The sequence below is a fragment of the Pezoporus occidentalis genome, unplaced genomic scaffold (assembly GCF_034315485.1).
Source record: "Pezoporus occidentalis ecotype Australia unplaced genomic scaffold, CSIRO_AGI_Poc_V1 ctg52, whole genome shotgun sequence".
NCBI classification, from domain to species: domain Eukaryota; kingdom Metazoa; phylum Chordata; class Aves; order Psittaciformes; family Psittacidae; genus Pezoporus; species Pezoporus occidentalis.
The window spans coordinates 3,066,017-3,335,279 of NW_026915858.1; the positions used below are offsets into that span (position 1 = coordinate 3,066,017).

A 269,263-nucleotide genomic window follows, 5' to 3' on the forward strand; every position below is an offset into this window, starting at 1 on the left:
AGGCAGCGGTGCACCTACTGCTTTGTCAGTCTGGTTCTGCTAAAGCCATACTCACTGAACTACGTGCTACTGATTTCAGGAAAATAAACCAACAAGCCAACTAAGCTGTACAAGCCAAGCTTTGACCTTATTCATACAAATAAAATTTTCAAGACTAATAAGGCACCCTGCTTCCAAATGCAAAAATGTGGAAGAGTGCCGGAGAGGAGATATTCCAAGCACTGAACTGATTTGCCAAAGTGCAAGTACCAAAAAGAAAGCAAAGAGGATTTCAATTTTTACAGGCTACATGTTTCAGGAACAAATTTTCCTTTATAATGACTTTTTACTGTATTTTTGGCATTGAAAAGAGCGTTCTTCTGAGGAACCGTTCCAACAATGTGAATCAGCTGATGAACAAGGACGTGTCTCAAGTCCCCTGACATGGATGGGAAGTGGGAGGGTGGGAGACATCCATTTAGAAATTATTTTTGTAAGTCATTAAAGGATAAGACATTCTAAAACATTCAGTTAAGAACACACTCAACTACTTTAAAAGCCCCAAAGCAGCCTTTATCATTTCAGATTCGTGGTACGATGTGCAGATTAATTTTGACATTATCCGTTCAGACTATTGCACACATTTTATTGTTGCCATTTAAAGGATTCTAATAGGATAACACCATTGACAGCTTAACCTTTATTAATCTATTGATACAAGATGATTCTTTTAGTGTCAGATGAAGACATTACAAAAGTTATATAACTATTAATAGAGTACAGGTAAACTATTTAAAAGAACATTCTTTTTATAATATTGGTCTTTTCTTTACAATTAGAGACCAGGAAAATGAGGAGGTTTTGTCATAATATTTTACTAAATTCACGTTTAAATAGTATCTGAGGCACTTTTCAGAGATTATTAAAAGCTATGAACAATTAGCTCGCTCAGAGGTAAAGCTGAAGAATAAGCCTACAGTATTAATTGTTACTTACTGTAGTATTGCTGCTATTTCCTTCTAAAATCCAGGTACCCAGAAGCTTGGAGTTTGTGATACTGAAGTTGGCTCCAAGCTTTCTGTCTGTCTGCAGTAATAATTATGCCTCTCTGATATTTTTCACATACAAAAGACTGTTTAAATATGAATTAAGCCTCACAACATAACTGTAAGGTAGGAAGTACCATTACCCTTTACACAGACTAGAAACAGATTGTGGCTTGTGGAAAGGAAGAGGACTTGCAGAAAGAAAAAGGAAGTATGAGGTGGACAGCTTCATGGGCTCAGTTTCATTCCACATTTGATCATAATACAGCATCTCTGGAGTTGTTCCAGCACACTGTATTATTTTGATAGTTTTAACTACAATCACAGTCACAAAGTAATTTAAGGTCTGATATTATTCAGAAAGACCAACCACCTCTGTTCCCAACCACAAGACCTAAACAGGGAGTAGATAGATTTTCAAACAGGAGATCTGTTACTCAGTTGTTCTCACCACTCAGTATAAAACCTTCACAGACTTTACACAAAAATCACGTCATATTTCTGCACCTGGACTTGCCAAAAGACATTAAAATACCAGAAGTCAAATTTTGTTCTACATATATCCATGTATCTATACAAGATAGAAATTCTTGCTCCTGCTTTCAAAACCTGCCTGAGGACAAGAGAGTTTTGCAGCTTCCACATTTTGCCCTACATATAGCTGCTCAGGTGGAGTATTTGTGCAAAAAATACAAATAAATAAAAGTACACTGCTGTGACTAAGAGCTCTGCAATGCATTCATGGTCCCAAGGCAAGAGCACAGGGCACATTTGAAATTCTAAGTTCCTTGATCAAAAATTAAAACAATCAGACAAGCTATTGGGATTGATGGAAGAAAGCTGTTTTCAGTGGGAATGTGTTTCTTGTTCCTTCTGGCAAACAGACCATCAAAGGAAAACTTTCGCCCACAAGTGTCACAATTATTCAGTATCATATCCCAAAATGGGTCCCAGCCATTTCTCCACCTCTGCCACAGACAAATTTTTTCTCAGTGCATAATCTTCAACCTGCAAAGGAACCACAAAACATGATGAAGATCCAGAAACTTCAACTTTTACCATTTACAAAATTTTTTGGGACATCTGCTCACAAGGGTGGTTTTGAATGCTATAATTCTACACAACGGACAGTACAAGTTACCTGATCTTTACATATCTTGCCAACAGCAAAGTATTTGGATTGGGGATTGGAAAAGTAGAGTCCAGAAACTGCAGAAGCAGGAATCATTGCTAGTGATTCAGTCAAACCAATTCCTGGAGAACAGAATGACAATTTTCTTATTCTCTGAATTGATAAGAAGCATAAATTCAGTCTTTTTTGTTAGGCAGCTTCAAGCTGCTCAGAACCCAAGCAGCATTCAACGAACCTAAACCCAAAACCATTTTCAACACATAGCTTTAAATATATTGCAGATTTTCATTACAGTATTGCTACAGAGTAACTGTACAGTATCTTAGATATTTGGGCAAATGAAATGGGTCACTACAGGTTTTGAAACACAGGTAGATATTTTTGGAATTGTGGAAATCGTAGTCAAATTTTGACATGTAATATCAAAGGAAAACAAATGGAATACATTCCTTTTTTAAGAGTTACCATCTCAAGGTTTCTGTGGACCAGGAAATACACTGCTGAATTGGCTTGTTTTCCTGCTTATATCTGGAAAGCCGCCTTGCAACCATAAGGATGCTAGATTTTTTCTCTGTGCAGCAGAACCCCTTTTGCATGCAATCTGGTAATTACGGACATAACTCCTTCACCAAAAGCACTAGCACTATTTTGCAAATTCCCCTTGAATGAGGCAAAATAAAAACAGTAATGAAAAGGGGAAGACAGCAACTCCTGGAACCGCTTCAGTTCAGGTTGCTTATGTACTTTGCACCACCCCAATTCGCTGTTTGTTGGCATTTCAATCTTTCATTTGCATAAAAGCAGTTTAAGAATCTTAGTAAAGCAGGCAGAGGTACCTGTTGTTCCCTCAATGTTTGCAAGTTTCCACATGGTGAGTTTTTCTGTATGGTCAGGCTGGCTTGGATATCCAGGGGCAGGGCGAATTCCCTCATATTTAATTCTGCGTAGGTCAGAGAGATCCAGCTGCTCAGCACTACAGTATGCCCAGAATTCCCTTCTTACCCTTTCATGGAGCTCCTCAGCAAATGCCTTGGAATAGAATGCAAAGATTTTTTTTAGTTTAATTTCTGCAGATGGATGCAATAGCTGTTTGATGAAGACAAACAATGACAGAGACTTTCTCACCATTCCTGTTTTAATTTTAAGGGAACTCTTATCATAGGTGAGAAATCTGATAGCATTAAAATTCACATACAATACGTATTTTGCTTATTCAAGCATTTAAATGTTTTCTCTTTTGTCAGGATACTGTTTTTTTATTGTTCTGCTTTAAAATCCTACATACTCAAAAAGGTAAATACATGGACAAGTAACCACAAAAGATGGAGTTCGTTATCATATGGTAGCAATGCATCTTTATAGCACTGAAGTCATTATGTCCTGACTGCCTGGGTATCTTGTCCAGATGTAGCTATGGAAGACCACATCCTTCTTGTGTCCATGCTAGCATCAGATATAAGTAGGTGCCCCTGCTCTTTTTAGCAGAGGACTTTTCCTCCAGCTGAAAGTGGGTAACAGCATATCTTAACTGCTCTTACAGGTCACACTATTTTGCCAGTGATGGTTGCCCTCAGGAGAAATTTCCACTTCAGTAAATAACTTCAGATGGCATCTAATAATAATTTCTGTAACTCTTATAGGTTGAACCACACAACTAGAGCTAACCCCATTTGCACTTCACTAAAGCTACTGTAAGTTTTAACACGGTTACTTAGGTGTAAGCATGGGGACAAGCAGAAGAGGATAAAGGGGTATGAGGAAAGGGACATCACTCTCTAAACCACTCCAGTTAGAGCTTTAAGAGCACGGCTAAGCTTAAGACATGTTAAAAGACTTGCACCCTGGATACATCTGCATGGTCACCGTTACAAGCAGAAGGCATGTCTGTAATTCAAGAACATAGTCAGTGGGTCATATGTGGGTCCAAACACTCATGTGGATAAAATAAGATAGAAAGATTTAAAGGTAGGTTTTAAACAGTCTTGTTTTAAAATCTACTAATCTCTATACATCGTCAAAACCCTCCTAAAGAGCTCAAAGATGCTTCTACAGCTGGAAGATATGGACAGCAGAGTTCCTCTGGCTCAGAAGAGGACTGTCCTGAGACAGTTTCAGCAGAACCAGTTCACTTTCAGATTTAATGCAGAGCATACACCACAGGCAACAGTCTAAGTTTATGCTAAAACTTGGAACAGCAAACTGTCACGCAAATCTAGTGCGGTTAGAAAATTTGCCAGGAAACACATGATAAAACCTCATACCTCTGCCAACCGATCACCAAGAGCCTTTACCATTATGATGTTGTACTCATCATCCTGTTTCCTGAATTCACTGCATAACTCATCTACACCAAAGCAGGCCACAGCAAACAGGCCTAAGTAGTCACAAATGCCAGAATCCAGAGGTGCTATGAAGTCAGAGAGGCAGTAATATGGATCTGTGCAGGCAGAGTCCTTTTCAGCCTACAGTAACAAAAACCAATGCAATACATTAGAATATTTAAAAAATATTTTAAAAGTACTAGTGCATTATTAAAGACCAGTATTTTGAAGACTAAGGGCTTAAGATATTTCTGACAAACACCTAACAAGGCTTTGAGCCATGATGGCTTTCTTGCACATGAATTAGAAGAAAAACACCTCACTTAGTCTAAGTACATTTGGTTCACTGAAGAATAAAATGTCAGAGGAGGGATGCTGTGCTGAACACATTAACAGAGATATTTTGCTTATATTCACAGCTGATGAGATTTAACAGCTTATTCTGCAGGCAAATTATTACAAAATATGGGAGACTTACGCTAACTGCTGGGTAAGAGGAGGAATTTTCCATCTCTAGCACTCACAGATTCCCCATGTGCTAGCAAAAATGATGGTTGATAATTCACATCCCAAACTGCAAACTGCAGAATTCTTCTACAATTCTCATTTTAGAATGCCTGTGAGAGTTTATAAACACTCCTAGTTTCTTATGCTCAAGCTATGTGCTCAGTAAATCCAGACAAAAGGGCGCCCCAGGATGTAGCTTTACACTAGTCACATGCAAATGCAAACAAAATTGAACGCCAAGCAAAGTTCAAGTGGTTTTACTCAAATAGGAAACATCCTGCTCGCTGTATCCTTTTCCAAAATGGAAGAAAGGGAGTAGGAAGAGGGGAATGAATGCTGGCCATAGCACCTAACAGGAAGTTTTACAGTTGAGGATCATATCAATGTACTCATTGTAGGAACATGACTGATATTTAGGAAGTGGCATAGCTCTTGTAAACCTACCCAACTTACAGACAGATGAAGTTATTTCGCTGTTATCACTTAGCTGAAGATTCCACTCCAACTTGTCTTATTTATGACAGTATTTTAACAATACTTTTTACTCTTTCCCAACTATATGAAAACTGAGCAAAACACCTCCACTCCTTGAAAAAACTGAAGAAAAATGGTCAACTGACTCCCTAGTTTCTACAACCTACTAGGTTAGAGAATGTACCATAAAACTGAAGAAATAGCCTTTTTCCACAGGTGAAATCTATTACACTTTTAAGGTTCTTTTGTAAGATAGTACAGTTAGGGAAAATATCTCCAACTTTTACATTTACATCACATCCTTAATATTATCAGTATCAAGGAAAGAACTGTGTATTGAAAAGAACATTTTATATGTGAAACAGGAGGCAATTACTCTCTTCAGCTTTGCTCTGCTGAAGCCTCTGCTGAATTACTACATACACCAAAATGAAAGAGATGAGGCTAAAACACGTAGAGTCCAGAAGAATAGTACCCATAATAGCAGAGAGTTTCATGAACTTAACCTCTGAGAAAAGCCTGAATCTGAAAGTCTAATGAAAGTAATGGTATTACAATAGTAAAAACTGTTACAAGAACAACATAAAATGAGATCTCTCCTTGAGAGAACCCTGGGAAAAGTCCCAGAAAAGAACCTGTAATAAACTTGATTTATGGGGGACATCAAAATGTTTAACTAGGTGGTAAGGCTCTGGAACAGCCCTGCCTGAATGCTTGTGAGAAGAGTTTATATAAACATCTGCCATGGATTGTTATATGAGGTCCATCTCCATGTAACAGATAATCTGTTCCAGTTCCCTGGAACAGATAAACTTGAAGTCATGTGTTTCTTAGCACAGTTCTCCAGTATTCTCACAGCACCGCTCCCACAGAATACTGTACTCCAGAAATTTAGGTAGTTGTTAAATTTGTTTCTGCCATGCTTGATGTCTCTGAATATGTGAATTATCAAGAAGCCAAGTGAGAAGGCTAGGGAAGAAGAAGTGGCAGAGTAGCTTGAAAAGGTTCAATCTATCAAAATAAATGCAAATCTAGGTAAGTATGACTCCAGCATGAATACTTACAGAAATAACTCTTTCAATCAGAATTAGCAGCCAGCTAACCAGTTCTGAATTGCCTCTTCATATGGGGGATTTCATGTAAAAATTAAGACTATCAAAACCACTTCTCTCCATTGAGCTTTATTTTCCAGGTATTTGAATTGTAAGTGTTTTTAACCTTTACACACTCAAGGAGAATTTCTCATCTAAGGCAGAATCCAGTGATATTAGAAAATTGATGTTCATTAGATTCTAATTTAGCACACAGAGTCCATGTGATGAATTTATACAGCACAGTGCTTTAGGACACCTTAAAAATTAAAATGAAGCCAGAAAATGCATGTCATATCTGAAGATGTCAAATCTATAAGGCATTTTGTACAACTACTACAATTCCAAATATTACAGTTACTACAATACAAATACATGGGTCATCACTAACAAGATCTTGTTATTATTGAAAAAAAAGGCAAGACAGCATCTGCAGACAGATTACAACAATCATTTCTGCACAGATTTTTAATAGAGCATTTCAGTTACAGTCTTGCAATTCAGGAGAACTGGGGGAGGAAGTCACTTTATTTATTTAACATTCTGTCACGGTACCTGTTGCCTCAAGCCATAAAATTTTGCTATTGGTTCCAAAGATCCCACAGCCTCTTCTGCAGCATACAAATGAATATCATCTTGGACACTTCGAGCTGGCCAGAACCCAACCACACCTCTGGCTTGTAATCTCTTTTGATTAATCAACTTTTCCAGTAGATTTTGAGCATCATTATAAACTCTCTTTGCTTCTTCACCTATCAAACAAGAGAGATACCTTTAGAAAAGCTATGTTTTCACAACTAGCAAAATAGCTTTAAGAATTGCTGAAGATTGGTTCATTTTCCACATAATTCACTGATGACTGCAACAATATGTCAGCTCCAGTAGACAGAGACAGCACAGTGCGATTATGTCTATATAGCTGTAGCAACATATATCTTGGGAAAAAATTGCTTCAGCCAGCACCATTCTAGTATAGGCAGAGGATGCAGAATAAAATGTGCAACAGACGACATGTGCATGCACCTATATTACTACAGTCCAGCAGACCCGCAACACCGATTTCAGCATCGCCCTTGCATTTATGCGATTTATTTCAAGGCCTGCTGAATAGTTTCAAAAGGCGACAGAGCCCTCTTGCCATCCTCACCCACAACAGGGGCACAGATACATCAAAAGCTTTGTTGCCATTTCATTAAAATACCTCCCTGTGGTTTTGTGGGTGAATTCTAAATAAGATGATTGAGCATTTTTCTCCACTTATTTTTCTGCCTCACATGCCAATACTTGGGGTTCACTAAGTGTTGCTTTCAACAAACTATTTCAGCGACACTAGGTTTCCATGTATTTTCCCTATGTGTGTGTATTTCAAAACATTCAGAATACTAACGCAACATGGTAGGTCTGTTAGGATTATTTACGTGAAGCAAACACAATTTCAATACTCACCTACAGTTTTATCATTAAAGACTTTAGGGAAACCTCGGTTGGGATACTTTCCCCTAAGTTGCCAGACATCAAAGAAAGGCTTCCAGTCAATGTATTCTACCAGCCTCTTCAGGTCATAATCTTCAAAGACTTTTGTGCCAATGAATTTTGGTTTAACTGTAGGAATCAAAAGTACAATCTGACATGATGGAAATAATTTAACATTGCTCTTGTATGTGCAGCATAACTGATGCTCACCAGTCTCTACTACACCAAATGACCTCTTTCAAAATAATTGGCTTAGAACTCTCACTGTCATATAGTTCCCAAGTCCTACCTTACTCTACAGTTACAATAGGATTCAAAGCATAAAAGGCATATAAAGTTGAAAGAGAAAATTTAAGGCCTTTTGTTCTTTCATATAAATTAACACTTTTTAGGTGTTGGACTCCTGAGCTTATTTCATTGGCCAAAACATAAGAGCAAAAAAACCTACACAACTTATCAATATTGAACATATTCCACGGGCTTATACCTTTCATATTTACCAATCCTGCTTTCTCTACAAAGCCATATTACGTGCCATGGCACTGTAGAACAGTTCTGTAAATTAATATGCAATTTATAAGAACTTTTGCAACCACCATGCACTTGTTCAGATGCAGGCATACAAAGGAAAAAGTGAGACGGACCACTGTTACGATGCAGCCACAAGCTCTGCACTTGTTTTGTCTGAGATGTTGGGATACTTTATAACACAGCCTTTAAGATGAAAATTAGCATCTTGTTGAGTCTTGTAAATGAAATGACAGAATGCAATGAAGCGTTAATGTCACTGCAGGGTGCAACTTCTTGTGGAATGCTATTTCTTTATACTTCCAGTCTCTAATTTTAAAAAAATCAAAACAAACTGGTATAGAAACTGATGGGGGAAGGGTAGGCAAAAGTGTAATTAGAGGAATTTGATAGAAATGCCTATGTGAGTTCCCTGAATATGGTACAGAAAGCTTTGCAATAGAGAAAGACAGTCTGACGTTATTTTGCAAAGTAGGCATCAGATTTACTTTTTATTCTACAGTGTTATGGGTAACTCACTGTTTAAGGAATTTTTTTCCAATCTTTTTATTAACTATTCATTTATTTTTTAAACATATTGTGAAAAATAAAAAGCAGAAACAGGATGCTCAAATTAATGCAAAAAACAAAACCAAAACAAAACAAAAAAACCCTTCTGCTCAGACACGAATTTACTCAAGTTTTTTGTCTACTATACCCCGAAGTTTAATGAAGCATAATCTAATTAAAAATATATACTAAATAAATGCATAAAATAAAGGAAAGGCACAGAAATAACAAACAACATTTAAACTGACCTGGTTTATGGCCTGATAACCAGTCAACATGGAAACCTTTTCTTCTAGCTTGTTGTAAAGACAAATATCTTCTTTCCTATATGGACATAAAGGTTAGTTTCACAAAGCCAGCCATCTTTCAGACACATAAACTGTAACTGTTGATTTGGTGGTAGATTTTTACTCAAAACAGTCGTCAGGACAAAGCTGACAACTGACAATTTCAGTTCCAACACTGCCCAGTTCACAAGCGTAAGTAAGATTACATCACAACCACAGCATTATTTTTTCCTGCAGACTTCTAATGAAACTGGCCTACAAGATTTATAGTTCCCCTGAATTACACAAAAAGTTCCTTTATTATTTCAAATACATGAAAATACAGGTACAGCAAGATATTCTCCTACTGCCTGCAAAAAGCTTAGCCTTGCAGTGACACAACCACCACTGACTGCAGCATGCCTCTGGGCTAAACACTGGCTCTTCGGAAAAGCACAGGAGATTGACAGCAACTTCAGTAAGGTCCATGAATTCACAGCTGACTTCTGCGTAAAGGAGAGTGCTGCACTCACTGATTTCAGCTTAATGGACTGGCTCCCTGTGCAAAGACAGTCTTAGACTTGGTCAAGCCAATCATTCTCAGTAAGAGGCCTCACACTTCATAGAGCTGGATGACTTCCTCAACCAAGAAGAAAAGAAGAGTAATTGTGGTGGGTGACTCCCTTCTGAGGGGAACAGAAGGGCCCATTTGTCAACCAGATCCATCCCACAGGGAAGTCTGCTGCCTACCTGGGGCTCAGATTGGAGATGTTAAAAGGAAACTCTCTGATCTGGTGCAGCCCTTTGACTACTATCTGCTGCTGGTTTTTCAGGTTGGCAGTGATGAAATTATTACAAGGAGGGCAAGGGCAATGAAGAGAGACTTCAGGGCCCTGGGACAGCTGGTTAGAGGGTCTGGAGTGCAAGTGGTGTTTGCCTCCATACCTGTTACAAGCAAGGGTGAAGAGATAAATAGGAAGAGTCTGCAGATTAATGTATGGCTACCTGCTGGTGCCAAAGGCAGGGTTTTGGGTTTTTCAATCATGGGCTGCTGTATGAGACACCTGGTTTGCTGGTGGCAGGTGGGATACACCAGTCCCAGAGGGGGAAAAGGTTTTTGGGGCAGGAGTTAGCAGGGCTCATTGCCAGGGCTTTAAATTAGATATGAAGGCGGAAGGGGAGAGAATTGGGCCTGTTAGTGACAAGCCCAAGAGAAACATGCTAGGGCTTGAAGGATGGCGAACTAGGGAGGACTCTCAATCTATTGTTTCATTTGAGGGAAAGGATAGTTGTTTAGACCCTGTCCTGCAGGGGAGAAAGGGTACCTGGGCAAGAGTTAGCAGAGCTCACTCACAGAGCTCTAGGTTAGATTCAAAGTGCGAGGGGGCTGTAGCTGGGTTTGAACTAATGGGGCATTGTTCTAGTATGAATGAAGACCAGAAGGCCTCCCGCCTCCCAAGGGTGCCACTAGCGTGCTCTGCTCGCTCCCTGAAATGCCTGTACACCAATGCATGCAGCATGGGGAATAAACAGGAGGAGTTAGAAGTCTGTGTGCAGTCTAAAGGTTAGGATCTGGTGGCAATTACAGAGACATGGTGGGACAGCTCACATGACTGGAATGTGGTCATGGATGGCTATGTGCTTTTTAGGAAAGGTAGGTCAGCAAAGCGAGGTGGTGGAGTTGCTCTTTATGTGAGAGAGAGACTAGAATGTATTGAGTTCTGTCCAGGGGCAGATGAGCAAGTGGAAAGTCTGTGGGTGCGAATCAAGGGACAGGCTGGTACGGGTGGCACAGTTTTGGGGGTCTATTATAGACCTCCTGATCAGGACGAAGGAGTTGATGAGGCTTTCTACAGGCAACTGAAAGCAGCCTCACGACTACATGCCTTGGTCCTCATGGGGGATTTTAACTACCCTGATATTTGCTGTAAGACTTACACAGCCAATCATTCACAGTCTAGGAGGTTCCTCCAGTGCATTGATGATAACTTCTTAATGCAAATGGTGGACAAACCAACTAGGAGAGGAGCGCTGCTGGATCTGGTACTCACCAACAAGGAGGGTCTGGTTGAAGTGACGGTCAATGGCAGCCTGGGCTGCAGTGACCGTGAGATGGTGGAGTTTAGGATCCTGTGTGGGAGGAATAGAATACCTAGCAAGGCCACAATTCTGGATTTCCAAAGTGCCAACTTTGGCCTCTTCAATCAACTGCTAAGGGAAGTATCATGGGAAAGGGTACTAGGTGGTAAAGGGGCTCAAGATAGTTGGTCAGCATTCAAGGACCACTTCTTCCAAGCTCAGGATCAGAGTATCCCAATGGGCAGGAAGTCAAGTAGGGAAGCCAGGGGACCAGCATGGAACTGCTGGGCAAACTCATGTGGAAAAAGAGAATCTATGGATTATGGAAGGAGGGGCTGGCCACTTGGGAGGAATATAGGACAGTTGTTAGAGAATGTAGGGAGGCAATTAGGACAGCTAAGGCCTCCTTGGAACTTAATCTTTCAAGTCGGGTTAAGGACAATAGAAAGGGCTTCTTCAAATACATAGCTGATAAAACTAACACAAGAGGCAATACAGGCCCACTGCTGAACGAGGTGGGTGCCCTGGAGACAGAGAATATAAAGAAGGCAGAGGTGCTGAATGCCTTCTTTGCCTCTGTCTTTACTCCTGCAGACTCTCCCCGGGGGACCCAGATTCCTATAGCCCCAGAAGGAGTCAGGATAAAGGAGGAGTTTGCTTTGGTGGATGAGGATTGGGTTAGGGATTAGTTAAGCAATCTGGACATCTATAAATCGATGGGTCTGGATGGAATACACCCACGGGTGCTGAGGGAGCTGGTGGAGGCCACTGCTGGGCCACTCTCCATCATCTTTGGTAAGTCGTGGGAAACAGGAGAGGTGCCTGAGGATTGGAGGATGGCAAATGTCACGCCGGTCTGTAAGAAGGGCAAGAAGGAGGACCTGGGTAACAGCCTTACCTCCATCCCTGAAAGGTGATGGAACAACTTATTCTTGACACCATCTCTAGACATATCAAGGATGAGGGGGTCATTAAGAGCAGCCAACATGGCTTTACCAAGGGGAAGTCATGTTTGACCAACCTTATAGCCTTCTATGAGCAAGTAACTAGGTGGCTGGATGATGGTAGAGCGGTAGATGTGTTTTTTCTTGATTTTGGTAAGGCATTTGATACTGTCTCCCACAGCATCTTTATAGATAAGCTAAGGAAGTGTGGGCTTGATGATCAGGTAGTGAGGTGGATCAAGAACTGGTTGAAAGGAAGAAGGCAGAGAGTTGTGGTCAGTGGGGCAGAATCTAGCTGGAGGTCTGTGACTAGTGGAGTCCCTCAGGGGTCGGTGCTGGGACCAGTGCTGTTTAATGTTTTCATCAACGACCTGGATGAGGGAACTGAATGTACTCTCAGCAAGTTTGCTGATGATACTAAACTGGGAGGAGTGGCTGACACACCAGAGGGCTGTGTTGCCATTCAGTGAGACCTGGACAGGCTGGAGAGGTGGGTGGGGAGAAACTTGATGAAATTCAACAAGGGCAAGTGTAGAGTCTTGCATCTGGGGAAGAGCAACCCGATGTACCAGTACAGGTTGCTGGACAGTAGCGAAGGGGAAAGGGACCTGGGGGTCCTGGTGGATATGAGGATGACCATGAGCCAGCAATGTGCCCTTGTGGCCAAGAAGGCCAATGGCATCCTCGGGTGCATTAGAAAGGATGTGGTTAGTAGGTCAAGAGAGGTTCTCCTCCCCCTCTACTCTGCCTTGGTGAGGCCGCATCTGGAATATTGTGTCCAGTTCTGGGCCCCTCAGTTCAAGAAGGACAGGGAATTGCTTGAAAGAGTCCAGCACAGAGCCACAAAGATGATTAAAGGAGTGGAACATCTCTCTTATGAGGAGAGGCTGAGGGAGCTGGGTCTCTTTACTTGGAGAAGAGGAGACTGAGGGGTGACCTCATCAATGTTTACAAATATGTAAAGGGTGAGTGTCAGGATGATGGAGCTAGGTTTTTTTCAGTGATGTCCAGTGATAGGACAAGGGGCAATGGGTGTAAACTGGAGCATAGGAGGTTCCATGTGAACATCAGGAAAAATCTCTTTACTGTGAGAGTGACAGAGCACTAGAACAGGCTGCCCAGGAGGGTTGTGGAGTCTCCTACATTGGAGATATTCAAGGCCCGCCTGGACAAGTTCCTGTGTGATGTACTTTAGGTTACCCTGCTCTTGCAGGGCGGTTGGACTAGATATCTTTTGAGCTCCCTTCCAACCCTTGGGATTCTGTGATTCTGTGACTTTCATCTTGCTTCTGTGTTTATTCACAAAGTTGGCCTCAGAGAAGTCATATGGCTGGTTATTTTTTGCTATTGTTAATTTGCACAGTCCATCTCCGTATTTCATTATTTTCTTCTCCTCACTTTCCTAAAATGGCAGCCTCAGCTCTCTACTTTTGAGACTTCTCAGATCCTTCATCTAAAACAATACAAACACATCAGGAAAACATGGTGTTGTAAAATACCCAATCAAGTGTGGCTCAGTATCAGCAAAAGCAATCAGTGCCATTTTAATTATCCCAATGTAGCTCCCTGTTTCCAGCTACTGCTCCAAGAATACATTAGTCTCCTGTATGTTAGTTAAGTTGAACTGACTGCCAGCTCCAAGGACATGTGCTAGATACCACTGACTGCCCATTGAGGATCATCAAGTATGAGTTAGGCTCAGGCAGAATTTTCCCTTACAGGTTAGAAAAGTTGATTTCATAAGCACTTCTGGAAATTTTCCATCAATTCTACTGCATGTTTGAAGTTGCAATAAAATATACCTGAAAGGTTTCAAAAGGAGCTGAAACTGAGAGTTGGTAATGAGACAAGCAATTGACAGAAGAAAAGCTAAATCAATTACATTTGTACCTTGAGAGACTCATAGTGTTCTTGTCTAATTTCTTCATATTCCTCTAGTATTTCTTCAAAGAAATCATCCTTTACACTTTCATCTAAGAGCTGGGAGCACTGAAATATGGAAAGAGAAAGCATTAAGTACATACTGCAACGTATTATAGTAAGAACAAAGTAGGAACTTCAGGCTAAACCATCTGTCTTTCAGACTCACTTCCAATTACACTTCACAACACTAAACTAAGCCTTACCACTAATCTGCAAACCAGATTGGAAACATATTTAGAACTTGATTATTACTCAGAGCACTGCCCTACACTCAGGTGATATTAGCAGAGCCAAGTTGGGCTCTGGAAAAACCCGAGAGGAGAATGGGTAATTGTAGAAGCAACACAGTTTGGCCTGCATCTTTCCAGCAAGTACTTGTGACCTAAGACTACCTATTTGTCTGATAAAGTGATCATCTATCCCAGAAAAGTCCAGCTATACGTTTCATAGTACTAATGTTGCTGTACTACTAACTTCAGAAAAATATTCAAAATAGAAAGAACAGCAGTTCACATCTAACCCCACTGCTCTTCACTGTAAGACATCTCAAAACTACAATCAAGGACTCAAAGGGAATCACGCCACCCTTGCTAGAAAAATGGTAGCAAGGCAGCAAATTTAAACAAAAGTATCCAGTGACAATAACTGACAAAAGTCACAGGAGATAACCATGTGGCAACAAAAAGTAACTGAACCAACTAGTTTAGAGACTGGTCTCTTATCATGCCCCTTCAATTTTCTGCCGTAACATTAAACCTTAGAGTTAAGGATGAGAGGTACAACAGAAAAACAGGGCATACGATTTTGCATGGAAGAAAAACTATAATTTAGAACTTACAACCACAACACTCTTGGATGCATCCAGGACATGAATTACAGGTGCGCTGTATCGTGGGGCAATTTTAACAGCTGTGTGTGTTCTTCAAAGGAAAAATAGAAAGAGTGAGCATTTCACAACAAACAAACAAACAAAAAACCCCAAATAAAACAAAAAGCAGACAATCCCCAGCAAAATAAATCCCGACTTAATGCACAGACCAGAATTTTAATAAAAGAAAGCAATTCATCCATCTGCTACTGTCCTGGGTTCAGCTGTAACAGTTATTTTACTGCTTCCTAGTAGCTGGTGCAGTGCTGCATTTTGGCTTTAGTCTGAGAACAATGCTGAAAACACACCAGTGTTTTAATTGTTGCTAAGTAGTGCTTACTCTGATTGCACAATGAGCTCCAACAGGAAATCCCAGTCACCCAGGAATCCTAGAAGTCATCATGGACTGGGCAGAGGGCAAAGATTTTGAAATGTCACCAGAGAATGAGGTGATGCGTGCTGAAACCAGGACAGTTACGCATGAATTATTAAACACAGATTTTAATAGCAGGTGCATAAATACTTCCCTTCAAAGAGTATGAGAATGCTTTATAAATAATGTGCCCACTCACATCCCCTCACTGTCTTATCAGCTGACTGAAAATCAGCAGCTCATTAGTCTGAGTCTCAGAATTTCAGTGATGATTGTTCCAAACTAAGCTTACCAAGTAATTTTTTATTTTTTTATTTTTGTCATCTTACGTTTCTCCCTCCCACATGCTAGTTTCTGGGTCTCTGGATTAGCATTAACATATTTCAGTGATGATTACTGCATTTTTACAATGCTCTACTTCAAAACTTGAGGCACAAGCCCTTTACTCAGCTAAAGAAGGAATTTGGCCAGTGGTCAAACAAATATTGCAAACTTGTACCTGCTTGGTCAGTCAAGTCATTCACAAACTCCCAATTCAGGCAATTATTTAGCATTTACTCATATTCCAGTCCTTATTCAAATATTTCAGCATATAATAAAGAATCACTTCTATATTATAGTACTTTGCTTATCAAATTGAAGTTTGGAGTCCTAAACCGAGGCCTCAGCTATCATGTGAACTGCAGCTGAATGACTACCCACATTCCTCAAACTCCTAGCAAACTGTGCAAGCAAGTGCAGGAACAAAGACCACACAGGCCAAAGTACAGTTTGCTTTCTTGCATGTTAAGGTTAAACACTGTTTTTTAAACAAATTTAAATCAGAGCCCAGGAAGCAATCTTCCACAGCAAATATCTCCTTTTTCTTCAGGTTCTGTCAAATATTTCAAGCACCTAGACATGGAGGTTACTGATGACTGTGCAACACAACTCTTCAACCAACTATCCAGGATCTTCTTACTTCGCTTCTAGACAATGCACTTTAAATATCAGCAGCTCTATTTTTTAGAAGAAGGTATTGTATCTTCTACTTTGATAGGAACATACAAAGGAAATAAACAGGTTCTACAATGGCACTGTATCAACTTGTACATACTAATATCTTGCTATTTTTAAAAAATAAACATTACAACAAAACAGTCACAATTATTTCTCACCATCTGAATTTAGCAAAGCAGTACAGTAAGAATGCAATCATCATCATTATTTTAAGTCATGAAGAAACTCCATTGTAGATTCTGTAGACAAAAATCACAGAATCACAGAATCATAGAATAGCTAGGGTTGGAAAGGAACTTAAGATCATCTAGTTCCAACCCCCTTGCCATGGGCAGGGACATCTCACACTAAACCATGTCACCCAAGGCTCTGTCCAACCCCGCCTTGAACACCACCAGGGATGGAGCATTCACAACTTCCCTGGGCAACCCATTCCAGTGCCTCACCACCCTCACAGTAAAGAACTTCTTCCTTAGAGCCAATCTAAACTTCTCCTGGTTAAGTTTTAACCCATTACCCCTTGTCCTATCACTACAGTCCCTAATGAAGAGTCCCTCCCCAGCATTCTTACAGGCCCTCTTCAGATACAGGAAGGCTGCTATGAGGTCTCCACACAGCCTTCTCTTCTCCAGGATGAACAGCCCCAACTTTCTCAGCCTGTCTTCATACAGGAGGTGCTCCAGTCCCCTGATCATCCTCGTGGCCCCTCTCTGGACTTGTTCCAACAGTTCCATGTCCTTTTTATGTTGAGAACACCAGAACTGCACACACTATTCCAAGTGAGGTCTCACAAGAGCAGAGTAGAGGGGCAGGATCACCTCCTTCGACCTGCTGGTCATGCTCCTTTTGATGCAGCCCAGGATACAGTTGGCTTTCTGGGCTGCAAGCGCACACTGAAGCTGGCTCATGTTCATTTTCTCATCAACCAACACCCCCAAGTCCTTCTCCGCAGGACTGCTCTGAATCTCTTCTCTGCCCAACCTGTAGCTGTGCCTGGGATTGCTCCGTAGGAGCTTGCACTTGGCATGGTTAAACTTCATGAGGTTGGCATCAGCCCATCTCACAAGCGTGTCAAGGTCCCTCTGGATGGCATTCCTTCCCTCCAGCCTATCAACCGAACCACATATCTTGGTGTCATCGGCAAACTTGCTGAGGGCGCACTCAATCCCACTGTCCATGTCAGCGACAAAGATGTTGAACAAGGCCGGTCCCAACACTGATCCCTGAGGGACACCACTCGTTACTGGTCTCCAGCTGGACATTGAGCCATTGACCACAACTCCGCATGCAGCCATCCAGCTAGGTCTTTATCCACCGAGTGGTCCATCCATCAAATTGATGTCTCTCCAATTTATAGACAAGGATGTCCTGCGGGACAGCGTCAAATGCTTTGCACAAGTCCAGCCTCCCTCTCTTTCGCAATCAGCCTCCTCTCTTTTAAACTAATCTCACTTTTGACGCTTTCAAGTACTTATAGTCTCCTTATTCCAAGTAACAATGTCTACATTATTACAGAGAAAAAGTGCACATGGTTCGCTATCAACCTCTGACATGTACACAACCTTTGAGAATACACACAGAACGTTAAACTTGAGACTCTGGAAGTAAAACTAGACATATATTACTAATCCAGTCTTCAACAAGAATACCTTTACTTGACATGTATTTTATAGAAATTGTATGTGTCTAGGCATATACATAGGTATACATTTATATACAGTTCACATGAATAAATTATTTACATATACAAAATTATATATTCTTCAGTAGTTTCCATACTCAAGAATAAAACTGGGGCTGACTTGCTGAGGGCTACATTCATCTCATTCATCCATATGAATGAATTCTGCAGATTTGTTTGACGCTGGTTATTTAACATGAATTACTAGGCCATTAATGCCCTGTGAATAAAGACTAAAAAGGTCTGAAAAAAGGGCTCTCCTAAGACCTCCACTGAAAATAAAGCCCTCCCCCCCCCTTCTCTCTCTTTTTTCGTTTTTAAAGTATTAAAGCCATAGGAAAAGCAACTCATACAGAAAAGAGAAAAAAAAAAAAGGATAAAATTAACCTTGCATTATAACTACAGGACCACTAAAGACAGGTAGTGATCGTACTCTTCACTGTTTATCAAATTATGGGATGATTTGCCAAGGCAAAAAATACAGAATACAATCATTCTGCTACAGCATGTGTGGCTCTGATAAAGAAAGCAACAATGCTAACAGCTTCTAGTTATGCAAGAAAGGACCTCTGCAGCCTTCTGAGCTGTCACCTATTCAACCATACTGTACATAAACCAGCTAGCAAAGGGTGACCCAAGGGCATTACATGTTCCCAAAACACATTTGTGATAATGCTAGTAACTAGGTGTCAGTGAGCTGTCAACACTGGTCTTCAGGACATCATAGCAGCTGTATTACTTCATTTGCACAGATCTGAGACAACAAGATCTCAACAGAAAAGCTCAGACTATCGAAAGCAACATGGTAACTACTTCAAGGCAAGCAGACAGAATTTATCCCCTACCAGCTTGCCCAAACAGGACTGGGGCCCAGCCCAGCCAGCACAGCACCGAACAGTATTCCAGGAAAAAAACATTAACTTAAAGGTAATAGCTCCCCGATGGCAGCATGACCATTTCTAGTCTCAAACACTGCATTCTCACAATGCTTTGGTGAATCAAAACAGACCATCCAGCCCCTTAAAAGAACAGAACTGTACTCAAATGCGTACGTGTGTGAACTTTTAGGAGGAAATACAGTACTTCCACATACATGAAACATTTTGGTTTTGCAAGTATTGTGTATTTTGCGTGTGAATATTGTATCTATCAATTGTTGTGTCTCAGTTACGTTTTACCTCTATATTCTAGGACTTCTGGTAGAAGAAATAACATTCACTCTTAAATAAATACATTCACTCTTAAACAAATACATACTGGTATGTATGCTGGGGTAAAATGAAGGAAGGAGAGAGAGAAATAGCTATAAACTTGCTTTTTACAAAGTTAATACTATTTTCATACACATTCCCCATCTTCCCAACTCAGGTATCTTACTTAGAAGTAGTTGCTCCTCCAATCAGCAAAGGAATCTTTATTGCCAATCTCTCCATTTCCTTGGCGACAAAAATCATTTCATCCAAAGAAGGGGTGATGAGACCAGACAGGCCAATTATATCTATTGCAAATTTACAAACAAATATACACAAAAGGATTAGTAAATACACTCTAGAAAGACACAAGATTTATTACAGAAAGGTTTCTTTCATACATCAAATAGTTTCGTGTGTCAGATAGAAAATTGTGAGATAAAAAGCAGGGTGGTTGATAGCTATAAGTGGGGTTTGACCTAATTAGAAAGTGAAAGCTTTCCAAGAATGAAAGTGATTTCAAATCCCTGGTTTACAATATTTCTTAGTTTTCACAGCTGCTGAACACCTCTAGTTTCAGCCATAAATACACAGTACTTCTGATCAGCAAGCATCAAACCTCAGAAGTTAGGCACTGAAGAGGGAAAAAAGACAAAATAATTATAAGCTCTGCTCTTGGAAACAGCAAACGCTTTTAAACTTCACTAGAATATTCAACACAATCAATCTCTCCCAAGATGCATTAGACTGTTTCAAACCAACTGTAACTTGTTTCAGGAAGTTCATTATTTATTAGAACAATTTAGTCCTGATTTCACACTTGCTGATCTGGCAGGCTGAATGCCAAGTTCTTTTGCCAGTTTAAGGCCCAACACAAGGTTATTTAATCTTTCCAAGTCTCCGTAACCAAACGAATATTAAAACATCTCTCTTGGAGTTTTCCTTTTGATACAGGTTTTTAGTTCCTGAAGCTAAGTTACACAGAAGTGTCAAATACTAAATAATTATTATATTTTTAATGCAACAGTTCTGATCATCTGAAGATAGTCTGATTAAATCATAGACAGAATAGGAATGCAATGAGTAACGATATAAAAACTGCAAGTGGATTTAAAAAAATCAAACTGTTCAGGAGTACTACTGAAATCTCTCTGTACCTGCTTTGTTCTCAACGGCAGCTCTCAGTATCTTATCACATGGAGTCATGACTCCTAAATCAATAACTCTGTGAAAAGAAGTGAGATGACAAGATTCTTTAAAAAAACAGGTCATATTTCTGCTAAAGGACAAATACATTGGCCTTACTGTAAATGACTGGCTTAAAATGCAAGTTAGGATTGAGATTTTTGGGGTTTTGTTTCTCTTAAGACTTCTGCAGGGAATTTTAACATAAGAAATACCTCTGAGTCTTGCACAGTTTTCAACACATCAGAGTTCCAGATGATGCAGTAGATAAGAAAATACAAGCGTAAGAGGGTCTGGTTTTGTTTTTTTGGTTTTTTTTTTAGAAAAAAAAAAGCAACCAAAAGAAAGCAAACCAAAACTATTTTCTTTGTGGTTGTACTGAGCGTGGCTGCAATGGAGTTAATTTTCTCATGCAGCTGGTATCGCGCTGTATTTTAGATCTGTGACCAAAACAATGCTGATAACACACTCACGTCTTACCTATCAATTTGTCCCACATCAAGGCCTCTGTTTCTCATTCTAACCCTTCAGAGGATAGATTGGAGGGTGCACAACCTTGAGAAAGGCTGGGAGCACACACAACCAGACAGATGACTCAAACTAACCAAATAATTATTCCACGGCATAGGATGTCATGCTCAGCAATAAAAGGGGAGAAGAAGGAATTTAGCAGGGGTTAACCATCTTTTGCTCAGGAGCTGGCTAGGCATCAGTCTACCCATTGGAGCTAACAGCTGACTGTCTCTGCATCACTTGTTTTTTCCTTCTCTCTTCTTCCACTTCTCCTCCACTTCTTAAACATGTTTTATCTCCACCATCATTTTTTCTTGGTTTTATTATTCATGTCCTCTTTCCCCATCCCACTGAGTCTGGCTGTGTGGAAGTGAGCGAATGGCTGTGTGATGCTTAACTGCCTGTCCGGGTTAACCAACAGCAGCAGCATTTCTGAGGTTATCTGGACAACATGATCAGGTTTTGTGGACATCACATGTTACGTCAGAAACATAAAATAATTCACATCAAGGGCTTTTTTGTCTTATTAAAGCATACATTTTATGAAATGAGGCTTTTTATTCCTATTAACCCTAGCAATTCCCAAGACTTTTATTTCTTTCAAGTAAGCCACCCCAGCCTCCTAGCTTCACTCAGCCTCGCTCGTACTCAGACTGACAGAAAACACTATGGCTTCAGTTCAGTAAGTTCCAATAAAGCTCAAGACAGCCTGAAACCAGTCAACAGATTTTTCAAGAGATAATGAAACAAAACATGCTGCATATACACAGCACTGCTACTGGCTTCAACCCCTTATGTTTTAAAATAAGAGATCATTTTGGCTCTCTTTTTAGAGCAAATTACAGCCCCAAGTAAAATCAAGAAAAAAACAAATGGAAGGAATGAAGAGTAAGACAGAGTTCCACAGCAGATTCAGCTTTGCACAGCATTTGACAGACGCTTGGCAAAGGGCTCTGATAGAAACGTGACCATTTGTTCCAACACCGCTGCCAACCCCCCTGCACATACACAGGGCTTGAAAGAGCTGACATATACTGAAGTTCCATATTTTGAAGCTCAAACAAGAGGAGAATCTTATCTCTTATTTAACAAAACATACCCCAAAATGCTTTTAAAACCCCACAGTTAGCAAACAGCTTGAAAAAGACACTAAAAGGTTGATCTGAATCTCACAAACACACAGCCCACACATAGTCTTGCCTGCTGCAATTGTCATACTTGATTTCTTCAGATGTTATGTGCTCAAGACATTATACCCAACTAACATAAAACAAAACCAAAAATTGATGCTCTCATCTAAGTTTCAGGTGATGTTAAACTGTATTCACCTCAGAGGCCAATTTATAAGGAAATAAGAAGTACTAAAGGAGGAAGCTGAACTCCCTCTCGCCTCCCCGTTAGTATTACCTGATACAATCTATGGTCCCAACCACAACTTGAGGAACAGAGGTTAGTTCCCAAGAAACGCCCACTTCTGTTACCACCACAGTTGCAGCTAGCCATTAATTAGCATTAATTAATTAATTACATTAATCAGCCAGTTGGCTTCCCAGCTACCTAATGTTAGCCTGCTTACCTGAAGTTGTTGCAGCCCAGAACGACTCCCACAATGTTCTTGCCAATATCATGTACATCTCCTTTCACAGTTGCTAGCACTATTGTACCATGGTAAGGATCCTGAAGTTCAAATAACAGACGAGTTAAATTACTCAGAAGACTCAGTATGTTTGCACAGATCCTTCAACAGTGCAACGTTACTCCATGACTGAGATTACTATCATAGTACAACAAATTGCAAAGCACAACAGAGGTAACACATTCAATAAAAAAAAAAAAAAAAACTGTTTAAAAGATTGAGGTACTAAAACTCACACAAGAATTATTCTTGAAAATTGCATGCATGTTATTCAAAAAGCTGTGTTTTAAAAAAAAAAAAACAACCAACAAACAAAACCCAAAACAAACAGCAGCTAAAAAAAATCAGATCTGAATAGCATTTGTTCAGTCCAGTAACTGAACTCCTAACATTCCTCTGCTCCGAATAGAAACCTCACCAATAAAGAGTTTAAATAGATTAGATATTCAGAACAAAAGGGTATGAACACTCATAATTACGTTCCTGTTTGCGCATCAAGAACAATCTTTCAATGCAATGCTGAGGAGAGTAAGAGGAATTAGCAAAAGCAGAACAGACTAATTTTTTACGCAACACTAATAGCAAGGGAGACATTTCAGTGTAGCGATCAGGCTACTTCATATTACCCAAGCTGAACAAACAGGCTAGAGAAAGGATCTCATTGAAGAAGGGAAGCTGTACTGTCATCAACTGGTCCCTACGCTAGATGAGATTCAGCCCTGACCAAAGGGGCCTACCAGCAGGGCAACAGTGCAGTTTCCTACAGCAATTCTCCACCAGGGCACAGCCCTTAGTAATACACTTTTTAGTTGTATAATCAGTGTTGTCATTTGGAGCAGCTCCAGGCTATCACAGTGCAGGAGCTGGATCAAGATGCCAGTAACAGACGACTTGAATTGCACAGAATTTAAATAAAGTAGAAATCTGAGCATATTCTATGTAAAACGACAGAACAGTTTTCCAGCCAGCATCTCATCTCCTTTGCAGATGGCAGAACTGGAAGAATAGATCCGTCTATGAAGCATGTTTTATTTCTGGACAGTACAAGTAGCTCTCTACTTCATGAGTTTGCATTGTCTTCTGTGGTTGCAATTTTGTGGGAGAAAGCAACTTTATATATTATCAAGAGTGATAATAACATTTCCTAATACATTTGTTGAATGAAATCCCTGGATCCCAACCAATTCTGTTGTTTACAAAAATTTATTATCTCCCCAGTGCTCCTGTTGTACAGAAGACTGTGGAATAGAGAAGGCAAAATGGAGGTCTGCAAGTCAGCCATCTCAGTACATCAGTAAAAACAAATCTGAAGCTGAAAATATACTGCTGGAATGTTAGGGAAAACTGAGGAAAGAGCTTAATTGAGGACTGGGGGAAGAACAAGAAGTGCTGCCCACATGTATCATACCCAATAACTGCTGATGATTGACACTAATGATTGATGTCAAAGAAAAAAAATGATTTCCACATGGAAGAAGGAAAATCTATGCTGGGCAGCAAACAACTTGGGCCAGAGAACATGCCATTTTAAATAAACCCTATTTAGAGTACACTGTGATTTCAACTGTCTCAGGGAAGGAGGTCCTCAAGTTCTGGGCATACATCCAAAGGGCTTCTTTTTTTTATTCTTGATAAGAGATCCACAGACACAGCTTCTTCAAATGTAACTCTCAATGCTTTGCATTTCCTGGCAGTCTGTGAGTAAAACTCTCCTGGAGGTTACAAGAGCCTGGGTAGCACCAGACAGACCAGCTACCAGAAACTACAAATCATTTTCCTTCAAGTCAGCATCTAATTTTGGGGACAGATGCAGCTGGTTTTAACCCTGTCACCAATTCTCTACACAGTGACTCTTCCTTTATTTTTTTCTTTTTTAAGAGGAAGGCAATACATCTGTTGCCCAGCAGAAGGTAGAGAAAGCAGGAGGATGGAAGCCTTAGTTTTTCCTTCCTGCTCTCCTCAGCCACACAGAGTATCTCCTAATCTCTTCAGAGTGCTACCTGTATTTTTAAGAACCTCTCAAATTCCACTTCACTTCTCTTTAGCCAGAGAATTAAGTGCCAAAAAGTTCACAGTAGATCCTAATCCAAAGCTCATGGAAGCAATGGAGTAATGATTTTCACTGACTTCAAACAGCATCAGAACAAACCAGAAGGTGCCAGATATCTGCATTGTCATCTGAATTAAAATAAAAAAGAACAGGATGAGCAGGAGAGAGATGACACATTGAAAGGTGACTCATGACAGCCAGAGAACAGACCCGCTAGAGATACTGGAAAGAAGACATCTTCTTTATATCCAGAAAGAGCATGGGAAAAGAGACTAGGCATTCTCCTTCTTCCGTTAAGATTAGTCAAGTCTGATTATCAGGTCATTTTTCTTTCTAAATTATTTCCTGTATTTATTCCACTTATGCTGGACAATCACATAGCAGATCCACAGTAAATGGAAAGATGCAGTGTAAGAAGATTTCAAGGGAAGACTTAGGAACCATTCAAAAATCTACACAACAGAAACCAAAGAAAATGCATAAATATCAGTTTAGAGAAAATCTATTATTCTTCCTCTTTTTTGTGTTTCTTAAAATACACACACAGTCTCTGAGAACCCATGAAGGTAAGGTTCTACAGGACTAACGAAAAGTGAATATACATGAAACTTAAATTTAATAGTCAGATAATGACAAGAGAAGAAATATATTTCAACAACCAAAACTTTTTGGGGCTTATTTGTATTTTATATTTAGAACTTAAATTTATATTTAGAGTTAGAATATGATATTCTATTCTAAATATAGTAGAAAGCAGCAGACATGAGGATTTAAAAGGGGATTTTATCCAGTTCATCTGAACTCTCTTTTCTATGGAGTAGAATCTTGTCAGTACAGAGAAACAAGGGACATCCTATACCTTCATTTTCCAATGCTCCTATCATATATTCCATTAACTAAATTTGAAATAAATTAGTTCAAGTATATGCACTGGTAGTTGACAAAACTATTCTCAGGAATCACCAGCTGTTGGCTGTGAAACAGGAAATGTTATGAAGGCCCATATTTTCAACTATATATATTTTATATATTGCATAACACATAGTCTTCAGAAACTGGTGGAAAAACACACATATGAAAATACAACTATATTCAGATCCTGTTTGTATAAGCACTTGTCCCCTGCAACTTGATCATGGCTACGCACACAATGAACATACTACACCATCATAACAAGAAGTCCTAAAGTCAAAGCCTGTGAAGAAAAAGGATGGAAGAAGCTGGGAGAACGGTCAGGGGAAGGGGGAAGGGAAGAGCTCAACATGGTAACAGGCTTTGAACATGCAAAAGGGATTTCCAGAGTCCATCAAGGGCGGAAGTCGTAGAAGCAAATGGCAGAATTTGCCATAAAGTTAGAAGTACCATAAATAACTAACCTTAAAAAAAAATAAAAGAATTTAGTAACACTAGTATAAAGGGACTACAAAGGCATCCTTCAGGAAACTTGTGACAACAGCTTAAGTGTACACCAAGCAGAGTTCCACAAAATCTGCACTTTATGAATTTCAGACCTACTTTAAACTATGCCAAGATTGTCAGTTTCCATACAACTGCATCAACCCTCCAGCATGAAAGCCAAATAGATGTCATTAGCAAAAAATAATTTCAGTATTTGTTATGGCACACTATGAAAGTTAGAGAACAAAGGACCGTGTCTTGCCTCTTCCTCTGTGCTGCCTCTTTGGGCTCTCCTTTCCTCTCTTTCTTTTTCCATATAGGGAATAAGGTGACCAACTGCTTTCTTCATAACTCGAGCAGACTTTATCACCTGCATAGGTAAACAAGGTGTGGGGGGGAGCAAACAATAATGAGCAGGTATAGGAATAACCTCAGACTTCTCTTAACTTTTTTTTGCACCCATTCAAACAATAAACAAATTTTCATCTGCCAACCCAGACTACAGCTTTGCAGAGCATTCTGTGGTGGCAGGCTGCTGGCCCTACTGGATCAAGGTTTTATACGTGACATTTGTGTTCACAGTACAACCTCCTGGACCACTCACAACACAACTGGAAGCTACAAACAGGCCCAGACTTGGAAGGTGCTAAACACAGCAATTTTTATTTGGAACTTTTTTCTCTCTTTCTCTTTTTCACAGACCCAGACTTAAAACTGCTTTTCAAATAAAGCTAAAACACTAAGGAAGAAAGGAGACAAACATGCAAAACTACATAAAGAAAGTTGAGTTTCAAAGTAAAGAAAAAATAGGGCTGCTTCTTAGCAGCACCTGAATTTTCACAATTCACATGGTATATCTGGACAACAGCCAGCAGAGAATGTTTTGGCTACATTTTACAATGCTAATTTTTGCAAAATAGTAAAATATATGAAATCATTCTCTCATTACCTGAGGCAGAAACATCTTTCCAGCACCAAAAAGATCACCAACAATTTTCATGCCGTTCATCAAAGGCCCTTCAATTACATTTAGAGGTCTAGGATATTTCTCCTGATTTAATCTTGCTTCTTCTGTATCTGCAGTGACATACTTCTCAATGCCCTGGAAAAAAAAGGAAAAAAAATAAAAATTATCTTGCTAGAAATACAGCTTTTGTTTAGTTGCCTTCTCCTCCACACCCCAAAAGCACAATGAAAGTACAAAAAGATACATTAGACACTGCTAGTCTTTAAGAATACCTCAAATGTGTATTTAAAATAGGTTTTCATATGAAACAAAACACTGTAGTTCTTACACATATATAAATATTCAAGGCAAAAGCAGCCAGTATTTACAGGTTGGTTTGTTTTTCTTAACCATGCCATAACAAAACCCAGACATTCAAAGACTGCTTCCTCAGTGCAAGTGCTCCTCAGTGAAGTGCTGTTAAAGGACCAGAAGAAACCCTAGAAAGTAAAAGCAGTATGCTTTCTACCACACTAGCAGAATAAAATATTAAGTGTCGAAGACTTCAGCTTGTGACATTCAAAGACAAATCGCCACAATTTTCTGTTATTGCAGTTAATTAAATATATTACACCTTATTAATTAATAGCTTTTAAAAGAATGGCAGTTGTATTATTTCTAAAGCCAAAAATGTCCCTTAAAGTCTGAGCTGAGATCATGTCCCAAAGTTGACTGGTAGGAGAATTTTCTGCACTGATGCACCTTTATGAGAGCATATTCCAGCCTTTCCTCCACAGAGGTTTTCCGCCACTCATCAGTCTGTACAACTTTTTTTCCTCCTTGGGCATGATTCTGAAAAGGAAAGCCATCCATAAGAGCTTGAGAGCATATAAAGTATGACTTTACTTTTAGAAAAGGATAATTTCAAGTACTAACATAAAATAATTTAAATTATTCAAGTGGTGTTTTATATACATGCAAATCATATTGTAAACATCTGTGATATACCACAGACGCTTAAGGGGTCTATATGCCAGAAAGTATATACCTCATACAAAGAAAAAAATAACAAAAGTTAAAAAAGGAGCAGTTTAATTTTCACACTCTTAAAAATGATGAAATGACTAATCCTAAGGGTTTTACTTTGGGAAACATAATTTAAATCAATCCCTGGCCCACACAGTACACTTCATTCTAATTAATTTGGCATTAATTCAGTTTCTGCTGGAATAGGTTATGTTATTCCATATCACAGATGTGTTTTCAATCAGGCAGCCAACAGAATTACTGTTTCTCCTCCACACAAACTGGCCAATCCCTCACAAACCCTCACACTCACCTTTGCTATGAATGCAGAGGCCAGAAGGGCTTTGCAATACAAGAGAGCTTGTGAGCATCCACCCAGGAAGGCTCATGGAAGAGCACCCTATCCATTACTTCACCACACTTCAGGCAAGTAATTTCTTTTCCTCACTCCATTATTCAACACAATCTGACATCTTTCAGTCCTTATGAACCTCCCATACTTGAGTGTTCATCAGCAAATTTTTAAGACTTGGGAAAACTCACAGAAGCAAGATCTCACTCATGGGAACAGAAACCAGAACAAGTTTTTTATTCATGTTTAGACGAATGCTAGCTAACGTCACAGCTTCTCGTTGCCAAACCTTGTTCTCCTCATAGGTCTAGTTTGTAAAAAGAGAATGAAAGACAGAGGAAAATGTTGCCCAGAGAGGCTGTAGAGTCTCCATCCTTGGTTATAATAAAAACTAAACTGGAGATGTCCCTGAGCAACTTGCTCTTGCTGTCCCTGCTCTGAGCAGGGGTCTTTTACTACATGATCTCCAGAGGTCCCCAGCCCTTCTGTGATTCAATGAAAAAGTACCAACTGCTCCTCAGCCTCTGGCCAGACTCAGCAAGGAAACCATTCCAACCCAAAAATAACCCATGAAGCTGTAGGGCGGGCATGCAGTGACCACAATGGCAAGCACTACATGCAGATATTTAAAACAGGGTGATTATACTGCATGCTGAGGATGAAAAAAACCTGCTTCTGGAAGCACAACTCCCACTGTCAGAAAAGGGACAAAGTTTCAGTTTGAGAATGTCTAGAGCTATAAACTTTATGGAAGATGCTTTTTAATCTCAAATTTCACATTAAGATTGATCTTCTAAATCTGCAAAGATTAAGTTCCTAATTCTTCCCCAAAGGTCTAGCATTCAACCAGCTGGCAAGGTACATTACTATTACCCGATGGAACTCTAGGAAGAAACTTCACTGACACTCTATTAGAGGTGCAGTACTGGAAATGGATTGCACATTCTATGCTCTTTGTGCAGAATGAACTGCAGTGATTGGAAACAAAAAGAACATACACACTTACCAATGAATGAATGCACCTTAGTGTTAGGGAAAAAAAAAAAACAAACAACAAAAAAACCTTTAGACAGAAGAATTTAGAACCATTCAATTCCATTATTATCAGAGGAAAGTCTGACTAAATATTTTGACATACGCCTCAAACTCCAAAACCTTATGTAATAATGCTTCTCACTGGCTGTGATTATCTATTTGGATGCTCACACTTATCCAGAACCAAGGCGAAACCCAAATCGTGATGGTTACCTCCAGTGAAAACCTGAAAAGTTGTAGTATTTTGGGTTGTGTTTTAACAGAGCTTTTAAAGATGTTTCAAATCAAGAACATCTGCCTTTTTTGCAGCTGGGGACTGGTTTACTCCCACAGTAAAACTACCACGATGAATAAAAGCAGAGATTCCAACAATGGTTTCCAAAACTTCTAGACCTAGACGGAGCAGTCATCCATTTCTACTTCTCAGGCTCTGTTTAAATTCACATTCTGCCTTCTGCAGAAACACCAGTTCAGCAATCCCCTTCTAGTTCCCCTTCTTTTCTTCCCCTCCTCTTTATGCAACCCTGAATACACTAATGGTAAAACTCTGTTTATACAGAGAAGGTCACTCTCAAGTGAATTGCTTAGACACTAAGAGCACCATTTAAAATAGCCCAACCACAAGAGACAGAGAGGGCTCTCTTGTACTGGTTTTCAACTGTTGCCGTTGTTCCTACAAAGCATGCACCACTATAGGGCAAACTACCAGCCAAATGAAGCAATGCACAGAAATAGTAACTCCAGGTGCTACAAAACATGCAAAAAGCTACAAAACATGCAAACCTTCTTGTGCACTTAAATCTAAGTGCCACGTAACCCAGAAAGATTTTTGCTATATGCTCTGTTCAGAACAGGATTTCACCAGTTGTGTTACAGCTGCATAATCAGGAAACCTTCAGCTGTGCAATCTTTGTCTTCTAATCACCATCATCATTACAGCATCTCAAAAACACTAAATAGCTGATTTTCACTCTTGGCACAAGTTACATGAAATGGAAGTCTATGGCATAGCCAGGAAATGCAAGCGATTACTTTTACCTTTTATGTATACTTCAAGCAAACCCTTACAACTAAAGAGACAGGTTTACTCTGTCTCCCACAATGCTCTTGTCATGCAATCTTCAGCACCAAGACTTGCTTTGGTTGTGTGTTAGCCTTTCCTGGGTTCTTGTTAGTTTGTCTGGGTTTGTTTGTTTCGGGTTTTTGTTTGGGTTTTGCTTTTGTGTGTGTGTGTGATTGTTACTTTTTGTTTGTTTGTTTTTAGGAAGTTTGATTGGAATTTTTTGCTTCTTATTGTTCTTGGGTTTAGTTTGTTTTTTTTAGAAAGAACACCTATGCAGCTTGGTCTCCTGAAAACATATGAAGAACTCTGATGCAAGATCTTTAAAGGCACCTATGAAATTGGACAGGCTCAATCTATCGCACAGTTCAGATTTTATTTTACATTAATAAATGAACCACTGGTAAATTCTAACCCCCACTACTAGATTGATATATGCAGTTTATAGGCTGTTGTATCTATCATTAGCAGGGAGGTGTTAAAGCCCAGGTGCTAAGCTACCTACTACTCAAAATTTAACATTGGAGGCTACCTGAGCATATTGTAAGAGTTTCTCTGTTGCATCAGGATCTTTGTTCCAGATTAGGTTCTCACACAGCTGTAATAATTCCTTGTGAATATCATCATACACTGGCAGATTCCCAGCATTCACAATTCCCATGTCCATGCCATACTAGAAAAAAAAACAAAAAAAACATGAAGAATCCCCCACCCAGGGCTGTCAGACAGCATTGCACATCTGCAAAGTGCAAACATACAGAAGCAAAAAGAACATTGTACCTTAATTGCATGGTAAAGGAACACCCCATGCATTGCTTCTCGAATGGCATCCATTCCTCGAAAGGAGAAAGACAGATTGGAAAGACCTCCACTTATCCTGGCTCCCGGCAGTGTTTCCTATGGGAATTGCCCATACATTTTTAGAAAAGCACTTTCAAAAAATGAAACCTAAGCAAAGCATTCATTCTACAAACCAGCTGGCCCCTGAGCTGCAGTGCATTGGCTATGCACCATTTCTGTCTTACCTATTCCAGATCCTTCTAGTTACTCAAATTCATTAAAAAAAATTTGAATCTCTGTAGAAAAGATACAAATAGAAGGAAAGATCCAGCCTAGTTATGTGTAAGCAACTGCCATGCTTTTCATAATCATAGGTGCTATTCTAAATGTACCAGTCCTCCCACAGCAGCCTTCCGTATTTTCCCCATGCAGACCTATTTATGCCTCTTCCATCCCTCAACTCCTCTGGAAACAGAAGCAGCCAACCTGCTTACATGTCTCAGGCGCAGCCTGCAGCTGAACAGCTAACATCAAGGGTGTAGCTTCCCTTCCAGAAGCCCCGTGGTGACAAAATAGCCTGTGGGGTCTTCAAGCCCAAGACTGCTAGGCAGAGCACCACCAGACCATCAATTTGCCTTGTGAAACACAACAGTGCAGCTTCCTTGGCTGTTTTCAGGTGATGCTCTTCACTGCAGTACCTCCTTACACACATTTTGGCTAAATAAAAGATCAGGTTACTACACAAATCCCTTCCACTATAACAGAAATTTCATTAATTTAAAAAGGCAGCTTTCACATGCTTCAAAGAAGTCATATTTTAGCTAGAACATGAATGTGATTTTTACTTCATTCAATTCATGTAGTATATTTATAGTAGAGATAACTGATTGAAATGTATTTATAGAACTATTTGAAGTTCTCCTACTGGAAATACAGCAATACCGGGAAATGTCTATTCAGAGAAATAGTCCCCCTCACTAATTTAAAATGCGTATCATTTTGCAGCAGTGTTTTGTTGTGGTTGTTTGGGGATGGGGTGAGGGGTGTTATGCTTTGGGTTTTTAAGTAATCTCAGCAAAACACTTCAAGTTAAAATAAGCTTACAACTTACTTTTATGGTTTTAGTAGCATTTATAAAATTAATGGCATAAAGGTTATGCTCTTCCATTCCAGTTCCTATGGTCAAAATGTTAGGGTCGAATATTATATCGTTTGGATTGAAGTGCACTTTTTCCACGAGGAGGTGATAAGCTCTGGAACAGATTGATATCTTGTTTTCAGTTTCTGTTGCCTAGTGGAGAAAAAGAATTTTGACATGAAACTTACACACAACACAAAAATAAACTCCCCAGAAATCATTTATAGTTCTAGTGACTCAAGATTGAGAATATGCACATCACAAGTGTTAGAAAAGGACTGTCTATATAAGAATTTTGTATTAAAAATATCCCCACACCTGTACCTGGAGTTTTAACTCAACTCATTAAAAATTATTTTGTTCCCCAACATTTCATCATCCAATGCGAAGTTTAATATCTGGTTTGTAATAACTAAATGAATCCACAAGGATTCCACTCTCATCCTAAACTCAGCTTCTGAACTCAAAAGAAAAATCTTCTATGAAGGAAGGAAGAGTTCAGAATGGCTGAATAACAAGAGATATGGTTATGTGCTAGCAGAGCTATGCTTAGAACAGTACTTGGATTCTTCAAATGTAAGCAGCATAATAAATGATTACATATCAGGGTCAAAACTACTGCTAAGACTACACAGACTTCTTTGAATCACCTGAGTCAACAAAACAAAACTCCATCTTGCACAAGACTTGCACTCCAGAAGAAAAATAACTCTTTTAAAGCAACACTCACCTGCCCTATTTCATCAAAAGCCATGACAACCACAGCTGCTCCATACAACTTAATTTTCCTTGCTTTCTTCAAAAAGTCTTCCTCACCTTCCTTCAGACTGATGCTGTTTACAATGCATTTCCCTTGGCAACATTTCAAACCTGCTTCAATCACTGAAAAATTTGAGGAGTCAATGCATAACGGCACCTGTAAATAACAAAGAGGTAAGCCAGGCATACAAGTTACAAATTCATGTTCCATATGCTGTTTGCCCATTTGGACATAAAAATGCACACATTAATCATCATTTATGAACAGAGAGTTTCCAGATGGCATTTGTAGATTCACTTTGCTTTAAATGCTAAACTCAGAACAAATTTAACTCAAGAGCTTCTATGGCAATTCCATCACATATCACAGAGAGACCCCTACTTCTCCATGTATTGTCTTGTGTTTCCGAATTAGATACTCATTTTTAGAAAATTCACATGACAGAAGTATCATTTAAAACCATCTCTATCCAGAGCAATTTTAAGTTTTGTGGAAAGCAATACTGTTATGCACGGCCAATATATAGATTATGGCTCATAACTGCTGCAAAAGGAACTAGCATCCACCTTTCCTAACCAATGAAAAGGTCTGGCGTATATTTAGCTCAAATCACACAGAGAATGTTAAAACCTCTGTTACCCCAAAGGCCTTCTCTATAACAGTACCTCTTCCACTTTGGGGACACTTACATCTGCTTATTAAGCATCTAAACTGGTTACTAAATGAATCAAAATTTTCTGAAAGGCAAATTCCAACTCAATAAAATGATCTTTATTGTGCTTTGGAGTGACTCAATTACAACCTTTGCAATATCAGGTTCTGAAGAAATTAAATTACAAAATCTGGTCATTGCAGCAGGGCCATCCAGCATCCCATCATCCATGTTGATATCAAGAACCTGGGCCCCCATCTCAACTTGCAATTTGGCTACGCTCAGGGCTTCCTAAAGAATAAAGTCAAAAACAAAAACAACAGTCAGTAGAAAAGAGCCTAGGCATTCTCAGGATAACATTTCACTGCTCCAAAATATGCACGCAGCCAGAAACTTAAAAAAAATTTAAGACATACCAGAAAAGAATAAGGAAGCAGTCTGTGATACACTACAACATACGGAAGTTGTTAGTATGGCACAACTGGTAACTAATTTGTTCACAAAAATATGACACCAGAGACCTAATGTGCTGGTAATTTCATTGATTTCAGACAATTGGTCATACACGTAAGTGAATGATTTAAGATCTGCATGGTAACAAGGACTTCTGACTGCACAAAATTACAGGAACAGTCTCTGTGATGGCATGAAATAAGGGTCCTGCATTCCAACCTCTGCTGTTTTACAACATAGAGTATTTAATTTTTGAAGGAGGTTCAACACTTTTTCCAGCTGCAGAATAATCACCAAGTGCTACAAAGGAAATATTAAAGCTTTACCTTTGGCCCACATAATTATCTGAACACCTATAGCCATTCATTTCCTTTTTTTGTCACTTGGCAGACTGAGGAGACAAAAAAAGGAAAAGGTTTATAGCCGCTCCCAGTCCTTAACAACCTGTGCTCTCCTTATTTAAGAGGTCTAACCTGCTTTGTTACTTCTAAGAGCTTCAGAGCTAGACTTTCTTAAAAAACAAATTAAGGCTTTAATTTTGATTGCATCTACGAGAACAGCACTGCATATTCTGAGGCAGTCTCCACTTCCAAGAAATGTCACTTTACTATTTGTTTGAATGTTACAGTAGCAATTTTCACCAGCAGACCTGCCCTGCAGCTGTTTCATTAAGGAACTACTTTCTAAGCAACTCTTCTGTAACAACTCTCATGTAGCATGCTGGAGCCAGTGATCAAAATATATAAAGATTAGATGTAACCATAATTCTGACCATTAGTCAAAGTGAGGGTAAGAGTGAGAGCTGCACGCTGCCACAATCTGTTTCAAGTCATATGTACCCCACATGTTGGAAGTGTAATTACAGCCATATTCCCTCCTCCCTCATCTGTAAACCCACCCCTAGATATAGCACAGACCAAGACATTTTCTAAACCATTATCAGGTGTGTAACTTAATTCTAAACGGAAATCCATAATACCTGTAACACCCTTTTCACAAAAATAGTAGGAGATGGTAAGCACAGAAGCAAAGGACAGTGACAAAGTGAATTCTCCTTGCTTTCTTATTCTTGTAATGGTGTAGAATAATGCCTTGTGCCAGAAAAACAACCAACTAGTAACAGTGCAATGGAGCAATGAAACAATTGGAGTATCAGCTATAAGGATTATTGTTAAAATGCATACTTCGTAGTTGCCTGCCATTATGAGTTTAGCAAACTTCCGTGATCCTGCAACATTGCAGCGTTCACCAATATTAACAAAGTTGGTGTACGGCCCAATCCTGAATGGCTCCAGACCTTAAAAAGATATTTTGGAACATATTTGTAAAAACAGAAAAGAAAAACTTTAAGAGAGACAAAATCCCTTTTCTAAACTGTGAAATAGAGATCTCTAGGAATAGTGATTTCTCAGCACATCAGGATGTAACACATCTCAGCACACATAATGAGTAACTAGCAAAGAAATGCAATGAAACAACTCCCAACGCATATGTCAAAGGTTATTCTTCTTCAGTGACAGTCAATAATTTACCTGACCAACAAATAAAATAACAGCCAATTTGTCCAATACAACATGACATGAATCCACGATTCTTTGGGCATCTATATGTATGCACATGCACACGTTCTCTCAACTTCCAGCTGTGCTATCTTTTGACCTTACCACCACCAAGCAGCGTGCTGAATTGACTGACAACCAAGGACAGCTCTTAATCACATACCCAAGTTCAGGAAAACAAGGCAATTGGGACCCTTAGGTAGCAGGCAACTCAGAGGCAAACATAACTTAGAACAGAACAAAATAAGATGATGCATGAAACCACCACAGGACAACTATGACTTATTTAATTTATACTAAACTTTAGGATTAAAACACCAGACCAAAATGAAGGTACTGTTTTACTTGGATACATGTCCCAAAGGCTTAAAAACAGGCTTGGCTGAAGAACATACAGATCTAGACTCTGCCAAAACAAATTACATTCTACACCTGGATATACTGCTGGCACCCTGTCCCAGTACAACTGGATTGCCATCCAAAGCAATACAAGACAGCCCCCTCACAGGAGGTAAACAAGGATCTCATCCTAGCTCTGCCATCAACTATAGTCAAATTAACTGATTTCTCTGTGGTTGGCCCTCCCCTGTTGCAAAGCGAGGATAAACCTTCTCACTCAGCATTACAAAGTGGCTGAGACTTGCAGAATAAATTATGCTATCTTGGCTATACTTTACTAGATTGCGATAAAATGTTCCATTAATCCTTTGGCCAAATCACTAAGATCTGATTACACATCCATAAGCTTGGTATTCAGGCAGAACCAGAAACTCAGAGTGCCATTCTGATTAGCATAAAACAGCAAATAAATTTATAAAAGAAAGTTGCATGAGTTATAAAGCTCAACCCATTAACACTCCATTTTACCTGACAGCAGCATGTATCCTTGAGAGAGAGAAGGTGGAACTCGAGGCTTACAGAATTTCACAGCTTGAGCAATTTCCCTGAGTTACAGAAAGAGGAACGAGTAGTTTTCAATTAAAATTAAACCACTCGAGAAAAGACTCAGATTATATTAGACATATACCTACACCTCCGATTTAGCCCTGCAGGAGACAAGATTAATTGGCTAGTTTCATTTTGTGTGGTCAAAGGCAAAAAAATACTCCTAGAAAACCTTATAATATCTATTTGTCAGGAACTTAAAGCTGAAGACCTATCAAATACAGAGCATGAGATATTATGCCAATGAGATACTGGATGGATATCAGAACTAGTCCTCAACCACACTTACCATAGTCATGATTTGCTAAGCAATTGCTGATGATTGCAGAAAAAAAAGGGACAAACCCTTCTATGTACTGAGACACGTTTCTCAGATGCCAGAATGACTCATGGTGTTCACATTCACTTTCTCTTTGCTACAGTCAGGAGGGACACACAGTGTCCTCTACATGTTCATAAACCACGTCTTTCCATTTTGTATCAGAGTAAAAATTAATCACAAGGGCCCCTTCTCTTTCAAGCCCAGGTGTAAAAGGGAGGTTTTCCCACTGACCTACATCCAGTGAGAAAGATATAAAATTCTCCTTCTGACTGGCCAGGACTAGCACCAGCTGTACAGCATTCCCACATCTTCTGTTATGACATTTCCTGCACAAACTTACATTCCAAGACAATTTTAGATGACAAAACAGCAGAGGTATAATCCTCATTTGAACACCATGCCTCTTCTCATTCTTCACTATACACATGGCTATAAAAACCAGTTATTTCTACTCCCTATGTCACTGCTATTAGCATTCAAGTGATCCATCTTTTCAGGAAACTTTAAGGCAAGCCATGGAACACTAATCCTCAGAAGCAGCATTTAATTTACTCCCCAGTGCACCTGAAGCTGTAGCTCATGATGTACCTGATGTGTGCTGGTGTAGTACCACAGCAACCTCCAACTATGTTGACCAAACCGTCCAAAGCAAAATTCTGTAAAAGCAAGGGAAAGAGGATTTTGTGTCTTTTATATATGTGTTTCTTTTTAAGATACATATATTTGTGTTTAAGGTACATATTTATTTTTCTTTTCTCCATATGTTAAGCAACTCAGGGGGATCACAAGAAAAAAAAAAAAAAAAAAAGAGAAAACCCAATCAGTACTATTTCTTCTCTATATGATCCGAGATGTGAATTCCCAAGGCTAACCAGCAATTTCAACACTTAATTTTAGGAAATAAACTGGCCTATTTTATACCGAAGCCCCAGATGACAACTTGGATGATTATCGAAGGCTAGTCATACTGTATTATAAAGGGCAACCAACATGCAGCAGATACTGGATTCTCACTGACATTCTGCAGCTCCAGCCACATAGCTCCATCTTGCACAGATCAAGTGGCACGTGGAAGGACACCCTGAACCGGAACACCACCAACATCAGTGGTTCCTAGATACATAACTCAGTCAAATTCTGCCAAGCCATAAAAAAGAATTGGCTTTTTGAACAATTTCCAAATGTAAAAGTAAGAACATAGGAGTGCAAATGAGTAACATTCACAGACCAAGCTGCAGGAAAGCTACTTAATGTAGGATATGAAAGATAAAATTAAGGTTTTCAGAGTATCCCAAGTAGTTTTTCCTAACCTGGTATCTCAAATCCCTACCATTCAGCAAATTGTCTAAACAATACAAACGATATATAGAGCCATATGGGAGGCGGGGGTGGGGTGGGGTGGGGTGGGGGGAGAAACACACCACGCAGTGGGGAGGAGGGGAATGGACACCAAATCAAACAGAAAACCCACCACCAGCTCTCTCTCATCCAATACTATAATAAACATGCAAAAAATACAAGCAAAGAATTTCTGTCTACTACTGTGTCAGATATGACACACTCACAAGAAATACTTCATACCTTTAGATGCTTGGCAGTCACTTCTGGAGTTTCATCATAACCACCAAAAGTATTGGGAAGACCTTGAAACATAATTTTTCTAGTATTACTATTTGTTTAAAGCCCACAAGAACAGAATTAAATTCCATAAAAGACCTACTTAAAGTAGCTACACTTGTATGAGAACTAAAATACCTCATCATCTTTGCAATCATTACTCAACAGATTATTAATTATGCAAGAGCATTCTGGATTCACTGTCACAGACATAAAAACAGTTACTTCCAGCAATTTGTAATATTTTTTATCTCTTTTTAATAGTAAAACCAACCATCTTTTCAAGCTAATTCAACTCTACTATTGTTAATGAGATAGAATGGTTTAGTTACATTTTCTCTGACTGCAGGCACAGGAACCTGTGCACCAACACACCTGCATTGGGGTAACAGATGATGTAGGCTGTTGTACATTTTCCAATTGTTTCAATGAATGGTCGCATTTCAACTGCCCCTAAAGCACAATTTAAGCCGATACTGGAAAATAAATTGTCAAAAATTATTTTGAGATAAAAACACCTTTTACATACAAAACAGATGAATGTTAGTGCTGGCAACTGCTAACTCCCACAATCATCTACAACAAAACCAACCTGAACTCCAATTTCTTTAATCATCACCATCAATACAGCAAGACTCTGCAAAAGGAGAGCTCCCAGGTGGAAGAAAAGCACAAGGGAGAAGGCAGCTTGACTGAACTGAACTGGGAACAGCAAATCAAGATTTCATTTCAAAATCCAGGAGGAAAGTGGCAGCATTTTGACAGCAACTGCAGCAACATGACGGCTCTGTATTTTCCAGGTGAGAAAGAGAACAAGTGGAATGAGAATGACAGACTGGAAAGGAGGCTTGTGCTATAGAAAGTAGTATGAGAAAGGTTGAAAAAGCAAGACCTGCTTCAAGCTACTAAGTCATAATGTTCTTAATTATGCCAGTCTTTGAAGAAACCAACTATATCCCCCAAAATGCCTCATGGCAGCACTAAGCTTGGCCAACTAAATCTGCTACATCTTAGTAACAAAGACAGCACTGCAGCAGAAGCATTTTTGCATGAATAAGCTTCTCAATCAATTTAAGGTATGATTGTGCTTTCTTTCATTGAATGACAGACATACATAAACGTGATTGGTGCTTGAAATGTCTACATTGATACTAAAACGGGAAATTTCCCTCTTTCAGAAAGCATGTAAAAGACCTTTTACGTATGTTTCCTGATCTCTTTCCACCATTCTAGAAACTATCTTAGGAGGGCTGCAAAACTCAGAAGGTGCTCACAGTGCTGCTGGAAGAGGAAGATGTAAAAAAAGCTTTCTCCTTTCTTGGAATAGCAGTCTCAGAGGGGATGGCAAGCTAACCCACTGAAACAGGAATGGATAACAGCCATATCTCCCAACTAGTTGGGATGCAGAGGCTGCCTCACAGGTAGCTAAATTAATGAATTACATGTATGCCCACGTAGTTTCCCAGAAGACAAAACCAACAAAGCCCTGCACAGGACTGGAAGCACAAAATGGTTTTTGACCTCCTTCCCTCTTTCAAGGAGCAGGCAGGGGCTTGGTAACTTCACAAGTCGTAGCAGTAAATGCTTGCAGCCAGTATCACTTTTGGACAGAATGACAAATCCTTGAGATCTGAGGGCTCACAGCAACATCCAAAAGCAGGGCCTTGAATAGCACACAGTCACATATCAAGACCAAACAATACACAAACCCCTTCTTCCAATAGCTTAGTGGTGGGTTGATTTGGGTTTTTCTAGGGGCAGGTGGGCATATACGTTTGTTTTTTTGAAGCAGCCAGCTCTACCTTTGAAGTGCTTTCTCTAATGCATTCATACAGCCCATTCCATTTAAACAGAAAAGTTTTAAAAGAACCCTTTAATTCCCATTTCCCTATTTGGTATTTACATACATTTAAATCCTTATACAGTTCTCCTGGATGCAAACAGCATGCACAGGGAATACACAATTAATTCCAGCAACGAAGTTCTTTATTTCAAAGTGGGGCTCATCTCTCAGGATTTTCAAAGTAAAGCAAGGTAAAAATGGTTAACAAGACCATCCTTATCAGATGCAAATGTCTTTCCTACTGTTGAGTCATTCAGTTCACAAACTTTCAGCTCACACTCCCTACACCCTCTTTTTAAGCTCCTTCCTGTATTAAGCAGCTTCATCTCTCCATTCCATATTTAATACAAATCAGTCTCTGGTTCTAAATTCAAACTCATCTGTCACTCTCTTTACCTTACCTTACTGGAGAGATACTGTAAAAGCAGCCAACATACTCAGCAAACAAGCACTTCTTGATGTTCTTGCTTGACTTACAGCATACTGGCCCTCCAGACTGCCTGAATGATTACCCAGCACAGGGATTGCTGACAAATATATCTATGAACAGAACACTCCCCAAGCATTACCTGTTTCAAAACTGCCAAGACAAACTACACACAGTCATGCACATTTCATTCCAGAAAAGTATCTTCTGTGGATGTTATCTCCCCCCAGCACTGAACAGTATCATGAAAGAAAACATTTGAGTAAAGCAAACTTAACTGTTAAAAGCTAGCAGCCTTCAATGAGATTGCTGGTATGCTGTCACTGCTGCCCTAGTGTAATAACCATCACACCCTCATCTGAAAATATCACCTCCCTCCCTTGCTCATCTCTTCACAGCAGCCATATATCGGATCCTGTGAAAGCTAAGCCTGCAGAGCACCCTTGGGACCAGAACAAACACCACATTAGGGCCCTAAACACTGCGTATGTCTTCCTAATGCTACCACAAAAGAAACAATTACAGCATCCCAAATAACACGAAGGGAACTCATGACACATCTGAGCACCTTTTATAGCAAGCAGCTTGCCACACATCTTTCAGCACTTACTAAGCACAGTTCACAAGTTTCTCAGTTACCTGTGTCAACCAGACACAAAGCATACACTTTGGGAGGGAGGGAGGAGGGGCTCCAAACCAAACTGTCTTAAGGACAATACTCACGCTAAACAGAACATACAAAACCCAAATGGAAACATGTGAGCATGTATAACATGATTCCTAGGATACTACTATTAATCAGCTTTTTCACAACCCTAAAGCCACTCTGTACCAATTTGGCAAGAGAAAAAAAAAAACATTAAATGCAATCTGCTCCCAGAACTAAAACCCTTCTGCCACAGTGCTGTATAGTAGATTTTGCAGAAATGAGAAAGAGGCCCCAAGCACTCAAACCTGTAAGTTAGCTTTTATAAAATATGGTTTAATAAATTCCTGATTTCTGCTCAAGTGCCCTTCTCTTCAAAGGCAAGAGATTTATGAACAAGATTATCTGAGACACACTCATGCCAAGAATGGATGACTAGGCTGTGATGCTGAGAGAAGGAGTCAACTATCACCCTGTTCCAAGAGGCTCCATATGTTACTTCTGGAGCACCGTCTGGTCTGGGAAAGTAGAGCCTCAAGGGCAGTCAGGAAAGCCGCAAATGCAGTCTTCTGCTTTTGTATTACCAGGATGACAGATTGCACATTTTAGCTGGAATGTTGTTGTAAAAACAAACAATGGCTCATCACAATGTGCATGGTGTGCATTGCTAACAGTGAATTAAATGTCTTAAACTAGAATAGTCTAGAAAAAAAAAAATCAATTTCCAGTGTAAGTTTTCATGTGAAGAACCAACCTGAGAGAAGAAATGGCAAAGAGGGAAGAGAAGGCAAGAAGGAGTTAGAATAGCACATAGAAGCTGAGAAGAACAGAGAAACAGGGAATAGTAGTCTAATTAAAGTGCAAAACCTTGCACAGTGACCAAAATCTGCTATATTATGTGTTTTCACAGATCTTAAACTCATACTTGTTTCAACTTTTCTGCCTGGACAGAAAAGAGTGTGAGTAAATGGAGACATTAGGAGCTACCAAAACAATGCACATCCTTGAGAAAAACACCCATGGAATACATATATGCTTGTGGGAGTTCAGTAAATAAGACACTGGAATGAAATCCTACGATTTATTCTTTGAAGCAAAGCTAGAACATTCTGAGCTGGCAGTGCTTCCCTCTAAGAAAGAGAGGTAAACCTTGTGCATACCAGGAATTAGTTCCTCAACCTGAGGCAGTAGGAGACAGCAGGAAACAGCAAACTACAGTTTCAGAATTTTTTTTTTTAATGCTTTGACTTAATTGTTATTTCAGCAGCTGATGCAAACACAAAAGCCCGGATTATTTAGAGCAATGTTTTAAAAATTCAGTGTTCTTTGGAAACGTAATTTCTGCTAAGGGAATGATAGCAGAACACATTAGCAATACACGATTAAGTATGATCACAGTATAGCTTTCATTTAGCTGCAAGCAAGGGGGTAAAATAGATAAGAATCACAATCTACAGTTAACTTACTATGAGAAAGATACATTTCCTTACCAAAGGGGCTTATTGTGGGAAACACTGATGACAAATGCCTCTCCTGTCTGGCCTGAGAGGGTACGTCCACTCTTATCCACAATGGTTCCAGAAACCTAAATATCAGTTGAACACAGAGAAAAGAAAATAATTCAATTAACAAAAAATATTTCAACAGCTGAACTGCTAAAAGTCAAAGCAGAGCGATCTGTGCACCACTCAAAGTGCTGAGGCACAACCTAAACAGAAAAACCTGGGGGGGTGGGGAATGGAGAGAGAAAGGGAACAGGGCTGGCCTTAAAAACAAGTTATTCCTTTTGCTACAATGGAACATCAAGTGTTTTTCTTTTAAGAATAATGTGAAAAAAGTACATTTCCAAGACGTTTATTTCCTTCATTTCAAAACACTTTAACAGTCACCTTACCTAGTTTGCAAATCAAGCCTAAGTATATGTAAAATATTAAATAAAAAATATATACTTACAAATATGGGTCGGGGGGCATACTCTTCCTCAAACAACATCTCGAGTGCAAAAAGAGCTGCCTACAGAAGAACAAATTGCAAAATATTAATGGGCATTTTGGGAATTCTTCAGTTTGTTGGGTTTTTTGTTTGTGTGGGCTTGCTTACTTACTACACTCAAGACTGTACCGTACCCTTACCCCTAAATGGATATTCCAAAACACATTCTGGTAACAAGTAGAAAGGAAGTAACCAAGTAAGACCAATACTGGTCTGAAACCTAAATAACATAAGCATGTACTTCTCTCTCACATCTGCAACACAACCGCCACCTCAAACACAGTTGCATGTGCTATTCTCAGGACACATTCACTGCCCTTGACTCTGATTAGACATGCAGTTTGCAGAAGATTCTAACCACCACAAATTTTAACAGTAAGGACTGCAGTGAACCCTAGGAAAGCCCTGTAAACTTCCTGCCTCCTTAGTGTAAGAAAGTTGCATGTGAACACAAGCTCAGCACTATGTTAAACCACAGGATCCTACCCAAGCCTCCAAGAAATCTGGTCAAATCTGCAAAGGACAAGTCATGCCACTGCACATGTTAATTAGCTTGTGGCAAAAGTTTTAAGAAATGCTGTGTGCATATCCAGCTAGACTTTTCCACATAAAATTGCAAGACAGTTTTAAGCCCCCAACACCTCCACCGCTTGCCCTAAGCAGCTTCTGGAAATAAGAGGAGAACCAATACAGACAGCCAGAAACATACTAACAGCACATACTACAAGACAAAGGAAAACTCTGGAATAAGTTGATTAAAAAAACATCTCCTTATATTCTACCTGTTTGCCATCAACTGAAGAGTCTTTTCATATATTTAGTAAGCAGTACCTGATACCTCTTACAACCACTACACTGAATTTCCTTAGGTAGTACCGAAAATACTTATATTACTACGTTGGTTTTTTTCCAGGAGCCTCACCTTGGCATTCGCTGTATCAAATATGGTTTCCACTAACAAGATATCAACTCCTCCATCCAAAAGTCCTTTGGCTTGTTCCTTATAAGCTTCGACCAGTTCATCAAACGCTGTAAAATGGGAATTATGTTAATTTCATCTGGAGGTACTTCTTTCAAGACCATCACTAAGTTAAATAATTTTATGATAAGAAACATTTACTTATGTTCCTGTAATCTGGTCTCTCCACAGATGGTGACACAGAGAGTGTCCTGTTTGTTGGACCCATGGCTCCAGCAACATATCTCCGAATTCCTAAACCAAGACAGGGGAAGAGGGGGAAGATTAAATAAAAAAGAAAAAGAAAATTATCAAGATGTTTTACCTCTGGTTTTTCAATGACAGACATGTCAACATAAAAATCCCCCAAAGACACCAAGGCATGGATATCATTCAGAGATGAAGAACTACAAAACTCCTGTCTCAAATCAAGAGTTTGATCCACACAAGATTACCCAGCACAGCTGACTTGTGTTTTAATCCTAATCAACAAGATGTTCAACGTATACACACCAGACAGAACATCTAAAAAAAGACAACCGGTTCATATAATTTTTCTTTTAAGTACCCCTTCTCTCTGACACAGGAAGCTTCATTCAATTAATCTAAATGCACAGCATAGAACTGTCGTGGCATTTTTCACCACATAACGTGATCTGAATATTCTGGCATGTGCTCATAAAACCCACTTTTTTAAAAGTATATTTCAAACCTTTTTGATTTGGCAAACCAAATTATATTGCCTATGAACACTTAGTGGCTATGATACTATGAATCACATCAGTAAGGTGTGATCTGGACAGAAGCAGATGGGGCCTATAGGGATGCTGGAGATGGACTCTTAGTTAGAGACTGTTGTGACAGGACAAGGGGTAATGGGTTAAAACTTAAACAGGGGAAGTTAGGTTGGATATAAGATGGAAATTCTTTCCTGTTAGGGTGGTGAGGCACTGGAATGGGTTGCCCAGGGAGGCTGTGAATGCTCCATCCCTGGCAGTGTTCAAGACCAGGTTGGACGAGGCCTTGGATGACATGATTTAGCGTAAGGTGTCCCTGCCCACGGCAGGGGGGTTGGAACTAGATGGTCTTAAGGTCCTTTCCAACCCTAACAATTCTATGATTCTATAAGCAGCAGCACTATTCGAATCATAGAATTATAAATAGTTAGGGCTGGAAAGGACCTTAAGATCATCTAGTTCCAACACCCCTGCCGTGGGCAGGGACACCTCACGCTAAATCATGTCATCCAAAGCTCTGTCCAACCCCGCCTTGAACACCACCACGGATGGAGCATTCACAGCTTCCCTGGGCAGCCCATTCCAGGGCCTCACCACCCTCACAGTAAAGAACTTCTTCCTTAGAGCCAATCTAAACTTCTCCTGGTTAAGTTTTAACCCATTACCCCTTGTCCTATCACTACAGTCCCTAATAAAAAGTCCATCCCCACCATGCTTATAGGCCCCCTTTCAGATACTGCAAGGCTGCTATGAGATCTCCAAGCAGCCTTCTCTTATCCAGGATGAACAGCCCCAATTTTCTCAGCCTATCTTCATACGGGAGGTGCTCCAGTCCCCTGATCCTCCTCGTGGCCCCTCTCTGGACATGTTCCAACAGTTCCATGTCCTTTTTATGTTGAGGACACCAGAACTGCACACAATACTCCAAGTGAGGTCTCACGAGAGCAGAGTAGAGGGGCAGGATCACCTCCATCAACCTGCTGGTCACGCTCCTTTTGATGCAGCCCAGGATATGGTTCGCTTTCTGGGCAGCAAGCTCACACCGACAGCTCATGTTCATTTTCTCATCAACCAACACCCCCAAGTCCTTCCCTGCAGGGCTGCTACAAATCTCTTCTTTGCCCAACCTGTAGCTGTGCCTGGGGCTGCTTCGACCCAGGTGTAGGACCTTGCACTTGGCATGGTTAAACTTCGTAATGCTGGCATCAGCCCACCTCACAAGCGTGTCAAGGTCCCTCTGGATGGCATTCCTTCCCTCCAGCGTATCAACCAAACCACACAGCTTGGTGTCATCGGCAAACTTGCTGAGGGTGCACTCAATCCCACTGTCCATGTCACCCACAAAGATGTTGAACAAGACTGGTCCCAACACCGATCCCTGAGGGACACCACTCGTTACTGGTCTCCAGCTGAACACTGAGCCACTGACCACAACTCTGTGTGTGGCCATCCAGCCAGTTCTTTATCCACCAAGTGGTACATCTGTTAAATTGATGTCTCTCCAATTTAGAGACAACAATGTCATGCAGGACAGTGTCAAATGCTTTGCACAAGTCCAGGTAAATGATATTAACTGCTGTCCAACCCTGTTCATCAGTTCTGTAGCCCCATCATAGAAGGCTACCAAATTGGTCAGGCAGGATTTCCCCTTAGTGAAGCCATGCTGGGTGTCACCAAGCACCTTGTTGTTTTTCATGTGCCTTAGCATGCCTTCCAGGAGAATCTGCCCCAAGATTTTGCCAGGCACAGAGGTGAGACTGACTGGTCTGTAATTCCCCGGGTCATACATTTTCCCATTCTTGAAAATGGGGGTTATTATTTCCCTTTTTCCATTTGTCAGGAACTTCACCTCACTGCCGAGATTTTTCAGATATGGACAGTGGCTTAGCAACTTCATTCACCAGCTCCTTCAGGACCCACGGATGGATTTCATCAGGTCCCATGGACTTGTGCACATTCAGGTTCTTAAGATAGTCTCGAACCAGATCCTCTCCTACAGTGGGCACAAGGTCTTCATTCTCACAGTCCTTGCGTCTGCCTTCCAAGACTTGAGTGGTGTGGTCACAGCCTTTGCCAGTGAAGACTGAGGCAAAGAAGTCATTAAGAACCTCAGCCTTCTCCAAACCCAGGGTAGCCAGTTCTCCCGAGAGCTTCCAGAGGGGACCTACTTTGTCCCTAGTCTGTCTTTTATTTGCAATGTACCTACAGATCCCCTTCCTGTTATCCTTAACATCCCTAGCCAAGTTTAATTCTAACTGGGCCTTAGCTTTCCTAACCTGGACCCTAGCTTCCCGGACAACATCTCTGTATTCTTCCCAGGCTGCCTGTCCTTGCTTCCACCTTTTATAAGCCTCTTTTTCCCTTCAAAGTTTCCTCAGGAGCTCCTTATTCATCCAAGGAGGTCTCCTGGCCCTCCTGCTGCACCTTCTTCTAGTTGGGACACAACACTCCTGAGCTTGTAACAGGTCCTTGAATATCAACCAACAGTCTTGGGCTCCCCTGCCCTCTAGGGCTATATCTCATGGAACCTTACTAAGCAGGGTCCTGAAGAGGCCAAAGTCTGCTCTCTTGAAGTCCAGAGCAGTGAGCTTGCTGCTCTCTTCTCACTGTCCACTGTTAGCTTGAAATACAGTTTGAAGCTGGAATACAGGAGGAAATTACTTGTCTTTGAAAAGACAGCACTGTCTACAGCAATGTGAATGAGCTATAACCCTCTCATAAAAAGCCTTGAAGATAAAATGACTGCACATTTACAAATGACAGTCACAAACTTAAGAGCAGTTTAGTAGTTGCTGAGTAAAGTAAAAAACAATTAGGAGTAACTGGTAATCCACACTTACCTACAATCAGCTATCCCATCTCTGAAGTACAGACCTGTGCTATACAAACATAAGCAACTTACAACACATCTGGAATACATGTATCGCCTGCAGTCTAAAACAGGAAGGCACAGGATAGCTATCCCTGCAGAACACAGTAAAGGGTCAGAACCAGAAAACATGCTCAAATTAGTGCACTATGCAAAACTGCTCCTGTGCCTAAACTGAAGAGTGTGAATGTCTGTGTGTCCCTGTGAAATAAACCACCAAGCTACCCTCTATTTAGCAACTTCTCAAAGATTGTAACAAAACAATCAAAACCACAAAAGAACAAGAAATTAAAACTAATATTGCTTACCTGTCTGAGCAGTTACATCATCTGCTGCTTTTCTGGCCACCTGGGCAGAGACTCTGTTTAACCGATACGCCTAGAACAATTACAAAAATTACCAAGTAACCTTTAATTCAGTAGAATATAACTCATCCTCAAAGAAACACTGCACTTGCATTCAGTAGCTCACAATACACTGAAGGCTCCCTAAGTCATACAAACACATGTAAGCACTATTACAAAGCTTTAAAAGGAACAGATCTGTGCATCTCAGCAACAGTTATATGGTCTCATCTCACGTATGCCCCAGCCTATAACATTTCATTCTATAAGGCACCAGCTAAATCCTGCTGAAGTCAACAGATGCTGACAACGAGGACTTTGAGGACAAAATTAACATACTTTTCAATTCACTTTTTATTCAAGTAGCGTATTTCCAAGTATTTTCTTTCGCTTATTTCTCAAATTCTCAAACCAACAGAACACAGAATCGGTCTGACAAATGCAAGCTTGAAAGGACTTCTACATACTCAGCAAAAAAACGACACAAATAACCAAATGCTACCAAGTGTAGCATTTAGTAAATTGGAAGGACTGAAGCAAAACATTCTCTTAAACAGAACTGCAGCATTCTGTGAATATTCAAACAAAATCCAGGACAAGTTATTATTGCCTGTGTCTTCATCAACAGGGGCACACTATAACACATAGCAAGTACAATTGTCCAGAGCAGTGGAAGTGAGCTACAACACTATCACATGGCTCAAGACGCAGCACACAGTCACTGAACAGAACAGCAATGTACTCTGGGACTAAGCTAATCTTGGCTGCTAAAACAGAAATCTTTATTAATGTTTTAATGTATCGACAGTTCAGCATTCTTACCAAATGTTCAAGTCCATAGTCAGCTTGTGCAACTCGAGTGCTGCTGAAAGTGTTAGTTTCAATGATGTCAGCACCTGACAGCAAGTATTCCTGCAAGACATGAAAGAAAAAACCTCCAAGACCTCCAGATCTGAGATATGGAATGAAAGCAACACATCTACTCTGTCTCAAAGTTGTTCAGTTGACAAAAAGTCACAAATCATCTCCTAATTCAAAGGAGATCAAACTCTGAACACCTTACTCAACAACACAGGGTCAAAGCAACAGAAGTCTTTCACGTAAACAATTTCTGGGGTGCTTGTGTCAGCCACACTTTCTATGAACAGGGGACGTTTATAGAGTCACCTCTACCACCAGGTCCAGTACCTGTAGCACATTCTAGACTTCCGCAGAGACATGGTCAGACATAGTCCAAATGCCATCAGCAAGCGAGGGCTGCTGTAGGCAAACTCAGAAAAGGCACCAGTTAAACAGTAACAGAGAATTAGAAAATTTAAATACTCTGAAAGGAGCTGTACAGCACATGAGCATACTGGGGCAGATTATAAACTCAATGGAATTATACTTTGTGCAGATCACATTTAAACTTTAACTAATGGCCCAGATTCACAACGCAATTAAGCTTTCTGCTCCATTTTGATTGTCTAATTCCCAATGAAGTAACCTGAAATCAATGCAAGTTGAAATACTTTTTCAGATCCTAGCCTGTGGTTTTATAACCTCTATCAGTTGCCCTCCTCCCTCCCTAATTCCTCTTTATAATCATGTTAATTCTTAGATGATGCCTGCATATTCAAGAAAATTATGAGATCTGAGATGCTAGAAAGTAAAAAAAAAACATTAAAAATAAACCACTTGGATTTTCCTGCAAGAAGCAGATAAGCTCAGCAGCTTCAACAAGACAAATAAAGTCTTGATCCAAACAACAGCAGAAAACAATTAGATTGCTTTAAACATGTTTTGCTGCAAACTATGCTTTCTCAAATCCTCCTGGATACATATGGAAACACCTACAAATAGGTATATGGAAATACACGAGGTCTTACGTGTACACTAATAACCAAGTCATGAAGTTTCTGAAAACCACCTAGACTAAAGAAAGATGTTAAATGTGTACAGCTTTATACCAGCTTTTGTTTAGTTCAAATCTATCATTTTAGCAAAAACCCTTCAATTTTACTGTCTACCACCATAAAGAAAATAATATGCTAAAAGCAGGAAGATCACTTTTGCCTTTGAAAATACATCACCTCTCTTACCAACTTTGTCAGACAAGCTAAGGACCAATGTTTACTTTTCAAGTTACAGACACCTGTGAGATCTGACTCATTGAGCACATGAATCAAAGGGCCATTAAGGAAAAAAAAAAAAACCAAAACCCAAAACAAACAAACAACCCCCCCCCCCCCCCCAAACAAACCACAACAACAAAAAAATCCCAACTTCAACCATACATATAGTGGGATTACAGTTACTTTGTAGAAATATTTTAATCTATTATATCAAGTTCTGTCTGATTCTCAGAAGAAATAACAACTGGTAGCTATAAAATACCAAGTCATCACCCACAGCTCAGAAAGCACCTGACTCAAAAGGTTGCTGCAGGCATGGGGACTCAAGTCACATCACTATTGCTCTGCTAAACCTACAAAATTCAACTGTTAAACCAGCTTACCGAATTAAAACCACAGGCTATTAGAAGTTCCAAGGTTCACGACCAGTACAGCTCAACTGACAGCCTAGGGACTGAAATCTACAAATATTTCCTCATGAAATTTTTAACTCATCATTCTTAAAATCCAAAGAATGACAGCAAGAATATAAAAATACAGACTACATAACAAGTTTCATAGACATAAGTCAATTCTGATTCTAGTCAATGAAATACAGATCTTTTAATAAATAATTGGAAAAACCCAGAACAGATGCAAAGCTCTGTTCCAACTGGTTATCTACAAGTTGCCATGCTATTCAAAAGTGCCAGTTATTACAGTAAGACCAATAAATAACTGCAACTCAAAAAATACGCAATTTAGGAAGTTGCGTTTTGAAGTCTAATTGAAGACAGAAAGATAATAAAATCTGTTTGCAAATTCCTAATGATCAACCCTAGACTGTTTTATTCTCTGAGCCACATATTAATATTCTAGGGAAAATCTGAGAATATGGAAACATATATACTCATTAGGAAGCCCACAGTCATTAACTGTGGAGAGGCCTGCTTCAGGCTGCTACATTTAACAGCTCTTTAATACACAATTATGGAAACATGCATCCAGAATTCCAGAATATGTCCTACTTAGACACATTTCAAGTGCTGGTTAAGGAGGAGAAAAAGAAAGAAAAACTAAATAAATCAGAATTTGCAACTAATAGAAATGCATCAAGGACATAAGTCAGAAAGGGATTTAAAAACAACATTGCCCGGGAGACATCAGGAACCAAGACACGAATGCTGTGCTCACACAACCAGAACAGTCAAATCTGCTCATTCTTTTTCGCATGGTTACCTAGCATTCTCTTCCCTATTCCCAAAAGACTCAGGAGAGCCAGCAGCCTGTGGCATGGAAAAAGGGAGTGTACAGGCCGAATTTTCCTTCCTTCTCTTGCGAAGAGGCAGAAATCAGAACACCTACCTTGTGTATGTCACAAATTATATCAGGTTGAGTTATACTGAGAAGGTCATTATTGCCTTTCAAAGGCCTGGAATGATCTTTAAATTCATGCCCTCGGAAATCCTCTTCTGACAGGGCATGTTGCTGGATCATGGTACCCATCCCTCCATCCAGAACCATTATCCGCTCTTGCAGAATTGATTCAATTTCATCTTCCACACTTTTCTGGAGATCTGCTGTAAGAAAATAAATCCAATATTTCAGCAGCTTTGAAATTCCCTATCTACACACTCGTGCAATCTGAGCTCTTTCTATTTAAGAAACTGAATAAAATAACCAGTCCTCTACTGAAATCAAACAGTAATTGGTTTATTTCACCTACAGCTCCAATCACCTGATGTCAGGTAACAGTTGCATCTATCTAAATAAAATCAGACTCAATTGGCCCTTCACCCAAGTACAGTCACTTGCACAAAAAAAAAGAGCATCAAAAGTTCACAAGGACAAACAACAAATACTCTACATAAACCAGCCTCCAACACTGAAAAACGTTACAATTTCCACCACAGCAACATTTGAACAGCAACACAGAGCTGGGTCTTAGTACCAGACACCATACTGTAAGTGGTACACAAATGCAAACCAGAAACTAGTGAACTTTACTGAAACAAAACAAAAAAAAAACCAACTACCTTAACTGCCTGTACCAATTCTTCAACCGTTTAAATAATGATTTTGTACTTACAGAATCATAAAATCATAGAACAGTTAGGGTTGGAAAGGACCTTAAATATCTAGTTCCAACCCCCCTGCCATGGGCAGGGACACCTCACACTGTTATCCAAGGCTCTGTCCAACCCCGCCTTGAACACCACCACGGATGGAGCATTCACAGCTTCCCTGGGCAGCCCATTCCAGGGCCTCACCACCCTCACAGTAAAGAACTTCTTCCTTAGAGCCAGTCTAAACTTCTCCTGGTTAAGTTTTAACCCATTACCCCTTGTCCTGTCACTACAGTCTCTAATGAAGAGTCCATCCCCACCATCCTTATAGCCCCCTTTCAGATACTGCAAGGCTGCTATGAGGTCTCCACACAGCCTTCTCTTCTCCAGGATGAACAGCCCCAATTTTCTCAGCCTGTCTTCATACAGGAGGTGCTCCAGTCCCCTGATCATCCTCGTGGCCCCTCTCTGGACTTGTTCCAACAGTTCCATGTCCTTTTTATGTTGAGGACACCAGAACTGCACACAATACTCCAAGTGAGGTCTCACAAGAGCAGGGCAGACAGGCAGGATCACCTCCTTCAGCCTGCTGGTCACACTCCTTTTGATGCAGCCCACGATACAGTTGACTTTCTGAGCTGCAAGTGCACACTGCCAGCTCATATTCAGTTTTTCATCAACCAACACCCCCAAGTATTTCTGTTGAGTGAGCAAACGCCACTCAGCCACCAACAGAAAATTGCTGGGCTTTGCTTTATTTTGCACAAACACAGCAAGATGTTCTTCTACTCTGCCAGAAGAAAACAAATCAGGCAAGTCACATGCTAATTATATGGTACTAGACAGGATAAGTCTAAGAATGACTGAAACAGAAACCCTATGGACATTTCAGAGCTATCATTATGAATGAAGTTGCAGAGTTATACTGCTTTAAGATCCCAAATAAAACCCATCCCAAACATCAAGCAAAAAGTCAAAATTATAAACTGAGGCATTAAAAAAGAAAAAAAAAATCACCACAAAAACCCCAATTAACAAGAACAGGACCTCACTTATCTTTCACAACCATGTAGATGAACAATGCGTTACTCTTCACTTCTCTCCTTCATTCAGCTTGGGCTTAGTCAGTTTCAGTAAATCCGTTTTGCATTTTGATTAGGCACTATCATCAAAACACTTGCAAAAATGAGTAATTTCTGAAGCACAAAAATATCCTTACATCTCAATATAACTTCCAACAGTAGTACTTAAAAATCACTGTCAAAATCACTGCTAGCTGATTTGACTTTTTTTCCTTCCGTTTTCTTGCAAAGCGACTTCTTTTTTGACATCAGTATTGTTAAAAATGATTATGCTGGAAAGATCAGGCCAGGAGTAAGGTATTGCAAGGTTACATTTATACCAACACTTTGGAAAAAGACCTCTAAATCAGATGTAGTCTCAGCAATAAGAGAAGTCAAATAAAATTTGCTCTCTAACAAGTATGTAAAATTTGAAGGGAGATTAAAATACAAAAAAGCAAGCCACTCTCATTTCAAATTGAAAGTTTTAACACCACACAGGCAGGCTCAGCAGCTTCTTATACAACAGCTTAAACCTACTAACATTAAGCCATCAAAATATTCATGAAAATAAAATCAGTCCTTGAGCTAAAGGCTGTCAGAAGCAAGACTAAAAAACTGTATCTGAAAGTATGTCTGCAATACAGATTCCTATGGAGCATAACTTATATGCTCTGCAAGAGCTATGACCCAATGAGACATACATATTAGAGCTTGCATTTGGTTTAATGCAGCCTCCTGACTCAACTCCTGGACTGATAGAGTTGCAGCCCAGACAGCTGAGCCAAGCCATTGTAGCTCTCATAGAACCAGTCTTCCTTTCTGCAGGTTTCTGTCCCTTTTATCTATGTGCTTCCTGACTATCTTCTCATGCACACTGGAAAGCAAACAAATATATATACTACGGGTTTAAATCCTGCACTGCATGTAGTCTGTTTTGCTTTCTCTACAGCTTTCCTCACTGAACAGACGCTACTTCTGTGTAAGGGTTTCTGCTCATAGGAGCACAGATATCTGCCTCAAGTCTTCTCTCTTTTTCTGAAGTTTTCAAGATTTGTGCTGATTAAGTATCATCTCAAAAAGCTGCAGGGAATAAGGTGGGAATCATGAAGGTGGCCATCAGTGCCAGGAAGTACACAGACTCTAAATTTTACAAATGGATGACATAGCTCCAAGCCCACCAAGCCCTAGTTTACCTGTCCCTGTTATGGGTAACACTTGACTCTTCTTCCATTAGGAGCCTGCACTACTTGAATTTGTGCTCTGGCACACTGGCAATGAAATTTTTAAGTTGGAAACAAAGCCTGCAGACAGGTCCAAAAAGATCCCAAAAATCATAAAGGATCAATTCGGTCATGGTAACACATCTACCGGAAAGGAGGATGGAGCAAAGTGGTGGCTGGTCTTTCCTCCCAAGTAATAAGAGATTGGACAAAAGGAAATGGCCTCAAGCTCCACCAGAGGAGGTTTAGATTAGATATTAGGAAAAATTTACTCTCCGGAAGGGTAGTCAAGTATTGTAACAGGCTGCCCAAGAAAGTGGTGGAATCACCATCACTAGAAATGTCCAAAACCCATGCAGATGGGGCCCTTAAGTGACATGGTTTAGTGGTGGACTTGGCAGCCCTGGGGGATCTGTTGCACTTGATGATCTTGGAATCAATTAAGTTGAAAAAAAACTTTACAATTTATAAAGCCATACTAAAAAGTGCTGAACTCTGCCCTTGGGAGAAAAGCAGCCAGGCAGCTGGGAGTCAGCTCTGCTAAACAAGTACCATAATCTTAATTCAGCCTTCAACTCACGTAATTCCCCTCTCCAGCACAGAGAGGGCACAAGAGTTATCAAATAAATGAAAAAATGTTTGGAGAAATTCCTAAACAGCAAAAAATCAGGCCAGCCTCTTGTTGGTTTGTTTTGTCTTTTGTTTACAAACCCTACTTCTACCTCTGCTCAGCCAGAAATTGATTAAGATTTGTTTTAGGAAGATCACTGGTGAACTTTGGGAAATGGATTCCCCTCCAGAGAAAAACTGCCTCTATAGCTATAACAGAAATCATAAGAAACGGGCAGTGATAACAGGACTCAGGCCCAATTACCTTGGGTTTACACTCTACAGAAACTTAAAACATAAAGCACATTACCACAGACTGTTCTAGTTTAGCAGACCATACCAAGAGAAAACAAAACTGACCCAGCAGCAGTGGCTTAAAAGTCAGTGGGATATGGAACACAGAATAAAAATCCTAATACCCTACTTCACTTCCCCAAGGGCTTGGGACCATGTGAACAATGGAATTACTAGTCTGGAAAGGAAAAACTATATCAGCTCCAACAACTTCTGCATCTTACAGATGTTTCCAAGTAAGTCTGCATAGCATTCGGTGTCTCTCTGGTACAGTTATTCACCCCTACAGGCATTCTAACACTAACAGTTCTAAACTTTGTCCAACTGTAATCTCACATTTCCACAATGTGGCAACTAAACGGCTTAGGGGATAATGCAAGATGATATTTCTCCATCCCAACCCACATAAACGCTGTATGTGCATAACTGATGGGATAAACGCATCTTCTTTATGAGAAAAAAAACAAGACATCGAGGCTGATGATTTGCTTAAAAAGACATTTTTTTGATGTCTGAAGAAAATCTCAAAAGGTGAAAAACCTCGGTCATTTGCCGAAGTGAGAGGCTCCGGAGGGGCCGCCATCAACCCCGGAGCGAGGGGAAACCTCGCGTCCAGGAGCCTCAGTTCTGAGCGTCGAGAGCCACCGAGGGAGCCTCGAGCTCCCGCCAGGCCTTGCCCAGGAGCCGGCAGCGCCGCTCAGGCGAGCAGGGACGAGCAGGGGGCGGCGTCAGGAGAAACGGTCCCGCCCTGAGCGGCTAAAGCCCGCCCCAGGGAGCGCGGGAGCAGGGTGTGGTGTGGCAATTGGCGCCGGCACCGCGAGCTGGCCGGGCTTGGGAGTTAGGGCCGGCTCTGCGGGCCCTGCTGTGGCACAGACAAGGCCGATGAGAGGGGAGGCTGCAGCGCAGAGCTCGGGGTGCGGGAAGCGCCTGCACTGGTCTGGTGAGGCGAGGGTGCACAATGGGCAGGGCTGCACTCGGTGCGGCCTGGTGGAGGTCCTACCGCAGCAGGGGCTGAGCCTCAAGACGTTGTGGGTAGGCTGAAAGGTGTCAGGAGAGCTGGACTGCTTGCTCCAGGCCCAAACTGTGCAGGGACCACAAGCGCCCGACATAGCGCATGCAGAAAAGGAAAAGGGTGTTAATCCAGGAAGCTGGGAGCTAGTAACAACGAAACAAACACAATAAAAAAGAGGCCAATTAAAAGCAAGGGGCTTCCTCCAAATTCCGACGTCCCCATCTAAAACCGCTTTGCAGCTCTGCAGAGGGCTAACGAGGAAACGCCCACCGCACCAAGTGCACAACCTGCTGATGCAGCGGCGAAGAGGATCACTACCGGTGCCTCCCGGAAAAAGCGGCGGGTCACAGTAGTAGGTGACTCGGCTTTGAAGGGCACAGAGGCACGCATTTGTCGGGCTGACCCGGTCTCGAGGGAGGTGTGTTGCCTACGAGGTGTCCCTGCCCGTGGCAGGGGGGTTGGAATCAGATGATCTTAAGGCCCTTTCCAACCCTAGCTATCCTATGATTATTTAGACACTTCTGAATTTTATTCTTAGTATAAAACAGTCTGGTATACAAGTACTTGGAAGGAAATAAAGGATTGCAAGTTGCCTCCAAAGCTTTTAATAAAGGATCAACCCAGCTGTGACAGTATTACAGTATTTTTGTTACATTAACGTGAAAGAATAGAAATTGAAGAACTACAAGGAGCTTTAGGCACTTACAGAACCCTTTATTTCCCAGATTGATCTGTCCTAATGGTCAACACAGCCACCCCACATTTGTACATTCCAATTCAGCAAACCGGCATTTCCTCCACCAGTTCCAAACACAAGTTTCTCTGTCATTGAAAAAGCTACTGTGCAGCACACTGAAATTACAAGTGTCCATCTCCCAGCATTAAACTGCTCACAACAGATTGATATGTATTACAGACAGAAGCCACAGGGAAACAAACCAGCCACCGGACCAACGTGGTCTCACTCTGTGGCATGCCCTGCCACTGGCTGAAAGGCTAGGGAGAAGTGCTTCGGTCAGCTTCTTGACAGCCTGCTCCTGAACACGGGTCCTTTGCATCACTGCCAGAGGTACACACCACCATCTACTGCCTTCTGCCTGTTCAAAAGGCTCCAGAAACACCTCCGCCACACAATTTTTGCTTCCATCCAAGCAGAACTTTTCTCATTGCCACTACTTCTCAAGCTGCTGCTGAAACACCCTCCCATGTTTCCTATCTCAGCCAACCCAAACCTAGTTCTGCAGCACCAGGACAGTCACTAGCCATGGCCTGACCCTAAATATCACTGGAGAAAGGGCAGGTCAACGTCGTCTTTGCCAGAGGAACGTGGAAAACCCTCAGACCACAGAAGCTGATCATGAAGTCGGCACCCTACACAGCTCTGCAGTGAGGAGGACTGCAGGTCTGTTTAATAAACCGAGGGATGCAAGCCCAGACTGAAGTACAGGCTCAGCAACAGGCATTCCCTCAGAAATACTAAAAAGCAAGGCGTTTGAGATCTCTGCAGGTAGCAGCACCACTGAAAGCAGCCACTGCCAGAACTGTCTATTTTAAGACGCCAACAATGCCAACTTGCAGCTGATTTTATTTCTCTTCCCTTACAGCGCCTTGCGTTTAACCTGCAAAAAGGCACTTTTGGCTTAGAGCCCCGGAGCGACTGGCGCACCGCCCATACCAAGCTGCAGCCTCTCACGCAGCTGGTTTTTATTTTTCCAGTTTAACTAATGTCCTCGCACCCCTCCTAGGCAGAGCGAAGCCTACTCCAAGGGACCGGCTCTGCAACTGGGCGGCCGCGCCTCCTGCAGCAAGCACCCTTATTCGCCGCCGCCGCCACCGCCGCCGGCACCACCACTGGGTGACGCGCTCACACGCCCGCCGAGCCGCCACACGCGGGTTTTACAAACGCTAACTGCTGCCAACCCCTGGCAGCGCCGCACCAGCACCGCCCCAGAGCGCGGCTGCGGCGTGTGCCCAGCGGCTGGCAAGCAGCAGGGGAGGGGAGGGGAGCGACCGCGGCGCCCGCCGGCCCCACGCGCCGGTCGGCAGCGCCCACCGCTCCCACAACAAGCGGCACGTGGCGGGACCCTGCCCGCCGCAGCCTGAAGCACGGAGGGATGGGACAGCGACATCACTCACACACTCACACACACGCACCCGTCGCACGCGGGCACCCACGCAGCAGCTCCACCCACCCCCCGGCGCTCGCGCCCGTTACCCGGCGGGTCGGGTCCGGCCAGCCCCGTGGGCGCCATGCTGCCGAAGCGTCAGCGCCGCCGCGCGAGGGAAGCACGAGCGTGCAGCGCCGCCGCGTCACCCCTTTGACGGGGGAGCTCCGCCCCGTTAGCGGCCTGAGGGGGAGCAGGCAGCGGGAGGGAGGGAGGGGGGGGCGGTGTGCTCCCGCCTGTCACATGCGTTACCTCAGGCGAAGGCTGCGGGGCTCGGGGTGCTGCCCCTCAGCGCCTGGCAGCGACCTTGTAGGCCCCGGTCAGAGCAATCTGACCCGGGATGGGAGTGGCCGGAGAGCAGCGGTACCCGCTGACTTTGGGCCGACAGCCGCGGGCTGAAAACTGCCCGTAGGAGCTGGTTAGTTTTCGTTTTGCAGCCTGGGGACGGCAGCTCTTCGGGCTTTACGAGGAAAGCAAAGCCTGGCCACCTAGCTCCCCTGACGTTAAATAGGGGTAGCTTTAGATGCCCCTGTAGTTACTGGGGGATGGTTTGGTACCGGGCAGGGCTAAACAAAACGTGTTGTCACCTCATCTAGGAGAAGTCTTTAAAATGCCGACAGCACTTCTCGTGCGGCTAAAGACAAACTTAGTGTTGTGAGGAAGCGGATGTAAATACTGAGACAAGGAGGCACAAAAGTACAAAATGTAATCAGTTCTAAGTAATGTTAAGTTTGATGGCTTTGTAATGGAAAATAACTGCGGTGCTTGAAGGTAGTTGACATAGTTTCAGGGCCTCAGTACAAAAGGTGTGAGAAAAGCAGAATAGAAGGACAGGACCTGGGATGGGGAGCATCCCGGACTAGCAGATGTCCAGGATGAGAGCAGTTAAACTAACTGATAAGCAGAAGGCCAGGATGCTTGGTATGTCTGTAATGTTAATTAAGCTTGTTAGGAAAAGTAAACGACCCTTAAAGACCACCACATTTTTGTATGCATGCCGGAAACCTTTTGGAAAATGATGTAATATGCTCAGTAACCATATAAGGATGACCTGTATAGCAATTCGGGGACACACGTTAGGAGGAGCTATCCCCCGTGTCTCCCGGTGCCGCAATAAAGAATACCTGCTTGTCAACTTGAAACTCCGTTGGCAAGTTCCTGGAGTTTTCTCCGAATCAATACACCTGGCATAAACTGGAAATCAGGCTTGCCAGCGATTTATGGATATGTGTTGATGGCATGTAAAGCTGGAACAAGTTTATAATGGAGCAAATAAATGCATAGTTTGACAGCTGAACAAAAGTAAAATATGCCTTATTTTAATGCAAGAGTTTAGCTTCTGATGATATATCCTTCCAATTTATTATCTGAGGACTCCCATTTTCAAAGAAACACTTCCCTGCTACAACTGTGAAGCAGCCTTTCTGCCATTGCACAGTGCATGGCGAATGCTTGCTTGTCAAGGGTCAGAATAGCGCAAGGGGTTAACTGCTGCTCTCATTTACAGTGTTAATAAATCAAAAGCCTGCAATACACATGAACAGCAATGTCATTTAAACTAGTACAGCATTCAAAATATAAAAACAAGAAGCAAGTCTGTGAAATGGATTATTGACCAGCCTGTCCCGTTGTCCTTGGCTGGTTCAATATTTTAAGCAGAGTGAATACTGTAGGTAAAGATGCATTTTGCCTGGAAAATTTTTAGGGGACTCAAAATTAGTGAAAATCCTTTAGTATAGGGGATTTCTGAAAACTAAATGTTTACTCTTGATATTTCTTTTGAGATGCAAACCAGTTGGTTACAAACACTTTGAGTACAAAGCTATCTAGGAACTTTTATGATCAGCTGTTACTTTGGTCAGTGGTGGTGCAAGTATATATGAAAAATATAGCTTTATGTTCAAATAATGTATATGTCTGAATTAAATAGATAGCAGCCCAGTGTCAGTTCTAGAGGCCATGCACTGGTTTTGAATGCCAGGAGACATTGCTGGAGAGCAGACCTTGCCTGTTGGTGAGCCACTGCAGTGGTCAGCCTGAGCTCCCACTGCAAAAATGTGCTCCAGAATTCCGGTGCAAGATGCGAAGGTCTGGAAACTTATAAACTTTAAAAGCCCAACAACGGAAGTGGAATGCGCTACACAGAAGTAAAAGTCAGGTACTCCTAGAGAGTGCTTCATTTTATCCTTCTTATACATGATTTGCAGACATAAGAGAGATGGGCGGTGCTTTGAGAACCGTTCATTCAGAGATTTCAGGGTGTGTATTTTTTTTTTTTTTTGCTCAACTTCTAGACAACTTCCAAGGTTTTTGTCATGCCACATAACGCTATGAAAATTTTCTCTGTCAGCAATGCAGGTTAAAAAGCTCACTGCCTCCACAGTTGCTTTGTGGTGACAGATCTTTGTACCACAGCTCAGCACGTCCTTCTGCGTGCTGATGCAGTTGTTTGTGTAGCTGCTGCAAAGTAGGTCAGTGCGGAAAACAAAAAAAAAAAAGGCAAGCTGAAAATTTGAAGGTGCTTTTGAAAAGGATCATTTCACATATCCCATTTACTCCACAGTTTCACAACCCGTTTGAGCCAGTCTGACTGTGGTGCTGTGAAGTCAGTCCCAAATTCCATCCTACAACACCCTATTATCTCCATGCATTTCTTTGTGCGGGTCCTAGCCCCTGAGCACAATTCTTCCTTAAAGCTGGAAGAACAGGAACAGTGGGAACAGGTCCCTGGTCCAATTTTTCTGCAGCTGAGCTGTCTCCAGGGCTGACATAGGAACAGCAGCAGGAAGAGAGGGCATCAGCTTCCTGGCCTCAGATTCTGTTTATCTGCTTGAGAGACTGGAATTGTACAGACAACTGAGTGAGCTCAACCCACGCAAGACACACTCCAGAGGGTGAAAGAAAGAGGAATGAGCTGTTAAAGGTAGTGATTATTGCACCAGCTCATCCAACAAAGCGAATATCAACACAGAACTTCAGCCACACTGTTTTGCAGTGTTAAGAGGATCTGAGGTCCCTCTTCTTGGTTTAGTTTCAGTGACAACAGCACTGCACAGGGCTAAGAATCCTGGTGCGTATCCCTATGCTGAGGTTGCCATGATATGCAGGGTTAACCAGTGGACAGGGGGGTTGTACAGGGGGGTTGTACAGGGGGGTTAGAGGAATCTGTTTGCTTAAACAAAAGTATTGGCTGTACCTATCATGCCTACTAAGCAGAACAAAGGCACTAACCATTGATAAGGAAAAGCAGACACCTGGTTCTATTGGCAAGGAAAAGCAGAGGCCTGATTCTACTGATTAGCAGCTATTGATAAGGAAAAGCAGACGCCTGAAGGGGGAGATGCAGGTGGTTTATGGCTGGGACACCGACCAAACCCTAAGGCCATAGGTGAAGACTAAAAGGTGAAAAGTTCAAGAAGAGGAAGACTCATTTACTTCATCTTGAAGACCCCTACCCACAGGAGGAAGACTCATTTACTTCATCTTGAGACCCCTGCCCATGACCAGAGGGGGCACTGCGCAGGCGCAAAGGACCTTCTAACTCATTATAATACGAAGCGGGGATGGGACATGACTATGTATAGGCATATTGTGCAACCTTATGAATATGTGTAACTTTAGAGAATAAATGTAGAGGGAAACAACACTGAAGTATGCATGACTTTGAGGAATTATCCCCGTGTGTCTCAGAGCTGAATAAAAAGCATACCTACTTTACAACTAGTGAGTTGTGGAGTCAATCCGCGCATCAGCCACACATCTACAGTTTTAAGATTTTTGAACTGTTTCTATGAGAAGCACTACCACATGGTGTGTTTGCAGGAAACCTTCAAGGATTTGCAGTGTGCATGCCCTTAAGCTTGAAAAATGCTTTTTCTCTGTCTTACGGACTGTTGTTTTTATTTTACTAAATTAGGCTGTAGAAATACTGTTCCCTTTTATACATTTACAGTAACACCAGGAGGAGCTTAGAATTGCTGGAGCAATGGCCTAAAGGAACGGAGAACACAAAGATGCCATCACTCTCAGGTCTGAGAAACCTGATCTTTAAACTGTTGAAAATTAGTCCTATTTAAATATCATGCAAACATCTATCATCAAGGTGAGAATCCTAACTTCTGAAGGTGGTTATAAGTGGTGCTTCAGTGAACCTAATGTCTTCTCAATTGCAACAGGATTAAACCATAAATCCAAATATCCTTCACAAGAAAAAAAAAAAATCTTTAAGTCAGATCACGTTCTGGTATTTCAAGTATATTTGAAGGTATTTTCAAACTACCACTTTCCCCAGCTCCTCTCACAGATCTTCTAAAACCAGGAAGTGTTTGAAGCAAACAAAGACATCTTCATATCTTGATTCTTTTTTCCAGGACCAAGGACCTGGAATACACACCTGTGTATTCAAATGGCATATTCACTTCATGTGTGTGCAAGATGAAACACGGGGGTTAGCACAGTCTTTCAGCTTTTGGATATGTTTTAGACACCATAGCCATGAGACAGGGCCAAAGTCAAGCAAGAAAGTCTTGTAGACTAGGCAGGATGTAGCATGCACACAGCATACATAGCAAGGAGGAAGGATTAGGGCCCGAGTTAGAAGCATCTTTGTGGCTAATGGGTGCAAGGTGCAGGGGTAGAGGTCTGATGTGTAGCTGTTGAGGGCATTTGGAGTCTGCTGGTGTTGTTACAGTCTTACCAACAGGTGGACTAGCTCAGAGATACAGACACAAGAAGTGCTTCTGTACTGTAAATGAGATCACACCTTACCTGGTAAGCACATCAGTTTGTGTTCAACACAGCTTGAGACCTAAGAAAAATGTGTCTAATAAGAAAGACTGTAGAAATGTGTGGCGAACTTGGAGGGGTGGCCAACATGAGAAGTGCAGACATAGCCAAGTAATGCAGCCATCTGCATCCTGGTAGTGCAGACGTAGCACAACAAGGCAGAGAACAGGGACATGCACAGGTCATAGGATATGAGTGTCATTGGAGAGATTCTGCAGTGCTCCTGGGTGTCAGTCATAACTCCATTCCAGGTGCTGAACAGCCTTTATTAATGTAGATTGCTTTCATGGAACAGCGAATTTGTTCACGTATTTTACAAGGGCAGAGGAAACACTTCTGCATAAAATTCCTTGAAAGACCAGTGCCCTACTTGGCTTTCTCTGCCCTACATGTAGAAACAATCCTATATGTTATCAACTATCTGCTAGAAAAGCATGTTTTACAGGCAGTCCTCTTTCCTTTAAAGGACTTCGAGACTGCGCGCTTCATTCAGTTTGTTTTAAAGTCTAACCCGATAGGCTTCAACCCTTTGTGAAAACTGCTTGTAAACAGACATAGCAGTGACTTTTTGTCTACCCTTCATAGAAGGTAAAATCACAATACTCTTTTCTTTCAGAGTGGTGTGAGCAATGCTCTCATCTCTCACGTTCAATTCATTCTAGGTAGGAGAACAGAAACAGAAGAGCTGAGCAGGAATCTGATGAGGTCAGGAGCAAGATGACAGAGGGCATGGATTTGAGACCCAGACATGAGCTACAAAACAAGTTTAAGGAACCAGTCCCAGAAATATGAACCCTTCAGGAGAACTGCTTTTGCTGGAAATATTAACCGTGAAGAAAGAAAATTGTTCTCAAATCAAAACATTAAATGAAAGAAATATGCAAGGGTATAACAGTATAAACTTACCATACAGAAAAGAACCTTAATGCTGAAGGTCTTGTGTATCTTACCTGGAGTATTGTGTGCAGTTCTGCTGTCCTCAACATGAAAAGGACATGGAACTGTTGGAACAGGTCCAGAGAAGGGCCACAAGGGTGATCAGGGGACTGGAGCACCTCCTGTATGAAGAGAGGCTGAGGAAGTTGGGGCTGTTCCGCCTGGAGAAGAGAAGGCTGCGTGGAGACCTCATAGCAGCCTTCCAGTATCTGAAGGGGGCCTGTAGGGATGCCAGGGAGGGACTCTTCATTAGGGACTGTAGTGATAGGACAAGGGGTAAAGGGTTAAAACTTAAACAGGGGAAGCTTAGATTGGATATAAGGAGGAAATTCTTTCCTGTTAGGGTGGTTAGGCACTGGAATAGGTTTAGGTTGTGAATGCTCCATCCCTGGCAGTGTTCAAGACCAATGAGCCAAAGGGAATGCCCATGGCATACTTTCTAAAGGCCCTTTCCAACCCTAACCATTCTATGATTCTGTGATTCTGTAAATATTTTTTAAATAAAAGCAAAGGGAATAATACTTTCTTTTAATCGCTTAGTACAAATCAAGAATAACTGCATTCTGATCAAGTAGAAATAAAGTGTCTCCTTTACAAATCGAATGCAAGGGAGCCTTTAGATCTTTAAATTAGATTTAAGCTAACATCTCCAGTCAGGAACATTTAAGCTCTAAAGGACAGCTGTTGGAAGTGGGAAAAGGGCAGTCACAGAAAGAGGCTGGTGACTGGTTAAGAAAGGAAAGCAATGAGAAGAGACAGTAATGCTTGCAGGGAGATGCCACTGCTAAAGGCAGTCCTGTCTGCAGAGCAGCACTTCAGCTAAATGCTACTGTTACGAAAAAGGGTAATGGCTCTGAGACAGGTGTTACCATAAGGAGCTATTCCAGAGTACTTTGGCAGAATATTTACTCTGCTGTGGCTATTCCAGTTGTCCTCTGCGAATACAGCCAGCTGGGCCATCTGGGTTCTTGATCTGGCTGGAAGGAACAATGAGTCTTACAAAAAACCTGCCCAAGAAGAGGGAGAGTGGCAGGGTGGTCAGCTGGGGTCAGTTGTAGTGGGATGGTTTCAGATTTTCTTGCTGAAATAAACTGAAAAAGCCAGTTACTCAGTTTTGATGGAAGGAAGGGCTTGCACAAGCATAATTAAAATATTTAATTTGGAGTGATGTTGAGACAGGCATCTTAAGTTCAGGTGGCTGATAGAAATGTATTGTTAAGAAGAATGAATAATTTCAGCTTCTTACAAGTGAATATGCAACTATATTCAAATAAAAAATGGGAAACAATAGAACGATGCCTAAGAATACAATACTTGTACGTTTTTATATCGAAATCGTAATGGTACAGCCCCCTCTCCCACAAATCGTTTCAGGTAATGACAGAGTTGTTACTTCCAACAAGAGGCAAAATCGTTTGCTGGACAGTCTGGTTGCTTGCCAACTTGCTGTGGCAAATCAGGCTTTGTCACCTTCTGTTAGCAAATAACAAAGCTAAAAGTTGGAATTGTCCTGGAGCGTTGTCCCAAGATGATGCACAAATAACAGCAAGACTGTTAATCAGCAGGTTGTACAATATTAAATTCTGTGTCTTTGGTTTAATCACAGTGTCAGTAGGTAGGACCTCAGGGATGTAACACCCAACAGCATTGTGTCTGCCAGATACATTCATCATGCTCACCCAGGCATCCACTAAACATTACTGGTGTTTGATTTTCATTTAAATAATCAGGTTTGATAAAAAGTTCATTAAAACTGTGACTGGTTTGTTGTTGTTGTTGTTTTCGTTTGCTTGTTCTTTTTTTTATCTCACAGGAGGTAGGATTTCCTCTCTCTTGGACTGCCTGCATTTTGCAAGCATCCTTCAGAAAGCTGGCATCATGTCCATATGAGGAAAATAGGATTATAAATTCTGCAGGTTAAGTCTAAAGAGATAATAAAGGAACCAAAAAGAGCACGAGGAACAGTTTGCAAAAGATAAAGGGACAAATAGTAGACCTTTTTTAAGCATATCCAATAACTTGCTGGAGAATTTATAGGAGTAGGTCCTACTGAGAGGAATACAAAAAGAGCTCTCAGAGAAGATACTGCTTTAACAGAAAAAACAGGCTAAATTTTTGGCATCGCTGCACAATTCCACAACTTCCCGACCCACAAATTGCTGGAGGCTCAGAGACTTTTCTGGGCACAGATGGCCACACACTGCCTCGCTTTTATACTTTCCCATTGTGCCTACTACTGGTAACTGTCGGAGCCAGGAAGCAAGCCTGAACCAAATGTTTGATATAGGCATTCTAGGCTTTGCTGTGGTGTTTTTTTTTCTTCAAATTACATTCATTTGGTGTGCCTATATTGCCAGTTCAGTCCAAAACAAGACAAGACTTACTGGCAATTTATGCAAACATTTCCTTTAGTCAGCAGACTAGCTAAAACCTGAAGCAGGAGCCTCTGTGTCGGTGGTCTGCCTGCAGAGCTCTTCTATGCCTGAGCTGCTGACACAGGTCGCCATTGGGCAGTTGGAAGGCTCCAGCTCAGGAGAGCACATGTCATAACCAGTCCTTCTGAGAAGAGAGCTCAAGGGCATTTTTCACTTAAAGCATTAACAGGTCTCTTGAAGGGAATAAAATTTCCATGAACTGGGGCCAAATAAAACAGCCGGGTTTTGAAACAGAACAGCCAGTAGATGAGGCAAGTAGACGAGGGCTGGATAGGTGTTATAATAGGCTCAGGAGATTTATCCCTTCAGGACATTCATGTCATGTACTTAATTTCCAATTAATTAAAATAATGTGCTGATAATAAATTTGTGCAAAGCAGAATTACAAATGTTAACGAAATTTCCCAAAATCTAGCAAATTGGCCGAAGAATTTCTTTTGAAGCTTAGAATATAAAATCCTCATCAAGCTCACATATAGGAAAGACTGAGCTTGTCATTTAATGTAGCTCTCTTACTTTATAAGGGAAATGAGTGGTATTCCTAGTACTGGCTCAAGATTTATTGTCTACACATAAACATTCTTCTGTTGTGAATAATAAGGGACTTCCAGTGAAAGTGTGTGGCTGTGTTCCCAGTTCCACAGATACACCATCACTTTAAGGCAATGCAAATACAGGCTGCTGCTGGAGGGGATAATTTGCCATTCCCAGTGTCCTGGATATGTGTTGCCAGCCAGCATGGTAACTGGACCAGGGAACTGGTCTATTTATAAATAAATAGGATCACTGAAAAAGTGGAGATAGATAGACTTGTCCTTTGTGGTGGCACCCCACACCTTGGCTTAAGATTAGGAAAGAATCACAAATTTTATAAAAAGATGAAAATAAAATCCAGTTTAGAACTGTCAGTTTTCCTGTATCCTTTATATTTGGGCTTAGTTACTGGGCTCTTTTTTTTACAGTAAAAACCTAGTTTGCTGCCGGAACTGCATAGACAGAAAGTGCCACTACATTGATTCCAGATGTGATAAGAGTGATTCTACAGAAAAATGCAAATGCCATCTACTAAAAATGGAGCCTCAGAAGAAAAGGAAAACTCTCTGCTAAGCCCATAGCCCTGGAACTTGATGAAAGAACCTGAAAAGTTGAGGATATAATAGCACAGCTGACTTGTTTAATCTAGTTACCCTAAAAATAATTGATGCTGGGAGAAACAACTTTATTATACATCTTTCTTTTACATGAAAGATGTATTCAATAAATATTAATACATCTTGCACCATATACCGTATTTATTACTTCATATTTATGAAAGTAATAAATATGGTATAGCATTTTAGGCAAGTAAAGATGGGGAATAAATCCCTGCAGCTCTCTGCCACTGGTTCTATTCCCTCTACTTTAGAAATTAGAAACCTGATATGGGAATGAAAGAATTACTTTGCAAAAGTCTTTTTCTCTTGCTGCTGATAGCATTATCTCTCACATTCTTTGATCAACAGAACATTTAGCTAAAGGAGCAGTTTAGAAGTCTCTTCTATACTATGAAAATTAGGAAGAATATCACAATACAAAAATTAGCAGGTAGAGAACATGAATGACACTTGATAGAGGTGTCATATAAATTGTCTCTGTGCCAAATTTTAGCATAATCCTGCCTATAGCACTGAGATTTTGCTTTTGTACCATGTTTGGTAGCTGAAGGTTTTATTCTTCTAGTTGGATTAAAATGTTTCAATGAGAGATATACAGATTTATTTCTTAATAGGGTTCAGCCTGCCCAGCAGTCATTTAGCTGTAAATGCTACCAGTTTATGGCAGAGCTTCCCAACTTAGTTTGAACAGGCACTGTCATCACAAAAAGAGATGATAGCACTGCACATTTCAGTATCAGCAGTGGCAGCAGCAGGTTCTGGCTGTGTGCAAGGCTGCACATGCACTGTAGGAGATGTGGTTCTAGGCCTAGTATTTCTGTAAGTCCTCTGCTGGTCATTGAACACAAAGTGGAGAAGGAAGTGGCATTTAGTCGTTGCCTGTCTCCTCCAGGGCTGTTTTGAAATTGCTGCCACCACGTGCACCTTACCTTCAGAACTGAAATCACAAACACATTTTTAATGCTTCCCATTCATTGATTGAAGAGCAAAGGCCATTAAAACATCATTGTGTATTTAACATTTCTTTTGCATGAGGAAAAGGAGAGATACAGAAAAGGCCAACATCTTCAAAAGCATTAGTGCCTAAGTCTTACTGAAATCAGTCTAAGCTAGGAGTCTAACAAGCTATGGACAGCTGTGCTCAGGTGACTTAAATGGAAACTCTGTCCCATGCATTCTGAGTTCCACCTCACTTGGTGAAGTCATACATCTCCCTCCAGCATGCAGCAACTGTTGTTCAAGCAAACACAGTGTACAGAAAAGCATAACAGGCTTTTTTTAACTTTTAGCAGACTGAAACCTCCTTTAATGTTCAGAAGTGTTTCCACTTCTGGAGGGCACCACTAGATAACTGCCAATAACAGAGTCTCATAAGGTTTTGAAAAGCATACTTTATTTAATAGGCACATCATTGCTTTAATAGCACTGGGCTGCACAGCTCACATCACCATTTGTAAATGGCTTTGTTTGATTACATTGCATTTCCTCAGTGTCGGTAGGATTCAAGTAAAAAAGTTACTGCTTTTATTTCTCTGTCATTTCTCAAGATGGAAAAAAAACAAAAAACCAGTAAACAACTAGCACACAGGAGCATAATACAGACAGAACTGCCTGCTATCCCGGAGAAGTCAAGACAAACTGAAACTTGAGTACTGAACAGTTAAAGCTGCAAGACAACCAGACTACATTTGCTCAGATGGGATTTTGCATTATGCAGGATAGAGATGAATGTTGCCCACTAATAAAACAAGGGGCTGACTTTATCATACTGAGAAACAAAGACTGTCCAACACAAGACAAAAATGAGGGTTTCAAAACAAAAAGCTCACATGAAATTAGCTTCCTTATTATTTCAGATTATAAAAGTTGTACTCCCTCAGATGTAAAAGTTAAAGGCCTTAAAGAAAAGTACTGCTTACAGAACTCTAAACCTGCAATTTAATCGGCTTTCTCCCCTATATTACAACTGTTTGTGATAAGATAAAACCATCGTTAAGAGACAAAAGCATAGCATTCTGGATTATTTTTGCAATTAAGTAGTTTACTTGGTTGCTATATATCTTCCCTGAAAAACTGCATTTTACTATTTTATTAAATTCCACCAGTAGAAGCATACAAAATCAGAAATCAATAGAGGAAAATAATATTGCTCTACGAAAGAAAAAAGCATGACTTCTAACATACTTTCATGAACATTGTAAAAGAAGCACGTATGGCATTGAAAGCTTTTGAAAATGGAGAAATATTTTGTGAGTTGCAATACTTCTAGGTTTTACATTCTGTTTTCTGAATGGATATTTCCAATGTTAATAGCTTGTAATTTTTTTATATATTTTTTCTATCACTGTATGGGACAGACAACCTAAAATCAACAATGCAGAAATCTAGCATGCCGCACACTTGAATATACACTAGTTACTTTAGTTACTAGCACTTTACACTGACGGTACCTACTGTATTTGTAAAACTCATTTTTAAATCAGCTTGTTGAACCTTTTGAGAAGCAATCTGGGCAATAAGGTGGGTATCTTTAGTGTCTACCGTGAAGATGGTCAATTACAGATTCAGAGGTCGCTCTCTCCATACAGCGCTGACGAAAATGAGGTGTAATCCAGAGCCCCAGGAACAGAACCTGGGCCAGTGTATGGAGGCATTCTCTTGATGCAGTATTGAGCTTGCTCAGGAGGCAGCTCTCGGCGTAACTCATCTGCCAGGATATAGGGCTGGGAGAGGGGAAAGGATTGACAAATTCAGAATGTATTTTTCAGATGCAAGATATTATCTGTATCTGTGACTATTAAGCTTGGACATCCTGCCTGTTTCTCTGAGACCAATATCTTCCTCAGTAAATTCCATCCCTGATGTTGAGTTGAAGGGGAATATCTTACCAGCAAACTGATTAGATCAAAATCCAGTCTCAGGCTATGTGTCTACGTGTTAGCTACCAAGCAGTGTGCAGCCATAGGTAAACTGCTACTGATAACAGCTCATCCATCCATGGATAGCTAGTCAGTATCTCCAAAGCGCACTGCTGTCCCTTCCACAGCAACAGGACAGGCACATTTTCAGTTAGATCCTGTTAGCTTTAAGGTCCTAATGTACTTGCAATAAAGATGCATTAATGCTCTTAATGGTTTGTATTTCTGATATGAAGGATACCCTCCTGTTAAGAGACTTGACATTATTTAAAAAGGCAATGTAATGAAAACCATTTTTTCCTGAGACCCTGGCTTTCACCTTCCACATGAATTCCTACTAAAAACATGTCTGGAATTCAAAATGTGATCCGCAGTAACTGGGATCACAAAATCAATACAAACAGCCAAAAGGAGAAAATCAATAGAGCGAGCTTGGGCAATTAGGGCTGCTGTGATCTCTTTTTTCTCCGTAGCACAGAATTGGTTTCCTGGCAGCATTGTTTATGGCCCTGACTCTTTCAGAAGCTCTTGTGTTGCCATTATCCTCCCTTTCATCTTCATACACCACTCATTCACCAGTGGATCTGGCTGTGGGGAGGAAAGTATGCCAAATTCAAAGCTTCCTCCATGAACTCAGTGGCTAGAGGAGGCTTCCTTCTTCTCCTGCTCCTCCTAGGATAGGGGTGCACCACACTGCATCGCCCTGTTGAATGAGCTGTCAGGTTGCAACATGGTTCACAACTAGGTATTGTCTTGTGCAACTGACCCTGGCTGTATTCCAGAGGGCCAGACTCTGCGCTGAAACATCCAGACAACAGCACAAAAGGCAGAATGATTTCCCCTCTAATCAAGGCTGTTGTGTGGGAACAACCTGATGTACAGTATATCTGTTATACAGACAAACTGCCTAAGTCTTGTCTAAGATGTCCGATTTTATGTTGCCTCTGTGATATGAGGGTACACAGACAAAGTCTTGAATTCTGCACCTATTTCAGCTAAGAGTCTTGGTTCCAAACAAGAAGAAAAAGCAAAGGCTTTCTCTGAAGTCTTAACAAACTGAAAATAAAGCTTCACTCTTACTAAAAGGCTTGTGTAAGACTTTCAGCAAAGAAGAGCTAAATAGGAGAGCTGTTGAATCTTCCTGGACAGCAGCATGATGACTGACCTTATCTGAAGCCAGGATTCTGAAGGAAGCTATCACTTGCTCAGCCGTGTCTGTGTCTGCCGTTTCTCTGGTCATGAAGTCAATGAAGGACTGGAAAGTGACAGTTCCTTGCCCATTGGGGTCAACCAGAGACATGATTCGGGCAAACTCTGCTTCACCCTTTCACAGAATCCAAAACAAGAAAAAAAGTGGTCACCATAACATCAGTCGCCAACAGCCCATGTCTCTCATGAACCAGAAGGGACCAGTGGTTACCAAGTCTTTAAAGCATCTTCCTGACTTAGGAACATAAATGTCAGTGAAATCTGGGATCTTAAATGCGCACCTCTCTTCTGTAGAAAGGACTCAGTGCTTTTGAAAAATGTACTCCTTCTCCTAAATATGGTACCTTTCAATTAACTTTCTGTAACTTCTCCCCCCTCCCAGCCTCCCTCAGTGCCCTTTTAGCTTGTTTTAACTTAACACTTAATTTTCCACCTGTCCTAAATCCATTGCAATTTAGGTAACACAAAGGGAGGTGAAACAATAGCCTAAGAAGCAGTGTACTTACTTCTTGGTTCAGTGTATCTACAATGGAAACAATTCTGAAAATTTCATGCCAAATATAGGACAGATGAACTAATGCTAATCCTTTTTTCCACTAAAAAGGGTGCATTTGGGCATGAAATTTTAAAATAAATAAGTGAAGGAAAGAAAATGCAAGCCCAAAGCTAGCTTAGGAGAATTAAATAGCATCAAACTCATTCTTCCTCATGCAGTTTAAAAAGGAGAAAGAAAAAAAAAAAAATCAATAACTAACCGTTAATTTCAACTTTTAAAGTTTCCTTAATTCAAAGAGCAGTGCAGTGAACCACAGAATATGGTTTTCAAGTGTCTAGTTTTACTTCTCATTTTCTTTTTTCACCATTTGGAAATAGAGAAAAGGCAAACAAGAATCTCTAAAGTGTAAATTACATTGTTAGTAATATGCCAATTTAAATAAGCTTTAGTGCCACTCTGTTAATGTTATAAACTGTAAGCAGAATCATTTGCCATTGTTTCTTAAAATTCATACCAAATCATAACCCATTGAAATTAAGCAAGCTCTGAAATCATCGTGGTCCATCAATCCATTCTTCCTCTATTGACCAAAACAACATAAGGAATATAGAAGAGAAGGTTTGAAGAATCCATTTTCCAGAGATGACGAGTTTAGACCATTGGCATATTTGATCCAGTGTATGAACATATTCATTGATATTGCCCAAGCAGGTCACCGGAATCATCATCAGTTTTAAAGCAGGAAGAAGTAACTAACATGTTACACACAAGAAACAGACATTTTCACCACAAAAAGTAACATCAGGAAAGGTCAGGGAGAGATAAAGGATAAAAGGAGGTGAAGGAGACAAAAATACAGAGAACACAACCAGAGAAGACAAAGAAAAGGGCAATGAGAAAAGTTTGTTACTAAACTAGTCAAATTCAGGAGATGCTCAAGCTGCCTCCCTAATATGAAATGTCTTTGAAAGGTTCTGCACGGGATGCTGTAGTGACTTAAAGTATAGTTAAAAACAGTCTGAAAATAGTGTGTCACTGACTGTTTCAAATACTCCACTCCAAGGCTAAGGTAGGTGCATTATGAGAGCTGTCTGCTGACATACAGGAAGTAAGGGATTTTTCTTCTGACCGCAAGACCTGGACTACAGCAGAGAGATGTGCACACTGGCTCAAAGGATGAGACTTACAAGACTTGGAAGCAGAACAGTAGATGACCTTGTACAAACAGAGGTTGCTCGTTTTCCGGGCAATATCGTGTCTGTGGCATTCTTGACTCAAAGTTGAGTAAACATTAAATGTATTATAGTTAGAAAGTAAATAAATGTTTCCTCTACGTTGTGATATAATGTAGCTGTTAGGGGAGAATTGTGTCATCCTAAATCAGGACACAGCAATAGAGAGCTTGTATAGAGCCCGAGGAAAAGAAAAAATAGCAAAAGTCTGAGTGTAAGAAGTGTAGGAGCTCCTTGAGTTACCTAGTAGATTCCAAATAAACCATCTCAAACCAAGTAAAAGAAACAACCTGAAAGGTCTTTGAAAAATGCATAGAAAAATACAGCTCCAAGTGATGCCAACAGTCCATCTAATCCAGTTGTCTTCCCAGAGACAGGATCTTTTCAAAGCATTATGACCAGTACATTGTAATTTAAACCCACCATCTCTTTGGGTATTATCTGATCTATCTGCAAACAGAACAATATTGGTTTCCTCTACCTGCAGGTCATTTCCAACCTGGCCTAGACTGATGAGGCAGGCTTTAAATTCATCAGAATGCAGATTGTCAGATTCATCCTAGCATCCCATCAGAGGTCATGCATTTGGGAAGGTGAAAGAAAGAAAAATCACAGATCAGGTTAGTTGGTTAGTAAAGAACATTCTACATATTGCAATGAATTACCTAAAAAGGATACAACTTTTGCGGTTTCATGATGTAGGTTTTTTCTTAGTAAAAGAGGGTCTTTACTTCAACTACAGATCTTTACTTCAGCTAGAGGTCCTTTCTAAACATTTTTGCTGACAAAGCACTTTTTATTCCACCAAACTGCCATTTGCTTCCTTCAGTTTCTGTTGTCATATAGTGTATGTGAGATGCAATAAAAAGATCACTGAATCTAAGCAAAACCTTTTTTTCCCACTGGCAATATTACTTAACAACAGAGTATGCATATCTCAAAAGACAGTAGAAGTACAAAATGAGTTTACAACTGGCATAACGTATTTTCAATCATCTGTCTTCTTTAATAACCTATACATAAAGTTTTGCTCAAAAAACTGACTTTCAAAAAGTCCCATTGAATTCCAGGTTAAATGACTCCTAGTAACACCACATCAAACTGGATCATTGTTTTGAACCAATATTATTTTCCATCTGGCAGGTCAAGAAACCCACATTAATGTCTTAAAAACAGACTGGCTCATCGTTTTCTTTCTGTCCATACCAAATGTGTCCTATCAATGGTGTACTTCAAATTGAGTTAACCTGAATACAATTAAAGAGATGTTCTAAGATGAAATATTACCCTTATTGATTTTACAGACTGGCAGATTGGAGAAGATCCAAGGTTTTCTGTCTGCTTCATATTTGCCTCCTAAATGAATAATCTATTTTTTTAAATTTCTATATAGTTATGCACAACTAAAATGATATGAGTTTTAACAAATGCACTGGGTTTATTTAATATAGGATAAAGTGGCGCTTTATAAAGTTAGCAACACTGTGCATTTTTGACATATCTTGCTGTTATTATATTGACTCCCTCTGCATCAACCTCCACCAGCTCCATAAAGGAAAGATGAAAAATAACAACAGGAAGTCACTGATGAGAGATAAAGCAAAGCTGCAAAACTGAAGCAGCATTTAGTTAAAAGCCATAATCACAGTGAAACTTTTTTCCTTTAAAGTTTCCATTTTATAGGATAATTCCTGCTATAAATCATTCTAAATATGATGAACTAGGCTGACTTGAAACTCTCAAAAACCATCCTGGAGACAGGCTGAGACAGGTCGCACCAGGAGTGAAGTCAGCTCATTTCACCTTATTTCTAAAGCTGAAGATATACTGGGTGACTTTATCTATCAGGTGTTGGTAGAGGACTATTAGCTACTTGACTACCCTGGGTCAGTATGTGCATGAGCCCCCTAACCAGGCACACATGGCAGCGGTAGTTGTACAACAGGTATCAAAAGGCAGATGGGAGTAAGAAATGCCAGCAGTTCTACCAAGAAACCATTTTCTTTAGGAGAGGAGAGCAATGATTGTGCTGGAGCTCACAACCATCATCTGGTTAAGTGAGACTCCCCAGTGAGGGTCCAAGTAGCTGTGCCACATGCTACAGCGGGTTTTCACATTCTCATAGTGATTTTTTCTAATCTGCATCATATATGTCCTGAAAAGGGATCTTTGCCTTTGCAGCGCATCAGAGTTTCATGGGATACAATGGTATTTTGCAGTTAATGCATAGATCAAGTCCATGCAAGTGCTGTATCACTGGGAAATGTTTCTTTGTATTTATTTTTATTGTTTCAGACCACCATTAAGTACTGAAATTAATTTTTTAAAGCATACAAATAACTTTGCTTTGTTCATCTTTTCCTGCAAATAAAAAGTAAGCCACTGAAATTTCCTTCCTTGTTTCATTATTAGTCCCCAGAAATCTTTTCCTTCCCCTTTGTGATTTATATGTAGCCTTATTAAAAAAGTGAGCTTCTGAGTCCAAGTAATCCATTCTTAAATACATCCTCCAGGTTCCTGAATGCTAATTGGCCTGCATAAGCCTGATCATGTGGTTCCTTTAATAGGGAGCTCTTGTTTTTCTGTTAGTAAAATATAGGGTGGCATGATGCTATCATTTGGCATGCAGAGCTCCTACTTAAAATCTGTAGTTTGCACAAAGATCAATAGTATAATACATTAACAGCCATTAGGATATTACATGTAGAGCAGTTGCAGGTATTTTGTCACGTATTTTGCAATCTTATTAGAATGTACTAAATATACTGAATCTGAAAAAGGAATCCTTGCATAGAAAGACTTAAAGATCAGTGATTGACAATGCATCTGTGTGGTGTCCCTATTTGTCTGCATCCCATTATTCAGCTTATGCACCATTTTGAGCACTTCTAAACTGCTTCTGTGATTCAGACATTGTGTCCCACTTTATTTCTCTATGCAGTCACATTAAGGAAGGAAATAAAACCTGCATTGCTAAAGATTTATATTTATACCTACAACTAGACTGTGCCTGGAGGCACAGCCTCCAGCAAGGAGTAGTGGGTAAGCAGCATCCTCCTCAGGAATAACAACCTCTGGGGTATCAGTGTGCGAACATGCCTGCTGGAAGCACAGAAACCTACAGGGCAGCCCCCATGACCCAAGGGAGATAGCATATTTACCACTTGTCTTTAACAAGGATAACTTGTTATGATTTCTGTGCTAGCTCACCTCTGTTGGTGGATACACTGAAAGAGGCACAACTCTTCCTGCCTGTGTAATTCTTATATGCATGGTGCCCACTTACTGCAGTTTGAGTGTCAGAGGCGTGTAGCCCCCTCAAAAACACTTGTATCCTGAATAGTTTTCTTCCAAATGTTTAAGATGTAGAAGCCAGCTAAAACAATTCACCCAGTTATTTAGCTCTCTTTCAAAGGGTAAAGAACTGCAGAATTAAGCACCATAATGGATTATGAACTGCAAGATTCTTATTTTTTTATATATTCTTCCTGGGGAGGAAGATAGCGATTCCTTCCTCAGATCTATAAGCAAAACAAGTTGTTAGGTTTATGTCTACCAAAATACATTCTTTAAAACAGGGAAGGGAACAACTTCGCATATTAGTACTTTGCTCACATCCTCAAAACATACTAAGAGTCAAGACATTAAAGTATGTCTTACAATGGAGAAATGCCACAGAAGTCAGAGCTATAGAATGCATAAATGGTTCTGTTGTGCTTAGGTATTTAAAGCCTACTCCTCAGGGACAGTATTCATTTTGGGGATCTTTTCCAGCTATTCATCACTGTGAACAGAGATCCAGTTCTTTCAGTGTGGTTTTTAAACCCTGTCAGGCATTCAGAAATGCTGCTAAGCACAACAAAACTTAATACATACACTGCTAATTCCATCTGACATAGGAAGGATATAAAAATGAAAAACAAGTGTGCCTCTCTCAAACACAGTTTGGCCAATGTCTCTTCCTAGCCTGTGCAGATTGAGTTGCATCTGCCCATCAAATTACAGGGTAATTTAATCAGTTTAAGTTTCTCTTTTATCAGTGTTTCTACTATATGTCCCCTGCAGAAAACCTGGCTTGATGACTGAGTGGTTTTAGATCTTACCTTCTTCCTTGCATTCAGCTACTGAGAATGTAACTGCTGCACTGTGTCAGTGCAAAAATCCTTCTAGACCAGTTTCCCATGTCTGATGCTAAAAGGACTATACTAAAGGGGGCATATGCAAAATGGTTCTTTCCTTATCATGATCCTTACAAGCCTCTTTTTCAAGTCTCTGGATTATATCTGTCATGGGGGAAGGTAAGGTCTGCATCTAAACTTGCAGTCCAGACCCAGGCTGTTGAGGCTATAGAAGTTGATGAAGAATCTCCCACCTCTGACCCAGCCATTAAGGCTTCCTGCAACAGAGGCAAGGGCAGAACGGACACTGCCTGAAGCCATGACTCATTAAAGGCAGAAGAAAGGAGGCAGCCAGGGTTAGGCAAGGATCTAGGAGCTGTTATGTTATGCATTATTTTCACAGCCCATCTCCAACCTGCCTGCAGCTATGTGACACCAGCACCCTCTTCCAAGGCTACACAACCTGCCTTGCTCTATTGTATCCTTTGCTATTTCAAATTTTTACTGTATCTGCAAAGCCTAGAGGTCCATAACAGAGTGCTGGTTGTGTAGGATTTAGCTTCTCCCTTCAGGACCTTCTGAGGCACCAAAAATGCCTGTAATATCCCCTTAGCCACTGAACCAGCCTTGCCACGAGCGTGGCAGAGAATTCATCTATGAACTACAAAGACACATGGATGCTAGAAATTGCCATCTAGAGTAAGACATACTAGGATTCAGTCCTCATCTTTAGAGAGCTATCAAATCTTTGTGCAAAGTCCCTGATTTGCCTTAATAGGGTTAGGGTCTCTCAAATACTGGCCTGTAATTTGTCCAGGACTGGTACTCTGTCTGCTGTTAATAGCTCAAATTGCTCAGTTATCTGCTCCAGTGCATTGGGAAAGTCATTTAGTGTCCTACTTCTTTCCACCCCAGGAAATTTATCTCTGCTTCTGTGATGTTATCTTCCGCTTCCTTAGAAAATACAAAAAGGAATTACGCTGCACTAGAATCACATTAAGATGTTCCATAACATCTGTTCCTGGTTCCTGTGTAGCTGACCTTCCCTATGCTTATGTGTTTCTTCAGAAAACAGAGGTTTGACAATACAATTTTGATTTTCTTTCCAAATAATTAAGGATATTCTAAACAACATTTAGCAAACTATGACTGTCAGCATCCAATGCACATCAAGTAGAAGTCCAGGTATGGGTAACCATTTTGAGTAGGTCTGTACAAACAGGACATCAGTGAAAAGAAAGCAGCATTTTGTTATAGCCTGAAATGATTTGAAGGATCCGACTCATGAGATTACAGAATAATCATAATTACAGTTAGGGTTTAAGCACAGTCTGCTAACTTCAGGAATCTGTACTGGGAAAAAAGGCACAGCCTGGTGCTGTATTATGGTAATCTTCTGTCAGTATTATAAATGTGAATTTGGTTTTGAAGGCGGGTTCATGTGAGCATGGAGCCAGCAGAGCTAACACATACACAGACTGTTCTCCAGCTGGGAATGTTAGGTTGCTGTCTGCATGTATTTTGCTATTGTGTCAATTAGTAGCTCTCTTTTTAATCTTTTATCCATGAATACTGTGTAACTTACAAGAGTGAGTTGAGTTTCTTTAGTGTTTTCATTCCTACTTTTATTTATCCATGATAAGATTAACTGAAAAAAACCCAACCTCGTATTTCCCACATGCAGCCAGAAAAAAAAAAGGATTTTCCTTGACAGCTATCAGTGCCCCAATTATATTCCCTACAAACCTTTTCTAGGGGAATACTGTGATTCAAAGAAAAAAACCTGGAATCCAGATTACAACTAAATTTGATGAGATGGAAGCCTCTGGCAAGTAGAACATGCTGCACTGCCTTAAAATAAAGGGGCATGTTATATTCCAAACCACAGAGATTTATCCAGTTCTGCCTGTTATTTGAACAAATACTTAACCATATTAGCAGAACTATATTTTTTCATTACCTTTAAAGAGTAGAAATTAATCTTTAATTTATCTGTACAATGCCGTTATTTCATAAGGCTGTCAATTCTTTGTTAACTGATCTTTTTTTTCTCTTTTAAAATAAAGACCATGAAACTACATTTGCAGTTTTTTAAAAGGCTTCCATTTGGAATTAAAAGAGACTTGCTTTTGGGAACAATGCATGTTGTGAGTTGAGAAAAAGCAGGAGTACTGTACCCTGTCAAAATGATTGAATGATGCTCGGAAGTCATTCATTTGTTCCTGGGTGATACCCTTGGCATCTCTTGTGAGGATCTGAGTCTCAACCTCATTGATAGTTCGAGCAATGGTGGTAAGTAGGAGCTCCCATCCAACACGGATGTGCTATGAGAGAGAAAATACTGATTTATTAAAGAATCAAATATATTCTTCTGAGTATAAAAAGTACTATAAGCAAAATAGCAGCTCTAAGTGTTTATGATACCTTTTCCATACCACAATCTCTATATTATGATCAAAGATCATTAAAAATATAAATGGTCTTCATAAAAATATGTTTTCTAAATGGGTACTTCTTCACTAAAAGTAAAAATAAGTTAAAATAAAACAGGTCTTCTGAGATTATTAGAAAGTTTGCCACAGACCATCATCTGTTGCAGGCTCTTCAGATCAGAGAAGGTAGTTAGATGGCAGAAGAGGGCAGAATAAACTAACAAGTACAAAGGGGAGTAAATGGCTACCTCCATAGTATAGTTGGTGTGCTTGTTGTCAAACACCAGAGCTTCTTGTATAAGCTGATGATCTCCTTCCAGTTTGTCAATGTTGTGTTTATAATTAATGATATTGTGCTCATATTGCTTCAGCTGATTCATCTGGTCCTCCAAAGGCCCTGTCATTTCAATAGAGCTGCGGGCAATTTCCTGTCAAAAGAGACAAAGACACCCCCCACCCACAGTGTTTAAGCTTCAGATTTGCTAATTTGCCCAATGTTCATAAAAATATATAATACTTTCATAGTAAGAAGCAATATTAATAAAACCTTCATACAGTGAAGATGATCAATTTTACAGTAGAAAACATATTTCAAAATAAATGAGGCAGATTTATTTAAGGAATTAGTATTGGGACCCCAGTGATCCTGGTCTCTTTCCTTAGCAGAAGCTAAGTAGTAATTGTTTAGTGACTGGTTTTTTCAAAGCTACATCTCCTGCTCACCGTCAAGTTACCACTTGTACAAGCTTCCACAGTTCTAAAAAACATTTTAACAGGCACTAAATACTTCAGAATCAAACAGCTGGTGAACTATCATGGAGATTGCTGCTGACCTGCATACAAAGCAGAGATTGAAAATGATAAACCACTTTGTTCATCAGTTTCTGTGTGAGGGTCTGAGACTCACCTCCATCTTGGTCTGGATCCATGGCCCAATGACATTGGCCTGAGCAGCAAACTGGCGACGCAGGCGCTCATTGGCATGCTGGCGGGCTAGTTCCTCCTGCAAGGATTGATCCCTCTGAGGCACCAGCTGCTTCACCTGTTAGAATGGGAAAGCACTGAGTGTGAGTAGGCACAATTGAACAGTTGTGGAGCAAAACAAATGGAGCGAATAAGTCTACAGTTACTATTTTTTCTTATTAGTCTGAAGGTTGATATCAGGACAAGCCAGAAACATAATCACTATTTTATTTACCAATTTTGTACTAACATAAGAAATTACTAACATGGTCTTAGACAGCCTGACCAGAGAGAGAGATTGACATGGAAAGAGAAGAAATTCTCACCTCTGGCTGTACTCAAGTTCAAGACAATTACTCAACTCAGACTGCTATTAGAGCAGTTACTTTGTTTTTCTTTTGAAACACAGGTGATTTTTCAATCTCCAAGTAAGAATTCTAAGAAAACTGAGTGCAAAACCTTTTATCTGAGCACAGCTGTTACAATAGGATAACGTGAGACACATTCTGTCCATCATGTACAGCTGAAGGTATCTAAAGAATTGTAAATGCTTTTCTTTTTCTTCTTTTTGCTTATCCTTCTGGATTGCCTGGGACATTCTGAATTTAGTCCTGATTGTTTGTTTTGTATAACCCATTGAAGGTGTGTTATTGTCCATGTAAGTTTATGTATTTGGTAAACCCACACGTTCTACACAATCATTTACCTTCAGCATATTATCTGTCTTGGTTCCAAATGAAATAGTTTGTGTGATTGCTCTAGGAGCCTCTCTTTAATCCCTCCCCAGTAATTTTTTAAGGTAATTGCTGATTTCAATCTAATTGGACAGGACATTAATGGTCCAAAGATGATAATTTTTTACATTTGTGAAAAGCAGCAGCGGGGTACAGGAGACACACGAACTGCTGTTTATAGCGAGAGAAAGAACACAATCATTTCCTGTTCTTTTGAGAGCACCCCCTGGCTCATCTGCTGGCTAGCCACCAGCTTTGCACTACCTCTAACTCATGCTTCTCTTGCCTGCCAAAAAGCCAAAAAGGACATAGGTAAGATTGAGTGATGGGATTAAGGGATATTGTGAAGCAAGCCTAGCAAACATAAGAGAGAGCATAAGATACTATAGAAAGTTCATTCTGGCATCTGATGATCTAGAATAATTTACAGACTTAGTGTAAAATTCGGTGAATATTCTCACTATTCCTAAACTAGAATACCATGTAAAAATGTCTTTTATGTATTTAGCATACGTTACCTTTTCCCACTTGCTACGAATCTCTTCCACAGTAACAGTGCTGTAAGGATTAGTTGCACTTATTCTCATGCTGTAACTCTGAATAACTTTTTCAACTTCATTCTGGATTGACAGTATGGCCTGTCTTTCACCATCTGCCTCTGGCAAAGTGGCTTTAAATTGATCATGTGCAGAGATTAAACTCTAAAATCAGAAAGAGAGAAGGAAAGCATGATAACTTCAACGTTTCTTCCAACATCTGGAAGATCTGCTGTAAATAAGCACAGATCCTATTCAGCCTTTCAAATACCCTGCCTACGTGTATCTGTAGATACAGAAAATAATACAGGCAGATACATCCATGAAACACTCCTCATTGACTTTATCAGGACTATCACTTCTTCCATGATCTCTGGAATATTCTTTCATACCAGTGAAACCCCCTGTTTATAATAGAGAGACATTGCCTGTCATAAAGAAAATGTCAAGACAGATAGGTTCTGTTTTTTTCTTACATGTGTTCTATCCTCCAAGAAGGAAAAGCTTTCTTTCTTGTTTTCCCTGTGACTGTATGCCAAAAAATAAACAATTATGTACCTGAATTTCTTCTATGCTGTGAACAATAAACATATCCTGTAGGTCTTCCATAGCACCTTCCATCCAGTTGTTGAAAGGAGCAGCTCTTTTGGCAAACTCCAGGTGAAGCTGATCAATTGTTTCGAGCAATTTCTCCGTCCTCTGTACAGATCAGAAAAGGTACATTCCTTTGTTACCAGGCCAAGACTCCGCACACATACCCATCCATGCACAGTCATGCCTCTTCTTTTCAAAAGCAACTGATTGTACTGCTGACTGATTTCACCACCTGCTTTAAGGATTCTCACTCAAAGCAACAGGACTAATTGCAGTAGATACTCTCATATGCAACATGTTAAAAAGGGTACATGCCAAAAAAAAAAGGATGACAGGTGAAATTACTATTTGTAAGTCAATTAAAATCTGCTAATCCTACTTTGTAATATAGAAAGGAAGAGTTAAAACATACGTTTTCCATCTTAGCATACATGTGTGTGACTTCCTCTTTTCTTAAGGAACAAGGTTTTGGAATACTCACTACCAAAAAATTAACTCAGTGCTGGCCGTTATCCTGTACCTCACCTGATTAACCTCAAACATGTGAAAAGGTAAGCACCTAATGGCTTTTGTTATCCTTGCTGGACATCAAATTCCTAAAGAGTGGTGCTACAAACCACATGCCATTTGTTGTTTCTTTAGAGCTGTCATTGTCAGCTGAATACTGTCAAGTCTGCTCTGAGCAATTCCATCTGCAAATTAAACCACATCAAAATGAAATGGAGATTCAAGGAAAGGATTTTCTGTTGTTTGGATTCCAAAGGGGACGCTCAATGGCATTGTTTCCAGATCAGAAACAAATGGTTCATTGCCCTGCCTGCCTCAGCTGAGCTGTTGATCACTGTTACATGGTTTACCTCCAGTGCCTCTCTCCTTTTCTGAGTAAGTGTTCCCAGGCTGTCCCATTGGTCACATATCTTTTGGCATCTGTCATTGACACTTGCAGCATCATGGTAGTCCAGTTCACTAAGAAAGATTGAAGACAAAAATCTGTGTCACTTTCTGAAAGACAGGAGCAGTTGCATTGTCTACATTCTTCCACCTCCCCTCTTTTTTGCAACATTTCTCCTCCAGGTAAGCAAGTGTGGCAATACAGACATGTGTGATCTAGGCATTCAGCATTTCAAGAAGTGAAGCACAGGAACAGGATCAGCCTCCTCTATTATGAGAAAAATGAAGTACCTATCTGTGACACCCAGGTATTAAAGAGAATTAAGGTATCTAACCATCTTTGCCTCAGCTATTCCTGTGGCATAAGCAATTTGATCTCCTGAAGAACAGAATGCTTCAGTCTGGGGCTTTATCAAGTTTCTGAAGATTGATAGAGTTTCAGAAACATAGATTTCATTTGAAATAATCCAATGATCCTTTCCAGCTTCATATGCTCTGAAATGATTTAACAGAGAAACAGACCGCAGGTTGCATTCCAAGCATAGTCTCTCTCACAAGCCCATCAATACTAATATGGGCTGCACAGATCTGGGACAGAGAGCAATTTTGATCTTCCTCTCCAGGAACTCCCCACAGAGCTACTCCCCGGAACTGGATGGTTCAGAGGACAGGGATCACCAGCATGAATCAGCACACCCGCAAAGGATGCAGCAGTTAACAATGCTTTTTCACCTGCTTAATAAGCTTATATTATCCTGACAGAAAGCAACTTACTACTCTGCCTAAGACTGGGTAACTTTTTAAGGCTCTGTCCTGAGATTCTGCACTAAGTCTATCTCAAATTGAATTTTTTACCTCAGTGGCATATAATCCCTTTGGTTCTGCTGCAGCCATCATGACCATTATAAAATATATGTATTTGGCTCTTTAGAAGCTCACTTTTATTGGTGAATCACCATCCACTGAATTTAGCTCTTGGCTGCTCCCTGAGGACACTTTGCCCAATACTAAACGTTGCAGAGCCTATGATATGTGACAGTGTGGAAATATGAAGCTAAGATTTACTTTAAGACTTGAACAAGACATTAAATGCAGATAGAATTTGTTCTCTTCTTTTGAGCATTCTTCTCTAGACAACTGGCAAGAGGAATGTACAGATCACTTTGACAGTAACATAGAGAATCACAGAGGTCAAAATGAGAAAATAGGTAGCTTTCCTCTGTGAAGCTACTCTGTAGGGCAGGGGCAGTGTTCATGCTTCCTCCTCTAAGCTCAGTCAGAGCAATGTAGTTGGGATGAAGTTGAGACGTATGTAAACCTTTCTGTTTAAAGAGGCTTCAGATGTGCTGCAATGTATTGATTGTTGAAAGTGAAGAATGCTAAAACAAGTAAAAATCAAATGCCATAACAATTTTTAAAAATAGCAACACCAACCCAAAACTGAAAGAACTGTTACACATAAAGAGAAAGCTGCTACCAAGTCATACCAGGAAAGGCCTCCTGAACTTGAAAACTTACTCCTCCTTTGGAGCAAGCCTTTTTGTAAGCCTTTATGTGATACAACAAAAGCCATCTATCTGTTAAGAAATTTCATGTCAGAAGCATGGAGTTTTGGATGAAACAGGGTGAGATAGTTTGCTGCTATAAGTTTTTGGCTGGAAGTTGGTTTGTTGGGTTTTTTTTTTTTCATTATAGCATATTGATGATGTTTCTGTGCAATCTATGAGCCCACTAAGGGGATGGGATGTGGAGATTTGTATTCTCATCTCTTTTCATGTACCATATCTAATATACCAGGATATGAACAGGGTGATTTTCCAGATGCTCCAGGTCACATCCCTGACAGTACTGCAGATTGTATTTTTGCTTCAGTGGATCACTTATCTCCTTTTGTCGATTAGGATAAGGGCAGGTGACCTTCTGTGAAAGTGAGGGACTGATTGTACCAGCTCTGGTAAAAGCTCTGGAAGTTAACATGCTAACATTCCTCCAGCAGCCCTGCCAGAGGTTCAGTCATTCCACATGAGATCTCTGCTATCCTATTTCTTCCAGGCATATGTGCTGTGGACGACCAGGTACGAAAGGAATCATATCAAAACAACTTTTACAAAGGGCACCGGTGGGTCAAAAATTGTAAGTTAAATTACCAAGTGGCATTAAATAGCATCGCTCCACTACCTGTCTGGGCCTGTTGTAGTTTACTTCAAATATCAATGTATGTAATATTCAAGTATATTATAGGTATCAAACAACATTTTTCTGCTCATAGCAAGAGCAGAGGTAGAAATAACAACTCTCAGAAGATTATTTACTTAGAAATGAAGCACAGCTTTATATTCCTTGTCCTATTAATTTTTGTATCTCAACATTTAAGCTGTGAAGAGACATTTTGTAAAAGGAAGTTTTGCTTGTCGCGAAGTACTGCTGCACATGTGTTACAGACCTTCTAAGAAAACAGTCATTTCTATTAATTTGGATGTTTGAAGTCTACAGGCTTTGGAATTTAAAAATCATTAAGCAATTCCTTTTGATCCTCCAAATAATTCAGTCATATCTGTAAAGAATTAAAAATTTACTCAAATTTTTGCCCTGATCTAGAGAAGCACTTAAGTATGAGGTCACTCTAGCAACAGTGATAGGGTCACAAAAATAACCTGCTGAGCAACATGCTTTAACACAGCTTCAGAACCAGCTCAGGTTAATCGTACACGTAAGCACAATTTGAGCCCACGTTCTCAGAAACAAAAATACTCTCCAAATCAGTGTTACAGATAGTGGTCTTCTTGGCTGAAAATCAGTTGCTGTATTAGAAGTGATGGATGTACAAGAAACTACATTCTAAAACTTTTCTCACTGAAATGAACACACAAGTTCCTAAATGTGTATGGCATAAACGAATACGGCATTTCATAGTACAGTTCACACAGGTTCTATTTAGCATTTGCTGTCATAAATGGCAAATTCCATTTTAGAATTGCCTGACTTTTTACAGCTGTGTATATGGCCTTATCCATGCCTTGCCATGCCTCATTGCCAAGGAATATCTAAGTCGATACCGACTGGAACACAACAACAATCTTCTAGCAGTATCCTGTCTGGAATCACCTGCTTGCGCGTAAACACAAATCCTCCATCTGGACAGCACCAATGAACAAGCTTGTACAACTTTAACTGCGCAGTGAACTGAGCTGCTCCAGCAGAAAATACCAAAACAGAGAGGAAACCAGAACTAGTGGAGTGCAAGGTCACACAGCAATTTTTCCACTTGGAAACAGCAACATCAGGCAGCCAAGAGATTTGCTGAAACAAGCTACAGAGCTGTACTGCCTTGGCATTTAGACACAGATCATGATGATTTCTCTAAGGGCCTGATCCAGTGATGAAAAAAACAACCAAAAAAGCAAAGGAAAAAAATACCCACATTGACTAAAATACTCTCTTATCAGGTGCCAATGCTCATTTCTTGGCACTCAGACGTCAGTCAATCCTTCTTTAAAAATACGAATGGAGAAATAAATTAGTGTTTTCCTCTGTAATTGCATTGTGTGAGGAATTATCCCTGAAATCAGCATTTAAATAAAAGCTGCCCATTTCTTGCAGCTAAGAATAAAACTTGACCTTTATGACCTTTCATTCATTGTTCTCCAAGGGCATTAAGCCTGACTGAACTATGAGTCTCAGTGAAAAATCAGGCACTGACAGCCCATTGTATGAGGAAGCAGAGAAGCAATGGGTTTTCAGCACCTTTGCAGACCAGGACACAAATAACTTGTTTAACTTCACACAGCAAATTACTGAAACAACTGAGAAGAGACAGTCCTAAAATAGACAGGATACAGTGTTCACTGGCCTCACCAGAGGTAAAGGACACAGGGTTCAAAACACTGGTAAGCAGATGCTGCACTATGTATACTGCATTCCCAAAGTTACTCAACACTTGTAAAGCTGAACCTGCATTAAAAATGATTAGGTGTTCCACAATTTTTCTTTAGTATAAAGAGAAACAAACCTTGGGGCAATCCCAAGCACAGCTACAGGCTGGGCAGAAAATGGACTTGAGAGCAGCCCTGAGGCCTGGGGGTGCTGGTTGACATGAAGCTCATCATGAGCTGGCGGTGTGCACTTGGAGCCCAGAAAGCCAACTGTGTCCTGGGCTGCATCAAAAGGCGCGTGAACCAGCACATCAAAGGAAGTGACTCTCCCCCTCTACTCACTCTCATGAGACCCCACCTGGAGTTCTGCATTCAGCTCTAGGGGCCCCACAGAAGGAGAACGTGGAGTTGCTTGAGTGAGTCCAGAGGAGGGCCATGAAGATGATGAGAAGGCTGGAGCAGCTCTCCTATGGAGACAGGCTGAGAGAGTTGAGGTTGTTCAGCCTGGAGAAGACAAGGCTCTGGGGAGACCTTACAGCAGCCTTCCGGTACCTAAGGGGGGCTACAGGAGAGCTGGAGAGGGATATTTTACAAGGGCCTGTAGTGACAGGACAAGGCATAATGGCTTTAAACTGAAAAAGGGGAGATTTAGATTAGACGGTAGGGAAAAAAGTCTTTACTGTGAGTGTGATGAGACGCTGGAACATGTTGTCCAGAGAAGTTGTGGATGCCCCATCCCTCAACTGTTCAAGGCCAGGTTGGATGAGGCTTTATGCAACCTGGTCTAGTGGAAGGTGTCCCTGCCACAGGCAGTGGGGTTGGAACAAGATGATCTTTAAAGCCCCTTCCAAGCCAAAGCATTCTGTAAGTCTATGAAATAACTTCACAGCAGAGATCAAGGCATGCCAGAAGGTATTTCGTAAGTTCACATACTCGATGAAATCTCCATTCTCGGTATTTTTCAGACTTCTTTCACACTAACTAAGCCCCAGTACATTCTCTGCTTTACTTTTCCTCCTTTGAATAGTCTGGAAAAAATAGGATTTTTCTTCTGAATCCATTTGAATTAGATGATTACTGTAAGTGCTGCTACTATCAGGAATGAACTACATTCTTAGACAACTGTTGGATTTTTAAATTGTTAATGAATGTGGAGCTGTTTATGAGTCATGGTCCTTCACCAAGTGAAAAGAGGGCATGGTTCTTAACACTTGATTTCTGAATAGTAACTCTTTTGCCTATTCAAGAAGGTGAGAAATTGAAACTTGGAGAGCTGAAGCCAAGGCCAGGAATATGAGAATTTTGATCTTGGCTCCTGTTTCGACCACTACTGCACATTTGTTCCTGTTGGCTTTCCAGATTTATGCTGTGAGTGAGCAATGAATTTAACTATGTGCCAAATTGCTAAGATCAGGGGTCGTGCCACTGACTTACAGTACAAACTCACCACAATTAACTGCAAAAGATTATAAAATCAAATGTGCTTACCTTGGTGCATATACCAAGATGATCTTGCTACTTAGCAACAACAGTATGTGACAGTACAGTCCTGAGCAGACCTTTGCTGACAAAACTGTGCTTCACATAGGTGAATTAACAGCCTTAACTGGGCATAGCATGCTGAGTAAGCAAGTGTTGGTCCTGTGGCTACACAGACAGAACTATAGGTGAAAATTCCTGCTCTCCTATAGGAGAGCTTGTGTGCCGGATTGCTTGTGTGACCCTGAGCAAGTTATTTAGTTCCCATATGCCCTGCTGTCCTTTCTGTAAAAAGGAAACAATGGCACTTCTCAATATAATAAGAAAGTAAGTATGCTAGAGACAACTAATCTTCAGAAAAGCCAGTGCACTTTCCACTGCAATAGAGATAATTTAGGGATGTGAAGCTTTTTGAAAGGACCAGTATACCTGGGGGAAAATCCTTAATTTTAATGTGAAGATGCTAGACCTGTAATTTGTGTAAGTGAAAGTATTTTCTAAGTTAAGCAACTCATAGCCAGTACCTCTCAGCAGACCATAGGAACTGAAAAATAAACACCTCCAGGATTCCCATTAACATGTAATGGGCTCATCAATAGTGCTAATGCTAAAAGAATATTGTTAAGTCACTTTTAAAGTGTTTGTTTTCAGATAATTTTGGTCTGTTGAATGTCCATATTTGGCTGGGGGTAAGGGGGAGATGAGGGAAAGGTCTCGGTGACCAGCTCAGATAATATACTTACAAAGCTATCTCTGGAATTCTTACGTTGGTACCTATGACTATCAAATTCATTGGAAAGAGTTTATCGCAAAGTTAAATGTCAGCAGCTGCAAGCCTTTAAATGGAACATACTTCAGCTCCTGGGCAATGGCAGCGATCTGTTCCACCCTGTCCTGGTGAGCAGCCAAATCGCTCTCAAAAGCTTCATGTTTCCTTAACATGGCGCGGACTTCTGTCAGAGAAGCAGATTCATAATCCTTCTGAAGCAAGATCTGCTCTTTGCCTGAATGAGGAAATTTAAGTATTAGTAATATTTTATTTATTGGTTAGAACAATTGCGAATTTAGTCAACTTTTTAAACTTAGGCACAGTGGCAATCACATGTTTGAGATGAAGTCCCACTCCCACTGAAATCAGTAGCAAATTGTCAGCACATGTGTTATTTAGAAATACATTTTTTTAGAGATCTGTCAGTAATTCCTTCATTTTTGCATAGTCTGTTTATACTAGTCTAAAATAGCGAGTAACACATTGCTGGAGAAACTGGCATAAAAATGGTGTGTTGGCAAAAACCGAAGCTCTAAACTGTTGTGACAAGTCTGCAGAATAGACTTATGAAACCAGAAATCACACTGTTATGCTCAGCTTCTCTCTTACTAATGTCCTTTTAGACTTTTTCATGTCCTGCCTTCAGTTCATTTTAGCACTTCCAAAGGAGGGTTAAAAAAGAAACGCGTGGCTGCCTTTTGTATCAAACATGGAATTTTGAATGAAAAATGCCAACCTATTTGCAAAAGTAGAGAAGCAAAGCGGAAATCAGAAACTGAAATACCACTCTTCAGTAGCTCCTGTGTTGGACAACTGAATCTATGCAGATAGCCCTTACAACTGCAGCTCACCACATGCCATTACGCAGCTCTCTGAATTCTAGAGCCACAAGAGACTATTGTTTCCTTGCTATGTACCAGCTTATGTGAAGTTTTCCCTGCATAACGTGTAACATGTCACCAGGAGCAGTTTATGCTCAGAAAATAAGCTCTCTGCGCTGATAAACATTGTAGTTTCCCTTCTAGTATCTGCTTGGCAGCTGTTTACAGCCTTGTATGCGTCAAGCAACTGTGTGGACTCTGGTTTCCTTTCACAGCGTGAAAAGATTCTCGCTGGAAAAAGCCAGAACCACAGCAGAAGCAGGAAGACTGTTGCCAGAGCAAACAATAGGATGATAAAGCTGATCTATGTTTAATTGTCCCAGACAAGACTGTATGCCAGTGTATGGTCCTCTGGCTGTTACAACTTCATGTAAGGTTAGGTTACCATTAAAAAATACAACTAGAAATGGGGTCTAATCCGTGGTATGGAGAAAAGCAGAAATGAGTCCATTATCATGTAGTTTATGTGGACTATTCAAAACATCATGATGACCAACTGATAATCAACTCAGAATAACTTTGTTAATAATTTCACACTTAACCAGTGGTGTCACTGGATTGCTGATGCACAAATACATAGGAATCCGTTACCAGTAATGGCCTCTATTCAAATGCTGAATATTCCCATGGAGTTTGAGTCACTACCTCAAGAGTATCATTTTGACAGTTTCATTAGCATCAATGCTTACAAGTCAGGATCATGACTACAGTCAACAAAGCCTGCGATTTTTTCTGTTATTATTTTAGATTTCTAAACCTGTCCGAACTACTTGTGAGTTTCTGGCTGGCAAATATTCAGCACCAACAGTTCGACTTCGAACATTTATACATGAAAAATGCTAGAAGCCATCTCTGCTCACCATATGCCCACTGTTCATGAGTGGAAGCTTTCTGCCTAAATTTCTCAGCCAAGTGTTCAAGTCTTTCTAGCCTTCGTATTTCATTCAGCAGCCACTCTTCATAGCCTTTCTCAGCTTGTTCAAGTCTCTGCCAAGCACTGGCAATATCCTGTGAAGAGAATACATGGCAGGGAAGGGATGAAACTATAATCTTTTTTAATCCAAATTTGCAGATTTCAGATTCATTCACAATTTTGCTCCAAACCCAGAAGTTTTTATGTCCAGATTTTGTAAAATCACAGAATCATAGAAAATGTTGTCAAGCAGCTCAGGAAGTCTTGCAGTCCAGACATTTACTTCTAATAGCGCATCCTATTCAGGTAGGTTCATAAAGGAACCCCTTCATAAATGGCTTCAAGTGTAGACACATTGTTTCTTCATGATACATTGCTTTTACCTCCCATTTTACAGTGTTCTTTTATGACAATCCTATCTATTCCCAAAATAAAAGTGCTTTGCTCTCAGAAGCTGACAGTATCAAAATAATTAGCATCAAGAGGATTTGATGTGTATTTTGTCTGAAATACAAATTCATTTCATTTTCTGTAGTGCACAAAGTTTTGTGAGCTTCCTCAGAAACTCAAGGCATAAGTAGGAAACTGAAGTAACAGGGCCCTTACTTTCTGCACATGGGAGTGGACAATGGCCCTTTTCAGTTAACGCAATCCTCCATTTATCAAATCTGAGCAGCCAAAACACAATGATGGAACAGAGTACAGAAACTGGTTTGCTGTCTTCCACAGGAAATGTTTTGACCCACAGCCAACTCACAATACCTATCAGAAGATGAGAATTCTTAGTACTGACTATTCTCATCTTTAGAGACAGAATAAAAAAAAACAAATTTAATAAGTATAAACGAGCAGAAACATACATTAAGCAGTGTCTATTTCTGTGAGTCTGATGGCCAACATGTCAGAGAAAACACTGTGAATTTTGCTTAAATAAACCATATTTGGTCTCACTGATAGAGAGGTATTGATAACACTCCCAAAGGAAGCTCTGTACTGTCTCACATTTCAAGACGATTTGCTCTTGGGGACAGCTTTCAAAGAGGCATGAGCATGCTTAAGAGAAAGCGAGATTCTAGAATGAAAGGTGACGAGTAAAAAGGCCGGTTTGATATTACTAAAGTGCAACAAACTGAAGTTTCTGAGGATGAATTAAAATGGCATTTCAATCCTTCAGATTGAAATTTTTGTGAGAATATTGATAAAAAGGAGAACGGAATATTGATGCCTCCTTTACTTACTGAAACCATTTTCCCCTCTGATGGCATGAAAGCTGGCCGATTGCTGATTCTCAGTTTTGTCTGCAGGGTGTTAAAATTGATCTCCAGCTGACATTTCTCTTGGACTTTGGGAGGTTTGTGTTTGCGGCGGTAGTCCCGGAAATCCTCTAATTTCTTCTGCATAGCCTGCATTGTTTTTTCTGGGGTCCTGTTTTCCAGCCAAGGTATTGTCCGGCGAATCCATTCTAAAAGCTTTCAAACCAACACAAACAGTTGAAATAAAGGCAATGGAAAAGCAACCGAAAAAAGATCATATTGAATCCACAAATCCTAATTGAGTTTGCTCCATTTTAATATTAATGACTTCAGTCGGTGTCAGTGCCTTAAAGGCAAGTAAGCATAATGCTTCTAAGGCTGAGCAATACTCTTGTAACTAGTTTTCCCAGACATTCTGTGTATTTCTAGAAATACCCCAATTTTCAGAAGATGAAGACACATGTAAGGTGTCTCTAGCTTTTTACTCAAAACCTGAGTTACCTAAAATCACTTGCCGCTTTCAAAATTATTGGTCGTGATGTCACAAGTAGTCAAAGTTACGAGATCAGGACAGACACCAGCCAAGTAACTCAGGTCATATAAAAACCTTCACTCAGAAGTCAGTTAGCACCAGCATAATGCTATTGTCTTTGTGTCTTTGGTCCCAGTGTGTTTTTGCATGTTATGCGTTAAACACAAGCGAGCTCTGACTTGTGCACTACACATCTGTAGTCCTGACTCGATAATTTGCCATTTACCAAGAAAGGACAGGAGGGGAACAACATGCCCCCTTTTTCATTCACTGCTGCCTGCGTTTACAGGTGCATTGTGAACACCCTGACTGACCCTGTCTGGGGGTGCTTTATAGTGCACAAAGCCAACAGGCTTGCTTGGAGTGACAAGAACCTGGACGGTCCACATGTGGACAAGGATGGCTGCCTTTGGATGTTACAGGGACAGCACGTTTGGCGTTGGGGCAGACCAATGACACTTCTCAGAACATCCTTTTTGGCCCATTAATGAGACTGAGTGATTTTCTGGAGGTCACACAGAAAGTCTATGGCAAAGGAGTCACTGAACCTTGACACCTTGGGCATCCGAGCTTTGTATCCTACCACTGTGACATTTACCCGTATAGTGTCTTCACTTTGCTGTCTTGCAGAGAACGCATGAATCTCTCAGTACTTTACCAACATAATTGTAACCACATTACAGATAACAGCTGTCTTTACCTCACTTGCTAGTCTCTCGTACTCCTCCATCAACCTCTCATTTTCCTGATTCACAGCAAGCACCTTACAGATCCGGTTAGCTGCAGTCTCAGCCTGTAAAACACAGCAAATAAACAGGACGTATTCATAAACGCATTCTGAGCAAGGTACAGGCTTGAAGAATGTGCCTGCTGAAAATAAAAAATCACATCGGTTTATAGTTGTTGATTTGTGCTCCTATGTTACTTGGGTGTATATTTAATCTCCTTCCGTAGTCACAGATTCCAGTGGCCTTATCATACAAGGGGAATTGCGCACTGCCACTACAGTCATCTAACAAATCTTTTGCTTCCAAAGATGACTTAGGCCATTCCTAAAGTTATCCCATTAGGTTATTTTTTTTAAATCACACCAAGAAGTATTAGGTTTGTTAGCTACACTGTAAAGACACCACATGCGCTTCAGGAGTCCCAGACCACTTTATATCTGCACATCATATGTAAATATACCCTTGAGAATATATGCAGCTGAATCACTGACAGCAAATCTTTTCATGCCTCCTGCCAAACTTATTTGTGAAGGCACTGTGCAGCTCTGCCATATTTAACATTTCCATTGGTAGTTTGACATCACAGGTCACACTTTCATACAAATGTGAGTCTGGAGTACATCTAATCAAATAAATACCTGTGGAGACTCCTGTCTTACAGAGTATTTGGAATCCCCCTTTGCATAAACAGCAAAACCTTCATACCCAGAAGCAAGAGGGCACAATGGCATAGCTGTAGGGAGTAGAGGGCCTACTAGACAGGAAGGGAAATTAAATCCTGAGGATGAAGCAAAATTTGCCTACTTTAAAAGTTCTTTTTTTTTGGCTAGTTGTTTTTTACCTACATAACTTGGTTTATGGCCATTTACAGGCTAGAACTGTATGAAGCGGAACGGTGGGAAATGACACATATGTGAGAATCCCATTCTGTATGACAGATCTACTGTTGCTGTTCTTGTCTTTTATATTGGTACTTTGACCCACAAATAATTTTGCTGGATTCAGTGGGAAGCAGGCACAAATATTGTGTTGGATGTCTTCTGTGCCCTTCTGTGTCTTCAGGCATCTTTGAAAATCTAGTCCTACATTACTAGTCAGCATGAGTACATCTAGAATACTCTCCATCTCCAAAAGTCAAACATTCTTTTATGCAGCAACTGCATAAGATGTTGATGTAGCAACAAGCAACAACTCCATTTCACAGTATCTTCCAATATAGTTTTTCTGAAATAGTCTTTATAACCACCAAATAAAGACCCAAAGTTAGAAACAGAAAGGTCCATTGGTATTAAGGAAGTTCAACCTGCTACACAACATGTAACTAAAACAGGTTCAAGTTTTGATTAAAAACAAGTATTAGTACTCAAATAATACTTGCAATTGTTAATTAAAACCACAAAGAACTAAATTAGGGAGGTTTTAATACACTAGTGGAAATGTGAAACAACCAGTCAAAAACACAGCAACCTGAAGGGACAGTTGGATACCTGCTCTGCTCCAGCAAAAGCATGGTAGAAGCAGGACACATATGTCATGATAGCTCTCTCATCAGGTTTGGGAGTATTCACAATATCTACAAGAGGGGGTGAGAAATTAATACAAAACAAAACAAAAACCAAAAAACAACAAAAAAAGAATTGAGGAGTAGAAAACAGAATGCATAAATTAAAGCACAACTTGTGTCACTGTGATTGTTTTCTTGTCCATAGCGCTGTGCTCTAGAAACTCTACAAAGCTGTAATAAATTTAGTGTTAGATTGATGGGTGCTGACAGAATAAAATGTACACTAGAAATTCAACACAAGCTCTTACAAAGAGATGGACTTTTTTTAATAAGCTTGATCCTGCAGTATTGTCACAAGGGAAGTGGACTTGGTTTTGCCAGGACTATTTGCACTAGAACTGGCATTTACATGTCTGGTGACTTAGAATGTGTGGGGGGTTTATTAAGACACAGGAAAGCCAGATTTTGATCCAGGGAGATGTTCTCTGGAAGTTGCATGTGGATTAGTTATAACCTTAGCATTGCATATCTGTATTGTTTATATTATTAATACCTGAAGTATGTTCAACTCTGAACAGCATTGCTTTTTAAAACTTTCCCTCTTTTCATTATGACATGATTCCAGAGCTCTTCTGAGATGCCTGTGTATGATTCTGTGTCCATTTTGCATTGCAGAAACATTTTATGTTGCCATTTGTACTTACCATTAAGCATTTAATATTTTAAAAACAATCCTGAAAGCTTAAGAGAAGGGTTTATTTTCTGAGCATCTGTTATGATGATTTTGACATCTGTAACAGGAATAATATCCAGCAGGCAGGGAAGCAATGGCATTCTGCTATTGTAATTGTTTTTTCCACTATGAGTTTATTTTCATCTTGCATTTTTACAGGTGCTTCAAAAGAATGCACACAAGTTCAGTTAACACAAGTTTAAGAGAATAATGTCCTCTATTCCATTCAGTAACCAGCTGTCAAAACCCTACTGGATATTATTAATAAATATACAGAAAGATGACATAGGAAGGTTTGTTTCTACGGAGCAAATGGATAGACTACTACTGGCTCTACCGAGACAGCGGCTCACAGAGAAAATCAGGCAACAGGAAATGAGCTCAGCTATAAGACGCTGTTCTAGAAACTAGTGAGAAAAGGATCAGAAACAGAAAAACTGCTGAAAGAAACAAGACAGAAGGTGAAGGATGAGATCTGATCCATCTTCTACAATCTCACCTTCTGAGCACCAGCAAATGCATGGTAGTAACAGGAAACATAAGTCATAATGGCTCTTTCATCAGGTCTGGCAGTGTTTACTACATCTGTGTAGAGAGAAGAGGGTTAACTGCTCAGAAATTCTCACAAGGTACTTCCATCAGATTACGCTGATGATGCCACCTCAGTGCTGTAAGGATTCAAAATAAATACACCATTATTCAGGTTGCATCTGTTTACTGATACCGGTGCAAAACTACCCAAGCTTTAGGAATTGGTAAATGGAAAAGATCGAACGCTCCTTGAAATGGAAAAGCATTTGAAGGCTGAGACTGTATCGCTACCTTCTGGTTTGTGAAAACTTCCAAGCAAATGGCATGGCTGGCAGAATTACTGTGTTCAGCTTCACTGTCACTCCAAAGCAAATTCATCTAAATCACTAGAATTATTCCAGAGTTAAACACAACCACTGACAGTCACAAAATAGGAGTGTGTATAGTGTACATTAGCACAGGGTCTCCATGACTGACGGGGTATTGACATATATCTGAAACCTGTATAACTCCTGCAGTGTAGAAATATATTTTGTGCTAAGAAAAGCCTGGACAGTAACAATTTTGCAATCCCTGAATCACTCTTTTTAGTTAATAGCATAAATCACAGGAGAGTTTGGCTTGGCTGGCTGATAGCTTTGTCCCTATTATAGCAAGAAAGAATAGTAGTACAGAGGGTGCAATCAACAAATAGATACATTGGTAAAAATGGACCCTTACAGTTCTTAACAGAAAAAGGTGGTTTTACACCAGTTAGAGCTGAGTGATGAAAGATGCCAGTGCAAGCTGTAAGGATTCCTGACAATTTAAGGAGTGGGAAGATACTGGCGTGAAAAGACCCAAGAATGAGGTGACAATTTCTTGTATTAACAGTGAGATTTCCAAGTTCAGGACCAAAGTATTTATTGATTTTTCACCTACTTCACATAGTTGTGAACTAAACATTGCAAAGTTTCCACTGAGAGCACAGTGGAAATAAAGAGAGGAAAAAGTGATGATGGATACTTAAAGGGTATTAGAAGCAGCATGATTTTACTTCCTCCTCCTCTGCAAGAAGGAGAATAGTAAGATAAGGGCTAGAATGTATAGAAAATCTGGTGAGGAGAAAAAAAGGTGTCTTACATTGTATGTGAAGAGAAAAAAATGAGGTTCAATAGTAAGGAGGTAGCACTTCTGTATATTCCCTTGCACAGTATTTCAGAGTAAAATAATTGTTACTTCAAATGGCAATTGCAGTTCCAAAGATTAAAACAATGTGTTTTGAAGCATAAAGGTGAAACTAAGAAACCTCTTCAATGAAGTGATCACAACCTGGATTTTCCAAATCATTCTGCACTGGCCTAACCTTCATGCCAAAGACTTGAAGAAGAGTAGACACTGCCAGTATGAGTGTTCTGGATAATTCCTGTGTTACTTCTGCTCTACTGAGAAACCACCAGAGCAGAGGCTGCATACTTGGAGAAGAAGGCTTTGCACTAGTGTAGGCAAATTCCAGTATTTTGGCAGCATTTTTTGCCTGGAGCACAAAAGTTTGGTTGTCTTGAAGAAATTCCAGAAACTTTCATAAATATCTTTTTTTGTTATTTGTCAACAAATTCTAAAGATTATTGGAGAAACCAAATATCAAATTATTGTTAAAACCATCACTGCAAAAGGTTTACAGCTAAAAGAAACAAAAAATTTGCTTCTCTCAACCTAGCTCTCTTCCATAGGATGCATGTTGCTATTATATTTTCAAAGCTCTGTACTATTTCTGTCCCTCGCACTTAAACATTTTAAAAATAGAATATGCTTTAAACTGCTAACAGTTCTATTTCCCTTTATGAGACAGTTATTTCTTGAAGGCAAGGATTATCTTTTGATCCTGCATTTTACCCCAATTATCACTGTGGGGGCTGAGATGTCCCGAGATGAGGGTCCAAAGTGCTATAATAAATATAGACAATAGCAAACCACCAGGGTGAAATTATCCAATACATGGGGAACAAGAAGGGAAAAAAATTGTTTGAAAACAAAGCAGGTTGCTCCATTATGATTCCAGTGGAAGGAATGTTGAAAATTTCCTAGTTACATAATACGTTTTACTGTCTTCTACTAGTGAGTAACGCAAAATTCAGTAAGATACAACTCTCACCTTCTGCATCCAACATCTTAGGGATATCCAAATGCTTTTCAGCAATTTCCATGGCAAGGTTGATATTTCCTATGGGGTCATCCTGTATCAAAGAAGAAAAGACAACGAGTTAAAGATAGTCTTTCCTTGAAGCAAGACTACAGTATGTACACTAAAACTGACTCTGTTTTCCAAACTGGAAATTGGAGTCACAACTATAACTCTTCAAAAAGCTGAGTCTACGTGAACTTTTGGTTTATCTACTGCTATACTTTCAAAAGTAAACAGTAACAACCTATCATGTACGACTAGGACTCTGATACAAGTATATTCTGGAGGGGAACATAAATAACGTATGCAGTGTACACGCATAATTCTGAGCTAATTCTGAATAAAGTACAGCAGTAATGCATACAGTAAAGGCCGCTGGTCCAGTAGACTATACTAGACAATTCATCATAAAGTTAATCCCGCATGTTTTATAGCTACTCTATGTTACGTTCTAGTGATACAAATTCTACTGAGTTTTTGGTTGGTCAGGTGCATGCATGAGAGAAAGCAAGCACCGACAGAACAACTCTCCAGAAGGAGCAAAATTTCTCAGTTTTGGCTTGGACAGACAAATCTGTAATGCCTCTACAAATGGAACTTCGTCTGGGTTTGAGATTTTGATTTTGGTTTTTTGAAGAAAAGAGAAAGGAAACAGTGAGCACAGTTCAGATAAACAGCACTTATTTCATATCTTATGCTACGGACAATGGAAGACAGTGACAGATTAGGGCTTGTCTTAAGGCAGCCTTCCCGTATCAGCTTGGAAAGTAAACACCCTACGTGAAACAGTAGTCCATGCCATTAATGCTTTCATTATTTTCATATATTCTGAACAATGCCAATGTCTACAGAGAGAGGTTGGGAAAATAAGACACAGAAAGAGCAAAGCTAGAGACGTTGCATGGCACTGAAAAAACGTTCATTTGTTCTCTATGGGGAATTTCCAGGGCTTCTGTTTGAATACAAACACTTTATAGAAAGGGATCTAGTCTCAAGCATGCTTCTTGCATTCCTTTGAAATAAACCTAGTAAGATTATTTAAAATGGAATGACAGCAATTGCTTAAGTTTCACAGAAGTCTGTTCCTCATGCGCATACATATGTCAGGTATCATATAAACATACGATACTAGTTAGCCTTTCCTTTGAAAGTTGCATGTTCAATAAAATATGTCATGAAGAACAGTTTACATTTTGAAACCTAACAATTTGGGTATAATAGAATACAAAGTCTCTAATTATAAGTTATCACTTTATCATCATTTAGCAGTTTCATGCATCACTGTAAGAGAAGTTTCAAATGTGAAGAATATTTGAAACCCATGAACTTATTTTTTCTATTACATAAGACACTATATGTAATAAAACGTGTATGTGCATTAACTGTGTATACAAAAACTCTTACTGAAATTAAATGGGACAAAAATACACTAAATCTAAGTGAGACCTATTGACTAGTTTAAAACACTGCTTATGGATGAGTGATGAGCACCTCCTATTTGTGTGTTTGTTACCAAGTCCATGAGTAAACAGTGCTCTATTGGTAAAGGATTTGTTTAAAACCACAGAAACTTCTGAATAATTGGAGATCCCCATCATCCATCCTTTTAAACAAAACTACAAGCCACAGTAACTAAAAATCTCTGCTACAGCTAAAGAAATACCTCATCTAATTTGTCATAAGCAAGAAGATCAGGCCTGTGTCTATGGATAAGGGCGTTGAAAGCAAGGCCATCTTTCCAGCTACGGGTTCATACAAAACACATTGGTGAGAAAAGGAAAGGACAGCATGCAGGAGATAAGTAACCACGAAACAAGACACCAAGACAGCTGTTAATGTAACCAAAATGAGCAGTCAATCAAACACAGCCAGGTCAGAAAAGCAAGATCTATTTTAGGATTTTTCTGCATGTGCTTTATGTGCCACAGCTCAGCCTCAGTTTGAAACCTGACCTGTTCTTATTTTGGAAACCTCTAAGAGGGAAATAGTAATACTAAAGCAGATCTAATTATGTTCTATACCCTTTTCTCAGTCCTCTCATATAGGATGGTTGTACTGTGAAGTTCTTTACTACTGTGTACCACTTTTCAAAGCACAAACTCAATCTAACTAACTACTGTTTGTGCCGTGCTTTAGAACACGTATGCAGAGACAGGTAGCTGTCTGTCATATTCCATGAATATGTTTATCTGTAGGAAAGGTTATATATAGCATTAGAGACCAAACTAGTGTTGATAGTTAATATTTTTCCCTTTGGTTCAGATCTGCAGCTGTCTTCACAACTGCCTGAATTAAAATCGTGAGTGTTCAGGAGTTAGTTCATTTAATTTTCATCACTGCTCACCTTGAAGACCCCAGCATATATCTGACATATATATAAAGCAAACTAAGTTTTCAAATCATTTCATTCCTTTATCTTTTCCCTCATCAAAGGCTTTCTAATAACAGCTGATCCCCAGTAAAATCAGTATGTAATGGAAGTGCATGGAATCAAAAATGTAGTCTATGATTTCCATTCTCTCTCATCAGTAAGAAGTTACACTCAACAAATTAAACCCATGATTAAGTTTTCTGATTTACTGATGTTTATGTGAGACCTTAAGATGCATTCATTCAAGGGAGCAGAAAATGGTACGTATGAATTGAGAGCTAACATGAAAAGACATGAAAAGCCACTTTCTTTTTAGGTTCTATTTTGCAGTAATGGTACTCAGAAATTCTCACATTATTACTTGCTCCTCATTCCTCCCCCTCAAGCCAAAGTGGCTGGTATCTTTTAGAAAGCATGCATTTTGCCAAGAGTAGCACACTGGAATAAAACAGTTTTGTAATCCCCGTGAGGTCCTACCCTAAGGAAGTAAGGGCATTGGTTTCATTTCCACTTGTCTGAAAGTGTAAGTATAATTGGTGAAATTGGTGTTTTCCATGGTAGACTGTAATTTACTGAGTAGTCCTGACTACCAAGGTGTTTCTTCTAAGGAATTTTAGGATTAATAATCAAGTCATTGTTTATTGCTCTGCAATCTACAGTCATTTACACCAGATTCAGAACAGGACAGACTGTAAATTACTATCAATGGTGAATAGAGAATTCCAATGCATCAGATTTAATATCCATATTGGGCATCGCAAAAGACTTCATCAATTGCCTGGCATTTGAGGACTAGATTATTTGCAATTAAATGCTAAAGTCATTGTAATGGAAAGGAAAGGACACAGGACAGACATGGGGTCCTTTCCTCCATGTCACCATTTTTTTGGTGACATGTTTAGAAAGCCAGTCAGAATTAGTATGCACTCCTCAGTCAGCTTGTCTTGTAGCAAACATGCTAAGCAAACCAGAAGTGAGCCAAATCACTGCAGGACAGCATGCTGTACCACCCAGACTGATGACCTTATTTAGCTTGGAGTAGTCAATAAGATCAGGTCGGTGTCTGTGGATAAGTGCACATAATCCAAGGCCATCTTTCCAGCTTTACAATAAAAAATAGAATGGAAAAAGATTAGTTAATAAAGTCATGGCATTTTACACTGTGATCCTTTTTCAAGGCCTAAATTAAGCAGGAACTCTCCTGTCAAATTCTGACACATACTGTCAACTATAATCCCTTTGAGCTTTTCTGTTACTCTGCTCCTTTTCCTGTAGTACATCTCTTACTCTACACTCCATACACATAGAAGGACTCCACAATACTTTCTAGGCAGTGTACGTGATGTACAATAGGTCCCAATTTCAATTGCTTAATTTGTGCAGTGTTCCAGGATTATACGTTCATTGATGAAAGTGCATAATCTCCTATTACACCTACAGCATGTTTGTGAAAAAATAAAAGGAGAGCAGACCTGCAACTACTTGAATTTGCTGAAGTGATTGGCTTTTTCTGTGTCAGTTATTTCAGACAATTTTAATAGCACAACAATGTCATGCTCATAGAAGTAAGAAGTCATAAATCAGCTTAGTTTATTTAAAACACTTCACACATATGATAGCTTCAATCTGAGCTCTTACACTTCAGTGTGACTTCAGGACCACTACCTTTTGAGGCAAGAATAGACAATGAATGGAGCTACAAATAACATTTATTTGGAAAGATTATGAGCAGTTGCTTTCAGCCAGAAGCAATTATTCTTAGAGATACTTTATGGAAACCCTTTATGCAATCACTGGGATTGTGAGTTTGAGGTCTTACCCTGTGCAGTAATTGTGTTTACTAAACATGTTAAGACTGTTAGAATCCCTGTCATGAAGATGTCTGGTTAGGTCTGTCAAATAATAGATCCACCTCCAATAAAAATGTAAAAAAATTAAGCAGCAAATGCATACAATGTATAGTATAAAATCATCCAGAAGGTAAAACTGAATGAAAATGAGCACCAAACTAACAAAAAGCTTTTTTTCCAAAAGGTACAGACTGAAGGAGTCTGGAAAACCCATTGTAAAGTAGCTCTGTAAGAGCTGATCAAACCAAACAATAAGCAAGGTACTTCAACTCAAGATGTTTTCCCCATACCATGTATCAGACCAGCATACGTATGCATATACACTAAGATTCTCATGCTGTAACTTACAGCATACCTTGCATCCATATAAATCTCTACTGAAATATACCTCTGTACATTCAAGGAAAGTAACACATAATCAATTTCAAATCTCTTAAAGACAATGTAGGGGCTGTAAATAAAACAAATTCTTTTTATCTGTGGATGCATGTGTGAGCTGTACCTTCTCTATCACTACATGGGCTTTAGGTGTTGTCATTACAAATTAACTCAAAACACTAAAACACTACAATACAGAGCTCTTGTTTTAAGTACTATAAGGGCTCCAGGGAAGGCAAGATTACATGGTTAAACAGTGCAAATTACAAGTCGTGTAGTTTAATGAGGCGGGTCACTGGCAGAGCTACAGGACCTAGCCCAGTGAAATTCCAAAACCAGGCAGCCTGCATATGGCCTAGAACTCCCTTTCTAGCCCTTACTGAAAACACAGAACCACAAGGCTGGAGCTTCCCTAAATTTTCCAGCTTAGCTCATAGTCCTGATTTGGAAAAAAAATGTAATTAAAGTGCTAATGCTGTGTACTGAATGCATTTCTGGCTCTTTATTTATAGTTACATTACAAAATTATAAAGACTGATTCATCATAATGAGATATTTCCATACTCCACACACTGGTGTTTTTGCCAAAACCAGTCTATAGCTACAGCGGCTTTCATTTGAAAGCAGTCATTTGCCAAGTCACTATGCTGCAGATATTCCCATATACCAAGGACCTCTAATAATGTAATATGGTCATTCTGTATGCAGGAGAGATTTTTTTCTTTTAAATGCTATGTAAGCCATGGTAAATAATGCCAAAGGCTAAACAAAAAAAAAGACTTTGAAGATAAAGCATGAAAATTTGAAACTAATCTAGTTAACAGTGAAGAGTGAAATTCTCCTATTAAATATATACCTACACAACTGATGGAAAAAAATTACCTATAATATTTTTGACTGCTTCTACCCATTGAAATAATGGAAGTTTACCTAAGATGGAAGTTCTGAATGTTCACATTTCTGTAAGGAGCAGTTTTCCTTTGACACCACAGCAGCAGCCCTTCTTTGGCAGAGGTCTCTGTAAAAGACACCAGGGAGTTAAAAAAAAAAAAAAAAAAAAAGGAATCATGTAACAAGTGCTTAAGTAATTAATTTCTTGTCATCTAAAATGTGGTCAGCCACCCGAAACTGCCTGGCATAAACCAACATTTAATCCTAAAAGATAACTGATACAAATAGACTAATGAGGTTCCATTAGGACCCAGAGGTCAGCTCAAATGGAACAACTCAGACTACAGTCTCCACCTGCACAATAATTCTGGGATATTAGAAGTTTAAGAAATTATATGGGTTAACAGAATGTATATTTGGAGAAAAATACCTAATACAAACATAATAGAGCCAGACAGAAAATACTTGCAGCCTCAGTCAGTTTGCTTGGGGGAAGGTATAAGTGCTGAACAAATACCTTTATTATCTGAACCCTAAGGGCATCTGAATACATAAGTAAAGGACAGAAACGATCAAACAGACCCTTAGGTCCACATTTAGTGTCCCACAAATTACAGGCAGAACAGTGTGCTGAGCTTGAAGGGACTACTTGTGTTGAAAATTGAGATGAGTTTTTAGAATTCTAGACTTTTCACAGCACAGACTTGATTTAAATAATACTGTAACTACAACGCACGTTTGGAGCCAGTTACCAATGAGAGTTAAGAACATAAATTCTAAAGGGGGGGAGGGGGGGGAAGTTTTAGAAAGAAGAGGGATATAATCAGATAATATTTGCAAAGAATGTAAGAAATGGACAGTACTAAGAAAATATGTTGGGAATAGGACAACCGTACAAGGTAAGCATAGTTTGAGGCCATGGAAGCCCAGAAACCCAGGCATGTATCTATCTTTATAACTGAGAGACATGCCCAGAACCTCTGCATTTAGAAAGCTGGCTCAAGGTCTCTGTCAGGATAAGGAGGGTAATTACTTTTTCCCTCCAGAAATCTATTTTGTCACCAGGTAGGGAACTTTCAGCATCATTTTCTGTGAAAAAAAATAATTTTTAAAATAGTCATCTCCCTTGGGCACAATTCACATAAAAATGTCTTGAAGAAATTTCTTAATTATTTAACATAGTTGCATTCCTATTACCTTCCACTGAAATATCCTGAATAGCAAAGCGAAGGATGATAGTCCAGATCATACCCAGAGTCATTTTCACATTGCCATCAACAATTTCTAAGGTGAGAAAAGAGATAGTAGTAGTTTTTAGACTTTTTTTGCATTTTCTCTTATTTTAATCATGTATTTCAATAAACAATATATTGCATCTAAGACATTTGTGTCTATCGACCATATTTCTTTATCTAGACAGAGTTCATCTGGGTTCTATTTTCAACAAACTCAGGCTTGTGCTACCCTGGCAGTCGGAGTGAAGATCACTGAAGCCATGGTCATTTCAGCCCTTCCACACTGAAAGGCTTCTCTCCAGGTAGTTGTAATTGTTCCAGATCTTTACCTTTTAGGTTGACTTTTTTAAGAGACCCTGAGGGGAAATTCATTCTTAAAGTCTGAACATCAGCTTTACTTCTTTCAGATACAAAGGAACTGAAAAAAATACAGTTTGCCACAGATTTTAAGAAACTACAGGCCATTAACAATTATTTTTTAATAAAATGGTTATCAAAAATTCCCCTATATTATTTAGACCTTTTTTGAAAATTTTACCTATAGTGCCAACACAGACTAGATATGAAGAACAGATCAAGAGACAGCACTACCTGAGACTAAGCTACATAGCTTCCTGTCAAGCAGCTCAGAAACATGGCCACAACGTTGTAATGTCTTACAGCTCTGACGCCGTGCACATTTATGCATCTTTGATATTAAAAGGGATTTTCTACCTCTGAGGTTTCAATTTGTTTCAGGACTGGTTGAGTCAACCTATAACAGAGGGTTCTAGGAAGGTGCTTTCTCCAGCCCTTCTCACATACTCATGGCAGTCCCCTCCACAAGCAAAGTCAGAATTCAGTGCTCCTACATTGTAATACGAAGAGTGATACCACTTAAATTTCTCAACACCAAAAAAATGTACAGCCAGACCACTTAGGCATGGTGAAAATGTTAAATCAACCTGAAAAGTATGGTGAGAGACTCGGGAAAACATAGTGCGACTATAAGGGTCTAGTACTAGCTGGGGAGACAGTGGAACAGTGAGAAAGAGAAACTACAGGCTGCCTTCCCAGTCACCTCACACCAAAAGCAGTGGAGCAGGAAGGCACCAGCTGCTCTCTTACTTGAAAGTCACCTCCAGCCTTGCTCTAGCAGTGGAGCAGCTGTGACTGCCTGGGGGCCCACTGGTGTTCCAGGGAAGGAGAGGGAAGAACTTGCAGCAGGAGGAATTTCCTCAATTTAACATCAAATGCCAATGGAGGTGCCATCAGAAAATGCAGTCTCTCTGCTACTTAAAAGATCTCTGAATCCAGGGGCAACTTTTAAAGAACAAAGCAGCTGCTACCCCCAAGACTTAAGATATATGTTAAATTGCAGTAGTATATGACACAAGCTGTCATTTGAACCTATGGAATTAACAAATGTGGTAGGAGATATACCACCCATCACTATTCTATACTTACTTTTCTTGTGTGATAATCCAACTTGAAATATGAATAGCTATTTTTTCAGATTTCCCATTTGTGTTCTACACTAATTTACCAAAATTCTTACCTGACTTAGTCTGCCTTCCATGCATTATTATTACCCTATTACTCCTGGAAGTCCTCAAGTCTTTTCAAATATCAGAACTAAACTCTCCCAGCCAAAAATGTCCAAATGGCAGTTAAAGCATGAAAGTAATTCTCTCTCCTCCTGCCTCCTTGGTCAAGTATTTAATTGTATTTTGATAGGATGTCTGATATGTATATACAGTAAAGAATAATTTCTTCAAATGTAAAATAAATGAGTTTAAATACTCAGGAGGCATTGTTGATTGTCAAGCAATCAGTTCATGGATTCGCCTAATCACTGCATCGTTGTTTTGATTTACATACCCATGTGTACACACAGACAGAATGAAAGAGCGAGAGAGGGGCTTTTCTATGTTGTGCCTCAAAGAGACTTTTCAAGCAATTTGCCAGGTTTGGTTTCTTATTATCTACTGCTAGCATGACATACAAAAAAGACATGCATAAAAGACAGGAAAATATCTAAAGAGAAGGAAAACAAAGTTGCTAAATGTTGAAAAGTATCAGTGACGAAAAAATACCTATTCAATCCTATCATTTTCCTCTACAGGAAATAAAAAGACTTCAGTGTTTTCTTCACACTGTCTGCTTGCTCTGGGAGGAATACAGTTCCTATGCCTCACATACACAAAGCTACAGCTTTCTGGAAATAAAAGGTCTTGCTGGCCTATGAAGACAGGAAAGTAGAGAAGGGAAAGGGAAAACAATAAAAACTACCTCAAGAGAAAGCTAAGCAAGGCAGTGTGGCAAGTTCTCAAAGGTTTTAGTGTCATTTTTTCATTCTGCTTTGGGTTTATTTATGTATTTTTATTCTAACCTCCTTGTAGCAGATTCACAGATCGTTTGATCTTTTGATTTGATTTCTCCTGCCCCCTGGAAAAGCAATACATTTCCCCTGCAGAATAACAGCTGTGAAAGAAGTGTTTCCTATTAACAAGATACTTATCTGTTGTGTTTCTCCATATCTCAGTTCATATTTTTTTTTTGGATGCAACTACCTTACAAATGGAGTTATTGCATTTTTTAAAGCTTAAGGGAAAACTTCTAACTCCTGGACTGTGCATGGCTCGTAAGGAGTACTTTCACAGCTTTCGCTTTAGCTTCTTGACTCTCTAGTCTCATTTCATCACCAGTGGAGCGAAAGACTCTTCCACAAGGCAGATCAGGGTAGCTAAATTAGACTTCTGCTCAGTATCACAGTTAAAGGTGATCACCTGTCTCCGCTACACAGACAGCCCAAAGAAGTCAGCCTCAGAACAGTAATAATGCCTTTAAAGACAGTTCCTGGCTCCTTAAAAATACTAAATTGAGTTTTGTACTAGTTTCCTACAGGAATCACAGTTTAATTTTTGTTTTGAGGCCCCATTTTAAATACCAGTTGGTCTCCTTGGGCCTACAGGCTATAGATCCCTCAGCATGTCAGATAATAAAACATGATCCTCATCAGATATAGAAGCAAAACTTTCATGCTTTGGAAATGAAAAAGTATTCCAAGCATCCGTGTAACTCAGAGAATGCCAAAACAGATGGATGCAGACAAGCCCATATACCCCATGCTTACACACAGGGGCAGTGAGTTAAGGGGTTAAGGACTTTGATAACAATACAAGCTTAAGGAGCCTGTCCTCTGCCTTCTTGCTGGCATTCATTCCATCTTCATCCTAAAATGACTGCCCAGTCAAGAATGCTGAAAAATGTAACAAAAGGCGAAAAAGAGGTGAAGTGTGCTTTAAACCCGGATCGGATTGCTGATCCAGCCTCCAGCATAGCTCAAGAAACAGTTGTCAGCCTAAGTGACAGGGTAGGGCTGTGCAGTGTGGGAGCAAGTATGCAGGACAAGGGGGCACAGGGACTCTTTAAACATGTACTGGTGCCAGAGGTCCCACACTCTGAAACTATACCCAGTCAGATGTGATACTGCATTGCTGCATCAGCACGGCACTGTGCCTTAGATAACAAATTTAGTCGAAGGGATGTGGTAAACTTAACAGAGCACTAAGCACGCCTGGGCCAGAGCTGGCTTTGTGTTCAGCCTGCTTAGAGTAGGAGTGGAAGGCACACAAATCTATCTGCTCCTGCCCACATGGATGTAATCTAAAGTGTGTTAGCAGCCATACTTGACATAGTGCAATGTCTTACAATGACAGGATCCTCTCTGCAGCTGAGATATGACAGTATCAGTGGATTTTTCTCCTGTGCTTCCATCCAAGAATTTAATATGTGGCTTTTAATGCTAACAAATGAATTTTTGCTTCTAATCCCTCCATTTTACAGATCAAAAATTCCAGAAACAGGCAATAAAAACCTGCAGCACACCCAAGAACATCACCTTAATATCCTGGCTTACTAAGTATGGCCTGCTGTTACATGCAGGAAGAAATATTGAGTGCAAGGACAGACATCACCTTACAGCAACTAGCTGAGAAGCTGGAAGAAGTTACTGCCTCTTGTTCCTGCCTCACTCCCAGAGAGAATTGCCTATTGTGACAGAGCATCTAAACTCATGCCGCTTGCTGCCAAGGAGAACAGCAGGGTTAGTTTAAATGAGCTTAATGGCTGATATGAGCTATCCCAGATGCTTTGCCTTCAGGTGATACAGAAAGTGCTCAAGCGCTGAGTACCATGGAAGTAATGAGCTGCAATAAGCAGGGCAAAATGAGGAAGATGGGAGTGCCGAGAGCTGGCCTGCTCCTTTCAGAAGCAGATATGACTGATGTGTCTTGGTTTAAATACTCCAGACTTACTTGAAGGACCTAGGTGTGAAAACATTGGTGCAAAACATAGTACAACCTGTGATCAGAGATAATCACCACTCTGTCCCATGACCACTCTTCTTGCTACACTCTTATTTTGAGTCATGAAGCCTGAGAGTCCCAGCATGATATGAGAGAAACTATCATTCATTTGCCCCACATTCTGTACTCTCAGTATTTCTGCACCAGCTATCTTAATTTTCATTTCCATACATAAATTGTCTCTTCAGTACCCTCTGCTGTCTGTTCAATGCCATGTCCCTCTCAGAATAACCTTAATAGCACAGGTTTAGAGGTAGTGGCATATTTTTCGATCCAACTTCATTTAATAAAGCAAAAGTCCCAGCTGCCCCTGACTGCCTGTACAACTTATGGAGGGGGCAGCCACTTCTGAAATGCAGTAGAGCTCTTCTGAGATCTGAAATAGCTTAGGGAACTGCCTGTTTTTCCCGCTGATGGCATATTCCCCAAAAACGTCTGTTATGTGCCTAAAGACAGATGGCATGGATTTGGCCTCAGATGGGCCACCCAGTTCAGACTCTAATGAGTAAAGGGTGAGTTCAAACAACTGCTCTGCCCAGAGAACACATATGAGGATTTTGGAGTTCTAAATCTAGAAACTGAACACGGTTGGAAAACAATACTGAAGAACAAAATGGGCTAGGTCAAACCACTGAGGAATCAATGAATATTGATAGATCTCTCCACTACTTCTACAGGTGCTCCTATCCCACCTAAGAATTTTCCTACTTCAGCCACAATTACGCTAAGCTCCCTGAGATCAAGGTTTGAAAGGCAGAATAAAGACAGATATAAGCCTGGAGAAACCAGAAAACCAGAAGAGAAGGCACATAAATCAATCTTAAAAGGCCTAGGGATGTGAAGCAATACAATTCTCTCCATGGAGCAGCTAGTTCTAGACAGACCTTTTTAATCCTAATTAAACAATGAATTGACTCTCATAGGAGGTGTAGGTTCACTTGCAGTGAGAGCCTGCCTTCTTTTGCTTAGAATTTACATCTGTGAGCATTTAGCTAGCCAACTGCATGTTGGTATTTAACTACCTGAACAACAGAACAATAAAAAAATAATAACTTCAGTAAATAACATCCCACCCCACTGTCTTCATATGTTCAGTCTCTCCCAAGCTGTCATTTCTTTGGATCACTCCCTTAACTCTACATGTGAATTTTAGAAACACAGCTGCCATATCCACAGTCAGTCTCATAATAAAACGGAAGTAGGTCCCAGCCACCTGGTAGTGATGTCAGCCTTTGTCTTGTCTGAATAATACCTACTGAAGATTAAATAAAGGCCCCAAACTGGATAAAACACACCCTAGAATCCAACCTGATTTCTAAAGGAGCTCCTTACTTTTAATAATGTGTAAGAAAAACATAATGCTCTGAAAGAAGAAGTCATTATCTGAACACCCACTGAAACACAGACAATTCCATTTAACACTGAAGATAAATTGATCTTAGAGACCATTTATACCCCATCTCTCTCCAGGTGTCCACAAATTTCCATCTCTTGTCCTTTCACAGATATAAGTCAGCAATAGATATTAATGGATTTTTGAGGCATCTATATATGAAGAGTGGCCCACATGATTTGGCCAAGTGTCTCTGTCAGACGTCTGCCATGTGAATGCCTAGGATCTAAACACAACGCATTGTCAAGCTCTGTCACATACCTTCTGCACCAATTGACACAAGTTTCACTCCTTTGCTGGCGATATAATCCAGAGCTTTGTTGACATTAGCAATTTTATGGAAGCGCATCTTCCCTCTGTCTGGTTTCGGTAGTCTTTCCCCTGCAGAGTAACAAATGTAAAGTGTTTATTGTTACATTCACCTGGCTACAGACACACAAGCGATTAGAACTCAAGAGTGAATGTGCCCTGAACACTGTCTAAAAGGTAGCAGTCATTCTAACAGGTATTTCTCTGAAAGCATGTCATAGGGCTTCGAACAACACCCCAAGGAGAAAATTCAAATGCTGAAATGTCTGACTTAGGCTTTTCTTGATATAGCAGTAAAACCAGAGTAAATTTTTACCTTTGCCCTAAACATAGAATCATAGAATCACAGAATAGTTAGGGCTGGAAAGGACCTTAAGATCACCTAGTTCCAACCCCCCTGCCATGGGCAGGGACACCTCACACTAAACCATGTCACCCAAGACTCTTCCAACCTGTCCTTGACAGGTGAGTGCTTCTTGCTACTCAACTTCTAGGTCATTGCTCCTGTCTGTGGTAGAGGAGCTGAATATTAAGAAGGCAGAATGTGTTCACTGTTTTGAATTGTTAACCAGTTTTGCTCTTTAACAGTGTTTCAGTTAACGTGCTGTAAATGCATAGCAAACTTCATTTCAGCCAACCTGAGATAACTTCCAATAGGAGCATCAGTTTGAGGCCATTTCTGAAGTCCTCCTCAATGTTCTCAATCTGCGTGCCTGCTTTCCTGAGGTGGGAATTGCACCAGGCTGTAAACGTCTGTAATAGTAATTTAAAAAAGAATCTTATCAAAAAGGCATTTTCTGAAACAATTGCTAAGCCATGTCAGTAAAAGCTGCATCTGAGATTTTCACTACTGCAGTCTTAAAATTTGGATGTCCAACTCCCATTAATTTTTTATGTTGCTGAGTTCAAAATTCTTATCCCAGATGTTCATGAAGATGCAAAGAATTGCTTGATTAGAAGCAATATGGTAGATTCTGCTCATAAATGCATCCTTAAAAAAAAAAAGATTTGCACATAAAGGCAAAAGTTATCTAATAGTTATTACTACTCAACATTCTTTGAGCACATAATTTTATGTCCGGACTTATCTGCTACACATTCTTTCTGGAAGGAAAGGTTTATATAGTAAAAAGGAAGCTGGGCAACAGAAAAAATGGAGGCAATAGCAAGCACAGAAGCAAAAACTTCCACTACCTGAACTCATGATAAACAGTTCTTATACAGATTATCTATGCCAGGGGCAAATAGCATGCATTTCTAACAGGCAGGAAGTTGCGAGAACACTCTTTAGGATGAAATAACTGAAGAAAGACTTCTCTTACTTGCAACTACAGTGAGAAACAGAATGCCTTTTGAAAACATGGACAATTAGAATGGGTTTTGAAAGCTTACAATAATTCAAGTGCAGGAGTTTTGCATTCAGATCTTGCAGCTATGAGATGCCTTACCAATGGTTTTATTTCTTAACTGTATGATTTTCAGAAAACTGCTACAACTTCAGGAAACACACAAATGCAGGTACTTAAATCTGCAGGGGAAATAGGTCACAAAAGCAACCACGCACATTTCCCTCTCCATGGAGAATAGCCAAGTCTGCTTTTACTCGCAGAAAAAAGCAGAACTAAGTCCATTGATCTACACAGGTCATATATATGTTACCTTCGTATGAATGAAATAAAACTATGGGCTAGTAGGAAATGTAGCTGTTAAAATCAGCCTTTTTCAAATACCCACTACTCCTCAGCCTTCTGACAAATTTTCCTTGCTTTTCAGTTAAGATATGGAAAAAAATTTACTAGGTATTTCACCAGGTATTTAACTCTAGGTATATAACAGGGTCATACATTTTGGTAAGTTAGACTTCCGCTTCTTAAAACTGCCACATATTTGGAATTCTCCTTCCTTTGCTATTTCAAATTACCATGATTTTAAATGTTATTACCATGGTTGCCATGGTAATAATATTATTATACTATAATTTATAATTTAAATATTGTTACCATGATTAAAAACATGTAATGTATTTAGATTTTAAAAATAAAATATATTCTAAATCCCCATTGTCAATATGAAATTTTTGTTGGCTTTTTTCTTGCCTGTTTTTTTTAAGCCATTTTATTTCTGACCTTTCAGAAACAGAATAAGAAAGGCAACTAGATGAAGGCAAAAACTTTCCCTGAAACGAATCTCATCAATTTTAGACAGATTTCATACCTTAAGAAGATATAGATTGAATTTTCAAAAATGGCTTATTCTTGAAAATGCAACTTTCTGCTAAAGAAGAACGTTCTGGTTGTCGCCGGGTTACACTCAGTTTATGCAAAGAATTTATGTGCAACTTGCTGGGCTCTTTTCTCAGAGCTCCTACAGTGACAAGAAACAGCTTGCTAAACTTTAGTTTTATCCACTTCTATTCAATTGAAAGGAAGAAGCAAGAAGTGCTATGGATATGGGGGGGCTGTTCAGTGAAATCCCTAATTCTTGATATTCAGAGACAGAGAGGAGAAAACACGGTACTGGAAGCGGATCTGGGCAGGGTTTCTGTTGACCTGCAGAGGATGAGAGTTGCAAGCAGAAGCGTAAGAAAATCTTTGCATATACAGATGAAGATAAGTATAGCTGCACTGAAACACCTCTGTAAATGTATCTATTTTAATAAAGGGATATTAGCTTGAAAAACAGTCACTCGAGAAGGTAGAACTTTCCTCATGTTAAGGCAACTAGCTTTACTGAGCTTATGGGAGACCTGAAATCAGTGTATCAAGCAACACAGCAGAGATACTAGGCACCTCTACCCTCAGGGCTCAACATGATGGAGTCTTAAGATAGTATTTGGTTTGGATCATTATAGGGGTAGGATCTAGTCTATAAGATTAATTTGCCTGCCTTAAGCAGTATTCTGTTCTACTGATATGTATCTAGAAAGGTTTAGCACCACATTAAGTCATTTGTTAATACCAAAAAATTATAACAAGTACCCTTGGAAGGAACAATGTTACGGTAATACAGAAAAAACAGATGAAAGAGCCCAAGGGTAAATGCACATGAACCTTGCATGGCAATTTGGCAAAAGTATTAGAAAGCTGAACCAGTAAATGCATGAGCCTTTCATGAATTAAGGTTAAGTGATGTGCTTCTCTGCAGAAACTATTGCAGTCTGTAGAATTTTTCCAGCACATCATGGTGGACTCAAAAAGGAATTTGAAGAAAAACCTCAGCCATTTTTATCTCCTCTTTCAGACATTTATAGTGAACGTTCTGACCCTGCACTACTCAAGTAAATGAGATTTCCCCAGTTTTCATTTAATTAACAGTTTAATGACAATGAGCCCACCAGTTGAGCAGTCTTAAAATACAAATCTGATTCTTATTGTGAAGAAAGCTACTTCTCAGTTTCTTAAGGAAAAATGGAACCAGGCACGCCTTACCTTATATATGTATATATAAATACATATATAAAAGCAAATTAGAATTTTGTCCACCTCTAATCTCACTGTGGTCCTCTATTTTGCCCCTACAACAGCTGTTTCAAATTACTGAGTACCACACTGATAGATACACAAGTTTTACCCAAAGATCACAAAGTTTTCATATATTTAAAACAGACATTTTTATGGCACTGAATTTGCTGAGAAACAAGCTCTCTTCTGAATCTTGTTCATTTTACGAAGACACTAAGCAGCCAGTGTTGCTATGATATAAACAAGGAGAAGATGCTACTACTGCTGAGTCAAGGTGTTTTCAATAAACAGTTTGATGACAGTCACTGGTTTTATGGGCTGTATTTTTATATCTGCAGGTTATTTAAGATTCTTTCCAGTAGCATGGGAGTTTGTCATCAATATTGCAGCATTTTAAAGGATAAACTTGGAATTACCTAGAAAGCCTCCATTCACATGAAGTTCTGCTGAAGCGCTCTATTGTGCGTGGGTTCTTTACTATCTGTATCTAGATAGCCTAGATTATCTTCTGTATCTTGAATATGAGATTTAGATCTTTTATATAAACCACAGTTTCTTAGAGCTTTCTATTTCATCAGTGCATCAGGTCATGAAATGGTGCTATCCCCTCATGACAGTCGTCTTGAGCCTCATGGGAAGTGTTGCTGCAGTACATTACAGCAGACTCTTGGCATGTGGCTTAATAGCTTGATGCCTTGCAAACTGGCTTACTTTACTGGGACCAAACATGGCTACAGGAATGCTGCTTAAGGAAGTGTTTACTATGTTTCAGTGATGCAACCCGTAAGTGACTCTGTTGAAGCTACTGCAAAACTTAACTTGCAAATTTTAACAGTTTCCATAACTCACATTTTATTTCACCCTCATCCTTCTATTCTTGTTGTGACACCACTTGTTCTCACTGCTTTGGCTTTAACTAACAATTCTATTCATAGCTATTAAGAAACAATTCAAAGCACGTTCAAGTCAGGGAGATCAAGATACAGCCAGCATGTAGTACCCCGCAAATTTGTAATCCACTGAGATTTAAAAGCTATTAAATGACTTAGACAATGCAAATTCCTTTTTCTGCTGAACTGTACAGCACATTTCAGAACATCAGATTGACCAGAGAAACAAGGCAGGACAGAAGGCACCAAACCGAATACCAGGAGGGATACAAGTAAGTGCCTAGAAAGCTAGACATTTCTTTTTATAATGTATTTACCATAGGTGGCTCTACTAATTTTAAAAATAAATAAATCACTTTTTCTCCTTTCCAAAATTGTTACTACAGAAGAAACTTTGCTGGTATTCTTAGATGAGAGACCACAGAAGAGAGGCTGCGGGGCAGGAAGCCAAAGAATTTGCAGCCCCACAGGTAAATGTTCTCTTAATGCACTATTAATTGTCCACTGCTGTCACAGGTCTATTTTGGAAAAGCTAGCTCTAGAAAAGGGAGTGCAGTTTATCTTCTATGCCCGCTTGGCCTCATTATGAACACTGGCAATGGCATATTCTCCATAATTTGGATTCATAAAGCTGTGACAGCAAAGTGTGTACCTGAGGGAAAAAAACACCAAACTATACCCGGTAATTTACTCAAGCCACCTAATTTCACAAGCCCTTGACAAGTAGGAGTGCAACCAATGGGCAGAAATAGAAGCTATCCCTAATCAATTATCAATCAACTGCAGCTAATTCCAAAAAAAATAATAGGGTACACCCATTCTGTGCAAATATTTTTACACATGCACAGTAAAGGATATGCTTTGATGGGAAAAGTGGTATCGCTAAAAGATGAATTCTCCTACACTGCTGAGTAAACCTACACATCATTTTTATGGGAGTGTAATGATGACTTACTTTTGAGAATGCTTCAAAGCCAGAAAACAAGATGCTATAATATTAATTTTCATATGTGTGTGTGATAATAGGGATAGAGAGAATTGAGAAGGCACTGGTAACCACCCTCTCCAAAACTGTAACCCGTCAGTGGGCCACAAGACAACTTGTTCCCCCTGCTGAAGATTCAGGGCAAGTTTGGCACTACAGTGAGTCCAAAATGTACATCACCAAAACAGCTGCATACCCTGCATAAGGACATGTACAGGGTACATGCCAGGAAGATCTATTTACTTGCCCCCAGAATTGAAATTGAGAAGTGAATCCAGCCCAATAAAGGATTGCAGACCTGTATCCTATTTTGTACCTATGTCTCATAACTCTCTCCAGTGCAAATCAATTCCTGTCTCCTATAATATTTACAAGTTTTAAAATATTGATTTTAGAAGGCATGTGTCTGCTTGTCTGTGCCCCTTCCAAAAAGGCTACTAGCCCACAAGAGTCATTCAGGTTTGAGTTTCTGGACTTTCTGTAACATTTACATAAGAAAATAAAGACAAAATCCAATTTTTACGTGAGCTATGAAAAATATTGCACTTATAGGAAACATGATACTTCCTGTGTCTGTTAAGTACAGCAGAAGCAAAAGTCATTTAAAGTGGACCTTAAATTCTAATACCCAGGGCAGAAGACACTCGAAGAAAACTAACTTCAAATGTGAACATTGAACACATTTCTATACATACATGTTATCCCTAATTAGCTCAATCTGATAGAGATGTTTCTTAAAGCTCTTCTTTATAACTCTTCTTCTAAAGTTTTTTTCCTCTCTAGCTAGCTGAGGGTCTTCATTACTTTTAGGCTAAATGGGATACAGTGATTCACTCTGTAGCTATACAGAACATTACTGAGCTCTGAGTACATGGCAAGGGTGTTACAGAAAGAGCTCTGCCAGAACATTCCCACTAGGCCAGACTGAGGTTCCCCCTTGAAGAATTTCCCATCTGTCTGTTATCCATGTTTCAAAATATAAGTTGTGAACCTGCAACATGATCTCCTAGCTCATGTAACCACACAGTGCTCTAATGACTGCAGGATCAGGGCTTTTCTCTGGGCTTGGGATAGGGTCTGTGTTGGCCCTCATTCTTTCAACTATTTAATTCTGCTCCCAAAAGGGGCATTAAGGTGACACACAGCAGAAAATTGCACAGCCTTTATTAAACAGCTTGATGTGAACCGATGACTACACATGTATCTTTTAGATGTTCCTAGAACATCTAGATTCGCTGCAGTTTTAGCATATTAGGTGCAATAACATATTTTTATGAATTGAAAATAAATAGACCTTTACAGTTTACTTGTTGGTTTGAAATATTATTAACTGCCCCCTTGCTCTTATTTCCCCTTGTTTCAATGCATTGGTACATGTTGTTAAAAAACTGGAAGGACTATAAAAGGAGAGGTGGTTCACTAGTACAACTTGATCATGCCAAAACACTTGGTAAACAAAATGGGATTTTAAAACAGAACACACCAGAGCACAGTAACAACTCAAGTGAAGCCCAGTAAAAGGATAATGCAGGCTGATATGAAGGCTAAAGTAGGGAAAATGTTTACTGTGTTCCAAAGGTCTTTAAAAGGAAACCCTCAAATCATAGGCAGTATGTTAAAGCCAAATTCCTGGGAAGAAGAGAGAGGATACCATGGAACTGGCTAAAAAAAGAAGTTTAGAAGCCTTATCACAAGCCCCCCAAATTCAAAGTTGGGGAAAGCCCTCCCTGCTTAACCACATCCATATATATAGCTGAACAGATGGTGTCAGAGATGACATGCTAGCATACACTGCACTGTCAGCAGATCCGCTCTAGTAACTAAGGGAACTTTCAGTTCATAGAACCATAGAACGGTTTCGGTTAAAAGTGACCTTAAAGATCATCTAGTTCCAATCCCCATGCCATGGGAAGGGGCAACTTCCACTAGCCCAAGTTGCTCAAAGTCCCATCCAACCTGCCCTTGAACGATTTCAGAGATGGGGCATCTACAACTTCTCTGGGCAACCTGTGCCAGTGCCTCACCACCCTCAGAGTAAAGAATTCTTTAATATCTAATCTAAATCTCCCCTCTTTCAATTCAAAACCATTCCCCCCTGTCCTATCACTACAGGCCCTTGTAAAAAGCCCCTCTTCAGACTTCTTGCAGACCCCTTTAGGCACTGGAAGTTGCTCTAAGGTCTCCCAGGGACCTTCTCTTCTTCAGGCTGAACAAGCCCAAGTCTCTCAGCCTGTCTCCACAGGAGGGGTACTCCAGCCCTCTGACCATCTCTGTGGACCTCCTGCTGACCTGCTCCAACAGGTCCACATTCTTTTTACACTGGGGGTCCCAGAACTGAATGCAGTTCTCCAGGTGCGGTCTCACAAGAGTGGAGTAGAGGGGAAGAATCACCTCCCTTGATTGTTGGTCATCCTTCCTTAATTTGATCATTCACAGCAGACATTATCAAAGGGATGCATTCATCACACAGGACACTGCACATGTCTTGGTAGCACTCTGCAATTTGCTTGCATGGAAAAGCATGGGGAGACCTCAGCCCTTACAAAGCAGGTGGCCTAATCCTATGAGAGTCTAGGGTTTCCAATAAAACATGCAACCCCCTCCCAGCACTGAATGATTGCACGTCTGTTTAACACCACTCACTATTAACTAAAAAAACAGAGCTTGTAAATACCCCTTCAAGAGTAACTTGGCAAGGCTGAACCCTGGTAAATGTCAAGATTACTGAGCCTTTTGTTACAAAGTGAGTGTTGCTCTTATTTTCAGAAGAGACAAGAAGAAAGGTTACTTTGTCCCATTGGACTAAAATGGAAGAAAACTCAGGGGGCAGCAAGATGTATTGGAAATTCAACATGGTCACTGCCTGCACTGCCCTCACCTCAGTGTTTTTTTCTTAATGGAAGAACAGGAAGGAAAAGAAGGAAGATAAGAGGTTTCACAAGGTTTTTGGAGGGACTAAGCCAGTTAAAATATTGCAAGGTTTATTAGGAGTAGACACATAATATCTTTATTGTATCACCTAAGATAGCTGGAAATACACAGAAGTTTTCAGCACAGGAGCTCATCTTCATGTGTGAAAGAGAGGTGTCAGTCTAAGCATGAAAATTTAGGTAAGTAAGTCTTCAGACAACTCGGGACTTAGATGGACCATCAGTATAATGCCACAACAGGTCTATTCCCCTTCCTTTTTCATTACTATTGATGACACCCATATCTGAAAGTTTTGCATGTGCAATTTCTCAAAATACATGCAGCACCACAGGGCTGTCCATTTTAGTGTTTTGATCAGTTTAAAATTATTCTATTTTAAATGTATTTCAATCAGAAACATTGATGTTTTAGAGGTAAAAGCACATGCAATGTTTAAAATCCTATTTGAAACTAAAACGTGTTCAGGATCTGAGGTACAGTTCTGGTCTAAGTCTACTTTTCATTTTTTGGAATTTCAAGAACCACTAAATAAGAGAACCCTGCTCAGGAAAACAACACAGAAATGAAAGAGGCAAGAACCCTACTAAAATCTTTAGTAAAAGCATAGGCACGCTTTTATCTTGCACTACAAAAACTTGCAAGACATCTTTATCTGTTCTTATTTTTACAATATAACTTCAACTTTTGCAGAATCCAATCTTATATTTGAAAAATTAAACTTCCAAGGACAAGCAAGAAAAAATACATGTTGTGTTACCCTTCTAAGCCAGCATTTTGGTACGTGCATGCCCTCTCCTCATGATTTTGCCTATCTAGCCGTTCTTCCTCGTTCCACCAGTTAAGCTAGGGCATTTTAAAGGCTCCCGCCAGCAGGACTCTACAGAAGCAGACCTCTTTTACGTCACATAGCTAAGCTAGTTGCAAAAGCAGAGAGCTATTTATCTAAAAGCAGAACTAAACACAAAACATATGAGGGTGCAAGGGAGAGAAAGGAATGTTTAGCAAGCCTGCTAATGGTAGGTAATGGCTCACTATTAAGTAGAAGGGCTTATTAAGTATATTTCTGTAGGAAGCTGCCCTGAAGCATTTCCTATAGTACACTTCACTTACTCATTTAGATGGCAGAATAGAGTGTGTGTTTATAACATTTGAATATGACAGCAAAATGATGGGTCTGTGAGCACGTTTCATGACAGAGCTACAGTTCAAACCGATCTTGACAAATCAGTGAAATTACTTGAAGAAAGCTGGATGCAGATTAGCAACAAGTCTGAAGTACTGCCCTCCTCCACTAATAAGGAAGCGCAAAAACACAGGGTGGAGAACTGCCGGCAGGGCAGCAGCGCTGAAGAATAGGATCTAGGAGTAACAGCAGATCACAACCTAACCTTATTTAAAAAAATGTTGTGCTGTTGTAAAAGGCAAATACAATATTGGGACGCCTAAGTAGAAGAATGACGTATCAACATCTGAAGTATTTTTTCTGATCTCAATACTGGAAAGAGATCAGCTGTAATATTGTCCCCTCTTTGGGGCATGAAATTCAGGAAGAACATGGACCAGTTGGACAGAAGCCACAAAACAGCCATGAAAAAAATAAAATTCTAGAAAACTTCATCTATGAATAACAGAACCATTGCATGGATTTAATCATAAGGAGTTTGAAAAGAGAGTTATATTTGTCTCAAACATTTAAGAAGTCACAGCAAAGAAAAGAATATACTGGTTTTCTGTGTTCACTGAAGATAGAGCTTGAGATAGATAGATAGATAGATGATAGATAGATAGATAGATAGATAGATAGATAGATAGATAGATAGATAGATAGATAGTGATGATCTTAAAAAAACAATGAGGGAGATTCAGATTAACTTTTAACTCTAGAAGCATCAAAGTACAAAGGATGAGATTGGCTGGGTAAATGTGAATCCTTCTTGGACATCGTCAAGAACAAGTTGGATAAACATGTCAGGAACAGCATGATCATACTTGCTTCTGCCCAAGAGTAGGACTAAATTCTTTTCCAGCCATACTTTCTATGATGTTCATGGAAGATTCCCATCCTAATTGGCATCTACACTGCAGTCCTGAAAAGGGAGAATAGGCAAGACGACTCCTTACAGATTCTGTGGCTGAGAAGCCCTAAAACTTAGTTAGATATGTTATCCAAAGACTACAAAATAAGAAGTCATTCAGCAGCAGAAAGCATCTCCCTTTTAGGAATCCAAGCACTTGGCATGCAACAGATAGCTGTAAATTTTGTTTCTGTCAGCATATTCTTTGTATGGTGATCCTCATTTCCATCTCCTACTTTCATATGACCCCTGATGTCCCTTCTCAACAACAACAACAACAAAAAAAATATATATATGATCTTGTAGGAAATTTGTCATGGACATGGGAGAAACAGAAAGTAGAAGGGTGAACACAGAGAATACAAAAAAAAAAAAAAAAAGGAGGCAGATTCAAAATCAACAGGCAGCAGAGTGTTCATGGAAAGTTAAACCAAATTAAAATGAAGGATTAAAATGAAAGTGGATTCAATGATCTGTGCTATAGGTAGACACATTTCCCAAGGTGTGTATTATGATCCTGGAGAAGAGATCCTGACAATTGTATTTTCTCCCCAGTTTTGTGACAACCTTTAAGTAATTTAAGACTTGAATTTTAAAAATGTTTTTGTCGTAAATGCTGAGTATTTTATGACCCATGATTCTTCATATGGGACTATAAGCTTAATGGGAGCAGATGTCAGCCATAGCTGAGTATTTTCAAGTGTCCCACTTCAGTATTCAAGGATAATGAGAATAATAAACCCTCCATATTCCACAGCACTATTGTGGGGGAAAATTCACCATTGCTTTTGAGGTGCTCAAATACTACCCTTAAAAAAGCCCAAAAAAGAGCTTGTAGCAAGAAAGTTGACAAACTATAAATGCCTTGTCATTAAAGAACTTTAAAACTAATCAGAAACAGAACCTACTGTGAACAGATGGAAAACAACACAATGATTACCAACATTTTCAACAATTGTTCTCAGTCATCCAAAGCTAATTCTACATTTAAAAATCAAAGCTAGGTGTTTAGCATGAACCAGTTACTCACTACTGTAAATTGAGTTCTTGCTACTTATCTTTTGCTTCTTAAACTCTCAGTGAGGTATGAAATGTGCCAGCCACTTAAGTATAGAGAAAGAAGTCACTAAGTAAGTGAACTGTTACAGAAGAGCAATGTCTGTGAATAACCCCACAGATGAAACCTGAGAAAGCATTTTCACATACAGAAATTCTTTTAGCTTTCACCTCTAGGCTGAAAAGTCACTGTTGCTACCTCTCACTAATAAGGTCAGTTTTGGGCACCTCCAGTGAAGCTGCCATTTCTGGTGGTTTAAATGATGGGGACACCTGTCCCCCAGAGAGCTAAACTGAGAGTACAACTCACCTCATAGACATTACCAAACAGTCTGTGTGTGTTAGCAACCTTGTCACTTATTCACCTGGCCTGGGTTCAAAACACTGACCTAAAAGTGAAAGGTTCCCCCAGCCATGCATTCCCAACCAATAAATTAAAAGTCCATCTTCAGTACAAGGTTATCTTTCATCATGAGTTGGGGGGTAGGAGTTATTAGAATATTCCACTCGAAAGGCTTTGCAATACTGATACTTTTAATGAATCTTGTCACCACCTTGCAAAGCAGTGACAAAAGTCAGGGGGTTTAGAAGTCAGCTTTTTCTTGGATACGAATGGCTATTTTTGCCGTAGTGTTTCTCCATTCACATCATATGCTTGAATCCTTGAGGAAATATGGTCACAAACAGCTTACAGGTAATACTCTTTGTGAACACTTTGTTCAAATGAGAATGTCTGGCTGTGTTACAGCAGCCCTGGAGCAACAGGGAGTAATGCATTGCTGCTTGCAATGATCTTACCTCTTCATCTTCAATAACAATATGCATGACATCATTTACAGTTATACACCACCTTTCTGATGACTTTACTTTCTTTGCCTTTGTGTAAAAAACCAGGTACGTCAAGATCTTGTTATACTAGAACTAATACCTCTGTCAGATTACATACCATTATTCAATGCTTTAAAACTCTCAATGTACAAGATTAGCACTACAGAATGGTAAATAAGTGGTATAATCTATGAAGGAAACATAAAGTTCTCAAATCACAAACAAATTTCTGAGTTATAATAGCCCTCACATTGCTTTCTCTAATGAGAGTGAAAAGACAGACAAGTAAAGACTCAACATTTGAGTTCTTGCTTTTTTGTACAGCTTCTTTCAAGCAGTAAAACCTCTTCACACATCTGTCCAAAAACTTCACCCCACAGTAGAGGTGAAATGTAAATAGGCCCCATGGACTAAGAGTACTAAATGCAGAATTAGGAGGGCGCCGTTCATCTCTCAATTTGGTTGTGCAGTATTTTACAGTCTGATGTACGCTTCACAAATTTAAAATGCTGTAGCAAGTGGAAAAACTTATTTCACAAGCCTCAAAAAACAAATATTGTTGAAAAAAAGTATCTGTGAATCAAGCATATTCAGAATACAGCTCTTAAATGAGATTAAAGCTTTAAAACCAAAACCAAACAAAAAAGGGACCAATAGAGCAATTCAAGTGGGAAGTTTTGAATAATCTATTTTTGGTCAAGGCTTTTGTTTTCCTTTGTTTTCAGATGTTTATTTTGTATTTCCTTTAAAGGAAAAGTTTATGAACATGCGGATCTCTTTCAATAGGCCATATTGTTTCTAGCATTTAATAATTTAACAACAAACAGATCATGGTAGATTTGGGGTCTTTTTTACATGCAACTGCCCAATTTTGCCCTTCAAACTGCCTCCTACTGAAATCTGTAGAAATAGAGCAGCATTGCCCGCAAGGACTGTACCATAGTACTCCCATACAGCATGGCTGGGAGTGTACAGCACCTAGAACCTCTGAGGACTGCCAACTATTTGCATGGCACTACAGTATTTTCCCCTAATGGGGTAACCTAACTTTAGAGCATACTAACATACATAACATAGTCTCTGTTCTAATACACTGCACTTCGCAGACCTTGAATTTACACTAGAAAACCAAATAATTCTAACACTGCAACATGAAGTAGTATGGCTATAGTAACTAACACCTTACACAGCATTCCTGATGACTTTACACCACAAAACTTTACAGTGCATATCTACAGATAAGCCAGTTCATACCCAGCCATACGAATTTGCCAATGCACAAAGTTGAGTGCAGCAAAGAAACATTGCACACATTTTTGTAAAACCTTTAATGGACTCTATCACCCATGCAACAAAGACTGCATCTTTGCATTTATATATTCATATCTCAAAGTGCTGCCCAAAAGTTACCTCTCCCCAGCCAATCAGGTAGGAAACTAGGGACCTAACCAGTGAGCTTGCAGAGCAAGTGCAGGTACTGCTAGAAACTCCAATGTACTGATGCATGGTTGCATACACATTTTTCATGCACCTTCTCTGCCCTGCTCTTTACAAGTTTGTGAACAAAATCAGAACAACTCCTGATACTTTTGAAGGCATACTCAATCAATGGAACAGTGAGCTATTTGCATTCTGGTGCATTCCAGCTCTCTTCTGAGCAAAGTGATATTTGGGAGGTTTCACTGTAAGCATTAGTTAGACAAAGAACCACATTTAAGGCACATTTTTTTGATCTAACTACTGGAAAACTAAGAAACACAGGGTAGAAAAAGGTACTTAGTATGTCATGGAATCAAAATATATACGAAAACTCAAACATAAGGTCAAAAGAAATCCATTCATTGCTACATGGCTCAAAAGGAGCTAATTCTGGAGCACTACCTTCCATGCTCAGCATTTCTACTTCACAAGAGCACCAACAAACTAGAAGGCATTTTCCAAAAAGGATTCACTATGAAAATGCCGACAGGTTTGGAGGAAACCATTTCAACAATGATAAAAGATTTGAGACCAGTTATTTCTCTGGGGTTTTATCTCTTATCTATAATCTTTTCCAATTGGCCACATCTTTGCTATAATGGAACAAATCCAATCTCTGTTGTATTTGCCTCTTCCCATGGAGAGTTCAAAACAAACTATAGGTAAGCCAAAAAAAAATGTCCCATACTGTGTTGGATCTGAAAGGGACAAATCTGCATGTGTGCTTTAAAGGTGGAGTCTATGCCCTTTATACTGCCTGGGGGCTTCTCTCAAGTATATTAAACAAAGAAGATGCATTACCACTACCCTATCAGTGCAAAATGAGCTTCTTATAAAGAGATCATGTCTTCTATTCTCCTTTCCAGTCTCAGGTCCTTCTTCCACCAGCTGTGCTCTACAGTGTTCCTGTATGCAGACAGGGCTGGCTAACATTTTTGTTTCAGCAGATACATATTTAAATAGCCAAGTACTATTTAGGATGAGGTTAAAGAAATATTCACACACTATAGTATGGAAGGAACTAAAGGTATGCTGTCTGGAAATAGAGGGATTTATTAAAGTAGGCTAATCCAGGATTTAGTTGACTGGATTTCCAAATGTCTTTCTCTTGCTTTCTCTGTTGATTTTCTTCACCATGCTATCTTTATCCAGTAATTATATACTACATTGCCAGGTGAGTAAGTAAATCCATTGTAAATTGGTCAATACAGTCAGAGTGAGATAAAAGTATGGTCCTATATATCAACATTCCTTAAAACACTTCCATAATCAGAAAAGCATGTATTCTAACTGAAAAAAAAAACTAAAACAGATTCTGAAAGATTTTCAATTCCACACAAACCAACACACATCTTTAAGTCCTAGATATTAATAAATGATGGGAAAGGAATGTCAATAGTCAGAACCCACAATATTTGCACAGAAATTGTCATCTTTGCTCTCTCCTATTTAGTACATTTGAAGATCACCCAATCTAGTTTTACTTGTAATCTAAACTAAGATTTCAGCTGAGAGTCTTACGGAGAAAAGAAAACCTCATGCGTTAATTCCCAATTATGCAATAGAAAATTCCTCTGTGATATATATGCCAGTTTACCCAATGCAATATTTCTCAGTACACAAAGCATATAATCTGTGCTAATTTCTTTATTATTGTTAATAATGATTTTTAAAAAATCAATTTTTATTTCATATTTGATTTAAAAACCTGTTTTTATAAGAATTTGGTAGCCTCTGCTGTTCAAGATACTACTAAAACATATCGGGTTGATTTCTTGTTTTTAACTCTGAAGTTTTTTTTAATGAGACGTGAGCTACAGAGTAACATTTCCTAAGCTATTTTAAATATCCTGTAAACCAGAAGACTTTCAGAAAAAATCTGGAGTTCCTAAGTAATTTTTAGTGAGCTTCAGGTTCCTAAATTACTGAGCTTTTCTAAAAAAACAAACAAAAAAAAGAAACAAACAAAATAAACCACAAACCAAAATAAAAAGCAAATAATTACTCCGGATCTTTGGATAGCTTGATTATATAGGAATATGAAATTTAATTAAGTAACCTGTTCTCAAGTACTTAGCCAAGAATAGAGGGTAACCAAACAAGGATGGCTGTAACTGCTGAAAGCATAAACACCTGTGTTTTAGACAGCAGAGTGTGATAAGCAAACTGCTCTGTCAATTAAACACCCAGTTCTTTGTTCATAGCAGATCTATTCTTAACAGGAGCCGTGCTGGGACTGTGCCTGGTCATGGAAATTAAGGCTATAGACAAAAGGAAAGCAACTTCAGCCTCATGTATGGTGTTTTGTTTGTCCTTTGGCATCAATGTCAGATGGATGGTAAGTTCATTTACATAATGTGTACATGCGCAGCTTGTGGGGCTGCAATGCAAACTGGTTTACGAACTGCTAAGAACACTGAGGGTATCTTCAAATTTCTTCAGTGATCTTGTATATAGTAGAAGATCATTGTACTGACGTGAATGAAGGGGACTAGAAGTCTATGGACAGGGTAGAGTCAAAGGTGGTCAGTTGCTCTGTCAAAGAAAACTCATGGTGGAACTAACACTCCAGAGTACAGCTGGAGATAAACTTGGGCTATAGAGCTTTTCCATAGCCTGAAGAAACTCCTCTAGGTGAAATAACACACCAGAGCTACACAATCATTTAGTATCTTTTTTTAATTTGTATTTAGTGCAGCTGGGTACCAATTTTCTTCATATTAAAGAGTGCAATGTCTTAAGTCGTGCAGCAGTGAAAAGCTACACTGGTGCCAAGACTGAACATGAAACGGAGTTAAATAAAACTACCGCTTAATGCTAGATGTGAGGCCTTTCTGTGAGTGCCAAAATAGCAGGCTGATTCTCAGAGGTGCAAAATAGACAGAAGTTCCTCCTGACGTCAGTGGAAATGCCTGGGTGCTCAATGCCTATAAAAAATACGAGCGTTTCCTTAGACACTTAAGGAATAATCACAGATACTAATTTTAGACTAGGGTAGTCACTTTCCACAGGTTCCTGCTATGGTAGTGGGGGTGAGCAAGGCTTTTCTAGGGGGATCTTCAGAGTAGAAGCCATCTGCTCTAAATTAGGTTCTGCCGTTTATCAAAATAATGGATGGCTGGACTGATTTTCTCACCGGTTTTGAAGAGAAATAAGAACAAGCATCAGACTTCAAGTTGAAGGATTCTGACAGTTAAGAAGAGTTGGGAGGAAGCATCTGAAGTAAAGGGAAAATCTTACCCATACCAAGTACAGTAAACACTTAGCACTTTCATCTGTAAAGCCAGCACTTACTTATTACAACCACTATTTTTGAGAGGAAGACATAAAGTGATATTTCCTTACAACTCAAACAGGGAAATCCAGGAGCAGCAGTGCCCATTCTTGCACGTAGGGCACAAATTCAAAAATTCTCACCTGTTAGCACACATTAAAAGTTGAGGTACAAATATACAAACTAACTAAACATTAGCCAGACAACTGGCAGCTTCTGCTTCCCTCTGGACAGGCTTTCTAAAGAATCAAGTGTATTTCCACAGCTACCATTTCAAGTGGAACACCTCCTAAAAGGTGAACATTGAATTTCAAAGTCTGCTGTGCATATCTCTGCAGATGCTCTGTTTCTGCAGAGCAGTAACACCTGGCCTGTAATAATTTCATACCAGTAGCTTGAGGATTACTAGGATCATGCCATCTTGATCTGTATTGAAGAGAAAGCAGAAAGAGCAACTACAGAATACGTAGAGAAACAGTCACAGAGGGTGATCACAACATTGTATTTGCTAGTTAAATGATGTGGAAAGAGGTAACTTCTATCTTTAAATACCTGCCTGCTTTTATCAGGTAGAAAAGGAGCACTGTATAGCACCTTTATAGTTATGATCAGCTTCACACATCGCCTCTCAACATGAGGCATATTTAAAACCAACAAAACCAGTGAAATTATAAGAACAAAAGTCATGCACCCTCTTCACAGCATTTCATGAAATGATGTTCTTCAGGCACTGAAGAACCTATAATCACCCTAAACTACTAGGAATTAAATTCAGTTTAGGAGGAAATGGAGTGCTTGATGTGAATGCATTCTCCTTCTGGTATCAGCTGAGAGTAAAGGATGCATAGCCATAAAAGACACATTCAGGGTCAGCAACTTTTCACTGCTCACAGTAAAGGAATACAACCACATTTACACATTGTTTATCCTGATAATTAGAGCTCAGAATAAAATATGCTTGGCAGTAAAGCTATCCAGAACAACTCAACTTTGCCAGCTGTGTAAGCACTTTTATATTTGTTTGCTTGCAAGGATATAAAATAACATGTGGGAGGGATGTCTTTTGACTTGGGACAAAGCTAAGCAGCACAAATTTCCACCTAATTCTATTTCACTGACACATTTCTTCCTGCACCATGTCCCTCTGCAGTCCAGATACAAATCCAGCGCATTCTTCTGTAAGCAGGCTCTGCAGTACAACTTCTAAAATACTATCATTACCATAGAATCATAGAATAGTTTGGGTTGGAAGGGACTTGAAGATCATCTAGCTTCAACCTCCATCATTCACAACTGAAGAAAATCCTAATGCTCAGTCACACTGAAATTAATTCAGTAGAACTGTACAGTGCAATACAGAAATTACTATCCAAACCAAACATCATTAAATGAGATCAGAATTTACAACAGCTATTAAATTTATATTAGGCATTTGGTATCCAATTTTTCCATTATAATGATGAAACCACTTCTGTCTTGCTTGTATAAGAGGATGGAAGGGGTTTGGTGGAAGATTTTGAACTGTGTTACCCCATTGGCAAAGAGCAAAATTCAGCTTGCAGAGCTGTCTTAGTTTAATTTGGAAATTGATGATGTAATCATAGTATTTTCTTACTACGATTCGTTAGTTTACAAAATACACCGCAGCTCTGCTTTGCTTCCACAGGGCTACAAACTGTATGAGCAATGATTCCTTGCTTTCTGCAGTCTCAGAGCTGAAGACTCTCAGTGCTCCTCCAAGCAAACACCTCCCATGCCTCTCCAGCTCTCCAGTGACCCAAACACAGATCCACAGCAAGATGCAGACCTCCTACCCCAAACAGATTATAGCAAAGTCCACTGCTTAACACACAGCTTTTCTCTAGCTCTTAAGCACCTTGGTTGCAGCTTATGGAAACCCACTTAGACCCATACTTTCTTCCCACCCTTATTGTCTTACTAATTGGATCAGTGTATCTGCAGACATTTTTCTGTATGAATTTCAGGGGAAGTTATGGTGTGTACTGTGAGTGCAGGCAGGAGGTAGTCTTTGCTTCCCATTATAAAATGGTTCTTTTTTCTTTTCATAACCATCAAGTTCTGTTGCTGGCAGATATTTGGGAGTGATTAGCAATTAGCAGCTGAATTGGGACTGTAGGAATTACCCATTTGATGACAGTAACAAAAGCCCACAGAGCCTGGAATGGGTCAGCATTCAGAGGGCCATCTGAGTTTAAGCAAAAAAATATAATATTGAGTAAGATATTGATCTCTTACACTTAGTATAAAGAAAACCTTCCCATTCAAAAGAAAAACTACCTCCATAAACATTTCTAGTTAACTGAATTTCATAATAGCTTTCTTTGAATTTTCCTTCCTACACCAGCACCACAGTATTTCGGGCCTTCTTTAGCTGCACACCTTATTGACAGCTTCCAAGACAGAATATGAAGCGCACTGACAAAATATGATTGTTCCACTATCTTTTCAGCATGCTCCTCTCAAGCACCATTCCATGCAAGTAACATCAGCAAGAAGAATTTAACATGTTACTATTTTAAAAAGCACTAATCTCGAAGAGGCCAATTGTACAGGACAAGCCATAAACACATCCCATATTTCTATACGGAGTCCCTCTACCCTCATGGCAACTCTTCCTAGGTTGAGAGAAACTGCAACTTCATACTCTTCTATTGTATCAGTGTCTAATGTTTAGGACAGTTGTAGTATTTGCTGAAAAATCAAGACTTGATGTGGCAGAAAAAAAACCCTGAAGTCCAACCATTGACTACCAAGTTCTGAGTCAGACCCTACATGGGGCCATCTACCACTGAGAAGGTCACTTGAAGAGCACCCAGGATTCGAACAGAAATAACATGTTTCACATGTGTGCTCTTAACGCTAGAGGTTTTGGCATCCACTGTTCGAAAATTCTTGATGCACCTGGAGGAGAGGCATTTGGCCTTGGACTGCTGAAAGTTCATGTTACCAAAAGGCACACCAGCATCTATAGTGGTATGTATCATTTGGCAAGACATTGTTCTTCTATAGATCCTGCATTTCAGGCTATATAATTCCCAAGGTACCTATGTCATCCTAATTTGGTGCATAAAGGGGAAGGGAGGCAAAGAACTGCAACGTAGGTCTCAGTACAGCATGATTTTCCCGCTGATTATCATTCTGCTTTTGACTCTGGAGGATTTTCCTCCTAACAAATTAAATCACCTCCTGAATTTAGTCCTAAATATACTCAACCCAGGACCACCACCTTTATAAGAAATATCCAACTGTTAACAGGTCAGTACTGGGAATAAGTAATGAGAAGGCTGATATTCCCTTAGAAAGGAGTGTACTTTTTGCCTCCCTCACACCTCCTACATTCACTGCTGAGATGAATCTCTGTGCCTTCTCAACAATCCCACTGATGGTCCACATGGGTAAAAAGTCTCACCCCATTAAAGCCCTCGAGATGGTTGGTTTCTCTGTGTGCTATGAGAGCTTAACCCAAATACTGCCTCCCCTCAAAACCACATCCAGACCCCCAACTTTGATTATTTCCAGATAATCTCTGTAAAAGGGCAAGACCTAGGCTGGAATGCCCTGGACACACTGTAGATACTGCTGTATTCTCAAAGAATCACAGAACGGTTTGGGTTGGAGGGACTTATAAAGATTGTTTAGTCCAACCCTCAAGTTTACAAGGGGTTTCCACCATTCACATACTCCACAAGACTGGACTCCCACATAAATTGTGAAAATAGGGATTTGACATTCCAATCTATTCAGCTTTCATCGCACCCCCTGAGTTTTCTTGTGACCCTTCCATGCTTCAATACTGTATGGGTACTGGGACAGGAAGAGGGGGTCTCTAGATGGAACCACCTCATACTCTCCATTTACTACCTCTGTTTCTGTTTTCTGTTAGACCTGCACTTTCTCCATGACAATGATTTCAATTCAGAGCTTGTAAATCCATGAGGAGTGGTTCTACAGTACTGAATTTTGCTAGTAGCACCCAGCCTCTCCTGCCAATCTTTTTCTGCTTTACATTTCTGTTTCATTCATTCAGGCTTGGTTATTTCTCTCCTCCTCCTCCTGGTTGAAGCATAAAGCTTTCCACTACTTCATCTGTCTTCTCATTCACCAGTAGACTTCTTCCAGGAAAAGGTTTCTGATAAGAAATCAGTTTAGATTCCATCCATAGAAGACCACACAAGCTTCAGAGTGAATCCAGGACACTGACTGTACATCTATTTATAGACACTGAAGTCAGACTGAACACAAGGTCAACTTTTCTTTCAGACTGCAATGAACCTCTCAAATCTGCTGAACTTAGAAGTTGCAGCAACACTAGAAAAAGAAGGGTGTTATCCATAATTCATAGACCTGGTAGCTTCTTCCAAAGAATTTGCCATGCATGTAACTTCCAAATGCTCTTTTTAATTTTTTGGTTTTGTTTTTTTTTTTTAATTATTTGCAAGGACAACAGGAGTTGTGTTACCAGCCAAAGGAGGTAATGCAGATAATCCTTATAGACCACACTGAAAATGTAATCTGCTATGTACTGCTGAAGACTGGAAAGACACAGCTTCTTTCCCAAAAAACTTTTCCAAAGTCCTCACTCATGCACAGCATTCAGTGTCATCAAGAATATTTGCATTCACAGAGTGCAATATGAAGGTAAATAAATATTCTGAGTCTGCTTGTTTGTTCTATACCAGCATAAAACCCCATCAAAATGGTCAGAAATTTCATTGACCTACATTAAAACCCATTCTGCATTAACAAAGCAGTGGTATCAGGGCCATAAAGCAAGCTAGAATAAGATCATTTATGTATAATAGTATCAGCAAGGCAAGAAGTATGTTTCTGTTTATTTCCTTACATGTGTTAATGCAGAAGTGTCACAGACATGTCTGAATGACTGGAGAAGACCCACATGAAATACGTGAAGCCAGTTGAGTGCTTTACAATACAACTGCCCTGAAGAAGAATTCACAAGCTTCAGTTCTTTATCCTGAAGGCTGAAGACTTCCTTGAAAAACTAACAAACCACACCTCACGTCAAAACTCAAAACCCCCATTCTCCTAAAATAAAGTATTTATAGCAAAAGTTACAAATAAGAAAGGGCACCATTTAACACACAGCTCACTAAGAGGGTTGGCAGTTCAAACATGTTGCAAACAGTATATAGCATGTTTGCATTTTGAGTAGCACTGCTGTACTTGGTTTCCTAAGCTAAGGGACATTGCATTTTCCTATGTTCCTTTTAGTTACATTAAGACACAGGCTTAGTGAAAATTAAAAGGTTTGTGGAATCTGTTGAAATATTTTTGAAGTTTAAGAAATAAATTTATCATCAAGAGAAGAGAAATGAGGTTTTAAGTCTTCTACTATGAGATAGCATGATTTTTACTTCCACTCCAGTCCATCAGGGCAGGGACTGAGAGACCGCTAATCACTAGTCTGACATACCCCAGAACCAACCACTTCTATCAGTTGTTACAATTATCATTGCTGCCATCTTTTTAACAGTGGGAAAACCAAAGTCTGAGGTGAGCTGACCTTGCCTAAGGTTACAGAGCAGAGTGAACAAGAGAATCCCACCCCCTCTGGCCAGACTTTTTGTTTTCCTATATACTTTTGTGTTTCCATGTGGTGCTGAAGGAACAAGGGACCACTTCCATAGGTCTTTCAACTGCTGTTTAAGCACACGTGGCCAGTGGAAGTGTGCTGGGTCAAGTAGATTTCAGAAGTTTCCAATCTCATGCTTCCCATCTACATGTTTAGAAGTCACCAAGGCTGTAATTAGTTCTCTAATTATTTCCTACTGAAGACAGCATGCCCATCCAAAATATGACTTTTTTTTTTGGGGGGGGGTGTCATTTAGTCTGTCTTTAAAGTTGCTGCCTGAAACTTCCAACCATATAAACCTGTTTAAGTTTTCACCAATACTGTCTAATCCAGCAAATGGTTGAATTCTTGTATTTTCCCGATTTCTTTATTTGACACAGGCTAAATGTAACTCCAACTAAAGCATTTAAATTGCTGTTCACTTTCAGGGAGACAGAGCTAAGGTACAACTCAGCCTCCTTTCCTATAGTGTACTTCATATTTAATCTGACATCTGCAACCACCAAGGAGCCTGGATTACAGCAGACCATAATACTCTATGAACCATGGTTATAATTAGGCGTCACGTCCATTGTAATCCTATGGATGTCATCATGTGTTACCAGCATCTGTTGACAGATCTCATACCAGGCGTATCACTGAAATGGCAAGTCTGGAGAGGGCAGCCCACAATAGAAACAATGGCATTTATTTTTGGTCTGTTCCAAGACTATCTAATAGAAAATATATGCTGCCAACTGCCAGGGCTCCACTGAGATCAGTTTTCAATATTTTATTACCAGTTAGAGCAAAGATCTGTGCCCATGTATCTGCAATCTTCTCCTCATAAATAAGGAAATAAAGAAAGCACTTGCTGCAACTCTTCTAGCACCACTTAGAAAAAATACAGAAGCCTTGAAATTTTATAAAGTTTAGCAGGCCCTTTATCACAAAAGTACCTATTTTTCATGTAATAATAAATTTAGGCTCCTTTCCAGGACAAGGAATGAGGATTCCCTCCCATGAATTTTATTTGGAAGTTGTACCAACTTAATACTAAAACTAAGCCAACATAAAGGAGCAAAGCTGCAATCTTCCTACTCTGTGGAAGTAAAGCAAAGTTTGGTTTAATTGATCAATGTGGAAACCTGACTTTCTGAAAAATCACTGTCTGTTTGGAGGAATGGGAACAAAGCATTTGCTATGGGGTCTTATACAAACTGCTCCCTGCTCTTCTGTAAAAGTCAAGATACTTACTGTAAAAAAAATCCAAATTAGCTTTATTTTTTATTATTTATCTGCATCGTAGGAAAACTGCACCTTAGTGCTATCTAGCAACCAGTGCATTATTTCTTTATTTTGAAAACAGAAGTATCCGAAATGCTGGACAATTGAATCCTAATCAGATGTAATCAAGACTTGTTTTGGCTGAGCAGTTTCAAATCACTAAAGCACTGAAGCACCAAGATAATTTCCATTGTCACTATAAAAAAAAAAAAAAAAAGCATAGTCCACCATGTAAATTAAAACAAATGTGTTGATGAGTACAGCTTAATAATTGCTCAGGAGTTGCAGCAGGTGGTAGATCAACAAACGTGAACTTCAACCTCCCCCAGAATTTCTCCCACTATACTTGTACAGGAGGATCCTAACAAGTGTAAATGCAAGAAAATGAGTAAAACCACCTAAAACTCAGGAAGAAGGAAGGCTATAAGTGAAAACTGAAAGGAAAATACTGGGTCTACCAATCTTAATGGAAAGCAAACCTAGTGGCCCCAACAGTTCTAACAGCTCTTACTTTTATAGTATCGCTTTTATAGAAGCTGTGATGGTAACAGCAGGCCAGACTGTCATCAGTATGGCAACTTCTACTAAGTGAGCTGCTCACAAAAAGTATATTCAACCTTCTTGCCCAGAGCACCATTTCTCTGAGTCCCCCTCTTTATTTTTTTCATTCTTGTAACCAGCAGATAACCTTTTAATCCCAGATCTGTCAGCTGTGCCTTCAGCATCACCTTTTACATCAGGAAGTAACAAATCCTTTACAACATTTCTCTTTTTCTATATGCTGCTTAAAACTCGGTGTTCTGAAATTAGATACTGCAAATATTACTAAAGTACCAAACCACTGACAAAAGTACCAATGGGATATAATCTCTGCTTGTGTTCAGAAAAAGAGCATGTGCAGTACTTGCTTGTGCAATAGTTTTCTTATACCTAAAAGGTAAGAAGCATTTCTTCTGCAATGGTATGTTGCAAGGAGTTTACAGATCTGTTTCTTCCCAGACAGTGAATTGGCATGTGGGAACCTAATCATGAAATACAGTTTTTCAGTTCTAGCCTGGATCTATGTCTAGGCAATATTTTCCTTCTCAGACCATTCAGTCAGAATTAAGAGCAAATTCTAATAAAGCTGACTTGCAAGATCACAATTTCAAAAGTGATTTCTCAGCGTGTTCTCAGGAATATTGCAAAAATTTTAGCACACCAGTTGTGAACCATTTCCTTCATGTCCCTGTTTATAATTGCCATTTACTGCTTTTGAAAAGCAACCAGGCACAGACATCATTTCAGAGTTTGCTTTCTGAAAGGAAGACCCAGGAATTAAAGTTAAAAATTACTGAAACACCAATATATAAATATAGAGGTACTGATAGAATACTTCCAGTGCAATATAAAAAGAAACTCCTCTCATCCATTAGTTTCACCTTACATAGGTTTCGTTTAAGAATTCAAAAAGTGAATACTTTATCCTCAAAATATGGCATAGCTAGTATACATCATACACATGTTTTATACAATGTAAAATATATTCTCTTACAAAACTAGTAGCCCTTACTGCACAGCCCTGGCAATTCCAGATGCAGCATGGCAGTAAGAAAGGACACCATTCCCCACAGAGGCATACACAAACACACATTACTTCCAGACCTTCCTTTGCTGTTTCTCCCATGCTGGGTCCAGGAGCAGGTCCCTGTCCCATTCTTCTTCTTGGGTCATGTACTCATCTTCTTCATAGTTGTAGGTGTACTGCATGTTTGTATCTATCTGGTTCATGCTATTCATGCTACCTGGGGATCAGCTTCAGCTGCTGTGGCTTGTACTACGTTTTTAGTTTACTTGCTGACGGGTTGTAAGTAGCAGTGTCTTTTTCTTTCTTTTTCCAAGGTGACAGGCAGTGAATACTGATGAGTTGCTGAGAGCAGAAGCTGAAACTCAGGTAGGTGCTGACTTGTGGTGACCTTCCCTCCCTCTCTCTCCTGCCCCTTCTCTCCCTGCTACTGCTGCTGCTGTATGTCCCTGCGGCTGACCCTCCGGAGAAGCCCAGCGCGGCTCATCGATGCCGCTTATTATCCCCGCCGGGCTGTCACATGGCGCGGCGGCGGCGGCACCCAGCCCTCCCGTGGCCCGGCCACCACCCCCTGCACCAGGGGCGGGGCGGCAAGGAACGTACCGCCTGCAAGAGCTCTGCCCCAAATCACTGTCAGCTCCTCTGTCTGTCTGTCCTTGCTTCCAATGTGACAAAATACCTGGCTCTCATCCCCCTTTTTTTCCCTGCTGACACGATTTCTACTTCATCTATAATTCGCTAATGTAGTTGGACACTGTTTCTCATTAGTCTGAAGTCCAAGTGGACCCTTGAGCCTCTTTACGCTTTTCTTTCCAGACTAAGGCTCCCAAGAGCCAGTGCAGACAAGGATACTCGAAACAACTTTCCGGTGGAGCTCAGGTTTGGCGTTAAGCCACGAAGTACGGGAGCACAATGTAGAAAAGCAACACGTCTTTTTAATGAGGAAATACGCTCAGTACATCCCAAGAAGCACATACAAAGGTCTCTGGAACTAGTAACTTTATAAATATGTGGCAGGAAACATTTAGCCATGCTTTCCACAGGGTAAAATCTGAAAAGCCAGCCCTGAGATCACACATCCTGGCAAGCATGTCCCTTATCTCCCATGTCATACGTATCATTTCAGTTGCCCTGGCGACAATGTTTCTTCTGGGAAATGGCAAGTTTACTAGGTTCTTCATGTAGCTTGTCATTAATGCCTGCACCTACCATTAGCCAAGGTCATCCCCTCCAGCAGTGTCCACACTGGATACAATTCCAACCTTACCTAGGAAAAAGAAAATGCTCACAAAAGCTGAGCTTTCGGAAGCTGTAAAAGACAGTCAGATACAAGGGAGAACTACACTCAGTAGAGGCAACCAGAGGTCTCTAAGCCAATGTGAACAAATAACCAGTGCAATTAACATCATGTGTCCTCCACTTCCTATTACTAACTAAAGGTGCACTTCCTGCCAAGCCACCTTCTATCCCATGAGTCTACGCAATTTAGAAGAACACGCATACATGCACCACTAATACCTGCCCATCAGCTCAAAAAATGTCATAAATGCAGCACTAAGGTTGCAGACTGGAATTCAGAAAAGGATTGCAACATGTTTCATGCAAAGCAAGCTGAACTTCCAAAGACTGATGTATATATACTGTAAGATAAACAGTCTAAAAATCAAATTTCAAATCTAAGCAGAAAAGTCAGAATCACATGCTTTTCACCTGCTCAATGCAAATATTCTCAAGGTTACTACATTTCCACCTGTGATGATCATTCTCTTAGGATACTCTCAGACAGTATCAAATAGCAATTACAAACCAAAATACTTAATGTATGCACACATTATGTGTATCCTGGTGTAATTTGTGTGGTTTACTTTTACAGCTGGGCAGACATCTGTAGATTGTGATACATATCTGATTTCAATCACCTAAATGACTACGTAAGCCTTTGAAGTCAGTAAAACTATTTCTTCTTATTCTATTTCTAGAGGAAGAGCAGGGAGAAGCCAGAGGAGTCCCAGAAGTACACATGCAAAGCTGTAATGCTCTGAACCAGAGCTGTCTCTCGTGCAAAGAGTTCTCCTGCACCACCAAAACCTGTGACTTTTTACACAATACCTCACTAGAGGTGAGCCATTGCAACCATCTTCATGTCTTTTCTTGGCACTGCCTGCTCTGAGGATCTATTTGGATGAATCATAGAATGCCATCAAAGAACTCCAGGCTGGAAGAGACCTCAAGGACCATATGTTCCAACCTTTAAAGGCTGACGAAGTCAGACAGTACCACACCACTCCCACTGTGCAGTACAGGGGAGCTTTACGGGTACTAGAGGCTTCATACAGGGAGGTATTAGTTAAAAGCCACGTTTTATTTGCTGACCCTTATCCTGTAACAAGGGCCAGAGTGCTAATGTAATGAAATAAAACCTGAGGCACTATGATGACAAAGAGTATCCAGTCACACTACGGATTAGCACTGGAGTCACCATTGTCCTAAGGAACCAACAGGTAGACCCACAGTATCATCTCTCATCTAGTCTGAGAAAATAAAAAGATTTCAAGTTACTTCCAAACAGGAATAGACCCACATTTTTCTATAAGGTGCAAATATTTCAAAAACTACTTTGTGTAGGTTGTGTTAATTCATTTTGGATGAAAAAGAAAATATTTCAGAATGAAAAATCTGTTGGTTTGTTGTTTTTTTTTTTTAATTCAACATAAAGGGCTTCAACTTCCTCAATGTTCATTTGAGACAGTTGGGCTTTTTACCTATGAAACAGCAAGCTAAAGAGAATATCCTCGTTTTAAAAACCTGCTTATCTTGATGGAATCTGACCCATTTCAGGTTCTTTAAATAACTGCTTACTTCCCCTTAATCAGACAGCATGAGTAGGCAGGGGAGATATTTATAGATGGAGCTTTAGGAGGAGTATCTGGTGTTTTGTTTACTACTTTAATTTGATTTTATAAATGAACTGTGTGGATGGTAAATGGGAAGCATATGAATGGAGGTCCGTAGTGGAAAGAGAGCCAAAATGGAACTCTGATGCCAAACTTGAAATGGAAAGGGATCTGCCTCTTCCAGCTTACCTAGAGAAAAGGAAAGCTGTCCCCAGGAGAGTAGTTATGAATAAGGCAATGTGCTTCAATCAGCTTATTCCCACATCAGAGATAGGTTAGGACTATCCCCACTGAAGCTGGCAGAGCCTCACAGCTACAAACTATGCCTAAAGAGAAAGAAAATCAAATCAAAACAGAAATAAGGGAGCTGAGCAGGGAGGAAAGGACAAAAATCTAAAGCAGAGAAAGAGGAAGAAACACAGTAAACCATATATGCAGAATTTTAAGCTGACATGGCAAGATACCCAAGCACCATCATGGCTGCCAAACAGATCAGAAGAAATAAGGTAGCACAGGGAGGTCAGAAATGGAGATGGCAGAGCTGCATTGTCAACTATTTTTATCTTTTATTTGGGAAAAGGTGTGAGCTCATGCTAACATAAATGGTAGTAAGGGCCTGTCTGGAAGAATGCCTTTACCCCAGGAGAACACTGTGGCAACAAGATATCATTGCCCATGAGAAGGCCAGAACTTTCCTAACAGCAGCAGCAGGCCTGTGGATGAACTTACTCAGCATTTCTTATCACTGTTCCAACTTAGGAGGGATCTTTGAATCTAACACCACCTAAGTGAAAGCCTCCTGGCATGCTTTGCATTAAGCTCCTTGAGAATCAAAGGGCTTTTCTAACTAAAGGAAAACAGAGTTTTCACCTCCTGTGTCAACCTTTATAATTATTTTTTTAAATGAAATGAAAATTGTTTCACTCAGTTTATATCTAACACCCATTTGCTTCCCAAAAGCCATCATATCATTCTATCCAGAACTCACTCCTCTGTATTTTCGATGTTCATCAGACTTTCAATACCTCTAACCTGCTTCTTGCTCTTCCTCCTCACAAAACCTTAGATTTTTAATAAAACTTCCAAAATGCTGAACATTGCAACAATGTTTCACCAGATCATTCTTCTATTTGAACCTAGTGAGATTTAGAATAAGAAATTAGCCAGATTTCTCTACTTAAACAATCTCATATGAAACAGGCAACCGATGCGAAAATGATTACCATTAGTTTTCATGTGTTACACTTCTGTGCAGGAATACAATAGTTCATCTCTGCCAAAACTGTCTCAGAAAGGCCGTAGGAAATAAGGAATCTTATGACATCTTACGACTTGAAGAGCCTTTAAGCAATCCTCTTTCCATAGGCACAGCCTGTTTCTTTGTGAAAAAGAACAGTAGGATGGCTTCTCAAGAAAGGAGTCAATGAAAGATAAAAGGAAATAAATTCAAAGTGATTGTCCTCTTGTGTAAATTGCTAGAAGAATAATAACAGTGTGGTCAAAAAGCCCTCTTATTTTCAAAGCATGTCATAACTGTCCCTAAAAATGTACTTTTGCTTCTGGTAAATATCCACTCATTTAAAGCTTAGCCAACAAATATCTGAACTATTTAAAGATATTGATAATTTAGATTGGGCCAAAATGTTGGATTGTATCAAAAACTATGCTAAATCTCCCAGACAAAGCTAAACAGAACTGTGGGGTGTGTTATAAAATGTATTTAATTTTTATTAGTTTGGGAGAAATAGCCTTTTTTTTTTTTTTTCCTAACACAATAAACACAACCCATCTTCTTCACTGGAGAAAATGCACTATTTTGTAAGTTTAGAAAAAACTTACAAAATAAGGAATTAAACCCAGTACAAAGACAACACGAATAAATGTTACACTTGCTTCATATTCCCAAGATGAACACATACAGAAGAAAAGCAGAAAGGAAGAAGAAAAGAACATTATCTGGGAACCAAACTGAGCTAAGAAATGTTGAGGGCATTGCACATATTAGCCCCCCCCATATCTTGCAGCAAGAGGCACAAACTCTGACTGAAAAATACCCATTCTATTCATACTTGATGATATTAACTATACAGAACCAAGTGTACCTTATATTTTTTTAAAGTATATTGTTTCAAGTGACAGGTTTGGAAATAAAAGCATAGAAATCTGAAAAAAAAACCCGCATTGCTGACTTCATAGTAGCAACTGACATTGTCAGAAGATCCCAAAGTGTTTCATCAGCTATATATAGAGGCAACTTACTCTGTCCCTGAAATTCAGCCATGGATGAAGTGTAGCAAGAAGCATTTATAGGACAGACAAATACTACCAAAGCATATCTTGGGCTTCGGAAGTATGGAGAAAATGCTGACTGCGCTGAGACCACTGGCTTTTGCCAACCCTTTGTGTGGAACAAAAATCACGGGGCTGAGACATGGGATGATCCATACTGGCTTAACATGCCCTGTGTGACCTTGAGCATGTCAATTCAGATAAAATTTTCCCCAAAAGCTAAGTGTTGGCCTATCAGACTACTCTTACTGACAGACACAGAAACAAGTTTCTCGCGCTGCACTACCCCATCTCTAAAATAGTGTTAGCAACACTTCCTTTGGTCCTTAATGTCCACCTACAACACAAGTTCTCAGGGGTAGAGGCTTTCCTGTCTAAAAGCCCTGAGAAGCTTACAGAACAATTATGTTTACAGCATGCTTTACCTGTCGTACACCCTGCACCTCCCTGTTTGTCTCTCGTGCCTGTGTGTAGCCCGTACCAAAAAATGCCTAGCATTAGCTAGTATGTCAGGCTTGCTCAGGCATTCAGGGTCCCTTATACTCTGGAGGGGGTGTCCCTACTATTTGTAGGGCCACACTTGCTGCCTTGCAGCCCGCGTAGCAGATGGTCCTGATTCTTAGGCAGATAGTAGTAGGAAACGCTCCACATCTGGTCTCTGCCACAGTATCACTAGGCAGTACTGTGCTACATAATAACAATCAAAAACTGCAATGCGAGTGCTGAAAGACGTAATACAGCGGCGGCAAACCCCCTTGTGATGGCGACTGCCAGGCAACACTACACAAGATCACCTTTCCTGAATGAGAAGAGCCCTCAAACCTTACATTCTGACGTATTTCTATTAAATATTTCAGAATAAACCATTATCTCTTCACCTAGCCTCTTGTGGGTGCCTTTTGTGTTTAATGGTTCTTGTCTGGGTAGATGCAACTCACAAAGATTAAATCACTAAATTAACTAAATAATATCAGAAGCTTCAACAAATGCTTTGCATGGATTAGAAATGTAACATCAAAGGAAAAACTGGGAAATGTATATGGCAGTTCACACACAACGCTGCGGTTGGACTGCTAGCACTCTGAAGTTGTAGAGCAATACGCACAGTTACAACGTAATACACACAGGAACAGGTGGGGAAACTGCAAATAGTGCTGGCATAAGATCGGAAAAAATGGTGAGGCAGATCCAGGATTTTAAAAATGGTTCAGTGACGAGAATGCAATGGGCAGGACTAGGGGTATAGCATGGCCTGTTACAAACCTCCTGAAGAAACCTTCACATCATCGTGTTTCCAGAATCCTGGCTGTGTTCCTGGTTTATGCTGGCTTAGCCTTATCACACAAAGATATTAAGCAAGGAAGAAAGTGTGTGACCAGAGCAATGTGAAAGCCTGCAACTGACTGTACAATTTGTACTTCATGAATAGAACTAGTTAAAAAATCCCTTAGTGAGCCAGCCTCTGACCCATAACTGATTTACCCAAGACTATTTGTCTAAAAAAGCACATTATTCAGCAATAGTTTTGGCCACACTGAAAAGAGAGAACAGAGATGTGTGTGAGGAATGCACAGACAACATGCCTTTATTTATCTAGAAACAAGCATCATCAACTAAGTCAGAGTTTCCAGAATTATCTAAGGGGCACAGAGGAGACCTGGCAGGTTTTAAGTCACTGAGGTATGAGGTAGAGATTATGGGCACAGGATATGGGCACTGGATATCAGACACTGCTGTGTTCTACACTCGGCATTTGTATGGATTGACTGAATGACCTTAGACAAGTTGCAGTCTTAATGCCCTCATTTCTCTTTCCAGATATACTGGTGTAATTTCACTAACATTAATGAAATTAAGGTTACACATTCAAGAAGGAAAGCTGGTTGAACAAATTGCCAGTCTGTTACAATGAATACTAGCTACAACTTACTATTCATTCCACAGCAGCAATACAAAGATTAGTAAAACAGACAATTAATTCATCTCTAAGGCAGTGTTAGGCATAACCTGAATTACTGACAAACAAGGATAACATGTTCTTTTTGCAACATGTATAGCACAAGTTTTCTTTTTCCAGAACTGTTACACTTACGTCCTGCCCCACAAAGCTTTACTTTGACACTCAGCTGTATTAAGAATCAGCACTGAGAAAACAAGCAACATTCCTGCTATGCCTGACATGAAAGCAGCAAGGCTTGAATTTTCCAATTCCTGTTCTGAAGACAATTGTTCCCTGTCCAACTATGATCTCTCTCACTGACTTTGGCCATATTCTCATCTCAGGAGCAATGATATCAGTTTTGCACAACATACTTTCCAGTATGAGACCAGTTGCTCTTCTGATTTACCAGCAAAACCTACTCATGGTGAAGGCTCTTGCAGAATGTCAATCCCTCTGAATGTGGACAAGTCCTTTTTTTCTTAACTGGCTCACCTCTCTCTCTGTGTAAGTCCCATTTAGCATAAGCAAAAGAGGAGAGGAGAGTATTTGTGTGTTTCTTCACTTTGAAACCAGTTTGTCTATAGGATAAATGCAGTGGAGTTATGCTAATGTGCAGTCTAGATTTGCAGTTCAAATATAGCTTGGACTTCTCTAGGGGAGTCTATTCAGTTACAGATGCACTTCTAGAACACAAAGACACCTTTTCAGTTGTTCCACATGGCTCAGCAACCCCCATTACGTCTCCTCTATGGGTAAACCTGGCACACAGGTGATCTATGGAAAATTAGGCCAATCAGGCTCTTATTTTTGCAGGGCCTGATTTTTTACTGGTAAGTACAAGTGTGGAAGTCAGGAGAGTCTCAGACTGTGCTTTCAATTGCAGGAGAGAATGTTTAAAACAACGTGTGATGGAAATAACAGACAAATACAGGATTCTGCTGGACCTGAAGGTGCAAAACACCAAGTGGGCAAAAGGACAATATGCAGTTGTACTCTCTAAGATATTTAGGGAAAAGACAGACTTCACAGTACCAGCATTCATTCTCCTAAAACCACCCACTGAATGAGGAAATGGAACTATGAACAGTTTGGAGTATGTGCCTCAGTTTTCTTTTTGTAGGCCAGGAATAATACTAATGCTATGAAGAATAAGGAAATATGTGAAAATCAAATACCCAAGAGATGTGGAATACTTGAAGACAAATACCAACACTGTGATGACCAGAGCCAAAAATCACAAATTATGTATCATGAACATGCTTCAGATGAGTGCAACAGACCTTCATTGAGCAAAAAAGAGAAATTATAATGCTGCAGAGCACTGTTTATTGTTTATGCAGTACTCTGAAACAGAAGGATTTCTGGAAACAAAGTAGTTTGTGGCTAAGCAGCCAAGGTCTGCATTGTGACACAGCTGAATTAAGATCACTTAGGAAACTTAACTGGCATAGTCTATCAATCATTGACTTGTGATCTTGATGGTCTTTTAAGATATACATTCTACAGCTAATTATAAATACATGATAAATTAAGTAATTAGAAATAAGCTCTGAATTGAATGACATTTAATAAAAAAAAACTAAGGAAAGCATTCAAGGTTTTCAGTGAGGTCTTACAGTTACATAACCATTACAGCTTCTGCTCAAGAAAGAACACCATGTTTTGCATCTCAGATCTGTCTGTTGTAGTTCACACACAAGTCTTTAAATGTGTTATAATGACACAGTCAGACAACGCACATTTTTAAGATTAAATGAGTCATAAATTGTTTACATTTTTGTTCCCCCTCTGCAGACTAAAACAAGGCACATACATCACCATACTTTTAAGAATCAGATGGCGTTGCAAACCAAAGGGATGCTACTACAAGTAAAGCAAGTAAGATTTTGAAGTGGTTTTGTATTTGAGAGCATTGCAGCAGGAACTGTTTTATCCCTCACCGCCAGGCTTATTTAAAAGAGATGTATCAGCATCAGTGGCAGAATCACGTGATTCTTAGCACCACACACTCCCCTTCACCACATGTTCAAGACCAGGCTGCCTTCCTACCTAGTATACTAAGTGCCTGTCTAGCCTTCTGCAGAAATAGCACCCTTCTCTCAGTGTGCCCAAGGAGCTGCCTCTGATGTCACTGGGCCTTTAATTCTCTCCCAGGTAGTTTCTCTGCGGAGAACTCTCTTAAGTCACCGGTGTACACAAAGTATGCAGAATGAGAGTGTAAGAAATGCATCAAAGAAAACACTGACATATACTTTTGTCAGTAAGAGTTATTAGCCGTTATAAAGAACATTTCCAGTTGTCAAGATTATCTTATGAAAGGCAGCACAGAGCCTTTACATCACCTCGAGACAGCAGGGCCGCTATCTTAACTCTGTAAACATGGCACATCTAGTAAATCAGCAAATTTGGAAATCGAGGCTTACCACCAGTAAACTCAGTTGTATGCCCTCATCATCTAAATCAAACACATTATTTCTTCTAATAACAGGGGCTTTTCCCAAGCATTCCAAAGATGCGTAACAGTGTAAACAGCTTCCAATGCACAATAAAGGCAATACAAAAGCAAAAAATGTTTTAAAATGGCACTGAAATGCAGATACACATATATATGTTCAGTTGTTCCTAGTGTTCCCAGTAGACATTACATGAACACATGACTCATTCCTACACAAAAAAAAATATATAAAATAAATAAATTTTTGAAAGTGGATAGATAAAAACATGTAACTGAATATAATGGAACAGCAAAACTGGCAGATATATATTCTTCTCTCTGGTACTAAATGTGGATCATACTGTTTTCAGGCATTACCATGTAAAGTTGGGAGCTCATTCTAGTTCAAACCACATACTCACCAGGTATGGACAAGGCCCATGGACTGGCAATGACTGGGGCAAATGAAGAAATGAAAGCAGTACTGGCTCCAATGGCCAACCTGGAAAAAAGCTGAAATGTGCACCCAGACAGGAATGACACTTTCTCCTTCAGGGCAAGAGCTGTGATCCATATCAGCATTTCAAAAAACCCCAACAAATGGTTGTCTGACAAGCAAATAGAGGTTCCAACAGCTGCAGATCAGGAATGGATAGTTGCACCATATGAGATCTACTCCTATTCCAGTGCCTGGCAGTTGTTTGAATAACTGGCAATTGAAGGAGATGATAGCAAGACAGTATACTGCAGTAAGAAATGTATCTGTGTTAAGTATGTTCCCTATTGATCCCTTTTTCCTTCTCCACATCCTTCATTTTGTTGTCTCTTTTACTGTTTACAGCCCTGCTGTGAAAGAAGAGACACGTCTAGTACACATACACAAAACTCTCCTTACTGCTTATTACATTCAAGGCCCTAATGGCCACATTGCTACACTCCGATTACAAAGTTCTCCCAATATATTAAACAGCGTGACCCACAACTACCACACAGTACATCTATGACACCTACTCTCTCAGTAGATTGTCTGGCACAGGTACCTTTTCACAATAATAAACAGCTAACATACGCACACAGTATCATATTTCCCAGCCTAATAAATACCACATCATGACAAGGGACTATCACAATCACAGCAATTATGAGACATCTTCCTGTTTTTCATTGCAACAATTGTGCAGTCATTAAAATTCAACTTTCTAGTTTGAGTTTTCAAACAATAAACAAAAAAAATCACAATTCATCAAATTGCTCAGCACTGAAAGGACTGCTTTTTTCTTCCATTTTTCACCATCTCCATTTATCTTCCTTACACTCTGTGATGTTTTTGGGTCAAACTAGACCTACAAAATTACAAAGATGACTATTACCTACCCTTTTCAAGCCAATGATTTCTCTGCATGTGCCTAGCTGAAGCTAGCTTGTTTATTTGGGTTTTATTTCTAATTATTCAGAATACATATTTAAAATCTTCCTTTACAATAATTTTCATGCAAAAGCACCCAGTTTATATTACTGTCCTGGGTTCAGCAGTAGCAGTCATTTTTCTCCTTCTTGGTAGCTGGTGCAGTGCTGTGTTTTGACTTTTGGCCTGGGAACAGAGCTGATAACAATAATGTTTTGGTTTGGCCAAGGACTTTGTGAGCCTCGTGCTCTGCCAGGGAGGAGGGGAAGCCGGGAGGAAGCAGAGACAGGACACCTGACCCAAACTGACCAAAGAGGTATTCCATACCACAGCACGTCATGCCCAGGATGTAACTGGGAGTTAGCCGGAAGGGCTGGGAGACTGCGGGGTGGGAGGAGGTATCAGTCAGTGCTTGGTCGGGCTGGGGGGGGTGTGTGTGCTCGATTCTCCTCTCCGTCCCTCCGGGAGTAGGGGGAAGGAAAGAAGGGGGGGAGTGAGTGAACGAGTTGCCTGACTGGGTTTAAACACGACAATTACCACATCAGAAAGCCTTTGATACAGTAAAATCCCCAAAATAGCTTCCCATCACCCCATCCAGAGGGCTTCTATTTATTATTAGATCTGGAATGCAGCTACACATGAGAATTTATGGCTGGGGGAAGCTGCAGTAGATTTTCCAAGAAAAGCCAGGGAAATGTGATTCTGCCTGCCACAGTAGTCAGTAAGTCGATGATGTGCTTGATACACTGCCTAGCATGGAAGCTTCTTCCAGCCCTTCAGTTCAGCTGAAGATTTATTCTCCCTTCAGTCATGTTCCAGCAATGAGAACTGAAATTCCCTGTAACCATCATCAAATCATGCTTGTTTCGGACTCCAGTTACATCAGCTGCACATTCATACAACTTCACTGACCTCATCAGAATTAACCCTGAGTTTCACTAATGTGAGCACAAAAGATCAAGCCCTTAGGGAAGGAAGTGTAGGTAGGGAAAACAAATCTTAGCTCTCTTGTTTTACGTATTTGCATTGCTACATGATAAAATGGCTCCAGTTTCATTGCTTCTAACAAAAGCTTAGGCAATGAATAACAGCCTGAAGGCCTTATCAAAGTATACGCTGCAGAAGGGTATTGTCTCATCATTTCATAATGCCCAGAAGTGAAGAGCGACTGCTGCATTGGCACAGAGACTACAAAGAACTGAAAACAGAGGAAAATACATTACTGCAGCCTTAAGTTATGAAGCACTGTTCTTCCTGATAATTACAGTAACTCTATAAATTCAGAGACCCTTGATGCAATCTTAATTATAAAGTTCCAATAGGGAACAGATGTTTACACAAATTAAGACCAAAGGATACAGATTAGCTCCTAGTAGCAGATTTAACTGCACAGCCTGCAAAACTACAAAACTTTGGCATGCCTCCTACAATCAACAGCAAAACAAAATATATCCTTTGACAATAAGGATACCTTGACTTACAAAATATGAAGCCATTGCTCCAGAATACAGATTGGTTTACAGGTCAGTTAGCATACCTGTAGCCACATTAAACACAGATACCTGTCAGCATCTATTGTTGCTTAAAAATTTAGAAAACTTGATACACTCTAAGGAAGTTACAGTCTCCTTTGCACATATATTAGAAAGATTTTAGTATTACTTCATTATGCTGCAATCAGATTACATTTTAGATGTCAGGCACTGTCACACTCCCTATTAGAAATGGCATGGGGAAACATCAGAGAACATACCAAGAGTATTAGCAAGTGACAGTGAAGCACACAGAAGGTGGTTCCCTTCAATCTCCTTCCAAACTGTTGTAGCAATCCAAAATTATGGCGGCTCGCAGGACTACAGGAGGTGGTACAAGAAGGAAAAAGAAGCATCATCTTAGCAAATGAATTAATAAGCTTTTCAGAGTACTTAAGAGCACTCTTTGTATGTAAATAAATTCTATAGGCAGTACTCAATTCCTTACCTTCATTTTGATCTATTGCTAGTGAATGCTACTGTACACTCCTTTTCTGTATGAAATTATTCTCTTTTCCTTTTAAAATGAAATCCCTCACCACCTGTTGCCTACTCATGAAACCAAACCAGAAGATGCACTCTGGGATTGTACCTAACAGGAGTTTGGTGTATAGGGCATAACAAGATCTAGTCTGCACAAAACCTCTGACACACCATGCCGTGAGGGTTCTTCAGCACCACGTCATTCTACAGATTTCCTCCTTCTGGGTTGCATCACTTCCCAAGGTAGATATAGCCCTATATATGCACAGCTGGTGAGGTGACTTGGAAGTAAAGGGGTATAAAGACTAGATAGTTCTCTCTGTAAAGACATCAATTATATTTGCCCCAGCAATAGCGCAAATTTACCCAGATGTAAAGAACATTAAATATGCCATAATGTTTGCAATTCTCAGTCAAATCTTTTCAAACACCAATGCTTATGAGTGAACGGGCTGGCAGAAAACATTTGAAACAGATCTTTTTTTTCCATATAAAAATTAGTGGATTTTTTAACAGGCAATCTAATTGGTCAAATGCAGTTTAATAGCAGCCATCAGCAGAGGTGATCTCTGCTGTAGTATGGCTTTGTACATCTGTACAGACAAGCTATATGAAGATGCAGGCACTGAGAACCAAGGCGACTAGCTGAAAGTGGCTTGGATTTAAGTTCAGAAAAGCACCTCCTTGTAGTCCAGCATGGAGGAAATCTCTGTGATATTCAGCTTCACCAGTGGACAATTACAGTGCAAACTAAGCATATTTCTTAATAGACTTCCTGGGTTTGAATTTTTCCCAGGAAAAAGGTTTTTAGAATGAAATGAACAAATATTTTTCCTTCTGCAGAAGGTATTTATGTTCCTCCAATTAGCTTCCAAACGGAATCCCAGCTTTACTTTGAAACCAAATAAGGATGGAACAAAAAGCACAAAGGTATAAAACTCTTGTCTTGCAGCTCACCACGGAAAACCTGGAGTACTGGAAAACCTGAACACATTTTAGCATTTAAAACTTCTGGTTTATCTTTCTGGTTAGAGTATTCAAATAATGAACCATGTTGCTAAAAAATTACTAGTTTTCTGGTTTAGAAACAGCTTTCTGTCCTTTGTGAAATCTGCATATTTTAATGTTTGGTATTTTTAGACACAGAAACATGCATATTTATGCAGATTTAAACTATGCTAAAAATAAGGTCACATGAAGGCTTCATAAAGGAACAAGATGCGCAGAAGCCACAGGGAATGTAGAAAAGTGCAATAAACTGGTCTCTTAGTTTGTACCACCCCTACCCAGCTCATTTGCCAGATGATCAGAATCTCAGTGTTAGAACAATCAGAAAAACTATAGCAATCAGTAATATCCCTCAAACACCAGTGGTAACAACCCTTAACAGGTCAGCAGCTGCTGTCATTACATCCAGGTAATACCATGTCAGAAATAACAGGATATATAGTTAACACATGCTGACAAGGCACCAGTAAATACGATTAGGCACAGTGACATCCAGCTTCATTTCCTCCCTTTGATCCCACTCCTACACAGGTTTAACTTAATGTAAGCAAAGAGTCTTGTTGAAATCAGTGGATACTCCTAATGGATACAGTTAAGCATTTAAACAATCCTCTTCAACACTAAATGTTTATCAGCTTTTTGTGTTTATACTGTATGCTAAATGATTGCCATTAAAGACAGCTTTACTATGTGAACATACTTGTTATTTCTGCCATAGCTATACAGCTTCTCAGCAAATATATGGAAATAATTTTACAGATCGGTTGTTGGAATGGTTACATTTGGCACCATTTTGTCCATTGGCTGACATCAACTGAAGTCAGCTTTATTTCTGCCCCCTTTTTTTTTTCAGGCTTCTCCTGGTTTGTCCATAGAGTCACAGGATCATAGAATCAGCTAGGTTGAAAAAGAACTTCAAGACCATCGAGTCCAACAGTTCCCCAGCACTGCCAAGTCTGCCGCTAAACCATGTCACTGAGGGCCTCGTCTACATGGTTTGTGAACACTCCTAGGGACAGTGACGATCTAGTTCCAACTCCCATGAGCAGGGACACCTTCCAGTAGACCAGGTTGCTCAAAGCCCCATTCAACCTGTCCAACCATGGGTTTTAATATGAGGGATTTCTTTCAAATCTGAAGGTAACCAAACCTGGCATGAGACGCTTAGGGAAGCTGTGGAATTCTCCAAAGAGATACTCCAAATGCAACTGAACAAAACTCTGAGCGACTTGCTCTAAACTGGCCCTGCTCTGGGGCTAGGCTGGTTGATTTTTAGAGGGCTCTTCTATCCTACAAGCCATGGTGCTGCAGCTGGGATCTAGCCTACACACACTGCTGTAGCTTTCAAGACCTTTTCCTCATAGGAGTACCGCACTTCCCAGACAGTACCATCTCACTCCAGATACGGAAAAATCCTACGGTGAACATCAGCTGTTGCGCACACCCTTACACCAGCAGCCTGAGCTGCTGCCTTGCCGGAGTCAGCACAAAACCTCTTCACAGGCACGGCGGCATCCAAACCACCCGCTCGCCGGCGCTGCGGGGCTCCACACCCTCGCCTGGCCCAGGGCTGCACTGTGAGGCAGCCGCCCGGACTCGCGAGCCCGCCCTTAGCACCCACAGCACCCACAGCACCCACAGCACCCACAGCACCCACAGACCACGGGCCCCCTCCGGCACGGCAGCGCCTGCTCAGCAGCGCTCCCGCCGGCGGGACCAGGCGAGCGGCTCTGCGCCGGGCCTGGGAGGGAACTTCCCGTTTCGCTTCCGGGTTAGCGGAGCGCGCAGGGCACGTGGGGTCCGGCGTGGAGTGGTGCAGCGCGGAGCCAGGTCGGTGTTGAGGACCGGGACCGGGACCGGGACCGGGTGCGCTGTCACCGCCGGCCGCTGTCTCGCGTCTTCCCGGCTTGGCTGGGCCCTGACCATCCCCGCCTGTGCGCGCCCCTCGGGGGGCAGCTGGCGGCGGGGCCCGCAGCGGGAGCTGGGGGGAGGCGGCGTGTGTCCGTGCAGCTGCGTTACCGGCGGGCCTGGTCCGCTTCCCTTTCGTTAGGTTTGTTTGGAGGCTGCTTTCCCGGGCACTCGGAGCATGACGTCCCTCGCGGAGCAGCTGAAGCGGCTGGCGCTTCCCCAGAATGATCCCAGCCTCCTAAACCGCAGCGAAGTAGCATCGCTGCTCTTCAGTAGCAAGGAAGCCGCTACCATTGACAGGGACACGTTCTTTGCAATGGGTGAGTTGGGCTGTCCGGATGCCGTGACTTTGAAAATCATCTACCCAAAAAAGATAAATGGGAGGGCCAAACCCGTATTCAAAAGAAGCTGGAAGGGTGATTCGGAAACTACAGGGTAGTCAGCATCACTCCGGTCCTCGGGGAAATAATGGAGTGGGTCCTATTGGAGCGCATTTCTGGGCATGTGAAGAGTCGGGGACCCCAAAGTGGGTGAGAGCTGGAGAATTTGCCCTATAATGGGAGGTTGGTGGGAAGAACATCTCTGGTCTCAGTCTGGAGAAGTGGAGAAGGGAAGGCTTTGAGGGCTCTAGGAGCAGCCTGGGGATACCTGTGTGGAGAGTTCAAGTGGATCAGGTGGTCCAGAGAAGGGTATGGCTGGAGGATAGGGTGTAAGTTGAAACAATAGAGGTTCAGACTGGATATAAAAGAAGCATCTTATCTCTGAGGACAGTCAAGCAGTTGAACAGGTTGTCCAGGGAGGTTGTGCTCTCCATCCTTTTGAAAACTGCAACTGAGTAATGCCTTGAGGAACTTGGTGTGATGTCAGGGCTAACCCTGCTTTAAGTGGGACGTTGGACTGGAGATCGTCCATGGTCCCTTCCAACCATAATTCTCTGATTTCATGATAACATGCTGAGATGCCCTGCTTTTTGGTAACTTTATGGCCATAAGTAATGTAAAGTGGCAGAAGAGATTTAAAAATTTCAAACCCATTGTGCTCATCTCTTTTTATTTTTTATATAGAACTTTACCTAGGAATGGGATGCTTCTTGAATAAGAAAACTGTTCTCTAAAACCATGAAGATTGATACCATAAATCAATTTTACCTAACAAGATTGTAGATATGTATGTCTTTGATGCAACACAGAGCATTTTGGGGTTTCTTAAATAGTTACTATAGAACTGCTGCATATAATAATTTTTAAACCCCACGTTTCAGTCAGCTGCCTGGTTTCTTTCTTTCAGCTGAAGTTGCCTCCTTTGGGATTAGCCATTAATATTTACAGGGCTGTGTCTGGTTCAGTTTGAGGATGGAGGTTTTATGGTTTCTGATCCGATATTTAGCCTCTAATTCAGTTTGACCACCCCAGTGTTTAAAAAAAAAGAATAAAATCTGTATGTTGGCTGGAAGTTTCATATGCTCCATCTTGCATCTGTTGCTTCCCATCCTTCCAGTGTGGATCTCGGAGGAGAGCCTGGCTCCCTCTTCTAGAAAACCTACACTATATCCCATTAAGTAGTTAGCAGGAAGATTTCGTTTTGGTTCTGTCTTCTCCAGGCTGAACAAACTCAGTTCCTTCTTTTCCTTCTGTGTTATTTTCCATTCCCCTTGCCATATTCGTGTTCCTCTGCTGGACTCACTCCTATATGGCAATGTTTTTCTTCTACTGACGAGCTCAGAATTGTACGTAGTACTTACTCCAGATGCAGTCTTGCAAATGGAGAGCACAGTTCACCTTTCTCAGACTGCTGCCTACCTGTGAGAGTTCTTTCTCAGCTAAATACTTTAAGCGTAGCAAACATTTTGTTGTTAGACCTGTTTACTATTTGGTTTAGCGTTCTTAGTGACTGTAATGTATACCAGTATAGCAAAGAAGTTGGACATATCAGTGAGGAGATAAGTGGGTAGGACTAGGAAAAAGAACTGTTGCATTTAAAGCATTCTTCTGTTTTTTTTTCCACAGGATGCACTGGCTTAGAAGAACTGATTGGAATTGATCCTTCATTTGAAGTGTTCCAGTCCAGTTTGTTTAGTTCCACGTCCAAAGGCCTGGAGCGCAGTGTTCAGTCTAAGGCAGTAAATCAGCAGCTCAATAAGAATATTTCATTGTTCCTGATTCACCTGTCCCCTTATTTTATGCTTAAACCAGCCCAGAAGTGCCTTGAATGGCTGATTCACAGGTAATCCACTGAATATCCTACATGTCAACAGATAACGCTACTAGAAATGTCAGATTGTTTTCCCTAATTAGAATAATTTCAAATAATGTTACTTTAATTTTTCGGAGGAAAAAAAAAACACCACAAAAACAACAAACCAAAACCGAGGTTAAAATGTTAAAATGTACCTTTAGGCTTAGTCTGTATGGGGCCAGATGGTCTTGTTTTCCAATTAGATGTTTTATTTTGATAAATCCCTGTGAAAATTTTGATCTGTCATGATATTCTGTATAAAAGCAATTATTTCCGTGCCTGGTTTTCACCAAATTTGCCCAGCTCTAGCCGTCTTACAGAGGACTTAGAGAGGCATTTACATAATACACTTTTAGCAATGGGCTGTGTAAGATGGCTAATTTTCAGTATTAACTGTGAACCATGGCTAGCATGCCCCTATATTATAACATGGGCTAAGTATTCTTGTTTCAGGGTTATGGAGAAAGGTGTGAAGAAAAAACAAACCGATTATTTTGTGAGTGGTGTTGTATTTATTTATATACATTTTCCTGTCCAGATGCAGAAAATGTAATATGTCATGGGAGAGTGGGTGATTTTGTTGATACAGCCTGTTAATCACAACTTTTTTCCAATATATATATTATACTGAAATTCATGCTAGATTATTGTAATGTCTGGTTTAATATTGAAATCTATGCAGAAGAAAATACGGCAATCTGAAGTTCTGTAGGAATCTAAAATGAGTGAGGAAAAAATTGGTAGCAGTGTTTCTCTCCTGTAGCACATGCAGGCTAGGGGCCACCTTGGGATTCTGGACTGTAGGTGGACCATATGTCTGAGTCAGTGTGGAAGTGATCTCTCATCTTGCTAAAAAACCAAGTGTGTATATGTATATATACACAAGGCGGATGTAATGTTTTGTTTGGGTTTTTTTTTCTCCCTTAGATTTCACATCCATCTCTACAATCAAGACAGTTTGATTGGTTGTGTTCTGCCATATCACGAGACTAATCTATTTGTGAGAGTTATTCAGCTTTTAAATATAACAAGCCCAACTCATAAATGGCATTGGATGGATCCAATAAGGGTAAAGTATTGAACAGATGCAAGCTGGGATAAACATGAGTGACTTTATTAATAATAACTCTCTTACTGGGTTTATGAACAGGTCCACCTGTTCATGTGGTTAGTTGTAGAACTGTATGGAAAGATTTAATTGCAGGGTTGGAGCCTGGATGCCCACCTGTTGTTTCTCCTATCTTTGTTCAAATATAAAGTTACTTATAAAAAGCTTTGATTGTAATTACTCTTTGCTTGGGCAAAGTTAAAGTGTGCTTTTAGGGTGCAAGTATTTGCTACTACTAGGAAGGTATGTCAGTTCCTAGAATTCATGTTTATTTGAATATAGATTACATGTAATGCTCTCAGTTGTCTGTCTGAATGTAGGTACAAAAAATTCCAGAGGGGTGTGCGGGTTTCCATTGCTTGTTTCTGTTTAAGTGATGTTAACTTATCAGTAGGATTAATTTAGAGATTATATTAATTTTTGCTTCGGGTGCTTCGCTTTACCTTGGAGTGTTCTGATTTTACTTTCTTCACCATGTAAAGAAACCCGGAGTCCCGCTGGCAAGGGGTACTGTCATTACACACTGCTACAAAGACCTGGATTTCATGGATTTCATCTGCAGGCTGGTGGCAAAATCTGTGAAGGTTGTTCATTTATTCTGGCAGATTATTTGTTTGTTATCACTTGATTTTCCCCATCTTTGTATAATGTTACGCTATTTACTGATAGTTTGAATTACAGATCAAACAGTATAAGGAGTAATTTATTAGTAAATAATATGAAAATATCTTTTATTATTTATACGGACAGTCTATCAGAAATTCTTGTAAGGAATGAGACATGACAAAACAATTTGGCAATACTGTATTATTTAACGATACTGTATCACTTCAAAGTACTTGTTTTAATTTCTATAATAAAGTCATTTCTGCTATTAGTTTGTAACTGATTGGAATTTGGGTATCCTTTTTGAGGGTTGTCATAGGTGTTTCAAATGTACATATTCAAATATTAATGAGAACTTCAGAATGTTAGGAGGTGAGTAAATTTATCTGGTTTTTTTTTCAGTTAATGCCAAATAGAGAACTAGTTTTATAGTGTCAGAAGGGTAAGATGTATGACAGCTCAAATTATTTAGAGAGCTAGAATATGTTACTTCTACCTCATCTACAGGAAGGAGCAGTAACCTCTGGTGAGGGTTACTGCTAGGACGAGATGGTGACTTCAGTGGTGCCAGCAGGAGCTGGTAGATCTTACATGCTGGAGTTCTGAGGTTTTGCTGGTTTGTGAGGAAGCTGTATGTGTGTTTTCTTTTTTCCTGATGTGTGAACAACTGATATCTCTGTGGTCCAGGTCTTTTCAGAGTGTCCTGGCAACTCAGCTCAATTGAGAGTTCTGCTTGTGTTTTATGCCTCCACCATTGTATCAGCTCTTGGTGCCGCAGAGAAGATAACAAACACTATAGTCTCTATGCTGCTTCCTTACATTCAAAAGGTACTTGAAGCTTTGTTTTGCTTCCTGTGTGAAGTGTACTGTGTTCTGCAGACATGCATCTGCAGCTAACATTTGAGAGGGACTTTCCAAGTAAAATTTATCATATCACTTGGCCTGCTTTGAAACATCAGGCAGGTAAAGGTCCATGGATAGTGTTTTTTCACACCTCAGATGAAGACTTAAGAACTGTATGCATGAGGACTGGAACTGTGAGAAATGGATACACAGTTTGAATTAGCCTTGTTTCAGAGGCTTGTGCTAAATGATGAGGAAATGGAGTCAGGGTGGACAGCCCCTGTTAATATCCTCTTTCCTCTAGGATTGTTACTTTGTTAATGAATAGAGCAGCAGTTAGTGGATATATCTTCTGTATCTGTGCACCCTGCATGACAGTTTTCTCTTCTTGAAAGTTACTTTATAGATCCTTTAGAAGTTAACCCATAGAGAAGGTAGTGTGATTCCATGGATGTCATAATGACACTTATTTTTATGTTAATGTATTACGGTTATTTTTTAGTAGTTCTGTGTGTGTGTGTGTGTGTGTGTGTGTGTGTGTGTGTTAAAAATTCACCTTTGTCTCTTTTCCTAGGGCTTGAAATCATCTATACAGGATTACAGAGCTGCAACATACATGATAATCTGTCAGATGACAGTAAAAGTGACAGTGGAACCTTCCTTGGTGAATTCCTTGATGTTACAAATAAGCAAAACATTATCTAAAGTGCCCTCACTGGTCAGGGATGGGCTGGCGTGCTTGAACCTGCTTCTGCAAACTCAGAAGAGAGACAAACTTGGGAAAAAGTAAGTCTACATGAATTGAGTTTTCCCACTTTTTAAAAGCTGAGACTCCACTTGTATAGTTTGAAGGGTTTTATCCTCATTAATGGGACACTTTTCTGTCAGAAATTTTGGTAGTTGACATTTCAAAGGGCTTGGAAGTTCCTTGAGCTTGCTTTGAAAATTTGTATGTTGGGTACAGCTTAAGGAGTCTCAGTGGGGTGAGTGTTGTCTTTTGGTCCATCTTCAGCTACTTCCCTCAGTAAAGGATTGCTGTCAATGTGTAAGACTGAGCTGTGCCAGTAGGCTTACTGGAAAGTGGGAATCCTGGAAGAGAAGACAGCATGATAATGGTGGTGCAAATCAGAGGTTATTTGAATAGCTTGGAAAAAAATAGTCCGTTCCTTCAGTGGAAGGGCTTTGAGTTCATATAGTTTGACACGTGAAGTGTACATGTTTCTATACCAGCACTTCTTTGGTTCCACAAGTCAGGTATTCTGGAAGTACATGTATTATCTCATTCCCATCGATCTGTCTTCACTGCCCAGATACAGTTAGCTAGTGCTGTTGACATGAACGTGTTGAACATGGTGGTGGAACTCCTGCAGGATACAGGGAACTTGCAGAGATGTTAGTGTGGGTATTCCAGTAGAATAAATCTGGGGAAAGTACAGTGATTACCTTCCAGATACTTGAACACAGTCATAGTAAAGGAAAATAAGTTAAAAGCTAAGGTGTGGGGAACTAAGGGGAGGCATATTTGATGCATTGTGCAGCACCCAGCCAGTTGGCATAAAAGGAGACAAGATGGGAGAAATTTATTAGCAGGAAGGCAAATTACTTCTACTCTTTCTGTGGATCTCTTGTCATTGAGCTATTATTTCTCCACCCTTCCTTTTGCTGCCACTGGGTAATAGATATGCTCCTTGAAATATGGGGATATCTCTTCATGCAATCTATACAGGCACTTTCTCTAGTACTACCAACTTTGCAAAAACATGGGTATGTTACTGTGCTATCGCAGCAGCTGTGTTCAACATGACTGCAGCAGCCTGTTTTCTTCTTGGTTATTAAAGGTGCCAATGAACCTCTGGCAATAAGGAAGTGGAACCCTTTGAGTCTTTTCAGCATTGTTTACAATGAGGCTGTTACCCTTATTGCTGAAATTGAATCCTTAGGAACTCTGCGTGGTTTGGAAGTGTTGGTAACCAGGAGAATACATACTTGTTTCTTTTGTTCCATTATGCAGGCCATTTCATTATCTGTGCAAAACCCCAGAACTTGTAACGCTTTTGCAAGGCCTTTCAACAGACTACGATATTTCTCCTCTTCTGCATTACGTGTTGCCTCACCTTGTTAGCACTGTCATGAAAGGTGATACAGGTAAGTTATCATGCAGTATTACAATTTTGTTGACAGATGGCTATGGTGAATGTTGTAGCTATCCAGTTTTAGTTGCTTCCGCTATTAAAATTGCACCAACACCTGTGAAGGTGTGATGGAGCTTTTGTGTGTTGGTTTTTGTTTTTCCAAGCTCTACCATGGAGGCTATTTAGGCATTGTTACATTTACATTGATTCGATTTAGGTGTTGATTTGCAGTATTTCAGCGGTAGCTCAATTTTGATATATGAATTCTGACTCTTAGAGATGTATCGCAGTACTGCAAAACCATTTTCGAGTAGAGTACACAGTAGCCTGTGTCTACACTATTAAGTCTGTTTTTACTGTGGGGTTGTGACTGCCAAATTGTTATGGGGAAAACTTTTGTTGAAGAGGTCCAGATTCACACCAGGGAATGCTGTGGGGAATTGCTGTCACTGGTTGTGGCAGCAGGTCTAGAACATTCTAAAGCATTCTTGAATTTATTGGTAGCAATACAGCCTTTGTCATTTTAATGAAATTGGGATAAAGCATTGCTAGCAGCTCACAGAGAGTTAATGGTAGTAATCCATAAACATTGTGGTCTTCAAGTTGTGTGCTTGGTTCACCAGATCATGATGCCTGTACAAGCTACTAGCTTTAATGAGTATGAGGGGATTATTCTGGAACTGTTGTTCATGTTTTATGATTATGTGTTGTCCTCAGAGGAACAAGAAGAATCTGAGGAGACAGAGATTTATGTCAGACATCTTGAAGCTATTCTTCAGAGTATACCACTGGAAAAGGATTTAGATAATCTGTTGGCTTCGTGAGTTAACTTTATTTTTCTTCTGCAGTACTACAGCAATTTCTGGTTTAATAACTAATTCTAGACAATGGCATTAGCATTATATGGGCATGTTTTTCTGCGTTAACTGCAAACCTGGATTTTCGAAACAAAAACATTCCGTAATCCAGAAGACCCATGATTTTAGTGCTGGTTGGGAGTACCTGTGGGACAAAGTGAAACTTCAGATCAGCAGCAAATCTGTACTTGCAATGAGTAATGTGTATTAATCCTAACCTGTTTAGCAATGTGCTTTATAACATTAATGAAAACTGTTCTATCAAAAACATGGCTTTTTCTTTCATTTGTAATTTTAGCAAGTTTCTTGAAGAGTTTATCTCCTGTGGTACAGAGACTGAATCTAATCCCACCAAAATGGCTGCACTCAATCAAAAGGTGCTTCCTCTTATCAGACTTCTTGAGAGAAAGTAAGTTCCATGTTGCTATGACAGATTCTCAGTCTATAGAGTGGTGATGTCAGCTGTCATCTCAGCTTATTTGCTATAGTAAGCACAATATTCTTGCCCAAGTAAATACAGTAAAAATAACTGACTCCTAATCTTTGCCTCCAAACTTTATTTTACTGCTCTGTCCTTGCATGTTTTATTATCACTGTAATATGTGGACACAGACTTACTGGCTTTGTTCAGCTGTTTGCTGTGTAGCATTACCTTTTGTGCTCATTATTTATCCTAGCAGTCTACATAGTGTTCATCTGTGTTAAGACATAATGATTGATTGCCTTTGCAAAGCTACTTAAAGCAGCTGGTTCAGATGAGTGTATGCATTCAGATGAGTTCAGATGTGTGTATGCATTCAGATGAGTGTGTGTGCATTCAGCTTCCTTGTATTTCCCTTTCTCTAATAAATACACATTCTTCTGTAATACTCTGTGGAAAACATTGGGGTTTTGTTTGTTGGCAGGTATCCTAAAGCATTAGAATCTGTGTTGGAGAAACATCTGGAAGGTTGCACAGATGAAGCTGACCAAAATCTTTTTCACCAATTTATTTCTCTTTCATTAAGCTGTGGCAAATACAAGGTAGGTAGAAGCTCAGTCCATGATCCTAGCTCTTATCTGGTCATGCCGTCAGAAGGCTGATATTGGCGAAGTTCTGGTCTTTTTTCCTCTTTCAAAACAGAGTCTTTACCATTCCCATCAAAAACCCCACCACAGAAAAACAACAACAGAACACCCCACCAAAAAAACCCACAACTTACTTAAATGTGGTGTTGTGAGAGGGCTTTGATCGAAACTGTGGTACAATCAAAAGCTGTCAGATCTTTTAAGTTTTGTTTATCCTGAACAGCCATGTGAGCTTCTTGTCATGGTTAAAATCTGTACACTTCCACCTGCCCCAGTTGCTATCAACAGTTTTTTTCCTTAGGAACATGGCCACTACATATACTGTTGTGGTCGATAGTGACAACATGGTGGTGCCCAGCGAGGCCTCATCTCATTTAAAGATTTTGTCAGTGTCAGAGGTGTCTGCTTTGCGAAAGTTGACAACTTTATTGCTGTTGAGAGGAGGTGATATGGTCCTGTTTGTTGCATTGATCTTATGGATGTTCACAGTCAGTAACATTGATGAATACAGTGACTACAGAGTTCTTCTGTGGCATTTCTGAAGAGCAATTGAAACTCAGCCTAACGCAGAATAACCACAAATACAACAGATATGGATATGTCCAAGGAATTTATTGTTAAGAGATGGTTAGTGTTATGGCTGTTGTTTGCAGTTATTGAAAGACTGAAAGCACTTGGGAAAAGATGATAAACTATGTAAAAAAGTGCTTCATGTATTTTTTATACTGATCTAACAAAGGCACAGATTCTGTGACTGCATAGCAAGTGGATTAACAGAAGAACAAGGCATGCAGAGCAAAGGCTCATATGACTCTCTTCTAGCCTTTAAGGTTCCTGAGATAAGTGCACGCAATTGGACTGGCAGGGATAACTTTTTAATGGTTTCTATCTGTGCTCTGTCACACTGACAGTGTCACCAGAGCTTTCTCAGAATCCTTAGATAAGTGTAGTGCTTTCCTGGGACAAAAAGGTGCCTGTGGCTTACTGTACTTTTGAAGCTATATTCCAAAAACTGTCTGTCAAAGTGAAGAAGAACAAATTTGAAACAGTTACACAATATCATTGTTCCGTAATTGACACTTTCTGGGTCTGAATTATGCAGGTTTTCTTCTGATACAAAAAATGCTAAAGGAATTACTGCTGTTATCCTTTTATGTACTTAAAGTATTTTTAACATGCAGTGTGTCACTCTGAAATCTGTATTTCAGTTTCTGGAAGACTCTGATACCTCCCTTCTGCTTAGTTTGAATCATCCTCAGCCAGCTGTGCGGGTCCTGGCTCTTCAGCATTTGAAAGATATTATTGAGACATCAAAGGTTTGTGTCCTGAGTCTATCACTTACAGAACTGACTTAACATACAATGTCTTCAAAAAGCTGTTTTGTGCCAGACACAACAGTTGAAGGTTGGTGGTACATTAAACTATGCGTGTGTCATCCTCACTGTTTTTCATAGTGTTTTCAGTAGGGTTCTGTCACCATTTTCCCATATTCTGGAATCTGGATGCTGCTTTTGTTTGTTAAGAGATGCTTGTATTCTAAGATCTAAGTTAACGTTTACGTGTGGCTTTCTTTTGTTGTTGAAAGTCTGCCTGTGAGTTTTAATTTAGATGATGTTACCACTTTTCTTGTGCAAAGATTCGGGTATTTCATTAAAAGCCTGTAAATTGTGCTGCCAAAAATGATGTATTTTTTTTGTTTGGCTCTTCGTTTTCCTTCATTTTTTCAGGAAGGCTTTGATCGGTCTTTCATAGAAGAAGCAATTCTTGATCGCCTCAAGGATGACGACAAAGATGTTGTAATGTCTGCTCTCAATTCTTTGGAGGTGTGTAGCTTTTGATATGTCAGATGAGATTTTAGCTCTTCTTGAATATATGTATCTGAAATATATTCATTGTAATTGCCCTTATTCTACTCACGTCCTTGGTGTATGGCTTTCATCCTTTAACAGGATGAAGCAGCACAAATTTAGGAGGCTTGTGTTTACTACCTCACAATTCCACCTCAAATTTCTGCTTGCTGATATTTCCCAAAGTGTTTGCAGTTAACCTGGTTGTGTTGATGTGTTTTTTTATTCTTTGATTATTATTTGAAGTGTCCTTCCTGCTCATCCTATACATTTTTCTACAAAAGACTAAGCCATGTTATCTGCCTTTTGGATAGAAAATGATGCAGTGACAAGTCATTGCACTAGTGAGAAGTGCTCAGTTGAGTTTTTCCATGTGAGAGTCATTTGGTCAGTTGATAGTGACACACAAAGTCCTAAACACCAGCTCAGGTTTACTGGATGGGACTCTGGTATGCATTGTGCTGATTGTTTCCAGCTAGAGTAACTGTCTGTCTATTGCTTCTGCTAGTAGTAGTGCAGAATATTATTAGCAGTAGTATTATCGGTCTTTTGTGTTCATTCATTCTCAATCACTAAAAAATAGGAATAGAAGCATATGAGTGCTTCTTTAAACTTTCATATCTTTTGTTAACGTGCCTTATATTTTTGTCATACTAATGCTATGTAAAGTAAAAGCAATTCTTAATTATAAAGTGGTTTGCTTATTGTTTGTCAATTTTACCAGACATAGAATCATAGATTAGTTAGGATTGGGAAGGACCTTTCTGCTTGCAATAAGTTCTGTGGACTTTAGCATATCTCTCAATATGCTTCTGTTTACCCTGGTAATATTTTTATTACATGATTATCACTAGGAATGCAATTAGTGATGTAGATCCCTGTTTCCACTTGATAGAGCAGATGCATTTTCCATTATGATATGTATTTTATTACATTTTCATTTCTTTTTCTTGATTACTTTTCAGATTTTCAGGAAACAAGTCGATCCAGAAGTAGTAGTTTTAAGTATTCTGAACATCTTCCAGAAGGCTGATGTTTCAAAGGATGGAAAGTGGTATGTTTGTGCATTTTCAGTCTACATTCTTTCTGTATAAACCACATTTTAAAAACTAACTCCAAAGAATACTTTAAAAATTATTTTTACTTCAGATACTTTTTATTACAAGAAAAATATTCAATTATTTGCCTCCTCTTTCCCATGAATTCCTTGTTTGTTCTCACTGCTATTTGGATTCAGAAAATTCCCATGGAAAACGGAGAACAAGCCAAGGGAATACTGCTGGTATGATCAAGCAATGGGCTTTCAGTGTGACTTGTTCTTTTTTAGGTGCAGTGTTCTGGAGCAAGCAATAAAAATTTTGGTCACAGAGGAGGTTTTGAGAGAGAAAAAGGAACTCCTGGATGAAGCAGTAATGAGGTTGTTACCTTTTATGGTAATCACTGATGCAGATTCAGAATCTTCACATTGGAAAATGGCTGTTTGCCTGTCAGAGTCTGATCTCTGCTCCCTACACCCTTTACTGAAAGGCTGGCAAGAAGGTAAAGCATTAATTGTAACTAATCTGGGAAACGAAAACTTGTGACAGTTTAGAACATCATCCTTACTGAACCTGAGCACATGGTGAGGGAGACTGGCTGGCTGTCATTAACAAGTTATCGTGCTGTGAGTGTGCATGAAGTTCTTTTAAAAACTCTTTGAGAAATTGTCTAGTGTGTTTCTGAGTGCTTCTGAATACTGAGACATCAGTGTTTTAATGTGACTTGCATACCTAGATTGTCTGATTATTATTTTTTCTTGGAATAGCTCTTGAAGAGGCAATTAAAACCAGTAATGCTGCAGAGTTAATTGCAGCGACCAACAAGAAAATGATTCTGCTGTTTGCTGAAAACATGGCTTCAGAGGACCCTTCTTTACTATTGCAAATGGTAGGTGTACCATGGTACCCTAACCTTCAGAGATCCCACTTTCCAGGTGGACACTGGAGTAGAACAAACATGATATCTAAGAACTTTGTATGTGCTCTTCTTAGCATTAGTGGGCTGTCATCAAGCTGCTAGGCAGATATGTATACATTGCATAACAAACTCTAATACAATCTAGATAAAACAGATTTCTACCTTCATAAAAGGAAAAGAAGAAGCAAAGCTATTACCTTTTTTGGACAAATGATTTGTGTAACTAAATTCCAGGTATCTAGTTTACTGAATAAAAATTCCAGAGATCAAACAAGTATACCTGCAGTTAGTTCATAGAAAAAGATGTTTGTGCATTACTACATTCCAGAGAGTACCATTACAGCAGCCAGTAACTTGTTACTGATGATAGAAAGTAACAGGGTTTTTATTGGACAAGGAAATGGAAAAGGTGTAAGGTCATAGTTAAGTGACTTACATACTTTTTATTGTTGTTTTTCCTCCCCTCTCTTTCTAAGGTTGATAATCTGATACTCGTTGCTGAATCGGAATCTGACAGTGTGAGACAGAAAGTAACTACCCATATAATTGGTTCAGTGTTTGTTCAGTGCTGCTGCAATACACAGATGAAGGAGAGTTATTTTTCAGTGGCTATCAGAGTCTTCCGTTTCTTGGATAAAAAAATAAGAAGTCTCAGAGCTTGTGACTCTGAAGAGGTAAGATGTAAACATTGTGGAGAGGCCATGTTCTTTGTGATGGAGAAATCTGGTTTTACTGGAGAAAAAGAAGCTCAGAAGCCTTGAGAAGGACTGGAAATCTCACCTTCATTTCTTTTCAGAGCAAAACCACACACTTGGCAGCAGTACTAGAAGCTGCCATTAAAAATCACTCTTCTATTTTACCACTCTAGTGAGTCTGCATTGAAAAATTAAATTCCAGAGCTTTAAGCCAGCATCCCACCAACTAATTCAATGCTTCAGTGCTTTGAGCTTGGCACAAAGTATGGGGCTTTTCCATCAGCTACCCCATAACATCATGTGCTCTCTTTGTTAGGCTTAGGAATATCAGGGGTTTACTCACTGAGTAAATGTTTTGCTGGCTTGTTCAGTAGGATTGGAAGTTAAATATTGCTGAATTTTAATGCTCAGTTTCTGTCTTCCATGGCATGAAATTGTGACAGTATGAACTAAAATGAATTTTCATTCACAGGAAATTCCCCTAAACTGGTCTGTTGAAACAACAGAGGAAACTTTAGTGCCTAAGGACTTGTTAACTGCCTATATAGATAAGCTCAATAGCGATCAGACTGCTCATGCAGAAGAGTCAGCCATGTTCCTGTTCTTACTGAAAACCTTCATTAATGGCCTAAAATCTCCTCTCTCCTTTTCAGCAGGTAAGTGTTAAGGATTTAACTGTCTTTTGTATCAATGAACTGAAGAAGGAAGGTGAATTATTTTGTCTTCAGAAGTTGTTGGAAACAAGCAAGACTTGCTTCCTCAACCTTATTCCTTTACTGTTACTGGGATCTGTAAAGATTACTTACTTATGAACATGAAATCAGCCAAGTGTATTGTCTTCTTTTAACTAGAGATGTGTGTTTTGTTTTAGTTTCTGAAGGTGTTCATATGCATCCACTATGTCTTACTTATACCCTGTATTTTTTAGAGGAAACTTGGTGGAATCCCGAATCTTTGAATCAAGATGGCCAAGGTTACCTGCACCTCCTTTTGGGGCTATTTGACCTGCTTGTCTGTGGTGCAAGTGAGGGAAGCAACGTTGTCCAGTACAGAGCACTGATGAACCTCTTACTCAGGGTATTACTTTTGCATTTTTTGCTTGAATTATTATTCATCAACTATTACTGCAGTTACATAATTTCAAGGAAAACTGAGGAAAATGGAGAACTGATCATGCAGCGCTGCTTGTGGCATGCTAGATGTGGGCAGATGAAAGTCTAAGCTTCAGCTGGTTAGTTAAGCCTGATTACAAGTAATAATAGAAAACTAAAATTTAAAAAATCAAGGCAAACCCAAACAAGCCAATAAATGGCCCAGTTGAGGCAGAAGTGGAAACATCACACTGATTTGCAGGACAAGGTCAAGAGCTTGAAGTCTGAGCTGAAAGTTTTGGTCCAAGCTGGGAGCAAACCAAACAGTTGCTCTGTAAAATTTGTTAGTTTTGACATTAAAATATTAAAAGAAAACTTTTACAAGACTTTACATGTTTCCTTGTAACATCATTCCACATTTTCTCACATCAAGCAATGCACTTTTGTGAAGAGAATAAAGGATTTTGGCAGTTTGGGGTTTAGATAGCAGAGAGTAAAAGCTGTTCATTCTGAGGCAAAGAAAAGCAAGTAATTGACAGAAAGCTGTTGTTACTAGAATGTGATCTGTTTCAGCAAGAACAAACAAGCACAAACAGTGAAAGGACGTAACAGCAATGATTTAGTGAGAAAACATGTTTCTGGTGTTAATTCATGTATATAACTTTGTCTAATTATCAGGCACTCCAAGATCTAGTGAAGTTGTACTGACACTGAGCTGTTAAGGAGATTGATTCAGTGCCTGGCTAGTTACAGGCAGCGATGAGTGAAAAACTGAAATGAATCTTCTTGGAGCATCTATTACTACGGGGGGCGGGGAGGGGAGAAGGCGCTCTGACCTGTGTCTGTGATGTCAGTGATACATTTGTGATCCAGAGTTTGTTAGTTTTTTGTCCAGAGCCCAGCCAGGATACATTCTAAGAATGAAGTTTGGTGTGAATATTCAGTGCAGAACGCTGTGCTGCCCAGCCCTTCTGAGACACTGCTTTATAGACTTCTGAAAAATCACGTCGTATGACTGACTGAAAAATTTGGGGATTACTTGGAGAACTTTTAATATTAAGCTTACTGCTGCACAAAACAGCAAGTAGAAGTTATTTATTTTGCATATAACAATTGTGCAGTTGACGCACTATAAAAATATTAATGTGGATGTGTTTTCAGTCTGTAAACCACTGTATTTACATACCTATAGACTACAAATTATCTGTTAAATAAGCCAGTTGTTAAGAAGAATTTGGACCTGTGGATCTGCAGGTACTGTTTACCCAAATGCATCAACTCAGTAACTTTTTCTTCCCAAAAGACACTGTTTCTGACTCTCTAATTCTCTCTCTGTGTATTCCTTGAATTTGGATGGCTTATCAGATGTTGCCAGTAGCATTTTGCCAAATAAATTAGTTAATAAACAAGTGGTTTTATCTTTTTTTGTTAAATTTAAGGTACATCTAAAAGATTCAGAGGTTCTCTTCAAGTTCCTTTCAATTTTATGGACTTACAGTTATAACCTTTCAAATCAGCTGAACTATGAAGTCAATGCAATGCTACAGACTCAAGCTCTATATATTGGCTATGCACTACTTGAATCACAGACACACCAAAAAAAGAAACAACTGCTATTGCCATCATCTCCAGGTAAAGTAAAAGAGTTTATATCTCTCACCTTAAGACCAAATCACAGTATCTCTTAATTTTATGCTACTTTAATATATTTTATACCACAGAGGGTATCTGTGGTTATTTATGTTCAGCTGTACTAGGCGGAGACAGCTCTTGCTGATTCACTACAGCAGTTACCAGCCTAAGCTTGAAAGCAGGTTGTCCTGGGTTCAGCAGTAGCAGTCATTTTTCCCCTTCTTGGTAGCTGGTGCAGTGCAGTGTTTTGACTTTCAGCTCGGGAACGGAGCTGATAACAAGCGATGTTTTGGTTTGGCCAAGGACTTTGTGAGCCTCATGCTCTGCCAGGGAGGAGGGGAAGCCAGGAGGAAGCAGAGACAGGACACCTGACCCAAACTGACCAAAGAGGTATTCCATACCACAGCACGTCATGCCCAGGATGCAACTGGGAGTTAGCGGGAAGGGCCGGGGACTGCAGGGACTCTCTAATTCTCTCTGATGTATTCTCTTCCTTGTTAATCATTATTATCATTGGTGGTAGCAGTAGTGATTTGTGTTATACCTTAGTTACTAAACTGTTCTTATCAGTGTTGCATTAGCGTCCCTCCGAGAGCAGGGGGAGGGCAAGAAAAAGGGGGGAAGTGAGCGAACGAATTTGACTGGGTTTAAACCAACAGTTCTTTAACGTGGGGCAGTGACCGGATTAATAGTAACAAATTGCCTCTCAGAGTTGGTTTTATCAGAATTTTTTTGCTGTAAATTTAAGGTATGGGGCCTGGGCTAAGGTTCTTGTCTCACTGTGCTTTATGGCAAAGCTTCGGACGTGGCCGTGGTTCTCTGGCCCTCAAGTTGCGGGGAGCCGAGGGGGAGCGGCCCCGGGAGCCGGCGGCAGCCGAACCGGCCCGGGAGAGCGGCCCCGGGGACCAAGCGGCGGCGGGAGCGGGGCCGGAGGCCGCGAGGGGACGGCTGCGGGTGGAGGAGGTCGGGGCGGTCGAGGAGCAGAAAGAAGGGGCTGCCGAGCAGCGGGAGAAGGCGGCGGAGGAGCCCAGCCCCGCGGAGGAGCCGAGCCCCGCGGAGGAGCCGAGCCCCGCGGCCGAACCGAGCCCCGTGGAGGAGCCGAGCCCCGCGACGGCCTTTCAATTGCCGAGCCCCAGGAGGATGCAGGAGACCGCGCAGCATTTCCCAAGCTGGACTCAGGAAAAGAGAAGCTTGGGAGAGCCGGCAAGCACACAGTTATAACCTTTCAAATCAGCTGATTGTGATGAACTATGTTCTACCCACAAAGTCAAAATGCAATGCTACAGACAAGAGATTTTCCCCAAGCTGGACTATATATGTGGCTATGCACTGGGCCCCTAGTGCTTTGAAATCACAGACACACCAAAAAAAGAATTACAACTGCTATTGCCATCATCTCCAGGTAAAGTAAAACAGTTTATATCTCTCACCTTAAGACCAAATCACAGTATCTCTTAATTTTATGCTACTTTAATATATTTTATACCACAAAGGGTATCTGTGGTTATTTATGTGCCAGGGAGGAGGGGAAGCCGGGAGGAAGCAGAGACAGGACACCTGACCCAAACAGCTGTACTAGGCGGAGACAGCTCTTGTATTCTCTTCCCTTGTTATTTCCATCATTATTATCATTGGTGGTAGCAGTAGTGATTTGTGTTTACCCAGCCTAAGCTTGAAAGTTTAAACCACAACACAGGTGAAGTCACTTCTTTTTTTTCATTCTTAAAAGCTTTAAAGAAACACACATTTATGCTGAAAAAGTCAGCTACAGCACCTTACTTTCTGTGCAGTATAGGATGTGGCAGGCAGCAGCAATGTATGAACTGTCTGAGCTTAAACACAAATATAAGGATCATGATGAAGTTCAGGGCCATGATCTGTGAGTCATGTTGGTTTTGTGTGATGTAGTGGTTTATAGTGAAAAGGGATGACTTTAATTCCAGAGTAATGTTGATGCCTCCAGAAGGACAGATATGTTGAATTCTGACCACTCACTTTATTCTGTTTTCTCCTCCTTCTTCTTTCCCTCACTCTTTTCGCAGTGGTGATATCTTTGCTAATTAACTTGGGTAGTCCTGTGAGTGAAGTACGAAGGGCTGCTCTCAACTGCCTCCATTCCTTGAGAGAGATAAAGGAGTCTCTATTTCATCCTGTTCTTCAGCATTTGGAGGAAAAGACAGAAGAAATCATATCTGACCCTAAATACATAGCACAGGTATCTTCATTACTGAAGTGTACATTAATACAAGTTCTGTCTGCTGCTGTGAGCTGCTATCTTTTCTAAAAGAAATCAAGTTAACTGGGAAAGTTCATTATAGAATATAGTAGCCTAATTATTTTAAGGCTATAAAAACATTTAAGTGATTTATTACAGAGAATTGAGAATATCAGTCAAATAAGAGGTATTAACTTGTGGTTTATTTACAGATGGAGAACTCTGTATCTAGATTGCATTATTACAAATGCATTCAATAGATGTTTAAGGCATATTTATTCAAAGAAAGAACTTAATTATCACTTTCTTAATGAACTAGATTATGGAAACTCTATTTGAGGAGCTTGAGACTCAACCAAAACAGAAATCCCAGCAGAAAAAATTGTCAGAAACTTTGGAAAATATACTTGATTGTGTACAGAACCCCATTTTTCCATCATATATTACAAGAAACTTAATGAAAATTATTCATGAAGTCCATGGTGAGGTAAGTACCACCTTTCTAGTCGTTTTCTCAGTTTTGCATTTGATTGAAATGCTGAAATAAAATTTCATTTAGTAATAATGCTGCTAGATAACTTTTTAATGTATTAGACTACTAGGGATTAAGTTGATGCCGCTAATAATATGCAGTAGTGCTGCAAAGTATGTTTTAGTGATACAAAATATTTGCATACTCCAGGAATGCAAGGGGTGCAGGATTTTGTAGTAGAGTTCTTAAGGAAACTCTCTTGATGTTACTGAAAAAGACTGTTTTGTAGGAAGATTCTTCCAGAAGAAATTTATTACCTTGGTTAGGTATCAGTGAATATAGAGCTTTCTGTACAGAATCATAATGTATTAGATAATAATACCAATTTTATTTGTGTGTATTAACTTCCTCTTATCTGGTATATTCAGACTTCTCCAAGTGCTGGAAAATATATGAGTTTGATATTCAAAAAATGAATGAAATTATGAATTTTTATGCTCTGTTCAGTTGTATGTGTCTCAAAAGGACTGTGAACGGCATAGAGGATGAGTGTTCTTGCTCAAATTCAGATTTTGTAAGAGACAGCAATCATAAATCAGTGAAAAATAATTGCTTTTTTTCTGTTCTTTGAAAATATGAAATACTGCCCTGCAAAGGAGAATAGCAAAGTAGTAGATGAGGATGTACTTGTGATGATCTTGCAATAAGTCTTGTATTTTTCCTCTTGAATAGCTGTTGCATTAAATACTGTAACCGGTTTGTTGCCAAAGGGGGTGTCGCAGTAAAATAAAGGTGTGCTATTGGACGTTTGTTGAAGTGAGAAGGGATAAAAACTTCTGTTATGAATTTCCTCTGTTTGCAGATGATTCTTTCTCACCTCTTGCCTGCACTAGACCGGTTGCTAGAGAAGGTCTTTAAGAATCCTGAGGCAATGTTGAAAGATGAAGTTGTTCTCCTGCATCTCATCCTTGGAAAGTTTAATGAATATTCAGCAACCCTCTTGTGTAAGAATCAACAGAGTCTGGATTTATTTATCAAAAGCATGCATGTTGCCAAGAAAATCTATGAAGAAATTCCGCCATTTCAGATCACAGCTCTTGGGCAGGTATGGCTTTTTATGCTTAAAGCCAATAGCAGTGTTCAGGACTTTCGGGGTTAAAGAGTCCATAGCTTTTGACCTGCTTTTCTTTTAGTTTTAATGGTCTCCATAGGGTCTTGGAAACATCTAAACAGGTTGCAAAACTTTCTCTCTTAAATTTACCAGAAGGGGAAATTGCTGCTTGCTTTATTTCTGCATTTTGACAAGCATGAAATAGAAATAACACTGTATTTGCATGCAAATTAATACCTTTATCGTTGTCTGTTCCATTCTCCTTAGTTTTTGTCAGTCAGGCAGAAGCTTTACTTCATGTTTGTCTTCTGAGAAAAAATTGTCAATAAAATATAGTAGGTGAGAAATGGTCTCATTTGAAGGGGGCTACGAATTCAGGCCTTCTATTAACAAGGTATTACTGTATACTTACCAAAGGCTGGCAATAGCAAGTTTGCTCCCCCACCAGGCAAGCTATGTGAAAAATTTCATGCATCAGTAGGTCTGATGGCTATTGCACAAGTATGTGCTTTGCATCTGAGGATTCCTGTATTATGTACAAATACATAGTTAATATGCATATTTTTAGGATACATGTTCACACTAACATGCATGTGTGATTGGATACATAATCCAACATAGCTGAATTCCAGAGCTTGTGACTTTTGTTGCCCTCTTACAGTAAACTTCTCTGCATCCTTTTTTTCCCTTTTGTAGATTACTAAACCATTCTTTGCAGCTCTGTCAGACGGGATGGTGCAACAGAAGCTATTGAAAGTGCTGTTTGACTTACTGTTAAACTGCAAGAATCCACTTTGTGCCCAGACAATTAGCAGTGTGTTTAAAGGGGTAAGTGACAAACTCTAGAACACAGAAATATGTTCAAACCTGTTGCAGTAGTTCTGTGTCACTTCAGTAACACTTGTTGTTTATATCATTTGTAACATGAAAGGAATTGGAAACAATTTGTCACAGAATATAATTGGGTTAATGCATGAAAAGTTTATTAAATTACTGATTTAGAAGGTATTTCTTTAAAAGCCATGCATTAGTCACTCTAGTATGCGAATGAATTCACCCAAAATCACTTCTTTCTGCTGCACTGATTTCCATTTTCTGGGATATGACTTGAATATGTGGATTATGTATGAATATGTGCCTGAAAGGGATGTGATTTTAAAATAAAAATCAATAAAAATCAGTGTGTGATACAACACATTGTTCATTGGTACTGTCGCTACTGTTTCAGATTTCAGTGTGTGCTGAGCAGATTGTCAGAGAGCTGGAGCCTCCTGAAAAAAACACAAGTCTGGCCACTGTTCAGCAAACTAGACGGCAGAAAATGCAGCAACAGAGGTAAAATAACTACAAACTCCAAAATAATTACTGTACAGTTTGGAAAGGCGATGTGTTTTACTGTGTTGCATGGTTTATCTTGAAAGCATAAGCATCCATTTCTTCTTTTCCTCTGCACGGTAAAATAACTGAGCTATTTTGAGTAGGAGAAAACCAACTCCTGTTGCTGTTTGAGAACTGATGGAACTATAGTAAAAAAAATAAAAATATCCCCAAACTTAAAGATCAGTAGTTTTAATGTTGACATTTGCTCTTATAAATCTGGCTTGACACAATTGGACAAAATTCTTTGTTTTTTAGGTATTAAACTTTGTTAGTAATAAAGATGTGTGGGACAAATTACATATGTAGGTGTATTACATATCTGTAGGTGGAAGCCTACAGATACTTATCAAAGTATTCCTGATAGTTGACTGAAAACCAGTAATTTTTTTTTTTCAGTTAAATTGTTAATATAATCATTAAAACTGCAGACATTAAAAATAGGTACAGTCAGAATGTAGCAGCAGGGAAGGTGTCCCTCCTCATGGCAGGGGTGTTGGAACTAGATGATCTTTTAAGGTCCCTTCCAAACCATTCTGTGATTCTATAGTTTTTAGAAATCTTAGTCTTTTTTTTTCTCTCCATTCTCATAAGGAAGGAGCTGTTTTGTCCACTGTACTTATTCTCTTCTTTAAGCATTGGCTGTCAGCTGTTGTTGAAACAGGATATTGAGTTGCTTTTCTTGGTCTGACCTAGAATAGCTGTTCTTATTTTCCTTCACTTGACCGTTTTTAGCAATCATCACCCATTAGATTGGTCCATCTGTAAATGTCTGTCAGAGTTTATAAACACACACACATTTACACACACTCCCATTTCCTGCACAGTCAGTGGTTAGACAACAGTTCTAAAATGGAAGTTTCCTGGATGGCAAGCAGATCACCATTTGGACAGTTATTTGGTAATAGATTTTGGTTTTTTTCCACAGAAGACTGCTTCATTGTGTAGAATTGTTACATGCAGAAGGCATGCTATACTTGTTTGTTTTTCCAAGTTTGGTCTGGATTTTCTCTTGATTGTTCAAAATGCGTCACTGTTTCAATCAAAAGCCAACATATTGCTACCTCTCGCAGGAGAAGCAGTAAAGGATATTACTATGTGAAAGAAAACTAAAACTTGTCATTTTTTCACTTACACATGTGTTTGTCCCTTGAAACACTTTACTGTTTTCTTTGTGTCTCCTGATTGATTGTCTTACCTTTTTAGAAAACCTCAAGATGCAGAATTGGCACCAGAAACAAGCCACTTCAGCTGGCAGAGGATTATGCTTATTCTAGAATTGCTGCAGCATAAGAAGAAACTCAGACATCCGCAGGCATTGATATCTCCACTTTTTAACCTGCTGAGCCGGTAATCATGCCTCCATCACACATAAGTCCTTGACCATTCTCTTCTGCAGCAGACATTGTAAAATGTTAAATATGGGCTACTTTCTCTCTGCTTTTTTGCCATGTTTGGTAGCTTAGCTTTCCTTTTTTTACTTGAACTTCTTTTAAGTAAATCAGATGAGGGGAATGGGAAGTTGTTATGATTTTTTTCCCCTTTAAACAATATGATGGGCTTTTTAAGATTGTTAAGATGCATAGCTTCTTAGTGAAGCTTTTGTTTCTCAGGTGGAGTGCTTGGGATTGCTAAGAAGGATGATACCAGTGCTGAAACTGGCACAATCAACGGGACTTGTGTATTTTGCAAAGCTATTACAATAATACTCTTAAGGGCTGAAATCCTCTCAAAACACTCTGGAGCAGCCTTCACGCAGTGCAGCCTGAGAAAATTGTTGCTTTCCGGCCAGCCCTATCTCCAGACACTTAGGAAAGTTTACCTATAGGTTGGGTATTTATCTTTTTTACTTAAGACTTGCCTTTACATAGGCTGGCAATCATATTTCAGGTAAACATCTTATGCTCTTGACAGCACTTTGATTAAATGTCTTTTATAAGACCAGTTGATGTGTTTGAAAACAAAAAAGGAGACACTTTTTTCCATGCTTTTTAGAAGCCTCAATTTAGAACTTCTGTAGAATGAAGATTGCCATTGGTTATTTGTGTCTTAATATGCAGTTGGTCACTTACTTTTGTCTCCTTTTTCAATCTCTAAATATAATTCCTGAATGTGTAGGTCTCTGGAACCTATGGCATCAGAAGAAGAAAATATGGAATATACAAAGCAGCTAATCCTCAGCTGCCTGCTAAGCATATGTCAGAAACTGACTTCAGATCGTAGCAAGATACCAGCAGGTAAAAATTGCTAGATTCCTTTCTTCTCTCACCAGTACAACATTGAAACAATGGCCTCTGGCTTTTTCTTTCTTTCAGTCTACATAGTATTGTTAAGGAGAGAGAGATTCATCTGCAGTGTACACAGAGTTGCTTTTTAAGTCATTTTTTATAGATCCCTTAGGTATGGCTTGCAAATTGAAACCAGTGCTTGAGTGTGCTGTTTCTTCCTTATATGGTTGACCATTGAAGTATCAGTATTTTTTAATAATGAATATTTTTTACTGGCAGATACCCTCGACAAAGAAAAATTCAATGTGGAACTGATAGTTCAGTGCATCAGGATTTCTAAAATGCCCCAGACACACCACCATGCACTGCTTCTCCTTGGTGCTGTTGCTGGCATGTTTCCTGTAAGTAGTACCTGAAATTTATGTGTTGAGTCTTCAGGTTCCAAATACTGGGAAGAGTGAAGAACAGACAGAACTGCTGCATGGGGAGAAACTTTCTGAAAGGAGCAAGAGGCAGAATATACAGGTTCCCTGCTCTTTTAGGGCTTTCTGTTCCATTTAACTTGAGATCAAATCTGTCTTCATATTTTGGTCACGAGTCATTTATGACTTGCAGATAAGTGCATTAAGAATGGAAATAGCTTTCTGACAACAGTCTTGCCTCACTCTCCCACTGTGGTCAAAATTCTTGTGCCTTGTTTCTTTTTTCCCCTGCTTTTTCATATGCCAGAGAGAAAACATTCAGCCTGTTTACTTCTTCTATGTAAGATTAGGTAGCACATATATTCTTATTCTGACAAGTTCCTAACTTGTACAACACTGGGAAATGTAGTTGAATGGTGGTAAACCCAGGTTGGTGTGATTTTAATTGACCAAGAAGCAGGCCTATGGATTGATATTTGACTGTACGCTCACTCTTCTAAGATTCTTTTGAAATTATAAAAGCAACAAAATGTATCCAGATGTATCAGACTCAATTTGCATATTCATCTTTACCTCAGTACTTTCTCCACACATTTGGAAGGATAGTGTTTTCTGAAAAGCATAAATCGGGATGTTTTTGACAAATCTGTGGAGGATTTGGATTTTGATTCTTGGGGTTGTTTTCCTTTGTCGCCATTATACTGCCATCACCTGCTATAGAACCAAGCTTTTAATTCTACATTAATATTAGCTCTTACAAGATTTTCAAGGTCAAAGTACAAGGAAGTATTTTTGTCTGAGTCTCATCTCTCTTTTTTAAATCTAAAACACTAGTTCAGTTCACTAAAACTGAATGAAAAATGTGCCCATAATTTCTTGCTCTAAGTTTTGGTAAAATCTGGGAAACTAAGTCTTGAGTTAGGCGACATCTCTAACCCAGCCCTCAAAGTAATTACTGTGTTTACAGTCTAACCCCGCCAAAAATACAAAACTTAAAATGAACATGGTTGGTTTCCATTGTATGATTGTAGATACTGCAGGTGTTTTACAGATATAAAAAAGGGTGGGTGGGAAAGGTATGAAAACGACTGCACCACACTCACATTTGTGCTGCTGCAAATCTCCCCATAGCTGATTTTACATGGCACTAGGTATTTCATCAGATTAAACTCTCAATTTCCACTCAAGAATTACTTGCTTAGAAGTGTATCTTGGGTTTCTAAATAATATTTAGAACTCTAACTGTCACATAGTAATTGGCTTTAAGGGACACTCTACATTTAAAATTAGTTCAGTGGAGATTTTGAAGATACTAATGAGTCTCATTTTCTTTTATAGGAGCCTTGTGGCATTTGTGGAAGGAGAAATGCCTTAAGGTATAATATGCAGAGCAGCAGAATTCAAAAAATAAATTAATCTCATCTGTCTTCTTTTCCAGGATAAAGTTCTCCACAATATTATGCCTATTTTTACATTCATGGGAGCAAATGTCTTGCGTCTGGATGATACTTACACATTCCAAGTAATTAATAAGACAGTGCAGATGGTTATTCCAGCTCTTATACAGGTAAATCTGTCTATGTGATGCAGAAGTGTCAAAAAAGGTGAACAATAAGATTATTGAGTAAGTGGTTTAGAATATCAGTGGTAGAATAAATTGTAGCCTAATCTAGGATTATTTTTAGATAGAAATTCAATTATATATAACTGTATTAACGGGTTGCTCCTTGTCTGACCAACTCAGTTCATCAGACTACTGCTTTTTAATGTTATGAGCTCCCGCACTTCATAAATGGTTTAGCTAAAACAGTATCACACCTGTACCTAAAGAGGACCTGAAACGGACTTAAATTTGAGGTTTTTCATCATCAACTGGTGCCAATTAATCTCCTGCCTTTTTTCCATTTCCCTTCCTTCCCTCCCCCCTTCCTTTCTTTTTTCCTCTTCCTATTTTTCTGATTTTATTTGCAGCATCTTCCTGAAACACTGAGAAGGAACTGTGTGATTCAAAACTGTTTATTTTGGAGCACTGACCTTTTCTTTGAGATTTTGCTTTTGGTAATACCATCGTCAGGCACGCAGGGCTTTTTCTTATCTTCTGAATTTACAAGAACGAACTTGTACCCACCTGCATTAATCTGTTTGAACTGCTGTACCTGTTTGTACGCAGGCTGAAGACAGTGATCTGTCAGAGTCCTCTGGAAGTGTGGAAGAGGTGGTGATCAAGATCATCCGTGTGTTTGTGGATGCCTTGCCCCATGTGCCGGAGCACCGCCGCCTGCCAATCCTGTCTCAGCTGATCACTACAGTGGGAGGAGACAAGTTCCTCTGGGTTCTGCTAGTGCTGTTGTTCGAGCAGTATGTCACCAAGACTGTGACTGCAACGTCAAGCACAGACAAGGTTAGAAGACAAGTGGGGTCACCTTTCTCCTGAAGTGACTGAGCTTCCCCTTTCTCTTCACGATCTGTCCTTTAAGGAGGTTCAAGACAAGCCCTTAGATTATAGTAAAATATATAGTGAGCTCTGAGCTTGTGCTATACAGCAGAACCTCATGGAGATGTCGGTAGAATTTGTATTGCTGACACAATATTGTTTTGTCCTGGAGCCTGAATAAATCGTATCATATTGTACAGCAGTGCTTGACTTGAAGAGCTGATAATCTGATTACAAAGGGCTCCAATATTTTAAAAGAGTTTTTTTCTAATACATGTGTTTGTGACACATGATACACGTCTTCCTGTATGGACCAAGATAAAAACTATAATGTTTTTGTGCAGGCAGGCCCATGAATTAGGTGAAAGCACAGTTTATGGGGAAAATCAAAAGACTAAAGCGACATTGGTGAAAAGATGCAGCCTTTGCTGTAGCAACTTAATCTCTACACTGTTTAACTACATTCTTTCCAAGAGCTTAGTGCTGTTACCCTTGGTGTTAATCCATTTTACCAGGACATTTTCACAAACTCAGTAAGGCATTTTTGAGTCTTTTCATCATTATTAGTAATACTAATTCTTGATCTTTTTTATTTTTTTTTTTTTTTTAAATTTTGAAACCATAAACAGGATGCTGTTTTGGAAGCAGACACTGCATTTTGGATTTCCATCTGTTGTGAATTTAATGTACAGACTCAGTTCCAGGGCATGATGAAAATAATCCAGTATTTGACAGAACTGCCTGAGAACAAAGAAGGTAACCACAAAATGCGTGTAAACCCTCCAGTTGCAGGGGACATGCGGTAATGGTTTTAAACTGAAAGAGGATAGATTTAGACTAGATATAAGGAAGATATATTTTATGATGAGGGTGATGAGGCGCTGGCACAAGTTGCCCAGAGAAGCTGTGGCTGCCCCATCTCTGGAAACATTCAAGGCCAAGTTGGACAGGGCTTTGAGCAACCTGGTCTGGTGGAAGGTGTCTCTGCCCGTGGCAGGGAGGTTGGACTAGATGACCTTAAGTGTCCATTCCAACTCAAACCATTGTATGATTCTGATTCTGTTACTCCTCTAGACAGAAGACTGAGGGAGATGAATTACTATAATAACTTCTTAATAATACAGCTGATATGTGATTATTTACCTTTTTTTTAATCCTTTTAATTGTAGATTAATTTGATCACTTAGAATCAAACAGTATTCCTCATTTAAAGGATCAAGTAAATCATTTAGCTGAAATGAAACATTCAGCTGTTATAGAAGACAAGATCACAGGGACTGCCAATCATTTCTGGTGTGTGATGCAGTGTATAAGGTCCTGCCTCTAAAGACTCATGTCTGTAGCCAGTTTACCATAGCTTTAGCACCAAGAAAAAAGATTCTTTATGTAAAAATGATCAGATGGCACGGCAGTGAAATGGCACTGCTTCTTTTGAGGCTGTTGAAATGAAAAATTAATCTCCTGTGGTATTCCAGAGCATCTTCCTTGGAAATCTGACATAATTTTGGGTACTGCAGAATGACTATCCTTGAAAGACATCTGACTGTAATTTTACTTTGTTTCCATAACCAGAAATCAAAATTTATCTTTTTCTGTTGGCCACAAATTTGTTTTGTGAACATTTTCAACAGATGATCCTGGGCCAAAAAAGTCAAAACCATGCAAGACAAAGCTAAAAAATCAGGATGGGCAGCTCTTTGATGTGGAGAGTCACTCAGACAAACAACTTCGGCATTTCAAATTCTTGTCAGTCTCCTTCATGTCACAGCTTTTATCCTCTCAGAATTTTGTGAAGAAGGTAATAATGGCAGATTGCTTTTAAACTTATCACATTAAGTAATTGTGCCATACTGTAATAGATGAGATTTAATTTGCTTTTTAGTATGGTTTTATATGCAAAGGGGATGAAGTCCAGTGTATCTTACTGACACCTTTATTGACAGAGTTTTGAAACCTCTCAGTAATGCTAAGTGGTTTTTAATACAGCTTTTCCAGATAGACTGTTTGTGTGATTGATAAATAGGTAATAAAGTGAAATTCTGGTCCCAGTGAATTCCCACTGGCTTTATGGAGTCCGGGATTTCACTCACAGCCTTTAACTCAAAGTTTGGACTGGGATTCATACTACTAATCTGAAAAGAGAAAATAAATATTACAAATTTTAGGCTGCGGCTCTAGCTGGAAGTACTTCCCTGTTTTTCAACTGAATGCCATCCACCAGCATCAAATGTATTTGCTACTGTGACTGCTTTGCCTAAGATTCTCATATTTCCTTCTAGAATGATGGATTAGGTGCAGATGTGGGGAATTCATGCTTACCATGTTAGTTGACATTGCATTTAGAACAAATGAATTTGCATATACTGGGATGGTAACTCAGTGAGGAGATGGAAGTTTCACACTCGGCATGTTCATTCTTACTTTTTAAACCAGATAGTTGAATGTGAAGAAACAGAAGAGCTGCAGAAGTTGGAACAGAGGTATGCTTTAAATCTGCTCCACTATTATTTTTAGCTTTTACTACAACTTGGGATTGTTTTTAAATATAGTTCCATTAGACTTTTTTTTTCCACCCCAAGGACACTTTCAGTTGTGCTCAGCAACAACCTGTACTTATTATATAAAGGTTATTTAGTTTGGGGTTTTGTTTGGGGTTTGATTTTTTTGGTTTTTATATGATGTAGAGTTTTTTATTTCTGAAAGATTGCTCTACACAATATCCACTCTTTCTGCATTTCTGCTTGTGCTTATCTACATACTTGGCCATAACTGTTATGCTGTTGCTGATGGAGTCTCTTAAAGAATTGCAGATTTTGAGCAAAACTTGTTGCTTCATTAATAGGAAAAAAAAAATCATTGTTCACAGGTGCTCCTGTGCTGGTGTAATAAAATTACCAGTGATCACAGTTGTAGTCATTGGGCTATAACAGCCAATGATACAAAATTGAGGGTTTCTTTTGCAGAGGCTTAACTTTTCTGTTTGTTCTAAGTGAAAAAGGGTATAGGATTTATTTTAAATGCTGTGTTCCTTAAAAGCTCGTTTTTAAACATCTACATTTTTCCAGATCATTTTTGCTTTAAAGTTGTTAAGTAGAACTACTGCTGTATGTAGATGCTAATCTGGGGGTAATAGGTAGACTTCTTTAATGTGCATGTGATTGTCCTTATTGCCATAGCTTTTTGTTAATGATGTGATCTGCTAGTCTCTCCATTAGGTGTTTCATTTTCTTTAATAGTTGCTGTTTTGTGAAATTTCATGTTTACCAGAAAGAAAGTCAACTTCTGTAGTGTCCTTGTTATTACTAAAAGATGCTTCCTTTCTACCTAGGCTATTAGAAGAAGTTCTTCACTATATTAACACTGTGGCATCTTCAGTAGAAGGAAATGTGGACAAGCCAACAGCCAAATTTTGGAGGGTTCTGCTTAACAAGTCCTATGATATGCTGGATAAAGTATGTCTCATTAGCTCTCATGTTAGCAGTGGGACATTAATAAGCTTTTGCTTATTAATACAACTTTTTTAGGATTTCCTACTGGATTAGTACTAATCTTTATTGGATGGTCTGCAGGCTGGTGCATCATTGATTAAACTCCTCTAACTTCAGTAACTACAGCTAAGAGCTTAGACAGGAATGCCTGTTTCCTTTAGTTAGTATTCTACTGGCTGGATGCAGTCATTTCACTACATGGTGGAAAATAATGGCTTTTGGCAGCATTTCTCACTGTTAACTCATAAAAGGGTTTAACTAATGCTAATGGAATTGTTGTATATTTCTACATGAAATTGAAGTTGAGAAAAAAATTCCTTATGTTTTTCTTTCTGATCTTTTTCTGATCAGAAGTATATTTGTAGAATTGGACTGGCTATCTCATTGCATGCTGTGGAGCATGTGTCTTTATTTCTGGATTTTGGGTTTTTTTTTTGCCTGTGAAGCATATTCCAGTTTTCCTGATGTATGTGCACAGGGCACTACCAGAAGTATTTTAGGGTAAGGAGGGAGAGCTCACCAGTGTAAAGAGGAATTGCTGAGGAAATCTCAGAGGTAGTGGATAATGGCTGCTTAGCAGCCAGTGAACATACGTTAAGTACTGTAACTGGAACCTGCTTTGTTCTTTTACTTGCCTCAGATCCAGCATTGCTGGCCTGTCCTCTCTTCTTTGATCCTGACACCCATGTGGGAAGTCAAAGAGAGTTTTCCTGTTTTATTTGGAGGCTGCCAGGTCACAGCACATGGAATAGCATTTATGGTATTGTTCTGTTTGTGTTTTCTTGTAGGTTAATGCCTTATTGCCAACAGAAACCTTCATCCCTGTTATTAGGGGACTAATAACAAATCAGCTCCCATCTGTGAGACGTAAGGCAATGGACCTTTTGAACAATAAGGTGCAGCAACGCACAAAGTGGCAGAAGAGACAGGTGAGGCTAAGTGGTTAAGCTCAGTCCTTTAGCAGAAGTAACCAGAGAGAAATAGATGTAGAAGTGGTTTGCTCTATGTGAAGATAACAAGTAGCCAGGTCTGGCAGGCAGCATAGGAGTAGTGAGATGTAGGCTCCCTGACCATCATTACCTTGCATGTTCTGAGTTTCTAACTGCATGCCTAAAGTGTGTTCTCTTGTCCTTTTAGATCCTGCAGCTCTTAGAGCTAGTTCCTGAGCTCATTGCTATTGCACAGTGTAAAAGAAAAGACGAAGAGGAGGAGCAAGCCATCAACAGGCAAACTGCTTTGTTCAGCCTCAAGCTGCTCTGCAAAGGTTTTGGCGCAGAAAACCCAGTGCCGTTTGTTCCTGTTCTGAAAACTGCCATTGATCTAATTTCTTCAGAGAAAGAGGAAAAGAATGTGATAGGAAGTGCTTTGCTATGTATAGCTGAGGTCACCTATACACTGAAAGCCCAAGCAATACCTCAGCTTCCAAGGTAGTGTTGGGTTCTTTTTAACAGAACCAATTGAAGCAGGAATTATACTAAAATGCATTACTGAAGGAATGCTGGTGAAGGCCAAGTGGCAGTCTGCCTGCGTGTGTTTTGTGTAGATAAGAATGAAGATATTCATAGTGCTTAAAGGTGCTTCTTGGTCATAGAACTAAGAAGCTAGTGGTGAAATTGTAAGAGTTTTAGAATCAGTAGAGTTCAAGTTTCTTATTGTCATTAAATCTTTAAACAAAAGACAGGGCTTCGAGCAACCTGAACTAGTGAAAGATGTCTCTGCCTATGGTAGGGGGATTGGACTAGGTGATTTTAACGATAGCTTCTGATCAGAACCATTCTGCAATTTGAAATCTAATGCCCTTCATTAGCTTTGAAAAAATGAAATACAGCAGAATAGCCAAGAATACTGAGTTTTCTCAAATACACATGTAAAAAATTGTGTAGAATTTGTCCCTGCAGGCTTAACAGATGGATTTATGGGATTGGAAATGTGCCGCCAACTGCTCAGTGGTTTCACCTTCCTCTGTCTATGCTTGGTTATTCACAGGCTGATGCCAGCATTGTTGAAGACTTTAAAAAATAAGAAGGACCTGGTCACCAATGAGATTTACTTGCTGAGTGCTGTCACTGCTCTGCTGAAGGTCGCAGAAACATTACCACACTTCCTTAGCCCTTATCTTTTGGATTGCTTGCTGCAGGTGAGCTCTCTTAATTCCTACGGATATGTAAAGGGGGAAAGATCTGCCCAGTTCCTAGAAGAAGATAACAGAGATTACTTTTTCTGTCTGAAACTGAAATAGATGTGCCAACTATGTGGAAGGTCATAACATATTACTTTTCCACTCACCTTCTTATGCAGATAACTAAAAGAATATGAGAGCATCTGCTATTCCTCCCTCTGATAGATTGTAGTTTGCCTGTTTGGAAAAGAAGCTGAATCCTGGAGGATCTTTCTATAATATCCATGATATCATCAAATGTGTTGGGGTAATTCTGACCCCTTACTGCTGACGTGTGTTTTTTCAGTCTGAAAAAGACAGCGAGGCTTTGTACACAGACATCTTAACACAAGGTGCTCCAGGTGCTGCAAACAGCAACATTCCTGTCTGCCATTTGCAACAGATTATTCTAAGACAAGTTCCTGTTGTTCCAAGTATGTCTCACTTCTGTTGGATTTCCTGATAGGTTGTCTGCTTGGAAAAGTTTGTGGTCGAGTTTGGTCCTTCTTCCCAGATAAGCTTACGTGTATCATCATTGAAAACTATCCTAGCTACAAGACTTGCTCCCCGAATATTCTTGCCTGCAGTTATGAAGTGTTACAGTGAAGTGGCAAATACCCGGAAGGTAAGGACTTTTATTTTTTATCATTCTTTTGCATTCTGATTAAAAAGAATGAAAGGGAAAAAAAATACAACCAAGCAGTGCAAAATTTGGTCCAACTGTCCTGGCTGTGTCCTATCCCAGCCTCTTACCTGCCATCAGCCTACTTGCTGGGGCAGCAGAGTGAGAAACAAAGAAAGTCTTAATGCTTTGTGAGCACTGGTCAATGTGCTACCAGTGTTGTTTTGGTCACAAATCTAAAACATAGCACCATGTGAGCTGCTATGAAGAAAATTCACTCCATCCCAGCCAAACCTAGCACAGTCTTTATATTATCTCTGTTTTCTTTTGTACTGCAGTGGTGATTCAGGAAAGTTAGACCTGGGAGAAATGCACCAGTTTAATATCCTTAGCATGTTAGATGATGAATGCTTGAGAGATTGTCCATTCATAAAGGCTTTGATTTATCTGCTGGGAACACAAGTTGAGTCATAATTTTCAACCAAGAGAGACCAGACTCTTTTCAGGAATCCTACTACTTTAAACCCTCCAAAATTATAGGAAAAAGCTTATCTATTTTATCAACAGTATTTTAATGAGTAAATGTATGAAGTGCTGAAATCCTATTTCGTTGTTATGATGTTTCTCAGTTACTATCAGTATCACAGTTGCCTTTGCATTGCTTTGCTTTTGTTTTGCAGAACTGCCTGGTTCCCCTTATGAACATTTTGAAGGAGCACATTGTTACTATGGAGAAGGAGCACCTGATCTCTCATCAGTCTGAGCTGACAGCGTTTTTCATGAAAGCCCTGGACTTCAGAACAGATCATGCCAAGGTGGCTTGTTTAGGGGGATGAACAACAGCAGCTCAACCTCTGTGTGCTAATTCTATCAGTTGTTTTTAAAAAAATATTAGTAGTTTCCATGGCACTTGTGCTTGGAAATTCTGGGTATCAAATACTCTACGTTCGAGAATTGTTCTTGGGGCAGAAAACATTACAGTTAGGTATTTAATCTGAAACAAACTAAAATATGCTTTGAAAACTGAAAGTCTTACATTTCAAACTTGGAATTCTCTTTTCTAATTTTTCCCAGGATGATTTAGAGGAAGTTGGTAAGACAGAGACTTACATTATTGATTGTCTAATAAGTATGGTTATGAAACTTTCCGAGGCTTCTTTCAGACCCCTCTTCTTTAAGGTAAGAAGTTTAAATATAATACATCTGCATCAGCACATTTGTGTTTTCCAGTGGACAGACACAGTAAAGAGCTAATCTGACTTCCACTTTCAGCTCTTTGACTGGTCCAAAACAGAGTCTGCCCTAAAAGACAGACTACTGACATTCCACCGAATAGCAGATTGCATTGCAGACAAGCTCAAGGGCCTCTTCACCCTGTTTGCTGGTCATTTATTGAAGCCATTTGCTGAGACACTGAACCAGGTCAATGTTTCTAAAACTGGTAAGTTTTCAGTTACTAACTATAGAGAAGTGTTGGCAGGCTAATTTAATTGCTGAAATAGGTTAATTATAACTGATGAAACTTTAGTCTTACAGGATTTACTTCATGGCACATACCTCATTTCTTCTTTATCTCATAAATAAGGCATCTTTCTTATTCTAGTGGAACAAAAGGACATATTTCATCCATGGGCTCTGGACTGCCAGTACAAACTTGAGACCAGATGAAAATTTTCAATGTCAGTCCCAGTGAATTCCATTAGAATGAAATTGTGTGGGAAAAGGACAACTTGTTCAGCCTTCTTTCTTGTTTTTCCATACTTTGACTTCTCTTACATGTTACCTGGTGTATTCAGACTCCTCTGCTTTCTTGGCAAAAATAGGTATTAGTTTTTTGTATGGGAAACTTACTTGCTTATCCTATTTGTAGTGAAGAAATTCTCCACATCCACTGGTATGGCCTGTGGCTTCCTGTAGCCCATGTCTAGTCCCTTTTATCCCCAGCTGACTATGAACAGCAGTGCCAGACCTGCTAGGGCATTAGCTAAAAGCCAGATAATATATTGCATCTTTATTGTTCTGAGTGATGAGTACATAATTGCTATGTAGTCATCCTTTAGCTATATTCACAAATGAATGATGTTTCTATCTTGTGGGAAAGCTTCAGGGATTTTTTTTTTTTACGTTTTGTTTTTTTTTCCCCCTTCTTGATTGACATATAGATGAAGCTTTCTTTGACTGTGAGAATAGCACAGAGAAGAGCTGTCTGCTGTTGCAGTTCACCATGAATTGTCTGCACAAGCTCTTCCTGTTTGACACCCAGAAGTTCCTGAGTAAGGAAAGAGCAGAAACTTTGATGATGCCTCTGGTTGATCAGGTATTGACATATACAGGAAAAAACAATTCAAAACTGACTTTTTTTTCCCCATCTGAAAGGTTTATTATTTTTACCTATTTAACCTCACCTCAGTCCTCTCCCTTAAAAAGGGAGGAATTAATTTATTGTCTGTGGCCCAAAGACAAAACAGTATTAATTGCTTTGCCTAAGGCTCTGAATTATGGTTTTATCCTCTTTCTAAACATCGTCATTCTGTAAGGTTCATGCATGTTGTTGAGTTCTTGCAGACCAGTTGCACTCCCATTGATGGTCTTTGATGCAACTCTTGAGTACTTAAAAGCCAAAGCTAGAAGTGCTTTTGGCTTGATTTGTTTGGATCTGTTTGACAAGCTTTTTATTCCACAGCTAGAAAATACACTTGGAGGAGATGAGAAGTTCCAGGACAGAGTGACAGCGCACCTGATACCCTGCATAGCTCAGTTTGCAGTGGCAATGGCAGATGATTCTCTTTGGAAACCACTGAACTACCAGATCCTGCTGAAAATGAGGCACACCTCTTCTAAGGTTGGGAGCTGTCAGCATTCAAACTGTTTTTTTGTTGCATTAGAAAATGGGAACAGTGTATCTGAAAACAGAATTGGATTAGCCAAGTCACTACTAAAATACTCACCTAAGTTAAAATACTGATACTGTATTGGGAGTACTGTGCTACTCCCAGGCCATAGAGAGATGTGAACAAGATGGCCTTCTGCTCTTACTGTAGGCAGTCAATATTCCACATGTGGATAGCTTCCACACTGTGTGGTTTGGGTTCTTTAAAGACTGGGTAGCTGTTGGAGTAAAACCTGTGTAAGAAAAAAGAGGGGGAATTGGAAGACACTTATATATAAATCTCCAGACTTTACTACATACAGTTGTCAATGCTCTCCTATTTGACAGGCTGTAGCTCTTCGGGGGAGTGCTTGGGTTGTCATTGTAATGAGCTAAGTCCTTCTGATACACTGAAACAGTCTCATTGCAACAGGAAGTTCAAGACAATTTTATCAACTTACCTGCTTCTTGCGACCTATTTTTTCCTTTCACATTACCCTAACCCAAATCTTGAGATTTAAACTGGTGTAAAACTAGTTCCCTTCAGTAGCAGGAGCTAGTTTACAACCTTCAATGGAAAGAAAGTGGAGGCAGGCAGGGGAGAAAACAGAATTATACTGAAATGTTTGTTTCCTTACAAAGATTACTGTTTTGGTTTAGGTCCGATTTGCTGCTCTGCTTGCTTTGGTAGAAGTTGCACAAAAACTGAAAGAGAACTACTTGGTCCTGCTACCTGAATCCATTCCATTCTTAGCTGAACTCATGGAAGGTAATGTTCTAAAGTGGCACTGGTGCAGACAACTGGCCTAAGACAAAAAAGAGAATAAGGGTCACTTTTCAAAGGTTCAGACAGTATGATTTCTGTAGTTGCTGTAAAACTTATATATTGGTATACAGTAGGTTAAACTGCACAGGATGCAAACTGAAGTGGATTGCATGCAACAATTCTAAAAGTTCAATTATGGTAGTTTCTTCAGTGTGCGCATCTCCCTAGTTCCATGTTTTAGATCAGTGTTACAATAGAAATAATTCACCCAAGTCCTGAGGCAGTGCCAAAGTATTTTTTAATAATAATTTCATACCTGGTGTTTCAAGCTAGTTCTGGCCTTGATGAGTGATGAGGCCTTCCTAGGGTAGCTTTCAGTGGCTGCTTTATTTAATTCCTGCTTGCTTTCTTTTTCTAGATGAGTGTGAAGAAGTTGAACAGCTGTGTCAGAAGACAATTCAACAACTAGAAGTCATTTTAGGAGAACCACTTCAAAGCTACTTCTAAGTTGATTTCCTTTGTTTTCAGATTTTTGTCTGAATCATGTTAGCTTCACACAGGCTACTGTTACAGGCAAAATTAGTCAGTCATACTAATTTTTATCAGAGCTAAGATCTTAACTTTTTAATAAAGCATTGTAAGAATCTGGCTTTGTAATTTCTGGATGGTCTTGGGACTTTCTGCATGACTTTTCCTTAACTGCTTTTTTCTTAACAGTGGGAGACTGGAGCAAGCTATAAGCAAATTCTGATAGGGCACAGAGTGACACGCAAGACACTTGAGTTCTGCTATGTTTGGGGTACAGTACTGAGAATCTGCTTTTCTGTCTTTTCAGGGAAGCAAAAAGTAAAGCCACAGAAGATACTGAAAAGTTACAATAAATTAGGATTCATATAAATCCTAATAAATTGGGATTCATGTTTTTTTAGTCTTTAAAGACAAGCTAAAGCAATAGCACTTACTTATCTGAAGAATAAATTGTTTGCACTGTTAATAAATGTACCAAAAAATTCACCACCTGTTTTGCACCAGGAGGTGCTGGTTCCTTATATCACTAATATGAAAGGCACTGAAATTCTAAAGTATGATTTAAAATGCAACTGGTAAGAACACTAAAGAAGGTACTCGTATGTCCCATCTAGTGCTGGGAACGGGCCTCTGTTCAGGGTATAGCACGCCATGCAGATCTCTACAGCAAGGTTGCCCCTTTGTGGTCATTCATGCTCTTACAGGATTTTCTTAGAAAACAACTATTTATCATGTCTGCTGTCAAATAAAAAGAATGTTCACATGAGAACTTCCTGCTCAACTCCTAGATAAAGGCAAGGACACCCAACTGGGAGCTGCCTACTGGCTCCTCCATTACCATCAGTCAGCTAAGTTGATCGTGCAGTACAACACTCTCCTGAAGGACACACCAGCACAGCCGAGACCTACACAGGGTAACTGGTCTGTGGATCACTAACTCCTCAATGGGGAAGTGGTCTTCCAGACACAATCACTGTGCCACCCTGGAGATATGAGTAAGATAATAAGCAACGCAAGACAAAATATAAACCAAAAAGGGGTAATAGCTATGTAGCTACATTAAGAGAAAGGCAGAGTTCACAAATGTTTTTATTTATGCTTTTTATGCATTAAATCTGGTGATTAATTTTAAACAGTCTTTTAAGGTACACCTTATTCTTGAAATTGCTTCACTCTTTTTAAGATAAATATGAACATCCTTCATACATGTATTGACAGCCAGGAACATTTTAAAAGTATAAAAATTGAGACTGACATTTGTACAGAAAACTGAACAGAAACAGCTTGTTTCAGATAGTATTTTAATACAAGACTGAAAAAGGATTCATTCTTTGTTCCACTGATGAGTATCTGAGTCTTATATCTCAGCTGAAACCCTGCCTGGAGTAGTTGGGTTCACACATTTATTTTTTCTAAGTGAAAACAGCAAACATCCATTTCAGTCCCTGAGCAACCTCAACTCAGTTCAGAGCCATTTCAGATCAAACAAGCTTTCAAAAGCTCACACAGTTGCTACCAGTGAAATAATTTTCATTTGTAACACTTTGGGAAACTAAAATCTAGAAATGCTGCTCTATGTTTGATTTAAAACACTTACAAGCAGAAGGTGTCAGATAATGTCCTACTGCACAGCAGGCTCAGAAGATAAAATTCCTTGCCTTTTGCTAGAACTGATGGGTCAATTGTTTCCTTAATCCACCTCAGTCAAAAGGTTATAGTTGCTAATATAAACTAGTAAAGTAGTGCTAATATAAGTAGTATATTTAAGAATTCTATTTTAAATGAATTATTTGTGGTGTGGATAACCATATCTTAAGATCCTACTTCAGTATAGTTTTGCTTCAGTATATTGAATGTATGCTATCAAGGAATGCTGAGTAGTAGTTTAACTTGAACACACCAAGTGCAATTGTTAGATGAAGTATGATGCAGCATTTTCATATTCTTAGGTTCAGTAATACAGGAGATTTATCTGAGCAAACACTTAGCTTGCCAGGATACTGTAAAGTAGAGGAGGATTTAATCTTGCAGTTAGCAGTTCTGGTACTCACCTCATGAGAGGCAGACACAGAAGCCTAGACAGATAAAGGCAGGCTCAGCATGAATCAGCACCTGTCTGTACTTGACAAGGAGGCACTGTTATTAAAAGAGGTTTAATTCTTTTAGTATTGACTGAGAAATATTACCAGCTCCTCACATCTAACAACTGAATATCTCCTATGATTTCTACTGTGTTGATCTTTTCAAGTTGTTTAAAACGATGCTTGTATTCCAGAGTGTGAACACCATTGACAGCAACTTTGAACTCGTGAGCATCACAGAAAATGATCAGCTGAAAAGCAAGAAAAGTAACAGTTAAGTTTTAAGCTCAGGTAAGACATGGAAAACGAACCTGATGATCTAGCCTAGACCTGGGCAAGCCCTGCTTCTGTTACAAGGAACGTTTCATGCAAAAGACATTTTAAAATAAGCAAAACTTCAATAAAATCCATATAGAATAACTCAAGTTGGAAGGGACCCGTGAGTCTGACTCATTTCAATTACAATTTGTTCTGAGCACAGACTGAGTTCTTGCAACTATTTAAAAAGAAAGCTGTCATTAAACACAAGTGAAATCTCTGCTCCCTACAGTTCCCTTTTAATCCTAAGTATTCTCAAGACATTGAAATGCAGGAATGTCAGTTTTATTTAAATCTGTATTAGTGACAAGATATTTAAGCACCACTGCTAATCCTTTTGATAAAATTACCAGTTTGATGCTGTGTTTCAGTTAACCTTACCTCAAAGTATATCCCAGGACTGAAAGGGAAATTGCCAATTTCCTTTTCTTCTTCTCCCCAGCTGTCATGAAGGTATGAATTCCTTATAAAACCTTTATTTTTCACTCGGGGATTCAGATGTAATGCAATGTCCTTGGAGTCACTTGGTTTCAGATTTATTGTAAAGCTGGAAGATAAATTTTAGGTTTACTATACCAAGGGTTTATAGACACAGTGCAGTATTACATGCTACTTACCGAATCCTTAGCCAATATTCAGAACAGTGTGGAAGCCAGGACTGTGATTCACCTGAAGACCAAGCAAGCACTTAACATGCCTCTTTCACACAGAAAACTTGGCTACAAGCAGTAGATGCAGGACATGACCCTGCTAGATCTCCTTCATCACTCACAGCTTTCTGTTAATTTCTCAGTAAGGAGGTGTTGAGCCAAGAGGGCCAAGTGCTGCTCCCCTACAGCATGAGGAAGCAGCATCCTCACAGAACCATGTGGTGCTACTTGCTCCACCATCTCTTAACTCGGGCAGTGGAGTTGGAAGCCTTGTTTTGCCTAAAGATGGTCTTTCTGCTACCAAACTAGTTAGACTCCAAGGAAAAGTTTGAAGATTCTTTCTGTACATTTAAGAGTCGTGGGACACAATGCATACAGTGTTACTTTGTAGTAAGTTGTGCCCAGGCTGAATGAATACTCTCTAATGTCAGCTATGTCCACAACACAGAGCGCCTAAAGGGGAAGTCTGGAGGAGACTGATCAGAGGGAAAAGTCATCCAAATTCAAATGAATACTTCAACATGTGGCAAAGACCTTACTGCATTTGAAGAAGAAATATTCCTCCCCCAGATAAGCTCCAGCTGCCAGGTTATTGCCCTTTGAGAAGGCTAGAATTGCTTAGTCCAAGTACAAAATAGCAAGCTGTGAAGCTCTCTTTTTCACCAAGGAAAAGGAGTATCTATAACTCTGTGAACTGAAAGACATTCAATAACTTACAAACTCTATATACTTAAAAGCACAAAGAGCAACCGGCAATGTTTTAACTAAACACCCAAAAGCCTCTTCACACTTGTAAGCAGTACGTTCAGCATTTGAGCTGAGCTACTAAGCTTTTCAAGCCAAAAGTCTGAAAACAAATGCTCCTATGCAAGTATTAATTATCCTGTCCAATTTAAAGTCGTTCACACAGTGTTGACATTTCTAGTCCTTGGGTTCCTGTATAAATATGAACTCTGAGTGCTGTTCAGCTGCAGGGAGGTTATGTGCTCTCAGGAAGCAGGAATGCAATGCATACACACAGCGTAAAAAGCATGCTTCTCATTGTCTGCACTAATTGATTCATTTTTAGGCGTGCTTCACAGAGCCAAAACTACTCTTCAAGCAAAGGGCATGCTGAAGCACCCACACTTCCTCAGCTCCATTTTGACAGAGTTGCACTTCCCCTACCCCCACCCTCCTTTAAATCATCTCTTCTTGGCAACCTCTTGTTCCTAATTTGCTATCAAAATTATAGCTCATACTGCCCTACCAGCTTCCATCACTCGTCAGGCACCTTCATGCTTAATGCTGTCCCAGAGGAGGCCATCAAGAAATACTCAGAGAAATGCTGCAACATGCAGCATTTGAGCACACCAACATCTCACCTCACTCATTTTCCATTTACTTCTACTAGTTCTCTTGCTCTTTGATCTCTTAAGAATAAAAGCTATCTTGTATGACATGTGCTCACATGCCTCACACAGTGGAAACCCTGAACAGACACACAGTCTTGTGAATGATGCAGATTGAGCAGGTAAGACGCTCAGGTTTTACCTTCACTTTTCACAAGGGAGCTGCTCTTCATAAAGTCCTCTCTAAAGCAGTATCCTGCAGGTTCCTGAGAAACTGCACTGTAGTTTCAGATGATTCCAGATGCAAAGTTGTAAATGAGTAAGGATATACTGAGGCATGAAAAAGCCTACTCATTCTCAAGAGTAGCTCAGCTAAATAGAAGAAAAAAAAAAAAAAAAAAATCAGCAACACTTACCTATTTGGGTTTTTATTCACTTCTCCTTTAATGGTAATTGTGCATCCTGGACGAAGTCCTGTATCAAGTTTCTTAACATAAGGAACAGTCTGGAAGTACATCACCAGTAAAAATTTTTACTGATTTACTTTTTTAAAATATACAAACTGAACTTAACTACAGCACCAAGTTATGCTGAGATAAACATATCAATATTTTTTTTTTCTTTAGAGTACCAATTTGGGTTCAAAATAAACATTTCTGCCATCACTAATGGTGGAAGGGGGGGGAAAAAGTAAGCACAAAACTCCCTGCACTAATTTAAGTTTGTATCATATAATTATACAGATACAGACATCCTGACCTCTTCTCTCTGAAATCTTCAGTAATGCTTTAAAGAATAAGATTCAGTCCCACAGTTGCCTAAGTACTAGAAATAGGGTCACTGAGTATTGTCCTGGGTTCAGCAGTAGCAGTCATTTTTCTCCTTCTTAGTAGCTGGTGCAGTGCTGTGGTTTTGACTTTCGGCCTGGGAACAGCGCTGATAACACCAATGTTTTCAGTTGTTGCTAAGACATGTTTAGTCTGACCAAGGACTTTCTGAGTCTCTTGCTCTGCCAGGGAGGAGGGGAAGCCAGGAGAAAGCAGAGACAGGACACCTGACCCAAACTAGCCAAAGAGGTATTCCATACCACAGCACGTCATGCCCAGTACACAAACTGGGATTTACTCAGAAGGGCTAGATCACTGCTCAGGTCGGGCTGGGTATCGGTCAGTGGCTGGTGAGCGGTTTTATTCTCTTCCCTTGTTATTTCCCTTATCATTATTATTATTGGTGGTAGCAATAGTGGTTTGTGTTATACCTTAGTTACTGGACTGCTCTTATCTCAACCCTTGGGAATTACATTCTTTTGATTCTCCTCCCCATCCCTCCGGGAGTGGGGGGACAAGGGAGGGAGTGAGACAGAGACTGCGTGGTTCTGACGTAAGGCTGGGCTTAAACCACAACAGCATTCTGCCCTCCTGGCACCAGCACATAGATAATGCAAACATTTTATTTGCCCTTTTTTTTTGTTGTTGTGTTACAAGTTATTTCAATCAGGGAAAAGGAGTGAATGGAGAAATACCTGGCCTTACTTTTTCTTTTTGGTTGAAGTCCACCACTGGCAAATGACAATATTGCATGTTATTTGGTTTTGATAAGAAGACTGAATAAGGCTGACTGAAGTAGTGAGACAACTAAAATCATGGTGCTCACTGCAACTTCACCTTCTCCACAAATTCTATTTGTATATATTCTGGGCTTCCAACCCCTTTTCAGTCTGAGCATGGTCCCTACTCCAGCCTGGATACTGTCCACCTCTACAGCTTTTTGCAAAAAGATGAGCCCTTACTCCATCGATGCTCTCTGCTATGTGGATGTGAATTCCAACCCTAAGGTGCAATGCTGGCATCCAGCCACCTGAAGTGCATAGAGGAAGATGCAGCCAGACAGGTTCTGAGACACACACGTTAACATAAGGCCATCTGGTGCAAGATGACTGCAGAATACTTTTGTTTTGCAGGTAGTCACCAAGGAGAAAGCTAAATATGCTTATTTGAAAAAGTTTTTTAATGTGATTTGGTCCTCTAAAACTTCAGGCACCTCTTTTTATTTTTCTGTTTATGGCTGCGGATGCTGTGTTTATCTTTCAGGTTTTCTAAATGATTTAACAAATAGCCTCACTTTTACTAGCGAGAGAAAAGAGGATTACTCTCTACAAAACCTCACAGATAGTCATCTCCCAGAAGATTCTCGATCCCCTTGTTTTGTACATGCTTTTGGCATGAATAACTGAGATGTTTTTATTTCCATTTTTTTTACTCTTCACATTTACCACAAGTCTACATGAGAATTGTCTACTTACGAATTGTGAACCATCTGGCATTTCCCCCTGCATGAGAAAACAAACAACATTAACTAGTTTATCACATAATGGGGAGATTCATTCAACCTTTTACAAACATACATATATTTTCTGTGTTTATCTTTGTTACTCCTAGAGCTGATGGCTGAGAGCTTTGTAAAGACCGCAGAGAGATATTTAGCTGTCACTGTTAACAACACAGAACTTTAACATGAAGTTGGTTTAGAACCATATGAGGACCCATGCTGCTCCAAAGCTTTAAATGTTAACACAGAAAATTAGGGCTATGATAAAAAAAAAAAGTTAACCAAAGCCCTACAAACCAAGAAAAAGTCCTGAAGATCAATTGCTGTAGCCAAATTATGTCTTCAGCTTCTTTATTTCAATACAAGCCTCCACCTTCCTCCTCAGAAGAGTATATTTGAAGCAAAGACAAAAAGGAAACAATCACCCTTCTCCATTTTCCCTTCTTCCCCAAAGGATACAGCATCAGCAACCATAGACTAAAACAACTCTGTTTCAATTTGTGTTTGGGACAGAAATCAACCTGCAGAACCTGCTTGCCCCCAGAGCTCTTCTGGGAGTTATGTCCTTTAAGACCTTTCGTTTAAGACCTCAGACAGCTTGGAGTAACATTATTCTGGCAACACGCCCAAGACCAAGTGATGGGGCCCACTAAAATCTGTGCACAGGCTTTGCAAATGCTCAGTGCATAGGCATAATTTTAAAGCCTAGACCCTATTTCATTCAGGTCCACATCTCCACTGTCTATCAACCCAGTTTATTAGTCTGTTGACCCGAGTTAGACCTGATGTTTGGCAGTAAGAGACTCAAGCTTTGCCCACAGGGTAGTGAAGATGGGGCAGCAGAAACCCAGAATATTACACAGCACTACGTAGGCTGCCTTAATGAAGTGGCAGGAAGAAAAAGAACAGGCATTAACCTTCTGTATCTCCCTGCAATTTATCACCTTTTCTGCTCTAAAAGTCTCACCCTTCCAGAGCAGAAGGATCTCCCCGTCTGAAAATACTGTTCAACTCCTCCTTGTTGGTTTATTTTCTCTAGTAGAGCTGGCAGCTGAGGAAGCTCAGCACAGGCTTAATTTCAGATGCACTGAAGTTTGGTTCAAGTGCAAATGAAGCCACAAAGTCTTTGAAAAAAGATACCTCACCTCCCAGAAACAAACATACACTCCTACTTTACACTTTGTTCAACAACTCAGTGATTTTAGCATGAAAAACAGGGTTATATGCAAAAGCAGTGCCAGCTGTGGCTGAATTTGGCATTTGGAAGCCAAGCAACAATTTGCAGTCGTAGCCAAACTTGTCAGAAGCACTGAATTATGAGGATTCATTCTGGAGATCCTGCAATATTTGAAAAGTCTAATGCACTCCCAGATCCAGTATCCCATCAGTTCTTACACCATCTGTTACATTAACTTTGTAAGCTGTGAACTTTGTCACTCTTTTGCCCTTAGCTTCAAGGCTAAAACAGAGGCACAGAGGTCCTCACATGAGACTCACATGCTGAAATGTAGGCGGGAGAAAAAAGTTACTATCATTAGACTGTGTAGCTGCTTTTCTTTACCTCCTTTTCACCATAAAATCCTACTCTGTAGTTTAGCAAGGCAGAGAAAAGGAACTGAATAAGTCAGCTGTCAATATAACTTACATCAGGAACAAAATCTATAGTTTTGATCTGCACTTTGCCATATATTCCAAGAGTATCAATTCTTTCAAGGCTAATTCTGTGGTTATAGAGGAGCAAGTGCTTCTTGTTTACAGTCACCTAGAGAGATAGGAAACAAAATAGGAAAATTATATTACACATACATTACACCAGCCATGTATCAGATTATATGCATGTATCTGTTTTACACTGGTTTTGTACAGAAGCAGGGAGCGTCCTAGAAATTTCAGAGCAACTAAGTTCAGCTCATCTATGATTCAGTCTTTTTCCATCACTATGAGATTTATTTGCCTACACTAAAATTTGCATTTCACACCTTTTGTTTCTATCACCTGATCATTTATCAATGTGGTATTACCAATGTAACAGAATCTATTAATGCAGTCTAACACAGCACAACAAATACACCTCACACATTCACTCCGAGAGGGCTGTCCTACACTAGTCACAAAAAATATTTATCCTAAGGTCAGCACATAAGGGAAGGGAGGGTTAGCCATTAGCTATGGCAGGAAGTTACTTGGCTACTCATCCAACTTAGAGGGAAGCAACACAAATTAAAGGTCTGATTTATTTAGCAGTTCTTTAAAGAAAAACTTACAACAAACTTTTCTGTAGTTAGACTATACCTAGGTAACAGAGAAACCAAGGCTTCCTCCTATTCAGTGTAATTATACAAAATACCTCTTTTTTATTGACTTGAACAACTGTCTCGTGATAAAGAATTGACACAGACTCACCTGGAATTTATTCTTTAAAACCATGATGATAATCTCAAATGATTTCCCTTTCTGAAAGGGCATCTCGTAAGTGATCTCCTCCCAGCCCCATCTTTCCCTCTCTAGCGTGTTGCAAACAATGCAGCCAGACCTTTTGAAGCGGGGGTTGAAATGAAATGCCACATCAGCTCTAGGTGTTATGCTGCTGCCACACTGTAAATCCACCTGGAACCTAATCATAAAAATAAGACAAACCATATTTAGCTCAGTCTGTCAAGAAATCACCTAAAAGTTTGATAAACTTGTGTTTTACTGTGGAGGATCAAAACAGGTAGACACAATGAGCGTTGTTGGATAAGCAAAAGAAAACAACAAACCCACATTTGTCCAACCTCTGCACATTTGAGAAAAGCTCTCCCATGATTTTTGCAATGAATTAAAGTACTTACTTAATGGTTATAAATTGCATTACATAAGTTCCTCACTTACTGTGTTCACCACCTTCTCTCCCATCATCTTCAGGAGAATAACCAAATGAACCTAGGGCAAAGTCAGTGAACAGAACCCCCATACCAGGCACATGCTCTAGTTTGATGTCAAAAGGAGTAAAAAGTGTACAAAATAAACAACCTGTCTCAAGACCATGACAATGGGAGCACAAGACTGGAAAGATCCTCAAAATGGAATGCTGTGAATGCCTACATTATGGCCAACTATTGTTCAAATGAGAACCATAAGAGGATATAAGGCCAGGCAAGAACTTAGTGGTACCTGACCAAGATATAATCTGTAGTTACCTTAGGTAATTATAATACTACAAGACACACCTCTAAGAGGAGATTTTATACATAAGTATAGGACCACCTTGGTATAATGAGCTGAGTAAAAATCAAGAGATGCGTGACTGAGATTTCATTATGTAAAGTGCAGGTAACCAGACACTTACTTTGACATGATTCCTCCCTTGTTAGCATTTTGTATAAAAGGCTTTACCTGTTTCCCTAAAAGATATGCCAGCTGTGTTAGCTTTCTGGTACGCTCTTTTGAGCAGAATTGCAATAAAGGCAAATAACTGAGTGTGTTGATTGCCTTTTGCACACTGGATAACTCTGCTTTAGAGACAATAGTTCATACCTACCTATCCCAGCTTAAGTTAATTCCTTCATGTAACACATCCAGTTATCAATTTTATTAGTCTCAGATAATCCCATTAGACAGGGAGACATATGACAGGGAAAACAACTGCCAAAGCAGGCAAAGCAAAAATCAAAAAGAAAGAATCAACATAAAGCAAAAAATCAGTTCATCCATTAATTAACCACTTAAACCTGTATTCACTCTGATGCTATCACAAGTATTTAGACCAATCCTTTTTGACCATAATAAGTAGAATCCCTGGCCACATTTTATTCATTACATTCCTGTTCACATGGTGACACTGCATAAAGTGATATGGTAACCACTACCTGTCTGCATCATCAGGAACAGTCCCATGGATCTTAATCAGCTGTCCAGGAGCAAGGCCACCAAATATTGTCCCAACATACGGAATGATCTCAAAGAAGGGGGGGGGGGAGAAGAAAAAAAATATTTAAATAACATTTTGTAATGGAAGCAGAAGAAACCACAATAGTTTTTAAAATAATAATATAATGCTTAGTTATGTGGTGCTCTTACACATTAAAAGAAACACAACTAGCATTTTATTTAAAATTAACAGTAGAAAAGCACTAAATACCCACCACAACAGGATGGAAAAACTCAGCATATTTTCACCTATGTAAACAAGGCTTCTCAGATAAAATTAAAACTAACATTTCCAGCCCCCATTGCTAGCTCTCAAATGAATAGTCATAATATTTTATTGCCTCATTAATAGAGTATAAAAAGGATTCACTTTAAAATAGGTCATTGCTAAGGGCTACCTATTATCAGGAAGAACCTTCCACAACCCTTATGACCCCAGGCTACAGCAGCTGCCTTTTTGCTTGTTCTTGCTCCATTTTGGAAAACAGTAATGGAAAAAGAAGCTATGTCACAGAGTGTCTTCCTAGTAAAAACTACATGACAAATACAACAAAATACCTCATCCTAATGAGCTAAAAATTGCAAGGTGCAATGAATTAGCCCCGTTCAGGGGTCTTGGTCTTTGTGGTATCTACAGCATGCAGTGGTTCAAAGCCGTTCCATTTTTAACTCCATATCGATAGCTGGAGAAGGTAACACACACACACGTTATGCTAAACTAAATGGCAACACAGTAAGAGTTGTTAAGCCATATAAGAGGACATGTCAGTTAAAATAAAAGCCCTGAACACCCAGCAAGGCTCTCTGGCAAAGGCTCAGACATGCTGACAGAAGCCCCTACCCTGACCATCAGATGGTGCATCTATTATTTCAGGGAGAGAAGGGGAGCAACTTAACAGAAAACTGTGGAAGTTCACAAGTGACTGATCTGAAAGTAAAGCCGTAAGTATGCATATCATCACTTGTGCTTCAGGTTGAGGGAGGAAGTAAATGGTAGCAAATGCTGCATTTGCTTTGCTTAACAGACAAAAAATTCTGCCAAGACTGGGCTGGGGTTTGGGGTTTTTGTTTTGTTTTTCTCCCCCAAAAAATCTGTTATCTATGGAACAGTGTGTAAGATTTTAGGACATCTTTGAAATGAAACATCAATTGTCAACAAGAGTTCCAGTAATTTAACAACAAAAAATGAACAGACTGAAAATATAACTGTTTAATGGAATATTGGACTATAAAAGGACAAGGTGAGATTTTATTTTTTAAATATATGTATATTCATGGGAAAGAGGAAGGTATGAAAAGGGAATGCGTTTACTGACACCTGTTCTTGTGAATTGCTGAGGAGGGGAGGGGGAATGACAGCAAAAACTGTCTAAATCTAGAATGTCGATTACTTCTGCCAGTAGATACATACCCTTTTCTGCCCCCTCTCCACTTCCCTTCTCAGCTCCCCATGCTTTGCACAAAACCTAATTTGCAGTCGTTTCCTGTATCAGGCAAAATGGACTTAAAGAACTTGCTCCTCAAGCATGAACTCAGAGATGGTCAAGTTGTTTTAAGTCTCACGTATGTATTTTACTGGCATAAGCAGGAGCACCAACTCTTCAGAAGCTAAGTTATGGAATCTGCGAGGCCATAATAGAGCATTTCCTGGGTGCAGTACTACAGCCTTAACGAGGTTTTGTTATGACAGAATGTGCCTGTAATTTCCTCATACCTCAAGACATTCCTCTACTAATTTTTCCTTATTTATTAAGATTAATGTTTGTGACATCATATAATCAGTCAGCATCCCGGCTCTCTTCCAGACTTCCAAAAATTACCTCTGAAGCCAACTGGTCAACATCAACTGAGTTTGAGAGGTCTCAAAGATCAAGTTCTCCCTAATACCTGCCAGTTTTCATAAAGCAAGGACAGATTACGGTTTTACAGAGGAAAGAACTGTGATAACACAACTTCCATTCAGCTTGCTGGGTAGCAGACAGCTACCTCATCAGATGGGACATGACAACATTTCTTGCCAGACAGGTGGAGTAAAGGGCATGAAGAGGAAAGCAGGATTTTCTGAATGATTCAGAACAGTACTCTAGTGAAGAAATACGTTTCAGAATGAAACCTGTAATAAAGCTCGTAAGTTTTGCTTTTCATGGAACAACCGCTGGAATAGTGAAATCTTCATAGCCTGCCCTCCTCCATCCCTCTTAAGTTCATCTTGTGGTATCACAGGGGACACAATCACAGAAGGGCTGAGGTTGCAAGATACCTCTGATGTCTCTAGCCCAATGCCTTGATCAAAGCAAGGCCAGATAGAGCAGGCTGCCTTGCCTGGAGGCTGCCCTGAGGTCATCAGCACACTCTTTCCCAGCTCTGCCTCCACATTCCAATCCCAAATACTCACACTTACTGCTGCCTTAGGCTCTTGATCCCTAAACCCAGATTTACCCTTTTTTATTCTCCAGCCTGGTCTTCTTACCCATCATACTCATCAGTCCCCCTGCAGCCACCCAATCTTGCTGAACTCTTACTCTCTCCCTTACACAGATCCTCCTCTTCACACCTCCTCTCCCACCAAAATCTCCATCTACCAACTTTCCTTTTGCAATTCACTCTTCCTATCTAATCTCCACAGAGCTTTCATTCCCCTCCCAGCTGGGTTCTTATGAAGAAGGCTGAAGCTATTCCCTCATCATCCCTAGCTCTATCCACTTTGCAAGCAGTGAATATATAGTGGGACTGAACAGTCAGATTCACTGAGGGCACAGGTATGTGTCAGTGCAAAGCCATAATAGGTAAGAAAGTACTGTGCCGATCTGCACTACTCTATATTCCACATAGATACCTTACAGACTTTACAAGAGTTTAAGCACAGAACGTTAAAAAGACTATTTCCTGCAGGCTCAAAGGAACTACCTTTTTAAAGATACAACAAAAAACACAGCTCCAGCCCACCCTTTTATCCATATGCCAGTGTCAGACCACTGTTCGAGATCATAAGAACACTAGAGATTTTCAGAGAAAGTCTCCAGACTCTCTAAGCTAGGCAAACAACATTCTGTCCAATCTGCTCTCTGCAATTGTTGAATTGTGTTAGATCAAGTCTTCCCTAAAAAAAAACAGGATTTATTCTAAGGTAAGGTATCAACTACCAAGAAAGATTCCAAGTTTAATTGGTCAGACTCAAGTTACAAGCACAACAAACCCAAACATTTCCAAGGGCTGCCAGGCAATACCCATGTTTACAGAGTATTAGGACTGAAAACACTGCTTTGCATACTTTCACTTTCAATACAGCATGTCCTGCAAACGTGCCAGACATCTACATAAGCTGTGTATGAAAAAGGATTACCCTCCGAGGCAAAAAGAACTTCCTTGCTGTTTTAAAAGTCCTGTGCATTAAGTGCCCATTTATTTGCAGCACAACTTCTAAACCTCAGCTCCTAGTATCACCTGTGACATTCTCCCTCAAATAGCAAGAGATGCAAGTAGTTCTCAGTAACACCCCTCACTGTCCAAAACAGTACAAGTAATAACTATTGACATAAAACAGCAAAGTCCCATTTCCCAAGGGATAAGCTGTTGACACTCAGGGGAGTTACCGGGTTACTGATTGTCGTCTCCTGTCCATTCAAGGCCATCATCTTCCCTCCTCCAGTTTAAGTTCTGTGACCACTGCTGGAGTGTGTTTAAAGGACGGACTGGCTGGACAGCACCAAAGGACAGATCCCTTTGAGAAAACAAACCTTTCAATTAGAAAGAAACAAAGTGACATGACACTACATGGAGTAAAACCCTCCGAGGTAACTTTAACAGCACAAGACATGATGCAAACATCTTTCCAGTAAGTTTGCTGGAGTTGCGAAAAACAAAAATTAAAGGCTTAAAAAAATAAGGCACCACCCGAACAAAGGACAGTGCACACAGGTAGACAATGTCATCAGCAGCTTCCAGATATTATGTCTACTGAGACAGAATCCCACATAAAGATCATCATTGTACAGAGGAACGCTGACATCTCAGTGCCCCTCAGCTCTCCATTTGCAGCTGACTACTGCCTGCAGACAGGGAAAAGAAACCCAGCACAAAAGCAGTTTTCTCAAGACAACCAACCAACCACTTCTGCTTCCTTTAACATTTTCTGTGCTATACCCAAATTTCCCAAGGCAGACAAGCCCTAGGGGCTGAACTTGATTTTCCCAGTTTTATCTTGCATAAAGTTAAGAGATCCTAGGCAAAGACATATGAGGGAAGCAAAGGGTGCTTAATGTTCCTTCCTCCAACACACACAATCCCTGAACTCCACAATTAACTACTTTCATTAAATGCACAGCATTAATAAGAAATGAAACAACGGTCTGTGAGTGTATTCAGCTACACTGCAATTTCTTTAGCATATCTTTTAATGAGGTGACCAAAAATCAGGGCCCAGTTGAAACTACTAAGTAATTATTTCTTGCGCATTATGGAGAATGCCACCAACTTAAGGTAGCATGCAAACTGTGTGGTGGTGACAGGCAGACAGGGTAGAAGTCAAAGGTGAGAGTTCTAGCATCGTTACTGGGTGACAACTGTCAGCAATATCAGAAGAAAAAAAAAAAGGAATAAAAAAACCCACCACTAAATCAAACCCCTCAGGTCTGTGACCTGTTCCACAGGGCCCCGGGGTTAATCTTCTGCAATGATTCAACAATGGAGTGGCCCATTGCAACATTTAGCTTATCTTGCAGGAGATTTGGGTCAGAAGGGTATTATTTCTCATACTTAAAACCAATATCTAGAATACAATTCAGAGAATATAAGGTACCCTGTTTTGCACCTTTGATCTTCTCATGAGATAACACCATCAATTCACAACAGGAATATGCAAAGACAGACAAATTTAATTGTTTTAATTTTGAAAAGGAAGAAATCAAGACCAAAGCAAACTATAACTCTGCCTTTAGCATCAGAAAGACCAATAGCAGACCCCCAAGAAAACAAAACCGAAAGCTACAACCCCATGTTTAACAGCCTGCTCACTGAACTCCCCTGGGTGTGCAACAGAAATCGGGATCCTGCTGAAGGAGGATCCAGGACTGTTGGTCTTGGCAGACCAGGTAGCATTATGGCAAAGCAATGGGATGAGGTTCTGTAACATGGAATGCCAAATCTTAAGTATGCAGCACTCCAAGTTAAGGTTTTCTGACTACTTTTAGAACTGAAAAAGGCACATATGATTTCCTGTTATTTCACACACTGCAAAGCAGCTGAAAGCCTCTTCAATACAAAAAAAAGGAAAACATAAAGACCAAAAATCAGGTATTACACTGTCCCAGTGTGACATGCAGAAAATGCCTTTCATGAGGGTAACACAAATGAGGGTAACACAAAACCAAGGTTTTACACCAAGGCACACAAGACTTCTGCAGAGAGAGTAAGCGAGACACTTTCTGGGTATCTGCAAGCGACTGAAGTACCAAACACCAGTCCCGTGCCCTCCCCCCTCACAGCTATAAACCCGACCAGACAACACGCTGTAAGGACACAGGTCGAATTCCACCGGGACGCTTGGGAAACCTCTGCCTTACCGCGCCCCGAGAGAGCTCCGGCCGCACAGATACCCCTCCTTCAGTCGGGCCCGCCTCAGCCCCACCGGGGAGCAGCCGCTCTCCCCGCCGGGCAGGCGCTCCCGGGGGAGGGCGGGAGGTGTTCTTACTACTTTTACCCTCCGGTTTCCCCCGACGGGACAACGTACCTCCGTGCCTAGCAGCGCCTGCAGACCCGCGGGCTAAAGCTGCCCGCCCACACCATTGCACCCCGGCACCGGCTCCGTGCCCGCACCGGCCCCTCCCAAACGCTTCCGGCCGCCTCCGACGTCACCGCGCAAGGCAAGGCGTGAACCTTACGCTGGGCTCCACAGCGGGCGGTGTTTCTCCCGGGACCGGCCGTGGTGGTGGCTGATACACTGCCGCGGCTGCGCCCGGTACTCAGGTGAGTTTGACGTGCCACGGGAACCGCACCGACCCGCTCCTGGGGTGGCTCACGCCCTGCCCATATAGGGCGGCTGGGCCCAGGCCACGCCGTGCCACAGGACCCTGGCCCCTGGGCTCGCGTTTACAAGCGCTAAAGCAACAACTTGGTCACGGAGTTAATTCAAATCCTTAAGGCTACCACAAGCTTCCTTTGCGAAACTTTCACTTCCTCTCTGCTTCGTGTGTCTTCTGTAGGTCCCTTCTTACAGCATAACCCATCTCTTCCCAGATAGATACCCAGGAAGACCCCATCACCTGTGACCAGACACAAATGCGATTTTCAAAGCCGACTGGATCATTTGTTTCTCCAGTACAGTGAAGTTTCTGAAACCTGGAAATCTTACACCCCTCGCACCAAATCTGTGTTTTCATCTTCCTGTTCCCTCACGGGCCTCACAAAGTGTGCTTCTGGCTTTTTCTGTCGAGTAAGCACATAAGGCAATGAAGTCCCTAGTAGCTTTGCAGCTCATGATGTGTAACAGTGAGCTGCTCAGAGAAGCATTACTTAAAGCTCTCCCTGTTTATAAGCTGGATGGGGGGGAAATGAGTACAAAAATAAAGGTTGCAACAGAAAATGCCCACAAAATTAAATCACCATACCCTATTCAGTTACAGGGATTCAGCATTTCTTTGCCTTGCAAGAAGCAGCGCCCATGGCTACAGCAGAGTTAGAATGGTATTCAGCCACTTTTGTCACAAAGACCATTTCAATACCTTAGCTAGATAATATCTTCTATTCTACAATTAACCAGCACAAAAAAAAAAACCCCAACAACATACAAAATCATATCTACTTGCTAGAGTACTGCTACTAGCTGTATGGGTTCTGCTTTAAGGGATACAGTAGCTCTATGAGACCTGAAGGATTCCTTCACAGAAAGGTATGGTAACATTTAGGAACTGCAGCTATTTGGATTGAAGAGCAGCAAAGCAGATTGCCTGGGGAAAGATGCCTTAAGAGTCATGCATGGTTTTGAGAGAGAACAGAGAACTATTGCCTGTAGTCAGGTGGTAACAAAAAGCATGCTTTTCAATTGTTCTACAAAATTCCACAGCACTCTTCTAAAAAGGAATAAGAAAAGGTCCTAGAGCTTGAACTACCACATACATTTTCCTTTGAAGTATTGTTCCAGTAGTTTAAAAAGTAGAAAGTTTTGATTAAACTGACAGAAGGACATGAAATGCCTTCACTTCTCAGAAAGCAACCTTAAAGAAGGTTTGAAAATGCAGGTCAAACAAGGACAGGAAAGATGCTGACAAGCTGGAATAAAGAAGTAGTGATACTGAAAAGAGAAGCACTAAGTGGAAGTGTTTCCTGAAGAACCACAGAGAATAGTTTTACTGCTTTACTACTCCTTCTGGCTCAGAGCTCCTCTAGTTTTGGGAAGAAATGATCCAAAGAAATATGGTGATTTAAAGTATGCACCAGTTCTCTACTGAAGCAGAACAGCTGTTTGATTAACATGCTGATCACCTCTTAAAGGCAGTTTATGAAATTTATAGGAAAACCCCTATTTCAGCCCCCAACCCTACTGAACCCCTGACAATGAGTCAGTCGGGTTACTGCTTGAGCAGCCTTGCATTACACTGCAGTTGGTTTGTTCAGACTGTCATTTCCCAGCTGGTTTCTTATGATTGCTATTTTTAGCACCATTTACTAATGGCAGTCATGACAACAAATAAGAAAGTCTTCTCTTATTTCCACGGTCCAAATCCTAATTCCAGCTTTTGCTTTTAGAGCAAAAAAAGTGTACCTGCCTTTCCTGCCCCAACTACAAGAACTGGGAGGGGAATAACCCTCAAGACATAAGCAGCTCTATTGTTAGATTACAGAGTCTAATAGTGACAGTGAATTTTTAGTTTAGATAAAGATTGTGCTTGCCGAGTCTGTTGTCAGCAAAAATGGATTTGACACAGTGTGTTACAATCACCTGTATAATTGCAGCATGCTTCACTGTAAGCTTCTGACAGCAACACAGGCCATGCTAGTAACAGTTAAAGCTCACTCAGAGATCTGAGAAAATTGAACTGATGACCAGGCACTATTTTTAACCTCACATATTCACTTAACTAGCTTAACAAACACCACTTCATTGGATAGAAAGACTACAGCCATAGATGACTTTGAGCCCTCCTGTAATTTCTTGGTAAAGGTGCTGCTATGTTTGCTTCTTTCATCCTGCAGTAAACACCTCATCTTACATCTGCATTTCTCCAAAGCAGAGACTGGTGCCTTCTCTGCTGGGCAGCAGGGCAGCATCCAAACTGCACCAGACCCAGAAGCATTACAAGCTGCTCTGTCCTTTGGGAGTCACTCCAGCAGTGATTTGGCTCTGCCAGCTGCCTTAGCAATGTGCTGCCATTTGGCTATCTGCTCCTGCCCTCCAAGGCCTCCCAGTTTTCAGCAGCACCACAAAGTACATGATTACATGGTATCCTACTTTCTCAAAGGAGACTTCTTAAGCAGACTCCCATCCTTGCTTCCCAGCCTCTATACCTGTACCTCTCAGGGCAACAAGTTATAAGGACGGAATTCTTTCCTGTTAGGATGGTGAGGCACTGGAACAGGTTGCCCAGGGAGGTTGTGAATGCTCCATCCCTGGCAGTGTTCAAGACCAGGTTGAACAAGGCCTTGGGTGATATGGTTTAGTGTGAGGTGTCCCTGCCCATGGCAGGGGGGTTGGAACTTGATGATCTTAAGGTCATTTCCAACCCTAACTATTCTATGATTCTAGAATCAGGATAACAACATACACAGTCACACTTACTTGGCCCAATATTTTATACACAGTTCCAATTATAAAATTTCTACGAAGTAACGGTGAGCTACTTAAAGAGAAGTCCTTAGACTTGACACAAACATTGCAAAACCTTTCACAGGTCCCTTTTTCAACACTTCTCTCCACAATTCAAAACACCATTCTTCCCTTTATGTAAGCAGCTGCTTTTCCTTTTTAGGCCTATCCAGCACTTTCTGTAATAGGTTACTTGTGGTTTCCCCATGTTCAGATATGTTTATTTGCTTTTTTTCCTAGCTTATGTACCAAAGCCCCAAATTATGCTGACTTTAGCAGGAGGGCAGGGTTGGCTGCCCCACTGGCTACATTTGTCCTTTTTCTGATTCATACAGTACCATAACAGCTTCTTAAGTACTGCTGTTCTTTCAAGGTTGGTACAAAACATCAATGGTCTGGTAAAGACAAAGCTGGTTGTACCACATCAAGTCAAAGAGTCTTACAGCCATTACAGATAGCGGCTGTAACAAGCTGCCTGGAAGAACAGAGGGAGAATCAAGACAAGCAAACACTACAACACCCTCAGCTTCTGACCATTAGCTGTTTAGGACTTTCTGGGCCAGGTGCTACAATTGCACCATCTTACAGAATAAACAGACCATGAATTTCTCAATTCATTTTTAGGTCAATGACACCACTTTTCGGCCTCAACAACATGCTCCATGGCAGCATGTAGTATATTTTAATGAATCATTGTCTGATTAACCCACAAGGAAAATCCTAACCAGAACTAGAAGCTTCTTCCATAGTACATACTGCTTATATGGCAATGCACCACTAGATACTAGTGCAAGCCTGTGCCTATTCCTGCCCGGTCTGCCTTGGAAAAGATGCTTGTGCCAAAGTCTAACCATAGTGACTCAGTCCCTATCTACCTAGGGAGATAACAAACATCACACACCTGTGCAAAATGCAAAACTGTGTGATGTTCTCCAAACTAGAGACAGTGGCCAGACTCAAGATCCCTAGGACTACACCTTCACACCTTAGCTACACCATCATCCTCTTTGCAGTTGTCTTTGGATTTCCTCGGTGGGTCTTTGCACTTACCAATCCACTCACTTGGCCTCAGCCTTTCCTGCATTTTTGGAAGGATACAAGAGGGCTGCAGTATCACCTCTTACCACGAGATGGTAGGTGTTTCCTGATGGTTAGAGTGAAATAGTCTTTTAATAGCCCTTTGAGCACGTAAACTCTGCAGCTTCAGAAAAAGTACACACGAGTAAATCAGGACAAGAAAAAACCCTAGTAAACTATTTATAGGATTGTGAATGAACTGAAGCCTGAGAACGGTATGGGAAGCTCACATATCTTAAGCACAAACATAAAAAAAAATATCCTCAATTTAGACTGAAGGTATTCTTGCTAGTGTAAGGATTTGGGTGCCCGTCTGATTCTTATCTTGACTGTTCCTGTTACGAAACTTTTTAGTTGTGTGAATGTGTTTTACGTCATCAAAAACATGAAACTTTGGTTATTTTCAGCAACAAAAAGCACTGGAACTGAATGATTTTTAAGGTCCCTTCAAACCCAAACCATTCTTAGATTCTACGATTCTAAATACGGGGTAATTTTGAAGCAAACTCATAATAAAAAAAAAAAAAGCAGCTTCACGTGGCTATGTAAAGTTGCATATCTATCTCATGATGTACACAGAACATTTATTATCCAAGCTGCTAACACATTTGGCCTTGTTTCTGGAATTTTCTAAAAAGAAAAAATAATAAAAAATAATGCAGATGTAAATAACTAAAATTTTTAGTCAAGGAAACTATTTCTGTACATACATCAGAGGAAAGAGCACATTAACACCATAGACATACATTACTTCTCACCAGTTATTTCTGACAGAAGATACTTCTTTGTCATCTCTTCTCAAATTTTAATTTCCATCTTCATAGTACTGTGAAGGCCAGTAAACAAAGCCTGAATAAAGCAAACATACCAGTACTCTTTCATGCTGAAATTTAAAAAGGCGACAGCAACCTTGCTGATGCCATCCTAACAGAACTCGCACTGCTCTATTTTCTTCACATTTACCACAGTAACAAATACACATTTGCCCCAACAACCTGCCTTTGAAATCAAGAATCACCATTTTGCAAACGTAAAATACACAGACCAAACCAACTAGTAAGCCTGTCTAGCTGTTTAGCTGCTCCCCCTCTTCCCCCAAGGGAGGATACAGGTAAGCCTTCCCCAAGCCTGTAAACTCTGCTTTGCCATCAGTTTCTTGTAAGATGGAGTCAGTCCCAGTCCTTGGCTGAGGTACAGGCAAACAAACACTACAGATTCCACCTTTCCAAATAAATTCTTAGGGCTGCTATATTCAGCCTGTATGACCAGTAGATCCATATCTTCTCTACCCACTTAAGGCCAACAACTGACCTTAGTAATGCAATCAGGACTAGCTGAGCTCAGGGACTAGGAAAAGCACTTTTCAGTCAAAACAGGCAACAAGCCCAAGTCCTCATTTAGCAGCACTCTGCCCTACTGTCCAAAACTGACCCAAAACTTAAGACTTACAAGATACATTGAAATTAGTTAAGAATCACTAATTGCATTTCCTTCATGGACAGAACAACATGATATGCTGTAAAAGTTACAGAAGTAGGCTGCTCCTTACATTACTATAAATGCCATGTACATTCTTTGATATTATTTAAGTGATTCTGCTGACAAAAAATTTCCAAATATATCTGGCCACAAGTCAACAGTGTGACCCTAAGTTAAACCACCATAAGGCAGAATTCACACTTTTTCCCACTTGCTAACAGCTTGACTCGGAACTGTGGGAGTGAGGCAGCTTGAGACAGTGGAAAACATGCACTCTCTTGCACAAAGTGCTGCAAGCTCCATTATTCAGTAGTGAATAAAGAAGCATGGTTTACAGTTTCTGTACAACTTACTTCCAAGCAAGGACCTGGGGCTATACTGACTACCCTATCCTTTACAGTGGGCTTCCAAAGGACAGCCCCAAACTCATCTTGCCTTCCTCTCCACAGATCAAAGGGCATGCAGAAAGAAAGGCATGAAGACAAGAATTACCATTTTGCTGGGGATGCCCCATACTTGACCTCACAGCAAAACTAGGGGCTCCTGGAGCACACAACTTTGCTGTTGAAGAATGGTTATTAGACTCATTATGTCTTAGATAAAGCTGTAGGAATGAAAGAATATAGTGGTTTGGATATCTTCATAGAAGCTAAAGAGGATGGGAAGGGCCACTGATTATTCTGCAGGCACAGAGATGGCAGCCAAAAAAACCCAGAAATACCTGAAGAGAGAGAGTCTCATACAAGAATAGAAGCTGTAATGGAACAAAACTGATAGCCATTTCAGTGTCTATATGATTCTCTAACCATTATCAGGTAGGTTATTAATTCAGGAACAGTTCAACCAGTGTAGGTTTCATACCTCTCTATAGTTAGTAACTCCACTGCAAGTGTCTAGATAAACGTCTTTGGTCATCATCTTATCAAAATTAACTCCTTTTTCATATTCTAAAGATTAAAAAGTGTTCTTCCTTTCTTGAACAGCTGTATCTGTTGCAAAGATAGGTGCTCTAAGACGCCATAAGTCTTGTAGATAAAATGCATTTTTACAGAGCACACCTAGTTGATAGTTCAGTGGTTCCAAGGTGACTGGTGAGAGAAAAACAGCTGTTTTCCTAGCTGTAATAAAAACAAATACAATAAAGTCAACCCTTGACAATCTATATTTCTTCTAAAAATAGTATACATTATAACAGAAGATACAAGTATAAACTGAACACTCAGACCCCATATCTTGTAAATAGATATAAAACCCAAAAATGTGTGCACATCTCAATCCATACAAAGAGGAAAAAAATATTTCAAGTATACTAATTAGTAATCCAGTGTGTGATGAAGTATAAGGCTAACATTTTCAACCTTCAGTGCTGGATTTATGCAGAATCCACCTATGAACTCTCAAAAGCAGCTTTATTTCCATCAGACATAAATCCTAGCAGCTGACATTGACTTTTCAAGATCTTCAAGGGATCAGAAAGGATCAGGAACAACAGTGTTTCTTCAAAATTTTAAAAGTTTTAGCCATAAAACAGGAAAAGGGGTAGATTCCAGTTGAACATCCCAATTCAGGAATGCTGCTGCATCATCTCATACTCACATCGTGATTCTTAGGTGAGGGCTCCAGCTCCTTCTTGGACTCCATCTACCAAAGCAGAGCATGCTATAACACCAGACACATATAGCTGTGGTATATTATGGGAGAGAAAAGTTGTTGGCATATATGCCAGCACTCTTCACTCAGAAGAACAACTTATACACTGACAAATGATCCTAAATCATGGATATAGTAGGCCCAAGGTATAGGAATTACATTGGACAAGCTGCATTATGAGCTATTTGCATGTATGCAGTGGCTGCCTCTGTAGGTATTGAACATAGCAGGAAGCCCAGCCACAGCAGGAGTCCTCAAAGAAGATTCTAGAGCTCCTACCTAAAGACAGAAGATTATTTTAAAAAATTAAGAGTTGACAGACATTTATCAGGAAACCCCTTTTTCTATAAGAGAAACACAAACCCCGTTTCTAGAAGAGGAACATAAAACATTTGAACTGTAGCCCCAAGAACAATTTCCTCTTTAATATATAGCTAGAAGACTTACTGTTCTAAAGGGTAGCAGCTTTTATGAGGAATGTGTTTTTTTTAAAAAAAGGTATTAAAAATTCCAGTCTTCTACAAGAAAAAAAAAAAAAAAATCAAACCTCAAATTTAGGTCAGTCTTTTCCCCTTGAAACTGTACCTTCAGCTTCCTGAAGTCACTAAAATAAAATTGTCACCTCAGAACTAGTGCCTGACATTGAAAATGTTAGTCTTTACTTCCACCTCCTCTGTAACTGTATCACTCAGCATCTATAGTATAGTATTACAAGAGGTCCCTTTTCATTCTCTTAGAGTAAGAAACTCGGTATACAGCATTAGACTTCCCTCAGCTTTGCTACTAATGCTTAGTAATTTCTACTAGAGAAAAGTAAACAGTGCATCAACCTGTACCCCATTCTATTTTTCTCCCACATCTTGACATACTGTTCACCAGTGCTTTGGTATATACACCTATGTACATATTAGTATTGTCTTGAGATGCTTTTGGTACGGGTAACAACTAGAAGTATTTTAAAGTTACAACATTTTTGTGTGGCATTATAGCTTAAGTACTTTACACACTGTATTGTGTAACTGATTTTTCAGGAGTTAAACATCAGAATACAGAATAATGGTAGGAAAAATACCAATTTCTAAAATATTTAAAGTGTAAATTGTAATTCATAGTATCAAAATTCTTTGAGAAACATCAGTCCAAACCAGTGTAAGTGCTTTAATAACCATCCACCTGGACTGTAGATGAATTTACCTATTAATTTCCCATTAAAGTGGCTTTCATCAATATATAAATTTGTGCTAGTCTCATGCAAGTGTGCAACTACTTCAGCATGAGACAGAAAGTAGGTCAAGCCACAGCATGTGAAAGGGGAAGTTATACTCAATACTTAAGGATATACTGTGAGTGAGGCATTAGCTGCCACCTTACACTGCAAAGCAAGAGGCATTCAAGATAAGTGCACTCAGAGTATATATTGTCTTCAAAACTTTGGAAAGTACTTTTTTGGTCCCTATTGGTTATAGGCTGGAAAGTCTCTCTGAATTGCATGACTTCTTCTATAGCAAATACATGCCCTGTGATGCAAATAATTATTTTAACACCTATTCTTGTCTAAAAAAGATGTAAAGCTTAACTTGCCTGAACGTGATGTTGAAACACTGGATCAATTGTAGTATGCAAATCCAAACTGCTGCTTGGAACACTGAGGTGTTCCTGTGGCAAAAACAGTATCATAAAGCTTAAAAAGAAAATTAAAAAAAGAAAAAAATAACACATCTTCTACCAGGTAGAACATACAAAACTGTGGAAGGGCTGCCAGAAAGGCCCAAAGACTTGCCTTCTAGTGGTGCCTTTCCCAGTAGCAACAACACACAACTGACATGGTTCACAAGGGCTGCTGTGAAACCAGGGGCTGGCTTTTTCATACCTCCTCTGCTTAGGAAGCCTACAAACAGCACCACAGGAACTGAAGGCATTTGTAGACTCAAGAACCAACCTGCATATTCCATCTACTTTTGCAAGGTTATCTTTGCAACCCCGAGGGCACAGAACATATATATGTGTATACAGTACATAGAGCTTACACAGTATACAAACCGTCAGTACAGGCTTTCTCTCTCTCTTGCAAGGGAAACTTCCCATGTAGCAGCTAGTCCCAGCATTTAATACGCATGGACTAACAACTTTCTTTGACCTAGAAGTCATTCTGGTAAGTTCTGTTCCCTCTTTTGGGCCATTCCTCCTCTACCCATTTCAGCAGCACTTTCACAACATCAATTCTCTTATAAAATTTACAGAGATCAATCAGCTGCTCCACAGTCCGGTCACTATTCCGTAGCAAGAACTCCAAGGTGGGACTTTGGGGCTTCTGTTCAAGGAAACACAATTCATCATAAGTCATCCCCCACTTGCTTGCTAAATTCCTCCAGTTTTTCACTGTTGGGTGGCAGGGATCCAGCTTTATCCTCACTGTATACAACAAGTCCTCATCATTGAGCATGTCACTGATGGTTGGTGCACGGAATAAGCACAAGGAGCAGGTGCCATTTTCCTTGCAGGTTTTCTTGAGATCTGCAGTGAGAACCATTACATGGGAAGAAGTTAGGATCTATTGCTGTGGTTTCACCAGGCACACAAAGTTAAAAGCACAAAAGGCTGTAAAGTATTATGTTCCTGTGAATAATTTCAGAGAAAGTCAGAATAGTGACATATAATGCCTTTCCTTATGAAGTACTCATGAAACAGCCACTACACTCAGTGGCTATAATCAAAAGGCGGTAATTTTGAAAGTATCATATTTATACTTTATAGAAAGGGCATGCAATTCAATCCAGCCAATTCCGTTTTTTTGCTGTTGGACTATGTCACTTCCTCAAATCTGCCATAACCCCTGCTTACATCACCAACAGGATTATGTGCATATGACATGCATCTCATAAACATGTGATGGAGGAAGAAGGAAAAGGTTTTGCACTTCTGAGCTGCTGCCTTCATAACTACATGAGACATTTTCATGAGGAGAATCTCTGCTGACAGCTGCAAACACAACATTTAGTATTTTAACACAATGAGTAAGTTCAAATGTTCCTTTGCTTTATAGGGCTCTTACAATAATAGATGCCCTGTTCTACCAAGCAAGCCTGTTTAAAATGTACATTATGGAAAGGAAGAAAGTGCATACTCCTCCAGAATACCAAGCTGCTGGATGTAGGTGGCGATATGTTCCAAAATGTGCATCAAATACCAAAAATTGCCATTTTGAGGTCTTACACACACACCAGTCAGTATTTCCCCAGTGTGAAACAATGTGGTGTGCAGTGTGAACAATGTGGTGCTATCAGGCAATATTATAAATTAATAACCTGTAATAGTTTGCAGAAACCAGTTCTAGTCATACTGCTAGTTAAAAACTAATACCAAAACCTTTAACATTGCAGTGGTGTAGGTCACTGTGTGAGCATTTTAGCTGCAAATATGACCTTAACCCTCCCTGCTCCTTTTTGAAGGCAAGGAGAACGTGTATCTCCAAAGAGTGGTAGATCATGATTGCAGCCTACAAGCACGTTCTAAAGCTGCTTCTCTTCAGCCTTATTGGATAGCTTGAACTTGGGAAATAACTGGTCCTACTTGGGATGAAACTCTTTGAAAAAGGGACACTACAATAAGAAAACTTGTATTAATCAAAAGAGTAATTAAAACCAATATAAAACTGTGACACACAATATACAAGTGCTGGATCAGTGCCAGTCTAAGAGACCTGAACTGTATCCCTGGCAAAGGGCAGATCTGGTACTTAATGCCACCTACTCATACAGACAACAGCATCTGTTAAGGTTGTGACTTTTTGTTTTCTTTTGGTGGGGAAGGTGTCCTATTTTGGTCGTTGGTTTTCTTGTTTTGTTTTGTGTTTGTTTGGGTTTTTGTTTCATTTGCAGTAATTATTGCCAGATTATGTGAAAAATCCAGAAAGACCATCAAATTGTGAGCTGAATGTAGCTTCTGCACAGGCTTTAGGTTTTGCTTTTAAGGGAAGAACAGGCTATTGTTATTTTTGTAACATTGCTCATCAGCTTGCTTTTTTAGCAGGCCAGAGACAATTTCTGAAGTTTTCAACAAGTCAGGACATGCAGCAACACTGCTGCAGACACATAACTTCATACAAATGCTCAGATTCCCTGCTAAGGGGAAACACATTCTGGTGACAACTTCACTCACAGGTATTCCACAGGCCTTGCAGCTGTTCTGTATAGAAATATCTATGTTAAGTACTCTGTTCTTTTTCTGCACCATAAACTCTTCTTGAAGTGAGACAAAATTTGTTTGCTTCACTTGTACCGATACCTAGTTACACAAACAAGGCAAAATGAATATACAGTCAAAGCCCTTGCTGAGCCTCTGGCTCAAAGGGCAGGAGAGCAACCTATCTAAATTTCATCTTACTTTGCTTTGCAAGGATGCCAAAGTAAGTTTTATCTCCAATAGCAGCAGGGATGAAGGTGTAAGGAAAACACAGGGCACAGTTATAGGTAAACAAAACTAAACCAACCTGCTTCATGTGCTACACTGTGTACAGACTAACAAAAGCACTATAAAAGATCCTGCTTTTCCTAAGATGCCCTGGTGTTAGATACCGATAAGCAAATGATGACCTAACCACCTAATTGCATGATCCTAATGCTACACAACAGGGCAAGCTTCTTTACTAAGAGGAAATCCTCACTTGTTCACTGTTAGATTAACAGGGCTGTGTATCATCCACACACACTCCATCCCCAAGACAGCTCATACAATTATGGGATAAAGCCCCACAGCCTTCTGTCAGCTTCTGCTTATTCAAGAGGTGTTTACAGATTTCTTACAAAGGTGGATATACTATATTTATTTGGAAAGCCCAACTCACACATTTTGTATGGTCTGTATTATTGATCACCATCCCCTTAGAACAAAGAGGGAGCTGTAAATGACTCTGGTAATGCCTTAGTTTACCCAGGCAGTTCTTGGTTATGACTAATACCAATTTTTAATAAAGTACTTTAAAAGATAACCTAGAAATAAAATATACAGAACAGTAAAGCTGACATATTACCTGCCAGTGAGTCGTCAGTATGGCTTTGCATGTCTTTGTCTTCTGGCTACAAAGCAGAAAACAAATATAAATAAAATCAAAACAATGTATTTGAACACCAGAATAACTACTTGGCTAATTTACACATGGCAGGAGATTACTTAGAAGAACCCCAAGCTATCTGTAAAGTCAGACATAGAATATATCCGATTTCAAGGAATTACTGACAGCCTGCAGTCCTTTCAGGCAGCATTCTCATGTTTTGGCTCACAGAACTGCCCTGTTGGTTATACCCACTCAACAATGCCATCCTTATTAATGATATGCTATAGGGTTACATCTTTTGAATAATGCAGTATAAAACCCTCAACAGCTGTTCAACAATTCATATGGTTTTATTAAAAACATTTTTAAATGCTTTGTAATGAAAAAAATCAAGAATTTGCCTGTGATATGCAGCAGTAAGGGATTGTTTCATTTATCTAGGAAAAGTGGAGGAGCTTTTTCACAAACTTCTTCACATACACAGGAAGCTTTTCTAGGCAACAGGTGGACTTGAACATTGCTGACTCATGTGTAACCCTCCTCCTGTTCAAAGTAAACATTCTGTCTGTGGCTTTTTGCCTGCTAATTAAACATCATGAAATTACTTAGCAGCTTAAGTCTGCAACACACATTGTAACATTTCTATTCTTCTATTTAGAGAGCAACATGTAAAACCTAGAAAGGCAGTACCTTGCTCCTAGGACTGCAGGAAACTGCAGCTGCCCTTACATTAACTTTGCGGGTGTGGAGCCAGGTGAAATAGCTTTCTTCTGCTGGTGATTTCAAGATGAAAGATTTCAAGACGGGGATTTTCCCCTTTGATAGCTGCAATCAAACATTGTTGATTTTCTGTATCACTTCACTCTTCCAAAACTATCACAGGAGGCTCCTTTACATTTTGCAGGCAGTGCATGCAAACACAAGTCAACTGCGTAACAACACAGCGTAATAAGATACTCTATTCCTACCTGCTACACCTTGTTTACTAAGAAATCCACTAAAAATAGAATATAGGCAGTTTCAGTTGATGTGGTGAACATGCCATTCACAGTCCAATTATAAAGAAGGTAAACTACCTCAAAAAATATTTAAAGACTTTGCTAGGAAAGGAAAAATTTGCATGCTGTTTTCAGCATTTCTTTATTCCCTGAAAACTGCAAGAACACGTGCAACATCAGTTCACCTCACAAAATGTCTGCTCTCTGCTTGAGAGATCTAACACTACACATGCCACTTCCAACAGAATAATCCTTGCTATTATATTCTAGTAGTTTACTTTTCCACCAGCACCATTTAAGCTTTCTCTGGACAGAGCTTTTTATACATGAGCTTTACCTTCATGGCACCATGTGAGCACCAGAAGTTTAAGAAAAATTAAGTCTGGAGATCCTGATTATAATAATTGTCTCCATTCCCACAAATCCCTTAAAAAAGTAGAACATTGTTACTGAGCCCTGACGAACTAATCCCCAGAGGGATAAATCACCGGGAGAATGAGGAGCTGCCCATCACAGATCCAGCCTCCCCAGAGACCTGTTTGAAAAGTAATAAACAAGCAAATAACAACTAAAGGAAGAAAAAAAAAAAAAGAAAAAAAAAAAGAGAAAAAAAGTGGCTACCATTCACTTAGTCTGCAATAGCTAAGTTCCTGTCCTGAGCTCCAGAGCTCCAGTAACATTTCCCAGATTCTATGAATTCATGAAAGTTCAAACCATATTGTGAAAGTTAGTATCTAAATGCCTTTAAGAGATGTCATTATACTCATGTCTTGTGGTAAAAAATAACAAGAATGGCTAGTACTGCAAAAAGTACAAAGAAAACCGGAGATACTTAACTTGTGCCACACATCTGTTTTAAAAAATTCTATTTTTACTGATCAGTTATAATCCACTTTTATCAAGTCAGATGCACTCAGATTTATTCAAGATAACTTTCTTGTAATGTAATTGCAATAGGACAATGTAGGGTTACTGACCATGAAAGGATGTCATTAAGCAAGAGTATTTTTTGCCCACTTTAGTCGTGACCTCTACAGGTCTAATGAAAACCCTAAATGATCTCCTCTTGATGATGGGAATAAGACTGTTAGCTCCACCATCTGTGAAATGCATATCAAACCCATGTTTTTTTCCTGATGAAACTCAGCTGGGACTCTGGCATAAGGAACTCCTTTTAATTGTCTTGCTGGAAAATGCTCATTCATTTCTCTTCTCCAAGTTTTCTGCTCAACCCAAAGAGAATCTATTTAAAATTCAGCAAAAAACATTCAGTTGAAAGATGGTAACCATGGAGCACGGAGGTCACTCAGCACTGCCCACCCTACTGCAACATAAGATTTGACAAACACGAGAGTGTTTCCACTATACCAGGAGCTGTGTCCCATATTCAAAGCAGAAGAGTAAAATGCCTCTCGCAGAGCAAAACCCCAAAACCTAGGATTGCTTACTTCTTCACTTATTCTCTGCCCTGGCTCTATTCTCATCAGGAAAGAGGAAAAGCATGCATGACAAAGCCTTAATTCTTTGTCAGTTCTTCTTTGGAGCATCTTCCACTAACCAAAACTTGTTTAAACTATGAAATACACATGATTATATAACCTTTCTTTTGCTGTTCTCCACAAAAGCTCACTTCATTGAACTCAAAAAAGAGAGTCTATTCCTGATCTGTTTTACTGAGTAATTCCACACTCTCCTGATACAGACGGAAGACAGATTTATTTGTTAACATACTTATTTAAAAAACAGCAATAATTCAGTTTACATTCAGGCATCATTTTTCTTACCTGCTGGATTAGGCCAGAATCTGATGTAAGGGTCTTGATGTTCACAGATGCAATTTCCAGTGTAACTTGATCTGTTAGGTATTCCTCATCTAAGACAAAGATTGTAAAACACTGGTCTTCCACCCAAATACAAATTTAAATATTAAGACTATCAAATGTAAATTATAGGTATCTAACTTATAACCTTTAGCTGCATACCACAGCCACTGAGAAATGCTGGTTTAAAAGCCCTAATATTAACTTGGCAGAGACTGCAACAATCATGCAGAGCACAACGTGTGAATTAAAATAAACCTTGCAGAGACTAGGTATTAGTGTGGCAGTTGCTTTTTAAACAAACACCACACTATTTTTGAAACAAGAGTCATGCTCTTCTTTCAAAAGGCCAAACTGAACCAATATATGAAAGCAGGCTGAAGACAACTGTTCCAAGTCACTGTAATTTTTGCTTTGCTTTTCTTGTCACACTTACAATAACAATTGTTGAAATACGGACTACACAAATATTTACCTTTTATTCTACCCTTTTGTAAATTAAGCTCATACTACTTATCGCTACTACACAGGAGTTTTCTAAAGTGCTGAAGTAATCTATTTCAGTGTGTTTATTGACCGACCTGGAAGCCCACTGAAAAGCACAACATTCCCCAGAACAGCATAAACTTTATTTACCTTTCAAGCCTTACTTCAGCCCTCAAAACAAGGTACAAGTGATATATAAGCCCTTTGTGAACCTTGTGCAAACAGACAAATTTCACTCTGCGTGATTAATATAAAACCATTTGCATAATTCCCGTGTCAGGTGCTGACCAACCATTAACACAGCATTAGAAGAGATTATATTCTACACGTTTTTACACACAAGTAAGCCATAGTGATGGCTGTTTGTAGTGCTCATGCCTTTCCATTTGCTGTTTGTTTAATGGTAAGATCTCATTAAAGAATAGCTGCTTATGAATCATCAGATAGCAGAAACATGGCATAGCTCCTCATCTCACTCAAGAAATTGAGCTGAATCAAAGAATTTATCCTTACACTTGGAAGAAAAAAAAAATAAAATTAATTTTCCTCTTTTTCTGGTCTTGTAACACTGTTGGAACTTAAAGCCAAATTGCATTCCACCCCCAGCAGGATAAATGTTTAATGAGGATCATCTTTATTCTTTACGACTGTAGATCCAGAGACAACAACAAAAATAATAATAAAAACCAAAAAGGTCTGGCACCAACATTCCACTTCCTTTGAGTGGAAAAAATTTGTGTGAATTTGTTTCATATTTGAGCGGAGGTAGAATTATAATCAAACCATGATGTAAACATTAAGCCTACTCTACTCAAACATTAAATCTGAAGCAAACATAACTTTGTATTACAGAGAAACAGACATGCACATTGATACCACTTTTTAGCTCACAAATTCATATTTCTAAGTATGCATTTTTACAGAAATAGTTTTGAAAAATCATTCTCATAAAAAAATTTAAACCACGGAAATGAACAGAATACCAAGAGGTAAAATGTCAACTGCATTAGTATTCACATGAAAATAAAACTGAGTTCACTTCCTTTCTACAGAAAGTGCTGAAATTTCTACCTCCTCTCTGCAATTTTTTTTATATTAAATGCATTTAAAACATGCAATCTCTGATTTCAAACAACTTTCACAAATTCAAAATTTAGGAATTTATCTAATTTATTTTGAGGAGGACATAATGTCACAGGTGAAATAAAAAACAGGACATGACAAAGAATATTACAGAGAAATTGATTTAGTATTAATAAACACTTTTGAAGGAACAAACCACCTGCCTGCAAATAAAGTAATTATGATTTCAAATAGTCTTCATCCTGCATTCTCCTTCCCTACTGAGCAGCAATTCTGAGAAGATGCTCTTTTCCTCTGGCTGGCTCCCTCAAGCCCCCAAAGTAGTCTCTAACCTTCTTTTAACCCCAGTGGTACACTGCTTACACAGCAAAAGCTTCCACTGTGACTAGCTTCTGCATGGTTTCCTGCGTCTGTCCCTACTGCAGTCCTGCTGTGCAACACAGGATGGAGAACATACTACCTGCAGAACGCTCCTCAACTGAGCCTCTGCAGTGTATTCCATGGGCAAAAGCCAATGGTGAAGCCTAGGATGACAAAAAAAAAACAAAACACGCCACCTGTCAAGGAAACCATAAAGGAGATATTCACACTGTGTAATCCAAGTATTTGACTTCGGTGCAATACAGAACCTGCACTCCGGCACCTCATTTTCAGTGAAAATGAATTCAGATGCTATTAATACCTGACAAAGGTAAAAGATGGCATGAAGAGCTGATTTCTTATGGAGCTGAGAATGCAATCAGAGGCAAGAAACCTGGAAGGTATTTCTGGATTATATTTCTGATAATCTGAAGGCACTGGTAATTTCCTCAAATCCACCTTCTAACACTATTGTGTTTCTACCATCTGTCCTCTGCACACTGTTTTCCAGTGGCAGCACTGTATTTTCCTTCCAGAGTGAGAACCAAGATCTTCTGAGGATAGCTTTAAACTGACTTTTTCATCAAAATTAAGCTTTGGAAGGAAATTTCAGAAGTTATATATAAACTGACTCAAAAATACACAAGATGACACTGCATTTAAAACATATGAATCTAAGAAAAAAAGTAAGATATTTCAATGTGTAGGGTTAACACCAACTGTTTTACTGCACATAATAACACAGATCTGTAACACCTGAACAGACAGAACTCGCAATACTTACCTTTAGGAACTCCTGTGTCTTGAACAGGGTATTTTTCAGTCTATCATAAAAAGGCAAGAGACAGGTGTTTGTTACTTTTGAGTGTAATTGTGCTGGAGAAAGAGTATGTGACAACGCATCATTATAGTTACATCCCTTAAATTGTTATCTGTTGATCTGTCTACAATCACATATAGTAACACTCATATTACTGTTATCTGATATATCAGCGTAAGACTGGCACACTTAATATCCTAAGACATAAAACCTTATCATAAACGGTGTTGATCTGCCAGCAAGCACTAGAGAGCGCTGTTTGGTCCCTCCCCAGGTTCACTCATGCCTGCTGTCTTACGCTGTTTCCATGACTTCAACTCATCAGATAAAATAGGTACAGGAAGGAGTAAGCCTTAGGACAATTGAAATTTTAAGCCCTAGGTGGGTTTTCCTATCCCTCCAACCCATATACTACAGAAGAATGTCAGTCACCAATCTTCAACTAAAAAGAAAAATGGTACTGTGAAAGCCTGCTCAGCTGGTATCATCCAATTCAACTTATCTACATATTGGTATTTTTACTTTAATTGCACAAGGTTAGTAAATTAAAATTTAATGCAATCATACAGATAAGCAAAACCCCATATATACTCACAGTTTAACATTCTTAAATGTTTTACCTCAGTTCTGCATTACATAGCTAACTATAGAGAACTGTAATGATTTGAACTCCGTTAGACTCAAAACACATACCATTGTTAATGAAAGAGTGCTTGGATCCGTATCCTCCACTGGCTCTTTTGCTGCATGATCTGCTGGAAATAAGAAAGCTTTATCACTTTGTAATCTCAAAATATTTCTGTCTGGGAATTCATATTTTGCTTTTTTCTTTGACCAAGATAAGCAAAACAATGCAGCCATTGTAAGCATTATGTCAAATTACATTTCCACAAGAAAACGTGACAAACTGGAAAATGACAGAGCTACTAGCTCATAGATGAGAAATTATATGCAACAAGGAAACCCAACTCTAAGATAATGAAAAATAGACTTAAATGAAAATTCTAAATTCTTTTTAGTAAAAGAAACAAATTTTAAACCACAAAATAATTCAGGAATAAAGGATAAAATCCGGTAAAACTGCTACAAGCTGTTTTGTTCTCCTAATGACAACACTGTCTTTTCCTCAAAGCAGTAATTCAAATAGTGAACATACCTACTACAACAAAAATTAATACTATAATGAACAGCAGATAGTACAAAACCTAGTGAAAAACATATTTGAGGTAAACATTATTTGTATACAATAGAATCATAAACTTCAATTATATTAACATCAAAAGAATACAAGAATAAATCTTCATAGTACTTACAGATGATTCAAGGTTGAAATGTCAACCCCTCTACATCAATGGCTAAATTGACAAGTACTAGTGATGTACTGACCAAAAGCACACAAAGAATCCAAAACAAATCTCATACAGAAGTCAGGATTCACAAACCACTCCTGTAATTCAACAACATCGTGCCATTTCCTCAAGAAAGAAGTGATTTGAAACAGTATTTGGTGATTACCTTCTCCCAATTATAAAAATCAGTGCATTTAGAACACAGGCCCAGAAATCAATTACAGAAATTAATTTATAAACACTGTGTCCCAATATAGCACAGAACTGTTTATTTTGGGACCACATCCTACAAATATACTCAATACAATAGAACAACAAGCTAAAGCATTTGACAACACAAGATAGTACAATAAACAGGCCTGAAAATAAAAAAGGTGCCAGCAGTGAGACAGAAGCAGCCCCACGGCTCTTGGACAGCGCCATTCTCCCTCCTGCTTCTGTGACACAGCTGCAGCAGTTCCTGGGTGTCTGGTGCTGTGTCCAGCCCCTCTTTGCAAAGTCAGGAAGAGTGTTTCCCAGTGCTAGTGCCCACAGAAAATACACCCACACTGTCGAGGCAGGAGGCGCACCATAAGAGGGGGCACACCTACGAGGCTTGAGCACACCCTTTGCACACAGGCACACTGAATGTTTTAAAAATTCAGAGGTCTATGAAACTTCAGATGAGAATGTTCACACTACGGTACAAAGTTTAGGAAGACATATGTAGAAGATGCAAAAATCCCAAGCCAAACCCCATATTCCTGTCACACATGCCCTTTTTGGTAAATATGATAACCTTGCTCTAGAAACATTATATTAACTGAATGTTCTGGATAAAGCCTGCCTTGATAGCAAGGGGCAGCACAAGCTGCCATAATCTTCCCAACTCAAACGCAGAGAGACTGAGAGTCAGACTGGGATATGAGAAAACACAATAAACTGTTGTAAGACCCTGCATGACAGCAGGGGCAAAAACAGAGGATGCAACTGGGAACTGTTGTGGAGAGCCGCAAAGGAACTGGAAAGGGAGCTGGGGCAAAGAGAGAAGCCTACCCTGTGAAGGAAAGCTGAAAAAAAACAACAAAAGCTTCAGGGTAGAAGACCAGCCCAGATATCCCTAGTCTCACTGTTCCTTCTTTGTCAGCTAAGACCCAACAAACCCAAGGTCAAAGCATGCAGCTTATCATCAATTTATTCTGAAGGCTTCACAGCTCCTCCTTTTGGATTCTTAGATGCATTACAAAAAAATAAAAACCTTCCTTCACTCTTGTAATATAAAAGAAGCCTTGAGGTATCTGAAAGCAGAGACCACAAAAGGTCCATGCCCTGGTGAACCCTGGTGGCTACTGCAGCTATGGTAAGGGCTTTATCCATTGTCTTCTGTTATATCTCCAAGATACAGCCAATGTACATTACAACACCGGTAATTTAATTTTCACAGTCCAGAGGGAAGCACTGGAAAAATGAGAGAAGCCCCAAGAATACAGGCATTAGAAATAAGGACTTCACAGACCCCAGGGTGTCTGTACAAGAGGTGCTAGGGTGTACCACCCTGCAAGGTGGCACCTTTAATTGCCTCCTGCTTTCTAAGGTCTTGCACAGAAACACAGTCACTGTGAATCTCTATCTTTGGAACACTTTGTATCTTACTGAGTATCCATCCTGAAAAATATTTTAAAACAGATTTCTTTTCCTATACCTCAATTTGTTCCCTTTTGTTTTTCTAGTTCTCTATGAAGAGCAGTAATTTCCATGGGTTTTAGGTTGTAGAGTACTACCAAGTCCCAGCATTCTCTGTAAGCGGCACATATGTCTATGAATATTTGTACCTAAGAATAAAGGCTCCACATACGGGGCTGCAAGTAATTCACCATGGTCTTGTTGACCAGTGATAACAGGCAGGTAATTTGAAAACCACAGACTTAATATTTAGTTCTGAACAAGGCAATTAAAATGCCATGTCCCCTTTCTCTTTCCTACAGCACTCTGCAGCTCATGTCATACAGCTGGATGCAGGTGCACAAAACAGCAGGGTGGAAAGTTCACTGTCCATCTCAAATGTAAAACATCCACAGTTTTGCATGTTGAAAGGCCAACAGGAAATCCAGGTATCATCTGACTGACTATTCATTGCAGACTGTCTGATTTCATAGTCACTTTGGCAGCCTGTAACATTATCTGTGATCCCTTATAAAAGTCACTATCACTGTACTGCCCACTGACAGCATACAGCCACATTTCCTGCAGGTCTGTATTTACTTCCCCACACTTCTGCCAGGAACCACACGAGTTGACTCAGATGGACATAAATCAGCACATGCAAATCCACTTGGACAAACATACGTCAGGCTCTATGCCTGCTGCCAAGGTTCCCTTCTGCTGCACATCCCCTGCATGCTGTCAGCGGCTGCCACAGCTCTTCTGCCTGAGACCATCCAGCATAATCAGTCTGCAACCGGAACAGTGGACTTGTACCCATCACTACTGTTTCTCTTTGCTCAATACTGACACTCTTAACAGGGGTGCAATGCTATGCACTTACCAGTGTGAACAATCTGTCAATTTTATATATACACAGATGTATATATATGCCTATGCATATACACATTCAAACTTCTAATCCTACATCTGCTCTTGCGCCTTTTATTGGAAAGAAGTCTGAAGGAGATCACAGCATTTTGACCATTAAGCAGGAGGGGATTCACAAAGCAACATGAAGCAGAGATGGTATTCCCCCCATTACAGGTCTTTTCTTGCAACACAGCATTGACACCACCAGTAGCAAATGAAGCACGTAAGGTCTACTGCAGTTATGTATTCAAACATGCACACTAAGGTTGGCCATATACATTAAAAGTACAACTCACTACAACTCAAAGTGATCACCATAGTGCTAATATCGTTCACAAAAATGAACCCTTTGATTAAACCCAAATCAACTGGTGCTTTGATCAGAGGCACATGAATTTCAGATTTGAATAAGAGGAGGAAATACAGCAAATAATATTATAATATCTGGTCACCTGAAAAATCCAAGTCCATCATTTTTGAGCATTTTTGTTTCCTGTTAACTAATCAAAACTTTATCACTGACTGAGCAGATCCATAGGGAGAAGCCGTGATGCCGGCACACCTAAGATGAGGTACTCAAGCCATTTACACCGTTAGCCACACACGTTAAAGAGTTTGGACTTTCAAACACCCGGAGTGTAGGATTTCATGAAAGTGTCTTTTCAGTGTGCTGTTAGCAAGCACAAGCTAACCTACACGCTAAACACCGGCGCAGGCTTGACAAGACAAGTTGCACTAAATCACATTAGCAGAGCACATGATAAATTATTACCATGCTTAATTAGCGTGCGCGGAGGGGGAAGGGCGCAACTAATAAACCCTTTTAACCTCCCCCGGGGCTAGGCTCCCGTGAGCCACGGCCGCAGGTTACCCCCGGGCGGGGTGGAAGCGGGGCGCAGTGGGCCGCACCGCGCAGCCCCGAACTCCCGGCGGTGATAGGGGAGGGCGCTCGCATCAGACGCAGCCGCCATCCCTCCCGCCGCCTCCCCCTGCCGCCGGCGGGGTCCTCCTCACCTGGGGGCACTGGGTCCTGCGGAGCGGCCATGAGGCGAGCAGGGGCGGCGGGTCCCAGTGCGAGGAACGAGCGGCAGCCGCCGACGTGCCCGGAACCACCGCCGCACTGCACCGCCCCCTTCCTGCCACCGCCCCGCTGCAGGTAGGGCCCGCCGCGGGAGGGAGGTCCCACCTCGAGCGCTGCTCCCGCTGGTGCCGAGTGCGGCGGCTGCCTGCGGGCCCGCACTTCCCAACAGGAAACACCACTCTCCCACGGATACGTCGGGTTAATTTTGCGTGAGGCTTTGAGCAGCTTGGTCGAGTAGAGGGTATCCCTATCCATGGCAGGGGGTTGGAACTAGATTATCGTTAAGGTCCCTTCTAACCGAAACCATTCTACGGCTCTATGATCCAACTCCTTCGAGTGGAAGGCGCTCGACAGTGTGAAAACTCTGTTCAATTACGGCCCCAGGCAAGGGGTGCATACTGTGGCTTGTCGAGTAATACTAGTTTGAACCTAAGGGAAGTTATTTCAGCAATATAAAATCAAGTGCTTGCTGTCCTGCTCTTACAGATATTTACATGCCTCAATAACCACCTGCAGACATAGAAAGGTGGTCTTGACCTGCAGATGGCTTGCAGTGCCTGGGTACAGTTAATTCAAGTTTTGCAGAGCAACAATCAAACTGCACTGTTTTTTTTCAGAAACACCAAAAATCATATTTTTATGCTACAGGCACTCCAAATACCATGATGATGTCAAATCTTTGTATATAATTGGTTCGGGTCCCCATTGTCATCTCTGGCAAATTCTCTTAATATACTTAATACAGATTTCTTAAATGGGGTCTATGCATGAAACCGCTTTCTAAATAAAAAAGTCACATATTGCTATTTATTGTGCAATACAAACAGAAGAAACCAGCCACATTTGTGTGTTAGTCACCTTCCTCATCTATTAACAAGGTAACTTTATGGCCACATTCTACTCTCTTATACTGGGAGAGTTCCAATTCAGTCAACTGGCTTGCACTGAATACTAAAAGTAGCCTTTGGTCCATATAACACATTAAAAACTGAGTGTCCCACAGATTAATTTCTCATGCATGTTACAAATCTAATAACCAAAACAAAAAAAAAAAACCACCCACCAACCAAAAAACCCTCAAAAAACAAAAAACCCACAACATCCAAAAAAAACCAAAAAAAATCAAAGAAACAAAAAACAAACAAACAAAAACAACACAGAAAAACCCCACCAAAACCCCAAAACCAAACTTACAAAGATTAAATTAATTTCAGAATTTAGATTAACTACAGTGGCTTTTCGTGCTATTTGGCTTTTCATTAACATCAATAATATTAAGGTTCTTCAATGATTCTGGTACTGAATTTGTGCATTCTTGTAGAAGAGCAAGTCTTTGTGTTATCCTACCAGTGGGAATACTGACATGGTTATTTGGAAGATTCAGAGCATCACCCTTATTTTGCCTGAGACAAATGGAGATTTTGCCATTAGGTTATACACGCACTCACATGTATATCTCTAAATATCTTAATCTCCAAGGTAGAGCTAACAGATCACCAACATTTCTGTAATTTATGATGTATAAAACCCAAAGAAGTATTCTTTTTTAGGCATATTACTGGAGTCTGGCTGTCCAAGATATGGGTTGACTCTGTTATTTTCCACATTAATACTGAATATCATTCTGAAAGAACAGAGGCATTTCTTAGTTTCAAAGGGCAACATCAAGTCTAATTAGAAATAAAATTGCTGATTCTGTATGCTTGCTTAGATTTCCTCAGAGGCACAATGGTTTTAGTGATGGATAATCAGCCTGAGAATTAAGAGGACCAACAAAGTGTATTCTTACCAACGCAGGTCTGAATAAATGCCAGAGTAGTAACTGGAGCCTCTTCTATAACTGTAATGAATGACAAAGCCACAGTAGAGCTAAGAATTTTCTGGATTTTAAACCTGCCAAATTTCACCTCAGTAAAATGAATGCTGTATCTGCCCTCAGGACTTGTATATATGTGCTGCCTCTGTGTGCTACTTGGACTACTGGCTTTAACCCCAGAAGTAGATATAGTCAGTGACTAGAAAAGCTTTGGAGAAATATATATATAATCCATATAAAAATGTATTTATTAATGTCATTCAGAATACCCCTAATGTACTATTGTTACACAGGTGGCTGTTAACTGCAGAAACATACACAGCATCGGTATTGTGGTCTGCACCAGGTTTTACCATCAACATGGCATTTACTCTTCTGATAACTTACAACATTAAATCTTCCTATATCAGAATTAAAAAATTACTTCAGTAAACAATCACAAAATAAGTATAGCTGAACCACACGTCAGCAACCAAAACTGGTTAATGTTGTTAAAAATTGTGTATTTTTAAAAGTGTATCTGTAAATCACACCAGCTTTTCAATTTGAAACAGATTTTTGAACAAATTATTCATTAATAATTCTTTAAAATAATGAAATTTAATACTATAAGTGAATAGTCTAGATAACATTACTGCCTCAAAACTTAGGTTAGTCATCATAATTTAGCAGTTTTTTTCCTAGTACTGAAGGAAGAGTCTGCAATTACACAGAAGTGTCTCTAGAGCACTGTCAACAGTACCGTTTAATTTGGCTGTTGCATGCCTGTTCTTGTATCATTGTTTAATGAGTGATACAGAAATCTTTGTTTGTTACTTAACTGACCCATCCAGAAAGTCAGCAATTATTTTAGCAAAACTAAATATAACTGTATCATAAAAACTAAATCCACTAAAAGATAACTTTAAGTAACAGCATTCTCTAAAACAGATTATCTTTTTCATCAAATTTCTATACTTAAGTAAAATCTAAAGATTGTCTTGCTGTAACCCTTCAAAGTGCTAAATTCAGTGTAACTAATGATGTGAAGAGTTCAGCATTTTGTAAATCTCCACTTAAATACGGCATTAATATTTTCAAACAGTTTTTACAGATCAAGTCTACAGATGCCTCTTCTCACCCCTTTCCTGGCCCCATCAAAAAGCTGCTGTATTTGATGAGCACAGAAACTTCTCCCTAAGATCTTCAAACTATCCAGTAATACATAGCCAGTTAATTTATTGCTCGAAATAGCAATTAACCCAGTCTCAAGGGATTTCCTGCCTTCTGAGTACAAGGCTGCAGATGAAGCAGTTTTCATCCCATGGACAACATATTCCTCTCCAGCAGAATATGATTGCTATTTCCCCAACACACCCCTTTCCCCACACTTAAAAAAAAGACAACAAAAAAAAAAGATGAAACACTTTTTGTTTTAACTCATCATCTATGGCTTTTCCCCATGGAAATAAAGAACTTATGTTCCTGATTACAATACCACTAACACAGAGGAACAGTATAACCTTCCCCCTGACAAGGGTTGCTACTAGGGATGGTAACTGTGGGCCTGCAGCAATCTTGTTTTTTCTTCCTCATTTCTTTGATTTATACATTTCAAACATCTTTATCTAAGGACATTTGTATTGAGTAAAATACTTCTGTTTCAACGTAAGCTCTTCAACGGTAATGTATTGCAGTACAGTTAGGAAATGCCTCCCTGCATTTTCTTTCCTGGATATCCTATCGATAACTTTCAATTATCAGTTGAAGATTATCTATTTTCAATTGTCAGTAGCTTCAGTGTGTTACTAAGCCAGTTTTTTAAAATTCTGAGGTTGTTTTGGGGTAGGAATAATTAACCAGGACCTAAAAAGTTAAAACTACTTTCTTTCCCAATAATGATATTGGTCTGTTTTTTTACAGTTGTACAGAGATGTCACAATTTTGACATTTGACAGAAACATTATATTGGGCCTAACTACAGCTGGATAAAACAGGGGTTTGGGTGTATGAGTTCTTCAGTTGTAGCAGGCCTGGCAGACCACAGCACTCACATGCCCCACTACTTGTCTGCTTTTTATTTGTCTGTAGTCACATGAGATGGTTTACTAACAGTTCTCACCCACAGCTTTGCCTTGCTGTCAAATCTTCATAACTAGGCTACCACAAGATGTTCCATTGCTCAACAGGCACCACACTCCCACCGCTCCTGTTTGCCAGACTTAATCAGAAGTCTGAATCAGAAGTTTGTGATGTATTGATCCCTCTGGTTTACTCTCCTAAGTTTAGAAACGTCTCACTCAAATGTTACTTTGGAAAAATAAATACAGGCAAAAGCTTCAAGGGCAAAAAGTTTCCAAAATCCACGTCACATTACTGAAATCTAGTTCATGAACTTGGAAAATTTGCTGGGATTTACCAAACTTCTCCTAACATGAAACATGAAGCCAGCCTCTTTGCCTGACTGTTCACTTAAATTAGTCTGCAGTCATTTCTGAGACACGTCTTTACACTGGTGATGAACACAGATCACTATTTCTGTGTACACCAAGAGTGTATAAGCTCAATTCTGGCAAGCAAGAGCTGACTGAAAAGCACCGATTCAGCAGGAAGTAGAAATAAATTCTCATTTAATCATTCCCAAATGATAGGTGTACTGTCTGTACTTCAGAGAGGAAAGGAAGGAGCCATTACATCATCTCTCTGAGACCAAACTGTAAAACTACAGCCTACTCTGTTTCATGCTCTCTGTGTAGCTATCTATCCTTCAGCTTTTCAAGACATTTTCAGCAATGCAAAATCTGTGACATACTGACACTGAAGGACAAATATAATGGGAAACTAAATTAATGTGTAAGTAAATCACAATGGCAAATCTGAAAACTTTTAAGATGAGAGTCACCCCAACTTTAAAGTTTGCTTCCAAACTCTGGTAGAGGTGCAGTCTCCTCTAACTGAACAAGGGTAGCAGATGGACTGAAAATAAAACCCTAATTCTAGCAACCCTGCACATGAAATCAGTGCAACACTCATCTTCTTGCAGGAAATTCACTTTGCAATTCTGGAAGTGAATTACAGATACTCATTTAACTGTTGGAAGCAAAAGATTGTGCTGAGCTGCTTAGGGTTGGTGGTTGGTGGTTGGGTGGTTGGTTGTGGGAAATCTTGGGGTGTTTGCATGTTTTTTGGGTTTCTTAATTTTTTGAAAAGAAGCAGCAGTAAAAGCCTTAGACCAGTTCCAATAGCTACTGGCAAAGCACAGCTGGACAAACTCAGCTGATGTCATCCCATAACCAACTGTGCCAAACAGTCTCCCCAAGGGGTAGTAGGAAAAAAAAAAAGAAATAAGGTGTAGCTAAACTTAACTAAGCAGCCACCTGAAGGGGCCCTCTCTTCTTCCTACTGGGATATGTATGCACCCTTGCCTCCTCTCTGGATCACGTAGAGTGAGGAAGCAGACATGAGTGAGCCAGTTCAGCTGGCTGCTCTGGCAGAAAATTATCCCTAGGATAAAGAACATACAAATCACTCAAGCAGCTGAGTTAACATGCAGCTTCAGGAGCTCTAGCCCAGATATAGGGGATGAGGAACTGGGAGGAAGGAGAGATGGATGGAAAAACAGTATTGCCTCTTTCCACACAACTATTTCATTATCTTAGCTGCAATGTAAAACCACATCCGAAAGCATCTTCTTAACGTCTTGTACCTTCACAGTAGCCTGTGCCTCCCAGAAAAAAAAACAAAACAAAACAAAACCAAAAAACCTGGGAGGAGGAGGTGGGTGTTGCAATTAAAAATAAAAAAAAAAATAAAAAAAAATAGCCAACGAATGGAGAGCCTGTAGTTTTTCCATTAACTTTCAGCCTTGCTCTCAAAGGGAACACGAATCAAACAAGCCAAAAATAATGAGGTGAGCCCATCTTCGCATATACAGCTTCTCATAAAAGAAACCGTGCTAAGAGAAAAAGCACTGTGACCCGAAAGAAAAAAAAAAAAAGCCCCTTTTAAACAATAAACGCGACTCAGCGCTCGGGCTCCTCCCCGCACGCCGCAGGTGCGCACACACGCACAGTCTCTCGCAGTACTTCTGTCTCGGTCGCACGCCCGGCTGAGGCAGGACGCGGGCACACCGGACGCTTCGTGCCTCCCCTCACGCTCACTCCGCGCAAGGCGCGGGCCCTCCTCCACCGCGCGCACGCGCCCCGCGGGCCCGCCCCTCGCCGCTTGTTTTGGAGGTGCGCGTGGTCCTCCCTGATTGGGCGCCGCGTCGGGCCCCGCCCCGGCCCCGCCGCCGCCAGGGGCTGCGCGCGCGGACTACGGCTCCCGGGGTGCCGCGCGGCGGCCGGAGGAGCCGCGGCTCTTGCGGGTGGCGGCTGCGCGCGAGGAGCGAGGGTGTGCGCGCGCGCGTCGGTGCTGTGGCGGCGGCAGCGCGCGGGCAGGTTGAGGTGAGCGCGGCGCCCCCGCCCGACGGGTCCCGCCGCAAACAGGAGCGGCCGCGCAGGGAGGAGAGCCTAGGGGCCACCGCCGCTGTCTCCCGACTCCTCCGTCGCTTTCCTGTGGCGGCAGCGGCTGCTGCGCGGCGGGGCGAGGGCCGCCCTCCCCCGTCAGCCGCGGCGGGTGGAGCGGCGGCAGCAGCAGCATGAGCGGCAGCGGCGCTGTCCGGAGTACAGCGGTGAGGGCACGGGTGGCAGCGCGGCTGCTGGCGGTGCTCGGCTGCGTCGTGACAGCTAAGGCCCAGGTAGGAGCCAGCGGTGGAACGATGCGGCGGAGCCCTCTCATGGCGGGGGAGGAAAGCGGGAAGAGAAGCGTGGCCGGGCAGGGATGCCCCAGCGGCCGCGGGCAGGGCTGGGGACCCGTGCTTGAGGGAAGGGAGAGCAGAGATCCTCCTTGTCGTGGGCTGGAGGAGGTCGCGAGGGCGCTTCGGAGGGTCGTGGGGGAGAGGGCAGCTTCGGGGCCGAGTCTTGTGCAGCCTCCCCGGCTGAGAAGTCGGAGGATCTTCCGCTGAAGTCTGCAGCCCACGTCCTTCCTATTCTATACCGTGCGGTTCCTCTTTGCTGGGGTCCAGTGCGGGACCGGTCTGTTGGGTGCCTCCGGTCTGTGGGCTCCCGCTGCTGCCGTCAGGGGAGAAGTTGGTCGATTTGGGAAGCACTGCTGGTACGCGTATATAACGGTCCAGACATACAGAGGAGTTGTTTCATGTAGCTAAATCTGCTTCTTGTCTGTGGGGTGTTGTGTTGAAGAGTTCTGGGTTGCATCATACCCTTGACTGTAGGCAGAAACTTTGATGTCCTCATGAAGTTGGTGAGAAGCCATATGGTCAAGTGGAAATAGCAAGGGCCCGGCTTGGCTTGTGTTTAGGTCTGTGTCTATTTGCCCACATTGCAGAGGAGGATGAGAATGCTGCTTCTTTCTGTAAATTGTCTTTACAGTTTCAGGAGGGCAGGTGTCTCAAGTTGAGAGTTTGCTATTCATCAGCAGTGTGACCGTTCCTGAAATAATAGTTCATGTCAAGTAGGGAAGGATTTTAGCTGGGTCAAAGACATTAGAGTGAGTTAAATGGAAAGTCACAATGTCCATGTGGAGCAAAATTTGGCTTCTGTATCCTAACGTTATTTTTCACATGTTTTTTAAATTTCTGCTTTGTATAACATGCTGTATTGTAAGTGACCATGCAAAGTAATGACTAGTCTAGCATATAGCTTTAATTGCAGGGTTGTTTTTTTTTTGTTGTAAGTCAAGGTTTTACCCGGTTTAAAAATCCATTATTTTAGAAGCTGGTTTAGTGTACCTAAATGCTAATTGAATTTGAATTCTCAAGGAAGCCATTAACTGGCATGGTTTTATTATGACACTTGGCAGAGGGATTGGTTATTGCTATTCCAGCAAATTGTCAGCATATTGTATTTAGAGTTTAAAATACTTTGTATTTGACTTACACAGAGAAAAGATAAGCTAGCTAGTAGTTCTTGGAGTTGTTACCTATAGCTTTTCTCTCGTTCAGCAACTATGGCAAAGTAAAATATTAAGGAACAAAACAAGGTGTCCCTTGGTCTTCTAATTGTTGAAGCAATTTAAGTACAACCACCTGATAACACTAAAAAGGTTGGTTGTATGAATAGACTACTCATTAGTGCATGCATTTATTCAGTTTTTTCTTAATGTTAAAGTACTGAATACATTTCTCTTTACAGATTTCATAAGAAGTTGATACAGGTTGGACATTGACCTTTTAATCTGAAAGTTTGATTTATCTTGGAGAAGATGAGTTAGAAGTTCAACATCTGCAGTACAGCTCTCATACCTGTACAAGAACTAAGCTAGGTTGGACAATACCTGGAAATACTTTGATAAGCATACTGGAAATAGAGAAGAGTTTGAAGCTATTCAATTGTCAGACGAGTTTTTAACATAGCTTATAGTAGGCTCATGCTTTTAGAGCTTCTCATACAGTTGCAAATAATTATCAGGTGAAAAAAAGGCATGATATTGGGCCACTGTAATAAAATTTGTGATAACTTACACTACAGTTGACTATATATGTGGACTAAGTTCACTAGTATAGTTCAGTTACAAAAAAGGCAAAAAACAATGGTATGAATACCAAAGGAAGTCTTATGATACATAATTTTAACTGGGTAATACACTGTTCTTAGTTTTGTGTCTCCAGTTTAAAAAAGTATTCACTGGAAGATCCAGATGTTGACAGAAATGAAACAATTTTCTGTGTGTTCATAGAGTGTTACATCGTTTTGTGAGAGCACTGAAGACTACACCTGGGCTAATAAAAGAGCTCCAACTGGAATACTAGAAGCCAGTGTTGCAGTTTTATTAGTGCTGTTAACTGACTCCACTGTTGTGCAGTATTGGTGTTTCATATGTGCTGTCAAACCATTTTATAAATTGTGGTTTGGTGCAGCTATAGCATAGTTTAATTTTAGAGCATGCCTTCCAAGGAAACGTTGATTTTGCTGTGCTATGTATACAGAGAGCTAACTGTTCCAATTTTGAAAAAGTTGTGAGAAAGAAATGGAGAATTTTGTTTCCTTGCTCTTGTTATTCAAATTATTTTTTCTTTTGATAATTTGTTAGGAAATTCTAGTTTTTTGGGAGGGCTTATTTCTGAAACTCCATAGTGTTCTAAGTAAACTGTACTGCATTTTGAAAGCCATTCTTAGAATTGAGATTTTTATCGGAGACAGCTGGCAAAGGGGTGACCTCCAGTAGTCTGCCATCTTAGTTGAATAAGACAACTGCAGCTTTTTATTTTTCTGTGGGGATTTGATGCTGAGTGTAATTACTGCATATTTATTTGGAGCATTTTTTCCCTGGAAAAGCATCTTTGGTTTTGCATAGATGGTAAAAATATTTTTGTAAGCAGTGGATAGCTCCATGAGGTGGTCATCAAAATAGTTTCCCACTCTTTATTTCCTGAGTCCAAGGAAAATATCTTGGATCTTTGGTACTGCTTTCAGCTTAATAATTGTTCTTCACTGTTTATACAGTTAAATGTTTGAGCAATATATTGGAAGTTATCTTTTTTGCCTTTTTATATTCCAGTGAAATGTACTGTTGTTTGTTTTGTGGTATGGTGTTACCTGTAAAGACTGCAAAATTCATTTCTGCCTATGTGTGACCAATAAGAAAATTCTAAAATTTGAATGAAATCATTATAGATGAAAATGCGTGGGGGGGGGGGAGGGGGGCTATTTCTGTAAGCCCTTATAATATGTTTTGTCTTTTGACTTTGGGGTTGGCAGTCATGTGGGCTGAGAGCTTTCTTGGCTTTGTGAAAAGCCTGTAATTGCTGTTTGCTCTGGTTTGATGCTAGATAGCATTAACAAGGCGAGCATAACAGTAAGAAGACTTTGGGTAAAGTAACTTCCCTTAAATGAGTTTTACTTCTTTGCTGTCCATATCTACTCTGTAGAATTGTGACAGCCTATTTAGTGCCTCTGGAAATGTAAGATCTACATAAGTTGAGTTTTCTACTTAAGTGCTTTATTGCCAAACCTTCACCCCTTTATTCTCACAGAGAGCTGGGGGAAATTAATTTTCCAGGCCTCTTTTATGCTTCATAAAAGAACAGAAGCGTACAGTTTGTTTTCTAGTGACTTTTTTGCATCAAGCTTGGTTATATAAGGTTATCTGTTCTGTAGTGGTCTATCATGCATAAAACAGATTAGGTGATTTCATAATCTCATCTGTGTGAAATTTATGGAGAAAAAAAGCACCACAAAATACTCTTTGTCTCCTTTTGCACATAACCTTTGAATGGTTACAAGCTCTTCCAGGGCCATGCAACATAGACTTTCCTATTTTATATGCTTTCTAGGCCATCATTTATGTCAATTAATTTGTTGTCTGGCTGAAGAACAGTAGTAGTTAACAGGAGTGTTTGGTTCCATTCCCTAACATATGATCTTAAGCCTTCAACCTCATGTTTGAAAGGCCTTTCAAACATGTTTGTAGTTTTTTAAGATGCTGTGATTAGGAGTAGTTAGTTTGGATTTAATTAAATTTATCCTACAAATGTCCATAGAAAAACACTTTCACTGTTTCCACCTTTTGCTAAGACGCTGTCACGGTCTTGACAAAAGTGTTGCTATAGCTCAGTCCACTAAATTAGTTTGCCCTTTCTTCTCTGCTGCTTGCCACAGTCCTGCCTTCCTCTGCTGTGCTGGCTGTAGCGCTTCCGCGTTTGTGTACCCTCCTCTTCATGGTCTTAAGCTAGTGCAGTATCTTGAACCAGTTCGCTCTCCTGGCAGAAGAAGTGGGATGGGACCTGCAAAGTTCACACTTAATTTCACAATAGATTTACAGCCTTACAGTACAGGTGCCTGCACCTGGTTTTCCTATTATTTATTTGCAGAACCTGACTGTGCAGCTACTAACTTTTTGGGCAGATAAGTACCTATTTCCCTGTATCCAGTGCCTCTGAAGAAACTAGCTGAAGCGTTTCTGTGCTTTGACAAGAATTACAAAAATAAGATGACAGTATGTGATCATGAAGTTTTTTTAGGCAACTCAATTAACGAGCATTTGCTAGGAGAATACTTGGTATGGAACTCCAATGGGCTAATATACCTTGTGTTTGTAGTCTGGAAAATCTTGCTGCTCATTCTGCAGAAAGTTCTATATGCTGACTCTGTCAAGAAATAAAGAGTGTTAGTCTGGCTAGCACTGTATGTAGAGGTGGAGTTAAGCTCAAAAAAAGTGCTAAAGTCTGTTATTTTCTATGTGTATGTGTAAGGTATGTTGTAGACTATTTTAATGACAAGAAATAAAGTATTTGCATTTCACTAGTATTTCTTTTGATCACCATCTATTTCTCTTTAGGGGATTTTTCTGTAGCTAATGCATTTCTTGATTTAAAATAAATTTTTATGTATTTTTTTGATAGCTCACAGGAGTCCTAGATGATTGTTTGTGTGACATAGAAAGCATTGATGACTTCAATACTTTCAAGATCTTCCCAAAAATACAGAAACTGCAAGAACGTGATTACTTCAGATATTACAAGGTACAATTAAAATGGTATTTTCCTGAATAATTTAAATAAAATCCAGAAAATGTAGGGAGGATTACACATTAAATCAACTTGTCTGTATTAAGTTGTCTTTCAGAAGCCAACAGCTCTTTAATTTGATTGTAGCAGCTTTTCAGTCCCTGACAGTTATGTTGGTAGTAAGTTGTGTTTGCTGTGTTAATCCTGGAGTCAGTGACAGTAAATCATGGCTACTACTAAAGGCAGTATCTTTGTACTGCTGCATCTAGAAAGGATTGTATATTAGCAACTTTCTGACAGCATGCAGTACTTGTTTTCTAAGAAACCTGTGTAATTCGGAGCTGAAATATTGCAGTGATTTTTTTTTTTGTAAGTTGCTTAGTTCTTATTTTAGTATTTGCTATCTAGAGAACTGTTATTCCTTTGATAAACTGGTAAAATTACTCAGTTTTCAAGTAGTATGTAATAACACTTTGTAATGACTTTAAATACTGTTTGTATTAGACTAATAAGAAAAATAAGACTTTGAAGCCTGATACTACTCTTTTCAGATATGTTTAGCTTGAAAGCTGCTGCTTTTTATTTTTTCTTCTTCCCTCTCAGGACATAGCAAGCTATTGAGCTGATCTGGTATCAGACAAGCATTACATTCATGCAAGATAGGGTTATGAATGTGAGGAAGGAGAAAAGACTGCTAAAATCTTCCTTTTCTAGTCTGAGCAACCAGTAATGTGTAGCTTCACCCTGAATCAACTCCTGCTCCATGGTACAGTTCTAACTTCACTTTTCAGGAAAACAGCATATGTGCAACTTCAGTGATAATACATCACGTAGTAGCAGTAATTAGATTCTCCAGAAGCACCAGAAAGATACAAACCAAAGTATTTGAAGAGGATGAGCAACAGGTATATGGGTTTCATACAACAGTAACTTCATCCTATAAATTTAGAGCTAATCTTAATTTCAACAGTGGTTCTGCAGACCATACTTTAATGGTGTGTTACAGTCCTACCCCATCTTCCTAATGAATGGGCAGTTACAAGGGCCAATGTGAAGTCCACCCATCACCATACGTTACTTAGTACTTCCAGATGTGACAGGGAAGAATTTCTGTTGAACAAGCAAACTGAGTAAGTCATCTTTTTTTCACCCTTTCCCTTCTGAATAAGCAACAGAGGGGTTTTTTTATGTCCCTGCAGAGAATCATGAAATTTCTGTTAAGCACATAGATGCATGTGGAAATTGTGAGGGTAGGCAATGATCATCTAGGTCAACTACAGTGTAAGTAAATACTGAGTAAGCATAGGTGAAGTATACTTGTTCTGGGTGTGAAAATACTCCTACTCTGAAGTAATTTAGTTTGTAGCAGAATTTGGATCATGAACATTTCTAATTACCAGCCACAGTGTTTCCACTGTGTTACAGTTCAACAGTCATAATATATAATACTGGATGGACTAGCTAATTTTTATTTAAAGGATGAAGAAAACTACTTTTTTTTTTTTAAACTCTTGCTGAAATTGTGCTGAGTGATTTCTAGATAGTGCAAGACTTCTCAATGAAAGAAAGGAATAAAAAATTTTGTCTCTGTATAGTTTTATACATCAAAGCATGCAGACTATGGAAGCCTCATGATAACAAGTCTAACTTTAAATCTGTGACAAGTATTGAGTAATACTCTAAATGATAATAATGAAATTAATACTTCACACCCTGAAAAAAGCAGAAGTTTGATATAGTCAGCTAATGATAGGTATTGATTAAAGTACAAGTGCTGTACAACTTCAGTTTGTCTCAGACCTAGGACTAGTATATTTGCAGGTGTTCTTTCTTAATCTGCACTTTAGACAGTAGTATTCTTTTGTTTACAGTTTTCTCTGTGTAAGAAGTTACTGCATGAGTTGCTTGTATCTTCCCTAAGTTAGGATTTTTTATTGTTAGAATTTACTTTGGATGAGGTTGTAGTCTGTCAGCTGGTCTTTTTCTGTCAGAAATTGGTGGGAGGAGTGTGTTTTATGTATTAGATCTTATTGTGAAAGTGATGTAAAATGTAACACTTTGTGCTTTATTTAAAAAAGATGAGTGAACAGGTACAAAAATTTCTAGAATTTTACACTTTTTTTTTTTTTTCCTAGGGATGATGTTTATAGAGTGACAAGAGGAAGGGGTGGTGAAGCAACCTAAAATCTCTGCTTTAGATGTATCTGTGCTAGCATGGCTTGAACTGTAACTAGAATATAGTTGTCATCATTTCTAAGAAGTCATACCATCTGTTGAATGTCTTGTTAGAGGTTTTTTGACTGTGGAATCTCTAGCATTTTAAAGTTGAATTTACAATTCCCAGTCATGCTGAATAAGTACATCAAAATGGAAACCTGGAAAACAGTCTTTTCTTCACATGTTCTATAGCAATTAACTGTGTATGTGTGTGTTGAAAATAGAGAACTTACTTGCTGAAAAGTTTGGTAGAGGAATTTAGTATAATAAAGGGCAGATGAGCCGGTCGAGCATTAAGCTTTAGTCTTTGGGGATCTCCTGTGGTATTGACAGTACACTTGAAGAGGGAATTCTTTTTGTTTTACCTGAATTTGGGCATGTAGTGTCCCAGAACAATTTATCCTTCAAGGAGCAGAAGTTGTGTCTTTATTTCAGGTCCATAGTTTTGCCTTATATTTATAGTATTTTTATTTATTAATAAAATAATAGAATAGGGAGAGTAAAATCTGGCTATAATTCATCTCAGATTCTTCATACTGTGCCAGTTCTGTATCAGAGGCATATTGATCTAGTTTCCCTTATGCTTAGTATACGGTGTATAATGCCGGGCAGAAAAAAAAATAATAATAAAAAAAATAATTAAATTCAGTTTTTTTTATTGCTGAGTTTCAGGTTTGACAATTCAGTGATACCGTATTCCCCCCTAAACCAGGCCACTCAGAATGGGTTTTATCACTGATGTTTCTTTGTGTAAGGCTAATGTAAAGGAAAGCTGGGATTTTTTATTTTTCTTTACCTTCACTGGTTTTCACATTGACAGTCCAAATGTAGTAAAGTGTTTTAATCTCTTGCAGTGTAGTATGTGCGAATATATGTGGTACTTCTTGCCTTGATTGTGCCATGTCATGAAAAATAGGAGCACTAATCATCACAGGGTTTGCTAGTAATGTTTCTGAAGTGGTTTCTCTTCTTTATTTGTATTTGTACTATATCAGATCCCTAATTTGAGGGCATTATGATACTCATTCTTCCTTGACTAGCTATGATGTATAGTAATGATTGCGTGTTTTTTATTTCTTGAAATCTGAAATCACCCAAGCACTTGTTTGAATTAGGAAACTTGTGCACTAGTCTATCCTACATCAAATGTATTTTCGTGATCTGTATAGTACAAGTACAACTCATTGTAACTGCAAGCATTTTAGAACAACATATGACTGATTTGCCTTCATTTTAGTGGTTTATTTACTGCTTTGAAGTTAGTGGTAAGAGATTTAATTTGTGCTTTAATATACTGTGTATTTGTCTCCATTGGAGATCATTATCACTAACCATTCTACTGCAGCAAGCCTCATCTTTTATACTTTGAGAGTAGTTCAACCAACCGACCAGACTCCCACAAAACCCTCAAACTTGAATTTAACGCTTTTTCATTGTATCCTCTCCTTTAATTTTAAAAAATTTCTTGATGCTGAGAGCTCCTCCCCCCCCCCCCCGAAAAAATTGTCTTATGTGTCAATTTCAAACGTTTTCTCTTGTATGTTTAGGTCAACCTGAAGAGACCATGCCCATTTTGGGCTGATGATGGCCATTGTTCTATCAAAGATTGTCATGTAGAGCCTTGTCCTGAGGTATGGATCAAATAACATAAAATAGAAAAAGGTTATTTGTTTAAAAATTTTGCAAATTTTCAGTGTCTATGCTAACTATATTTACTAATGAGAACTGAAATTTAAATAAGTGACAATAAATTTTTTTTCCATTTCAAAAGCAGAAATACAAACAAAGTATTTTAAAATCTTAGTCATTTTACCAATAAAACAAATAACTTGAAGAGTAAGTCTATTCTAAGCTCCAGCACTGTTTTGGGTATAACAAGTTGAAAAGGTAAAGGAGCAAGTTAATTATTGAAAAACAAGTTTACTTCGATCTCTGTAGGAATGATATTTACTTTGTGGATTTTAATCAGGCATGATGATCTCTATGAGCAGTCTAAAAACTGTTTTTTTTTGTTTTTTTTTTTTTCCAGAGCAAAATACCAGTTGGCATTAAGGCTGGGAGCTCTAATAAGGTAAGTAATCATTTGTTTGCTAAGTTCTTACTGATATTTTTTTTTTTAACTTAACATTATGGTAGCTGTGTAACTTTTTATTACAAACCTTCAGTCTTGGCATAGTGATGAAAATGTTAACATAACTTATCAGTTCCTGTATGTAGCTGTATGCTTTTACTTTTATGTATAATAGTGTTTCAGACGTAGCTGGTACTGTCATATTGTTCTGAATCAATCAATGACAGGTTATCAATCAATGACAGGCTCTCAGTCAATGAATGAATGACCAGGGACATCAGTACATGGCCACAGAATGCCTGATACAAAATTCTTTTTTCATTTTCAATACAGGCTTCTTTTTTCATTTTCTATAAAGCCATAGGCTAAGATGCACAAAGGGAACAGCAGTGCAGTCTTTTGTAAGCATCATGTACAACCACAACCTCTAATATTGAAAGAACCTGAAGGATTACATGTAGTTTTGCCATATTTAATCTTGAGCAGGTCATTAGTCTAATTAGTCTAAAGACAATATATGTTCAAGTGATCAGTGCACGCTTAAGTAGTCAGTTTGTGCTTCTGGCATTCGATTGCTTCTCTCCAAGTGATCCTTCCTAGATCACCAAGTGCTATTAGCAAACACAAGGAAGTGAAGAGGGTATGTATATATGCCTAGAAAAGAGGTCAGAGCAGAAAGACCAACAACCCTTCTCCACCCCCAGATCCTAAACACAGTGCCCAAGAGTAAGGATTTTAGTAGTTAATGGGATAATAGTGTCCATATGAGAGATCTTCCTGTTGAGTGCGTTGGCTGTGTTGCAGATTCATACTTACTCTCCACCCTGCCCAGTACTTTCTGCTGGACAGGCATAGTTGGCACTTGCTTACCTGAGTGTGGTTCACCATATCATAAATGACCATTAGCATTAGGTTTAGACTTTTGTGCCAAGAAAGATTACCAAAAATAGATGAGAGGAATACTTTATTGTGATTTGATGACTTCTGTGTTCTGCTGTCATAAAGAGTGCAGGCAAGTCTGGCCAAGCTTTAGCTCAAGAGGAAGTCTCATCTACTGTTTATATATACATTGTTAAGCTCACTCAGAAGTAAAGTGTGCCTCTTTCTTTGAAGGTTTATGCTGACTGGGGAAGAAACATCTTTCTCATTGACCTGGTTTAAATGTCAGTCATTCACTGTTTCAGCACAAGTAGCAGTACTTGTTCTGGAACATCTTTGGCACTATCTGGGCAGAAGATCTTGAGTTTTTGAGGTGTTTGTTTGTTTGTTTGTTTGTTTGTTTGTTTGTTTTATATCGAGACTATTCTCTTTCAAGCTTAATTGTAGAGAAACTGACTTCTGGATCCCCAAAGAGGCATTTCAAGACTCTAAAGACTGTTTTAGAAAGGATTCTTACAGGCATTTGAATTTCCTCATTGATAATTTTGAGAACCATAACAAAGATGGTAATTAATAGCTGTAAGGTATGCTGTTCTTCAGATACTTCACATGGGCATATCGAGTTCAACTTTGGAAGTTACAAATCAGGCACCTTTTGCTTTCACCATAGTAAAGGAACTGGGATAGCTTATTTGGGAATCTGTCATTTGCTGGTATATTTGCTATAGTCGTTTCTTTTGAATTGCCTTCTAGGTGTTGCAGCCAGCTACAGTACTGAAACTTTGGCAATTCAGTACCTTTAATCTGTGGCAGAACAAAGACACTAATATCTGTTGCTTCTCTGTAAGAAAATTAAATATTTCTGCAGGAAAGTTGTCATCGGGGCTGATTTAAATCTTAGCTACCCTGTTTTCTTACTTCTTAAGATTCAGTTCAAGGTCTTTCTTGGAGCCATTTAATATCCCTTTTAAGAAAACATCAAACTCATCTTTGTATGAATTTTTTGTTTCAATGACTATGCAGGTACTCTGCTATTATATTAGCCTGTGCTTGGTCCGTTTGGGAGTGTCCTGCATCTTGTGGATTATCCTTTAAGTGTTAGTTTAGGAGCGGAAAAAAAAAAAGAAATAAAAGGTGTGTTTTCTCCTGGGTAGATACATGCCCAATTGCTCTCTTTGGTCCTAACAGTGTCTGCCTTGAAAGGTGAAAATGTCAAAGGCATCTTTTTAATAATGAGAGATACAATCTCTTGAGTAGATATACTCAGGGTAGAATCCTGTGGAGTTGTCTGTGGTCTTAAGTGCTTGCCTTCTGTTCAGTTTCCCATTGCCTTGATGAGTTTGTAAACTTCTAGCTTTATTCAGGCTATTTAGAGGTATTTTTGTTTGTTTGCTGACCAATGGAGAGAGTAGTTCTTTTGAAAGCTCATCAAGCCATAAGGACCTGGGTTACACTAGCAGAGCCTCCCTGTAAAAATGCAGCTAGCGATACAGGATCTGTTTAATTCTTATAACCAAGATAAGCTTTTTGAAATGGTGCTGGAGAGGCACAAAGTAGTTTCCCTTTCAGTAGTCTTGTTCCATTTGACTGGTGAACATGTTTTGGGAGAATAGACATTACAGTAGCTGTCGTGACAGCTGCTATATTAATATTGGAAGCAGGGATTGGGATGCAGTAACTCAAGTTACAATATTTAACTTAATACTTTACTTCCTGCCCACCTCTTTTCTGTTTTCTTCCAGACACTGCTCTTACAAGATCCTGCCTTGGCAGGAGCAGATACTTTGTCTAAGTCTAGTCGGTGATCAGAGAGCACTGATCTAATAGATACTGCTGTTGAACACTGGAGAACAGTGAGGACTGGATGCATGTTTTTTGAGACTTGAATGTTCATTCTGTTTGAAACCTTCAATTTAGGATTATATTCTTGGCAGTAATTTTTTTTTCACTTCAGGGTAGGGTTTGGTTTGCAACTCATGCAGAATGTTTACTTCAGCATCTCAGTATGTTAATTCATCAGCAATATCTGTTTCATTCTAGGTCAGATCTGTTCTTTGTTCATATTTTTCCATTTGACATCCATATGATGCTAAAGAATGAGTCCCCACATCTGGCAAATCCAAGAAAATTGAGTGAGAAGTTCCTTCTAGAGTAAATATTTCTTATGGGCAAGGCCACTAATAAAATTTAAATTACTTGGATTTTTTTAGCTTTAAAATACTTGGGGGTTTTAATCACCTTCAGACCTTCTTGATCTTCAGTTGGTTCTGCTGTTTTTCCTTGTACTGGTTCTGGCAAATGTATTTTTAAAGGAAGTCATCTTGCCTACTCATCTAAATGGTTTTAATTAAACCCTTCATTTTTATTGACAAGTATTGTGATACATATTGTACTGGTGCTTTGCCTCTGGCATCTTGACCACAAGTCTGTCTTCAGATATGAACTATTCCTTTTCCTTTTAAATTTATCAAATTATTATTGTTGTTTTCCAAAGGGTTGACCAAGGCCTTTAGGTTCTGTTTTTATTTTCAGCTAGTTTTGGATTATAATCCTTCATGTCAGCATGTATGTGCCCTGAAGTGAAGGGAAGCTACCAGTTTAGCTTTATGGAAGCTATCAGTTACTTAACATTAAATAATTTTTGTTATTTCTTAAGGACTGCAGTAACGTAGAAATCTATGTAAACCTAAGGCTCAGTCTGAAAAAGAAACACTCATACAAAAAAAAACACAACCAGCCAACCAACCCTGAAAATGCCCAACTCCAAAATCCCCCCAAAAGAGGAAGTTTGGTTTCTTTATCTTTTCAGAGAGCCCTGATACTACGTGTCATGTTCCAAAACTGTTAAAAGGGTTTTTTGAGCTTTAAGTTGACATGCTGGACAGATCCCCTGCTGATGTAACTATGCTATTGTAGAATAGTGGAATCGAATCTTTAATTCTTCAAATGCTCTCCTTGGAGTTATTCTAGTAGTAACTCTGTTTTAGTGGATTACTTTTTAAAAAATACTGTAGAATCAGGGTTCAGCTTAAATACTCCAATTCTGGCTTTCAAATAACCGAAATTTGAGTTCAGCTTGAAAAGTCTGTCTTCAGAGCTGTTCATGTCTAGAGCATGCCAATGAATAGGATTAAGTGAAACATGAGGGGAAAATGGCCAAACATACTGAAATGACCAATGCAACTTGGGGTATGATTATGCTTGCAAAATACAAGGTATGATTATAGGTATGACACTGCTTGTCTTCAGGGTCTTTTTGTAAGACTGTAAATAAGTATCTGAAAGACTTCAGAACACCATTTCTTTTAAACAGAAAGAAAAAGCAAAAGAAACAAAATTTTTACATGTTCAGCTGAATTTTCTGTGGTAGTTAAACCCACGAAGTGCAATGGACTTGATAAAATTAAGTGAAGAAAAAGAAATAAGAAATGTTCCAAAATTATTTACTGCATCAAGAATCTGAGAATCTTCCCTAATATTTGCCAGTTCACTGCTAAACCTAGAAATACCTTTCACATCACCTGTTCTCAGAGAATTGTATGTAATTCATTTACATATTAAATATGAACTTTCTTCCAGTATTCAAAAGCAGCAAATAATTCCAAAGAATTGGAAGACTGCGAGCAAGCTAACAAACTGGGAGCAGTTAACAGTACCTTAAGGTATGCTGTGATTAACAACAAAAAATTGTAACAAAGGAGCATTTCATTTTGTCCGTCATGTTTTTGCAATGTGCTAGTTTTTGTTCTTCATTCTTTCCATAACTCATTAGAAAGTAAATGTAAAATAATGCAAGAACATCTGAAGGTCTTATGTGATAAGTATACTTCTTTTAAGTACACTTTGATACTATTTGCAAAAGGTGAAAAAGGTATCTTACAGTATCAAGACCCAGAGGAAACTTGCAAATAACCCTACCTTTTTTTCCACTTTTTGCCAGTATCAGTCTTCATTCTTGATGACTGTGCTGGATTAAGGGGTTCTGTTCTGCTCTGTCGCTTTGTTACGCTGATGGACCTGTTTGTGATCATTAGGTGAACCAGGTCAGGGAGCTTGTTGAGTTACTTGTGTTGTTGGCAAAGTTGTTTTTAGCTTGGATCAGTTCCCCGATCTTACTTGGTGCATGACGCTGTCAAGGTTGAGTGGGAGGAATTCTGCAGGATGGTGTTGCCCCTGAGTAGGAAAGTGTGTGGAACAGCACTTAGGAAAACTTGCATTCTACTAGATTCCCCACCTTTCAAAAGTAGAAATAGAAAAATCAATTCTTCACTGTTGATGAAGAGGCGTAGTGCCTTTGGCCACAGATTTCAGCAGTTCTACCTGATAGAAATGTTGACGCTCTTTACTCTGTCATCTGACAAAATGGGACTGCTATGAAAGAGTGATTGCTTCTGCCTGGTTTGCAGTGTTATAAACCAAACTGGGCAGAGCCCTTACCCAAGGTTTTTTTAGAAGTAAGAAGCTATTAAATTTCCTCCACTCCTGTAGGGCAAAAGAATATGAGATTAAGTACACATATGAAGAGCTAAAGAGAATGTCTTTTGCGAGAGTAAGATAGACAATTAAAGCTGGGAGAGGATCCTGCAAGTACAGGAAGAATTTGTGCTTTCTAGGCAAACCTCCACGTTCTCTGCCTACCAGTGCATCATCGTCATGGTTTTGGATTAATTTTTTTTATCAGCTGTATTACTTGTGATTATCAAATCTTGCTTGCTAGTAATGACTGGAGAAGTTCCTCACTTAATGCCAAGTATGAGTGTCCTGTTGTGATTTGGCAGAAGGTTGGAAATCTAGTGTATTATAGAATTGACTGTGTTTGTAGAATTGAGCTAGTACTAATTTGATCAAACAGAATAGGTTGTTTTCATTATTTCAAAGTGTTTCACTGCGCCCTGGAGCAAAATTCCCAATCTTGACTTTGCTTACATTTTGCTGTCAGCAGTGTGGCACCAGTAGTTCTGTGCCACATAGAAGAAAGCATTCAGCTTTTGCAGTGTTTGTATTTCATAGCCTGGGAACTTCAAAGTACTTGTCTCTGGTACAGTACACCTTTGAAAATGGAATAGCATTATTATTTAAAAGGCTTAAGATAAATCATATTCATAGCATAATTTAGCTTAGAAGGGGCTTTTAGACATCCAGTCTCCCGCTAAAAAGCAAGGCTAACTATTGTAGATCTCATTGATAGGACAGGTTATGAAAATAGGATTATTCCTCCTCTCTCCCCTGCCCTAAGTGACAGCTGCTAAAGGAGTATTTTGAAGTGTTAAAAATGTATGCTATGAAAGCATTTTACCAAGCTCCTACTGAAGGAAGTTGCTTCTGCAGCACAGTTTGTTCAGGTAATGATGGTAAAAATCTTTCTTGCTGTCTTAACATGAAGATGACTTTTTAAAGTATTGCAGTTGATGCCTGCTTGAATCTCTCTGCAACTGACAATGTATTCTTGAGTCTCAGATACAGTAATTCAGAATGCAGTTTCAAGTTAACTGCTGTATGTGAATTGTATTTCTTTCAGTAGCTCTTATTGATGTTGTTTATTTAAAAGTTTAAAATCAAATATATTTTTTCCCCCTCAGTAACCAAAGTAAGGAGGCTTTCATTGACTGGGCAAGATACGATGATTCACAGGATCATTTTTGTGAACTTGATGGTAAAAACATTTAAGCTTTCTCACAATGCTTGTTTTATTTGCTGTCTCTTAAAAAACAAAACATTATAGTTTCTCTGCAAATAATTGTTTTTAAAAAGTTTTAATTTTGTGCTAAATGGAGATGTGACAGTTCATATCATCTTACATGCAAAATATGCCTTTTTTTATAAGGAGCATTTGGTAGTCTACACAGTGCACATTCACTGTTGCCTCCTCTTGGTATAGTGCACAGGAGACTGATGGAAATAAAAAAGAAGATAAATGGGAAGGGTTAGCATCTAATTTTTAAAAATCTTCTCACAAAAGAAGATGCATCTGGCACAAATACAACACAAATTACTTGCAGCTGGTTGTTTCTTGCTACTATATTATTTTTGTTGCTCTTCTGTCTATGCTTAGACTGAGTTTGTTCCTTCTCCAGCCTTGCTATGTTTCCAGATGATCTCTGCACTAAATTCACCTGTTATCTGAAAGGACTTTCTTATTGTTAAAACATTAGGATACTAGATTGTGTCTTCCCTCTGCTCCACATATGTAAATCTTTTTATTTGCTTGTAATGGTCAAAGGTCAAAGGAATGTTCTTCAGAAAAACATGAGAATTGCCAAGTTCAGGAATGACTGCTAAAGGCCTTTCTAATAAATATCTTAAAAAGTTTACTATGCTAGGAAGATTTAGAGCATAATAGAAAGTGTTTTAATCTACCTTTAGGCTGATGTTTGGAGTCACCTGAGAAAGTAATAGGTGTGGTGGACTTTCCAACTGCAGTTCTCTTTTAGCACTTCTGCTGTGTCTGATCTTTGAAAGTTTTCTGTATAAGCTGTGTCTGTAATAAACAGTTGGTGAGCGTTACTGTGGTTCTGAACTGTTAATGCAATAAGCTGCAGTTCTCTTCACTGTCTTCAACTCAGGACTCAGTTGGGAAAGGTGTAGTTTAGGAGCATTTCTTTTAGAAGTATATACTAGCTTAAGTGGTTCCTGATTATAACTCCATCTCTCCTTACATCATGCCCTGCTGAAGGGGGATGTACTGCCCTACTGCCCTCAGCTGTGTTTTTCCAGTTCATTTTTTCACATGTTAAGCTGATTCAGCTTATTTGAATAACAGGAAAGTAAGCTGCCCTCCGCTTTGCAGCTCCTGGATCTTTGTGATGAATTGGCTTATCAAGTGAGTTTGTGAGCTGGAGCAGAGAGACATGAGGGAGGATAACTACTCTCAGTGACAGTAGGAGGTAGAAACCCTTTTGTCTTCCTCTTGTCTCTTTCTGGTAGTGGGAGAGCTCTTAATTCACTCAACTGTAGCACAAGACCATAGAATCAGTTTTACTCTTTACTTTTTTTTGTTGGACTTAATGTTAAACTAGATACAGGAATTGATCTAGCTGAAAAAAACTTCATAGCCCAGGTCAGCTTTCCATCTTTCTGTTGCAGTGCCCCACAGACTCTCTTTTATATGGGTAATGAGAAGAAAGCGTGGAGACCTGAGGTGCCTAGGAAGTGTAGGAACTACTTAGGTCAGGCATGCTGTCAAAGAAATAAATAAAGCTGTAATTTGACATTGTCTCATCTGGCACTCACTGTCTTGTGTGTCTTTTGTGTCTGTCTCTTTGCTTTGTTCTTGCTGTTATTGCTGAACTGCTCGTGCAGAATCATCTCTTCTTTTTAGAGCAGTTTCCACTCTGTGGTGTTTTTTGACATCTGAGGAAATATGCAGTGGCAGTACTTGGCCTATTCCTATGAATAAGTCTCTGGACTACTGGCTTGTATTGTATGTGGGGTTTTTTTTAAGCATGAGTTGCTCTTGACCTAGAATTTCAAAGAAGAGGGAATTCTTCCTGCTTTTTAGTAGTTGTAGCTCAAAACTTAAGTTTCTGTTCATATAGAGGTTTTAAGCAGAGAGAGTACTATTTCAAAATTTTCTTTGGATATCTTGCTTGAATTTGTAGTGAACTTCAGAGATGAAATGCACTGAAATAACATTTTTCTTGCCATAACCAATAGAGTGTTCTGCAGTATGCTGAAAGTTTCTTCATTTAAGCAATGTGATCCAGATTCTCTGCCAGTATACAAAGGTTTGTGGGGGGGAAAGAGTGATCTAGCTAATAAATATACAATACATACCAACTACAAGATGCACTTCTTCACTCTTGTCTTTATTAAGAAGCCCTTTTAGCAGTATACCCACTTCAGAAAAGCAACCCTTCCAGTGAAATACTGCCAGGCAAATAAACCCTGAATTTGAAGCCCATTTAAAACAAAATACTGTTTATATCTTAGCATAGGGTGAGAGAACATATTGCATGACAAGTGTGTATGGTGGAGTTGACGAAGCCATATGGATGTTCAGAAACTGTAGAAATTATGGCCACATAAGAGACTTTGGAATAAATTCTATACTTTCGAGCTTTCTGTTTGTTGTGGATATTGCCGTATTTTTGTGTACAATGCATCTATAATCCAGCCAGAAGATAGTATTATATAAGACCTCTTATTTATATTAAAATCTGTGACTGTTTTTTAAGATAAAGTCTTTGTTAACTGATGAGTTAGAATATGTAACAAAAGGTTTCCTATTTAGATGAGAGATCTCCAGATGCACAGTATGTGGATTTGCTTCTGAATCCAGAACGTTACACTGGATACAAGGGGCCCTCTGCTTGGAGAGTGTGGAACAGCATCTATGAAGAAAACTGCTTCAAGTAATTGGGAGGGAGGGGAAGCCGATCTTTTATATTTGCACTTCAGTTTAGCTTAAAACTGATATTTATGTTTTCTATCTTATTTTTTAGGCCTCGATCTGTTTACCGTCCATTAAATCCACTGGCGCCTAGTAGGGGTAGGTCTTGCCCGTTTTATTTTCTAATGCATTTCTTTTAATATAGTGACTTTCCCAATAGAAGTGATACAAATAGTAATGTTCAGTCTGTAGATGTGCTTTCTGCTTTTTAAATTTCCTCTGTAGCAGTAGCTGTTCATTTTCAAATACTTAAACAAAGATTTGTGAGACTTGATGACATACATGCTTAAAATTATTGCATAGGAATAGGCATATTAATGTCGGGGAGCTAATGTGAAAACGAAAATACATCTCAAACTGTTTAGTAAGTGTTGCAGTAATTTTCCAATGTGGATGGGAAGGAGTTAAAGTTCAATAAAAAAATCAGCACTCTGTGTTCTTCCCTTGGTTGGCCGAGAGTTGTTGCTTGCTTGGGTTTTTTTTTCTAGAACATTATCACTTTAGCTCATAGTCATTTTGGTATAATGTAGCTTTACAGTTTTCATCCATAATATTTAGTGCATTACAAATGTACAAATAATTGCATTATTTGAAGAAAGAGTGGATACTTAGGAAGGCTCAGTTATCTGCAAGAATGGGTAAAAAAAGTGTGCCGGTGACTTGGGGTTTAAGTGTTTAAATTTAAATTGAAAACTGTAACCTGGTGTTGCAAATGAATCCACTTTCTCCATCAGTATGTGTCATTTCCCTTAAAAATAGCCAATAGATTGAGTTAGAAAACATCACTACACATTAGGAAATCAAGATAGCTTTTAGTAATGATAGCTATTAAGATCATATATTGCTGGTGTACACAAAAAGAAGTTCAAGAGCAGTTTAACTCAGGAGTCAGAGTTTCAGAAAGGAACATTGGTAATATTGAATAATGCAAAGATGACTTCCTAATCATCTTTCTGAAGGTAAAACATAACTTTCAAGAGTATGCAAATAAGCTGCTAAGATTTCAAATTCTTAGTGACTTTCATTACTATTACTTGTTTAAACTCAGGTGATATTGAGGAGGAGGAAGATGGAAAGTAGCCTACTTTTTGTAGATTAAATAAGGTTTCTTACATTTATTGTTTTCTCAGTGTTTGTAGTAAAGTCTGTGTTTCATTACTGCTTTGCTGTGGAAATAACCTTTTTAATGCTTATGGATTTTTAATTCTTTTTTTGTTTCTTTTTTTTCCCCTAAGGAGGAGATGATGGTAAGTCACCTTGTTTTGCTTGACTTGCAGAAATGAAGTAAACATGGAAGAGTTTTGGATATCTGATTTATTTGCTTTATTGTTGTTGCATTAAGGGGCAGGAAAGCTATGATTTTAGGCAGATGATTGATCAGAAAAATGTTTTTATTGAGATAATTCTTTCATTTGGAGTAGGGGAATGAGTGGGTAAGAGCAGAATACAGTTCTGTTGTTGATTCTTATCCTTGTAACAGAATATGTGTTGTGATAATGTTACTAGCAAGGTAACTGGAGATGCATAGATTAAAGGATTCTTGGGTCTCCTGCTGAGCCTGGTTGATACTGATGTCAGATTACTTAAAAGAAGAGGGACAGTTTTTTTGTGTACTTTCTTGAGTGTCCTTTGAGAAGGTGGAGAGAGAGTGGGGAGAAAATTTGGTCTGTCTACAGTGAGACAGACTAAGATTTTTCAGTCAGCCGAAAGCTCTCAGACAAAGACCTAAGCCTACAGGAAATCTTCAGAAAACAGTCAAGATAAAGGCTATCAGATATAATTACACTCTTCAGTCACGTTTTTCACTGCTAGCACATCTAATCAGGTTTGTGCTTCTATACATTTCTGAATGCCTGACCAGCAGCTTAGTTGTGCCCATTCTTGTATTTCTCCTATTCTGACCCCCACAGATTTAAACTAACCTCAACGTTAAGCCACTTCAGTGCCTCTTCTCACTTTAATAGCCGAGTTATTTAGCTTTATGTCCAGATGGCAGCTAATGTCAGTATGCGTAGTAATTCAAAGCTACTGTGATGTTGAAAATGAATACTCTTCATTTAACCATATACCTTGTATTTGCAGGAGAATCTTTCTACACATGGCTAGAAGGTAAAAGCTCTTGGATGGGTTAATATAATGTTAAATTCACTAGAAGAACCATTGTAGTAGGTTTTTTTTCATCTCCCCAAATATTTTCCGTAGTGTGGGATCCTTAATAAATTGTGCAGAACTCCTGAGTGACGTTCAAAGAATACTTTTTTCTTGAGGGTCTTTGGAAATATCAGTCATTCAGATGGTCTGCTCCTTTAAACCCTTCAGTGTTTTACCTCTTAGAATGAGGGAGTTCACTTCAGTACCATCTGCTTTGAATTTTCTGCTCATTTTAGGCATTTAAATGGGGACATTATTATTAATAACATTGCTAAGACCTTTTATTTAAAAACAGCTTTAAAAAAAATTAAAGTTTTTGATGGTTCTGTTCCCAGTATATAAACTAACATGAGTGTAATGTGTGTTCAGAAGGCAAAGCAATTTGATTTTTATTCATATTTAAATGGAAAACATTATTACAGTGGTAGCAATCAAAATCACATTTTGGAGGTATGTGGAAAAGTAAATGAGTTAAATGTATTTAATTTTAAATTTCGTTCTGGCTCTCGTAAGCCTTTCACTTGTCTCATTGGAAATCTCTGACTGGTGCTGTTGTAGGAAAGCATACAAATTTATTTGCTATTTAATAAGTAGTGTTTGTAAATGAGGTCATATCTCAGCCTCACAGATGGGCTTCACCATCAGCTGTTGCTTCGTCCATTTGTGGAGATTGGAGTGGCAGAGAAGTCACCCAAACATACCTTTGAGAAAGGAACAAACTTCTTAATTCCAAGTGTAATCTCTGTCCCTGGGTCTAAGTGGTATTGTAATTTCTGCATTTAAATTCTGTTTTGGCCACCCAATGCTGTTGCATTTCTCTTTCCACTGTAGAAGTCAGTACCTATCAAAGTCATTTTTTGCTAGGTTTTGCTCTGTGTATTTAAATTGTCAGTGAATTTACAGTAGACCTGGGAAGAAATAGTTTTGCTGTTTTCCAATGCCAGAAGGTTTCCCGAGGTGTTTGATGTTTTTCTGTAAGGTTGCTAATTCAGTGATAGGTTTAATTCTAATTAGGATATGCCACAATATAGTTCTGGCCTCCAGAATGTTAAAATTCAAGGCTATTTGATATTTATTGCTCAAACTTTGTAAGCATCATATTTTTGTGTGGCAATTTATCTGTATTAGTTGACCTCAGGCTTATTTGACTGTATTTATTAGAACACTAAAATACCAAGTAAGAAGTGTCAAACTTCATTCTTAGTACTGCTTTCTATAAAAAAATTCAGAGGTAAATTTTTCCCAAGGAATTATTAACAATGCTTAAGTGCTGTAACTCTTGAAATTTAAACAATGTGGACTTGCATTACTGAAATATCAAGGTATATTCATTTTAATACATTAATTCTAGTGTTTAATTTGGGGTCTGTTTGCCTTTTTTCCTGGATAGGTCTTTGCCTTGAGAAAAGAGTGTTTTATAAGCTCATTTCTGGACTTCATGCTAGCATCAACTTGCATCTGTGTGCAAATTACCTTCTTGAAGGTAATTTAAATCTATTTAAAATTGCTGGATGGAATTCTACAATATCTGTGATATGTATTTGTTGTTTTCTGATTATTTTTTGTTGTGTAGTTAGTTGTTTCTTTCATTCTAAGTATGTGTCTTTTACTTCTCCCTCACCTGTTTTGTTTGTTTTTTTTCCCCTCTGTATAGAAACATGGGGGAAGCCTTGCTGGGGACCAAATGTGAAGGAGTTTACTCGCCGCTTTGACCCTCTTGAAACAAAAGGAGAAGGACCAAGGAGGCTCAAAAATTTGTATTTCCTGTATTTGATAGAGTTACGTGCTTTGTCGAAGGTTGCACCATACTTTGAGCGTTCAGTTGTTGACCTTTACACTGGAAATGGCCATGAGGATGCTGAATCTAAAGCTCTCTTACTGGATATCTTCAGGGACACCAAGTAAGGCATAGGATTTTTTTTTTTTTTATGAATTGTTTGAAATTCTCATTTATATTCACAAGTGAGAACAGATGAGTCCTTGACAGGATAGGACAAGGAGGAGAGTGGAATGAAGAAATAACATTAAGTAATGGGAGAACAAGAGGAATTTGTACATTTGACAGGAAGATATGAATATTTTTCAGTTTGAATATACCAATCTTTAAAAAACAAAAAATGAAACAAAAATTCCCCTCCTCCCCCAAACCCCACACAACTCCCTACTACTCTCTATTTGTTGCTTTCGCTGATTCTTCAGTATAAGAACACAGTGAGTAATCCAGCTTTTATCGTAGACTTCCGGGGTTTTAGCTATCTCTTCTTTCTTCTGTTTAGTCTGTAAAGTTTTTTAGTCTGGTTCCTTCTTGCTAATTTTTGTGATTTGTAACATTCTGTATGGTTTTGTTGCTGTCCCTGCTAACAGTCTTGGTAGGTATTTGAGATGTGGTCAGACAACAATCAACTGAAAGGTGAACATTTAAAACAGCTGCAGTGTATATTAGAAAGAAATCTTGATCAGTGGAAATGGAGTGAAGAAAATTCTCAACAAAACTGTAAATAACATATTTCAAGTTACAGTGATTGAGCAGTAGATCTGGTACCATTCAGTAAATTCTTAAGAGCTACTTTGTAAAAACTAGGAACTCTAAAAAGTATTGCATACTGATGGCATCAGCTGCTCACCAAGCTTGATGGAACACAGTATGTCAGCATTGGGGTTTTTTTATTTTGCATTTTGTCTTTATTAGGTCCTTCCATATGCACTTTGATGAAAAGTCCATGTTTGCTGGAGATAAAAAAGGAGCCAAGTCATTAAAGGTAAAGTTTGTTTTCTGAATCGCATCCAAAATACCCATTTTGGAATTAAGTTGCCTTATTTTAGAAAATCTCTCTACCAACCAGAAATGTACTGCAGAGAGGGGAAAAGGCTGGGGTAAAAAACTTAGAATCATATCTGAGGCCTCTTAATTAATCTACATTATAATAAATGAATATGATGTGTTGTCCTGAGCCAAGCAGACTGAAATCTGTGGTTTAGTGCCTTGAGTCTGCCATTAGAACTGTGGTGAGGCAAATGAGTTGAACTGGATTACCAGTAGACACAATGGTGTTTTTTTAGATAGTACCTGTTTCACATCAATATAGAATCATAGAACAGTTAGGGTTGTAAAGGACCTTAAGATCATCAAGTTCCAACCCCCCTGCCATGGGCAGGGGCACCACACACTAAACCATGTCAGCCAAGGCTCTGTCCAGCCTGGACTTGAACACTCCTAGGGATAGAGCATTCAGCATTTCTTTGGGCAACCCATTCCACTGCCTCACCACCCTCACAGTAAAGAAGTTCCTTATACCGAACCTCAGCTTCCCGTGTTTAAACCCATTGCCCCTTGTCTTATCGCTGCAGTCTCTGATGAAGAGTCCCTCTTCCGCATCCCTGTAGGTCCCTTTCCGATATTGGAAGCCTGCTATGAGGTCTCCATGCAGCTACAGTGATGTCTGCTTAAAAAAATACATGCCCTTTATAGTATAATATTGATTGATTGATTGATTGGTGGGTTGGCTTCGTGAGCAAAGATTTGGGAAGGGCTTTAACCATGCTTACTACAAGCACGATGACCAAGGGCATGTGGGATATGCAAATCTGGTTGGAAAAAAGGGTGCTTAGGCAATCAGGAAGTGTCCGACCAGGACTGTCATCTCCTGAGCCATCTTGAGCTACCCATGTGCTGGTCCGCCCACATGCAGCGTTGGATCTGCAGCTACCCATGCACCTTGTCACCTACCGTTTCGACCCTCGCCTGTCCTTACAGACAAGTGAGAGTAAGCCCTTCCAGCCTGCGCAGTGGATTTTTTAGGCTCCGGGGACAGCGGCAGGTGGGTAGTTTGACTGGAGCAGTACACCTGTCAAAGCATAACGCAGGTGTCCTAAGGCGAGCTCAGGGAGGATGGAAACCTCCTGCAGAGCAGAAGGGCAAAAGCTCGCTTGATCTTGATTTTCAGTACGAATACAGACCGTGAAAGTGGGGCCTCACAATAGTATAATATAATGCAATATAATATTACATTTAATATTAGAAAAGCATAGTTCCTAGACATGGGAACCTTATGTGAATGTTGTTACTACCTAGCAACTTCCAGTGTTAACATGCAGGTATTCAGATTGGTATGCACTACAATTACACACCTGGAATGTGCCTCAGTAAAAAAAGTCTGGTTTAATACTTGTTAACACTTTTAATACTTATCTCACTAGTAGTATGGAATTTCATCAGCATTAGAGAGAATGCTGTTAGAAGGGTGCCATCATCAGCTCAGCTGGTGTTTTTCTGACCTTAAATATTTAATTGAAATCATCTTAATTAGTTCTGTGCTGTGTTTGCTTTTGCTCTGACTGAAGCTGCAAAGCAGCAAGCTACCCATAGCTTTGGACCGGAAATGTCTTTTGTGAATTGTAACATGTTTTCCTGCTCATGAGAAAGGCAAGTTGGTTCAAAAGGGATTTGAATAATAGAAGAAAAATCGGATTAGGGACACAAATACAGTACTTACAGCTCAGAACATTTTGAGATAGTTGGTAGAAATTCAGTGTATTACCCTGAATGTTCTGTATTTTGGGGGTTTTTTTGAGTTTGTTTGGTTTTTATGGAATTAACTGTTAGCAGTGTCTTGTAAACAAAGTTCTGGGTTTACGTGGAACTTGGTTATGGCCTGACCACAAAAGTAGTGGGGTTTTTTAGTTTTAGTACTAGAGAATTGATACTGTAGTGGTACTAGATTAGTTAGCCTTGTGTTTTTGCGAAGCTAAGAGACACTTTAAGTTAACCTTTTTCTTTGTTTGTTTTGTTTTTTAATGGATAGGAAGAATTCAGATTGCATTTCAAGAACATATCCCGCATAATGGATTGTGTTGGATGTGACAAATGCAGGCTGTGGGGCAAACTACAGGTACAGTTTATTGTGTGGAGGGGGAGGTTAGAAGGTAAGCATTTGTTTCAGTCTGCCGGGATGCCCCTTACCTTAGCATTCAGACTTTCTGTACATGGTTGATATTTGATATCCTTACCTGTATATTAAAAAAGGACATATCTTTAGTTCATTGTTAAAAACAGAGTTCAAAAAAAGGGTCGTTATGTTTAGCCAACAGCTGTTTAGTTTACTAAAAGCTATAGTTTTTATTCTCAAAAAAAAAAAAAACAAAACCAAAAATTATTTAAACCAGATGCTTCATGGCAAAGTTTTACTGGCAGTCAGTATCGTATCTGTAGAATCACCTGTGGGAAGCCTTCCTGGAAATACAGCACTTGCTTACTTGTTAGAAAATCCAGTGTGGGACTTAACTCTACAAATGGAGGCATAAGAAAAAGAAGCAATTCAGATGTTCACAATTTACGCAGAAGGCAGCAAATGAATGCAGAGGTGCATAGTAAAGCTGGAAGTTGCAAACCAATATCAGTTTCTGGACACTTACTGTTTTCATTTTATTAATAACATTATTCTTGAGGTTTAAAATCTTGTTAAGTCCAGGCTGAGAGAATAGTTGTTCCTGTGAGGTTTCTACTGTACTATATATTCCTCTGTAGCATTAAGCTTATCAGAGTTCAGTTTTCAAAGAAATTTACAACATCAAAAATTTGGTGGTCTCCGCTGAATTTCTGGAGTTTTGCCTACTCTGGCCTAGTGGACACTTCTGATCTGTTGTTTTTTCCTTCACTCAAAATGGAATAGGACCAGGTTCCCTGACCTATAAAATTCTCTTGCAGCCAGACTTAACCACTTTTTGTCAAAACCCAGTGTTTTTTTTCTGTTGTCCAATTAAAAGAGGAAATAAGGATAGCTTCTGCTGTTCTATTTCTGTATAGAAAATAGGATTTGAAACTGAAACTGCAGTGTCTGCCCCTAGGACTGGAGGTGGAAAAAGCAGAAGTGTTGTGATACCTCATAATAAAATCTAGTTTGACTTTGAAGGGGGATGGAAGAGGATAAGGGGTGAGCTGATCCAACAGCTCCTGCCACAGCAGAGCATCTCTAAAGCAAGAGGCAGGAGGGACTGGAAGTCATGTAACAGGCATGTTTTCATATGCATCTGCTGTGCCCGAAAATAAAAGAGGTGGGAAAAGAAGAGATCAAATACATGAGGATGAAGAGCAAGTATACCTGGGGAAACAAATGTTCTCAAATAAGTGAGTGAACCTGGTACATAGTCGATGGCAAGCGTTTGCATTTGTGTCCTTGTTGGTGTATAGTTCTTTGGGTAAAGGGAGTGTCAGTATAGAAGAATTGCCTGGATTAGTAATTTTTTACCTTTTTTATGGTTTCTTGAGTGTTTGGAGGAGTGATCTTACTGCAAAAAAAAACAAAAAACACTGCACTTTTTTTCTTTGTAGACTCAAGGCTTAGGAACTGCTCTGAAAATCTTGTTTTCTGAGAAGGAAATACAAAGCCTTCCTGAGAATAGCCCATCAAAAGGTTTTCAGCTCACACGTCAAGAAATAGTTGCTCTTGTAAATGCCTTTGGAAGGTAAGGTCTTACCATTTGTGTTGTAGAAAAAACATACAACTTCAGTGTCAGCACTCGTGTTCTATGGAAAGTTGGCACTCTACAGGTAGCTTTAGCTTTTTAAAGGCTGGATTAGTGATACTGATAAACTTCATGCCATTAAAACTGAGTATGTGGAGTGTTGATATGTTAGCCTTGGTCATCATTCTGTGTTTGGATCTAATTTATCTTTCTATCTCTAATCTCATAAAGTCCATCTTGTGAGAGCTGGATTTAAGTCTCATAAACACCAGTAATCATTAGACTTTGAGTACATGTTCTCCTTTTTGAGCATGGACTACAGCTATTCTACGTTTTGTATTTATTTTAAATGTGTGCATGTAAAACGTAGTGAAAAGAAATGAAAAGTACTTGGGAAACTTTTAACACTCTCATTTTAGCCCTTAGCCTTTTGGATATTTGTGTATGATGTAATTATTGTTAAAACTTTATCCTATTCAAGTGATGAAATAAATTAACAGCTTTAAAAGATGTATAGAACTTGCTTTGTTCATCATGCTAGCTCCTCACATCTTGAATTTAACAATCAGTTCCTGTTTAAAGGAATGTAATAAACATTATTACCTCTGCTTAGAGTTTAATGAAGTCAAGACCATTAAGTGTGTGTATATATATATAGTTTAATCCCTGTAATATAATACATAAATACAATGGTGAGCCAGATCTTTCGAGAGAAAGCAGTATCTTAAGCGTGTTCATCTTTTGCAACAAAACTGTGTTTGTTAAAAACAAAACAAAAAGCCCCCGCGGAAGGATGGAAGGTGATGATTTGCACTTCTCTTTCACAGCTGACTTACTAACACTGAAGGGTTTTTGCTTTACAGGCTTTCCACAAGTATAAAAGAGCTGCAGAATTTTAAAGTTTTACTACAACAAACGAGGTAATGAAGGCCTTTGCACAACTCACTAGTGAAGACCATTTACATGACTGCATTGAGCAGGAGGAGCTAATCCTTACAGGACTCACATGAACTGAGAAAAGTAAAATCGAATACCAACTTGAATATTTATGTTTAAGCTACGAATGGTTATTAATTAGAGGAGATATTTATGAATGAAATATTATAGTTTTTAAATGTGTAAATTATGCTGATCTGTTTATTTTTAAGTTCTCTGCTCACAGTCTGTTGTACTGAAACTTCATAAATGTTCTTATTTCCTTGCCTTTCTGAGACAGTTGTTTTATATGAAAACATATGTACCTCTCCCCTGACGTGGCCGGTTCTGAGGGAGGGTGTTCGCCTCTCCCCAGTACTGAGCTTCAGTATATTCTGGGGATGGGGTTATGCTGATTCTGGCTGTCTGAAAGAAGAAAAGAGGGGAGAAAAACAATAAAATCAAAAAGGAAGTGGGGCTCCTGTTGAGTTCTGCCTTCTCACTGTAATAGGAAAGTTATTTAATGGAAATTGAGCAGAGATTGCATTTCATAACGGGCTCTATTGCATTGTGCTAATAGCAATGTTTTTTTTCCTTTCATGCTGCTTTTCACAATTTCCTTTTTCCTTTAAAACACCTGCCTTGTCTCTGGTTCAGCACAGCTCAAAGTGACTTTTCTGCAGCCCCCTGGCTACCTGCATTTGCTTGGGGGCGCAGTGGTCCAGCGGGGGGGTGGTTAGTGGAGCACTGCTGGCTGGAAAGCCTCAGTCAATCAAATTCGCATCCACCACATTTTATTTTCTAGTTTGTAATCACAGGTTCAGTTTCCAGAAATGGTCTTTTTGATGTCTGAAATGTTAAAATAGCACATTTCAGTCTTTGAGCTATGGAAATATATTTGCTCTTTATGGGTTGTGTTTTAGTGCTGTGCTTACAAGGTCAGTGCAAAAAGTAACAACTTGTGTTTTTGTAGTGACTTTTAAAAAAAGATCCTTTTTAAAATTCATTCACACTGACATTTACCACCGCATACTCTATCTATGCAATCCCTAACTGTCTTCTTTAAAAGGACATTCAGTGTAAAAAAACGGGTATGTTAATAACATTCATAAAATAAGAAATTACTCATGTATCATTGTCCACAGATGTCAGTGGTAACTTACCATTGTCCAAACCAGAATCCAGAAACTGATTAGTAGCAACCAAATGTTGGTTTAATTTGAAAGGAAGTAATAAATTGTTTTAAACCAGCATGTTTCAAAGTGAAGTTAGGAATGTGGGAAGTGCTGGTACAGCGTAGATGCATCTCCTGTTTTTAAAACACAAAATAAAGTGCTCTTAAACTTTTTTCACCCTACCAGATATTTAGTGCCCTCTTTATATAATTGATTGTAACTGTGTTGGCTTCAGTAATGTGGTATTTTACAGCTGAGATTGTCTGAAAGCTGGAATATGTTCTATGTCCTTTGTTTCCAGACTAGCCTCAAATTTCTACCTGACTGGAAACATGACAGACTATCCTGCTGGCACTTGCTACTAGAATGAATATTGTTTTTCAAGGAAGTCAACCCTCCTGAGTCAAACTGGGATAAGAAAAAAAATAAAGGAAAAAATAAACCCAAAACAAACCACCAGACACCTCCCCCAGGTTTTGGTGGTAGTTTCACAATTTGGCAATGAACCAGTGGGAAGTTTCTGTTTAAGCCAGTAGTTAACGTGGTGTTAGAGAAGGCTGATGCCAGTCTTACCTAGCAGCTTCTCTTGCCTGTGGGCACTCGCCTGACTGAGCACATCACCGCAGGCTTCCTCTTTCTAGTTAGTGGAGAAGAGCGGGTGATTTCTAGGTGGTTTCATCTGGTTTATTCTGAACTCTGCATCTGCACCCAGGAGTTCATTTTTCTCCATTAAATTGAAGTAGGACTCTGGGTAATTAGCTCAGATGTGAATAGTTGTGTTTGGTAAGGGAGTTACACCGCAGGTATCTAACTCTTCTGAGTAATTGTATATACTGACATAGCGTAGTTTTCAGATGGCCATTAATTCTTTTGGATTGACCTGCAAAGGCTAGAACCTGTAGGCTCACCTGTGAGAAGAATGCTGTATAGTTGGGATTTCTCTCTGTTGTATAGTGCCTAAAGCTTGAGGCAGGATTTTCTGGTTGAAAAGCAAGTGTTGTCTGTGCTGCCCCAGGAAGGACCAGAGTTTCAGAATTGTTTCTTTCCTTTTCCCCCTTGCTTTGTAGGGAAAGTGAATTGCTCCCAACCTTATTCTGGGGGTGCAACTTGCTACTTTTTTTTCCACCTGTGCCTGGCTAAAATCTAGACACTGAAGCAGCACCACGTACTACCATCATGTGCTTGCTCATGGGATGGGAATGGCCCTGGTCACCTGCTCTTTGCAGCCTTCATTGGCACACTGCAGGTAGTTAATGTTAACGGTTAATGCTGTTGGGTAAGGACATAGAGATAGGAAGCTTTTCTTCTTTTCCTTTGTCTCATGAAAACACAGGGTGCAACTGACCAGCAAATCCTCTGTGTGCGTTAAGTTCTGTTGCGTTTGAAGGTACATCTGGCTTGGTGGTCAAATAAGAAAGGCGTTTCATTTCACTGTCATTGTAGGAATAGGACATAAGGTTTTTCCGGTTACAAATCTAGTTGAAACAATTTTCCTGTCACCATCTTTTTTACTGTATTTGATGTACATTCTGTGACTCTGCTGCCTATGAAGTTTTGCCATGCGAGTCGGATGGCTTAGTTCTTTATATGTTAAATTTTAGAAACTTACAGATCTGTTTTTATACTAAAGAACAAGGTTAGTTACACTGCCCATGACTTGTAAACTATTTCAGATTCCAGCTCCCTATTGGAGATCAGCTTGTCAACATTGTCTGTTGTTCATTTTGAAGTACATTTCCTTGAACAAATGACCCAATGATTGTAATCCCAGAGGTAACAAGAAGACAAAGACAAAGCACATTTCCTTCTTCCCAAGTCATGAAGGCTTATGTGAAATGGTAAAAAAGACTTGGTGGAGACCACATAGGTAGAATGTAGGGCGCTGTTGCTGAGCAACTTCCTCTCCAGTGCCTGAGGAGGAAGGTGAGAGTATAGATGCAAGCCAGTGAAATAGACTTGTGTAAGCTGGGCTAGGAGGAGTGGTTCCCTACTTCAGCTGGAGACTTGTGCTGTATGTTATTGTATGTATATGAAATACACTGTGCCACACTTCCTGGAGTTGAGTTTGGATGGTTGGGTTGCCTTTATGTGACCTTGCTTTGTGCTTTTCTGGGAAATGACCTGTAATATGTTGTGAATAACCAAGATGCTTATGTTTACAAAGTAGCAATTGGCAACTCATCACCTGACAGCTCCTCCATATGGCTAGCCTAGGAAAATGTAATATTTATTAAAACCAGAATCAATGTTGGAACTGCTTACTGAGATCTGAACACTTCCCAATCTTTGCTACGTTTAAATTGATCAAATGCAAATTAAAAGTATTTTCTGCTACAACCTCTTTTTGTGAATGTAATTTTTTGATTTTCATTTGAATTGGGTTGTATTTTTTACCTTTTCATTTACCTTTCAACTACATGTGGTAGAAATCAAGTAAATTATTTACATGTCAGCCATTTAAACTTAAGATGATGAGCAGGCTTTTGTTCTCACTTTAATGCTGTTCAGAAGGTGAATGCAACCTGTGTGTCTATTGCTGTTTACAGTGCATTGTGTGTGTGTGTGTAGGCACATCAGAAATTCATGTCCCAGAAGTATGTTTCTGCATGAACATGACCCAGTTTAGCTCTATTTAAGTTCAATCGTTTTAAGAGGCAGAAGGGCTTACGTTGAAATGAAGCTGGGTCTGTTCTGTCCTTTTCTCAGCATAGCTTATAACATCAATTTTGTTACTATTTGTTCCGGTTGGTTCACCCAGTGGGACTCTTCATGTGAAATTATTTCCCTTACAGGGTTTCTGCAGTGCTCTGTTTCATTCCACATATGCATTTGTAACAAATTATCTCCGTAATAAATGTGATAGACACAGTTCATCCCCAGTTTAGGTGGGTAAGTACTTGTTACACAGGTGGTAATAATTATAGTGATTTAATTTAAGATCCTGCCTTTCCCATTGTTGTTTAAATCTGTGGTTTGAGACTATTTAATTCATTGGTGTGCTTGGTTATAGTCTCTTGCCGTTCCACACTTGTGTATACTGGGACACAAAGATCAGGCTTGTTTTAAGCACAGAATTCTCATAACTGATTTTTTTTTAGCTGTGCAGCTCTACCTGCTGTGGAAGAAATGCAGTTCCTGCAGACGTTTCTTGCATGAAGTTGTCAGGCAGTTTTGTACAAACATGATCGTAGAACTCCAAAGGTTTTAATAAAATTATTGTTCTTCTCCCAGTGCCGTGGCACCTTTTTCAGTCTCTGGCTGATCATTTAATCGGCTTGTTTCCTTTAGTGAACATTTGGTAGGAAGTGAAGAAACTAATTGGAGCTTTGGAGGGTTTGCAGGATGTGCTCTGCTTCTGCCAGAGCTTTATACTTTGGGTTTACCACAGAAATCAAAGACACTGTGGAAGACTTGTCATATTAATGTGGCCCTACTGTGCTTTCAGCTTCCAAACAGACCTGATCAGATCTAGTCCCCATCTCTTTTTTTATCCTCTGTGAAATGTGTACCAGAATTCTCTACTTCTAGTACTTTCTGAAGTTGAATATGAGGAAAACATCAAGCCTGTTCCACCATTTAGGGATGCTGTAGTTCATCTCAAAATTAACTACATGTTTATAGAAGTAAATATTACTAAAAGAAA

At 39.6% G+C, this 269,263-nt stretch overlaps 6 protein-coding genes and 2 long non-coding RNA genes across 20 annotated transcripts; 3 read left to right on the forward strand and 5 right to left on the reverse strand.

The window, feature by feature from the left end:
- Positions 1-527: 527 nt before the first annotated feature.
- Positions 528-59,355, reverse strand: MTR (5-methyltetrahydrofolate-homocysteine methyltransferase). 8 transcript variants are annotated; one of them, XM_062637389.1, is made up of 33 exons: positions 59,240-59,355; positions 52,125-52,339; positions 49,489-49,578; positions 48,631-48,700; positions 44,879-44,971; positions 44,681-44,787; positions 43,720-43,779; positions 43,257-43,351; positions 39,226-39,326; positions 38,815-38,876; positions 37,822-37,889; positions 36,834-36,910; positions 35,592-35,704; positions 34,105-34,245; positions 33,273-33,458; positions 32,516-32,695; positions 31,405-31,521; positions 31,157-31,297; positions 27,914-28,003; positions 27,155-27,307; positions 26,468-26,575; positions 22,698-22,798; positions 20,581-20,648; positions 19,611-19,731; positions 15,151-15,232; positions 14,280-14,378; positions 9,349-9,424; positions 7,997-8,152; positions 7,106-7,302; positions 4,419-4,619; positions 2,994-3,186; positions 2,167-2,279; positions 528-2,033 (listed from the first exon to the last, which is right to left on the reverse strand). In XM_062637389.1, exons 1-33 carry the CDS (start codon positions 59,274-59,276, stop codon positions 1,947-1,949), a joined length of 3,798 nt encoding a protein of 1,265 aa, XP_062493373.1. In that variant the 5' UTR covers positions 59,277-59,355; the 3' UTR covers positions 528-1,946. The 8 variants fall into 8 exon arrangements, 5 of the variants coding, with proteins under 5 accessions (XP_062493373.1, XP_062493369.1, XP_062493370.1 ...); XM_062637385.1 differs by lacking the exon at positions 26,468-26,575; XM_062637386.1 differs by lacking the exon at positions 26,468-26,575 and having other exon boundaries at positions 52,125-52,336; positions 59,240-59,291.
- A 1,029-nt stretch (positions 59,356-60,384) lies between these two features.
- On the reverse strand, positions 60,385-64,882 carry LOC134173385 (uncharacterized). The gene is made up of 3 exons (XR_009968228.1): positions 64,647-64,882; positions 63,134-63,300; positions 60,385-60,856 (listed from the first exon to the last, which is right to left on the reverse strand). It is a non-coding gene; the product is annotated as an uncharacterized LOC134173385 (long non-coding RNA).
- A 4,988-nt stretch (positions 64,883-69,870) lies between these two features.
- Positions 69,871-138,648, reverse strand: ACTN2 (actinin alpha 2). Of its 3 annotated transcripts, XM_062637398.1 has the most exons (22): positions 138,261-138,648; positions 113,396-113,510; positions 112,710-112,829; positions 106,669-106,755; positions 105,511-105,598; positions 103,376-103,454; positions 99,952-100,033; positions 96,537-96,622; positions 95,022-95,114; positions 93,775-94,005; positions 92,484-92,631; positions 90,827-90,977; positions 84,589-84,697; positions 83,696-83,836; positions 83,120-83,302; positions 81,812-81,946; positions 81,153-81,332; positions 80,650-80,796; positions 74,836-74,913; positions 73,637-73,702; positions 72,583-72,741; positions 69,871-71,222 (listed from the first exon to the last, which is right to left on the reverse strand). In XM_062637398.1, exons 1-22 carry the CDS (start codon positions 138,393-138,395, stop codon positions 71,064-71,066), a joined length of 2,772 nt encoding a protein of 923 aa, XP_062493382.1. In that variant the 5' UTR covers positions 138,396-138,648; the 3' UTR covers positions 69,871-71,063. The 3 variants fall into 3 exon arrangements, with proteins under 3 accessions (XP_062493382.1, XP_062493381.1, XP_062493380.1); XM_062637397.1 differs by lacking the exon at positions 73,637-73,702; XM_062637396.1 differs by lacking the exon at positions 74,836-74,913 and having other exon boundaries at positions 138,261-138,647.
- Positions 138,649-154,066: 15,418 nt separating this feature from the next.
- On the forward strand, positions 154,067-190,951 carry HEATR1 (HEAT repeat containing 1). Its single transcript, XM_062637406.1, has 44 exons — positions 154,067-154,395; positions 156,082-156,298; positions 157,238-157,379; positions 157,901-158,002; positions 158,712-158,852; positions 159,442-159,653; positions 160,879-161,012; positions 161,717-161,819; positions 162,155-162,265; positions 162,762-162,879; positions 164,133-164,240; positions 164,652-164,747; positions 165,737-165,825; positions 166,099-166,310; positions 166,576-166,697; positions 167,204-167,401; positions 167,895-168,078; positions 168,351-168,499; positions 169,953-170,145; positions 172,188-172,360; positions 172,680-172,847; positions 173,695-173,937; positions 174,640-174,771; positions 175,172-175,278; positions 176,527-176,670; positions 177,439-177,557; positions 177,828-177,949; positions 179,409-179,537; positions 180,141-180,371; positions 181,034-181,160; positions 182,036-182,202; positions 182,838-182,884; positions 183,733-183,856; positions 184,681-184,821; positions 185,030-185,319; positions 185,879-186,029; positions 186,517-186,675; positions 187,353-187,487; positions 187,747-187,851; positions 187,945-188,113; positions 188,835-188,989; positions 189,356-189,514; positions 190,202-190,310; positions 190,726-190,951. Exons 1-44 carry the CDS (start codon positions 154,254-154,256, stop codon positions 190,812-190,814), a joined length of 6,468 nt encoding a protein of 2,155 aa, XP_062493390.1. The 5' UTR covers positions 154,067-154,253; the 3' UTR covers positions 190,815-190,951.
- A 955-nt stretch (positions 190,952-191,906) lies between these two features.
- On the reverse strand, positions 191,907-207,314 carry LGALS8 (galectin 8). Of its 2 annotated transcripts, none has more exons than XM_062637410.1 (9): positions 207,181-207,314; positions 205,046-205,189; positions 201,392-201,480; positions 199,947-200,157; positions 199,189-199,305; positions 197,518-197,544; positions 195,632-195,720; positions 193,616-193,781; positions 191,907-193,167 (listed from the first exon to the last, which is right to left on the reverse strand). In XM_062637410.1, the coding sequence occupies exons 2-9, from the start codon at positions 205,085-205,087 to the stop codon at positions 193,018-193,020; spliced, it is 891 nt and encodes a 296-aa protein (XP_062493394.1). In that variant the 5' UTR covers positions 205,088-205,189; positions 207,181-207,314; the 3' UTR covers positions 191,907-193,017. The 2 variants fall into 2 exon arrangements, with proteins under 2 accessions (XP_062493394.1, XP_062493395.1); XM_062637411.1 differs by having other exon boundaries at positions 205,046-205,173; positions 207,181-207,281.
- A 78-nt stretch (positions 207,315-207,392) lies between these two features.
- On the forward strand, positions 207,393-208,241 carry LOC134173386 (uncharacterized). Its single transcript, XR_009968229.1, has 2 exons — positions 207,393-207,460; positions 207,500-208,241. It is a non-coding gene; the product is annotated as an uncharacterized LOC134173386 (long non-coding RNA).
- Positions 208,242-213,952: 5,711 nt separating this feature from the next.
- On the reverse strand, positions 213,953-230,161 carry EDARADD (EDAR associated via death domain). 3 transcript variants are annotated; one of them, XR_009968245.1, is made up of 7 exons: positions 229,995-230,161; positions 225,772-225,833; positions 225,043-225,082; positions 222,294-222,382; positions 219,488-219,533; positions 216,036-216,972; positions 213,953-214,733 (listed from the first exon to the last, which is right to left on the reverse strand). XR_009968245.1 is itself a non-coding variant. In XM_062637400.1 (6 exons), exons 1-6 carry the CDS (start codon positions 230,023-230,025, stop codon positions 216,596-216,598), a joined length of 642 nt encoding a protein of 213 aa, XP_062493384.1. In that variant the 5' UTR covers positions 230,026-230,161; the 3' UTR covers positions 213,953-216,595. The 3 variants fall into 3 exon arrangements, 2 of the variants coding, with proteins under 2 accessions (XP_062493384.1, XP_062493383.1); XM_062637400.1 differs by having other exon boundaries at positions 213,953-216,972; positions 225,772-225,830; XM_062637399.1 differs by having other exon boundaries at positions 213,953-216,972.
- Positions 230,162-236,355: 6,194 nt separating this feature from the next.
- Positions 236,356-265,802, forward strand: ERO1B (endoplasmic reticulum oxidoreductase 1 beta). Its single transcript, XM_062637405.1, has 16 exons — positions 236,356-236,594; positions 241,257-241,376; positions 245,126-245,209; positions 245,608-245,649; positions 250,108-250,190; positions 252,108-252,181; positions 254,759-254,879; positions 254,970-255,016; positions 256,153-256,164; positions 257,000-257,026; positions 258,459-258,551; positions 258,723-258,969; positions 259,758-259,827; positions 261,871-261,957; positions 263,397-263,530; positions 264,394-265,802. The coding sequence occupies exons 1-16, from the start codon at positions 236,496-236,498 to the stop codon at positions 264,452-264,454; spliced, it is 1,401 nt and encodes a 466-aa protein (XP_062493389.1). The 5' UTR covers positions 236,356-236,495; the 3' UTR covers positions 264,455-265,802.
- The last annotated feature ends 3,461 nt before the right edge of the window (positions 265,803-269,263 follow it).

What these genes read in the sequence shown, in the direction of transcription:
- MTR (XM_062637389.1), bottom strand. Translation starts at nt 59,276, where the DNA reads ATGGCGCCCACGGGGCTGGCCGGACCCGACCCGCCGG. An exon ending in ACTATGGACTTGAACATTTG is followed by an intron (nt 48,701 to 49,488) that starts GTAAGAATGCTG and finishes TAATTGTTCTAG; the next exon opens with GCGTATCGGTTAAACAGAGT. An exon ending in CATCCAAGAGTGTTGTGGTT is followed by an intron (nt 14,379 to 15,150) that starts GTAAGTTCTAAA and finishes TCCATATTTCAG; the next exon opens with TGCTCCCAGCTCTTAGATGA.
- HEATR1 (XM_062637406.1), top strand. Translation starts at nt 154,254, where the DNA reads ATGACGTCCCTCGCGGAGCAGCTGAAGCGGCTGGCGCTTCCCCAGAAT. An exon ending in TTATTCCAGCTCTTATACAG is followed by an intron (nt 179,538 to 180,140) that starts GTAAATCTGTCT and finishes GTTTGTACGCAG; the next exon opens with GCTGAAGACAGTGATCTGTC. An exon ending in TCAGAACAGATCATGCCAAG is followed by an intron (nt 187,488 to 187,746) that starts GTGGCTTGTTTA and finishes AATTTTTCCCAG; the next exon opens with GATGATTTAGAGGAAGTTGG.
- LGALS8 (XM_062637410.1), bottom strand. Translation starts at nt 205,087, where the DNA reads ATGATGGCCTTGAATGGACAGGAGACGACAATCAGTAACCCG. An exon ending in GTTCCTGATGATGCAGACAG is followed by an intron (nt 200,158 to 201,391) that starts GTAGTGGTTACC and finishes TTTTATGATTAG; the next exon opens with GTTCCAGGTGGATTTACAGT. An exon ending in CTATAGATTTTGTTCCTGAT is followed by an intron (nt 197,545 to 199,188) that starts GTAAGTTATATT and finishes TTTCTCATGCAG; the next exon opens with GGGGAAATGCCAGATGGTTC.
- EDARADD (XM_062637399.1), bottom strand. Translation starts at nt 230,025, where the DNA reads ATGGCCGCTCCGCAGGACCCAGTGCCCCCAG. An exon ending in GCACTCTTTCATTAACAATG is followed by an intron (nt 225,083 to 225,771) that starts GTATGTGTTTTG and finishes TTTTTATGATAG; the next exon opens with ACTGAAAAATACCCTGTTCA. An exon ending in TACTGACGACTCACTGGCAG is followed by an intron (nt 216,973 to 219,487) that starts GTAATATGTCAG and finishes TTCTCACTGCAG; the next exon opens with ATCTCAAGAAAACCTGCAAG.
- ERO1B (XM_062637405.1), top strand. Translation starts at nt 236,496, where the DNA reads ATGAGCGGCAGCGGCGCTGTCCGGAGTACAGCGGTGAGGGCACGGGTG. An exon ending in TCGTGACAGCTAAGGCCCAG is followed by an intron (nt 236,595 to 241,256) that starts GTAGGAGCCAGC and finishes TTTTTTTGATAG; the next exon opens with CTCACAGGAGTCCTAGATGA. An exon ending in GGCTGTGGGGCAAACTACAG is followed by an intron (nt 261,958 to 263,396) that starts GTACAGTTTATT and finishes TTTTCTTTGTAG; the next exon opens with ACTCAAGGCTTAGGAACTGC.
- ACTN2 (XM_062637398.1), bottom strand. Translation starts at nt 138,395, where the DNA reads ATGAATAGCATGAACCAGATAGATACAAACATGCAGTACACCTACAAC. An exon ending in GGATCCAGACCAAGATGGAG is followed by an intron (nt 81,333 to 81,811) that starts GTGAGTCTCAGA and finishes CTCTTTTGACAG; the next exon opens with GAAATTGCCCGCAGCTCTAT. An exon ending in AGGTTGGAAATGACCTGCAG is followed by an intron (nt 73,703 to 74,835) that starts GTAGAGGAAACC and finishes TTTGGTCAATAG; the next exon opens with AGGAAGAATGGATTGATGGA.